This window comes from Nyctereutes procyonoides, unplaced genomic scaffold (genome assembly GCF_905146905.1).
Source record: "Nyctereutes procyonoides isolate TBG_1078 unplaced genomic scaffold, NYPRO_anot_genome, whole genome shotgun sequence".
NCBI classification, from domain to species: Eukaryota; Metazoa; Chordata; class Mammalia; order Carnivora; family Canidae; genus Nyctereutes; species Nyctereutes procyonoides.
Window position 1 is genome coordinate 10672041 of NW_026575160.1, and position 254901 is coordinate 10926941.

General features: G+C 40.2%; 3 protein-coding genes and 3 non-coding genes across 7 annotated transcripts; 4 read left to right on the forward strand and 2 right to left on the reverse strand.

Moving 5' to 3' along the window:
* Window positions 1-19361: 19361 nt before the first annotated feature.
* Window positions 19362-45588, forward strand: GPNMB (glycoprotein nmb). The gene is made up of 11 exons (XM_055314563.1): window positions 19362-19529; window positions 27823-27975; window positions 29009-29152; window positions 30422-30586; window positions 33035-33193; window positions 33510-33818; window positions 38531-38629; window positions 39290-39392; window positions 41194-41408; window positions 43952-44045; window positions 44490-45588. The coding sequence occupies exons 1-11, from the start codon at window positions 19460-19462 to the stop codon at window positions 44641-44643; spliced, it is 1665 nt and encodes a 554-aa protein (XP_055170538.1). The 5' UTR covers window positions 19362-19459; the 3' UTR covers window positions 44644-45588.
* A 12032-nt stretch (window positions 45589-57620) lies between these two features.
* Window positions 57621-67968, forward strand: MALSU1 (mitochondrial assembly of ribosomal large subunit 1). The gene is made up of 4 exons (XM_055314538.1): window positions 57621-57965; window positions 59486-59664; window positions 65947-66028; window positions 67420-67968. The coding sequence occupies exons 1-4, from the start codon at window positions 57641-57643 to the stop codon at window positions 67602-67604; spliced, it is 771 nt and encodes a 256-aa protein (XP_055170513.1). The 5' UTR covers window positions 57621-57640; the 3' UTR covers window positions 67605-67968.
* Window positions 67969-70214: 2246 nt separating this feature from the next.
* On the reverse strand, window positions 70215-217824 carry IGF2BP3 (insulin like growth factor 2 mRNA binding protein 3). 2 transcript variants are annotated; one of them, XM_055314536.1, is made up of 15 exons: window positions 217280-217824; window positions 215868-215928; window positions 166338-166386; window positions 112032-112083; window positions 111874-111937; window positions 101883-102164; window positions 97480-97614; window positions 96088-96210; window positions 93577-93712; window positions 91931-92056; window positions 77515-77631; window positions 74135-74209; window positions 71555-71686; window positions 70759-70872; window positions 70215-70540 (listed from the first exon to the last, which is right to left on the reverse strand). In XM_055314536.1, exons 1-15 carry the CDS (start codon window positions 217452-217454, stop codon window positions 70442-70444), a joined length of 1740 nt encoding a protein of 579 aa, XP_055170511.1. In that variant the 5' UTR covers window positions 217455-217824; the 3' UTR covers window positions 70215-70441. The 2 variants fall into 2 exon arrangements, with proteins under 2 accessions (XP_055170511.1, XP_055170512.1); XM_055314537.1 differs by lacking the exons at window positions 166338-166386; window positions 215868-215928; window positions 217280-217824 and adding an exon at window positions 117754-117802.
* LOC129502987 (U6 spliceosomal RNA) lies at window positions 72087-72190 on the reverse strand. Its single transcript, XR_008663081.1, has one exon. It is a non-coding gene; the product is annotated as a U6 spliceosomal RNA (small nuclear RNA).
* LOC129502995 (U6 spliceosomal RNA) lies at window positions 170299-170404 on the forward strand. The gene has a single exon (XR_008663088.1). It is a non-coding gene; the product is annotated as a U6 spliceosomal RNA (small nuclear RNA).
* Window positions 205383-205490, forward strand: LOC129502994 (U6 spliceosomal RNA). The gene has a single exon (XR_008663087.1). It is a non-coding gene; the product is annotated as a U6 spliceosomal RNA (small nuclear RNA).
* Window positions 217825-254901: the final 37077 nt, after the last annotated feature.

Consider the following 254901-nt stretch of genomic DNA (forward strand, 5'->3'; position numbering starts at 1 on the left):
GAGGGGCTCTTTGAAGCTTCCCCTAAAGTTAGAACAAAAAAAAAAAAATGCTTCAAATCTCTGTGGAAGCCCCATTTGCTTTCTAATCTCTCTGAGTCAAGATGGTAGAGGTGGTGGGGGAAAATTTCTCCTAAACTTCTCTGCCTCTACTCCTACCATAACAGTTCAAAAGAACTTGTAAAAGCCTTGAAATTTCCCATTGCTCTTCTTTTGTCATTGTCTAAGGGCTACTATGACCCAAGCCAAAGAAAGAGCCACTACCACGACCCTCCAACATCCATCCCCAAAGAGGTGACCTTACCCCCCAGACAAATACCTGACTTCTCAGCCATTGTCTTGGTCCCCTGGCTTGGTAGGGAATGGCCCTGCCTGCCCCACAATGCCTTTATCCTGCCAACCTACCACCTTGAAGCCATGAATCAGCACTTCTGGCTAAATGAATGCAGCATCTCTCAGAAGTATGTCATGTGTCCTTTCTGCTTCTGATGCCTGATTTTAAAAAAGATGGTCACTTCACAAACCTCTCTGGGCTAGCCTCAGTTTTGAAGTTTTAGTACCCAGCTCTCCCATTGACCAGGTCTCCAGTTAAGACCCAGTTACACTTCCCATCCTTGTTTTGTTGCTCACAAATAAACTTTCTCTTCCTTGACCTTGCAGAAAATTAATTTTTCCAACTATTTGCTAACCCTTAAAACAGAGGTCCTCTTTCACCTCCTTTCCCCCCAACCATGCCCAGCATGGAGTGAAAACAGCCCGAAAATAGTTTCCCTCCAACCTCTCCCTGATGAGATCCTCATCCTTTTCCCAGCATGCTCAGCTCCATGGGGGCTCCCAGAGGAAGCCCCAGACCACTGTAGAATACAGTCTTCCTGCTGGCCACATTTGCCGGTATTTTATAACAAAATGTTCTTTTACTGGTGCTTGGTAAACTGAATGAACAAGTGCTACTCATACAACATAGAACTTTTTATAACTGCCAGCATTGTTTCTAAAGGACCCTACAAATGCTGCTCTATTGGCATTAGTAAACATATATTTTTTTAAGATTTTATTTATTTATTCATGAGAGATAGAGAGAGAGAGAGAGGCAGAGACACAGGCAGAGGGAGAAGCAGGCTCCAAGCAGGGAGCCCAATGTGGGACTTGATCCCAGAACTCCAGAATCATGCCCTGAGTCAAGGACAGACGCTCAATCGCTGAGCCACCCAGGCATCCCTTTGTTTTATTTTTTTAAAGATTTTATTTATTTGTCAGAGAGAGAGAGCATAAACAGGGAGAGCAACAGAAGAGAGGGAGAAGCAGACTTCCCCTCAGCAGGGAGCCCCATGTGGGGCTCGATCCCAGGACCTTGGGATCATGACCTGAGCAGAAAGCAGGCACTTAACTAACTGAGTCAACCAGATGCTCCAATATATTTGTTTTAAAGACAGTTTTACCCAGAGAAGCCTTGAAACAGAAGCAAGAAAGGTGTACGAGTTATAGATCCTAACTTGTGATTATTTTGGTTCCTCAAAACCTGAATTTTTTCAAACTATAATAATGTGTGTATGTATGTATGGCACTTACAGCACAGGTTCTCTGCTCCTCCCAAATCCCACCATAGCCAACACTGTTCTGGGCAGCCATATGAAACCCCGAATCTAGTTTCTCTTTCAGTGTGTCCCAGGGTATGGTACACCTACCACTAGAAGTAATAAGAAGACTTTAGAAGGTTCATGAACATATTTGTTTTATTTCAGCAAGTTTTCAATATTTATTTTACAATAGATGACAGTACATTACTTTTCTAGAGATTGAAAAAAATAATTAGTATATCAGACTCCTATATTCAGAGTACTGTTGCCTAGGAGAGGATTAAAGTATGGATGTAGATTCAAAGATAAATATTAAATAAAAACCATAATAAAAAGTGCACAGATATGAGAAAAACCACAAAGGTAGTACAAGAATGGTGCTTTGTCAGAGTTCAATAATGTGAGCCTGACCCTTGTCCATACTTCTTCCAGTGATATTCTAAATAAGCTGCTATAGGCAAAGCAGGGTAGCCCAGGGGCTGGCTTTCTGTGCACCCCCCCCCCCTTTCATAGCTGGTGCCGTAAAGCAGAACCCACCTGCTGCACTAAATGTGCTGCATTTGTGGATCAGAGAGGGCTGTCAGGCACTTATCTGATTCTGTGGCCAGTGAATTGACTTGATTTGATTTATTTTTGAGAAAGAGGAAGAGGGTGGTAATGATCCTCTCCCCAGGAGCCCTGAACAGCTGACTCAGTGTCACGGGCTTGTTGGCCTGGCAGCCTTTCAATGCCAGGCTCAGGCCCTTGCAAAGCAAATCCCATGACTCCATAGGACTGCCTGGGTCACTGTTGTGCCAGAATGTTCTTGTGAATGATACTGCTTAGATGAGTAGGTCCTGAAAAATCTTTTTATCTTAAAGGAATTTTATGAGAAGAGGGCACTTGATCTTATAGGATTTGATTTATTGTAACACTTGTCATTTAATTTATTGAGTTATAACTTTTTTTCTAGAAAGGATATGAAACGACTTATAAAAATACATACAATAAGATAAAACTTCAACAGGTGAGGAAAATGGGCCCAAGGAAAGCAGGCAGTAAGGATAAAGTGGAGCCAAGAATGAGGACTGTCACCAAAATAATGTAGAGCAGTGGTAGCCAAGTTGGCTCAGCTTTCTCACAGCAAGACAACGAAGGGAACAATGATGTGTGTGGTCCATGGTGACCCTACCATTTTCTTCTAAAAATAGAACACAAACCACTGCTCAGGAGAAGGCTAACCATCCCATGTGCTGACACCAAAAAGAAGTTTCTGGTGTATGTGTGATGCGGTCAACAGGGTCCTCAATAATTTCTCTGGGATGCCCTATAGTGGCTTCACAGGACTGTTTTGTACAGCATGCTGAAGCAGAGGAGAGGGCCTCAGGCCAAAGCAAGTGTTGGTAATCGATGTTACAGGGAACCAAGACTATGCTCTGTGAGAACACATCTCAGGCGGGCTTTGGAGGGCTAGCGGGGTGGTCTGACTGTAACTCCAAAGCCATTATCTCTAAGCCAGCTCGGCAAACTCGTCAGTGTCAATGAGTTCAAGGAAGCCCTCTCTGACACAGCCTGCTATGTGCTCTAAGGCCCTGGCTGGAGGCAGGATCAGGACCAGCTATATAATCTGTGGGCCAAGTGCAAAGTGAAAACGCAAAACCCCTTGTTCAAAAATTAAGACTTTCAAGATGGCAACAGCAGAGCAATAAAGCAACCACAGGGCCCTTGTAGGGCTGGAGCCCTGTGGGACTGCTCAAGTCACACACCTATGAAGACAGCCCCGGGCACGATGAATATTCTCATGAAAAATGGGAGAAACTGACAAGAACACAATACAAGAGTTAACGTTTATAAAATGTTTAAAACAGTACCTATCACAAAATAAGCACTGTATACGTGTTTGCATTTTCTATACAATAATAATTGTTTTAACTAGTAATGTAACAAATGCAAATGTACAATATGCTGTATTTTATTCATTTTTGTTGTTGCTGTTCTCACTATTATTACTATTGTTATTTATGTATCTGAAGTTTAGCAAAAAGGACCAGGCTGGAGATCATTTGGAGACATCAGCATGCAGCAGGCCTTTAAAGCCATGGGAGTAGATGGGCTCACCTAAGGAGTGCACACAGGTAGAGGATTGGAGCACTGTGACAGCTACGGTGGGGTCCTGGACTCCAAGAAAAGATGGTGCACAGAGGAAGAAGGGGATCAGTTGCGTTTGATGATGCTGTTGGGTAAAATAAGATGAAAACTCAGAATGGACCATCGGATTTGACAACATGGAGGTCATGGTGACCTTGATAAGAACTGTTCCAACACATGGTGAGGTAAAAACCCTGATTGAAATGGTTTCAGAAGGGAATGAAAGGAAAGTGGTGGATGCTGTGAATACGGACATGCTTTCCAGGAGCTGTGCTACAAAGAGCAGCAGAGAACTGGAATAGCAGCTGGCCAGCAAGCCTGGAACCTCAGTCCTAGTACCACAAGGGACTGAGTTCTGCTAACGACCACACAAGCTTGGAAGAAGACCCTGGGGTCCAGAAAGGAATGCAGTCCAGCTGACACCTTAATCGAGGTCTGTGTGACCCAGAGCAAAGGGCTCAGGTAAGCTGCCCTTAGACTCCTGACCCATCAAAATTGGATGACGATGAGTTTGTCCTGTTTTAAGCCACTGGTCTGTGGCAATTTGTTACGCAACAACAGATAACTAATACAATGGACTCAGTATAAAACGATAGTAAGGAATTACTATAACTATTGCAATTGGGAATTACAAAAAACTGTTCTTTTTTTTTCTTTTAGTGATGCATATTGAGGTATTCAGGAATTGTCTGTGATCTGTTTTAAAATAATAATAAAGAGAGGCACCTGGGTGACTCAATTGGTTAAGTGTCCAACTCTTGATTTCGGCTCAGGTCATGATCTCAGGGTCCTGAGATGGAGCCCCACCTTAGGCTCCATGCTCAACAGGAAGTCTGCTTGAGGTGCTCTCTCTCTCTCTCTCTCCCTCCCCTGCTACTTGCACACTCTCTCTTTCTCTCCCAAATAAAAAAGTAAAATCTTTAAAAAATAATAGTGAAGAAATGAATAAATGAAAAATAGATGAAGAAAATAGGGCATAATCTTGTTGGCATAAGACCCAGGTGATGGATATACAGGGAATCATTGTGCTATTCTGTTTCTATGTGTTTCTGAAATTTTTCATAATAAAATATAAATATATGTGCATATAGATATGTGTGCTTAGAGAGGAAGAGTTCAGTCTTAAATCCTCTTTCCCTTCCTCTCCCCCTCCTCCTCCTCCTTCATATCGCTTCCTACTTGTCCCTTTAATTTGTCTCCCTTATGAGGGGGTCCCCCTTTGGCCTGCTGTCTTTCTGAAGGATGTATCTATTAAAGAACATTTTCATAATTCTCTCCTCTTAGAAGGTGGACCAAGCCTTTAAATTGCAGCCCTGTGTGTCACGGAGTCTAGTCTGGTGTGAGCTGACCCAGAGGGACAGGCACCTCCCTGCAGCAGGTCTGCTTGAGGCCCTGGGGCTGAAGTGTCCCGAAACAATGGCCCTCATTCGCAGCAGGGACGCCTTTCAGGAGGCTGGTGTGCTCTCCTGGTGCCAAGCCCAGCTGTCTTTTTCACCATTCTGAGCTCTCCTCCGCCACCTCGGCCGGGGCCTTCATTCTTTCTCAGAAACCCAATTCCTTCTGCAGAAGCCACGTGTTCCACTCGGGCCCCATCTGACAGCTGTGGCCCCTTGCCTGGCCCCACAGACGCTCACTGTTCCCTTTCATAGGCTCGGAGGTGTTCCTGCCAGAAAAGTCCACTTCCTTTACGCGTCTCTTTCTCATGGTGTCACTCTTTCTGGCCTTGAGTGTCATGCCAATTCCTTGCACACTTGATGAAAGGATTCAGGGGCAGAGAACTTGAATCAATGGGGCCTTTTTATTTTTGAACATCAGTAAACAGCACAAATCAGTTCAATGAGTTCAGACTCTCAATTATTTCCATGCTTGCTGCAGTCTCTACCCAGCATTAAATCTCACTGAAAATGCCTCTTGTTATCTCCAGCTAATGAAGAATGTCGCTCTTTTTTCTTGGTTTGAACACACTCCAAAGCATTGGCCTGAAAGATCAATTTAACGCTGGAGAGCCCTGAATACAAGAATCTTTAACTTTCCCTTGTATACAGCTCGCTGGCATTATTCTAATCGTTTTCTTTTCTCCTCATTTTATTCTGTTCACTGACAGTATTTTTATCTGTTTGGTTGTGTAAAATGCAATCATTTATTTTCAAGACTAATGAAGACATGCCAGGTCTTTTCCACAGACTACAAATGATACAATTCGAGATTAAAAGCTCCAGCTAACTTGTTAACTTGTCATATTTATAACTCCATCAAACTGGACTCCTCTCCCCATTGTCATTCTCAATATTCACACGATAGTATATATGTGGCACCAGTGAAGAACACAGCACTCTATATTTTTTACTTAAAATTAGTGGTATATTAATTTATTGAAAAATAAAACCATGGAGCAAGTCTTTTTGAAAAAAATTTAAAGCAGAAAAAATTGTGTATTGTCCATGTAATACTGAATGCCTCCATATTTTCAAGAAGTTAAGCCTTTTATAATTAAACCACTAATAGTATAAGTAATGCAGGTGATAGAGTGAAACCCTCAGCGCAGGGAGAGGATTCAGGGGCGGATTTTTTTTTTTTTTTTTTTTTATGATAGTCACAGAGAGAGAGAGAGAGGCAGAGACACAGGCAGAGGGAGAAGCAGGCTCCATGCACCGGGAGCCCGGTATGGGATTCGATCCCGGGTCTCCAGGATCGCGCCCTGGGCCAAAGGCAGGCGCCAAACCGCTGCGCCACCCAGGGATCCCCAGGGGCGGATTTTAGAACCAGACTGCAGAGGTTCAAATTCCAGTTCCAGTACTTACTAGCTGTGTGACTTTGGACACATTACTTCACCTCTCTGTGCCCTGGCCTTCTCTTCTGAAAAATCAGAACAATTAAAGTACCTACCCCGGGGATGCCTGGGTGGCTCAGTGGTTGACCGTCTTCCTTTAACACAGGGCGTGATCCAGTCCTGGGATCGAGTCCTGCATCTCCCTGCATGGAACCTGCTTCTCCCTCTGCCTGTGTCTCTGCTTCTCTCTCTCTGTGTGTGTCTCTCATGAATAAATAAATAAAATCTAATAATATGTACCTACGCCAGGAGCGCCTGGGTGGATGAGTTGGTTAAACCTCCAACTCTTGATATCAACTCAGGTCATGATCTCAGGGCATGAGATGGAGCCCTGCATCAGGCTCCACTCAGGAGGGAGTCGCTTGAGATGCCCCCTCTTTCTCTCTCCTTCTCTCCCTCCACCCTTCTCCCCTTCCCTCTTTAAAAAAAATTTAAAAAACAAAAAAACAAAAGCCTACCTCAGGCAGGTTGCTATGATGATGTAAAACAGATTACGGGTCTAGCATGTGAAAAGCAACCAGCATTGTCATTGCTGTCACTATCATCTTGGGTAAATGAATGTTCCCTCTCTCTGATCGGACTTCACTCCCCTGCCAGAGTGGCCCCTCCCGCAGCGCTGCCCCAGTCCTACCTCACACTCTTGCTTCCTAACACCTATCTGTGTCTCATGAAAACCTCTGGCGTTTTCATTCAAGTGGTCTGCTGCTCCCCCTAGGAGGAAGCTGCCTTGAGGTGGCATGGTAAACTAGCAAACTTCCACTGGAAGGCAGGCATGATCAGGAAATCCCAGGTCACAACATAAACTAGAGCTGGTTTTTCAAGATGGTCATTACTTTTTTTTTTTAAGACTTTTTTTTTTAGAAATTTGAGAGAGAGAAAGAGACAGAGAGAGAACAAGCAGGAGGGAGGGATAGAGGGAGAAGCAGGCTCCCCACTGAGCAGGGAGCCCAAGGTGGAGCTCAATCCCAGGACCCAGAGATCATGACCTGAGCTGAAGGCAGGACTTGACCAACTGAACCACCCAGGTGCCCCAAGATGCTGAGTACTTTTTAAAAATATATTGACCCATATAAAGAGAGTTAATTTTATTCCTCTGTTTGAGGTATATGGTTAATCTCTATATGTTCATTCCCTTGCTTGATTTATTTATGTCTTTTCTTACTTTCCTCACTACCATATCCACCCCCGCCGCCCCGACACACTGTTCTATGTTTAAAGTGACTCTCAGTTTCCCGATGTTTGGTAAAGGGGGTGTGCTGGTGAATGCACGTGTCCTTCGGTTACATAAGTGTTGCCTGTACCTTGTCCCTCTGGTCTTAAGATCCTATGAGGACTTCAAGGCTTCTCTTCTCTGTGCTGCTGGGTGCATATCCTGACATCTGACACCCCTCCACCCTGGGTGACAGACAGCCAGGTTGCCCCCAACCATCCTCCACAACAAATTGGGGTAAAAAGAAGATGATCTTGGGAAATCTTGCTATTACATAGATAAAAATAAAATGGAATCACCACCTAACACTGCATATAAGGTGAACTGGAGCTCGATTCAAGACCTAAATCCAAAAGCTGAAACAATGGGATTCATAAAAGAAAGTGTGGGTAGATATCTCAGTGGCCTGGGTTGGCAGGGAGGGAGAGCTGCTTCAGCCATACCTCAAAAACATAAAAGTCCTGGGGCACCTGGGTGGCTCAGCAGTTGAGTGTGTGGCTTTGGCTCAGGTCATGATCTCAGAGTCCTGGGATCGAGTCCTCCATAGTCCTGCTTCTCCCTCTACCTATGTCTCTGCCTCTCTCTCTGTCTCTCCTGAATTAAAAAAAAAACAAAAACAAAACGTAATAGTCCTTGAACATTTCTTCTGTTCACATTGGTTTCCAGTCCTCTCCTATCTCTTAGCCCTTCACAACTGCCCAGAGGTTTTCTTCTGCATAAGGAAAAAAGTAGAACAACACAACTTTAAAGCCTGTCGTTTCCCTACTTTCAGTTTTTCCTTCCTGTAAATCAAAAAGATTTCTTTCTTGTAGGTGCCGCTTTTGCGCAGCACAGGGGTCAGTAATCATGGCTAAATCCAGCCTGTCTTCTTGTTAAGTACAGAAAGGTTTTTACATCTTTACTTTTTATTTTTATTTATTTTTTTAAAGATTTATTTATTTATTTATGATAGACACAGAAAGAGAGAGAGAGAGGCAGAGACACAGGAGGAGGGAGAAGCAGGCTCCATGCCGGGAGCCCGACGTGGGACTCGATCCCAGGACTCCAGGATCGCACCCCGGGCCAAAGGCAGGCGCTAAACCGCTGAGCCACCCAGGGATCCCCAGGTTTTTACATCTTTAAATGGTTGAGGGAAAAAAGAATATTCTGTGACACTTGAACAAAATACAAATTTCAGTGTCTTTAAACAACGAACTTGACCTAGTATGCCCTCCACTTAATAGGAAAGGAAAATATTCCTTGAGGCTCCCCAGCAGCCCTCCTCTCATGGCTTGAGCCAGAAGTGGATCACATGCTGGACCAGAGGCCAGACTTCCTGGTCCTGGAGAACTAGCGATCCCCTCCCCCCCCTTCACCCCCCACTCCCGCCCCCGCAGAACTCAAACAGCATCAGGGAGCCAGGAATAGGAGAATGCCTTTAGGATAGGCAATAAATAGTGTCTACCCCCAGGCTAATGATGAGGTTGAGTTTTCACCTTAGAAAGGCAACCCAGAAATTTGAAGGATTTGTTGTGAGGAGAACCAAGCAGTAGCTTAATTCCAATCTTTCCTAAGACTATAACTCATTTTAAAAAGAGCGTAGCTTTCCCAAATAGTTTTAGATGGTTTTCAAACCATAGAAGCACCAGAATCAACTGAGTAGCTTTTACAAGCTCAAGGTGGCCTTATTTTTTTCTTTTCTTTCTTTTCTTGCTTTTTTTTTTTTTTTGAGATGTATTTATTTGAGAGACAGGGTGGGGAGGGGCAGAGGGAGAGGGAGAGAACCCCAAGCAGACTATGCGCTGTGCCCCTGACTGCACAAAGTTGGATCTCACAACCCTGCAATAGAACCTGAGCCAAAACCAAGAATCAGGGGCAGCCCGGTGGTACAGCAGTTTGGCGCCTGCCTTCAGCCCAGGGTGTGATCCTGGAGACCCGGGATCAAGTCCCACATCGGGCTCCCTGCATGGAACCTGCTTCTCCCTCTGCCTGTGACTCTGCCTCTCTCTCTCTGAATAATTTTTTTTTTAAATCTTAAAAAAAAAAAAAAAAAAAACAAGAGTCAGATGCCCAACTGACTGCACCATCCAGGAACCCCTCTGCCTGGCGTTTTCTAATAAAATGTAATGTTTCGCCTTCAGGACCCTTCTGCCGCTGCACCCTCGTGGGTTGAAAAGTGTCCCACAGACCCCCTTGTGCTCATATTCCCAATGACTGGCTCATCAGAATTACTGGAGTCATCTCTTGGTTAAACAGCAATCAAACAGAACCATAATGTGCAAATGTAAGTAATGACTTACAAGGAAAGTTCACTGCTGCATGTAGAAAAGAAAGACCTGAACGTGAACACACACAGGCGTGGAGGAGACAGGAGCGGGGCCCAGCCTGTGACCCAGGGCCTGGTGAGTCAGAGCCGTGGGCCGGCAAGCGTGCCACGACAGGTGGCTCCTTTGATTCTCCAGACTCCCGGGCCACACGTGCTGTTTATGCGCTTCTGCGCACTCCATTCAGCAGAAGTGCAAATGAGGGCACTGTCAAGGACTAACAGGGAAGGAAATACAACTTTTAGAGATAGAAATCATGAGATGCCGGGACGCCTGGGTGGCTCAGTGGTTGGGTGTCTGCCTTGGGCTCAGGACCTGATCCCGGGGTCCCTGATCGAGTCCCACATCAGGCTCCTGCATGGAGCCTGCTTCTCCTCCCTCTACCTATGTCTCTGCCTCTCTCTCTCTGTGCCTCTCATAAAATCTTTGAAAAAAAAAAAAAGAAAGAAATCCTGAGACGCCAACTCCATATAGAGAGAATTATGATACGGCGGGTTTTATATTTGGGAAACTTTTGGTTGCACTGCTTGCTCTGTATCACTGTTTCCCAAATCCTGTTCAGCCTGTGACTTCAGTGGGATCTGTCCCCACTCTCTCTCCCTGTCCTGCTCTGGCAGCCCCACCTGCCTTAGAGCCATAAGGCATAAATAAGTCAATCCACACAGTCCTCACAGAAACTAGGAGGAAATAGGGGTGTGATGAGACATTACAAACTCATACATGGCAAATAAAACACTTTGTTTCACAAAAGCAGCTGCCTTGACCAGCCCGGTGCATAGCCCTGACTTTGTAGATGGTTCCTAATGTCAGAAAGTAGTGAGGAGTTGCTCAAAAGAACAACAAGACATGTTTAATTTTTTTTTTAATTTTTTAATTTTTATTTATTTATGATAGTCACAGAGAGAGAGAGAGAGACAGAGAGAGAGAGAGAGAGGCAGAGACATAGGCAGAGGGAGAAGCAGGCTCCATGCACCAGGAGCCCGATGTGGGATTCGATCCCGGGTCTCCAGGATAGCGCCCTGGGCCAAAGGCAGGTGCTAAACCGCTGCGCCACCCAGGGATCCCCATGTTTAAATTTTTTAAACTGTAAAGCACTGGTGACTGCAAGGAAGCTGGTCTATCCAAACTTCTCCCAGAAATTCAAATTCAGCCGTGGAGGTCCTCTCTGCTTCAAACATTGCACTTTTCATGACCCATTATTATCAGCCCCCTCGACCTACATGCATGCACACACTCAAAATCGTAATCAAATTTGCATTCCGGAAAAAAAAAAGAATTTGCATTCCGTGGTGAATGCGTGAGAAGAAAGGGAGCCGGGAGAGCTGGCATTGGTTTCCAGGCTTACCCCTTCTCCCAGCTGGGATCCATGGATTCTGGGAGAAGCAAGGATGAGGCTGCGGTGGTGCTGGGCCTTAAATCTGACTCTGCTCAGAGGTCTCAGAAACACCATCCTGTTTTATTTTATACAGCTGGGCAGTCTGCACTGAGCCATGTTACTTTTGCATTTCCATATTTAGTTAGAGGTATTGAGCAAAAACCCTCTTTCATTTTAAGGATGAATGAATATATACCATTTAGCAACAAAGCTAAAAGAGTTTTACAATTCACACAATTAATAAAAGAAAGAGGGGCACCTAGGTGGCTCATTCAGTTAGGCATCTGACTCTTGATTTTGGTTCAGGTTATGATCTCAGGGTCCTGAGGTTAAGCCCCACATGAGGCTCTGTGCTAGGCATGGAGCCTGGCTAAGATTCTCTTTCCCTCTCCTTCTAGTCACCCCACTCACTACCTTGTGCTAAATGAATGAATGAATGGTGAGTAGATAGGTGAGGGTGTTATTGTCCAAACCCAATGAACTAAGAGAATGCTGAAGGTAAACAGGGTGAGCTGGGAAACTTCTGGAATGTAGCCTTTTAGAAAAACTGATCTGCTAAAACAAGGAAGAGACGGCTCTTGTGTATGTGAGCTATGTCCCCTTACATCTATATAAATATTTTCAGTGATGTCACATTCTAAACACGTTGGGCATTTCCTCATATATACTAAAATCAGAACAAGTGTGCTGCTTTTTATGCAAATGAAACTTTGTTTTATAAATTTCATGTAACAATTGGACTAGCCTCTCTCACTGACATAAGGCCTCCAAACCTCAACAATGTTCCAGAGCCTACCCCATGCCTTGCCCTGTGCTAAGAGATTGCATGTATTTCTGCTTAAATCATACTGGAAGATGACATGCACTGAAAAGGGAGTATGATTACTTAGGTGGTATTTTTGCTCAAAATGTACTACCTTAACCTAAGCATGAGGAAGCATCAGGCAACTCCAAAGTGAGGGGCACTCCATAAAAAATTGGCCAATAATCTTCACAAATATTAACGATGCGAAAGATAAAGTGGCCTGAGGGGATGTTCTAGTTTAAATGAGACTAAAGAGTGTGACAACTAAATACAAGGCAAGATCTTGGTTTGGATCCTGATTAGGGGATGGGGGAGGGGAATTGCTGTAAAGAATGTTATTGGAATAACAGGAAAGATTTGAAAATAAACTAGGCATTAGATGGTATATGTTAGATTTCCTGATTTTGATAATTGCACTGTACTTACTGTTAACAGATTGCCCTGTTTTTAGGAAATACCAACTGAAGAAAAGAAGGGTAAACGAGCTTAATGTCTACAATTTGTTTCATACAAAAAATACTACTAATAATAACAATTTCTTGCATAAATGTCTACACACAAGTATCTGTAAGCTTGCACACACATATGGCAAAATGTTGAAATTGGTAAATCTGGGTAAAGGGCATATGGGAGTTGTACTCTTCTTGTAACTCTTCAGTGTGTTTGCAATTATTTTGAAATGAAATTAAAATTACACTTCTGAAATCACTTGCCTTGAGAGATTCCCTTCTTGGCTAACACTGAAACATTACCTTGAGCAAGACACTGATTATTAAGTTGAGATGAACAAGTTTTACAACTAAGTTTTGCAAGATTTATTTCCACTTTGAAAAGAAGCTGGAGCCTGACAGTCGGGGTGTTGGGGGCAGGGAACAGTCATTAAATCAATTATGTGTACTGACAACTCAACCTCTCCTTTATCTCCTCTCCTGGGAAATCGGTCACAGAAAAAAATACCAGATGTGCATTAAAACATACTCCCTATTACACTCTCTTTCCATCAAAATCAGGCTGGACCCTCCCCATTGACTGCATGTCCCCCTCAAGGCTGGCAGACCGCAGCACCCCTCTGGCCTCTGATCCCTTCTGGGCCGTGGCCTCCACAACTTGCTCTGCCTGGAGCAGCACAAGCTCCAGGCCAAGCCTCACCCCCTAGAGAAGCTTCTCCGGTCCCTCTATGGCGCCGCTGTCCACTAGACCAGCCAGCGAGCACCTGCAAGGAGCTGGTCTATGGGACATGTGCTATAAGTAAACATTGGATTTCAAAGACTACAGGACAAAAAGAGTGTAAAAGATCTTGTTAATAATTTTATACATTGGTTACATGCTGAAATGATGTTTTAGATATATTGACTTAAACAGTGCACATAGTATTAGAGTAATTTCAACTGTTTTTCATTAATTTTTTTTTACTATGGCTACCAAGAAATTTTAAATTAACATTTGTGGCTCACATTATATTTGTATGGAACAGCGCTACCTGGATGGAACAGAATAGCCCCTTTTTTTTGTGCCCTTGCTCTATGCACCCTAACATGGTCCTCTTCTCAGCACCTGCATACATTTCCTTCCTGGGCTGTTGCCTCAGACAGGACTGCAAGCCCCAGAAAGCCACATTCCTTCTTCTTTTTATCCTCAGTTCCTAGCACCATTCCTGGTATACCTGGTATGAGGCCTCGAGGAACTAATCATTCACATTTTTTAAAGAATCATAATTTTTAAAAATCAAGGTGAAATTCACATAACATAATATCAACCATTTTAAAGTGAACAATTTAGAGGCAGTTAGTACATTCACAATGTTGGGGAACCACCACCGCTATCTGGTTCCCAACCATTTTCATCATGACAACATAAAGCCCGGTATCCACTGAGCAGTGACCCCCCCCCCCCATTCTCTCCTCCCTGCAGCCCCTGGCAGTCACCAACCTGCTCTCTTTCTCTGGATGTGCCTCTTCTGGACACTTCATACAATATGGGACCTTCTGTGTCCACTTTCTTTCACTTAGCAGAAGGGTTTCAAGGTGCGTCCATGCTGTAGCAGGCATCAGTACGCCATTCCATTTCAATATTCTCTCTTCTATTCATATTATTCCTTCCTACTTGGAATGTACCATCCGCATGCTCTGCTTATCCAGCTTCACTCAGCATTTAAGACTAAGCTCATACTTTCTCCATAAAGACTTCTCTACATCTCAGTCTTCTCTGAATTCCTTTAGCTCTATCTACACGACTTAGTTTAAATGCAACACGTCAGGGATATTTCAGATCGGTTCTAAAATAATCCAGCAGATATTTGATTCTAGCAGTTTGAATGAAACAAGCTTGGTCATATATTGATGATCACTGAAGCAAGTAATGGGTACATGGAGGTTGATTATGCCACTCTACTTTTGTGTATGTTTGGAAGTTTCTAGAATAAAAAGTTTCACACAGCGTCTCACACTATTACCTGTTCTAGGTTAATATCTTCTCAATGAGATCAGATGCTCCTTTGAGGTCACAGATTGTCATTCATGCCAATGAATGTGGAGAATGGCTACATAGAAAACTAGACCACTACCAGTGTTTGTTGAATTAAATTCTATCTGAAGTTTAAAATTTTCATTGAGAAGAAACTGAATTTAGGTATTCTTATATATAAAGAGCTGAGATGCTGTTCTAGCTTCAGTTTCCTGGCCTTTCTTCTACAGTTAAAACCCCTTTTGATTTCTGTTCTAGCTTCTTTCTTGGGCTTCCAATTGATCTCTAATGAATGAGCACAATGCACTTGTTCCAGTATTCTGAAATATTTCTAGGTAATCCCTAATCATAAAACTAGAAGCCACAGTCCATTCAGATTTCTATTTTGGTCCCTCCTTCCTTTCTTTTTCCATAGACCCATTCTGTTTTTCCCTTCTCTGTCCCAGTATTCTGTGGGCTCCAAAGGTAGAAAGGAAAGGAGCACACTTCTCTTTGCTTCTGCATTCACACAACAAACTTCCATGTCTCATGTTCCTGTCACACTAAAAATACAGAGAAACTAGGACTTCAACAGTGTGATAAGCATATGTTTCTATGCCTACTACTCTTTTGAATTTCAAATGTAGCCAGTAACTCCAGACAGAAGAAGAGTCATGTCACAAATTGTTTGCATGGGGCACCTGGGTGGCTCAGTCCAATTCTTGATTTTGGCTCAGATCATGATCTCAGGGTGGTGAGACTGAGCCCTGTGTCAGGCTCTATGCTGGGCGTGGAGCCTACTTGAGTTTCTCTCTCTTTCTCTCCCTCTGCCCCTCCAGAGCCCCCCTCTCTCTTTCCAAAAAGACAAAAAATGCAGCCAGCACTCAAGAAGAAAACCCCTTTGGCCAAATCTAGTGTCTGATTCCTTCAGGTAGAAAATCAGGCTAAAAATACAACAGCCATTGATGCTAGCTGATTTCAGAAGTGACCAGAAAAAGAATGCATTGACCTTGGTGATTCATTTTCTCTTTTTTCCCTGCAAGACCAGGAAAAATATTTTGGTGGATGAATAGTTTCAAAACTTAGTAAACCTGGAAACAAAGGAGTTTTTTTAATTACTTATTCATGTGGAGAGCACCCAGAGGGGAGAGACTAAAGTAGACACAAAACAGAAGTCTCTGAGTCACTTATTAATGCTTGAATCTGAAAACCATGACTCTGATTATAACATGTTATAAAGCCCACATTAGGACAAGGCAGTCACATGAGCTTTCTCTCTCTCTCTGAACTGATTCCTTTGTCTTTAGTTTATTCTTGCTTTTCTGCTCTGCCAAGTATCAAAGCCTTTGTTTCAACAAGTCTTGTAATCTTTGAGAGGTATTTCCCATGACTGCTCTCATCACAAACTCTTCTTCATAAACAGAATTTTTGTTAAGTCATCTTCTGTACTGTGATAAGCAGAATAATGGCCCTTAAAGATGTCTACATCCTCATCCCTGGAATTTGTGAATAGGCTATATGGCAAGGGGAAATTAAGATTGCAGGGGGAATTAAGGTTGCTAATCAACTGACTTTAAGACAAGGCAATTCATCTGGATCATCCAGGTGAGTTCATTGTAATCATAAGATTCCTTATAAGTGAGAGAGGAAGGAAGGAGAATCAGTGTCAGAATGATTCCATGGGAGAAAGAATGTACTGGCTGTTGGCTGGCTTTAAAGATGGAAGTGAGTTACAAACCAGGAAATACGGGGAGGCCTCTAGAAGCCAGAAAATGCAGGAAAAATGCAGATTCTTCACTACTGACACTTGTATTTGGGCCCAGTGAGAGGTATTTCAGAATTTTGACTTCTGGAAAATAGATTTATGTTGTTTCAAGCTTCCAAGTTCCTGCGATTTGTTATAGTAGCAATATAACCGTTGTTTATAAGAGTTGGAGAGAAAAGAAACTTCATTTTTATTATCTTGCTTAAAAACACCACTTTGAGCTGAGAAATTTCTAAAATTCAAAGTGTTAACTCCCTACTGCCTGCCACTGCCCACATCCCCCTTTGGGGGCTGCTATAATCATTACTCCCTAAAAGGGCTGCTTCTCAGGGTGAGACTGTGGCCACCACAAGGGCTGTCAGGAAACAGGACGTGTAGAGACAATTTAGCATATTCTCAAAAGTTGACTATTTTCTCAGCATTGTTTTTAAACAGAATAATCATGTTGATCATACCAAGTAATTGAGATGGCTCCCTTCATTCAATAAACTAAATTCACAGTATGATTTTCTTTTTTTTATTAAGATTTTAATTATTGATTCATGAGAGACAGAGAGAGAGAGAGAGAGAGAGAGAGAGAGAGGCAGAGACATACGCAGAGAAGCAGGCTCCCTGCAGGGAGCCCGATGTGGTTGGGACTTGATCCTGGACCCTGGGATTCCTCCTTGAGCCAAGGGTAGATGCTCAACCGCGGAGGCACCCAGGCATCCCTGATTTTATTTAAAACAAAACAAAACAAAAAACCTTGAGAAAATTTCATATCCAAAATAACCTTGTATCTGAATCCTACAAAGTAAACTACATGCTGTCAACAGATGATTATCAAGGTGCAGATTATCCATCCAATTTGTAAGGCTTTGGAATGAACAACTTCGATTTCTTCTTCACTTCCATCCAGCCCCCTCCCTTTTGCCTATTGTCTTAAGTCCTAGCCATCTGCCCTTGAAGGAGCAGAAAGAAGATATAAAAGAAAACTTGATCATACTGTGTCTCTCTCCCTTTCATTAAGATTTTGTTGCAGAAGAGTCTGACGCTTGCAGCTTACTTAGGGACAGAGGCAGCTAATGTAGCCAAATATAAAAGCTAGAATTGAGAGATGCCTTAGTGGCTCAGTTGGTTGGGCATCTGCCTTTGGCTAGGTCATGATCCTAGGGTTCTGGGATTGAGCCTTGAGTTGGGCTCCCTGCTCAGTGGAGAGTCTGCTTGTCCCTTTCCCTCTACCCCTTCCTCTCTCCCTCCCATGCTTATGCACATGTATGCTCTATTTCTCTTTCTCTCTCTCTCATAAATAAATAAAAAGCTGGAATTGGGACACCTGGGTGGCTCAGCAGTTAAGCGCCTGCCTTCAGCTCAGGGTTGATCCTTGGAGTCCTGGGGTTGAGTCCCACATCATGGAGCCTGCTTCTCTCTCTGCCTGTGTCTTTGCCTCTCTCTGTGTCTCTCATGAATAAATAAATAAAATATTTTTAAAATAAAGAAATAAAAAGCTAGAATTGTTAGCAACAAAGGGCAATAACATTCAAATATCAATAGAAAGTTTCCTCTAAACTGAAAAGCCTTTTTTTTTTTTGAAAAGCCTTTTTTATGATAAGTTATACATGTTGGTTATAAAAAGCAAACAGAACTACATAGATTATTCACATTACATAAATACTACCACTGTTCATTTATTCATCTGTATTTGAAAATAGTTTTGTTTCAGCCATGAATATGGTCCTTGTGTTGTTTTTTCTCTACATATGTGCTTCATGGTCTGTAAAAGGAGCTTTAAAGAGCTGCATGTGGCCTTAGGGTAGGGAGCTGGCTACACCTGGTTCGTGGACTTCAGTTTCTCAGACTGTTTTCCTATGCCTTGTTAACACAACCGAAACAAATTAATACCCCAAATTTTACCCTCACCCCAACTAGGACTTTTCAATGTACTGAAGATGGTCATGTGGATGTGACTTAGAGAAAGATCACATGTTGTCAAGTGTTCATGTTGCCACATTTTCTGCACATTCTATTACCAAACATGATTTGTTCCAGGCAAGCTTGTTTTTACATTTAATGCCTGCTTTCTGTAACATAAAATAAATATGCAGTATGTTTTATGCCATTGGCCTTGGGAGGTACAATGAGTACTTGGAGAGCAGCTACCAGAAATTCTGCAGGTTGTTCCAAAAGTTCTATGGATCTGTACAGATGTCCTAAATGGGCTTTTTAAAGTACATTTCTCAGCAACTGGAGGCCTGTGCAAGCATTTCAAGCACCTTCTGGCACAACGTAGGCTATTATCCTTATATGGAATCTCCAATTTTTTTTTAAAGCTTTTTATTTATTCATGAGAGACACAGAGCGAGTCAGAGAAATAGGCAGAGGGAGAAGCAGGCTTCTCCAATACAGAGAAGTCCAATACAGAACTTAATCCTGGGACTCCAGGATCACACCCTGACCCAAAGACAACCACTGAGCTCAACCGCTGAGCCACCCATGCATCCCTCCAATTTCAAGTGATTGGAGAGCTTACCTCCCCCAGCTGTGTCCCCTCCTGGGGGAAGGGAACCTACAAACATTTTAGCACTGGGAAGAGCTGGTCATTTGAATTATAGCAGAGGAAGCCCCACTATGATGTCATATCATGAGCCAGGTGAATGAATTTGTAAAGGAGCCCCAGCAAGTTGATAATCAATGAGGTTGGAGATTGAAATCTTGTTTGGTGAAGGATATTAAAATGGGGCCATAGGAAAGGAAGTCCCTTTAACCAGAAATGTGGAATCATAACATTGAAACGGTGCGCCTGTAAAAAGAGAAAAATAGATGCTAAGAGTGAGTCAGAAGCACATGAGTTGTAAGAGCTTGAACTCCAGAGACCAGATCAGGCAAGACTGCTTAATACCATCACATGATCTGCCCCGAGGCACCCCTGTATTTAATTAAAATAAGGAGTGGGGCACAGCAGAGGCCAGAGGAGCACTGTTGTTCTTAGTGGATGGAGCCAGAGGAGTTAAAATTAAGCCTTGATTGCCTGGGTCTGTGAGAATTCAGCATGGAATGTCTCTACTGTTTCCTGGGATGTCTGCTTCTGGCTGCGAGGTTGCCCCTGGATGTCGCCATAAGTGAGTAAAGGAGTTTCTCTTTTAACCCATTCTTTGTCCACTGAAGTGATGGGTTGTTTGAAGTATCCTTGTCTAAGCCAGAAACTTAACTTCATGAAGATCCTCAGGAAGCTTTCTTGCTCATTTCTTCTGGAAACTTTTGGGAATGCTGAAACTATAGCAAAATGCGCCCCCAACCCCTGCTCCATTCTTGGCTTCAGGCTCTGGGAAAGTAATAACCATGCAGCAGCCCCTCTCTTAGGGAGCTTTTTTTTCCCATTGCAATTGCTACTTTCTCTCCTGCCAGACATTGGAAGGGTGGAGATGTGAGGGGAACAGTCTCTGGCCTGAGAACAAAGCAAATGCCACCCACTAAGCTTCGTCTAGTTTCTATCCAGTAGTGGAGGGAGCTGGAGTGAAAGGGGGCCCGAAATCTAGAGATAAGTTCACTAAACATCCCGGCCCAGAAGCTGTTGCTGGTCCTGTTGAGACTTTCACAGACCTGCAGGAGCTTGCTGCCTCTTGAGTGAGGTTACTGAGAGAAGAGCCAAAGCCCAGGCTCTCTATTCTAGTCTCACGTTAAAGGCTGGGGACTTTCTAACAAGGCTGTTGCCCAGATCACTGAGAGCAGACTCTTCGGAGGTGGGGTTGGGGCCTCCTTTTTTAAAAAACTGCTCTTGCAGGACACTTGGGTAGCTTAGTAGGTTAAGTGTCTGACTCTTCATCTCAGCTCAGGTCTTGATCTCAGGGTCCTGAGTTCAAGCCTTACGATGAGCTCCACACTGGATGTGGAGCCTACTTAAATTAAAAAAAAAAAGAAGATGAAGAAAGGAAGAAAAAAAACCCTCTTGTGATTGGAATGCAAAGTAGGGTTTTGGCCCACTGCACTTTGTGGCCCGTTTGTCCTGTCCCGGGGATGGGTGGCAATGGTGGGGAAAAGAAGTAAATTATACATCACCCAGAAGGTCCATTCCACTTCATTCCAACAGAATAGGGACATTCACTGGATGAAAACTTCAGGGGTCTTGATTTTTGTCAGACAACTCCATGGTGCAGGGGTGGGACGATAGGTGTAGAGAAGGGGTCACCGTGTATAATCACTATACTGGCTGCTGTGCTTACATCTCTCAGGTAGTTCCCACACCACCTTTGTAGAGCACGTGGTCCTCTCCTCATTTAACAGGTGTGGAAATCAAGAGCCCAGGTGTTGCTTTTCACCTGCTGGGCCCACTTCTTCAAGAGCAGAATCTTGGATACATGATCTGCACTGCCTGTGCAAACCCTCTTTTCTCTCCTCTTCCTCCTTGTGGGAAGGAAAATTCCTTTAAATAGGTTTTGTCCTTGCAGGGGGCCATCCCAGCAGGAGTACTGGGTTGAGAAAGGAAGAAGGGGAACCACTGGTACCCCCAGAGAGCAGGTGAGTTTTCCCCAGACTGGAGAGGGCCAGGCAGGGGTGAGGCATGAGAGGGGAGTACGGGGGCTGCAAGGCCCCCAGGGTAAGGGCAAGGGTAAGGAGCAGAGTGGTCAGAGGCTGAGCCCTGAGCCTTGGACCATGCAGGTCCCTGGAGACCCCCGTCCTGCCATCTCCTGTGACTGGATGGGGGAAAAGCCACCACCTGCTTGATGAGGGAGCCCAGATGCAAGGATTTCAGCAGGGTGCTAGGCCTGGGACCTGGTGGCCTCAGAACAGTCCTGGGATGCTAGCACTGGGATGCTCATGTTTCCCAGATGGGGATTCCAGCCACAGACAACGCGAGTGACTTGCCCCAGGCTCCACGGCTATGAAGAAAAAGAAAGCGCAAGCCAACTACTGTCCTTCCTGCAGTTGGACAAACTTGGGTTCCCTGCTAGCTGTGGACCGGGCCACAAGTAACTTCACACCATTGAGCTTTCACTTCCTCATTTGCAGAACTGGGTGAAGGGGTTCTTGTGAGATCAGCAAACAAGATGGCTTGGGGTGGGAGTCCTACCGGGTAGCAATCGTCTCACCTCCAGGTAGCTCCCAGGACAGATTCCCCTGGAGTCTGCAGTCCTGGGAGCCGGAGGGACAGAGAAGTGACAGTCAGTGGGACCCTGTGCCTAATGCTAGCCTTCTTCCCACCCATACTAATTTGCTTTGCTCAGTGAAACAGATTAGCCTGAGGTTAAATGCTGGCTCTCAGTTTGAAAGGAGTCCCAACCTATTAGGCAAAAGGTAACGACGAAACCTAGCATTCCTGTCTTCACCTGCCCCAGACTAAATATTCTGTTGGGATCCCTGGGTGGCGCAGCGGTTTAGCGCCTGCCTTTGGCCCAGGGCGCGATCCTGGAGACCCGGGATCGAATCCCACGTTGGGCTCCCGGTGCATGGAGCCTGCTTCTCCCTCTGCCTGTGTCTCTGCCTCTCTCTCTCTCTCTCTGTGACTATCATAAATAAGTAAAAATTTAAAAAAAAATATTCTGTTCAGAAAAAATAAGGATGGGTAGAATTTACCATTTTTAAAAAATTTAAATTCAATTTGTCAACATATAACACCCAGTGCTCATCACATCATGTGCCCTCCTTAATGCCTGTCACCCCGTCACCCCATCCCACCACCCACCTCCTGCAACCCTTTGTTTCCTAGAGTTACCTACCATTTACATCCGCATGGATGGAACTGGAGGGTATCATGCTGAGTGAAATAGGTCAATCGGAGAAAGACAAGTATCACATGGTTCACTCATATGTGGAATATAAGAAATAGTGAAATGGACCATAAAGGAAGGGGGGAAGCAGAAACTGAGTGGGGAAAAATTAGAGAGGAAGACAAAGCCTAAGAGACTCCTAACTCTAGAATTTACCATTGCATCAAACACCAAGGGATTCCTTGCCACTTTCCAATCATAGGCCTGGTAAAAAGGAGGCAAGAGCAGGTGTTGACGAAGTAGTTAACAACCTGGCCACCACCTCTTTGCCGGTGGACAGAGCAGAGATTCTAGAGTGAAGAGAGAAAAGCTGCAGTGGTGCTGGGTGTGATTCCACTTTCCTTCACTTTCTACCTCCCCTCCCCTACACACCTTTTTTTTTTTTCTTTTAAACCCACTTTTCAGTGTGTTTTGTTCTTTTTTTTTTTTTAAGATTTTATTTATTCATGAGAGACACACAGAGAGAGGCAGAGACACAGGCAGAGGGAGAAGTAGGCTCCATGCAGGGAGCCCGATGTGGGACTCGATCCTGGGACTCTGGGCTCAGGCCCTGAGCCAAAGGCAAATGCTCAACTGCTAAGCCATGTAGGCATCCCTTGTTCTATTTTTTAACTCAACTTTTTGAGGTCATTATAGATTCACTTGCAGTTCTAAGAAATAATACAAAGCTTCTAAGAAATAGAAATCTGCAAAGAGATTCCTCTGGATACCTTATCCAGTTTCTCCCAATGGTAACATCTTGTAAAACTATTGCTCAGTATCACAGCCAGGATATTGACACTGGTACAGTCAAAATACCAAACAGTTCCATCACTACAAGGGTCCCTCATACCCTTTTGTAGTCAAACCAACTTCCCTTCTCCACCTCAACTCCTGCCCTGGCAACCAGTAATCCATTCTGCATTTTATTCTCGCTTTAAGATATTATGATAGAATCATTATAGTATGTAACTTAGGGGCATTGGCTTTTTTTTACTCAACATAAATTATTGAAGTTGTTGCATCTATCAATAGTTCTTTTTTATCACGAGGTAGCGTTCCACAGTATGGATATACCACAGTTTGTCTAAACATTCACCCATTGTAAGACAGCTGGATTGTTCCAGTTCACGCCACTATGAATAAAGTTGCTATGAATATTCACGTACAGGTTTTTTGGTGACCATATTTCCATTTCTTTTGGACAAATACCCAACAGTACAGTTTTTTGGTTGTGTGTTACTTACATATTTAGTTTTATAAGAAACTGCCAAACTATTTCTCAGAGTAGCTGTGCTATTTTACGTTTCCACCAGCAATGTATGAGTGATCCGTTGTCTTCACATTCTTGCCTACATTTGATGCATCACTATTTTTTTATTTAGCCATTCTGATAGGTGTAGAGTGATATCCCATTGTGGTTTTAATGTGCACTTCCCTACTGCCTAATGATACTAGACATCATTTCATGTGTCTCTTTGCCATTTGTATATCCTCTTCAGTGTAGTTTGTCCAGGTCTTTTGTCCATTTTCTAATTGGATTGTTTTTTAATGTTGAGTTTTGAAAAGTCTTTATATATTCTAGATAGCAGTCATTTACTGGCAAAGTGGTTTGCAAATATTCTCTCCCATTTTGTAATCTGCCTTTTCATCTTCACATGCTATTTCACAGAGCAAAAGTTTTTCATTTTAATGAGATCTAATTTATCATGTCTGCAGTGTCAAGTCAAAGAATTCTTGCCTAGCCTCAAGCCTGAAAATTTCTCCTATAATTTTACTTTCTCACAGCACCATTTTTTGAAAAGCTATCTTTTGAAACTCCACTGGGTTGTTTTTGTATCTCTGTCAAAAATCAGTAGGGCATATCGATGGGTCTGTTTCTACATTCTCTATTCTGTTCCATGGACCCATGTATCTATTCCTTGTCACTATTCAAGTTTGTATTTTTCCTTGATTTCTGACATTTAAAATCAGAGGAGAAACCTGTGTTTTGATTGGTTCTGGAAACACTGACTTTCTCTCAGGATCTGAGGAAGAGGAAGACTCTTTGGAACAGTGGGGGGAAAAATCAGTCCTGGAAATCAAAAGATGTGAATCTTCATTTCCACTCTATTAAAGGTGACCTGAGTGAATCCTGTCACCTCTCTCGGCTTAAATTTCCTCATCTCTAAAATGAAGTGATTTGAAATAATGTTAGTTCATTCCAGATTGAATATTTTACCACTCCATGACTTAACTTATAAACTTAAGTTATAAACTTATTGGAAAAAAATTTATTGATAAACTTACATTTATCGCCCTCACTTAGTTTTCCAAATAAAAACAATCTCCCGGAGTCATAAGACATTTTGTTTTTGTTTTATCTGGTTTTTGTCTGATTTGGAGGGCCAGAGAAGACATGGCCTGAGCTTTTCAGAGAAGACACAGCCTGCTTAGTAACAAAATCAAGACCAGAAACCAAGTTTTGTAACATTCACCCATTGTAGGACATCTGGATTGTTCAATATTCATTTCAGTATTCTTTTCCATTCTATCTGTCTCCCTTATAAGAAGGAAATAACAGGCTTTTCCCTCTTCCTAACGAAAAGGAGAAATAGAAGATAGAGGTTAGTAGCATCCATTCAAAATGGGTTCTCTGAGCACCTACTAAATACCACACCTGTGGAAGTCCTCTTCCAGTATTTGAGAAGACAATATTTCTGGCTTTATGGATCCAGATTACACAAGAGCATATGAATTGATGAGAGAACAGTTTATGATACTGTATGATTAGGGGATGGCTATGGGTTACAGACAATTGAGCTTTTCGCTATAACAGAATACTCAGAAAGGTTGAGCAAGACGCTTGTAATTTAACCAGTCCAGAGGCAGGCCAGACTAGAGCAAGAACTCGATAACACCAAGAACTTTTTTTTTTTTTTTTTGTCCTTCCTCTCTGACATCCTTGGTGTGTTGGCTTGCTTTTTTAGATTTGTGTCTTCATGGTTAAGTATGGCTGTCACAGTTCTGAGCATCACATCACTACATTACTATCTCCAAAATCAATTATGATGTGAACAAAAATGGAGTTTGTTCTTTTTAAATTTTTTTATGAGAGGAGGAAAACTTTTCCAGATGCCCTCAGAGGACTTCCTCTCAGTTTTGATGAGCCAGATTCTAATCCTTTGCTCCTGCCCATACTCTGAGGATAGCTAGGAAACTGAGTCTTTGGAATTTTGAACTGGTATAGTAGAAGCTCTGCAATAAGGGAAAGAAAAAAGTAGGGGTGCAGCCTGGAAATGGCTATTAGGTAGGCAGCCAACCAGTCTGCTGCAATCCTCAAAGGAGAGACCAAGTGACCATTGGAGTTGTTGGGCAAGGTAGAAAGACAACTTGAGATTATTATTTTTTTTTTAAAGATTTATTCATGAGAGACAGAAAGAGAGGCAGAGACATAGGCAGAGGGAGAAGCAGGCTCCATGCAGGGAGCCCGATGCAGGACTCGATCCCAGATCCCAGGATCACGCCCTGAGTTGAAGGCAGGCACTGAACCGCTGAGCCACCCAAACACTTGAGATTAAAAAGAATTTCAAAAGAACTAGAATTTTATAAACCCTGGAGCAAACCCACAAAACAAAAAGATAGAGCTGATGAGCCAGAAGTGGAGATAAAATGGATTCCAAAAAAAAAACCCCACAAAGTACAGGAAAAGAAGAAAAAGACATAAAGAACAGATGGGACAAATAGAAAAATAAGATGGTAGGCTTAAATCCCACAATATCAATAAATACATTAAAAGTAAATGACCCCATAAGAGACTCTTAATCATAATCATAGGAAACAAACCAAGGATCGCTGGAGGGGAGGTAAGTGGAGAGATAGGGTAACTGGGTGATGGGCATTAAGGAGGGCACATGATATAGTGACCATGATATATAATGAGTACTGGGTGTTATTTTTTTTTAAGATTTTATTTAATTATTCATGAGAATAAATAATTCACAGAGGGAGAAAGAGAGGCAGAGACACAGGCAGAGGGAGAAGCAGGGAGAAGCAGGCTCCATGCAGGAAGCTCGAAGTGGGACTGGATCCCAGGACTCCAGGACCACACCCTGGGCCGAAGGCGATGCTAAACCGCTGAGTCACTCAGGGATCCCAGCACTGGGTATTATATGAGACTGATGAATCACTGACCTCTACCTCTGAAACTAGTAATACAATATATGTTAATTAATTGAATTTAAATAAAATTTAAAAAATAAATGTAAGTTACCTAAATACTCCAAATGAAAGGTATGCTGTGTACCCGAAACCTATTTAAATATAAAAATATATTTCCATTAAAAGGATTGGGATCCCTGGGTGGCTCAGCGGTTTAGCGCCTGCCTGCAGCCCAGGGTGTGATCCTGGAGTCCCGGGATTGAGTCCCACGTCGGGCTCCCTGCATGGAGCCTGCTTTTCCCTCTGCCCATGTCTCTGCCTCCCTCTCCCTCTCCCTCTCCCTCTCCCTCTCCCTCTCCCTCTCCCTCTCCCTCTCCCTCTCCCTCTCCCTCTCCCTCTCCCTCTCCCTCTCCCTCTCCCTCTCCCTCTCCCTCTCCCTCTCCCTGTCTCTCATGAATAAATAAATAAAATTTTTAAAAAATAGGATGAAAAGAGATGTACTAATTAACCACTAAGCATTATTATCAAAGTATTCTTCAGAATAAGGAATATTAACAGAGATAAAGGTCAATTCCTAATGGTAAGAGGATTAATTTGTGAAGACTCAGCAATTCTAAACAGAGCTTCAATATACACGAACAAAAACTGACAGAACTGAAAGAAGAAATTGGCAAATTCATAATTATAATTGAAGATGCCAACATTCCTCTCTCAATAATTGAAGTAACAAATAGAAAATCAGGAAGGTGGAAGTCTCAAAACATTATCAACCAGCTCTTAATATAAATGATGTTAAAAAAAATTAAAACCTGTAGATTACACCGTACATAGGGAGCATTCACCAAGTCAAGCCATATACTGGGCCATAAAAAAGTTAGATTGTTTAACAGTGGGCTCTCTAGTACTGGTATGCGTCTCTCGAAACCCGGAGGCATTCCTGAGCCTGGCATTCTTTTAGCCAAGAGAACAGGTAAGAGGGGAAAAGATGCCAAACCTGATCTGAATATCAATGGCATCAGCGTTTTCCTAATGATAGCATATCAAGTCCAAATATTCAGAGATTATGTATTGAGAAAGCAAATAAAGGCTAAGAAATACCAACTTTTAAAATTTTTCCTTGACTCATTTATTTTAGGGAGAGAAAGCAAGCATGAGACGGGGGAAAGGAAAAGACAGTCTCAGGCAGATTCTGCAGAGTGCAGAGCACAACGTGGGGCTCGATCTCACAATCCTGAGATGAGGACCTGAGCCAAAACCAAGAGTCGGATGCTTAACTCCCTGTACCACCCCGGCACCCCACCCCCGCACCCTTGACTCATTTAAAGTACATAAAGAGGGTCTAAAGAGTTGGATTTAAGCTCTTTCCAGTAGACTTTAAAATAAAAACCTCTATTTGTTTGACATATTGGAAATATTAAGTATGACTTTCCAACCTTATGAAATGAGAAGTTGCTGTAAATATTGTTAGGTAAGTGGTAAATGAAGAACGGGGTAGACAAAATAATTTTTTTTTCAAATATTGATATAGAATTTCACGATGTGCTGAGCAATGAAAGAACTTCTGGTTATATGAGGGAGCACAACCATCTAACTGGTTGGTCTTCAGATGAAAATGACTGGAATGAAGAACTGTATCCAGTGTGGAAGAAGGGAGACTCAAGGTGGAAAAACTCTTGGAAAGGTAAATCAATTATTCGAGCCAAACAACTGTTATTTTCTATTTAATTTAGTTTCATGGTTGTAGAGTTGGAGATCCCCTGGCTTACGTTGCTTCTGTGAATGACAGTACTTTAGTTACCAAGTGGGAGGCACATGGATTGGGCAATCTTTTCTTATCTCAGTATTGTCACTAAGTCACATACACAAAGGTTTATTTAATCCCTTTAGAAATGGACAAGTTTGTAGTTCTTAGAAGATTTTAGAGAGCACACAGATTTTACCCTCAAACCTCTTTCCATCATGTGGGAATGGTCCTCTTCAGAAGATCTGAGATGCTAGAGCAGTTTTGACCATCTCAAAAGTGTGGTTTATCAGAAAGTGAGTATCTTTCCATTCAAATTAAAGAATGAGTCCTTGAGTCATTGATTTTGAGTCTAAACAAATACGGACCCTTAATACTTGTTTTCTCAATCCAATTGAGCACATTTTAAAAATTCTAAGTAAATGTCCTTTCTATGGTCAGAAAATTCTTTAATTGATCTGACTTTTTGTGTGTGTGCCTTCTAGAATGTTGTACTCTGAAAGCAAAAGTTAGGAAAATAATCCGGAAAATAATTTATTGTTAAGAGGCATAAGAATGGGAGGACACTTGACTGGCTCAGTTAGAGCAGGCAATTCTTGATATCCAGATCATGAGTTCAAGCCCCACACTGGGCATAGGGCTTACTTTAAAAAAAAAAAAAAAAAGGCATAGGGAAGCTCTGGTCCTTATTAGTGGATTTAACTCTACTTTGTTTATCTACCAGTGAAAGGAAAAAGATGCTTGATCATTAACTTGTACTTTTTTTTAAAGATTTTATTTATTTATTTATTCATGAGAGACACGGAGAGAGAGAGAGAGGCAGAGACACAGGCAGAGAGAGAAGCAGGCTCCATGCAGGGAGCCCGATTCAGGACTCCATCCTGGGTCTCTGGGATCAAGACCTGAGCCGAAGGCAGACACTCAATCGCTGAGCCACCCAGGTGTCCCTAAATTATACTTTTCTATGTGTTAGGAGGCCATGTGCGGGCGATTCTCACCAGTGATTCACCAGCTCTTGTGGGCTCAACGATCACATTTGTGGTAGACCTGGTATTTCCCAGATGCCAAAGGGAAGATGTCAGTGGCAACATAGTCTATGAGAAGAACTGCGGAAATGGTAAGGAATGTTATTCGTGGAACAGTCTAGTCCTCCTAACTACTGGAGCTCCATCTCATGAACCTGAAGGCTCTCAGGTAATTCCGTAAAGGCAAGGTGCTGTCATCCTATGTCGCCCCCGCCTCAAATTGGATGACAGGGAGATGTTGCTCTACCCAGTTCCTACATCAACATTAGCCAAATCCGCTTGAGCAAACTGGTGGCTTTCCACTTGGAACTTTCTTCAAGAGTTACATTGCCATGCTCAGCTTTTTCTTAGTATCTAGTTGATTAGCCAGAGAATACCTTGTTGATTCTCAGATTTTGGTTTGATTACTTGGAATTCTTTTGGCTACTCAAAGAATAGCCAATTTGACAGAAATCTGGTCAGATTAATTTCTATATACAGGTATCGTTTAAGCAAATGTGTGTGGCTAGTGCAAATGCAAAGATGTGTATGTTTTGGTTTTGCTTTGCTTTTAAAGTAGGTAAGCTCTGTACATGTTAAAGAGCACAAATGAACACAAATGCATCAAGAGAAATTATTTTGAGAACTGCACATTCTCAAAAACTCTGAGCTAATTACTGAGATTCTTCAATCAGTGACAAGACTGGTAGATGCACTTATGATGGGATTTTATTACTTAGAACTTCTGTTAAACTGTCGATGCATTCATTTCTTATTAATTTATCATCTTCCTACTAGGAAAACATTAGATTCTGTATAAAAAGGGTTTGATATTTTTAAAGTATTGTTTATTAGTAGTAGTAATTTTTCTTTTTTCTAAAAATGTTAATTCTTACGAATGTTTTAAATGACACTTTAGCCCTCTGAGCATTTTTATATGAAGAAGTCCCTGTGAACTTAGGAAAATTTTTATATAATATTTATCACCACATAAAGAACCACTGAGTTGATTGATACCAAATGACTCAGGTGAAAAAAAAACCTACAGATAGCAGTATCAATGTAAAAAGATTAAGTATCCCTCAGTTTGAATACAGTTGTGATGTGGAGATCCAATATTAAAAATAAATATATTGTGGTATCTCTCGGATGAATCTTTCTGAATAATTGCTTTATATGAAATTTTTACAGAAATATAACCTATAGGCAGAAAATGGACATGCCAAAAATATACACCACTGGATGAATTCTGAAAATTAAGGTTTTAGTTGTCCAACTATATTTATATTTATGAAAAATATAAAAAGATGTTTAATTCAATGATGAGCGTTGAACATTCTGAGCCCAGATGACAAGCCTGGGTTGTTTCTTTCTCTGTCTAGATACTGGTCCATCGCCTGACCTGTATGTTTACAATTGGACAGAGGAAGGCAGCTGGGGAAATGGTACCAACGAACACCATCATGATGTGTTCCCTGATGGAAAACCTTTCCCTCACCACCCTGGATGGAAGAGATGGAATTTTGTCTACGTCTTTCGCACACTTGGTTGGACTTTTTACAAAACTCCTTCAGCTTCTTCTTTACTTGCCCTTAAATTGTTAATTTTGTTCTCTTTTCTTATTCTATAATCAATAATGCTAACATCAAGAGTTTAACAACAGTTACTCAATTAACTTTCCTTACCTAGGGTACAGGGGAAGGAATGAAAAGAAAATCTTGTTGTAGCTTTGGCAAATCTTTAGGACACCAAAGAATTAAAAGAAGGTAAAAAATGGATTCAGTCTTTTTAAAAAGAAAACTTTTCAATTTCTTTCTGTCTAAAACAGTAATATGAGAAAATAGGAATAGTTTGGCACACAGATGGGCATTTAATTTTTTTCTTTAATTTTTTGTTGTCAAAAGATTTTTTAAGAAAGTTATATTCTTTGTAGGAAATTTAGAAAATGCAGAAAGTACCAATGAAAAATAAGTCACCCATAATTAACACCAGAGATTATCATTATTAACACGATGGATTTTTTTTTTTTCGCTAGTACTTCTGGGTTAATATTAGAGTGTATAGGGCAGCCCGGGTGGCTCAGCGGTTTGCACCGTCTTCAGCCCAGGGTGTGATCCTGGAGACCCGGGATCGAGTCCCACATCGGGCTCCCAGTGCATGGAGCCTGCTTCTCCCTCTGCCTGTGTCTCTGCCTCTCTCTCTCTGTGTGTGTGTGACTATCATAAATAAATTAAAAAAAAAAAAAGACTAACATTTAAAAAAAAACTTTAAAAAAAGATTAGAATGTATACACATTTTTGTTGAATATCATGAGCATTTGAGCATATCATTAAAATTCTTTATGTACATTATTTTAATGACTGTATAATATTCCACTGTGTAGCCATAACCTAATCTAATCACTATTCTTTGACAAAGCCTACCTTCTTTTTTTTTTTAAACCACAAATGGTCTCCACTTTTGTTTTATTATTGGTGAAATGATTATTTTTAGGAGGAGCAAGTTTAGGTTATAACTTACCAAAGATGCTAAGTTCTTAAAAATGTCACCAGGTGCCACCTGGCTATGAATGTGTGAAAATTGCTACTAAAATCATGCAGGCTCCAAACTTCTACATGTTTTTGTCTTTTTTTTATAAATCAGAGGAAGTTTCTCTGTTCCATTAACTCATTTATAAGTCAAAACAACATATTAACAATACACATCAGTTTAACAAAGCACAAAATACAGATCAGATATTATGACCATCTAGTTAAGTCGGGAGTGAAGGCTGACTTTGTTTCATTGCCTTTATGGCTCTGTCAGTCAACTCCCCAGATGCCATCATTTCTTTGAGCTGACCATTTGTATGGAGTCATGTATGCTCACCAACATTCCAGTCTCTCTTTGGCTCTTTTTAGTCAAGATGTCTATTAAAATCAGCTTTCAGCGCAGAAATTGCTGCTTTTCTAATTAGACTGTTTTGAATTTCCACATTCTGAAGTCTCAGAGTAAACAGATATTCTCCTTCAAGAAATAGTTGCTTCTGTGGTCCTCGATGCCAGCACTAACATTTTCCCCATGTGTCACTAGTCCCCTGACTAGTCCCCTGACTAGTGACACATCTTTCCCCTCCAACCTCCAACCGAACCACCTCTGCATCTCAAGGTAAAGGGGATTCCAAGTCACATATCCCTGAGAAGATTAATGTGTTTTTCTGATACCTTTGACCATTTAATAAACATGGTCTTTAAACATCCCCGCAAGCATTCGTCTTACCATCCCTGTCATTCCAATCACACATCTATGCGGGGCCCCTCAATAGGATTAGAAAAATCCTTGGGCCCTAAGAGAGAGGAATTACTTTCTCCATCTAGCCAGTGGTAGTCAGATTTAGGTTAGGGCTGGAGAAGGAGAAAGAGTGAGTCAAAAATGTCCTAGAAATGTCTTTATAGAACTACTGCATTACTTTTTACACCTACCATACCCTGCCCTTTTTTTTTTTGTATCACTCACTGTGTTTTTTTTTTTATATATTAGTAAATGGAGGATCCTAGTCCAAAAAAAAGAAAGAAATTGCTTAATTATATAGCTGAAATAGTAGTATTGTTACAACAATAAAGTACATCTTTGGATAGATTTTAACTCCTTTGGATACCTCACCATTACATTGCATGAGTTTTCTCTGAAACACATGTATTTCAAGTGCCTGACCTCTTATTTATAAACATTTTTTATTTGTAAACTAGGGACTAGCAGTATTATCCCACTAAACAGCTCTTTTCATTTTAACCAACTATATACAATTATATTTATGTAACTGTGGGTTTGTGTATAAGGTTTTACATCAAATGAGTACCATCTTCCTTTCTGAAGCAGCCAGGACCGCATCCCCATCCTGTTTTTCCTTTTCCAGAGCACTTTCTAAGCGGCAATCACTAGTCAAAAAGAAACAACAACTTCCTCTAATGATCACATAATGTGGCCAATAACTAAAAATTTCCATCCTCTCAAAGGTCAGTATTTGCAGAAATTAGGACGGGGTTCAGCAAGAGTTTCTGTAAACACAGCCAATGTGACACTTGGCCCTCATCTCATGGAAGTAATTGTTTACAGAAGACACCGACATGCATATGTCCCCATCGCAAAAGTGAAAGATGTGTACGTGGTAACAGGTGAGTGGTGTGAATTCTCAGGTAACTGATGGTGAGGCTGTTAGTTCTGGTGCTGTTAGTGGGTTAAGAAAGAGTCAGAACCAAGTGATCTGGGCTCAGTTACAATTCATATTCCCTAGCTTATATGTTTAATTATATGGTGCTCCATCTGTGTTTCCAGAATAACTTGGAAAAACACTAGAAAACTTACATAGGAGAAGGGAAAATGATGCTGAATTATCCCTCATTTTAATTTTTTTAACCTAAAAGCATTATTGAAGTCATCCACTTAAAAATCAAGCAATCACGTGTTCTTTTGGTTTTGTATATCTTTTAGATCACATTCCTGTATTTGTGACTATGTACCAGAAGAATGATCGGAATTTATCTGATGAAACCTTCCTCAGGGATCTCCCCATTATGTTCAACGTCCTGATTCACGACCCTAGTCACTTCCTCAATGAGTCAGCCATTTACTACAAGTGGAACTTCGGCGATAATACCGGTCTGTTTGTTTCCAACGCTCCAACTTTGAATCACACATATGTGCTCAATGGAACCTTCAGCCTTAACCTCACTGTGCAAGCTTCAGTGCCTGGACCTTGTCCTTCACCTTCACCCACACCTCCAAAACCCACTTCTTTATGTAAGTGCTTTCCAGGTGATCTTTGATGGAGGTTCCTTAACGGCTAAAAAAAAAAAAGTTCTAATATATGTTACATAATTAGATCCCTAGTGTAAAGGATTGTGAGAGAGATTGTAGTGATTCCATTCTATACCTGTTTTTATTTAGCTACTTTATCACCATTTTGAGCTGCTAGAATATGGCAGAAAGGAGTCTGTTTAAAGTTATTTTGCAAGTAGAATTTTGTGACTTAGGTGCAGTTCTTTGATCTTCCTCATTTGCATTGATCCTTGTTATGTGTACAGATGCTGTCCCTGTCTGGTCTGTCACATTTCTGTTTCTTTCTCATTTCTTCTAGCTATGAAAACACACCTTGGCCCCTTATAAACATTCAGGCCATCCCCACTTTCTTTCCCCCCCTCCCACATTTCTCCCCATCTCCATTCTCCTCCCTGCCCACATCTACCTTGTGTCCCATGAAAACACAACCAATTTGGAAAGCAATTTCCAAACGGCCCAAGAAAGAATGTACCTTGAGGGATCCCTGAGTGGCTCAGCGATTTGGCGCCTGCCTTTGGCCCGGGGCATGATCCTGGAGTCCCAGGATCGAGTCCCGCATCAGGCTCCCTGCGTGGAGCCTGCTTCTCCCTCTGCCTGTGTCTCTGCCTCTCTCTCTCTCTCTCTCTCTCTGTCTCTCTCTCTGTCTATCATAAATAAATAAAATCTTTAAAAAAAAGAAAAAAGAATGTACCTTGAGAGTATTTCTCAGCTTCAGACATTAAAATTGTTCTGGATATATAAGGAATAATGAATTAAATCCCACACTCTAACAGTATATGAAGCCATTCAAGAAGTTCTTAAGAGTCTACCTTGGAAAGTGTTAGATTCCCTCTAATGCCCTACTCTACCCCACTGCGCCATGAGTACATCTTAGCACTTCAGTGCAGAGGTGATGGTAACAGATACATTCTCCGCTGGTCACAAGAGGGTGCCATCACCAAGCCCAGAGGAAATACTCCATCGTGATGCCCAGACTTGTTGCAATTCTTGTTTACCAAAACCTGTTATAGGTAATAGTTATCATAGTATGTTATTAATAAAATTAGATCTCATCAAATAGGACATGTCTAAATCAAGACACCATAAATTATTGGTAATTTTGATTCATTCTTTTCCGAAATGTTTTAAATTACAAAATTAATGTATATTCCTAAATAAAAATTCAAATAGAGAAGTCTAGAATAAAAATGAAAGTCCCTATTCACATTCCCCTTGCAAGAGTTTAACCTTGTTAATAGTTGGAAGCTTTTCTTTCCATATCTTTTTCTATGCATTTACAAATATATTCTATAAATATACATAGCCATTTTGCTTTAATATTTAAGTACTTGAGCTCATGCTATATATATGGTTCTATGATTTGCTTTTCTTCACTTAACACATCAAGGACATCTTTCTCTTGTCAGTACATATAAATCTAACTCACTTTTTTCAGTGGCTCCATAGCATTTCATAGTATGTATAAATTTAGTAAGTAACTAATGTGGTATGTACAGATGTATAATTTAACCATTCTTTTTTTGATGGTTAGGTTATTCCTAATTCCAATTACAAATATAACTGCACCGAACAATTCTAATTGTGTAGCTTCATTCTGGTAGTTCTGTAAGAGAATTTTTTCTATAAGTATTGATGGTCTTCTTTAGATATAAGGAGACGAGGTGTAAAATTCAAAATAAATTGCAGATGTCTGTAATATCTAGAACTGTCTAGAAATTCCTAAGTCGGGTAAAGAGTTTAATGTTCATTTATTCTATCAGTAGCCTATTTTAAATTGCATTTTTATTAAGCTAGCTTATTTTTCTTAGAATGTATTTATATCATAGCATGTATAAAAACATTTTTTAAGTCAGTCAATGGGAGGTGGCTGGGTGGCTCAGCGGTTTAATGCCTGCCTTTGGCCCAGGGCATGATCCTGGAGTCCCAGGATTGAGTCCCACTTCAGGCTCCGGGCATGGAGCCTGCTTCTCTGCCTGTGTCTCTGCCCCTCCCCCTCTCTCTATGTCTATCATGAATAAGTAAATAAAATCTTAAAACGTCAGTGAAAGGTATTTCAATTTTATGATTAGATCATAAAATATTAGATAGTAACTTTATGAATTATGTTTTCTAGTGAAGGAAAGCTGCCTCACTTTATCTAAAAGTGTTGTTAGATTGACCATAATCAACCCCAGAATGCTTTATAGTAGCTGTGAGAGTTGAGGACAGGAGGGATGGGAATAAGTAATGGGACTGGAGGAGATGAAAGTCATTTGAACTCCTAAGTGGGAGTATTTTCAGCGATGTGGATCATATCAAAGGCATAGATTATAATTTGAATTAGGTTCTCTTTGTTTTTGCTAAGTGTCTTCATAAGAAAGCACAGCCACTAAATAGAAACCAAATGCAACCACATGGGTGAGACAGAACCAGGGGTGAAGAGATGACTCAGGAAACTGATTACATCATAGGGCAGACAGGTGTGCCTGAATTCACTTTCCTTAGCTAACAGTGAAAGTCTTAGCTTTCAGACTTTTGTGAGTAAAGTCTTAGCTTTCAGAGTAACTCTGCAGAGAACAACCTTTGTTAAGACTGAGGCTGATCAGTATAATTCACAGAGAGAGTTTATGCTAAAATACACATCATGACACCGTTCTCTGGGTAACAGGGACATAAACCATGAATGAAGTCTGAGGTTCACCTTCTTTCCCATCTGTCTTCCCAGGTGTTAGTTTTTCTTCCATTAGTCCTTTAATTGTACCTTCACTTAAGATACAGGGATTTGGACTTTATAGATACATCTACAAAACTCCATAATCATTTTTATAAGCATTCTTCTAAAGGTAAAATCCTTAACTTGTATCATTTGTTCATTTTTTAAAAGAAATTTTATTTTAAAAGATGCTAGGGTCATGATTCCATGTTCTAACTTGATGAATTCTCCCCATTAAGGAATCCAGTCATCTTTACTACCCAGCACAGAAAGTACCTATTAATGGCTCTAGAGCACATCAGGCCTCAGGATGGAATGAATGATTGTCCGATAATTTCCAAAGGACCACCCTGAAACTCCAGGGATATTTGAATCTCTAATGGCATCAGAACCTCTCTGGGCTTTACCCCAAGCACTATTTTCCAAAGAGTGTGATGCAGCACTTGTTTCTAGAGAAGCTCAGAGAATCACGCAGAGAAGGCCCTCCAAACAAAGAAGGGTCCTGGGCACATCCATCCCCCCACTAAAGACTCAGAGAAGCCCTGGAGAAATCTCCCAATTGGCTTCCCACCCACATGTCAGAGTCACGGCTCTTAATGAAGTTTCGATGTCCTTCCCCTAAACTGCATCCATTTTCATGCTTTTTGAAATTTTCAACATTGTATTTTCTTTCCAGTTTTTTTCTTTTATTAAAGAAACACCAGCACCTTAATTAGAGCTTTTACAATTGTAACTAATAATAGAATAATAATTATTTGCCCTAATCATATTCAACGAGTTATTTTCAAAAGTATCTGATATTCACTCCTTTCCTTCCCTGCACCTCAGCCCCTCAATAACTGCAAGACGTTTAGAATATAAGCTTTGGAGCCATGAGACACCCAAACAAAAGAACTGCCTTTTTCCATGTTGCTTCTTAATCTCTTATGCACCAATCTTCACATATGAAATTATGTATCTATGAATGTGATAGATTTCCGTTCAGCTATTAAGATATAGATATTCTGTCTTTGGACAAGGGAACTATTTATTAAGGATTTCCTATGTGGCAGGCATGAGAAGCAGGTTTTACAGATCTTATTTCATTTAAATTTCATAGTTCAACCTTAGTAGGGCAATTGGTATTAGTTATGTCTTACAGATGAGCAAATTGAGGCAAGGAGAGGTTAAATGATATACCTGTGGTCTCAAACAGCCAAAACCAAGAGACCTGGAATTTGAGGCTCAAATACTTGGCTCAAAAATTGAAATAGGATCTAATCTATCCTGGCCTGCTTGATTTCGTCATGATTGTAACACACATTTTAACAGGGCTTCTACCTTTCATTTGATTCCTCTGTTTAAGGAAGATACAGGATTGTGTTTACTTACATAATTTAACAATTATAATGCCTCCTAGCTCTCACATCTCTATGAATCAGAACATATTCAGATTTCTGCAGTAATTTTTTTTTAAGATTTTATTTATTTATTCATAAGAGACACAAAGACACAGAGACACAGGCAGAGGGAGAAGCAGGCTCCATTCAGGGAGCCTGATGCAGGACTCAGTCCCCAGACCCAGGGATCAGTACCTGAGCCAAAGGCAGACGCTCCACCATTGAGCCACCCAGGAGTCCCTGCAGTAATTTAATTGTATGGAGCTCTTGATGTTTTTCTTTTTTTTTTTTAAGATTTTATTTATTTATGAGAGACACAGGGAGAGAGAGAGAGGCAGAGACACAGGCAGAGGGAGAAGCAGGCTCCATTCAGGGAGCCTGACGTGGGACTCGATCCCAGGTCTCCAGGACCATGCCCTGGGCCAAAGGCAGCGCTAGACCACTGAGCCACCTGGGCTGCCCTCTTGATGTTTTTCTAAAGGGAAGGGGGATGATTAGATTTTTGGTTATCATGTATCTGTTTAGATTTGGGATTATTAGGCATTATGTGCATCTTTTACATTCTCAGCAACTAATCTAACATCTTGTTATTCCAACTCCAGCATCTGCTGGTGACAACCCCCTGGAGCTGAGGAAGACCTCTGGTATAACCTGCCTTATTAACAGATATGGCTACTTTAAAGCCACCATCACAATTGTAGGTAAGAGCAGCAGGGGAAAGGTGTTAGAATCTCCCTGGGGCCACCCTTTCACTCTATTGACTCTGGAGGGGCAGGGGCAGGGGCAGGGGCAACCACTCTGTTCAGGGTGATACCACATGGGTACAAGCTGATTCCACCAGTTTCTAGATTCCCACTGGCCCGCACCAGCCTTCCTTAGACTGGTAGAAATGAGCCCAATGTGAGGCCCACGTACTAAGGAGCCTGCCTGAAGCCTAGGTCCCCCACACTGTGCATTCCAGAACTCTGAAGGAAAGCAAGCAGCAAGTTCCTACAACCTTCACTTTCTTTCTCTAGCTGATTTCACAGAGTCATATTTCTTATGTGTAAGAAAGAGGATTGAACAGGGCTTCCACAGATGGCTCTGTATTATGGGCACTGCACATGGCACCCACAGAGAAGACAGGTAGGGGCCAAAGTCCAACCTGGGCACTCTGGTTCTGGAGATGGGAGCTAAATCCCCAGCTGTGCACCCTGGGGCTGAGAGAAGTCTGCAGAGGCCTGAGACCAAGGGCTGAGTCCTCCCATGGAGGAGCGGGAAGGCCATGTCTCTGTTTTGTGTGGCTTTCTGATTTATTAAGGAATGGTTTGGTTTAGTTTCTATTGTATTTTGATGTGTTTTCCTGTGGGTTGTTTTGTTAGAGGGAATTCTGGAGGTTAACATCATTCAGATGACAGATGTTCTGATGCCGGTGCCACAGCCTGACAACTCCCTGATGGATTTTGTTGTGACCTGCCAAGGGATGTGAGTACATGTCAGTCAGAGGAATGGGTTAAGGTCTGAGCAAAGGCCTTAACACCATCTCCCCCTTCGAAGTTGATTTAGATTCCTGGTTCATCAGTCAGCCACAACAAGGAAAGGCCCTGTGAGGTGCTCTGAAGTGCACACTTGTTTTGCTGGATTGAACAATGCTTATTACCTTTAAACTTCTGATGAGATTGAATAATAATTATTGATTGAACACTTACTATGTTCTTAACATTTTACATCTGTTCTCAATATTGAAACCTTACCCAATCCTGAGTCTTCTCATTTTAGAAATAGGTCCACTGAGGCATACGGTGATTCCAGAATTTGCCCCCATTGATGGCAGGTACCTGCAGAGCATGGTTCACAGGCTATGGTCTGGCTCAGAGCCTAACACTTAGGCTCCCTGAGGCCCCTCCAAGTGATGGGAAGCCAGTGTGGAACAGCCATGTCCTAGTATTAATTAATAGCCACGCCCAATAATCCTGTATCTCTAAACTTTACAAAGTTTTTTCTAATGTATTCTATAATTTTACTTCCTATGGTTTGAACTATATAATAGACTAAATATAAGTTAATTAACATATAAATACAACATTAACTAAAAAGGCTAAAGCATTCACAAATTTACAATTATAAATTAAGTAGTTAAAATGTGTATGTGTAAATGTATAAATTAATCAATAGAATGAGATGTTATAAAAATGTGGCCTTATTTGATTAAAAGGATAGCTATAGAAGCTTTCCAGCTGGGGATCCCTGGGTGGCTCAGCGGTTTAGCACCTGCCCTTGGCTCAGGGTATGATCCTGGAGTCCCGGGATCGAGTCCCACATTGGGCTTCCTGTGTGGAACCTGCCTCTCCCTCTGCCTCTCTCTCTCTCTGTCTCTCATGAATAAATAAATAAAATCTTAAAAAAAAAAAAAAGAGAGAATCTTTCCAGCTTGGGGAGAGGAGGACGATGATGACAGAAAATTGAGAAAAACCTGATGAAGGAATGAGGCCAGCTGATGAGAAAACGTGTCCTCCATGCCACCCACACCTCAGCAGAGCCAGCCTCAGAGTGTGGTCTCTCCATCCAGGAGGTCCACTAGAAAGTGAAACAGTAGTACTGCGTAGCCACATTGCCTCGTGGTTGTCACACCTCATTTATTTGAATCCCAGCACCACCCCTAACTGCTTGTGTGACCTCAAGGTCATCTCCCCTCCCCCAGCTGGTTTGTCACCTGCTACACTAAGCTAATCTTACTTTCCTCATCAGGTCATTGAGAGAGATAGACAAGACCATGTCACACATCTACAACTTCGTGTCTTGCATGTGGTAAATACTGCATAAGCAGCCACTGCTGCTGTCCCATCTGCAGGGACCCAGGGGGCCGGCTCTGGCATTTAATAGTATCTTTGCTGCACACCTAAGCCACCTGCACCTGCAGGTATTCTAGGGAGCCCAGGCATGGAGGAATGACTTGGGCTTTACACAGTTTCCTCCAGTCCCCTGCCTTGGAGGGGTCATAATTTCTTCCTTCCCAACTCCCAGGGCCATATCTTTCTAAGGAAACAGGGGAAACAGTAGCTCATACCCAGGTTTGTTTAAGAGTAAATTATATGTGACAATTTGATATCAAACAGTTTGATATTCTACATCATATGCAAGAATAAAAGAGTAAAGTGAAATTCAAGTTAATTCTAGTGGAATTCAAGTGGAATTTCTAGTCAATTTTATAGACAGATAATGATTATGATTGTCTCTTCGAAACTGATATTACATCTCCCTCCCTTGGTGCTACTTGTGCTCTCAGGATGCCAACAGAGGTCTGTACTGTGGTTTCTGACCCTACCTGCCAGATCACGTATGACACAGTCTGCGACCCTGTAGGTGAGGACATGGGTCATGAGTGCTTGCTGACCGTGAGAAGAGCCTTCAGTGGGTCTGGGACGTACTGTATGAACCTCACTCTGGGAGATAATACAAGTCTGGCCCTCACGAGCACCCTTGTCTCTATCCCTGAAAGAGGTAAGTTTTGTTTTACAGTTTAACAAAGGTTTCATATTGTAGGTACAGTTGTGTGTCCTATACTGAAGCCATTCAGGGTTCCCTATCAATGTCAACTTTATTTCAGTACAAAAATCACTGAACTAGCATTAATATGGATTTGAAAGCTGGCATTAAAGTCCAACAGCAAATCCTACTTAGGGAAGCGATGAGAGAGAGAGACCCAATGAAATAATGACCAAAGATAAGTCTTTTGATGAATAAAATCAGCTGTGATCATGGACCAGTAATAATGGGATATGATCACTGCATACTCGAAGAGATTTATATTTCAAGGGAAAAGTATAAAGCCTAACATCAAAAAACAACAATGTTCTCCAATTAAATTATAAAAATGGGGATACTGGTATCCTGTTGTCATTAGGATCCCCCTAGGCAAACAAATGAAGCCAAGAAGAGAAACGAGAAACCAGGTGGACTCCTGGCTCATTTCTAGCTTATCATGTATCCTCTTTTTTTCCTTCCCAAAGTCTACCAAGCATAACACTGAAACAGTAACCAACTTATCTAGTCCTCAGATGTTCACCAGCAAATCTACCCTTTGCCTCCCTAGTGCTTCGAGAGGTGAAATGCTAGCAAAGTGGATTAAAGAATTTCATTGAGAAATTTTCATTTGCTGGAATGAAAAAGAGATTAAATTTGTGCACACATTACAGCACTTATTTTGCTGCTTAATCTGAGTATTGTCAGGTATAGTCTAATAACTAACTCACAAAGAACTCCTTTGGATTTGGAGCCTATCACATAAGGTAAAATGTACTAAAACATAGATTTACTCATTAACTTTTAAAAGGCAGCTTTAACCTCTTGAAAGAAAAGCTTAAGTAACCATACATATAATTATTTGTATGAGGGCTTATAGTTGGTGAGATTGAAGGTACAGATTTTAAAACAAAACAAGGCTGTAAAGGTGCCCTGCTTCCTTTAGTGGGGCCTGCTCTGTGGCCCCCCATGGGAGGGATGGAGGGAGGGAGGAGGTGGGCCGGGGACCCTGGAACGGAGGGAGCTGAGCTCAGGGTTTCAGAGCTGTCACCTCCCGAAGTTGCTGTGGTTACTCATCTTGTGCTGGTGTGGGATGTTTTTAAGTCTTTTAGGGTCATAACCTATTCTACGAAGCTTCCTCAGTGCTGGCAAATCACTGCTCTCTTATCTAGATTAGATGTTCAGATATTTGCTTTCCTTTAATTCTTTTTGCAGTGAGTGATAACTTTAGATCATCTGAGCCATCTCAAAATCCAAATAAAGGAAGCTCAGAAAGAGAGCGTTTAATACAGGAAGAATTGTAACTTGATGGCTTGGGTTTCAAAGTCAGAATTTCAGAAATAGATCTTTGGTCAAAAGCAACCCATGAACTTTTAGCAGAAATGACTTTTACTCATTGATTCCATGAAGCACCTGTAATTCTTTCAACAAATATTCGTTGAGCATCTACTCCATGCCCAACAGAGCTCTAGGCATGAGAAACAGAGTTCTAGACAGCGTGGGGAGCAAGGTGAAGAAGGTCCCTGTTTTTATGAGTGGGAAGAGACAACAAATAAAATAACACTGTGGAGAAGGTAAAACCAGGTTGGAGCACAGAGTGTGATGAGCATGGGAGAGAGGGGAAGAGGTTGGCTCTCTAGATTGGGAGGCCAATGAAAGTCCTACCCAGCCTGCAGCATCTGCTTGTGAAGGTCCTCCTCTGAACTGAAGCCTGAATTTCAGGAACGAGCAGTTCATTTCAATCATTATAGACCACTGGTAGGGTTTGAGTTTTATTCTGTGCATAAGGGTAGTCACCAGCAGGTTAGAAGCATGACCTGATTGATGCTTTTAAGGATAATTCTGACTACCGAGTGAAGCAAGGATCATCGGAAGGTAGGAGTGGAAGCAGGTAGACAAGAGGTCCTCTCAGGGGAGAAGGCTAGTGGCTGAGACTGAAGTAGTAGCAGAGAGGATGGAGAAAAAACAGATAAACTCCAGTTACACTTGGGCAGCAGTGACGAAACTAGTTAATTTGCTGGTTTCCGGGAATACAGAGAAAACGTAATCCCTGCTTTGTGGTTCCCACAGAGCTGAACACTTAAAATGAGTCAGGGAAGGATATTCCCAGCAGAGGGCCTGGAGCTTTGAAAGAGCAGGGGAGAATAGGCAACTCCCAGGATTTTTAGTACAACTGAAAGACAGACAGTGGGAGATGAGGTCAGAGGGGTGGCCAAGAGGGTCATGGAGCCCTTCACCATGTGGGTGCTCCTGGGTCAGCTGATACCTGAGCAGGTGTCTCCAGGACATGACATGTCTCTTCTGTGCTCTTAACACAGTGTTCCGGACACGCTAACTCATTCTCTAAATGGAAGATAAGCTGACCCAAAGACTATGTATTATTTAATGGAAAAGATTACTGAAAACCCAGAGGGAGCCATATATCTTCTGATAGCTCCTTTCCTCATTTATTTAATTGCATTACAAGCAGCATGTCCCCTATGTGGAAGATGTCACTAATACTGTCTTGCTTCTGTCCTAAGACCCAGCTTCCCCTTCAAGAATGGCAAATGGTGTCCTGGTTGCCGTTGGTTGCTTAGCCATATTTGTCACTGTGATCACCCTTTGGGTATACAAGTAAGTTTCTGCTTTTAATACTTGAAATCACTATAGTATATTGTCAAAACTAAATTGCATATTTCTGCATAAATGGGCCATTTCCCCTTTTTGCTTGTAAACATTCTGCATAGGGGAGGAAAATCTTCATTGAATGATGAATACCAAACTAGACTATTAATTTTGCTGTGGTTTTCCTTTAATCCTAAAAATGCTGCCAGACATCAGTAACTTAACAAAATTGTGTCAGCTTAATGTTTAACACATAATCACACATTATAGTAGGCAGGCACACTTCTTGCATGAACAAGGGAAATTAACTATACTTTCATAAGACAGCAGTGTTTTAGAAGCTGTGGGTTGGATTAAATGGAATTAACCCTTTTACACTTGGCATGTAAAAGGTTGTAGAAAGTAACATATTCCAGTTGGAGATCTTTTTTTAATCTACCACATTGTTTTCAGAAAACACAAGGAATACAACCTGATAGAAAATAGTACTGGGATCGTGGTCAAAGGCAAAGGCCTGAATGTCTTCCTCAACCGTGCAAAGGCCATGTTCTACCCTGGAATCCAAGAAAAAGATCCACTGCTCAAGCACCAACCAGGAACTCCTTAAATCTTCAGCTTTATTTCTGACAACAGCTCACTCTTCAATGCCATTTGTGTGAGCTGTGCCAGAGTTGATGACTATCAATTTCTTTTCCTAAAGATTATTGTTAAAATATATATTGCGGCTTAGGGAGGTTCAAAGTTTTTTTTAATAGGCTAGATGACATTTTAGAGAAGTGGAAAGGAATTATGCTGTGCACAACCTCAGCCATTTTATAGAACTGATAAAACCAGTTAGCAGTGCTTTCTTTCATTGTGATTTATGTTTCATTTATGTCTTAGGTCATCAGTGGGATAGATACGCTATGTCCAAAGAGTAGGAGGAGAAGGTACTATTCACTAGAGTCTGGCTTAGGTTAACTGGAAGGAGAGGCTGGATACTTTCTAGCTTATCCGTGTAACCAAATGCATAAAACCAATATATTCCTGTCCTTAATATCATGTTCCAAGCTAACTGAATTCTACTTCAATGAACATGCATGAGATCCCAACAAAACAGCAACAGGCCAAACATTTAATGTGATGTGCATGGTTCCTACACTAAAAAATTTGTATATACTAACCTAATATATGGGTGTGAATATTTTCGTGACAACCTGCCCTGCCAAGATGTGTAAAGGAGTGGTATTCATTCATTTATTCCATGGACATTTCTCTAGTACTTTCTATGTATCAGGCATGTTGCTAGGTACATGGCCCTGTACTCAGGATGGTGACACTTTTGTGTATATATCTGAATTTCTGTACACTCTGGTGCAAGTATTTGAAATTATATATTATGATTTTCCAAAGAAGGAGGCCCCTGCTTTCCTAGTGGTTTCTCAACTTAAATGATATAGAGACTTGATCAGTAAGGATTTTACCTTCATTTGTAATTAAAGCTCTCTACCAGATGTCAGATAGGACATGCTTTTTTTCTCCTTCCTGAAAAATAAAGTATGAAAAGAGATAAGTTCTTGGAATTATAATTATTTTTCAATTTATTGTTTGCCTTTCTATTGCATTTATAGGTTTGGACACATAAAAGGTTGTTTAATGCTGTCCTATGGAGCACTGATCATTTCATTAGTATTTTATATCTTAAAGTATATATAGTATGTTAAATTTCAATAAATTTAATACATAAATGTATATTAATCAGATCAATCTAAAAAAAGACTTTCTGTGAGCAAGCATTCTGCACTCTCTGAACAGTCAGTGTCATATTAAAAATAAAGGCAAGAAGATAGATCTAGGTCACAGATTAGCAAACTTTTTCTGTAATGGGCTAGGGAGTAAATATTTTAGATTACATGGGCCATACAGTTTCTGTTGTAACTACTCACCTCTGCTAGTATAGCATGAAAGCAATCATATATGTAATGAAAGAGCATGCTGTGTTCCAGCGAAAGTATATTTACAAAGGCAGGTAGTAGGCCAGATTTGGCTCATGGGCCATAGTTTGTTGACTGAGGTTCTAAACTAAAAAAGACCAAAGAGACACAGCAATCAAAAGCAATTTAGGAATCTAGATTGCATATTAGCATTAAAAAAAACAGCTATGAAAGATATTCTTGTGACAACTGAGAGAAATTTGAATACACATTGGATACTAGATATGATGGAATTTAATAATTTTCTTAATTATTTTAATTATCCTTAATTTTCTTAAGGAGGAGTTAAGATTGTCTTACGCAGTTGGTGGACACCAACATTTAGTTTAGTTCTTCCATTTCATAGATGTCCTGGAGGCCAAAAAATAAGCTTTTTTTTTTTTTTTTCTGAAATCATCTCCAAAGAGTGCAAAATTTGCAGAACACAAATTGCTGTAGGTCAATGGTTCTCGACCACAGATTACTGTGCCCCTTGGGGGCATTGGCAATATTAGGAGAAATTCTCGATTGTCATAATTAGGGTGAGGATGCCGCTGGCATCTAATGGGTAGAGGCTAGGGATGTTGCTAAACATCCTATAATCTACAGAACGTCACCTCACAACAAAGCACCCCGTGTTTATCTGGTCCCAAATGTCAGAAACTCTGCTGTGGACTAAGTGAAGAGGTTCTGGAAATGAATGTAAAGATAGACAATATGGATCTGAATCGATAGACAATATGGATCTGAATCCTGGCCCACCATTTGAAGCTGAGTAGCCCTGGGCAAGTTTTTTGGCCTTTTTCACACCATAGTCTGTCTCTCTCTCTCTCTCTCTCTCTTTTATTTATTTATTTTTTTTTAAGATTTATTTATTTGAGACAGACAGAGAGGCAGAGACAGAGACACAGGCAGAGGGAGAAGCAGGCTCCATGCAGGGAGCCTGACGTTGGACTCGATCCCCGGACCCCAGGATCACGCCCTGGGCTGAAGGCAGCGCTAAACCGCTGAGCCATCCCGGCTGCCCTCTTCATCTGTAAAGTGGACATGCAATCCTTTCCTAGGTTACTTTGAAGAGCTGCTAGAAATCCACCTGGAAGACTGAATGGATGTGAAAGCACTTTATATATGCCATAGTGGTGGTGGTATATTCTCCCTGTAAGGCCCAAGGACATGAGGAGTGTGAGGAGGCTTTACCATTTTTATGATGATTTAGGAGTCCAGGACATTAGTTCCTAAAGCAGAAATGTAATATCAAGTTACAGCAGAATAACTTGTAGATTTGTTATTAGTCTGCGGGGACCCCACCTCCAGAGTTTCTAATCCGGTGTTCCAGGGTGGGGCCCCATAATCTGGATTTTTCACCAGTTCCCAGGTGATGTGGGACCTAATTTTGAGAAATACTGGCTTTGAGATCCGCTCTTCTCTTATCATATCAACAGGGGGTAGCAGAGAGCAGCAAAAATACGGTCGGTCACCTGAGAAGCCAGTGGCAATCCTCATCAAACCTCCCTCTAGTCTAATAAATGGCAGGAGAGAGGGCTGAAATCATGAATTATTTAGATTTATATTCTCCATGTGACCTTGGCAACAAGTCGTTTAACTTTTGCTGAATTGCTATCTGTAAAATGGGGAAAACAACCTGAAAGATAGTGGGATGACTTGATTAATGTTTGCTGAGAATTAGAACTCCCAACGAAAATTGAAATGCATAGGTAATAAATTATTCTGGGAATTTCTTATTGCTAGGACTTTTTATAAATGCCTGCACTTTGAGCACTTCCAACTCATTCATAAACATTGGTTGCCACCATTGAATTTCCAATTGTTCGAGTTTAGAGGGCAATACTTTCAATGCATTCATTACATCCTGAACTGATAATAACTCCAGACATAAGTGACAAGCTAAGAGCAGATGAGAAGACTGTCATCCGGAGGATGTAGAAGACCACCTTCTGATGGGGCTCTTGGCCAGGAGGAATTCTTCAAGGTTTTTTACACAGAAGCATCCCAAAGCTGCTGAAATACGTACCCTAAAAGTTCAGAGGTCAGTTCCCCGGAATCACTCTCTTTGCAAACTGATTTTGATCCTTCAGCCATCATTTACTGATATCCAGTATGTCCCAGGCTCTGGTCTGGAGGAGACACTGCTCTGAATAAGAGACAAGGAAAGGACTCTGCTGTCCTGGAGCTTGGGTTCCAGATGTTTACTGAAATGAGTCTAATCTGCAGAGGCTATTTCTCTGCTACTTATAGGTGAACTGCCATTCCTTTTTGAAATTCTGGAATAAAATTTGCTTTGGACAACTTCCATAGGCTTTTCAGAATTTGGGTGTCTTAATGGCATTTTAGAATTTTACCAATTTTAATTCTCTGTATAATTTCCCCACAGGTATCATCATGTCATCTCACTAACCAAAATTGTTAATTCGGTTGTCACTGTTATTTCCATTGTATAGGTTTTAATAATACAAATTAAATATGAGGGCTTGAGTTTGGTAAGTCCTTAATTTTAAGGTGTTTATTAGAATAAATTCCTTTGAGATTAAAAAAAAAGGCTTAACTGCTATTGAGAAGTGGCAGAAGGATTTTGTGGCTGTGAATCTAGTTTTAAGTTTTAGCTTTCAGGATTGCGGTGAGGTAGGTAGGTGGGACTTAAATGGAGACACCCTGAGCTTCAGCCTGGTATTGTCACTCTGCTTGCTACATGTCCTGAGGCCAGTGATTTTCTCTCTGCACCAAAACCATGTTGTCTATAAAAGAGAAGAGAGTGAAACGAAATTGGATGAACTTCAGTCTTTGAGGTTCTAATACTCTACTATGCAGAATGGGGATGATGACATCACCCAGTTTCCTTACGGCGGTGTCAGCAGGATTGCATTCTAAATCAGGATTGTATTCTTTTTTTTTTTTTTCAGGATTGTATTCTAAATCACTATGGTTTATGAGTCAAATCTGGCTCTCTGCCTGTTCTTCTGTGGCCCATAAGTGAAACTTGGTGTTTATATTTGTTATTGTTTGGGAAAGATCAAAAGAGAGTATTATTTTGTACCACATAAGAATTATATGCAGTTCACATTTCTGTGTCTATAAAGTTTTATTGAAACATAGCCACTTTCATTCACTTACAAACTGTCAGCAACTGCTTTTACATAAAAACAACAGAGCTAAGTAGCTGGGACAGAGATCTATGGTCTGCACAGTCTGAAATACTACTACTTGGTCCTTTACAGAACAAAAGTTTGCTGATCTTTGTGCTAAAGCATTGTTCAACTCCATGCTGAACTCAGCTGAAAAACAAGAATTCTTCAGAGAATGTCAATGACACGAAATGTAATTTTCTTAACTGAGGACTTTGAGCTTTTACCCTCAATTTCCTATCACATTATTCTGCAATGACAACAAATGCTGTATTATCAGCCATTCTAAGTGTATGTTGTCTATGCACCACTGTGGGGAAATGTCAAAAGCGATCTTTCTGGAAAAAAAGATCTAATAATCCTCTCAGGAGAAATTTCAAATAAAAGAATCACAACATAAAGAACCAAGTGATGAAGGATTTCATAAATACCCAAAAGCACCAACCACAAAGAAAAAGATTACTCTACTGGATAATGTTCCGATTTTAAAGTTCTGTATGAAAAAGACACCACAAACTTCTTATTTAAAAAACAACACAGAGTTCTCCTATACTGCTGGTCAAAGTGCAAGATGGAAAACAATTCAGCTGTCTGGAAAAACAGTTTGGCAGTTTTTAATGAAGTTAAATATACACATACCATATGACTTGGCCCTCGTACACCTAGGTATTTACCCAAGAGAAATTAAGACCATTCACACAACATGTACTGAAATGTTCATAATAATGTTATCTGCAACAGCCTAAACTTCCATCGACTGGTGAATAGATAAGCAAATGTGTTATGTCCATGCAATGAACACCCTGAGCCAAAGGCAGATGCTCAATCGCCAAGCCACCCAGGCATCCAGAACCACGAATGTTCTTAATGGCATCTAGAATGGTGAAACTTCTCCAGAAGGTTTTCCATTTGCTTTGCTCAGCTCCATCCAAGGAATCACTATCTATGACAGCTGTAGCGTTACAAAAAAAATTTTTTTCAATAGTAATAATTACTCCTTGATCCATAAGCTTAAAAATGGACATTGTGTTAGCAGGCACGAAAATAACATCAGCCTCATTGTACATCTCCATCAGAGCTCTTGGGTGACCAGGTGCATTGTCAATGAGCAGTAATATCTTGAAAGGAATCTTTTAATACAAAAATACTAATCCAAAGAGTACATACACCACAATGTTTATAGCAGCATTATCTACAATAGCCAGATTATGGAAATTGAAAATAGCCCAAGTGTCCATCGATTGATGAATTGATAAAGAAGATGTAGTATGTGTGTATATATATACATGTATAATGGAATGTTGCTCAGCCATAAAAAAGAATGAAATCTTGGCATTTGCAATGAAATGGATGGAGCTGAAGAGTATTATGCTAAGCAAAATAAGTCAGTCAAAGAAAGAAAATACTGTATGATTTCACTCATAGGTGGAATTTAAGAAACAAAATAAATAAGAGGGGGAGGGAAGCCAAGAAAAACCAAGAAACAGACTCTTAACTAGAGAACAAATTGATGGTTACCCAGGGGGAGGCGGGTGGGGGACTGGGGGAAATAGGTGATGGGGATTAAGGTGATGAGCACCCGGTGTTATATGGAAGTGTTGAATCACTATATTATACACCTGAAACTAATATAGCACTGTATGTTAACTGAAATTTCAATACAAACTTTTTTTAAAAAGGAATCTTTTGGGCAGCCTGGTGGCTCAGCGGTTTAGTACCGCCTTCAGCCCAGGGTGTGATCCTGGAGACCCGGGATCGAGTCTCACGTCAGGCTCCTTGTATGGAGCCTGCTTCTCCCTCTGCCTCTCTCTCTCAAAAAAAAAAAAGGAATTTTTTTTTCCTGAGCAGTTGGTCACAACAGTGGGCTTAAAATATTCAGTAAACCATGTTGTGAACAGTTGTGCTGTCAGCCAGGCTTTGTTGTTCCATTTATAGAGCACAGGCAGAGAGTAGATTGAACAAAATCCTGGGATTTTTGGAATGGTAATTGAGCATTGGCTTCAACTTAAAGTCCCTGCTGGGACACCCGGGTGGCTCAGCGGTTGAGCATCTGGCTTCAGCCCAGGGCGTGATCCCAGGGTCCTGGGATCGAGTCCCCCATCGGGCTCCCTGCATGGAGCCTGCTTCTCCTCCATCTGCCTCACTCTCTCATGAATGAATAAATAAAATCTTAAAAAAAAAAAAAAAGTCACCTGCTGCATTAGCCCCTAACCAGAGAGTCAGCCTATCCTTTGAGGCTTTGAAGCCGAGCACTGACTTCTCTCTGGCTATGAAAGTCCTGGGTGGCATGTTCTCCCAAGATAAGGCTGTTTCGTCTAGAATAAAGATCTATTGTTTAGGATGAGTTATCTGAGCTACATCTTCTGGAGAAGTTGCTGGAGCTTCCACATTAGTACTTGCTGCTCCACCTTGTGCTCTTATGTTATGGTGCTGGCCTCTTTCCTTCAACCTCATGAACCAACCTCTGCTAGCTTCAGACTTTTCTTCTGCAGCTTCCACACCTCTCTCTCGGCCTTCACAGAATTGAGGAGAGTTAGGACCTTGCCCTGGATTAGGTTGTGGCTGGTTTGATCTTCTATCTAGATGACTAAAACTTTCTCCATATCAGCAATAAGACTATGTTGCTTTCTTATCAGTCCTGTGTTTACAGGAATAGCACTTTTAATTTCTTCTAGGAACTTAGCCTTTGCATTCACAACTTAGCTAACTGGCACGAGAGATCTAGCTTTTGCCCTATCTTAGCTCTTGACCTGCCTTCCTCACTCAGCATGATCATTTCTAGCTTTTGATTTACAGCGAGAGATGGGCAACTCTTCCTTTCGTTCGAACACGTAGAGGACATTGTAGGGTTACTGATCGGCCTAATATCAATGTTGTTGTATCTCAGGGAATTGGGAGGCTGGAGGAGAGGGAGAGAGATGCGGGGATGGGGTGGGACATGACCAGTCAATGGAACGGTCAGAACACACCAACATTTATTAAGTTTGCCATCTTGTATGGATGCATTTTGTGGCCCCTAAAAACAGTACAATAGTAACATTGAATTACTGATTACAGATAATCATAACAAATATAATAAGGATGAAAAAGTCTGAAATATATTGAGAATACTGAAATGTGACACAGAGACACAAAGTGAGCAAATGCTATTGGGAAAATGGTGCTGATAGACTTGCTCACCTCAGGGTTGCCACACACCTTAAATTTGCAAAAAAAAAAAAAATGCAGTATCTGTGAAGTGCAGTAAAGGGAAACACAATAAAATGAGGTATGCCTTTATAATAAAACCATCAAATGCCATAAATGTTACTGGTCCCTAAAGTAACTGTGCCTTTGAGGTTATCACCTTGCTTCAGACAGCAGTTTCTTGCATCAGCAGCAAGAAATGGCCAAAAGAGCCTGGAGAAAATGTGGTGTCCCCAGCAGCCACTTATATGATGGCCAGACTTGGCCTCAGACCTCTCCCCAGGGAGCTAAGAAAGCCTCTCTGTATTTTAAGAAGCTTGAATGGAGCAGCCTGCAGGGCTCCTAATAGTTTTATATACAATATTTCTCAGAATTTCTATCCAGCGTGGATTTGTGAAGCCTCCAGGGAGATAGGAGAACGGATATGCCACAACTGTGGGCATGAATGTCTGCTGTCACTGGCTTTCCTTAGGGGTGTCCCCAAACTGTGCAATTGTAAAGATGTGATGTCGGGCTCAAACCTGGCCACTTGGCAAAGTGTCCCCTCACCTCCTCTGGGCACCTCCTGTGGTGGTGACTTGACTCCAGGCTGAAAACAACCAGAAGCAAGGACCTAATCAGGGGATACGAGCTGCTGCTGAGGAGGCAGTTGGTTCGCTCTGAACCAGGCCTCTGGAGTTCAGCCACCAGAGCTTACCCTCATTTGCGCGTCAGAATTTACTCATCTCATCATAATTTAGAAACAGAGGAAATTCATAAAACTGGGATTATAAAAAGGAAAAGCAAACAGAATCTTTACTGAATTGTCAATAGATCTGATCAGAAGAAATCAGAAGCCAGTCAGAAATCAGGTTTGAATCGGAAGAAAATAGCCCGCGGTATTGTTGGTGGAGAGGGAAGCTCTGATTTGCCTTTTAGGGCTTTTGGGTCAAGAGGGTCACAGAGCTTCTCAGTCAGGAGAAGGTGCGAGGAGCTGGAGTTCAATTACTCAGAGGGGTTGGGGGGTCTGGGGAGAGCCATGTCCTGTTAGTAGCATGGTTTCAGGTTCCATTAGCAGTCAGTCTACCAGTAGAACTACCACAGAGTCTACCAGCCGACTCAGTGACCTCGCTCCTTAGAAATAAAAAGTTGAGATAAATGTGGAGAGTTGTGTCTGAAACCCCTCTCTCTGAAGGGTACGGGGGGGGGGGGGAAGCTTATCAAAATTGCTCCTCAGTATGAAATGACCCATGTGTCTCTGATGCTTCAGGCAAGAGTGTGATGTTCCATTCTCATTGAAATAATTCCCAACAGCAGTTTCTCATAATCTATGATTTTAGAGACAAGAGCTGTCAGCATGGTGTCCTTAATTAACAAAAGTTTTTGGTTTTTTGTTTTGTTTTTCTTTTTTTACATATTTTCCTTCCTACAGGAGGTAAAGACTTAGGCGTGGGGGAGTGCTACCCATTAGTGGGGTTCGCAGAAAAACAAAATGCCCCCACTTGAGAACAGGGCCATCTGCTGTTAGGCATCTGATTTTGTTTTCAGTCCATTGTTGTTTTTAAAAGGCAGAATCAGGGGTGCCTGGGGCACCTGGGTGGCTCAGTCGGTTAAGCATCTGCCCTCAGGAGATCACGCAGGAAGAAGGGCTAAGATTAACACGACCTCTTACAAATCCCATTAAAGATAATCTAAGTATATTCCTATTTTAAAATTGTTTTGTTTTCTTGTTTGCAAACCTCCTAATCAGAAGAGGGGCAAATCCTTTTAAAGAGAAGAGGCTCAGTTGGTTAAGCGTCAGCCCTTCGGCTCAAGTCATGATCCTGGGGTTCTGGGATCCAGCCCCAAAGCAGGCTCCCTCTCCCTCTGCCCCTCCCTTTACTGGTGCTCTCCCACACATAAATAAATCTTTTTTAAAAAAGAGAGAAGAGGAGCAACAATGATTCGTTATATTATAAATGTAGTGGTAAGGCCCTATCTTCGCTCCAAGCTCTCTATGGAGCACAGGGTCTATGTTGCGTGCTTTCTCAGATGTCTTGTGCTGGTTTGTCTGGTAGGCTCTTCATGCCTTAAGTGCAGAGAATCCAACCTGAAGTGGGCATTGAGGACCACGATAAGATGAAGCCCCGCATATATGGCTTCAGGGCATTCCAGAGTACCACCAGCGGCCTCTCCCATGAAGGACCATCTGAGTAGGAGGGAGACACCTTAATGTTTAAGGCAGGTCTTATAGTGTGAGTCTGAGGTCTTCTTGTGAAAAGATGGAGGAAGGGCACTCTAAAAAATGGAATAGCATGTGCAACAGCATTGAAAGATTATGGTAATGCAGATGAAGCTAAAATAATTCTAGTAGCGTGGCAGCATGAAGGAAGAAAAAAGTAGAGATGGATTGGTAACAGAGCTGATGGGGCTCAGACTGAGGAAGTGGGAATGAAGACAAGAAATTGAATTAAAAAACCAAACAGGAGCATCTGGGTTGAGTGCCTACCTTTGCTTTGGATGGTGATCCTGGGGTCCTGGGATTGAGTCCCGCATCAGGCTCCCACAGAGAGCCTGCTTCTCCCTCTGCCTCTGTCTCTGCCCCGTCTCTCTGTGTCTCTAATGAATAAATTAAAACAAAATCTTTAAAAAATAAAAACCAAAAACAAACCTTTGGAGGTAGCATAAACAGGATTTGACAATGGATTAGTTATTACCAGGAGATCCTAGAGTGAATGTAACTTAGAGTTTAAAGTATTGGGGGAGGGGGGCGGTCGGGGAATGATCCATTACATGAGATGGCAAATACGGTTGGTAAATCAGATTTGGGGGATCCCTGGGTGGCGCAGCGGTTTGGCGCCTGCCTTTGGCCCAGGGCGCGATCCTGGAGACCCGGGATCGAATCCCACATCGGGCTCCTGGTGCATGGAGCCTGCTTCTCCCTCTGCCTGTGTCTCTGCGCCTCTCTCTCTCTCTCTCTGTGACTATCATAAATAAATAAAAATTAAAAAAAATAAATCAGATTTGGGACGTTCAGTAACATGGAACTGAAGGCAAACGCTAGGAGAAACACTATATCCAAGACTTTGTTCTGGGAAATGGAAGTGAAAGGGATGAAACCTAACTTTCATCTGTAGTACAGTATTCATCCTATTTTCAAAACTAACTTGAAGCAATTGTAAATTTTTGGGGTGGGTACACACAGGTACTTAGTTTCTGTAGTTGTAATTTCCTCAAAATTAGTGTTTGAAGTTTTTTTTCTGCAAAGGAAATTAAATAATGTATCAAGAATTTGGAGTACCTACTGTGTGCTAGGTACTGCTCCAGGCATTCGGGATGTTTGCCCCCTCCTACTGGCCTCTTGCTTTTAGAAATTACCAGGCCTGGATTTCAGAAATTGCTTCTAGTTTTGGCTTGGCCACAGGCAAGTCGCTTTTCCTCCCTGAGTCTTTTTCAAGCTACTGTAATCCTACAGTTTAATACTGTAACTGGACCTCAGCATTCCTTGTTCTCACAGAGGTGGGCCCCACCATGCAGGCTTAAACAACATCACTCAGTGAGTGTACACAAATGACTGATCTGCTAGGAACGTTTTCCAAATGGTCCTTTACACCTCTGCCTCCCACCCCACCGCAGCCCAGAATAATAGATTTTCTTCATGGGATTTCAGATTTGTAAGGGAATCTTGGTAACTGTTTTGGTAATAGGTAATGAGTATAAAATTTTATGTCCTTGGGATCCCTGGGTGGCGCAGCGGTTTGGCGCCTGCCTTTGGCCCAGGGCGCGATCCTGGAGACCCGGGATCGAATCCCACGTCGGGGTCCCGGTGCATGGAGCCTGCTTCTCCCTCTGCCTATGTCTCTGCCTCTCTCTCTCTTTGTGTGTGACTATCATAAATAAATAAAAATTTTTTAAAAAAATTTTATGTCCTGATTCCAGTTTAATTGTTGCAGGATTGTTAAGCTCCCTGGTCAAGAAAGAATTCTTGAGACATTTTAGGATGCAACTTATGAAGTTTATTTAAGTAGCATGGGAACAGAACTTGTGGACAGAAAGAGCTGCACTTCTGCTGTGTGAAGCTGTTCCTTATATGCTCAGTGCTCAAGGGGGAGGGAAGAGGGGATGAGCAGGGAGTATTAGATCATGTCTTCTTTGAACTTCTACTAATAAAACGACTTTCACAAGATTTCTTTGGTGGTTATCATTCAGATATTAACTATTGGTGAGAAGTACCAGCAATCATGAGACCCTTTGTGATTGTAGCAATCAGCATGTATTTGATCCTTATCAGAACTATGCAAGCTATAGGGCAACCTTCTGGGCCCAAGGTGAACATTTTTTTGCTTCTATCCCTCATCATAATCAACAGCAGCAACTTCTATACATTCAATACCAGCTGTTTTTCGGCTCTGTGGAGACAAGTTCAAAACAAAACAAAAATTTCTGCCTTCATGCAGTTTACATTCCAGTGGAGGGAGACAGATTAAAACAAAGAGAGATGCGCAGCTCAATGGTTTAGTGCCGCCTTCGGCCCGGGGCGGGATCCTGGAGTCGCAGGATCGAGCCCCACGTCGGGCTCCCTGCATGGAGCCTGCTTCTCCCTCTGCCTGTGTCTCTGCCTCTCTCTCTCTCTCTCTGTGTGTGTCTCTCATGAATAAATAAACAAATATTTTTAAAAAACATTTATTTATTCATGAATAAATAAAATCTTGTAAAAAAGACTTATTCATGAATAGTCAAATAAAATATCTAAAAAAGATTTTATTCATGAATAAATGTTTTTTAAAGATTTACAATATTTTAAATAGATTTTATTTATTCATGAATAAATACTGAATAAATACAATATTTTAAAAAGATTTAAAATATTTAAAATAAAATATTTTTTAAAAAGATTTAATTTATTCATGAATAAACAAAATCTTTTTTAAAGGAGATTTTATTTGTTTATTCATGACAGACAGAGAGAGAGAGAGAGAGAGAGAGAGAGAGAGAGAGAGAGAGGCAGAGACACAGGCAGAGGGAGAAGCAGGCTCCACACAGGGAGCCCGACGCGGGACTCGATCCGAGGTCTCCAGGATCACGCCCTGGGCCGAAGGCGGCGCTAAACCGCTGAGCCACCCGGGCTACCCAAAATAAGTAAAATCTTTAAAAAAAAAATTAAAAAAGAGAGAGGGGACAATGCAATGCATTGAATTAGGGCGTAGACGAGGCCAATACTAGCCCCCGGGCTCCTACAGAACCCAGTCCCGGATCCGCGCGGCCCGGTCACCGCCCGGCCCACAGGCCTCCAGACTCCGCCCACCGCCGCCCTGGCCCCGCCCACGCCCTTACGTCAACTCCCTAGGTCTCCGCGCAATGGCGGCCAATGGAAAGCCGGGGGACCTGCTCGGCCTCCGTTGAGTCCCGCCCGGTGAGCCGTCGCTCGGCGACCGCGATGGGCTGTGGGGGCTGCGTGGCGCGGCGGCTCGGCTCGCTGCTGCGGTGCGGGGCCCTGTCCCCGGGCGCGGGGCCGGCGGCGGGCTCGGGGCCCCGGCTTCGGCTGCTGGCCTTGGGGCGGCTTCCGGCGGCCCCGGCGCTCGGTCGGGCCTGCCTGGGCCTGGGCCGCGCGCGCTGCCTGCACGGCGGGCCGGGCCTGGAGGAGCGGGCGGAGGGCGCCGCGGGTCAGGGGCGCCCGGAGTCCGGCGCAGCAGGTACGGGCCTGGCGGCGGGCGGCGGGCGGCGGGCGGCGGGCGGCTGGCGGCGGCGGCCGCGGCGGGACCTCGGGGCAACCCGGAGCCGGGTCGCTGCCGAGGGGGCTCTGAGGCCCCCTGTTTGCGCCTTTCTCCTGAATTCCCAAAACCACAGCTCCAGAGCCGGAGGGGACCTCCAGGATGTTGGCGCCGACTTTGCGCGTAAGACAGGCCAAGGGATAGCGGACGTCGGCCAAACCCCGGGCGTGACTGGCCCCACCGGACCCTGGGCGCGCAGCCTCACGGTCCCCGGGGCCCCGAGGAGCGGGCTCCAGAGAATGTTAGTTGGGGCGGGAGGATTCTGGGGACGAGCTGGGGCCGGGGGCGAGCGGGGGCCGAGGAAGCGCCAGTGGGAGCTGGGGCCTGGTGAAGGTCCTCTCTCTGGTCATTCCCAGTCTTTAGAAATTTGAGAGGTTGCGAGCAGATCACGTCTGTGGAAGGTTGGGGTGTGAGAGGGAGAGGTCTTAGTGGACTTAGCCGCTGGGTTCTTGGGGATCCGCTTTAGAACCTCTGCCAGGTGAAGAACAGACTGTGCAGATCTCCACAGAAGAAGAAAGTTTTCACAGGTCACAGTTGCTACATAACCCGAGTGGTTTTACAAGAAAACGTTTCATCCAAAATGAAAATCGTATTAAGGGGCAGCCAGGGTGGCTCAGCGGTTTAGCACCGGCTTCAGCCCAGGGCGTGATCCTGGAGTCCTGGGATCGAGTCCCCTGTTGGGCTCCCTGCGTGGAGCCGGCTTCTGTCTCTGCCTCTCTCTCTCTCTCTCTGTGTGTCTCTTAAGAATAAGTAAATAAAATCTTAAAAAAAAAAAAAAAGAAAATCGTATTAAAGTTTCAGCTCTCATTGGTTGGCTTGGAGCCCACGCATTTATTCTGGGAGGCCTAATTTTCTTCGGCTGTCAAGTGAAGGTTGTGGACAAGATATTACCTAAGAACCTTTCCAGCTCACAACTGTAGTTCTGTGTATGTGTGAGGTGTGTTGCTCATTTCCTCAGGTATTCGCAAACAAAGTCGTTTGTTGTGGACGTATGGTCTTACTTGCATGTGGTAAATAGCAAAGGATGTATGGTGGCTGTGTGTGACCTAAAAGTTGAGCGATGCCACGTGAAACCCCTGCCCAGGTTTAGCTTCCCGGAGGCCTGGACCCTGCTGTCTTTCAACACTTTATTTTTTTTTTATTTTTAAAGATTTATTTATTTATGATAGACATAGAGAGAGAGAGAGAGGCAGAGACACAGGAGGAGGGAGAGGCAGGCTCCATGCCGGGAGCCCGATGCGGGACTCAATCCCGGGACTCCAGGATTGCGCCCTGGGCCAAAGGCAGGCGCCAAACCACTGAGCCACCCAGGGATCCCCTCTTTCAACACTTTAGATTAAACACCCTCAAGGAGGACAGTTTCATGGTTAGCTGCTGCATCTCGGTGCATGCAGCGTATTCTATGTGGCTACCTAACGCAAGTGAATCTTTGTGCGTTTCAGATCATCCTGGCCCCAAGTTTGACATCGATATGCTGGTTTCACTGCTGAGGCAAGAAAATGCAAGAGACATTTGTGTGATCAAGGTTCCTCCAGAATTGAAATATTCAGATTACTTTGTGATTGGTAGCGGAACTTCCACCAGACACTTGCATGCCATGGCCTACTACATTGTGAAAATGGTAGGACGCTTTCTTTTCTCTTTGGAATCATTAACGGAAGAGTGTAGGTGCATCATGTTGAGGAGCAACACTTAAAAAGTAAATCCATCATATGAGATGATGTAAGAAGCCCAAATTCTCAGTTTTTGCATGTTTTATGTTCGTTGATAGTGAAAGTTACAGGGACAGATGAGTCAGGATTTTTTTTTTTAATTTTATTTATTTATTGATGAGAGACACAGAGAGAGAGGCAGAGACACAGGCAGAGGGAGAAGCAGGCTCCATGCAGGGAGCCCAACATGGGACTCGATCCCGGGTCTCCAGGATCACACCCTGGGCTGAAGCCGGTGCTAAACTGCTGAGCCACCCGGGCTGCCCAAGTCAGGATATTTCTAATTCTTGTCTCTTGTGGTCATTAAATGAATGAATGAATAAAAAATAAAACTAAAAATACAAAAATAAATAATTTGAGGCAGGCTAGAAGACGGTATAACCCAGAGGAATTTCTAGAGCAACACTGTTTATTGTGGTAGCCACTAGCCCCATGTGACTAATTATAAATTAAAAATTCAGTTCTTGGGGATCCCTGGGTGGCGCAGCGGTTTGGCGCCTGCCTTTGGCCCAGGGCGCGATCCTGGAGACCCGGGATCGAAACCCACATCAGGCTCCCGGTACATGGAGCCTGCTTCTCCCTCTGCCTATGTCTCTGCCTCTCTCTCTCTCTCTCTCTCTCTCTCTCTCTGTGACTATCATAAATAAATAAAAAATTAAAGAAAAAAAAATTCAGTTCTTCAGTTGTACTAGCCATATTTCAGGTACTCAGTGGCCACATGTGGTTAATGGCTGCAGCACATAGTTGTACAGCACAACTAGAAAACGTTTCCATATTTGCAAGCAGTTCTGTCAAACCCTGTTGGCCTGTATTTAATTCAAATGTTTGAATGTGTCCAGTGTTTCCAGGCGCTGTGCTGGGTATTGGAAAGATGAAAAAGATCTAGTCCTCATCCTCTGAATTCACAGGTCTAGTTGAGGAAAGGGAAGGCAGTTCATTTTCTAATCAGCCTGAATAGGAATCAGAGTGAGGAATATACTTGGAGGCATTTTAACTGATTTTTTTTTTTTTTAATTTTTTATTTATTTATGATAGTCATACAGAGAGGGAGAGAGAGGCAGAGACACAGGCAGAGGGAGAAGCAGGCTCCATGCACCGGGAGCCCGACGTGGGATTCGATCCTGGGTCTCCAGGATCGCGCCCTGAGCCAAAGGCAGGCGCCAAACCGCTGCGCCACCCATGGATCCCATTTTAACTGATTTTGATAACACTCTGCAGGGGTGCATAACCTCTCTTAGCTTGTTGAAAATTGGTCATAGGAGGGACAGTTAAGACCAAAGGAAAATTAGGTTTCTATAGAGAAGGGTGGTAAGAATAAGAAGGGGACTGAAAACAGAACCTTGGTGCAAAATGGCAAAGCAAAGGAGGATTCCAAAAAAGGAATAGTTGGAGAGACACAAAGAAAACCAAGAGAGTGTAGAGAAGAGTTGTAAGGCAGGGCCCCAGGATCTTTGTTAGATGTTCTAGTGGGACAGAGTAAGATGAAGACTTAGAAATGATCATTGCACTTGGAGTTTTAAAGGGAATGAGAGGTTTTATATTTTAACCATTTTTTTAAAGTGTGCAGTTAAGTGGCATTAGTTACATTCACATCATTGTGCATTTGCCACCATCTATCTCCAAAACGTTTTTCATCTTGCAAAACTGAAACTCTGTACACATTAAACAGTAATTTTAACCCTGGCAACCACCATTCTGCTTTCTGTGTCCATGAATTCAACTATGAATTCCACTCATGTGAGTGTAATCATACCATATTTGTCCATTCATAACTGGCTTATTTCACTTAGCATAATGTTTTCAAGGTTCATCCATGTTGTTGTGGCTTGTGTCAGAATTTCATGTTTTTAAGGCTGTTTTATTGTGTGTATATATGACATTTTGTCTATTTGTCCATTGATTTTCATTTGGGTTGCTTCTTTTGGAGATTGTGAATATTGCTGCTATAAACATGAGTGTAGAAATGTCTGTTCACGTCCCTGCTTTTAATTTAAGGAGTGGAATTGCTGGATCATGGTAATTCCGCTTTTAAGTCTTTGAAGAACCACCCTACTCTTTTCCTTAGTGGCCACACCACTTTACATTACCACCAGGAGTTCACAAGGGTTCCAGTTTCTCTGTAGCTTTGCGAACACTTATTTTTTTTTTTTTTCTTAAATTCATGAGAGACAGAGAGAGAGGCAGAGACACAGGCAGAGACACAGGCAGACAGAGGCAGTGGGGCAGAGGGAGAAGCAGGCTCCTTGTGGAGCAGGGAGCCCAAGGCAGGGCTCCATCCCAGGACCCTGGGATCATGATCTAAGCCAAAGGCAGGTACGTAACCAATGAGCCACCCAGGAGACCCCCCACCCCCTTTTTTTTTAAGATTTTATTTATTCATGAGAGACACACAAAGGCAGAGACATAGGTAGAGGGAGAAGCAGGCTCCATGCCAGGAACCTGATGTGGGACTCAAGCCTGGGGCTCCGAGATCATGCCCTGAGCCACAGGCAAACACTCAACTGCTGAGCCTCCCCTCCCTTTTAAAAAATATTTTTATTTATTTGAGAGAGAGAGAGAGAGCATGCATGCATGCATGCATGCATGCAAACATGCATGGGTTGGGGGATAGGCGAAGGGACAGCATCTCGAGTAGACTGTGCTGAGCATGTAGCCCATCAAGGGGCTCAGTCTCATGACCCTGAGATCATGATCTGGGCTGAAACCAAGAGAGTTGGATGCTTAACCAGCTGAGAAACTCAGGTGCCCCGCTTGCTCACTGTTTTGATTACTATAGCTTTGTAGTTAGTTTTGAAATCAGTAAGTTGAGAGCTCCATCTGTGTTTTTCCATTTCAAGATTGTTTTTGGCTATTTGGGGTCCTTTTAGATTACATATAAATTTTAGGATGGAATTTTCTACTTCTGCAAAAAAAAAAGTCACTGGTATTTTGATAGGAATTGCTTTGAATCAATAGATGCCTTTGGGTGGGTAGTACTGGTATCTCAAGGCTATTAAGTTTTCTAGTCCATGAATACACAGTGCTATTTGTTGGTGTCTTTAATTTCTTTAGCAACATCTTGTAACTTTCAGTGTAAAGTCTTTTGTCTCCATGCTTAAGTTTATTGCTAAATATTTTATTCTTTTTGATTCCATTGTAAATGGAATTAATTTCCTCTTCAGGTTGTTGATTAGGTAGTATATAGAAACAAAGCTGATTTGGCATGTTAATTTTGTATTCTAGAACTTTGCTGAATTCATTTATTTTAAACGTTTTGTGGAATCTTTAGGGTTTTATACATGTAAGTCACGTTGTCTGTAAACTTTGATAATTTTATTTTTTCCTTTCCAATTTGGTTACCTTTTTTTTTTTTTTTTATGATAGTCACAGAGAGAGAGAGAGGGAGAGGCAGAGACACAGGCAGAGGGAGAAGCAGGCTCCATGCACTGGAAGCCCGATGTGGGATTCGATCCCGGGTCTCCAGGATCGCGCCCTGGGCCAAAGGCAGGAGCCAAACCACTGCGCCACCCAGGGATCCCCGGTTACCTTTTTTTTTTCCCCTCCCTTGCACTAACTTCTCTGGCTAGAACTTCCAGTACTGTATTGAAAGAAATGGCAAAAGTGGGCATTCATGTCTTGTTCCTGATCTCAGAGGAAAAATTTTGTCTTTCACTATTGAGTAGTAGGATAATAGCTGTGGGCTTTTCATGTATGACCTTTATTATCTTGAGGCAGTTTTTTATTCTTTGTTGAGTAAATTTTTTTAAAGATAGAGGCAGAGACACAGGCAGAGGGAGAAGCAGGCTCCATACAGGGAGCCCAATATGGGATTCGATCCCAGGACTCCAGGACCACACCCTGAGCCAAAGGCAGATGCTTAACCGCTGAGCCACCCAGACATCCCTATGTTAAGTATTTTTATCATGAAAGAGTGTTGAATTTTGTCAGATGCTTTTCTGCATAAATTTTTTTTATCCTGTGGCTTTTTTCATTTTGTTAATGTGGTTTATTGTATTGATTGATTTTCATGTGGAACAATCCTTACATTGCAGGAATAAACCCCACTCAGTCATGATGTATAATCCTTTTAATATGCTGTTGAATTGGGCTTGGTAGTAGTTTATTGAGGATTTTTGCATCGGTGTTCATCAAGGATATTGGTCTGTAGTCTGTCTTTCATTCATTCATTCTTTCTTTTTTTTGGTAGGGTCTTTGGCCTTGGTATCAGGGTAATGGTAGTTTCATAGGATGAGTTCCGAAATGTTCCCTCTTCGATTTTTTGGAAGAGTTTGAGAAGAATTTGTGTTAGCTTTTGTTTAAATGTTTGGTAGAATTCACCAGTAAAACCATCTGGTCAGGGCTTTTTTTTGCTGCAAGATTTTGTTCCTCTTGGTTTCGTCCTTTTAATTGAGGTATAGTGTTTGGAGTTCTTAATTACTCTTTCAGTCCCAATTTAATCTTGGTAAGTTGTGTGTTTGTAGGAATTTGTCCATTTTGTCTAAATTATCCAGTTTGCTGGTGCATAGTTAGTTGTTCATAGTACTCAATTCCTTTTTTAAGAAGTCGAGTTCCCTTGCTTGTTTTGGATTTTAGTTATTTGGGTTTTCTGTTTTTTCTTAGTCTTCCTAAAGCTTTGTCAATTTTATCTTTTCCAAGGCCCGAATCTTGGTTCCATGGATTTTTGTCAATTTTGGTTTCCTCTGATCATTGTTTCCTTCTTTCTACTAGCTTTCAGTTTAATTTCATAGTTCCTTAAGGTATAAATTTAGTTTGTTGATTTGGGAGCTTTCTTTTTTTCATGGAAGCATATATAGCTATAAATTTCCCTCTTAAGGGGTACCTGGGTGGATTGTCAGTTAAGCAACTGACTTTGGCTTGGGTCATGATTCAGGGTCCTGGAGTTGAACCCCGTATTGGGCTCCCTGCTTGGTGGGTAGCCTGCTTCTCCCTCTCCCTCTGGAGCTCCCCCTGCTTGTGCACTCATGCTGTCTCTGTCAAATGAGTAAATCTTTTAAAACAAAACAGAAATTAAAAAAAAATTTCCCTCCTAACAGTACTTTGACTACATCCCAGTAAGTTTTGGTATGTTGTATTTTAATCTCCTTTGTCTCAAGATATTTTCTAATCTTGTGAGATCTTCTTTGACTCATGGTTTGTTTGGCTTTTCTGGTTTTCCTTCTATTGATTTCTAGTTTCATTTCATTGTGATTAGAAAATATACTTTATATCGATCTTTTAAACTTTAGAGTTGTTCTGTAGCCTAACATATCTATCCTGGAGAATGTTACATGTGCACTTTAGAAAAATGTGTATTCTGCTGTTGGGTGGAATATTTTATTAATGTCTGTTAGTCTGTAGTATTGTTTAAGTCATCTATTTCTATATTAACCTTGCCTGCTTTTATCCATTATTGAAAATGGAGTATTAAGTCTTCCATATTATTATCATCAGTGTCTCCCTTCAGTTCTGTCAATGTTTGTTTCCATATGTTTAGGAGTTCTGATTTTTGGTGTTACATGTTTTTTTTTTTTTTTAATTTTTTATTTATTTATGACAGTCACACACAGAGAGGCAGAGACACAGGCAGAGGGAGAAGCAGGCTCCATGCACTGGGAGCCCGACGTGGGACTCAATCCCGGGTCTCCAGGATCGTGCCCTGGGCCAAAGGCAGGCGCTAAACTGCTGCGCCACCCAGTGGCGTTACATGTTTATAATTGTTATATCATCTGGGTTATTTGATCCTTTTATCATTGTATTGGTTTTCTTTTCTCATATTTTTTGATCTAAAGTCTATTTTGTCTGAACTAGTATATCTTTTGTTTTGGATCATTCATAAGACCTGTTGGGAATGAAGATATGGGATGATAAAATCCCATGACATGGTCATGAAGGTGGTTGATGTAGGTGAGGACCAGATATTGAGTGAGCTTGGCTTCTCTGCCTCAGAGACACTTTGGATATGAGTAGGATGGCCTTTCAAAAGGGTTTGGAGAGGATTCAGTAGGAATGTATAGGAGTAGGTAGGATTTAGGGGTGGGGGAAAAGTTGAGGAAACTAATTTATCATGGGGTATAGTTAAGAGGAATGAGTAGGCTAGTTCCCAAATTAAGATCAAGAAAGATATCTCCCCCCCCCACCCCCGCCCAGACTATCTCAGTGAGAACAGAGACTTCCTCATTCCCCGCCTTAATATATAACGTGGTGTTTTTCAGTACAAATATCTGAAAAGTAAAAGCGAGCCTCATGTTAAGATTGAAGGGAAAGACACTGATGATTGGCTCTGCATGGACTTCGGTAAGTTATTTTGACATATTTTACAGATAAATATTTGTTTTTCATGTAAATTTTTTGGTATTTGTTTACAGTAAATTTTAATTATAACCCAGGAGGTCTTATTCACCTGTGAAATCCTTACCTAATGTGGTATGTATAGAACAAGCCAGGCAGGTCAGAAAGATGGTGGAGAACAGGGTGGATAACATGGTAGAGATGAGAAGCATCCCTCAGTGGTGGTAGAAGGCTTGGGGTGCACATAAATCTGGCCTAGAATGACAGATGAGGTGAAGGTAAAGGGCATTACAGGTCCTGAGAAGGAAGAGTAGAGGAGTGGAATTTTGAAAAGACCTAACAAATTTGGGTATTAATATATACATAGTTTTACAGTATTTCCCCATAAGATACTTATTACAAAAAGAAAAACAGTAATTGTCAAGAACTATGACGGATCTGAGATTTTATCTGCTCATAACTAACAAGTTAACCACCCAGTTTCATGGGTATTGGTGAGAGATGAAAGGCTAGTCCTGGGTTAGAACAGTTTTATTACTGATTGCAGTAAGAGTAGCTGGCCAGCAGGAGTATTTTTGTTTTCCACCAGGTTCCCTGAGCTGTTTCTAAAGAGAAACACAGGGCCAGATGACATCTGCAGACAAAGTTCTAAGAGAGGGACCTTCATGAGATTAGGGTAGTACATCTTTTATATGCCGGAAGCAGACCCATGGTTACTGTGGTGGAGGACACTTTTTCTGCTAAGGCTCTATCTAAGCCAGGGTTTCTTCCCTTTGTCACTCAGTATTTTGGACCAGGTGATTTGGGTGGGAGGGGGGATATATATCCTGTGCATTGTAGGATGTTTAACAGTCTCCCTTCTCCTCTCTAGCCCCATTTGTGAAAATCAAAAATGTCCTGAGAACCAATGCTATAAGTAAACCTGTCCTTTGCTGTGAGGGGAGACAGCCTCTGAGACCATTCACTACATAATCATCCTTGAAAAGAAAAGATAGTCTAGAATCAAAAGGCAATCCATGCTTTGCTCATAGGATATGCAGAAATGTGAGACTCCTAAAAGAAAAAAAAGAAATGTGATACCCATGGAGAATTGTCTTTGACAAGTAATTTGGCAGAGCCTACTTTAGTCACTTGGATAGTTAACATCACCAGGAATGTTAAAGATTGCTATCATGTACTTCCTGTATGATGCACCGAGAAAAGCACAGCATCATTTCTATGGTATTGTTGTAGGAAAGATATCCATATTTTCCATTTCTAGTAAATTCTTGCATAATCCTAATCTGGGGTCCATACTTTAACAACCATTGTTCTATCGCAGAGGTTTATGAGAACACAAGAATAAAAGCTAATGAACTGTTTCTTCATTTTAACTCTTATCTGTCCTTGATTGATAGGCAGCATGGTGATTCATTTGATGCTTCCAGAAACCAGAGAAACCTATGAATTAGAGAAATTATGGACCCTACGTTCATATGATGACCAGTTAGCACAGATAGCACCCGAGACATTACCTGAAGACTTCATTCTTGGAATAGAAGAGGACACTTCTTCATCCCTGACTCCAGTGGGGTTCAAATGAGAATAAAATGATATGAACTACTTTAGTCATTACCCGATTTGGATTGAGTCACTTTTTAAAAATATAGCTCTGATTGAGCTATATCAATCACCTGATTGGTCAGGTTGTTGTCAAAACAAGCCTTATCTATTGGCACTTGGGCTAAATGAAATGTGGAAATTGTAGGTAAGTGAGCTCTCACAGCAAGAATCGGCACATTCAAACTGAAATTTTAATATATTGTTTTTATTCCTAAGATCCTAGCAGGATTCCCCAGAGTTAAACTGAGCAGAGCACAGGGGCCAGTGTTAATTTTGCCTAAGTGTAAATCTTATTCTGTAGAATGGGATAGCCTTAAAAAATAAATAAAAGACACCTACCACTCCATTGGTCTTATTCCTTAAAACCTACAGTTTTTACTTCAGAGGCACAGTATTAGCAAAATCCACAGTAAGTACTGTGGAATGGAGAAAATAATGAAAGCACCAGTATCTAGTGGTAAACTGAGACTGACGCAATATTACTAAAAATATTTTTTACAGTTTAAATTTGAACATTCACATTTGAAAAACCATAAATAAAACATACCATATACCAGGCTGCACCTAATGATGAAAAACTTTATTCTGCATCAAGGTATCTGGAAAAAGAAGCTGCATTTGGGGCACATTACAGATGTGGAATGATCCATGTGCGGTGAGTACAAAACTCAATTACAGAATTAGATACTCCATTACCATCGCTTAATTAAAAGTAAAACATGATTTGCCACACTAAAAGGCTAGAAGTGAAATATGACAGAATTTTAAACCAGCAAATATAAATGCAGCACCTATCTGTATGTGTGTACATACATATATATATATGTTCTATATATATATATATATATATATAAACAACAAAAAACATGAGAAAAATCAAACACTGAGGAAGAGCTCTGGCCTAATAAGCACATCTCACCTGAAATCCAACCAGAAAGCCAGTCTGATTTTATTTTTGCAATTCATTATATGAAAAAATTATGAATGCTAAATGAATTGTGTGACAAAGGGCACTTTTTGGCTAACACTACAAAATAAACTGGTTTTCTGAAAACATTTAGGAAAACATTTCAAGTCATTTTCAAAATGTCTAATTGATAACAGTTATCTTCAGAAAAACTTAGTCTGTAGAAATTCACCTTGAAATACAAAGGAGGCCATATTTTTTAAAGGGTTATTATATATGTATGCCCTTCAGATCAGCATAATGCGATGACTGATCATTAAATGAACAAAAGCAACACATAATTCTGAGAGCAGTGTGGCCTTGGAGACCACCCACACCCACATAATTGTACATACTGGGCTTTGCCATCAAGTTAAGGAATGGGCATATGAATTCAGTATTGTAGATCAAAGGTCAAATGTGTTATATCACAGTCATTCAAATTATATTCCAAAAATTGGTTCCTGGTATTCTCTACTTTTTGACTTATTTTCAAATAACTAGTTGCAGAGAATATAGAAATCCTGCTGTATTTTATATAATATTTTAGGTGGCCTTACAGTTTTCTTGATTTATCATTGTTTAAAAATCTTCAAAATAGCTTAGTGAGGCTCATGACAGTGCCTGGCACATGGAGATGTAGCCTTGATACTGCCTTTAAACACTGTCACACCGTCTAAGTACCCCCTTAGTCTTCACAAAGCAATTCTGTTGGGGTCCGCTCAAAGTGTAGACCAACTGGTCTGAAGTGTGTTGGCAAACTAAGCATCCCATTAAGACCAGCTGAAGCTTGCTTTTTACCAATCAGTTTAAAGTCCACAGGGGCTGCATCTATATCATCGATGCACTTTAGGTAGTGATAGTCTAAAGCACAAAGCATTTTTATGCATTTAATCACATAGCCAAACAAAAAAACTGAAGTCTCCCGAAGCCTTTTAAACTAGCCGTTCCAAAACCTCCTGCAACCACTTTGCTCTGTTAGTACCATCGAAAAGATTCCCTACCATAAACGAAAAATGAAATGGTATTGCTGCTCTCCAAATATAGGCACTGCTCCGTATCACTGAACATTTATTGGATTTTCCAACTAATGGTGTCAAAAGCCTCAAAAAACCTGAAATTAATTTTCCAGCTTTACGGTCACCAGCCAGAAGTAAAAATTTTCTGTTATTTTCCTGTCAGCTAATTAAGTTTTTTAAAAAACTGTTGGACTTTTATCTTTATAAAGTATATAAAATTTTCCAAAAAACAAAAAACAAAAAAAACAAAAACAGAAACAATTTTGCTTTCATTGCATTACTGAATACCTGAGGTAGTTGAGTAAAAATGCACATTTAATACCCCTGCCAACACCATTCAGCACTTCCCTTAGGTTATTCATGTTAGTGTTAGATAAAGATAAAACTGAGAACAGTTGTTCTATGCTAATAGCTTACCATTTAAGTTCTTGTAATCATTCTATTCTGATCCAATTTTAACAACTGGATTTGGGAGCAATCTATATTTTATGAATTTAGTGAATGCATCATTAAGCCAATTTCTGGCAATAGGGGGGTATATTTAGAAAAATTAGAATATTTGTTACACTGAGAATACAACAAAAGGGAAGTGCAGAGCTCCTCTCTTTCCCTCCCTCCCCCCACCTTATTTTTTTATTTTTTTAAAGCTGGGTGTCATACATTTCAGAGAGCATAAAGTATACATTCTCACAGAGACAGGAGTTCAAAAGTTGCCTGGTCCTCAGAAACAACTGGCTAGGTAAAAACTTGTGCATGTAATTCTGGATATTAGGGGTTCAGCGCCCATCTGTTGGTTAAGCAATCTGTCTTTGGTTTGGCGTCTGCCTCTGTGGTGGGCTGTTTCCTGAGCCTTTACTTCCGTCTTGACTGAGGTGGTCCACTTTGCAGAGCTTTCTGCTGTTGGTGCTGCTTTACCTGAGTCAAAATTTCCTGAATTTTTCTCTGGGCAACCTGCAAAAGGAGAGAGAAAAGATCTGAAATTTCTACCTAATCAAAAGAGACATACTAGTTTAGTTGCTAGTAGAGTTTGAAATTACCTGCTAAAAGGGATTAAGTGTGTTAAGCACCAACCAACCTTGAATATTTATTTGGGGTGGGGGCACGCCCCAGGAGAACTGCTCCCATGCATGAAAGAAGCAAAAGAGCTTATCACATTAGAGCCCACTTGCCTGGCAAGCATAGAAGTGACCAGTTATTTTCACAACCACTTGGTCATTCTCATCAGGTGTCTGGTCACGAGGGACAACTACTTCTGCACTTGACAAATTCTGGAGCTCATTCACCTGAAAAAGATAAATACAGATCATGTCAAATTGAGGTTTTAAAAAAATTACCATTTGCTGAACACTTAACTACGTGCCAAACACTAAACTGTGGCTTTTACAAATTTCATCTCATCCACCAATAATTCTATCAGGTTATCGGTATTGTGCCCATTGCAAGATGATTAAGACTTAACCAAAGAAATTGACCTGACCAGTTATACAGGTGAATGGCAGAACCAGGCTGCATCCCTGAAAGTCAGATCCCAAAGCGTGTGCTCTCAATTACTTCAAAATTGTAAACAGCTTTGAAAACAACTTAAAGTTACATGTGCTAAAGAGAACCTGGAAACCATTTACTTTTTTGTTACAGAGGTAGATTATAAAGGTAGATGAAATTTTTAAAAGTTTTCTTTTGATCAAATGTGCAAAAATAAAAAGCTGGATTTATGTCAACTGACAATGCTAAGTGCCCCTTATACACGAGCCAGTAGTCCTCTCCCACAAAGCGGTCAGAGAGGCGTTACTTTCACTAGGAGCTGACACCGACACTCAGGAAGAACGAAAGGCAGTCTTCTCCAAACCTGGGCCAAGGTGATCCTGCTTTTTATAAATTAGCCAAAATTCAGGGACTTGGAACTCCTAAGTACCTTTCAATGCTTTCCCTTTCATACCACTGCACAGGTTTTGCTGAAGTACTTGCCGTTTTGCCTCCTTTTCCAATAACTCTGCCAGCAGCAAAGGATGGCACTCTGATATGAGCTTCAAGTTTCACCTCTTCTTTAGGACTAACAAAGTTTTCTTCTTTAATTTTTCCATAAATTCTTCCCTGAGCCTAAAGATGAGAACATATCCTATCAGTGTCATTAACAAAGGGAAAAAAGGTCCATTAACTTCAAAGATGGCCAGAATATACTGGAATGGGGACACATCTGCATTTGATTGTTACAGATGGCATATGAGGCAAATTAGGTTCACAAGAACAAGCGGGCACCACAGAGGTGCTAACTAAATGACTGAAGAATATGGCTTGTTCTTTGAACAAAAAGAATTAAAGGTAATAATTAGCCACTCAAACTAAAAACAAATCATTTTTGTGGACAAATGATCATTTGCCCTCTGATCCGAAAAGGTAAAAACCTGTCATGCTTTCAGTAAGAAAGTAACTGTGTTTTTCTTGAATAGAAGAAATGGTGAAGAACTACAGAGCCAGCTGTGGTAGGCTCATAACTGCTGAAAGGATACTTTCTATGAATTTGGGTGTCCTCCTTGCACAGGGGCCATGCTAATCTTCTCTGTATCATTCCCATTTTAGTGTATGTGCTGCCAAAGCGAGCACTGAAAGGATACTTTCTATTTAAACACATTTCTTCATCTCAGCCAAATGGCCTCTACTATAAATTATAAGGCTACAAAATCAGGTTAACAAACACTTCTCATATTTATAGTCCTCACATCCCTATACCTACTGCATATAACTAGACATACCTAAGAAACTTCTATCATGTACTATTAATTTGCTTGCCTGTATACCAAAGGATAAACAAGTCAGAGTTGGTTTAATCTGACAAGCTACCAGGGCAAATCATAAAAACAGAAGTACCCAACACATTTTCAGTGGTGCAGAAATGAGAACTTCATTATAGGGGATTACAGAAAAACAAAATCCATCTTGGTACCCTATATTCCATTCATTCTCAAAGTCTCAGCCACAGATCTAGGCATCAACACAAAGGACAGAGAAAAAAAAAAAACAGGACAAAGATACACATCCCTCTTTCAAAACAAAAGCTCTCAAAATCAGAAAAATATGGGTTAGAAGATTTATCACCCCTTAGATCTCTAAAATAATTCACTTGTAATTATCAGTGACCACATAAATGATATTTAAGCATTATAGGTTTCCTTAAATATTCCATTTAAGATGACTAAGGGTATTGAAGGATACAGGGCAACAAACTGAATTTCCCAGCAAACAATTATAGGAATGACAAGTTGGTAGTTCTGTTTATTAAAAATGTAAGAGCTCAGCACCAAGAAGAAACATGCAATAATGGACGCCTATGTTTATCTTTTAAGATTTCAAACTGAAAGTGAATGATCCTGTAGGTTTGGGATAGGAAGCAGTTTGCAACACTTCCGAGTTAGGACTTCAGCTGCCTGGACCAGAAGGCTGGTGTGAAGGGCTAATTTCTTCTCCTGAGTTTGAGCCTAGCCAACTGCACCCACATCTCAAAGCACCTCCTTTTGTTTCCTATTCTTCCTGTAAATGAAAAAGTTTCGGATTTTTACTGAAAAATGTCCCACAGAAAAGAGAGATGTAAGAAAGCGATAGTTTAAAAGGGGGAAATTGGGGGAGAAGGAGGCATTGTTACTAGCCACATTTAGAGGTTTAAGGTTCAAGAGTTGTCCTGTTACACAGGGACCAGGTGTTAAGAATAAGACACTTGGGGATAGTGTTATTATTCTAATTCAATAGTTTTATAGCCACTTGTACTAAGTTTTAGGGAGAAATTCCATACCTGAAAGAGTGTGTTTGACAATTTGGCAGAATCTTAGTCCGATTCACCCTGAGTCTGCTGACCACCACCAGCTTATTTATATTGGGCCTCCTACGTGGGAAGCAATATTCTAAGCACTTTATGTATTCTTTATACCTAATAACCTTGTTTCAACCTCATGGGTTTTCAAATCCTCATTTTACAGCTGAGTAACTAGCCAGAGAAAAGTTAAGTAATTTGCCCAAAGTCACACAGCAGATAAATGATACAGCTGGCATTTGAACTGGCAGCCTGGATGCCCGGTCCCTGCTCTTTGTCGACTCTCAGTGTACAATGAGGGGCACTCCAGCTTGCAAAGGTCTCAAACCCCAAAATATAAGAACAATAGTTCACACCAAGACAAATGCCAGAAGAATTAAGGACAAGAGGGAATATTTGGGAACAAGTTTAACACAGCATAATAATCAGACAAGTTTGTAAATTTCAGTCTTAAAGGTCTCATCTTCACATAGTAACAAGGCACTGAACAAATTCTCCTTTGGGAGATAAGTAAACACAGCAACCATCACAAAACACTCAAAATTGAAACGAAGTCTGGTTTATTTTTAAAATATAACTTTGGGTATGTTTCTATGTTAGTCTTGTGAATTTCCATTGGGAGATTGTTTTTACAGGTTTTAGATATATTTAAGGGAGAAAGGTTTAGAGTTTCTGAAAAGAAGGCATTAACATTCTATGAATCCATTCATTTGTTACCTGTGCATGCACTCTAGAGCACATACCTTGAATTGAGCCTCTGGCGGCCCGGTGATAATCACCATCCTCACTTTAGCATCTGGTGCTTCAGCTGGAGCAATCTGTAAAAGACATATCAAGGGAGGATGCACTTGCAGGTGCCACTGATAAAAATGTTACACACACCAGCCTCACATTTATGCATGACTTACTAAAATGTATTAGAGAAGAGAAAGCCTTCTGGGAGAAAGCTACAGATTGGCAGTGATTAACACGGGTTCATTAGTTTTGGCTCCTGCCACGAACTGTGCACTCACACTGTGGCTGACCCAGATGTAAACATCCGCATGCCGTCTCAGCTTCTCCTCGCTAGGCTCTAAGAGGTGCTGCCTGGACTTTACGGTGGGAGAACAGAAGCTGAGTTACCTGGCCCATCCACGATCACAGCTAATCCAGCTGGAGGGAGACCCGAGTCTGTCTCCACTGCCCATGCTCTTTATCACCCCACCAGTAGTGCTCAAAGTGTGATCTCTGGCCCATCTGCATCAGAACCCCCAAGCTTTCTGTATGTGCAAGAAATTGCTATGTTCACAAATCTAAGACTATTGGAGTATGCTCATTAGAGTAACATTAGGAAATAAACATTAATTTAGCAGAAGAAAAGTTACTGGCTTTTCTATTTTTGCAGAATGCATGAAATCACACAAAAAGCTGGGGGAAATGTTGCAGACTGCTGAAGGGAAAGGAAACCATTCTTCCAGTCGTAAGATTTGGGGCCCCAGCTGGTATGAGTTGTTTAAAAAGGAAAAAAATTAACTAGACATATGCTGTGCAAGAAGCAAATTCTATTTACAAAATATATTACTATGTAAGAATGAGCAGAAAATATGATAAACACTATCCCAAATTCTGCCATTGAATATGATCACTGTCAGTTACCAATATGGTCTACTAGACCCCTTCCCACGTGTTTATAATCAAAGAATGTTTTCGTTTTTAATGGAGTCATCTTTTTCTCCCTCTGTCACCTAGAGCCATGCTAATACTATTCCTACTTTATGCTGGGCACGTGCTAATTCCGAGTCTAGAAGACAAGCAAATAATTACTTCCCTTTAGTCTAAGCTCTTAGAATTATTCACTGGAAACCCCTAGAACAAAGATACCATTCTTTATCTTTCTGACTAGACTTCTTTTGTCAATACTGGTGAGGGAGGGCTGAGGCTAAGGGCACTTATACACTGAGCTGAAGAGCATAAATTGCTATACCTCTGAAAAGCCTGAAAATACATGCCCTTTGATTCATCAAATCTACTTTTATACACTTACCTTAAAGAATAAGATTGTAGGTGACAATGTGGCTAAGAGAACTCTGTTCGTCACTGCATTGTTTGTGCAGGATAAGTTAGGAACAGTCTAAATGTCCAATAAGTGAACACAGATAATCAGCAATAACCAAATATATGCCTATTTAGTACATGAACTTTATGTCTATGTAAATTTAGCAAAAATGTTAAGAGTGGTGGTGTATCTTTCAGATTAGGCTGTTACATGCTTTCTTGGAAACAAACATTTTACTCTCATTATAAATCCTTCAAGAAGCCTGAAAAGGAGAGAACTGAATACTGAATACTTAGTTCTCGTTCATGAAAGTGCATTGCAGTTTTTCCAGAGCCAATCTACTAGGTTCTTTTTGCATGTGTTAAAGATTTAAGTCTTTGATCAGGAAACCAGCAGGATAGTAAAGCTAGTTCGCCCCTCAATCTTTTAACATCTCTTTTCCATTACCTGTTTGTCTTGGCTGCATTTCCTGTTCATGTATTTTGTTATCTTTTGCTACAATAGAGCATATAAGGACTAGTTCTGTGTTTTGTTTTTTTATTAACTGTTTAATTTACATACAGTAAAATTCATTCTTTTGGTAACAAATGCATAGGCAGGTAGTAACCACTACCACAGTCAACATAAAAATAGTTCATTACGCTCCACAATTCTTCCCTATCTCTCTTTGTATTCAAGCCTCTCCTTCTACCTCCAATTTCCAGCAACCACTGAATTTTTTCTCTATAGAGAAAAATTCCAGAGTTTTTCTACAAATGGATCATAGAGTAGCAGCCTCTTGGTCTGATTTCTTTCCCTTAGCATGTAACATGAGATTCAACCAATTTGTATCAATAGTTTGTTCTTAATATTTTCTGTTTAGATGGACCACAGTTTATCTGTTTGCCAGTTGCTGAATATGTGCTGCTTCCCATTTAGGGACAGCTGGAAATAAAGATGCTATAAACTTTTGAGTTCAACTTTTTTGTGTACTATATATTTTTTAAAGATTTTATGTACTTAGAGATTCATTTATTTGAGAGGGACAGAGGGAAGGGGAGAAGGAAAGCAGCAGATTCTTGGCTAAACACTGAGCCAGACACAGGGCTCAATCCAGGATCCTGAGATCATGACCTGAGCTGAAATCAAGAGTCAGAGGCTCACTGAGCCACCTAGGCACCCCAGTACTATTCTTTTAAAGAAAAATTTTATAAAACATTAACAACAAAAAAACCCACCCCAATAGACTGATGTTTTCCTGAAGAAAACTGCCATTGTATGGAGCCTTTATCAATTTGTGCATTTCTTAAAACCCAATGACCTATGTATGTTACTGTATTATTTCTCAGCATATCAAAATACAGAGTCTTCAGAGCACACAGTTATCTAGTTGATGTACCATTAGCTGTCCTCTGGTATTTGTTATTCCACTTTCCATAGTAATAGAATATTTCAATGAACATTTCCCTGTTACTCTTTCTGCTGTGTCTGGCCTCATGATCAGTTTTTTTTTTTCCCCATTAAATATTTTATTTATTTGTTCATGAAAGAGACACAGAGGCAAAGACACAGGCAGAGGGAGAAGCAGCCTCCCTGCAGGGAGCCTGATGTGGGACTCGATCCTGGAACTCCAGGATCACATCTTGAGCCCAAGGCAGACGAATGCTCAACTGACTGAGCCACCCAGGCGTTCCGTGATCAGTTTCTGAGCAATGAAATGGAAATAAAAATATCCTACGGCAGCTAATAAGAAACCTCTGTCAGAGAAATGTTCTCAGTGTCCTCCAACTGGCTGGCTCACAGACTTGTGAAAGCACAGAAGTGTCATTTGGGATCATGAGGGACCAAGGCCAGGCCTGGGGAGGATGAGCTGGAACAAACGTAAGTCCAGGGACTTGGTGGGGCAAACCCACCACACTGGCACCGGACTGCTTACCCCAACTACTTCTAAGAATTCAGCGTACTCTGTTGAGGCTGATGTTTGGGGTTTCCTGTGTGACCCCATACACACTGCCACATTCAATTCAAATTATGAAGTGGCAAAACAACTCCTGTTCCTGTAACTCACTGTCGTTAAAGCACCAAGAGCCACAGCTGACAGAACAGTACCTTAATAGAAGCTCCTGCAAAGCGAGAAAGCTGCTTGATGTGCTGCCCCTGCTTGCCGATAATGGCGCCAACAGACAGGGCTGGGATAAACAGATGAACGGTCTCGGTTTCTGATTGCTGTTGGAAAGACAGGACATATATGTGTATTTGGTACAAATCGGGCTATTATCATTGGCCTAGGGAGGGGGGCATTGTCATACAGTAGGAAGATTAGATCAACAAGAGTTTGTTGCTAAGAATTTACCTGAGGTTGAGAACATCTATTCATCCCAAAAGCATTTGAATTTAAAAGGTCACTTTTCTCTACACAGTTTTCTTCAACTTTAGGATGTCCCTGATTTACAGATTTAGAAGGTAAGTCAAAATCATACAGTTTTAGATCCTTGACAAGTGAAATTCTGGGCCACACATCAACAAACACGGCTGCATCCAAGGACACCGACTCTGCACCTTATCCATGTAGCTTTTACTTCGTAAACACATACCTGATGACCTCTTCTCAAAGGGAAGAACTCTTGAAGCTCGTTACTTACAACTGAATCATATAAAAACCTTACCACCACCATGCAGTACACAACCACACCCAAGCATAGGACAGGATTAGAAGAGAACTCTATCACTTTAGTAGTAAAAAATGCCCTAAGATTCTTTCCCCTACAATTCGTTAATCCTTCCATCTCTGCCCTCCTTTTGCCTCTTAACATGCAAATTGGAAAACACTTTGAAGGCTAACTCCTAAAAGATTTTTCAAAAATGGATTTTATCTGTGTACTTCACTTCTCAACTGCCCACTTGAAGCCAACTATGTCCTTCCTCAGCCATCTCCCTTCAAATGGTCATTCTTGTAAGGCTAATGGACACATACTCAAGAGAATACAGTGACTGTGTTCCAAAAAAAGGTAAAAAGGCTAATCCAAGATTCAGTGATGTTACTGGCGAGCTACAAGTTCTAAGCAGTACATGTTCATACACTAATACTTGATTACTTTTTTTTTAGAGTAGGCTCTATGCCTACTGAGGAACCCAAACTTAAAACCCTGAGGATCAAGACCTGAGCTGAAATCAAGAGTTGGACACTTAACCGACCGACCACCCAGGCATCCCAATACTTGCTTTTTTTTTTTTTTCAATACTTGCTTTCTAATAACATTAAGAAAAACATGCTTCCAAGAATAAGTCAATTCTAAGAAATTTATTCCAAGAAATGCTTTTTAAAATATTTTTTATTTCTAAAACTTTTTAAGAGCAATTTTAGGTTCACAGCAAAATTGAGAGGCAGGTACAGATTTCCCATATATGCCAAGAAATATTTTAGGATGAGCCACTAGATGAATACATTAAGTTAGATGAATAAATACACTAACTTATAATGCATTTGGGGTTTTTTTTTTTTTTAAGTACACCTAACAACTAAGATTTATAGAGATATTAAAAGATACATTGTAGGAAGAAATGTACACATTAACTTCTTGGTCAGAAACACTTCACAGAATTCTCTCAAGACTTCTTACATCCCTATTAGGTAAGATACTATAAATTCCATTTTCAAGTACTCAGGTTGGTCCCTCAAGTATTGTAATGTGTTTCACAAAGAGCCATGAAATAGTTTCAGTCTAATTTTTAATTTACCAAACTCTCCCTAAATTGTAAAATCTCGAACAATTGTGTCAACAGTTTTGCTTTCAAGTATCCCAGGAACTAGGAAAATCTTTAGAAATATCATTTTAAGCAGTTTCTAAAAATCTCAAATGAAACAGCAGCACTGGGCTCATTATTTATTTATTTTTATTTATTTATTTATTTTATTTTATTTTTAACAGGATGTGGAAACAAATTTTGTGGTACCTAGTGTTTGTCTACCAAATGACCACCCCTCTTTACACACAACACAAAAATTACCAGGGGCATATTAGCTCCATCTTCTTGCTGTTAAGCCCAGAGTGCAAGCAGAGAGCATGGAGTAGAGTAGTACTTGGTACCAAGGGGTCTACTGGAGAGATGCCAATCAACAGCAGAAACCCATGTCTGGATGAATCAGCCGTTCCACTTGTCCCTCAACATGCACTTACCAGGTGCTGTCCCACCACAGGACACAGTACTCACACTGTTTGGTAGGAATTTTTTTTAGTAGTCTTTATAGTGTCCTTCCTCTGAAGCAAAGATTTTTTTTAAAAACTAAATTAGTAAATAGAAACACACTGGAACTGACAAAAAGGCTGGCTCGTTTTTTGTTTTTTTTTAAAGATTTTATTTACTCATGAGAACACAGAGGCAGAGCCACAGGCAGAGGGAGAAGCAGGCTCCATGCAGGGAGCCCGACGTGGGACTCGATCCCGGGTCTCCAGGATCACACTCTGGGCTGAAGGCGGTGCTAAACCGCTGAGCCACCCGGGCTGCCCTGGGCTGGTTCTTTATAGGAGAACCTTTTGTCGCCTATGTACCAGCTAAGAAATTGAAATGAAAAATAGGGAACTATTAGATAATTTTTTTTAGATAAGATAAATAGATACAACATCTGTAAATCTGAAAATGTCAAAAACTTGTCTAGGAGTTATCAAAAATCAATCAGAAAAATTTACATTGACCCAAACTGTAACCTCTATAATCCGCTAATTACGTAAAGTAACAAGCCCATAGAAGTTGGATTCTTCGAGGCAAAATGCTTAAGAAGAATGACCAAATCTAGTGGAGAAGATGTGGAAAACTAGGTTAGGACGGGCAGACCCATTTCATGGGGCAGTGGGTGGGGGTCGTGGGAGATGGAGTTAATAAACCCAAAAAAATAAATGGGAACATGCTACAAATAACACGTTCTACTTTGGTTAAGGACACAGCTTGATCTCTCCCCAGCGTCACTCATGTGCCCTCCCCTCAGCCCATTAAACGGTACTCCTCCAGCTAGACTCACCATGCATGTGCATGTGTAATTACCAATTTTCAACTAATTCAGGTAATGCTGCAATCTAACCTTTGCACAAAAAATTACGCCCTTGTACAACACTTCTATTACATAAATTCTCAGAAGTAAAACTGCTTGAGCCAAAGATTCCAAACTTCAAAATTATCAAGTTATGCAAAAACTTCTGTCCACACAGAATGGTAGGATTCCAGTCAAGTTATTCCTGGAACACATGAGTGCTACTGTTGTGTTTAACATGATGGGAGATGGGTGAGAAGCATGCTGAGGTAAAAAATTCAGGTTTAAGAAGGTAACTATGGTCAGGGAGGAGGGGTACACAGGAGCCCTGTGTGGTGAGAATTTGTGAGTTTTTCTCTGTGAGGTACATCACCTCATCTACACCTGACAGCCCATACAACTAACAGAAACTAACAACATTTCCTTTTTAAAAACGAGAAAATTGAGCCAAAGAGATTAAGTGATTGGTCATATACTGACTAGTGTTGCAGCCAGCATTCAAACCTGGATTTCTCTACCTCTTAAGCCATGTTTATTTGAAAAGGAAAAGAAAAAAAAGGACATACCCTGCTTCCAACAGGTATGGATATGCTTTATGCTTTGTAATACACAGCTGCATAAGTGATTTTTTAAAAAAGATTTATTTATTCATGAGAGACATACAGAGAGAGGCAGAGACACAGGCAGAGAGAGAAGCGGGATCCTCGCAGGGAGCCCGATGTGGGACTTGAACTCAGGACCCCGGGATTGTGCCCTAGGCCAAAGGCAGCCGCTCAACCGCTGAGCCACCCAGGTGTCCCTGCATAAGTGATTATTTTTTTTTAATTTTTATTTATTTATGATAGTCACACACAGAGAGAGAGAGGCAGAGACATAGGCAGAGGGAGAAGCAGGCTCCATGCACCGGGAGCCCGACGTGGGATTCGATCCCGAGTCACCAGGATCACGCCCTGGGCCAAAGGCAGGTGCCAAACCGCTGCGCCACCCAGGGATCCCTGCATAAGTGATTCTTAAGAAAGACTGCCGGGGGCACCTGGGTGGCTCAGTCGGTTATATGGTTAGATGTCTGCCTTCAGCTTATGTTTTGATCTCAGGGTCTTGGGATAGAGCCCAATGTGGGGCTCTCTATGCTCAGCAGGGAGTCTGGTTGCTCCTCTCTCTCCACTTCACCCACCCCACCCTCCACTGGAGCTTGCACTCTTAAAAAAAAAAAAAAAAAAAAAACCCACTAGAACTCCCTGTTGAGGAGGTACTGCTTCCAGTGGTATCACTCCTATCTACCTTGGTATGACTTCCTGAGTCAAAAGAAATTTATTTTGTGTAGTTGGCAAAAGTGTAAGCCTTTGATCATCGATGTGCAAAAAATGGCATCAGAGACAGTACATTAAAAATTCTTTATTTTGGGGGCACCTGGGTGACTCAGTTGGTAGAGTGTCCAATTCAATCTCAGGTCTTGATCTCAGAGTTGTGAGTTCGAGTCCCATGCTGGGCCTAGAGGCTACTTTAAAAAAAAAAATCCTGATTTTGAAGAAAAGGGCTAACTAAAGGTTAAAAATGATGTAAAGGAAAGGCACAAAATAAGTAAGTCATGGAAATGTAATGTATAGCTTGATAACTATAGTTAATACTATACTGCATATCTGAAGGTTGCTAAAAGAGGTCTTAAAAATTTTTATCACAAAGAAAAAAAACCTATGGTAACAATGTTGATTTATTGTGGTGATCATTTTGCTATATATATATGTATCACATCATCATGTTGTACCCCTAAAACCAATGTTATGTGTCAACTATACCTCAAAAAAAACTTACAAAACCTATAAAAAATAGTTTAATTGAATCCCACACACCCCCAAAAAATGATGCTCCAACAGAACAAGGGTCCAAAATCAACAGGTTTGTCTCATCTGAACACACCTATTTTATTATGCCTATTTAAAGTACTGTATCACTTAGGAGTCTCAATGTTTGTTTCAATGTTTGTTTCCACTGTGAGAATAAAATAACCACCTCACAGAGAAGTTGTGAAGAAAAAAGGGATGCCTGGGTGGCTCAGCGGTTGAGCATCTGCCTTCAGCTCAGAGCTGATCCCAAGGTCCTGAGGCCAAGTCTTGTATCAGGTTCCCCACGGGGGGCCTGCTTCTCCCTCTGCCTCTCTCTGTGTCTTTCATGAATAAATAAATAAAAAATCTTTAAAAAGAAAAAAAATTCACCATTCCTTATCTTTGCCTGACAGTTACTTTGGTTTATCTCAAGGTGCTACTTTCAAGATCTGCACCAAAGTCTGGTTTCCCCCTTTTTTTCACTAATTTCTGTAACACTGCAACCAAATCTCTAAACATAAACCTCGTGCCCCTATACAAATACTTCTAAGATTTTATATAACAGAAATGCTAGATCAGAGTATTAACATTTCAAATTGACAGATATTCCTAAATTTTCATACAAATAAATTTATCTTATGGTCTACGGATATACTATAGAAAGGGGGAAATTTTAAAAAATTTTTAAAAGGGGGAAATCATTTTATATTGAACCATGCCTTTCACACTTATGAAAAAGAAAGCAACATAGGATTCGAGGCTCCATGTCAAGTTTTCTATACATGAAAATCATCTGAACTGTGCTCTCCTAAGTCTCATCCTTGATCTGTAACCCACATGTTCCCTCCTATTTCCTGTAAGAGTCAACCTCAAATTCAACTCCAGGAAATATTACTGATGAAAATCACTGAATGCTGTTTCTTCAGCACATGTATGAACAGCTGTAGTACTTTCCTTACAACGCGGTGTCCTTGGTGTTTCCCAGGATGTCGTAACACACCACAGGTCTTAATACAACTGTTGGCTACACGAAGCCTCCCTCATGTCTCTATAAGTGCTCTTAGAACAAATAACACCAGCAGAGGGTTTGGTTTGCCGTGCCAGTCAACTCTGGACTGAGGTGTGCGATAAGGGCCTGTCCTGCACAGCTTGGCCGAGTCTCTTCTGTTCCTATCACCAGTGAAGAACACCAAACGAGTAACATTAGTTGACGTACCGTGACTCACAGCCTGCCACCGTGCTCTGCCATGACCATGTTCCATCTATTCCAGGGGACACTTTAAGGTCTTTCTTTTTTAACAACTGAATTGATGCTAACATTGACCATAAATTGTTCTCAATGTTAATGTTAATCTATTTTGTCATTCTGGTCTGTGTGGTAAAACTGATAAATTAATTAATTAATTAATCTTCTGGATAATACACTTTTGTTTTTGGCCTGACAGTGATAAAGACCTTTTTAATGATCAGAATAAACCTAATGTGTAACTCGCCCAGATCTGTCCCATTGCATTTTGCCATGACTGTGTGATTATTTGTTTTCTGGGCCTTGTTCCAGAAAGGTTTTAGGCTGCTTAGAAAATACACATAATCTAGAAGTAAAACAAAGGAAGCAAAGAAATAAGAGCATAGGGAACGGAATATAAAAGATGAAGCCAGGAATGTTGTTCTTATATACATTTGGCTTTAAGCTTCCTAGCAGCTAATTTAAAAAAAGAAAATCAGCTGCATAATTGAGTGTGCCTGGAAGAGAAAAACTATCCATTTGCTTAGTAAAAAAAAAAAAAAAAAAACCAAAAAAACCACACACACTTCTCCCTGTCTTCGGAGGACCAATGTTAACAGGCATCATCCTTGGAACAAAAGCCAAGAAGCTTTGCAAGCACAGCGTGGGCATGTGTCTTAGCCTAGAAGATACTGAGACAACTCCGCCAGGAGAAAAGCTCAAACCTATTTTGTCACCTCAAAAGCTGAACAAAAGCAAAATAATCTTTCTGACACAGTGATGAAAGGCCATCAACACTTTTTTTTCATTGATTTTTAGGGGTAGGAATGGAATAAAAGTTAACACATCCACTATGAAGATTAAGAACAAATGTATAGGTTGTGTGAGGCTTTGGAAAAGGAGTGGTGGTCAGTAGAGAAGGGCCAAAGGACCAAATCTTAACAGAAAGAAGCTGTAAAAATATGAAAGGATCCGTTTACAGACAGAAAAATGTTCTCTGCTGGGATGAAAACAGGCACAATGGCCTACAAATATAAAAAGCAGTGTTAGAAAGAAGTGAACTAAACATACCAAGAGGTGGTGCTCCACACGGATGGGCAGGGATGTGTACTCCTGGCAACAGGGTCTTAAAATAAAAGTTAACTCATCAAATGTCGAGGCGTGACGAAGACATTTCTGACCACCCAATTCCCTCCACGCCAATTTCATATCCACTGAGCATGCACTTTTAAAGGAATTTTTCCTCTGGGAATATAAGGCACCTCACATAATTATCCTATTTGACTAATGGCTCTGTGGCACAAATTACTGTTGTATAGAGTTCTGCATACTATGCCATGCTTCCAGGATTTGTATATGCAGATAATTTTATTTTTACTTAACAAAACTAAGAAGCCAGAACAATGGGTTACGATCAAGCTTTAAAAAACTCGTCAGCATTACCCTTGTTACAATTCTTTGCATTTAAGCTAATGTTCACTGCATTACCCTTTACCTTTCTTCCTAAACCTTCAGAGGTGAAGGACAGTCACATGACCCAAGCTGCTTCCCAGTGGATTTCTGCCAGATGCCTATTGGCAAAACTTCCTTTGGACTTCTTGGCAGACTCTATGTTATAGCTTGAAATAACATAAGAACAAAGCTGCTCAACTGAAAGTTTGCATAAGTGGTGAAGTCTGCCAATGAGTAATTCCTAATCATCTATCATGAGGAGATACAAGAATGAGCAAACAGTAAGGTTAAGTGTATTTACTTTGTGGGGAACAGAATCTAAGACATCACAAAGGCACGGAGACTCGCCTGCCAGCCAACAAGACCAGCCTTCAGGAACCTGGAAGGATGCCAGTATTTCCCTTTGGTTTGTACAACAGATACTCCTGGGGGTTTTTGTTTTGTTTTGTTTGTTTTGTTTTAATGGATTTGGGTCTGTAACCGAAATTAGGTTTACTCAACTCCATGACCTCAACAGAGTATTTAAGTCTTAAAAAAAAAAAAAAAAAAAGGCACAAAAAGTTTCTCCCCATAGTTAAGTAACCAAGGCCTCCTAGAGGTAATAAGTGTATACAGTAAGTTATTTACTCAATTTTTTTTACTGACAAAAGAGCTGTACCTATAGTAAGAAATCCTAAAAAGTAAGGCTAAGAGAACTGATCTAAAAATCCCTTTCAACTCATAATTTTGTTTCTTAAAGAGCACCCTGAACTAGCTAAAACCTAAGAAGATGTTCACCTTTCTTGCCTCTTCGAGAAACAGAAAGTTAGCAATTTTAAGATCATGCTATTGTTCTGGAGACTTCTGGGAAGATTCCAAAGACACTATCACAATTACGAAGACAACAGCACTTGAGCTAACTTCTGCCAACCCAAACGCCAGGAAATAACATTCAGCTACGGATGCTCTTCTGTGCTATGCCAAGTTCAGCTCTTGCTTTGTTCAGGAGCTGCCAATTGCCTCTTCCCTACTGTTCAAGCATTTTTGAAAGGAGCATTTCTTGTCATTTCTAAACTCAAAGTTTGCCAATTAAGTACTGCATGAGCCAGCTGCTAGGCAGGAACTAGAGACTTTTTGTCTGTTGGAAGAACGAACTCTGGCTCTATTAGAAAAAAATCCACCTGGCAGGTTCCAGTTAGAATATATTGTGGGGGGCGAGGGTGGTGGTGGTGGTAAGCAAAGTTCTGGAATGGAACAGAAGAGATTTATCCAAAGTCAAGGTGCATCAATTCTCCTTTCATGTTACAAAGCAGCAGTGAGAAAACATGAGTAGAAAAATGAAACAACTCTAAAAGAAAGAGGAAACAATACATAAAGAGAGAGTCTTTGAAACATTGAGTCATCAAAACCTCCTTCTTACCAGGCAATATACACTGAAAGTAAAAGAGATCGACTACTAACCTACAGGCCATCAAGGATAAAGAGTCCATCTTAATAAGTAGCTGACTTCCCTGGGAGAGCTTCTAAGGACCAGCAAGCTTCAAACGGCAGCTGTAGAAGCCAGGCTGCTCCCGGACATCCTCACGTGCCAAGAGCAAATACCTGCCAACCTATACTCCTCTAACCCAGTTTTTACATGAATGTCATCACAGACCCTCACAGACCTACAATACTAGGTTCCTCAGAAAGAAGAAAGGTGAAGCCAAAGGGAATAAAAGGAATGTAAAAATAAATGGTAAGGGAAAAAAATAATAAAGCTTTGGTAAATTTAATTATTGCCTTTAAAAACAAGTTTGTTTGTTTCAAAAAGTCAGATCTACTAGGTATGCTTAATGGTATTAGTGATCTGAGTTTAGAAAAAGAACCAAGTCTAATAATATATACAGTAAAGGCAAAGCTATTCCAACTAAGTGCCCCACAAAGAAGTTATATACTAGAATAAAACTTGTTACAGAGTTGTTCCCTTAAAATAGTATATCAGGAAATTACCTCACAGCTATTTGGAAGTACAGTTCACTCTAACTGGTATCCAGAAACACAATACAATTCTCTGAAAATGATGTTTTCCCTTTGTTTTGATGTGAAAATAATCTATAGGAGTGGAATCTGAAAGATCGAATTTTCTCCTCCAGAATCAATTTAGATTACTCCAGTGTTTTGCATGGTTTTTGTTTTTGTTTTTGAGATAACTTAAAAGCTCACCTCCCCATTCCACCCCCAGCTCTGAGAGATTCCTTCTACAGGTAAATTTACTAAATCCAGTAGGGCATGTTTAGTCTTCTCTTCAGTTATAGACACTGTTTCCCAGCTTCTCTTGCAGGTAGATATAACTGATGTTATGTGCTGGCAAACATGACTAACCAGTAGAACTATAAAAAGCTACCGTCAGGCAGTGTCCTTATATGAAGCAGCTGCTGGGTCTTTATCCTTCATCCTTGCTGGCTGGAATCAGACTCAATAACTGGAGCTTGAGTAGTCACCCTGGTCTGGGAGACAGCATGATACCTAAACCACTAGGAGCACCTATCCTACATGATAAAGCATAACTACTACCAGCCTTGGACTGTCTACCCTTCATCTCTTCTGATGAAGGAAAACTCATTTAAACCAATTTTTCTTCCTGTAACACACACTCAAATCTAATCCTGATACACATAGTATGCCAAAATATATTTAGAGGCATGAAAAGAGACATATGGCACCATCCCACAGACGTGTTTAGCCTGGTACTTGCCTCTGGGTTGTAATAAAAGGTGATCCAGAGAAAAGGGGACGAGTTTTAGACCACATTTTTTTTAAGGGAGTGTGTGCAAGCAGGGCAGGGTTGGGGGGTAGTGGCCCAAGGGAGAGAGACAATCTTTTTTTTTTTTTTTAAAGATTTTATTTATTTATTCATAGAGACACAGCTAGAGAGAGAGAGAGAGGCAGAGACACAGGCAGAGGGAGAAGCAGGCACCATGCAGGGAGCCTGATGTGGGACTCAATCCCAGGATCACGCCCTGGGCTGCAGGCGGCGCTAAACCGCTGCACCACCGGGGCTGCCCGAGAGAGACAATCTTAAGCAGGGTCCATACCCAGCACAGAGACCCATGTGGGGCTTGATCTCATGCTACTGAGACAGTGATCTTTTTTTTTTTTTTTAAAGATTTTTATTTATTTATTTATTCATGAGAGACACAGAGAGAAAGAGAGGCAGAGACACACAGGCAGAGGGAGAAGCAGGCTCCATGCAGGAAGCCCGACATGGGACCCAATCCTGAGACTCCAGGATCATGCCCTGGGCCAAAGGCAGGCGCTAAACCCACTGAGCCACTCAGGGATCCCGAGACAATGATCTGAGCCAAAATCAAGAGTTGGATGCTTAATCAACTGAGCCACCAGGCACCCTGTGACCACATTTTAAAATAAAGCATCAAACAAGCTAGGAAGAGTAGCATACCCAAGTGGTATGTATTTATGCTTATCCCAAGTATTGTCTATGTGCATTAGCCTTGATATTTTTTTCTAACATTTAAGTCATCCTTCCATAGAATAGTAAATATTCTTTGCAGAACAGTAGTTTGACAATGAATGGGTAACAAACTCCTGATGACCTTTACAAAATCATGAATTTCTGAGCTTCCATCTGCTCCCACTGAGATTTTGATTTGTGTAAGTCCAAGGTGAGGCACAGGTTCTTAACCAGTTAAGAAACAGAGCAACTGTTGTTAACCTTGGCTATCGCCACACTGAAGTCAGTTGGAGAGGTTTCCAAAGCAGTGATACCCGAGTCTCACCTCCAACTCCTGCCCTGCGGGGGGACGGACTCTAACACAAAAGATCTAGGGTAATTCTAGTGTAAAGAACAAAAAACTTTTTCCCTTGTAAAGCAGAAAGTGGAGAAAGCTATTCTTTACAGAATATTGCCAATTAATAAATATAAAAGATGGTAGACATAAAAATAGTAATATGATGGGCAAATGTCAGCAATAGATATTAAACCCACTGGGGGAAAAGACTGTTGGGGAGCAAGATACTATTCTCAAAGTACAATTGATAATATCTTAATCATAGATGGGAAAGGTACCTTCACAATGCAGAAATCGGACAGACTGTATGATCAAACAACATGACCAAAAATGAAACACATGACATTATCTGCTTCCCAATGAGACACAGAGAAAGTATTCCTGCTCCCAAAAAAGGTACAACTCTAAGCCTAATCATGTAGAAGCAGTCAGTCAAATCCAAATTCGGTGACACCCTAACTGCTATCCTGGATTTTTCAATGCCATAAATAAACAAGGAGGGGTAGGGAGTAGGTGATACCACATGGGATGGACTCCTGCTAAAAATATAAAGGGGATTAGAGAGACATGACAACTAACTGCAATGCTTAATCCTTAACTGGCTGCTTTATTGAAAACACAGCTATACAGAACATTATTGGGGAAACTATGAAATTTAAATACAGACTGCGTATCAAATAATAGGATTGTGCCAAATGTCTTAAAAGTGAGATGATATCGTGGTTAACATCAAGGTGAATTCCTTTGGGAGAATAAGTTTAAAATAGCACAATTACCTTTAATTACAAAGTTTGTAAAAATATATACCAAATTTCCAAGACAGGAATACCTATGTATTTGTAAAAGGAAAGGCAATTGCAAGCACATATTTTTGAAATCCACAAAAGCAAAGGTTTTTTCCATTCTGAAGAAAAAGTTAAGATTATGGAAATAGTTCTCCTTTCCCTTTAAGTTTTCTCAATAATTCCTGACACATTCTTTGAGGTCTAAGACTAATATGCAGAGATAAAGTTAGTAGTTTATAGGAAAATAGAAAGAACACACTCATCTGCAGCAAACACATGCAATGTCAACATAATTTATCAACCATTCCAACTGCAGAGATGTTAGATTTGTCTTCTTTCTTAGCACTTACTGTTTTGAGTGGTACCTCCTGCACCAATTCAGAGAAATGTCCATGTGTGAAGTTGGGAATTCTATTATATACTGCCTAGCATACATATAGAATAAAATGTCCACTGGAATTCTGCAAAGAACTTGGATTGATAATATTGTCCACATTTTATCTCTTAATGAAGAGAATTTCCTTTTCCTGCCCGTGAAACCACCAGACCCTCAGGGGTTCTGAGCTCTTTCCTTCTTGCAGTGTTTCTACCTTTACTACAGCTTCTCCATTTTCTCCTGATCTCATTGGCTGCTTCTAATTACATCTAGCTGATTTAATTTTAAAATCTTGGGAAAAGCAAAGACCACCTCTTCCAGTGGCATCTTCCTTACATTTACTTTTGATTCGCTTTTATTAAAGCTCACGGACTCCCTTCTCCCATTCTTAAAACAAAATCTCTACTTGCTTAAAGTACTCAGACATTTAAAATCATAAAAGTCCTTTGGAAATAATGTTTTCAACATACTTTCACTTCTCTTAAAATAATCCTAGGGATACATGTGCCCTAAACTTAGTAATATGTCAAATGCATGTACTTCTAATAAAGAAACTAGCAGCCATATTAGAGGTTAAGGCCATATTCTCTCAAATTCCTATTTTAGGTTTACTTTTACCCTCCTCTGAAACTTTTCATATTATTGAATTCTGTAAAAACTAGAAATGTCTGACTCAAGAATCCTTAGAGATAATTCATCTAGTTCAGTTTCTTCATTAAGCAAGTAAGAAAACAAACCCAGAGGGAAGAGGAGAGTGACCTGGGGTGATACAAAGTGCTGGCAGAGCTAGGCTGGACCTGGGCTCTCATCCCAGGGATCCTTTCCTCAGCCCCTCTAAGCATCAAGGTATAAACATGTCAGCTACTTCACAGCACCTTTAGCTGTGTTGGAAAGCTTCAAATAATGCATGATGAATCTATTCACACTGATACACAGTTGAAATTTTGATGCCTATACACAGATTAATGGGCTTTGTTATATGGCTTCCAGGGCCAAACATGTTCAGAGTGGCAGGGGAAAATACAAATGTTGCCAACCATAAAGGCAGAAATACTGCAGGAGGAGGCCAAGGTTAAGGACAGGCCAAGGAAATTCTCCTTCATAAAAGGATAAAATATGAACAATCTCAGCAATCTGTGTTCTCTGTACAATTCCAGAAGCATTTTACTCTACATGTAGTCTGGGCAATGTTACAATGGAATGCCCAGCATATTCCAGATGGACAGTTTCCTAAATTGGTATAGAAGGTACTACTCAAAGCATATATTATAGAAGAGTCAAACAGGAAGCGGGAGATGTAAAAACAAACCCATGAAGGAAGATCCTAGAATTTTGCCAATTTTATTTCACCTGTTTACCTCCAGTTTTCTCTGATTATTAACAGAACTGTGAACTATTTTTTTTTTAAATTACTATGTAAAGTATCTGCCAGGCTGCAAGTATTTTTATACTATCACTGGTCTCCCATTTTTGACCTTAGGAAAAATGTTATTCTTAAAAAGCAAATATAAAAATAAGGTTCTTTCTTGACAGTCTACCTCTTTACAAAATGAATAAAAGCAGTTTAATTGTGCGTGTGCAGACACACGCACGCACACACAGACCTGTGAACAAAACCATCTTGAGGTCACTGTTTAAAAACACACTCAAAATGGAAAACACGTCTTTACTGACCTTTCAAAACAGTTAATTTCCAAGTGAAATTAAAGACGAAGGAAGCCTTTTAAAAGTCCTTTCCTTCAACTTTTGGAAATAACTTCTTTCCCCACCCCAGAGTCTCACATTTTTTTGATATTTAAAAACCAATGCTGACAACTCTATTACCCCCAAAGTTCAAAAGGATAATTCATATGTCCACTCTACAGAGGGGTAGGTAACAAGGTTCTACTGACAGGAACTGGTAAGCAGATGCTGGCTCTCAACTAAGAAATCGTGTGGGGACCAGGTTTTACATTAGAATATGTCCCAATTAGCATTTAACATTACACTGCTTGAGGGCAACAAAGTCTGACTGTGTCCCTCTGACTGCATCCCACTCAACCACACAGAAAGCCAAGGTTCATTATCTTACCTCAAACTGTGGGTAAGGAGGAGTCATAGCTGAAGGGGGCCCTGAGGTGGGAGGTGGCATCCCTGAAGTGGGTGGGAACAGACCCAAGGCATTCAGATTTAATCCAGGAATTAAATGTGCTTGAAGCTGCAATAGTAAAAAGGTCCCTCATTTTACAATTTAAAAAATCAAGTGTATTTATGTGACAATATTCAGATTGTGACCTCTTCTATAGTAAAGAAAAAAATCTTATGACTCAAATTTTAGAACAAAGCGGATGTTCCAAGTAATTACACCTGAGTATATATCCGTTTATATTTCTTGATATTTTAAAATCTGCGTGCTCACTTGCCCCCCTCCTTGATGCAAAGCTACACTAGCTTTCTCAAAGCAGGAAACACACCCTTCCTTTCCTTAATGATCAGCTCACACAGTGCTTAAACAAATATGTACTCTGTATGCTACGGTCACACAGTAAATACAGACTGAAAATCTTGCATTAGTTGAAGAAGTAAGCAAACAAGATTTGTGCATTGAAAAGCAAACCAGATATGTAGAACGAGCTATTAAGAGATCTTTACTCTTTGGATAGAATTTGGCGGCCGTTGAATCTAAAGGCCTGAAACAAAGTCAAGATCTTTGAAAATCAGGTCCCATCCCATGTAACTATGGCAACTAAAGCTATCTTTGGAGTAGATCCAGGAGCCAGAAAGGGGATTTTGTTTTAGTTGAATTTTATAGAGGTTGAGGAAGTGAGGTCTTGGAGATGACAGGGTTGAGATGTGAGCATACATGAGAATCTCTTTAAAAGGTGTATGGGGCTGGATGTACTTGCAGGGACTCTGAAACTTTGAATGAGCAGTGATGATGAGAAGGTAGGTCCAGAAGCCAATCACGTGGGCTAGAACAATCTGCTTTCTTCTAGGTTCTTCTCACAAAAGGTATTCTATTATGTCCATATTTCCCTTCTTTTAGGTGTAGGGCCCAAATGAGGAGTGTTTTTTTTTCCCCCATTTACTTGAAAATTCAAAATGGACTTTTGAAATATTATATTTTCTGTACCAGTCCGTCCATCAAGAAATGCCAGCCATTCACTTTAATTGCCTTCACTGTGCTAGATTGTCATTTTTAATTCTTTTGTCTCCAAAGTTTATGACTAACCAAGTTTTAAATTTGAATTCTTAACAGTTGCTTTTATATGCATAGTATCTATTATAATCTCAGTCGTATTGTAGGCACAGTAGCCCCATTTTACAGATGAGGAAACCCATGCTTGGAGACTAAATAAGTGGTCCAAGTGAATAGAACTGCAACTAGTAAGTGATTGAGCTGGGATTCAAACCCAGTTTACATACCCACTTCTTAAGCCCACATTCTTACTATACTAATCTTCAAGTTAATACAGGAAGATATCAACCTTTTTAGGTAGGTATTAGCCTTCAATAACAGATAAGGGAACTAAGGCTAAAAGGCTAATATGCTAAAATCACAGAGAGCCAAGCCCTCTTCCCAACTACCCTAGGGCACACTCACTATGGTGCTAAAATATCAACTCGAAACTCTATCTAATGCTGGCACCATTTAAAGACATCAATATTAATGCAACTGAAAACATCTTTTAACTGTTCATCAAAAAATAAAGGCATGTCTTCCATGTTAAAACTAACGTTCATAGAAGCAATATCATTTTCATAAGACTCCCTGATTTTCTTCATTATCTCTTCCTCAGCTTTGGCACATGTTTCAACGTTGCCTTTAACTGTAATGGTGCGCTCTGGATTATACAGCGTCAATTCCTGCAATCTGCAGAAAGAAAAAGAGGAGAAAGAAAAAAGAATGGAAATTATAGGAGGAAGACAGTTAATAACATTTCAGCCACATGGCAATTAAAACCCAAGTGTGGTGGCTGGCAATATGTAAAAGTGGGTGGCCAGACGTGATGAAAAATGAGTAAGCCTCAAAAGACATGAATCCAAGAACTGTAAAGCTGCAGAAGAAAATAGTCCCCCCAACCCTTCTCAATAAAAATTACTAGGTGTGCATAGTTGAATGAAGTTCATGTTTGGAATACAGTATACTTCTTGTATACGGTGTTACGGTGAACCTTTTTCACAATTTAACAGTGAAACATAACATGATTAGAGGGATGTACAGTTTTAGTGGAAACCAAGAACCAGACACACATAACCATTAATATAGATGCTCCTAGTCTGCACTGACCAATTCTAAACATAAGTGGCATTCTCGTGCAATTGCATTTTCTGGGTCACCAAGCAAGAAATGAGCATGGAAATATTCCCAAAAGGCAAACCAGAATTAATGTGTCCAAACTTACTTTTTGCCAATAATTTTAGAGTTTATATCAAAAAATAGAGAAAATAACATAAATCAATCCATCTTGACTAAATTAAAAAGTGATTCCTTGATGACGATTTAGACCTCTATAAAGTTAGAAGGCATTAGCAATATTCAGAAACTCCCTGCTTGATCTAGGTCCTACTGAAGCTTCAAAATCCACTCAGATGACATCTGAGGCTGCCTGAGCCTGAGCCAGTCAAAAACCTTGAGAGGAAGCAATGGGAGACTTAGCCATGGAAAACAAAACTAAATATGTAGATTGAAAGGACTCTGAAAATTGGTATCGCACTCCTTCATAATTGTAAAGTTAAAATTCTCATTTTTAATACTTAGCAGAATGTCTTAAGCTAAACATGAGCCAGATGAATGGGTTAATATCCTTTAACTTTTCTCTAATTTGTTAAAAAGGTAAATATCTACACAATGAAGATTATTTCGTAGCCTTAAAAAGTGTATTTTTCATCTCTGGTCTCAACCTACCTATCCCCTACTAAGCATTTTATAGGACAGGTTTTTTAAAATAGCTGTTTAGAATAGCTTTTAAGACTTTTTTTCTCTTAAAACCCTCCCCTTTCTGGGTGTAAAATTCAAGACAGGGTAGGATCATTTACTATATTTACCACGCTCTGAGTTTTTTTCTTTACAGCAAGCAGGACTTTCTGACTTCCTAACACTCCCTCTTCTTTGAAAACTCCTTGCTCCATAAACATGCTGCCTCTCTTTCCTTTCCATTCTTCCTGAGTTTATCAATCTCTTTTCACTCAGCTTTTTTGGGTACTCTCATGTCAACTAATAATAGTTACTCTCAAAAAGAGAAATTTTTCTCTATTTTTTTTTCTAAAGATTTTATTTATTCATGAGATATACAGAGAGAAAGAGAGACAGAGAGAGAGAGAGAGAGAGACAGAAAGAGGCAGAGACACAGGCAGAGGGAGAAGCAGGCTCCATGCAGGGAGCCTGATGTGGGACTCCATCCCGGGTCTCCAGGATCACACCCTGGGCTGCAGGCAGTGCTAAACTGCTGAGCCACCAGGGCTGTCCGTCTTTTTTTTTAAAGAGAAACTTTTCCATGTAATTTCAGAGCATTCAGGGACCCACGGTGTGGCAGCCAGCTTCCAAGATGACCAACTCTCCAGTAAGCATAAGACCCTCCCACGCTGAGCAGAGCTGACTTGTGTAAATTATATTAGAAAAATGATAGTGTGTGATTTCGGAGGCTGTGTTAAAAAGACACTGCCACTTCCTTCTTGTGCTTTCTCGGATAATCCACTCTGGGGGAAGACAACTATCAATTCTTAAAAACACCCAAGCAGCCCTGTTTGGAGGCCAATGTGCTAAGGCCTCACACCAACAGCCAGCACTGTTTTGTCAGCAACACCAAGAGGCCCCAAGCCAGAACCACCCAGTTAAGTTGCTCCTCAATTCCTGACCCATAGAAATTAGGAGAGCGATCCATGTTTACTATTGATTGTCTACAAGCTGTTAAATGTTGGGATAACTTGTTATATGACAATGGATAATAAACTAGGTTATATATTTAAACTTTGGGAGTATATATCTGAAAACCTCAGACCTCAGCTAAAAATATGAATGTAAAGTACTTAGTGCTTTCCGCCTCCTTAGTAGGAACAGATAATGCTTTCAATAGGAGTTAAATAGTAACAGTAGTTGATTAAGTTTGAGAGACAAAATTTAAGTATGATGGTATAGGCTAGCTCAAATACCTTTAAGATGGGAGAAGCTCTGCCTAATATATAACCTATAACTTAAAAACATTACTTCAAAATTTTCTAACTCAAAGAAAGCAAGGCAGCACTTACGGAGAAATTGTGATTTTAGTGTCAGTGTCTTGCTCAATTTTTTTAAGGTTTCTTCCTTCCTTACCAATAAGACGGCCTACAAAGTTGTTATGGGCTAATATCTTCAAGGGAATCTCTTCTGTGCTGTAAATAAAGAAAAAAGGTCATAAAATCAGGGTAAGTAAACCTTCTCCTAGGTAAAAAGACAATATCCATTCATTAAACATTTATTTCCTACCTACCATATAGAAAGCATAATGCTAGGTAGAGTTTAAAGTCTGCTGACCTACATTCTAGCATGCATGAATAGAAGGGGCAAAACAAACAAACACAAAAAAACACTAACAAGTATTTGAAGTCAATTTTTAAAACCATTTTCTTTTATGCATCTCTGGACTATCTTCCAAGGATTAGGATCATTAAGAAAACTTCTTACTCAAATCCGTATCCCTAAATCCCCAATACCAGAACACAATGTATAAATACAAAAACAGTGTGATTTTGCTATACACTTTAAAATGCACACCTAGAGATATATGCACAACCTATAGAAGGAAACACAAACTCAACAGTGATTACTCTTTAGAAGAGTGTAAGAGCTGGAAGGGGGGCTTTCACTTTTCATTGTGTACCTTTTTGATTTTCCAAGTGATGCCACCTATCACTGTTTTAAAATATCACTTGTATTATCTGGATGGTGAGCTTTTTAAAAATTTTTCTCTATTTTGAAAAAAATAACTATTATCTTAAAACACAGCAACATATATCACCATATAACTAGGATATATTTAATATGTGTTAAAGATCCCTACAAACTAAGTGCTGGTGATTAGGTCCCCAGACTAACTCCACTACCTTCTTCTGGGCTCCTCTTTTAGGGTAGCCCTGTGCTCTAAGCTCAAGTGGCATAGAACCCAAATTCAGCTCAAAGTTCCTGTGGAATAGGCATTTAGAGTTTCAACCTGGAACACCCAAATAAATCTCCAGTTTGCCTTAGCACAGGATTAGGGATTTCTCTACCTCTATACTCCCTGCTGCTACAAAGCAGGGCTGGGCAGATGACAAGAACAGAGCTCCAATAGGTTCAGAGTAAACAAGTCAGGATTTAAGGCACATTCTGGGTAAATCCCAAGGATACTTCCCGGTCCTGAGGTGGGCTTCTTATCCCCTAAAAGTGCCTTCTACAGCTAGACTTTCCCCATTCATACCAGTCACCTCATATCCAAACATGATTGAAAATGAAATACTTAAAAGACTTATGCTTTACAATCAAATCAATAGTGCCAACTACAGTAGCTCTTCAGGATAGCATTTCCCTGTGTTTGCTGTCAATTCTTAAGAACCGTGTCCTAGAATGCCAAAATAAAACAGCACAAACATCAACCTCTTCACAGGTTAATCCTCTTTACTCACAATTTTATATCTTGAGCTTCCTTATGCATAATCTCCAGAATAGACTTACAAGCCGCAGAGGTACCTTCAGGGGTAGAGAGTATAGTAATTGACTTCTCAGCAGCACCTGCATTCTCTTTACGATGGACATCAATTCTTATGGTCAGTGCAAGGAAAGAAGAAAAGGAGAGCCGTAAGCGTGTATTCACAATTAACAGAGTCTGTAAGTACCAACTTGAAATTCATAGAACTTCCGGGCAAAGAGTATGACTCACTTCCCTCCGGGGTATAAACTCTTGATAAGCTGTCAACTTTGATGCCTTAAAGACAAATCTGAATTCCAGGAATACTCCCCAACCCCCATTCACCTTTCCTCAAGTAGGCACATCTTTCCATTCTGCCAAACTGTATGTGCCTAATTTTCCATTTTGGTGTCAAAGAACTAACATCTCATGTCAGAGAGCCTTGATTCAGACAAAAGGCATTCTTCAGCTCTAAAGCAAACAGGAACTGGAAACACACACACCAACAGGGCCACCGCTGGAATCCCACAAACCAGGCTGAACTCATTATGCCACACAGAATATCCACTATCTATCATATGAGACTTCACTCATCTGTTCTCTCTTACAAGGCTCTTTCCACATTTTGCCTCCTTGAGAGAAGACAGTCCGCAAAAAAAGACAGATAGCAATGGAAGCCCAGGAGATGGCAATTCTACTTCAAAGAAAAACAAATTACTAATAAACACAAAATGATATTCGCTTCACTAGTAATTACATACGTGTCAATCGAAACAAGATGCCATTGTGTTCCAGACGTTCAAATAGTTTAGATAAAATTAAGTACTGCCAAGAGAATGGGTAAGTGGGTACACTCACATTTTGTTGGCATGATCTGTCAAAGCAAAAATGCTTATCTTTTGACCCAAGAATTCTACTTTTTATAGTATCTCCTATGGATGTAGTCCCATATGTGGGCCTAGAGTGGTATTCCTCACCCTCAGCATTTTTGACATTTTGGGGCACATTAATTCTTCATTGGGAGAGCTGTCCTGTGCACTGTAAGATGGTCAGCAGTATCCCTGGCCTCTACCCAATATATGCTAATAGCATTCCCCTCATTCGGTTATGACAACTAAAACTGTCTCCAGACATTACCAATTGTCTGCTAGGAGACAATTTCACCACTGGCTGAAAACCACCAGCCTAACAATGTTCACTGTAGCACTACTTATACAGAAAGAAAATTGGAATTCTCTTTAAAATGCCCATCAGGAAGAGACGGTTAAGTAATATGTCATATAGCAGTGTGAAAACATGTTGTAAAGTTACAGGTACCAAAATAGTAAGAAGTCCTTCATCTTATGTGAAAAGCCACACAATACATATTATGATAGGATTTCTTTTAAAGCTACACGTTAGTAGATACAAGGAACAAGTCCTATAAAGTTACATTCCAAACTTAACAATAGCTACCCCTAGGTCTAAGATAAAAGATAACCCTCCCCTGCTTTTAAAAAATTTGGGTGCCTGTATATTTTGAATTAAATACAAAATAAGTCTTCTGTTCTTTAAAAAGTACAAGAAAGAAAATCAACTATCTGAAAAAGTGTGTCTGGGGAAAATCAAGTATTTGCAAGTTCCTCTAGCCACTGGAACACAGAAAAGCTACAGAACTCTGGGCCATTGGGGATCCCTGGGTGGCCCAGCGGTTTAGCGCCTGCCTTTGGCCCAGGGCGCGATCCTGGAGACCCGGGATCGAATCCCACGTCAGGCTCCCAGTGCATGGAGCCTGCTTCTCCCTCTGCCTGTGTCTCTGCCTCTGCCTCTCTCTCTCTCTCTCTCTCTCTGGGTGACTATCATAAATTTAAAAAAAAAAAAAAAAAACTCTGGGCCATTAAGAATGACCATTTCAGGAGTGCCTGGATGGCTTAGTCAGTTCTGCATCTGCATCTGACTCCTGATTTCAGCTCAGGTCACAATCTCAGGGTGTTGAGATCAAACTCTGTATTTTGCTCCACACTCAGCAGGGGAGTTTGCTTGGGATTCTCTTTTACCCTCTCCCTCAGCCCCTCCCCGCCAAATAAATAAAAATAAAATATACTTGGTTTAAAAAAAAAAATGACCACTTCATCACACCAATAAAATCAATACATGGACTTCATGGTCTTAAATGTTTGAAAACTGAAGATTTATCTCAGAATTAAAATGTAGAACTAAAAATGAGGGCAATTAGTAGGTGGGAGATGGGTAAAATAAAAGGGATTATTAAGAGTACACTTATCATGGTAAGTACTGAGTATGCAGGCAATTGTTGAATCATTATATTGTATACCTGAAAATAATTTAACACTGTAAGGTAACTATACACTGAATTATACTTCAATTTAAAAATATCTCCAAACCCTTAGAAAAAAAGAAAAAGGTAATTTAAAAATGAAACAATAAGATCCACTTAGAAATAATTAAAAAGCACCTTAGGCAATAGTCCCAACCTCAGGAACCATCTTTCCAACCACTGTTTCAATCCTCCATCACTGTAAGTATTCCTTATCTTCTAGTAGGTAACATGTTAATCTCCCTCCTCCTGGTTTATTTCCACCCATTCTCCGTGTTAAGGGATTACAAAACTCTGATCCTCTGAGAGAAGGAATACTGCTTTACAGCTCAGAGTAGCCCTTTGAGACCATTCCAGAAACAGAGGATCTAATAATGACTAGTTTCAACAGCAAGAGTTAATTAAATCCACTGGCAGAACTCTGTAAATGAATCATCGGATATAACAAAAATTGCTTCCCTTCCCTCTCCATCCTCCATCTTCCTGCCTTAAATAAAACAAACAGTTCAATTTAAATCATAGAAGCCCTTTCCTCTGACAAGGAAATGAGTGGCTTTAAAAGGAAAACTCTAATCTGCCATGCGACAAGGAAGGGAAACCATTTAATAATTAGTTTCTGCAGGTAACAGTGGATCAAGAAAAGCAAGGGGCCCTTGAATTTTAATACTAAAACCAGGCAAATTTAAGATTAAAACTGATCTAAACTATGGTTCAACTGTCTCCCCCACTCCCTACATTCTGAAGCCAAAGACCACTGATTTATCACAAAGGTAATCAGTATTCAACATCTCCTGCTTCAAAGCAGAGGAAGGTAGGCGAAGGCAGGATCAGACATCGCTCTGCACAAAGAGCGGGCATGCAACACCACTAAGCACAGTTCATTTTGGTTCTGCATGAGAAATGAGTCAGCTAGTTCAACACAGGCATGGTGCCTACGATAAATATGGATATCCTCTTAAGCCTACTGGAACAAACATGCAAAAGCAAGATACAGCACCATAGCTGTACTTTCAGAAGAAGACTGCGTAATTCCTTGGACCACATAAGATGAAATCATTTTCCTTACTAAATTTAAAAAGCAAAATAAACTACTATCATCTCTGTAGCTGGCCGAAGGCCATTTCCATACCATTCTGTAGAGAGTGACACGGCCACTTCTCCCCAGTGCACTCACTCTTCTTGGGGAAACGTGGCAGTTGCTGTCCCAGATATGTGCCTAGTGTACTTTACAGAACTAAGGGTGAGCACAGTTCAGTGCTAAGCATCTTTGGGTCAAACTCTCCACACAGTCTAACAGGATGGTTAACAAAGCAAAATAACTAATATATAACTCACTGAAGCTTTTAAATTGATAACAGTATCTTAGATATATTTTAAGGGCATTAAACCTAATTTACACCCAGTCATTTCATTCATTTGACAAATATGAGAGCCTTCTACATGCCAGGCAATCTGCTTGGCACTGGGGCTACTGTCATAAATAAAAACAAGTAACTCCTGCTTTCTAGTCCTGCAAAGCTAGCTCCAATATTTAATGGAGAATTTTCTAATCCCTTAAAATTTGCATAGTAAAACTACTCAACAACGGCCTAAAGAAAAAGTCAATCTAACTACGTGGCTTAATCATGGGATAAATTTGGACCTGTGTTGAATGATTTTTTTTACTCAAGTAAAGCAAGAATGAAAGACCATCTCTGTACTGGACCCAGGAAATTACTCCCAACAACACTGAAGGTGGGTATCACTGGAGATTGGGGTGTGGATAGGGGAGCAGGAAAGAACCAAGAAGTGGCCCTTTTGTTCATCAGTGCCACCCCCATCACAAGTAGATTAGGGATCATTTGTTTTCCATTCATGTGTGCAAATTTGAAGTTCTCTTTGAGATTACGGTTTAGCCTGAGATTTATATAAAATGAACGCTAAGGTATCAAATCACAAGGTTTTTCCGGATTCCCAGGTAATGTGCAAGGAGGGATCATAGTCACACTCAGAAGGACACCATATACGTACCTGTACAACTTACTTTGTTATTAAGATTCAAAGAGGAAAACATTAATAGCCACTGCGGCCTCAGTGATACTCACTTAGACTGTGTCTGTTTGGTAATGTTCCGAATGGTGGCACCTTCTTTTCCTATAATGGCTCCAACAAACTGGGTGGGGACCAGTAGACGTAGAGGCAAGTCACATGGTTTCTGCTTGGAGACTGATCCTGGAGACCCTTGCCTCGATGAGCCCCTCTGCCCAAACCCACGGCGACCTCGGGGCTGCTGTGAGGGGTTCTGCTGAGCAGCCATTTCATCAGGGATGTAGGCCACTTTCAACGTGAAGCTCTCCAACTGGAATCCATTCAGTTTGTCTAATGCTCTGGAAGGTGACAAAGAGCAGAGTATGGGAAGAGAAATCCAGTTCTATAAACCTTTCGGCAAAGGAATACCCATCTCTTCCACTCACGATTACTAGCTATAAAACTTCTGAATAAAACCACTGAACAAGTAGCAAAACCGTAACACATGTAATCCAACACCTAACACCCACACCCACACCCATACACGGGGAAGAAAAGACCAAAAGATTCCAAAGAGAATATATTTACCACCTACCGATGAAAAGAAAAAAAGCTTAATCAAAAGCGTTTGACAAAATGTTACTACCCATGAGATTAATAACAGCTTATGAGTACTCAAACAGCAAGAGGAGTTGGCAGTCTTTGTCTTGTCTAGTTTTTCCTAATCAGAATGGAAAAGATAATACAAATATGTACCTCCCTCACTTCACCCTCCTAAAAAATACAAATATTAAAACATTTTTAAGATTATTTATTAGAAATACAGAGAGAGAGAGAGAGAGAGGGAGGGAGGGAGGGAGAGAGAGAGGGAGGGAGGGAGGGAGAAGCAGGCGCCATGCGGGGAGCCCGACATGGGACTCGATCCCGGGTCTCCAGGATCACACCCTGGGCTGAAGGCAGCGCTAAACCGCTAAGCCACTGGGGCTGCCCCAAATATTAAAACATTTTAAGAATTTAAGGCCAAATATCCCTAAACCACTCGGGAGATTCAAAGAAATTAATACTCAGGATAATGAGTCAATAAATTCTCAGCACCTATTATGAGCAAGGCCCCAAGAAAATAACAGTCCCTGGCCTTGTGGAGTTTATGATCTGATCTGGGGCAGAGAGGCAGAGGTGCTGGTGAACCAAAAAAAGCAAACGAAGCGATTTTCTATTTTATCTATCCATCCTTCCATGCATCCATTTACCCACCTATCTCTCTATATTTTGAGAGGAGCTCCACCTTTTTCTTCATTTTTAAACATTATGGAAAAGTACCCAATCTTTAGCATACATCTCAATAAATTTTCTTAAGCGAACATGCATATCCAGATCTAGGATATACCAATGCCCCAGAGGCCCACCAGGACCTCTATTCAGTAATGACCCTTCCCCTAGGCTTCTAACACCATAGATTTATTTTGCCTGTTTCAAAATTCTATATAAATAAGTATATATGAGTACACATTATGTATCATGCCTAGCATCTTTTACTTTTGTTTATAAGATTCATCTACATTGTGTTCTACTTTACTTATGCATTTTGTAAGTCGATAACTCAACAAAAGATTGATAGAGAGGATACATCCAAGATTTCAAAAGCATACAAACACTCCTAAAAATATACACTCCCCAGTACACAAGAGAATTAAAAACCAATAAAAGTCCCACATTTTTTTCCCTAGGGTTACACAAAGTCTTTGCTCAGATTCTGTTCTAATGGGCACTGAGTTCAGCCCAAGCAGGGATAGTTTAAAGAAAAGAAAAGAAAAGAAAGAAAAGAAAGAAAAGAAAAGAAAGAAAAGAAAAGAAAAGAAAAGAAAAGAAAAGAAAAGAAAAGAAAAGAAAAGAAAAAGAAAAGAAGAAAGAAAAGAAAAGAAAAGAAAAAGAAAAGAAAAGAAAAGAAAAAGAAAAGAAAAGAAAAGAAAAGAAAAGAAAAAGAAAAGAAAAGAAAAGAAAAAGAAAAGAAAAGAAAAGAAAAGAAAAGAAAAGAAAGAAAAGAAAGAAAGAAAGACATGATGTATTTCCTCCAAGTGGTCATTTGTGGTTCACGTACTGTTTTCCTAATTTGCAGGTTCAGTTTCTGGCTTGAATGCAAAGGGGGAAAAAAGAGGTAGGTCTAACACAACATAGAGCACCACAAGCACAGCACTGGAAGACAGGCCCAGGTAAGCAGACAGGGCGCCATGTTCTCAGGACCCCTAATTCTGCTCTTTTTACTGAATCTCCTGCTGCATCACTGTCCTACAGTGTGTAGAGCACAGGAATGCATCCCAATCAAACAAATATAAAAGTAATGAGAAATTTCTCTGTCCCCATCATTAACCCTCCAAGACCCTTCCCAGAATCATTAACTATAATAATGTCTGCAAATGAACCAGTACTTTCCATACATTTACACATGTATGTGTTCAGTACCCTCTTTAAAAGCATAATTGAACCTAATTTAACATTGTGTTAACCATACTCAAATAAATTTATTTATTTAATTAATTATTTATTTATTTCATACTCAAATTTAAAAGAAAGTTCTAAGAGGTACAAATTTTCAGTTATAAGGTAAATACTATGGATATAATGAACAACATAATAACAGTTAACTCTGCTGTTTGTGGTTTATTTGAAATTTAAGAGAGTAGGTTCTGAAAATTCTCATCAGGAGAAAAATTGTTTCTCCTTTTTGTATCTATGCGATGACAGATATTAATTGGTTTACCCTAGTAATCATGTCATCAAATATGTAAGTCAAGTCATGGTGTACACCTTAAACTTACACAGTACTTTGTCAATTCTGTCTCAATAAAACTGGTAAATAAGAAAAATTATAAATTATACCTACAAATACACACATACATACTTGAACACAAATACAGGAAAGAACAGTGTATGGCTTCTAAATTATCAATATTTTGATCTTTTTTTAATTAAAAATTGCTTTAAGATTCCTAAAAAAATAAAAGCATCATTGAGATCTTAATATTGTTTTGTGTCTTGCTTCCCCCGCCCCCTCCCCAATACAATATATCATGGGATATTTCTTGGTGATTTCTATATCCGAGGGCATTATTTCATAAGTTTCACAGGGTGATAGCAGCACACACAGCATAATTTCTTTTACCAATACTCTGATAACAGAACCCTAAATGAACATATTATTCCTTTCTTTCTCCCTCTCCTCTTTTTTAAGGAAAATGTGGATTAAGGGCCATAAAATATTTTGGTTATTTCTAACGAATGATAATAGCTGAGAAATTTTATTAACATTGATGAGGTATACTTCTAGAAAGCTGGAACTGCACAAGTTTCAATGAATTAGATATTCAAAGCAACTTTCAACTTTTTCAAAAGGCCATGGTGACACAGATCACTGAAGATTCTTTCAAAAGCGTAAGGAAAGGATAGCTGGGTGGCTCAGTCAGTTAAATATCCAACTCTTGATTTCGGCTCGGGTCATGAGTCTCACACATCCTGTGTTGGGCTCCGTGCTCAGTGGATAGTCTGCTTCTTTCCCTCTCTCTCCCCCTCCATCCCTCCCTCCCCCCTAACTCATGCACACATGTGCACACACTCTCTCAAATAAATCTTAAAAAAAAAAAAAACACTCACACACAAGGAAAGCTGAATGCAATAATGAAGGTATTAACTATATCTATGAGCATAAAGGCAATACAGTTTGCTTTAATACCCTTTCCCACTATACGACTGAGTATTGCCAGCTTCAGAAGAAACAAAGTAAAATTTGTTAGAAATAAGTCAGTAACGTTATAAAAAAAGAAAAGTAAAAACTTCTTTAGAGAGAGGATCATACAAAGACCTCCTTCTCCATGGGGATAAACAGAGATATACAAGTAAATCACCAGGCGCCTCTAAGTATTCTGTGGCTATCTAAATAAAATCACACATGTCCCCAAGAAGCCACTCTCTCAACTTAGCATAAACTCACTTCCAAACTTTGTTTTGCTTTAAAAAAAAAATTTTTTTTTTAAAGGGAAAAGAAAAGATTCTCTCATTCAGAAGGTTAGACAGCATGGTGCTCTGGTACCCAGTGCATAGCCTGGGCCCCAACCACGCCAAACAGACTGTTCCTGTCAGAGAGCATTCAGCATATATTCTGTGTATCCCACTAATTGCCAACTAAGAGTTCTGGACTCCTCAAACCACTTGGATATGGCTGTAAAAGTACAGGAGCAACCTAACTGCATGCAACAGCTTCCTCATGATTAAAGATTTTAAGTTTTTAAATTTTAGGTCAATTGCTTTTAGCCTTTTCATGCCCAAAGTTTAAAATTCAGCAAAGTCATCCAATGGTCTCCTGAGTTCATGAGGCCAACATTATAGTATTTTCACCAAACCTGCTGTATATGCAAGATGTATGATAAACAATTATCATAATTACTCAAAACACATGTGTTTCCGTTCAACAGAACTCAAGGATGTTTATCAAGCAAGCGCATCGCACAGGATCCTGTTTCCCATCATTACAAGACTCTGCTCTGATGCGATTTTAAGAGTTAATCAGAAGGTTTTAAGTAGTTTTGCTAGCTGGTAGCACTTAATTGTGTTGATAAAAGTTTATCAGAGTGGGTCACAGTGTAGAGCTGAAAGGGCCTTGGGATAGAGAATTAGTAGTTTAACTCAAGGATGAGAAAGAGGGAGATAAAGAAGAATTGAGCCCCAGAGAAGTTAAACTTAACCAAGAATAAATACAGTTCTGAGGAATAAAAAAAAGCAGGTGGACCATGGATCAGAATTCTAATCCAACTTGAACAGTAAGTACCCAAGTAACCTTGGAAAGATTGTTTTCTTGTCTGGCATTAGCCTCCTCCCTGACAAAACTAAAAAGTTAATGGTTCCTTTACATTTTAAAACTCCAGACCTCACTACTGTATACCACATAGTTCTGAACAAAATGAGGTTTAGCCATTATTGAAAAATCAAACCATTCTGTTTTCTCCTTGTAGCAAGAGGCTGAGACACACAAATTCAGTAATTAGTAAACATCTGGTAATAACACTGCAGGGATACAACGTAAAGCAATAATTATGGACAAAGCCCAAATATTTACCTACAAAGGAATTTATTACTAAACTGGTTCTAAGGAAAAAAAGAAATCTCCAACAACCTAGATGTTAAGTAGACAGCTGGATACAGAGACTGTGGTAGGGATAAAAATACTATACAGTGATTACAAACAGTATAAATACAGTTATTGGCAAGACAATCTGCAGAATCTACAAAATTATCTTTGTCACTTTGTAAGTTAGGACATGGGGCAATGTCTACTAAACTTGATGGCAAATTTCACAGTGTTATTTATCTCTGAATGGCAAAATGGCAAGAGATTATAGTGTCTTACTGCTTTATCAGTCATTCTTTTTCCACAATAAATCTTCTATTTACATAATTTTCAAAGTTTAAGGGTAAATTTCCTCCCCCTTAGCCATCAGCCACATTGTTTCAACTTCTCCAGATGGATGTAAAAGCATCTGCAATGCTAACTTCAAACTATAAATAGACTGTATTCCTATTCCCTAACAAAAACATCAGAAATAAGAACCCTAAAGAAAAGGAAGTAGAAGAACTAAATGCCTACAAATTCTGAAGGGTTATTTCTGTCACACATCACAAACCTTCCGGTGAGTAATGTCTTGTCCTTGACTGCATTATCTAGAAGTCCCCAGAGGACAGAGGAAACAGGGGATCCAGAGACCCAACCCTCTCTTGCTCTGAGACACAAGAAATACTAAAATACATACTTCTGTTTTTAATGATTTTCTTAAAGTTTTCATCATTGTTACCCACTTTATTACTTCCAACAAATTAGTAATTCAAGACTTGAGATTGCAACAAATACATGTATTTCATAGCAATGTATGTATTATTAACCTTTGATTTTTCTTAGCCAGAAGGTGGCAGGAATTTCCATGTTAAATTCTTAGAGACACAGCCTTACTGAAGAATCCTCTTAAAAGTGGCATTCATAGAGCATTGAATAACAAAGAGGCAGTCACACAGGTTTTTAAACTAGGACTCCAATTCCTGAGTATCGGTGGCTAGCCATTATCTGAAATGAAGTATACTATACATTTATAGGGTATTATCAACGGCAATAAAAAATGTTAGGAAAATGTATAATAGCTGCTAACTTTAGAGCTCTTACTAACCTTTTAGGTATCATATTATCATAAGTGTTTTGGAGGCATTATGTTAGTTTCTCCTAATGGTCTCATGAGCTAAGAACTGTAATTATTCCCATTTACAAGACAGAGGCAAACTAAGATTAACCCAGCCAGAGTCACAGTGAGAAAACTGGTGGTGCAGAGTCCACTCCTTGCAATAGGATTCTGGAGTATAGCTTCCACACTCTACTCACACCTACGCAAGCACCTCCCAGTTACATGTACTCTACAGTAACAAAGAAGCCAAATAAGATTATCAACTCAACTCTCATTACCTGAAGGTGTGAGCTTTGGATGGCTGCCAAGGAAAGAGTACGAAGAAATCACATCAGCCTAGTGTAGGCAGTAGATAGTCATATAAGAGCCCAGAGAACAGGGTTCAGTGGAGCAAGTCCTAGAGGGACCAACTCCAGCTCAAACCACTTCAAGCTGCTCTAGAAGCAACCTAGAATCAGAGGGTTGAATGGGAGGTCCTCTTTACTGGGTGCCTATATACCAAGCCATTTGATAAGACCATTTTCTCTTAAGTATGTGTATATATGCATGAATATATTTGGTTTTTTTGCCAACCATCATTTTGCAGTTCAGAAACCTGAACATCAGAGAAGTCAAGGTTACAGTCTGAGCAGTCTGACTCGAGTCCATGCTTTCTCCATCACATCCAATCCCTCTCAAATAAAATAAATTCTCACAGAACAAGAATGCACTTCACATTTTTTAAAAGTTAGTAGAGAACTTTAATGGACAATTTTCATAACACTTTCATAAAATTGTCTTTTTCCATTTTTAAAATCTAGTAACTTTCTCTGAATACACCATTATTTTCCAATTCTCTTTGATCTCAGGAATTCTTGAGAGGGAGAAACCCAATTGGCTTATAAGGAAATTCAACTTGGGCAAGAATTAAAATCAGGTGATCCTCCCTCCACTACATTCTTTCACCACAGAAAGGCACATCCTTGAGGACAGGGACCTTGCCTTTATTCACTGGCATCTTTTGGTTAAGTGCTGGTAATCAATAAATGTTAACTGACAAGGGGCACCTGGGTGGCTCAGTGGTTGAGCATCTGCCTTTGGCTCAGGGCATGATCTTGGAGTCCTGGGATCAAGTGCCACAGTGGGCTTCCTGCGAGGAGCCTGCTTCTCTGCCTATGTCTCTGCCTCTCTCTGTCTATCTCACATGAATGAATAAATAAAATCATAAATAAAATCATAAATTAAAAAAAATAAATACTGATTAACTATTAGAATAAGAGATAACTATTTCCCTTACTGAAATGCCCAATGCACTTGTTTACATTACCTAATTTATTAAATTACAAATTCCAAACAGTCTTTTTCCCTTTCTCCTTAGGATCAACAGGACCCTGCCAATTTCTAAAAACCACTACGAAGTACCTTTAGACCAAAATGTCTCTACGTTCGCATTACTGTCCTGTTAGGATTAATGTACACAGTAATTCTATCTTGACTAGCCAGTCTGTACTTCCTGTGCTTGTACTCTTCTTAACCAGTTGGATTATTTTTTTAAGAGGGAAAGGAGTGTTAAATGCCAGCCTGTCCCCACTTAAGTCCCTTCTATGTCTCTTCAGTGCTATGTAAGTTATGTCTCCTTATAACTAACTGTTAAATTAAGTATTTCCCCCTTTCCCTAGCCTCATGTAAGTTTTCAAATAGACACCCAAAACAGGCCTCTATCTTCGAATACCCTTGGGTTTAACATGTTATCTCTTATTTTCCATCTAAGAGATAACTAACTGACCACCAATTATTCATGACAGAGCTTTGTAAAGACTGAAATATAGAAGACAAAATGGAGCCCTCTGTGTTCTTACTGCCCTCACTTTGATGCCCCAAAACTTTCCTGTTTTCCCCTTACACAGTTGAAGAAAAAGTTGGGTTTTTTTTTTAAAGCCAGTTTTACAATTTATACCACAATTTCTATAATATCCAAACACCTCATATAAACCTAAATATTTTCAAATGAAAGGATACAGACAGGAAGGAAAAATAGTGTGCTTTTAAGTATATTCAAAGTCTCCGGATCCCTGCATGGCGCAGCGGTTTGGCGCCTGCCTTTGGCCCAGGGCGCGATCCTGGAGACCCGGGATCGAATCCCACATCGGGCTCCCGGTGCATGGAGCCTGCTTCTCCCTCTGCCTGTGTCTCTGCCTCTCTCTCTCTCTCTCTCTCTCTCTCTCTCTCTCTGTGACTATCATAAATAAAAAAAAAATTAAAAAAAAAACAACCTTCAAAGTCTCCTACTAACATTAAAAGTGAATCTCATGAAATCTCACTTGAGAAAAATGAAATTAACATATAATTAGTTATGACTTTTTACCCACTAAAATCAGCAAAGTCTAATGAAACCTCATGTTAAGGGTAACATCTTTATCCTATCTCCATGTTAGGGAGAATAAAGAGAAACAGACTCTCACAGTGCTAATGGGAACTTGAAGAATTTCAAGCTCTATGAAGGATAACTTGCCAGTATCCAACAACAAAAAAGAAAGTACATCCATCTAGACTTAGCAAATCTAATTCCAGGAATTTAACGAATAGCTATGTTTACAAACATGCAAAATGACATGCAAAAAGGGATTCACCACAGCATTTTTCATAACTGCTAGACCCTTAATATCCAATTTGGGACTAAGTCAGTCATTCTATATCCAAACAGTCAAATTATACGTAATTATAAGAAATATATTTACATGTATGAAACACTCAAATGTTAGGGGATCGTTCACACAAAGAGGAGGAAATATACACACATTGTCTTCTATGTAGTTATCTCCAAGGAAGGGAACAAAGTTGGGGACAATACTGAGAGGAAGGTTTGCACTGTATACATCTTTGTACCTTTAAAAATTTGTACATGTTACTAGTATTACCTATTTTAAAAGTAAGTTCCATTTGTGTTATGCAAATTTCCATCTCCTTCCCAGCCCTATCTTTCATCTCATAGTCAGTCCCCTCCTTGAGTAGGTACTGCCTTCAGTAACCTAGGTGTGTTCCCACCCTTGCAGGTGGTTTCATCTTTCCTCTGTAGGGCTCAGGGTCAGTCAGCATTGTCTTTCCTTTCACCTTTTACCCAGAGAGGACAGACAGTCTGTTCCTGCCCATACAGTATCTAGAGGTGGTTAAGACTCCCACAGTCTAGTGACACTCAGCATTTTGCTATAAGCACCTTGTGGGCCATTCCTACATGTCTGTGTTCCAAGTTGCTCTATCAAAGCAGTATTTGTGGCATCCTCATCTTGTCTAGTGCTCAGTGAGTTCATTATATCAGTCCCAAGCCTACAGAATTATCTTTTCCTAGGCAAGATTATTTGATCTATGAAGTTTTGCCTGTCAACTGCATCGGAATATGTTTTTCAAATCTCAAAGTAAATTACATTAATCCAATGTCTGCACACTCCTAAAGTATAATGGTAATCATTAGAAAAATCAGGGACCAAGACAACTTAGTATTCAACACTACTGTTAGTTCAACACTTGATCAACTTACCAGCTTTACATAAAATAACAATACTGTATGCATCATACCAATAAGGGGGGGGGAGTCTTTATGTAATTTGGCAAGGATACCCAGGCCCAGAGCTTTTTGCAAATAGGATGTTAATTCAGCTTCATACTGCATCACTCTATTATTGGCATTAAAGACATATTGAAAATGTAGTAAATCTTTACCAATGCTGATTCTTATTAGACATTCCAACTTAAAAAGAATGGCAGGGTCCAACTTTGCAAAATAAAACTTATTTCTGCTACCCAACAGCCCAAAATATAAGCACTATACTTAACCTAGTTATTATAGATAGATTAAAAGTTCCAAACTGCTTACTGTCTAGCTTGGTCCTTACTGGAATAGGTTACATTTACGACTGCAGTTTCCGAGTCAGTGTTCACTAGAGGAAGAGAAAAGTGAAGAGAAAAAAAAAGTTAGTTTTCTTTCTATTTCCTTCCTTTCACAAATTTGAAAGCAATTGAGAAGACATGTACCTTGCTCACAGCTTTCCACCACTCCATACTGGACTAGTAAACTATCCAGCACCTATCAGGAGGGGGAGAAAAAAATTACAGATTTTCAATTTCCCAAGTTATTCACAAGGGCAGAAATAGGTTTTAAAATCACAAAGTAATTGTGATGGAAACGAGCCAAAAAAATTAACTGGAGTTTTGAGACTACAAAAGCAAGGGAAGGGTACCATAAAGAGCACATAGTGGGCTTCTCTTTCCTGCCTATTCCCAGATCTCTGACTTTAAACTTACTTCCTATGGCTAACAAAGAAGTAGCTCAGCAAAGTATTCAAAGCCACAGCCGCCTGATTCCTGAAGCTGGAGGAGAAAACAGCACATATTTTTTCACACATATATCAACACATCATCATGAGATAAGGCCCAAGTCAACTTTTATCTCTAAGATGTTCCTTTTCAAAGAATTCCATTTTGCAGCTATTACGAACAAATCAGAACAGACTATTCTCAAGGCAGACTGGCAAAATAAATAAGAGAATTGATTTTCTACCCGGAGTCTTATGTTAAAGAGTAACCTAACTGACCTGAAATTAACGCTGTTAGAAAATGTGCAATTTGAAGCTGTTTCTACCTTCTTTCCAGCAGCTGCATTATTATTATTATACTGTGCATGTTGTTCTAAAGAGAAACTGTTAAAACAGTAACTAAGTTCTTTTATAGTATCAACTGCAAATGTACCTCTTATGGTCTCATCAGTATAAACCAAATTCAACTGTCCTTAGCCTCCAAGAACTGTAAAGTTTTTCTTTAAAAGTAAAACAAGTTTTTATCAACTTATAGCAAACCACTTACTCAACAATTTAGTTGCAAAATTAAAAGACAATTCCTTGAGAATGTTTTCTGGCCCCAAGAACACAGTAAACCATTAAGAAACACCAAATTTTTTTTTCTCTAATTCCTGACTAACCTTTAAGCAATTTCTTCTAAATAAACATTTATCCCATGTGGTTTCTTTCAGGCATTTATTTTCTTTACCGATTTAAGCTTGAAATTTATAGTAAGGTTTCTCTGAGAATGCGCTTTAAAATTTTCCCCTCATTTCAAATAAGGTTAATACCTATTTGTGGAATGGAATAGTTACCTATTTTTATACTGCAGTTTTGATATGGTAATGGGAGAGAAGGGGTGAAGGCAGTAGGAATAAATGCCAATTCAATATAAATAAACACAATTCTTAATTCTTCCTAAAAGCAAGTAGTTCAGTAATACATTAGTGTCCACACATGGCTTAGCTTATACTACCTTAATTTGTACTAAGACACACACATATACACATACATTTATATGTAAATATATAACATATACATATACACAGGCAAAAAATAAATGAGGCAATTTTTTAACTTAAAAAAATTAAGAAAATGTACATCAGAATTTCCACTGCATATACTGTACAAAGTTTAGTATTTTCAAAACAAAACTGCTTGGGGGCTGCCTAGCTGGTTCAGTTGGTAGAGCATGTGACTTTTTTTTTTTTTTAAGATTTTACTTTTATTTATTCATGACGTACAGAGAGAGAGAGAGAGACAGAGGCAGAGACACAGGTAGAAGGAGAAGCAGGCTCTATGTAGGGAGCCTGATGCAGGACCCATCCCGAGACCCCAGGATCACGCCCTGGACTGAAGGCGGCGCTAAACTGCTGAGCCACCTGAGCATGTGACTCGATTTCAGGGTTGTAAGTCTAGCCCCACATTGGTTGCAGAGTTTACTAAACAAACTCTGTCATTGTGTTATCGCTAATAATAAATGCTATTGGTCATCAACAATCCTGTGTGTAAAACCTCTAGTAATTAGAAACTACAATTCTATACACAAAAAAAGAGGAATTTCATTGTTTGTAAACTGTACTTACATAAACCTGATTCTAAAAACAAAACACTATAATCCTAAAAAAACAAAAACAAAACACCAGGTCCAGCAACAGTCTTGGTACTTAATTAAGAAACACCACCATAACCTAAAGGGTTTATCTAGATAGCAAAGATGAATTTCAACGGGTCTTTGATGTCTTAATTCAAAATTTTATGCAAAAATTTGGGGGCTAATTACAAATGAGAGTAAGGAAGGACTGTGTATAGCCCAATCACATTCCTAAATCCCAAAAGGGGTTTCCAACCCCCAAAATGAGTAACCAGCTTTTCCTCCAGTCTATTAGGCAGGCATTTGCCTCAATGTGCTATATCAAACAGGACTACCAAATTGTATCATGACAGTCCAACTCACTCAACTCTCAAAGAGTAAATACAACTTACCCTAGATAAGTTGACATTTTGATTTATCCTGCATTAACTAGGAAGACAAACATTCCTGATATCTGTCACTTAACCACCCACCCCCTAGGTTCTCAGGTCTTTTCAGGTGCTAGAACATCTTGTAGTTTCTACCTCTCCCATCTAGTTCAGCCACAAATGCTTTAAATTAAACAGTCTTGTTTGAAGATAAAAAGTAAAATAAAAACTTTCACTGCACATTTCCAATATTTCCACAAATCTCTTCAATTCTCAATCCTAGATGAATTTATTTTACTCAAGCCACAAAGGAAACATTTCTCTATGCGTCACTAAGTTTTAAATTCCAACCAGAGGGGAAAGAAGGCATCAAAGCAAATTAAAGCCTCAGAGGAAATGTCTTCGTAGAATGTCCCTTTTTTACACATTTAGGACTTAAAATCTCAAATATTCAGCCTTTAAAAAAAAATTTCACCCAAACGTAGAAACAGAATCTCATGATAAATGCAAAGATTATTGTTGTCCTTCATATAGCTATGGAGAATTAAGATCATTCATAATTGTGTAGGGTGGAAACAATCTAGGATAAGGAATGGATAGACAAATGTGGTACAGTCATACAACCGAGTATTATTTGGCCATAAAAACGAATGAACTAACATATGCTACCACAAGGATGAATGTTGAAAATGTTCTATTGAGTCAAAGACGCCAATCACCAACAAACAAATGAACACACACACATTAAGTGATTCCATTAGTAGGAAATGCCTAGAAAAGCGAAATCTATAAATACAAAGTAAATTAGTGGTTGCATAGGGCTGGTGAGTGGGACTGTAGAGGGTGGTGCCTGAAGAGGCTTCTTTTTGAGATGATAAAGCTCTAACGTTGGCTGTGGTGATGGTGCATACATCTGTTCTACTAAAAAACAATGAATCATACGCTGCAAATGAGTGAACTGTATCTCAATGAAGCTCCTAAGAGTAACTAAGATTAGTATTACTTGATAATGGCCTAGGGATTTTCTAGCCTTAAAGAGCTACTGAAATATAATGAACTGCACAAAATTTGTTCAGTTCTGCCATTATGTACGTTCTCCTGAGACCATCACCATAATCAAGGTAAGTTTCTTCATGCCCCTTGTCCATCTAATAGGCTGGTTTATTCATACACAGAACATCGAAATAAAGATAACTCAAAAACACTGTCCTCACACATGATCAGACTTCCTCTGCCACAGCAGCACCACCTCCCCCACCACCTCTGCCCCCGACAAAACTAGCTAAAGTTCAGCAGTTCCCCTATGGGTATTCATGGGTAATTCATGCTCTACAGATAAACCTTCTGCCAACTGTTTATTCTTTATACCCACTGCCCATGAGGTCCCATCACCTCTGAACTATCTGAACTGAGGGTCTGATTGACATCTTACCTCCACTCTACCACCCTGTCGCTATTCTGCTAGAAGTTACTACTCCTCAGTGGCTTCAAAATACCAATAGAAGTTGTCACAAGTTCAACATAGTGTAGGAGATCATCAATGATCTGGTACTGCCTACCTCTTCCATTCTCTTCAATATACTTCCCACACACCTAATGCTCCAGTCACCCCCTGAAGACTGGGTAAAGCACACTTGTTTCCATAGTACCTGAGCTCACCTAATCCTAGAAATGAAAGCATTGTCATTTTATAATCTCTTCACACTGATCTTTATTCTCCCTCTAGAGTAGTCATTATTAACCATAGTGATGTGATTGTCAGGTGTGTCAGAAATAATCCATTTCTAATGGTTACACTGGCTCCTATACTTAAGGTAACTTACATATATAATAATAGATTCCAAGTCTTCCTTATGTGCCTCATGTGTTTCAGATGATGATGAGACATTGCTGGATATCACAATCTTTCCCGCTACTCTTTTCTTAAAGTGCCTCTGGAAATGCCCCCAACCCACCTTTATGTCCCTCCACCACACAGAGCTCTACTAGCCTCTCTATAAGGAAAGAGACCACAGTCTTATTACCAGAGAACCATGTGCTCAGCTCAGTGAGGAACAACAAATACCAAAGAGTTAAAAAGAAGCCACAAGAGGGGGCGCCTGGGTGGCTCAGTCAGTTAGCATCTACTTTTGGCTGAGGTCGTGATCCCATGTTCCTGGGATCAAGTTCTGTGTTGGGTTCCCTGCTCAGCAGGAGCCTGCTTGTCCCTCTCACTCTGTACGTACACTTAATCTATCTCTCGCTCTCAAATAAGTAAAATCTAAGAGAGAGAGAGAGAGAGAGAGAGAAAGCCACAAAATACTTTTTGTCCTAAGAGCAAAGGAAACTGATTTCAGGTACCTTTATAAGTCCAAAGTGATATAAGCAGTTACTTATCATCAAATTCATATGAAAAAGATATAGAACCATAAAGTCACAGCATTATAAAACCAGTTAAATTAAAATTCAAGGTAGGATATTTAATGATCTCTTGCCCTAACACACATTTTACCAAAATACATACATGCACACACCCACACAATAATAAAGATTCCAAATACCAAAACCACACTCAGACTCTAGGGAGGGATTACCAGAAAGAAGTTACTTTTGAAAAAAAAGAAAAAAAAAGTTACTTTTGACTATTCCTCATTTTAAGAACAAGGAGAAAATCCTCCACAGAATCAACTTTGGAGCGCCAAGTATGCGGAGATAAAGGGAACTTCCTTCAAATACAGCTCAACACATTGTATAGAAATAGGAACCCACTTTTTGCTATTTATGAATAAAAATCATTCCAGCAATTTTATTCTTTTATATCATCTATGAAAAGACTAGCTATATTAATAAAGAACAACTCTATACTGCAGGCCCCAAAAAGCATTTATAATCAATACTAGCACAAAATTCAGATAGAAAAACATTTAAAGAAATATCCACCTTAATGAACATTTCCCTAAAATGTTACCACCATAATTACTTGAGTAACAATCAAACCATTTTCTCACAGAAGTCTGTTAAATAATTTCAATTTGATACGACCAAGATAAACAGACCAATTTGAAAACCCACAAGGCACATCATCTTTATCACTGCTGACACCCAGAAGGCATCTCAGTCTCCATCAACCCACATGAATGGTCCAGCATTAGAGGTGCATAGACCAAAACCTCACAACTTCCTAGCTACCCCTCAACTTCCACAAGTTAGATCCTCTAACATGTGGAAGAGAAAATAATATAGGATTTTATAAAATCACATGACCAGAGTGACTAAGAGAGAATAGTCCAAGTTACCATGCACATACACAGTCCCACACATCAGGCTCCCTCCATGGAGCCTGCTTCTCCCTCTGCCTTGTGTCTCCGCCTCTCTCTCTCTCTCTCTCTCTCTCTCTCTCTCATGAATAAATAAATAAATCTTTAAAAATAAATAAAAATAAAAAGCTTATCTTTAAAAAAAATAAAATTCATTTTCACCTGTTTTCTTTTTTTACTTAACATGGCTACCAGAAAATTCTTAATTGCATAAGTGGCCCACATATTCTTTCTACTAGGCCATGCTAACCTAGACTGATTTTTAAAAGCTGAGCTAATCAACTTACAACTTAAGATAAACTCTAAGAGCTTCCCTCTGTGTTTGGGAAAGGATCCAAAATCCCTAACAAGTGCCCTGAAGGCCCCGTGTGACCTGCTCATCATCTATTATTACCATGCTCTCCTCTCCAACTACGCTGGCCTTCTTTCAGTAATGAATTATGGGTACTTTCCAGTAGAAGCACCGTCTTAAATATTTTATCTATTTCAATTCACTTAATTCCACGCAATCCCATAAAGGAACATCCCATTTTATAGATGTGTAAATTATGGCATGGGGAAGGTTAAGCGTTTCAACTTGGATAGTTAAGTGATAGAGAAATGATTTAAAACCACAGCTGTCAGATTCCAGAGTCCATACTTTTAACCACTTGGTCAACTAAGCTGCCTCATTTTCCCACACAATTAAAATTAAATATAATGACACAGACTGAAGACAGTCAATCATTTCTTTGCAGGAAGATCAAAATCAGCCTTTAGTAGGTGAAGACCTTTAACATCTCCAAGGGTCAACAGGTTACCCTAGCCCTTGTCCCAAGCACTATATACTCTATTTCTATATATCTCAAACAGATGAAAGTATTAACTTGTTCTACATTTTACTAGCTGCAATATTTGTATAACACTCCAAATAATATAAAGTTAGGGTCCCCTTTACCTATTTCCAAACCAGTTACTTCCCCCAAACCCTCAAAGAAACCACTGTCAGTTTGATGGGTCTCTCCAAATGTTCTTAGAAGTATGTGTCCCATGAAAATGCTCAACATCATCAGTAATTAAGGAAATGTAAATGAAAGTCACACTGAGATTGCTTCATATCCTCTAAATGACTATAATTTTTTTCTTAAGGAAAATAATAGAGGTCTTAGCAAGGATGTGAAAAATCAGAATTCTCATATTGTGCTGGGAGAAATGAAAAATAGTGCATCCTCCATGGAAAACGATATGGCAGTTCCTCAAAAAAATTAAGAAGAGAATTACCACATGATCCAACAATTTCTTCTGGATATACACCCAGAAGAAGTGACAACAGGTACCCAAAGAGATATTTGTACAGCAGATATTCCTAACAGCATTATTCACCATTGCTGAAAGGATAATGTGGTATGTATATATACAAATGGAATCTTCATTATTCAGCCATAAGAAGGACTGAAGCACATTATAATGTGGATAAATCTTGGAAACATTACACTAAGTATAAAATAAGCCAGGCATAAAAAGTTACCTATTATACAACTCCATTTATCAGAATAGGTAAATCCAGAGAGACAGAAATCAGACTAGTGGTTGCAGGGGGCTGGAGGAGGAAGAAATGGAGTGACTGCTTACAGGTAGGGGTATTCTTTCTGGAGTGATGAAAATGTTCTGGAATTTGTAGTGATGGTTGTACAATCTTGTCAATATGCTGAAACCCAGTGAACCGCACACTTGAACAGGGTTACTTTCATAATTATGTCAATTTTAGTTCAAGTTTTTTGTAAAGTATGTGTAGATGTTTATATATTCACACATCCACCCACAGAAGAGGATTATTTTGTGGAGTTAATTTTCATAAAATTTATTGATTACTGTTCTAAACATCTTACATATACTTTCTCAATTACTCCTCACAACGTGACTACTTTCCCCATTTTGAAGATGAATAAACTGAGGCAGATTTTTGAGTACCTTAAAGTATAACATTACTTATCTTGCTTTTTTTCTCAATCTGTCATCTTGGTGGCCAATTTATGTTGGTAAGCACAAATTTAGCTTATTCTTTTTAACTGCCACATGGATTTCCACAGTACAGGCAATTAACCTTGTGTCTTTTCTTCAGCGTCCTCAATCACAGCATCCTCTAAACCTCAAACTAAGCTGTCTGTGGCCTATCCCAACATACCAGAGAGCCTGGAGAGCCCAGCAGAAGACTTAGAGAGAAGTGACTGCCTGGTCTTCCTTCCAGGCCTCAGCTCCCAGGTCCCCAACCAAACATGGGAAGACTAGGGAATCCTGGAAGTAAACATAAGTCTCAATAATTCACTTACTTACTCCTTTAGCAGAAAGGTAGGGATTATCACTCCAAACAGCTACAAATTACTAACGGAAAAGAGAGAGCAGTTCAAAAGCTTAATTACAATTCTAACATTATTACGGATGAAGGCACTAATTAAAAAGTGACTCATCTAAAGAGGTAAAAAATATCCAGGATTACAGTGGCCTCCAAAAGTGGTAGCAGACAATCCCAGATGCTGGCATTTTATCCATTACCCCTATTTGAAGTTTATTTTAAAAATGAAAAATAAAAACAGCTGAAACAGAAGGAAGAGGTTGGTTCCAAAATCAGTACTGATGAGAATATTTCCCTTAAGAATTAGTCCTTCAGATGTGGATTAGTTATTCTATCGGGCTCTATGAGACCTTTTAATAAAATACCTGGAAGTGATGAATGGATAAAAATACATGGTATAATCATACACTGGAAATAGTGTCTGGCCATAAAAAGGAATATGGATGCACCTTCAAAATTTATGTGAAAGAGGCCATATATCATATAATACCATTTATATGAAGTGTCCCGAACAGGCAAATTTATAGAGACGAAGCAGAACAGTGGTTGCTATGGGCTGGAAGAGCAGTGACTATTAGTGGCGATGGGGTTACTTTTGGGGATAATGAAACATGTTCAAATTACATAGAAAAAGAAAAAAAAAAATTACATAGAGGTGATGGTGAATTATATGCTTTAAAATATGAATTTTATGGTACACAAATTATAGCTCAGTTTTCTTAAAAAGCATGTTTAAGACATAACAGGATATAAACTTAAATAAACACAATCCACCATGTTGAAAAATGCCTATCATATCAGAGTGAACTATGAGCCATTTAACAATATTGTCATTGGGGAGGAAAAGACTTTTTTCCCTCTTTCCTTTTCTCTTTCCAAATTTTGTACAATGAACATGTAATTTTACAATCAAGAAAAAAAATGAAAGCATCAAACTGGATTATACTGGCCTTTAGATTGTTTTAAAAAAAAAAGGAATGCCAAGAAAATAGGGTTCTCCCCTTCTATTCTTAAGGTTCTCACTTGAGGAGTTCTAGAGAAACAAATGAACTAAGGGAAGAGCAAATGCATGAATTTTTTGGGCAGAGAAAAGAAAAGATGCTTACCACACCAACTCATTATAACTGAGCTATACCCTGCTAAGACACAGTGTTGGAAGAGACAAAAGAGAAGGGGAACAAAAGTCAAGTAGATTCCTTCTCTCCGCTGCTGTTTGTTTCCTATGACAGACATTGATTTCCTTAATTGCTTTGAACAGTGAAGTGACAATCACAATACTGCCAAGCTATTGATAAAAGGTGCCCATACATATGTTCTTGGAATTTCCTCATTCATTGGTCCAGTGGGGTGGTCTACAGGGCAAACCAGGATTTCTCCCACAACTACCCATTGTTCTCAATCACTGGTAGTATATGTTCAAGATCAAGGCCTAACTTGGAGCCCAGCCATGTATTTACTATAACTTAAAAACCACTCATTAACTCTTAAGTCCTGCTTTTGCTTCAAAATTCTATTGCACAAGCTTTCACCCACATCCTATCCCTCAGATTTTAACATAATCCTGCCATGTGCCATTCAGTTGTGTCTGTCTGCAGCTCAGGTCATGATCCTGGGGTCCCGGGATCGAGCCCTGCTTTGGGCTCTACTTCAGGGGGAAGTCTGCTTCTCCTTCTGTCTCCCCCCCCCACCCACTGTTGCTCTTGCACACTCAATCTCTCTCACATAAATAAATATAATCTTTAAAAATAATATTCTTATATTTTACAAACAAAAACCAAATAATTTTTAGCAGCTTTTCTGAAATTAAAAAAACTCAAGCAATGTATCTGTCAGAATTTCATTTATGACCAAAAGTTAAGCTAAACACAAACTCACTTATTTCACACGAGTGCATCATCTGCCACCCCAGTAATTATCCTCCCACCACTGTTTATATCATTGTTATGTTAAAATTGCTACAAGTCAAACAAATGGCTCATTAGTGACGCCTCAGACAAATATAAAAATCAAAATTCAGAAGCCCATAATAAACTCATTTTCTTCACGCAAAGCCATGTGTGGAAACACTAAGTACAGGATCATTGTGATCAACATGTCTTTAACACTAATTATTCACATACATACAATGAACGCTGATGGAGGTATAGGGTAAAATTTAGGGCAGGTAAGCAGACAGATTTACATGCTTACATGCAGGCTAACATGCAGATCTTATTTCTGGTAACTTATGTCAAGAATATATAAAGAACTCTTAGAACTCAATAATACAAAAGAACTCAATTTAAAAATGGGTAGAGAAAGGCACCTGCATGGTACGGTCAGTTAAGCATCCAACTCTTGGTTTTGGCGCAGGTCGTGATCTCAGGGTTGTGAGTTTGAGCCCCACATCAGCCTCCGTGCTCAGCGTGGAGTCGCCTTAAGTCCCTGTCTTCTCCTCCCTGAATCCCTCCCCTCTGTGTGCACACACTTGCACACGCTCTCTCTCTCTGTCTCTCTCTCAAATAAAAAAATCTTTAAAAAAAAGAAACTGGGTAGAGGGTGGTTGGGGGGGATGGGTGAAATAGGTGATGAGGATTAAGGAGTGTGCTTGTAATGAGCACTGGCTGATGAGGCATGCATGGAATTATGGAATCACTATATGTACACCTGAAACTAACATTACATTGTATGTTAACCAGAATACAAATTAAAAAATAAAAATGTGCAGAGAACCTGAATAGACTTTTCCTAAAGAAGATATGCAAATTACCAAAAGCACATGAAAGGATGCTTGGCATCATCATTAGTCATCGGGTAAATGCAAACCGAAACCACAACGATCTATTACTTTAAATCCCTAGGATGGCTATACTCACAAAGATAACTGAGAAAGGATGTGGAGAAACTAGAGCTCTTACATACTGCTGTTAGGAGTGTCAATTCTAGAGTGGTACAGCCCACTCTAGAAAACAGTGTGGCAGGTCCTTAAAACTGTGAGTAGTTTCTTTGCAACTCAACAACTATACTACTACAAATACTCCTAAGAGAAATGAAAACCTGTTCACACCATAAAACCATACAGGAATGTTCACAGCAGCATTATTCACAATACGCAAAAACAGTGGAAACAACCAACATGTCCTTCAACAGATGAACGGGAAACAAAAGGTGGTGTATCCACACAATGGACTATAATTTGACAACAGAAAGGAAAACATACTGATACATTCTACAACACAGAGATGCTTGAAAACATTTTGCTAAGTGAAAAAGGCTAGACACAAAGACTATAATGATTGTATTTTAAGGAAATGTCTGGAATAGACAAATCTGTATAGACAAAAAGATTAGCGGTTGTTTAAGGCTAAGGGGTAGGTGGGGGATAAGAGGAGGTAGCTAAAGGGTACACGATTTCTTTCTGATGTGATAAAAATATTCTAAAATTAACTGTGGTGACAGTTGCCAGATCTGTGAATATACTAAAAACCAATGACTTGTACATTTTAAACAGACCAATTGTAAGGTGTGTGATTATCTCAATGAAGTCACAACAAAAGGGGGGGCACTTTTTTTAAGAATGAGAAACTGGAAAACAATCTATATACCAACCAAAAAAAATTTGTATTTTCAAATTATACAGCCTTCAAAAAGAATGGCCATGAACAGCTCTCTACAACACACCTGGTATGTACTAAGTCCTGCAAAACAGCACACGTTATCATTCCATGTATGTCAATAACTACCCATGCATAGTGTGTATACAAAAAATAAAGAATGTTCAGAAAATTCTTCACTAAACCTCCTAGTCAGTAGTAATTTTCACTTTGACTTTCTGTTTGGCTTTTTATACAAGTGGCATGTATTTTGTTTACAAAAAGGAGAACTTTTTAGTTCATGTTGGTGTCATTTACATGCTAGCTAGCCTCTTTGCTTTCTTAATGCGAGTATACTGGCAAAAGAATTCAGAAGTCAACCTGAACGAGCTCCTACCAGCTAAAAATGAGACAAACTATCATCAGTAAAGCTAACAAAAATAAACTGAGACACAAATTAATATTATAAATTTAAGTATTTAAGTATTAAGTATATAAACTCAAATATTTAAAAGTATCCGTTACCGCTGGAGAACTGAGACTGGTAAATAGAATCAAACACTGCCTTTCTTGTAGGAATTAATCTCACAGTAACCACATAGTATCTCTGCAGAAGTTTCTCTTTATAAAAGTGTTTCAATAAATAAAAGAATAAAATTGAAAAATCACCCTTTTTGCCTTTCATAAAATAATGGATTTCTCAAAAACCATGGAAGCTAAATTACAAAAAGGAAACCAAATACGTGCTTCCTGACAGACGTCTGTACTACCACCTATGAATTATTCTTGCTTAAAGAGAAGGGAGGAGTATAGAAAATCTGCATACGGCCAAGCCTTTTGTGGTCTCCACCTTGGCAACACAGCAGAATCACTTGGAGAGCTTAAAATACTTAAGCCTGGGCCCTAACACTGGAGTTATAATTTAATTAGTCTGAAATATAGCCTGGACATTAAAATTTTTTCTGAAACTCCCCAGGTGGTTCTAACATGCAGCTACAGTGAAGATCCCTGCTCTAGGCTTAACCATCAATTCACAGGAATATAGAGGACTGAGAAACAAAGCTAAAAACTACAAAGGTAAAAATCAACTAATCTATTGTGACAGGGCAAAAACGATCCAGTTTCTTCAACATACAGCAAGGTAACAAAATGGCATAAGAATCAAAGATTAACGGGATCCCTGGGTGGCGCAGCGGTTTGGTGCCTACCTTTGGCCCAGGGCGCGATCCTGGAGACCCGGGATCGAATCCCACGTCAGGCTCCCGGTGCATGGAGCCTGCTTCTCCCTCTGCCTGTGTCTCTGCCTCTCTCTCTCTCTCTCTCTCTGTGACTATTATAAATAAATTTTAAAAAAAATTAAAGAATCGAAGATTAAGAGGCTTAAGAGTGGGGTGCCTGGCTGGCTCAGTCTATAGAAGCATGCGACTCAACCTTGGAATTGTGAGTCTGAGACCCATGTTGGGTGTAGAGATTACTTTAAAAATAAAAACAAGCTTTAAAAAAAAAAAGCTTAAGAGAAATCAACCAACTGCAAAGTATAGAACTTATTTGGATCTAAAGTTGGAGGGGTAGTGTATAGAGGAAATGAGATAGGCCATAAACTGATAATTGTTCAAGTTAAGTGATAAGGGTCATGGGGTGATTCATTATACTAGTCTCTGTATATTTATTGATGCTCAAAACTACCCATTTTAGAAAGCTTTAAATTTTTGAAACATTTGGGGCACCTGCATGGCTCAGAGGTTGAGCGTCTGACTTCGGCTCAGGTCATGATCCCCAGGGCCTTGGAATTGAGTCTCGCATTGGGCTCCTTGCAGGGAGCCTGCTTCTCCCTCTGCCTATGTCTCTGCTTCTGTGTGTCTCTCACGAGTAAATAAATAAAATCTTTTTTTAAAAAAATTTTGAAACTTTTTTTTGAAGTTAAAGACCTTTTTTTTTTTTAAAGATTTTATTTATTTATTCATGATAGACACACACAGAGAGAGGCAGATACACAGGCAGAGGGAGAAGCAGGCATCATACAAAGAGCCTGACATGGGACTCGATCCAGGGTCTCCAGGATCACACCCTGGGCTGCAGGCGGTGCTAAACCGCTGCGCCACCGGGGCTGCCCCTGAAGTTAAAGATCTAATATGACTGAAGAATAAGTCATAGTTCACACAAATCAGTAAGAAAATGAAAATTACCTCCAATATTCTTTAAAAGACACTTATAAGAAAATGAGAAACTTGCAAATGAGAAGACTGGAAGCAATTATTTGCAAAGCATGTATCTGATAAAAAGCTTGCATCTCAAGTCTCAAAACTCAGTAAGAAAATAAATTTTTAAATGTTCATTTAAGAGAGAGAGAGAATGTGTGCATGAATGTGGGGAGAGAGGCCAAAGGAAAGGGAGAGAATCTCAAGCAGGCTTCTTGATGGGTGCAGGGCCTGGCATGGTGCTCAAACCCATGACCCTGACGGGGATCAAGAGTCAGAAGCTCAACCGACTGAGCTATCCACATGCCCTAAATGTTCAAAAGACTTAAATAGAACACTACCAAAAAAAAATCTATGAACAGCAACTACATGAAAAAAATGTTCAACACTTTTAATAATTAGGGAAATGGAAGTTAAAACCACAAGGAGAGGGGTGGGTAGCTCAGTCAGTTAAGCGTCTGCCTTCAGGTCCTGTTTCTCCTTCTCCCTCTGCCCCTCCCCCATTGTGTGTGTGTGTGTGTGTGTGTGTGTGTGTGTGTGTGAGCTCTCTCTCTCAAGTAAATAAAATCTTAAAAAAAATTTTCTTAAGTAATAAAAAAATTTAGAGATCCACAATGAGATAACTCTTATTCTTTAGAATGGCTAAAATAAGGAGGGTGAAAATGTAGATAAATTGGAGCCCTTATTAGTAGCTAGTGGGAATGTTTAATGATGCAGTCACTTTGGAAAACAGTTTGGCAGTTCCTAAAAACATTAAACATAAGGTTACCATAGGTCCCTATCAAGGAAACGGACAGCATAGGCCCACACAAAAACTTGTATACAAATGTTCATAGCAGCATTATTCACAGTATTTGAAAAGTGGAAACCATCCAAAAGTCCATCAGCTGATGAACCAAGAAAATGTTAGAGCTACCCAATGGAATGTTATTTAACAATAAAAAAAGAATGAAGTATCAGTGTTATCTAGTTTGATATAATTACACAGAGATATATTTATAGATGTGTATATACACAGGTCAGTATGCATATATATTTATTTCCTTGCTATCAGCTCTCAGAACCCAGAAGCAATGACATCCCAGTGGCAATGGTCATAACTACTGCCCAGATCTTGGTTTCTAGTACCATTCTCCAATATAAAGAAGCACAGCTAGAGAGACAGCTGATTCTAGGACTAAAGCAAGAATACCCAAGGTGATTGTGGAACAACTTGTGCTGCCAGACAGTAAAAAAGTTCTCAAACAGAAACGCACACATACACTGTGGTTAGAGTACCACAGGGAGACAGCAACCAGGTGAAAGTTCCCAGCAGCAAAAGCTAAAACAGTATTAACACAATGAATTAATATTGGATTATAACCCAAGATATAAAATGACATATTTGAGTGAATAAATGAACGAGGGAGAATAAATGTTCATGTAGAAGAATTCCAAATCATTTTTATTAGATATTCTTGCCCTCAAGGAAGTAGAACCTAACTCCCCATTCCTTATGTGTGGACTATATACACAGTGACTTCTTTTCAATAAGTATGGTCTGGAAAGAGGATTGGGGAAGGAGGCAGGTAGAGGAGAAGCTTTACAGTGAAACAATCTAACATACACTATTTTATCCAGGTGATCAAGCTTAATATCAACAGTGCTAAGTCATGTTGATAGTATATACTCTTGATATGAAGTAATAGGAATGGCATTTTCCTCTGTGGCCTCCCCACCCAGAACCCATAAATCCAGTCTAATCATGAGAAAAGCTTCAGATAAACCCCTTGGAGACTTTTTGCAAAATACCCATCAATACTCCTCAAAACTGCCAAGGTCATCAAATATAAGGAAAGCCTAAATAAACTATCACAGCCAAGAGAACGCTGAGGAGGCATGACCACTAAATATAATGTTGGTATCCTGGATGGGATCCAGAAACAGATGAATAACATTAGGTAAAAACTAAGAAAACGTGAATGGAGTATGAACTTTAGTTTATTATAAACTAGGATCCAACAATGTTGGTTCATTAACTGTGACAAATATAACATACTAATGTAAGATGTTAGTAACGGGAGATTGGCTGTGGGGTATATGGGAACTTTCTGTACCACCTTTTTAATTTTTCTGTAACACTACCAACTATTCTAAAATTAAAAGTTTACTTAAAAAAAAAAATGAAGTGGGCACCTGGCTGGCTCTGTTGGGAGAGCATTCAACTCTTGATTTCAGGATCCTGAGTTTAAGCCTATGTTGGGTGTGGAGCCTACTCAAAAAAAAACAAAACAAAAAAGCAAAAAACCAAAAACAACAACGACAAAGCATCAATACATGTCACAACATGAACACTTAATTATAATAAGTGGAAGAAGCCAGTCACAAAAAGCTGCATATTGTATACCTCTGTGTATCTGAAATATCCAGAAAAGGCAAATCCAGAGACACAAAACAGAGTAGTGGTGGCCAGGGACTCGTGAGAGGTGTGAAAAGGAAGTAAGTCTTAAAGGGTACAGGGTTGATTTGGGGGTGATGAAAATGCCCTAAAATTATACAGTGATGTTCCACAACTCAATGAATATACTAAAAAGCTCTGACCTGTACACTTTAGGACTAAAATTCTCAAAACTTGCTGGTTGAGCATAAAATGGTAGGACTTTGGAAAATGGTTTGGTAGTTTCCAAACCTAATCTTTTTTTTTTTTTAAATGTTTTTTTTAATTTTTATTTATTTATGATAGTCACAGAGAGAGAGAGAGAGAGAGACACAGAGACATAGGCAGAGGGAGAAGCAGGCTCCATGCACCGGGAGCCCGATGTGGGATTCGATCCCGGGTCTCCAGGAACGCGCCCTGGGCCAAAGGCAGGTGCCAAACCGCTGCGCCACCGAGGGATCCCCCAAACCTAATCTTATGACCCAGTTATGCCACCCCTAGAATTCATATACCTAATCTTATGACCCAGTTATGCCACCCCTAGAATTCATCCAAGAGAAATACAAGTGTTGAGAGAAAAAAAACTTTTTTCCTCTATCAACTTAGGTTCCGTGATTGGGGAGCCTGTGAATTTAAAGAACAGGCAGATTAACAGGAAAAAATTTACAAAGTTTATTCATAGACCCATGTGGAAACACAAAAGAAATAGTTCTCTAACTAAAGATAGGGATCAGCATGCCTAACTAACTAGAGAATAAAAGGAGGATGAGAAAAAACTTCATAGTTCGAACCAGTGGGAGCAAGGTTTGTGATAATGTTCACTTATAAAGGAGAGAATTGTTGTCTCTGTCTTTTTTCAGGCCAGTAGGACTCTTCCAGAAAATAATTTATATCAATCTCCAGAAGTTTCTGCCCTCAGTCAGATAAGGGAAGCTTTCTTTAGGCTCTTTTCTAAATCTGTTGAATCTCAAATGTCTTCAGCTTAAAATAATCTTCATACCGACTCCCAAAGTCCAAGTGTGTCCCAAAAAATACACATCCATTCCGACACCTACACATAAATGCTCACAGCACATTTATAATGATCAAAATGTCCATCAACGGACAGATATAGTATAGCCACACAATGGAATCCTAACTTAGTTATAAAAAGGCCTGAGCTACTGATTCACACAGTATGGGTAGATCTCCAAGTAATTATGCTGACTCAAAAAGCCAGACCTAAAGTATACACAGGACTCTTATTAAAACTCTAGAAAATGCAAACTAATTTATAGTGACAGAAAGCAGAGCTGTAGGTCCTTGAGAGGAAGAATGGGAGGCACTACAACTGGGCATAAGGAAACTTTTAGGCAACAGTTAAGCTCATTTTTTTATTGTGATGATTGTTTCACAGGTACATACTTACATCAAAACTTAAATTGTGGGGATCCCTGAGTGGCTCAGTGGTTTAGTGCCTACCTTCGGCCCAGGATCAAGTCCCACATCGGGCTCCCTCCATGGAGCCTGCTTCTCCCTCTGCCTGTGTCTCTGCCTCTTTGTGTGTGTGTGTGTGTGTGTTTCTCTCATGAATAAATAAATAAAATCTTAAAAAAAAAAAACTTAAATTGTATGCTTTATGGGATGCGTGGGTGGGTCAGTGGGTTAAGTGTCTGCCTTTGGCTCAGGTCATGATCCCACAGTCCCAAGATTGAGCTCCCCAGTCTAGCTCCCTGCTCAGTGGGGAGTATTCTTCTCTCTTCCCCTCCTCCTGCTCTTTCTCTAATAAATAAATAAAATCTTTTAAAAAAAATTGTATGCTTTAAAAATGGGTGGTTCAGTGGTTGAGCATCTGCCTTTGGCTCAGGTGGTGATTCCAGGGTTCTGGGATTGAGTCCTACATCAGTCTCCCTGCAGGGACCCTGCTTCTCCCTCTGCCTATGTCTCTACCTCTCTCTGTCTCTCTCATGAATAAATAAAAAAAATAAAAATGTGTAACTTAGTTTATCATAAAATAAAGCTATTAAGAAAGAAAAGAGCTAATACAGGTTAAGTTGTTATAAATCAGTACGAAATGAGAATTACTACCAATGTTTGACACAAGAAAAGGTTCTAAGGTTTAAGAGGGGAAAAACAAATGCAGGAAATTACATGCAAGAGAATCAGTACTATTTCATAGAACTGTAGGTCCACGTAGGAGGAAAAAGAAATTAGATGATAAATCTTTATTTTCCACATTATACTGTTTACCTAGTAAGCGTGAAAAGTATTATCAGACATACACTGTTAAAGAGGCCAGAAACAGAACTTACAGCCAAAGACAAATGGTCAGTACGCACGCAGTGTTTTACTACTGGTCAAAGTCAGGTAAACATGTCAATTGAAATAATATTACCAATTTTTGCAGATAAAACTGGCTAAGACTAAGTATAAAGAAGTACAAAATTTATACAAAAGTCTTCTAACTGCAAACATCCTAAAAGTTCACATTCCAATATGCTAATTCAATTTATATATATATATATATATATACACACACACACACACACCTGCATAGAAATGAGGCTATACCAAGACTTTTTTTGCCATTTACTTTCTTTTATCCAATGAATCTATATTATTTAAAATGGGGAAGAAGGCGCATTTTAGGTCATTCCTTTAATCAGAGTTCTGAAAAAAAGCAGAAAGCAGTTCAAAACCAAAATACCAAATGAATAAGAGCTGACCTACCTATCCTTTGACCAACACATAAAGGATACAGATGAAGAAATTGAGTCAAAGGCAAGCAAAGAATATCACTAGATTTGAGTAAACCACTACACCTCTACCAGGTAGAGTTACTTGGAAGATCTGGGTAGCAGGCAACCCCCCTAGGACATCCCCATTCTTGCAAAGGAATGAAATCCCTCAAATGCTAGAACTAAATACTGAATGTGTAAGTACACCACCACCCTTATCTCCTTCCCTCCTTTTTCGTGGGCAATGTATACAGCAAACAGATGCCAAGACCATAATTATGCAGTACGCAAGACTCAGTTTTGGAAAGAAGACTAATCACCTTGGGTTTGTCTTTGCCTTTCTTTAATCTCATTTTTGTGGCTATTGAAACAGCTTCACCCACTCCGTAACACTCACTTTGTCAGGGGCTGCAAGGACAGCTATGATAGCTGTGACAGGCTTTTAAAGAGACTTAGACATTCTGACCAATTACTAGGAGCCCATGTTCTTCTGCAGAACTGAGCCCCAAACAAAACACAGAATTGAGAACGTGTTAACAATGACTAAGGAACTACAGATTACTTCCTTAGAATCAAGTATCAGGAGGGGCTCCTGGGTGGCTCAGCCAGTGGAACAGTTGTCCAACTCTTAACTTCAGCTCAGGTCATGATCTCAGGGTTGAGAGATCAAGCCCCTTATGATTCTCTCTCTTTGCTCCCCATCCTCCCATCCCTACCAAGAAGAATTAAGTATCATTAAACCAGGCAAAAAACCTGAGAAATGCTTCATCCAAATGATTTTACACACACACACACTGGGTAGAAATAAAATAACAAACACTATTAGTTGTCTGTAGACAAGCCCGATACATACTCTTGTTGAATAAACTGTAACATACAGAAGGAAGAATAAAACCAAGATGAGTAAGAACTTGCACAAGGTGAAGGAATATTACTGTTTCTATGTGGATTTTCATTAACCACTACTTCTAGCCCTTACTGGCAAATGCATTTAGTTCAAGAAACAAGTACATTCATTGCTAAGCATTTGAAAACAAAGCTAAAAATTGAACCCAGTAAATCTCATTAATGCCATTCCACAATACCATAGCATAAAATACAGTACCCTCAGAGGCACCTGGGTGGCTCAGTCAATTCAGCATCTCTGACTCTTGATTTCAGCTCTGGTCATGATGTGCAGGTCTTGGGATCAAGCCCTGTATCCCTGCGTCAGGCTCCTCCCTCAAGTAGGGAGTCTGCTTGGGATTCTCTCTCCCTCTTCCTGTCTCTGCTTCTGCTCCTGCCCCTTGCGCCCCCAGCCCCCCACACACACTCACTCTCTCAAATAAATAAAGCTTTTATTTTATTTTAAAGCTTTTATTTATTTATTCGAGAGAGAGAGAGAGAGAGGGGCAGAGACACAGGCAGAGGGAGAAGCAGGCTTCATGCCGGGAGCCCGACGTGGGACTTGATCCTAGGACTCCAGGATCGCGCCCTGGGCCAAAGGCAGGCGCCAAACTGCTGAGTCACCCAGGGATCCCCTAAATAAAGCTTTTAAAAAAAGAAAAAAGGGCATCTGTGTGGCTCAATGGTTGAGTGTATGCCTTTGGCTCAGATCATGATCCCGGGATCAAGTCCCACATCAGGATTCCTGCATGGAGCCTATTTTGTCTCTCTGCCTAGGTCTCTGCCTCTCTCTCTGTGACTCTCATGATAAAATAAAGATATTTTTAATTAATTAGTAAAGAAAAATATATAGTGCTCTCAGATTAAAACATACACTGATGCCATCTGCTACCCTAACCAGCTTAGCTAGCCTCACAAAAATACAAGGACAAGGTATTTGGGTTCAGAATTTATTTGAGGAGGGGATATACCAAAAAGAGATTGCTCTTCTCTACATTCAAAATTCCTGCTTGGTGGCAAATGGATGGCCAATACTGCCCACAGTATGGCAGATGTGGCCAAGAAAGCAGGACCAAGTAGTCCCTACTAACTCAGTGACCAGGTTAAAAAAAAAAAAATCACAAAGGTTGGCTAAGACTCACATGAGAAAAGGCAACACACTTTTAGCAAACTTTTAAGAGTCCCAGATTACACAAAGGCTCAGTTCAAGAAATAGCTAATTCAGTAAGTGGTGCTACCACAAATGGAAAACCATTTTGGAGGAAAAATCCAAAGACACTTAACTAGCTCACACTATATATACAGATTGACAAAATATACAACTATAAATGATGTTACCTCTGGATGATAGCATGACAGGTATTATTCGGTGGGGAGGGGTTCATTGTAGGAAAAAGAAATCAACATGTAAAAATTAAAACGTGTAGGGGCAACTGGGTCGCTCAGTGGCTGAGCGTCTGCCTTCGACTCAGGGCATGATCCTGGATCCCAGGTCCTAGGATCAAGCTCTACATCAGCCTCCCCACAGGGAGACTGCTTCTCCCTTTGCCTGTATCTCTGCCTCTCTCCCTGTGTCTCTCATGAATAAATAAAATCTTTAAAAAAAAATTAAAATGTATATACCTGTAACATTATGTGTCAATCATACTCATTTTTTCAAAAAGTAAAAATTACAATTAAAAATTTTTAAAAATTATAACTCCTTATAGTTTCTTCTTGTTTTAAGATGGCCAGTGGTCAATTTCTTAGGAGTTCATACTGAGGATAACTTGATACCTCAGTACCTTAGGACATTCAAGAGGTCTCATCACCTTGCTTAGAGTTAACCTACTTCAGCTTCCAGAATGAAGAACTTGCTATCATCCAATCTCAGCACGTCCTCTGCCCATGTGGTCTTCCAGAAGAGCCCTTCCCCTGCAGAAACTCTATGCCTATCACTTTACCACTAATCACTCTGACTCATTCTTCATGTTACCACCAAACAGCACAGTTAAGAAGGCTGACACCTGGGGATCCCTGGGTGGCGCAGCGGTTTGGCGCCTGCCTTTGGCCCAGGGCGCGATCCTGGAGACCCAGGATCGAATCCCACATCGGGCTCCCGGTGCATGGAGCCTGCTTCTCCCTCTGCCTATGTCTCTGCGCCTCTCTCTCTCTCTGTGACTATCATAAATAAATAAAAATTAAAAAAAAATTATTAAAAAAAAAAAAAAAAAAAAAAAGAAGGCTGACACCTCATTCTTAGGAGCCTCCACATATATATCTTTTAACAAGTAAATCAGTAATACTTTAATATTCTTAATGCCTAAAAGCCAGTTCAACTGTAATCAAAGTCTCATGTCCAGGGAATGTGAGCATGTAATCTCTCCACCACTGAACACATGCTAGAGGAATGGTCCTACACTGCAATAAGCACTACTCTCTCAGAGATTCAGAAACCACATCCCTTGGGAGGGAAACAAGCTGGGAGGGGTCAGAAATGTAGAACAGAGGAGGGACAGATGAATGATCTGGACAAGTACATATCAGATAAACAAATATTCCCTAAATGTGCTGTCTTCACACAGGAGAATCTGTACCTGTTACAAAGTAGCAGATATTATCAAGGGAGCAGACCTAAATAGAGACTTATATGAGTTAAAATGGATAGGTTTTTAAAATATCATTTACCCTAAGAGACAAATAATAATGTTCTTACATCCCAGCTGCACACAATTGGTTGTGATTATTTTGGAGCTTTGTATAAGAAGGATTCTAAGGCTTAATCTAAGCTCAGTGGAAAAAGAGTTTCTCTACTAGAGTCCCCCTGCTGGGCAAGGAAGGAGGAATGGCAACCTTGGATTTCCCACCACTGATCCTTGATAGGCCACAGGGTTACTTCAACTGGTACACAAATTCATACATGCTTTCATGAATTTTTGGTAAAATGACTAACAATGAATCTTACACATGTGTGCGTACCACAATTTTTTGGATGTATTTGATTTTAAGAACTATTTAGGCTTACTGAGAGTCTCATTTTCTAAAAGGAGGGAACGATCTATCTAGTCTACACACCAAGGTCTTTTAGGTACCAAAAAACCTGCATGACTATTAACTACTTTCCCAAAGAAGGAAGCAACTTAGAAAAGACAATCAACACAGGATTTTTTTTTTTTTTAATTTCTATGAGGAAAAATAAAGCCAGGGGAAATTCAGGTTTAAAAAAGTTAGTATGGGGGATCCCTGGGTGGCTTAGTGGTTTAGTGCCTGCCTTCAGCCCAGGGTGTGATCCTGGAGTCACAGGATCAAGTCCTGGATCGGGATCCCTGCATGGGGCCTGTTTCTCCCTCTGCCTGTGTCTCGCCTCTCTGTCTCTCATGAATAAATAAATAAAATCTTTAAAAAAATTTTTTTGTTTTATCAAAAAGTTAGTATGAAGTTAGTGGTAAAGTTAAAACTCTAGGGGATCCCTGGGTGACTCAGCGGCTTAGCGCCTGCCTTTGGCCCAGTGCGCGATCCTGGAGTCCTGCGATCGAGTCCCGCGTCGGGCTCCCGGCATGAAGCCTGCTTCTCCCTCCTCCTGTGTCTCTGCCTCCTCTCTCTCTCTCTCTCTCTCATAAATAAATAAATCTTAAAAAAAAAAAAGTTAAAACTCTCTACTGTAAGGTTGAGGTGATCCTTTAAACTCGTAAGAAACAACACACCAAGCTGAACCCAGTCAGCAGAAAATAAACTCTTGCAAGCAGAAAGGCTCTATCATGTACTACAAAGCTCCGTCTCTCCTAGCAGAGGGAAGCATATGAGCAAAGGTCCTCTTATTAAACAAACATTAATTTAACAGCAAGTCAGGGTGAATTTCCTAGCATACAGAAACAAAACTGTGTCTGATGAAATACTTGCCCATGTTTAGTTAAGCAAGGAACTAACATGATTAAGTCATATTTTTTATGGAAAAGAAATCAGGAAGATTATTTGAAATGAGAAGTACTTGTTCAGCTGGGCAACTTCAGGTCCTATTCAACAATACTGGAATACTAGAACTAAAGAGAACATGCTCAGAGTTGACGGGCATCAGATTTGCTGAGAAAGGAGAATGTGAAGGTAATGATGGGTGTAAACTCAGGAGGGCTTAGCATTAATCCATCCTAATGAGGCTGGCATCTGGGGGCACAGCCTGCTCAATAACAGCCATAAAGAGCATCACTCAATGATGTTTCTGAGTTCTTTGTGACTCATTTATTCAACACTAAGGCCTGAAGTTTTTCTTTAAAAGAGAAAAAGAGGGATCCCTGGGTGGCGCAGCGGTTTGGCGCCTGCCTTTGGCCCAGGGCACGATCCTGGAGACCCGGGATCGAATCCCACGTCGGGCTCCCGGTGCATGGAGCCTGCTTCTCCCTCTGCCTGTGTCTCTGCCTCTTTCTCTCTCTGTATGACTATCGTAAATAAAAAAAATAAAAATTAAAAAAAAATAAATAAAGAGAAAAAGAGGTTTCTCCCAAAACATGAAGTTAAATTTGAAGAAACACTATGAGAAGGTCTAACCAAAAACACCTGAACTACTTAAAACAAGTAACCAAAGATAAAATACCTGCAAAGAATCTCTCTAAAGCACAACCCACTAATGAAGAACCCAACATAGCTTTCTAACAAGATTTCAATTTATTCCCACAAAAAAAACCCCAAAAACAGACACATCCTTTAAAAAAAAAAAAAAAACTTCAGTGAACTGATCTGTACTTCAATTAAATTCACTGACCTGGGACAACACATTTTTCTTAATTTTTTTTTAATTTATTAAGTAATCTCTACACTCAACATGTGGCTTGAACTCATGACCCCGTGATCAAGAACCACACACTATAAGCCAGCCAGGCATCCCTACATTCTATTTTTTATGCCTACCTTCTCCACCCCTTCCCAAAATCCAGTGGGATTATTTTTAATCTGTTAAAGAGTTGGGGCACCTGAGTGGCTCAGTCAGCTAAGTGTCTGCATTCAGCTCAGGCCATGATCTTGGGGTCTTGGGATCGAGCCCCACGTAGGCTTCCTGTTCAGTGGGGAGTCTGCCTCTCCGCCACCACTGATGCGCTCTCTCAAATAAATAAATAAATAAATAAATAAATAAATAAATAAATAAATAAATAAATAAATAAAAATCTTTAAAAACAAAAACGCTATCATAGAGCTGAAAACATCTCCAACCAAGAGATGTTCACTGTGTGGATACAACCAGCTAGTCCACACCAGGGAATGTTCTGGGTCTTTGATAACAACTTGGGGGGTGGAAGGGGCACTATCTTCTGCCCCCAAAGTGTAAGGTCTAATAGGGGAATAAAAACAAATTAGAAGACAATTAAAATATGAAATGCTAAGTGGTACTATAGTGCTAAGTATGGGAGAAATAGAGGAGACACACCTAATAATGCAAAGTGGCAGAAAAATGTAATAAGGAAGGCTTTGTACAAGAAATGACATCTAAACCAATGGCTAATTAACATGAATTAAGAAAGAGAGGAGAGACTGGAAGAGAAAACATGTATGGCAAATGCTCTGAAACTAAGCACATGGTGGGGTTGAGGAAGCAAAGTCCTTCAGTATAGCAAGGCACAGAGAATAATAATTCCAACCGAAGGACAAATTTCTTGAAGAAGCGTATTTGTAATAAACTATGTGGTAAAGCACTTGTGTTATTTGCTGGTTCTCACAAGGATCCTCAAAGGACCATATTGCTAGTCCCCCTTGTCACAGGTGGTCAAGAGGCTCTGAACGGGTATCATCTTTGCTGCAAGTCTCAGGCTACAAGAACTTGCCTTCAAAGTTCCCAGTCTTTCTACTCCGTTTTTCTGGGGCTTGCTTGATATTCAGTTATAGAAACCCCATCACCTCACCTTAAACTCTATGACAACAGTTTCCCATATTTATATGGAGAGTAAGCAAGACATTAGAAAGATTTAGTAAAAATCAGAGCTAGGAAGAATCCATTTTTGTTTGTGTGGAACCCAGAGAAGCTGACTTCATACAATATAAAGCTGCTCTATGTAGCAGATCCAGCTCTCTCACAATAGTAGAGACTCAAACAGGTTCAGTGAGGGCTTATAAAAACAGGCAGGAGCAAGGAAGGGGAGGGGAGAAGCTCAGCAGCTCTGGGAAGGGAAATCAAAATGGCACTAGGCCCCGCAGAGCACCCTTTTGTCAACTGGCCAAGGAAAAATCTGAGATGGCACACACTTCATCACCTTGAACCCGATGTCAGGCTGAAGTCTTTTCTCTGGGGTCTCGAAAGGCACCAAGTTACTAACTGGCCTGATACACACATGTGCCTCCTTCATGTTATCTGATGGGAATGCCATACCCGCTACACAAAAGGACAAGCTGTGTTCTGAACAGAGATCCCTCTAGGTTGTGAAGAACTTAATCTTCACATGTTTCCTGTGATTAGAGTCCCCACTCTTGGGACTGCAGCACTACCATTTATTTGACATCTAAGTGCTGACCACACCAGGTCCTACCTACTGTGGCAATGTGAATAATGGTCCCAGATATGTCTACCTCTTAATCCCTGAAACCTGTGCATGTTATTTCATATGGCAAAAGAGACTTTGTAGACATCATTAAAAATTTGACATAGGGAGAATATCCAAGTGGGCCTGATGTAATCACAAGGTTCCTTATAAAAGGAGTACAAGAGGAGTCAAAGTCAAAGAGAAGGTCACAGGACAAAAGCAGCAGAGACTGGAGTGAAGCATTCTGAAGATGGAGGAAGAGGCCAAGGAAGGCCACAGGTGGCCTCTAGAAGCTGCAAAAGGCAAGGAGATACATTCTCCTCTGGAGTCTTCAGAAACAATCAAGCCCTGCCAACACCTTGACTTTAGCCCACTGAGAGGAATTTTAGACTCTTGGCTTCTAAAATTGTAAGAGAATAAATGTCTGTTATTTTAAGCCACCAAGTTTGTGGTAATTTATTACAGCAGCAATAGGAAACTAATACACCTATGTTTATGCGTAGCATGTCAAATTTTCTGTGTCAGTCACCCCTGAATTCCCTTAAAACAATCCAGAAAATAACAACAAAGTTAATGAATACAGATAAAACAAGAACAAAATATTGATAATCTTTAAACCTGGATACATAAGTGTTCATTATGCTATTTTCTCTAGGTGTATGTGTTTGAAAACTCCCCAAACACAGAATTTTTAGAAGTCATTTCTAAATTCCTAAGGAAGGTACCACATTTCTACAACTTCCCCCAAGATGTTGGGATGCTCTAGTAAATACTACAGACTGGGTGACTTAACAGAAATTTATTTTTCACAGTTTTAGAGGCTGGAAGTCCAAGATTAGGGTGCCAGCATGACTGGGTTCTTAGTGAGGACCCTGTTCCTGGTTTACAGACAGTCCCCTTCTTGCTCTGTCCTCACATGGCGGAGAGCAACTATGCCTGGTGTCTCTTCTTGTCAGGGCACTCATTGATGCCCTAATCATCTCCCAAAAGGCCTACCTCCAAATATCTTCATGCTGAGGATTAGAAATTCAACATGAATTCTGGGGAGACACAAACATTCAGTCCATAGCACCCACTAAGGCCAGATGAGCCAACAGTTTCTCCAACACTGAAATAAGATGTGATTTCTGTGGTTTAACACATGAGGTTACTAACTAGTGGTTAAGGGACATGTGACATAGAAAGTACACCTTTAAACATGCTCTCAGTATATTCAAGAGGCATACAGAAGCTGAGCAACTGAAGAAACGTCCTTATTTCCTGTGTCCTGTTTTTCTAGGATGGAGGATTACAGAATAAAACAATGTACAACAATTCTCCACCCAATATTTTTTTTTCTGATCACATATACATAAATCCATCCAAGATGAACACATTTCTAAAACAACTCAACTCTGTAAAAGTCAAAAAACATTAATAGTCTCTGCACTATATCTGAACAGGGTTTTGGCCCCAAAACCATAGCTGGCTTTGTCTTGCTCCTCCAGGGTACACATTTTGAGAGCAACAGGGCTTCTTCAAACAATACCACCACCTTTGTCACATAGCTATCACAACCGAAGGACCCACTCCAACAAGGTTGACCTAGCCTCACTAAGCAAAAGAAGGTAATAAAATCACATTCTTCAACCAAATTGCATTTGTTATATGCACCACCAAAATGCGCCAGCATTTCCATTTCACTTAAGAAGAACTTCAAAAGCCACCTTGGGACTCTGTGCCTAGATCCATCCCATAAATACTTACACAAACATGCCAAAGCCAACCCTATGCATCACAGAAAGGACAGCATGTGAACAAAGTCAGCTGGAAGAGGGTAGGTATTCAAAATGCTAACAAAACTCAGATTTTTTAAGCCATATTTGAAAGAAAGGTCCCTATGATAGATAGATCATTGTTCCGCTGTTCCAGAGGAACCCAAAAGGTTAACAAAGCTGGTCACGGAGAAGACTGAGTCACTTTGGCAATACTAGCTCATCTCTCTAGCAGCGCTCACCTTTCTCTCCTCAGGAGAAGCAGGTGCAGGCCCCAGCTGAGGGGTTCCGCCATCAGCATCACCGACATGAACTGCTGAAGCACTTTATGATCCAGGACCCTTCCTGACTGGTTATATGAATTATCTTCAATCACTATGACACTCACAGTATGAACAAACAGAGCAGGAAGTCCTCTGAAATTAAGGTTAAAAAAGTCACTGCTTCCCTCTGGGTTTGCATGGAGAAAACAAAATGGATTTTCAGTATATAAAGCTAAAGTGAAATAAAAAACCTGTTAAACTACACTGCAAATTTGTATCTTGGAATAAAAAAGAAGTATCCCTGGTAGTGAAGGCAGTTAAACTCATTTCCAACATTTCACACTACAATAATTTAGTAAAAAGTAGTATTTATGGGGACACCTGGGTGGCTCAGGTTGTGATCTCATGGGTAGTGGGAATCTAGCCCCAAGTCCGGCTCCATGCTCAGTGGGAAGTCTGCTTGAAGGATTCTCTCCCTCTGCCCCTCCCTCCACTCATATTCATGCACTCTCTCTCTGAAATAAATAAACTTTCATTCATTCTTTTAAAAAGTAACATTTATGGACAACAAAAGAGGTGCTGGGAATAAAGCATTTGGCTAGGGAGAATAAAACCAAACTCTTCCAAAAGGAAGAATTTTTCTGGAGAGACAGAGAAGAAAATGAAGAGACCACACAGTGACAAGGTAAGTTCAGAAATGAAGATAAAGCATTTAAAAATTTTTATAGATTGCCAGACTGCTGAATCTAATAATAAAATATCAGAGCTTGTCTTTTGGATGGACTTTAAAATTTCATTTCTCCAGTAATTGTTGTACTTTACAAAGTCAGTGATGGATTGGAAATTAAAAAAAAAACAAAGAACAAAAACAGTCCTTCCACAGCTGTGGAAGCAGTGCTCTACAACAGTAATTCTCACTGGAGAAAACTTCACTGCCTAAAGAGTGGTTTTAGAAATCATGAGGGAGAGTGGCTCCACAGACACCTGAATGTCAGAGACCAGATACGTCATTCTGATGTGTGCAGGGCAATCTCATACAATAAAGAGCTACCCCGTGTCCTGCTCCTTGACATTCACATATGCAAAAAAAACGATTTATCTGAGCCTATAACCTACCAAAGTATTTATTGCTCAGTTTTAATGTATGTTCTATTTTCCAAACTGCAACCACCATGTAAATCAAGATGCACTTGTATTTTGGTCTGCTTATCACCACTATAGAAAATCACTTAGCTAAGAGCAACACGACTCTGAGTTGCCCATATGTCCCACCTGTATGTTAGTGTCCATATTACAAGCACCTGTTTACTTCATTATGCCTTAAACTCCAGTCATGCCCAAGTATTTATGCACTGAAATATTATTTTGTATAAACTATTTCCCTTTTATTTCTCTTTTCTGGCATTCATTACCGAAACTTTATACTGACTTTTAGACTATATATATGAACGGGTTCTATCTTCTATGAATTTCATTTCAGGATTGTAACTAGAACACTAGAAGTATTTGTTACAAAGGGGGTATAGTTCTGAGGGTTGAAAATGCAACAAGTCTATTCAAATATTTAAGTGCTCGGGATGCCTGCCTCAGCGGTTGAGCATCTGCCTTTGGCTCAGGGTGTGATCCTGGGGGGTCCTGGGATTGAGTCCCACTTCAGGCTCCCTGCATGGAGCTTACTTGTCCCTCTGCCTGTGTCTCTGTGTCTCTCATGAATAAATAAAAAATCTTTAAAAAATATTTAAGTGCTCATTACTAGTCAAACATCGGAAGAAATTATAGTTTATCTAAATAAAAACATACTGGGCAGCCCCGGTAGCTCAGTGGTTTAGCACTGCCTTGGGCCTAGGGTGTGATCCTGGAGACCCGGGATCGGGTCCTGCGTCGGGCTCCCTGCATGGAGCCTGCCTCTCCCTCTGCCTATGTCTCTGCCTGTGTGTGTGTGTCTCTCATGAATAAATAAATAAAATCTTTAAAAATAAAATAAAAAAAAGATTCTTTCTAAAAAAAAATTAAATAAAAAAAAATAAAAACATACTAATGAAGTTGGTGTTCAAAGTCCTAAGGAGACTTGCAAGGGATATTAAAGGACACCCTTATGTTTACATAGGAGATTACAGAACTACATCGTTTATATAAAGCACTGGCTAAGAAAGATGGCTTTCCAGTCCAACTGCCTGGTTTGAATTCCATTCAGCCAAACTTAGTTCAAGACCTTGTCAAGTTTCTCCATTTCTCATTCCATCTAAAATGACTAGCATACTGCCCTGGCCATTATCTGGGCTCTCTACATGAATGCTAAATTGACCTTAAACTTAGTGGTAAAGAAAGAGGGAGGGGCCCTGGGTGGCTCAGTCAGTTAAGTGTCTGCCTTTGGCTCAGGTAACGATCCTGAAGTCCCAGGATTGAGTCCTGCATCAGGCTCTCGACTCAGTGGGGAATCTGCTTCTTCCTCTGACCCTTGCTTCTCTCGTGCTTTCTTTCTTTCATTCACTCTCTCTCTCAAGTAAATAAAATCTTAAAAAGAAAAAGAGTGATAGCTAGGAATGTGATAGCAAGTGTAAAAACAAAGGAGGTGGCGGCAGCGGCAGCACCTGAGTGGCTCAGTAGGTTGAGTGAGCAACTCTTGATTTTGTCTCAGGTCATGATCTCAGGGTTGTGGGATCAAGCCCTGCGTCAGGCTCCATGTTCAATGGGGAGTCTGCTTGAGATTCTCTCCCTCTCCCTTTGCCCCTCTTCCAAATAAATCCTTTAAAAAGAATAAGAAAAAGAAGTCTGAAATAGCAATTCATCACCATCAATCCAACTAATTAAAATTTTATTCTTTTTTATAGATACTTGTATAGAGAGGACAGTTATAAAACAATATCAGAGTGAGAAAGAACCTACCAAAGTAAACACAGAGATCTATATTTGGCTTATGATTATGTTCCAGAAATCACCACATTCTCAGCTCAACCAGGGCTTACTAAACACCACCTTCTGTTCACCAGATAAGAACCAATACCTGAGGAATCCTGAAAAGAAGCCATTGCATATATACTAACCATCCATGAAAGACCACAGAATATTAGTCTTTCTCATCCCCACATGGGTAGAAATTCTAAATATGATTGTGTTTTGGTTACAACAAAGTAGGGCATTTAGTCAAGCCAAAACATGGAGGAGGGAAATACCCTGAGTACTGAAGCAACCTTGCCTTTCTGGGTGCTGATGCTAAACTTAGAATCAGGATTAAGAGTGCCCTGCCATTCCCAATTGGTTTACTGTTATAAACCCCTGCCTGGGCCCCTCTCCCCCGCCTTCATGTTAACTATCAATGTTTTGTTCATTCACATCAGAGGTAGGAAGCAACAGGAAAAGAACAAGGGAAGGTTTTTACGCACTTAATTTTGAAATGGTATCTTTTAGCATTACACACGCATCTCTAGTATCAGATTGTATGGACAGTTTAAATACGTTTCTTTTTTTAAATGATAGCTAAGGTTTTGCTCAGTTTTAATTCAATTCAATCAAGGGCTACCCTGGTCCTAAGTATATCAGTAGTTATTCTACTTTTAAGAAATAAGTAAATTGAGCACCAATAAAAATTAATTTATTAAAAAAAAAAAGAAATAAGTGATTCAGGACACCTGGGTGGCTTAGCAGCTGAGTGTCTACCTTCAGCTCAGGGTATGATCTCGGGGTCCAGGATCAAGTCCCGCATCAGGCTCCCTGCATGGAGCCTGCTTCTCCCTCTGCTTCTGTCTCTGCCCCTCTCTCTGTGTCTCTCATGAATAAATAAAATCTTAAAAAAAAAAAAAAAGAAATAAGTGATTCAACTCACCACTTTTAGAACTCAAAAGGAAAAAAAACACTATATTCAAAGGAATGATTTAAACCTTAGTGGATCCATGGGGCGACTGGGGGTCTCAGTCGGTTCAGCATCTGCCTTTGGCTCAGGTCATGATCCCAGGGTCCTGGGATGGAGCCCCATGTAGGGATACCAGCTCAGTGGGGAGTTGGCCTCTCCTTTTGACCATCCACCCTACTCGTGATCTTGCTCTCTCTCTCACACTTGCTCTCAAATAAATAAAATCTTTAGAAATAATTTTAAAATAACAAAATAAACTTCAGTAGATCCAGGTAAAATTGAATGGGTATATTCTACTCTGTTTCTCTCATGAAATGCAGTGCTAAAAGCTGGACAGAATTTTAAGAAGTAACTATCTGAAGACTGAAAAGTAAATGACAGCAGATGGATAAGACAATGTGAAGCAACACTGTACCCGAGGTGATTTATCACTCTTCCTTTTTCCCTCGGCTATGCTGCAGCCTGGACTCAGGACAGTTCAAAACTTGGACACTGTTTTTGAATGCAAAGACAGAACTCTAAGAGAAATCCTGTAGCTCTAGCTGGAGGAACAGCAAGTCAGTAACCAGAAGCCTGGAAGGAAGGAGCTACAGTTCCAAAGGGATGGGTTGAATCCCACTGCTTTTTCCTTCTGTCTTCCTGCCATGAAGCCCCAGACATGGTTACAACAAGTGCAAAACTAAGGTCCTAGCTTTTCTGGCTAAAGAACTGTAAAAAGAAGTCCTAAGAAATAAGAAAGTACTAATCAGATCATGGAAAGGGAGGAGCTCAGAAAAGCAAATGCATGAAGTTGTTTAGGAACTCCTGGATTTAATCTCAACATATGCATGTTTGGATCTTGGATCTGAGCCTGAACAGATTTTTAGAGCTGAGACCCAGGAAAGATCACCACGTGGGTCCCAAACTAGCCACTACTGGCTACTGCACACATGAGACTGATCCAAAAGAGGACTTCAAAGATTTCAAAAATAGAAATGAAACTGGAACCATAATCCACAGAAGGCTATTTGCAACTTTCAGCCTGAAGGCAACTGGGTCAACTGCATCCTAAAATTAAATTATTAACATTCTCCATAGGATCTAAACAAAACTCAGTAAATACTGTATTCAAGATGTCTAAGATACAACTCAAAACTACTCAGCATATAAAGCAGAAAAATCTCAATTCACATGGGAAAGGGCAATGAAATGTAAATGCCAAAAATCCCACAGAGGTTGAAATTATCTGATTTTAGGGGCATGTGGGTGGCTCAGTTGGTTAAGTGTCTGCCTTCAAATCCAGTCATAACCCCAGAGTCCTAGGATCAAGCCCCATGTTGGGTTACCTGTTCAGCAGGGAGTCTGTTCTGCTTCTCTGTCTCTCTCCCTCTGCCCCTATTTTCCTCTCCCTCTGTCAAATAAATAAAATCTTAAAAAAAAAATTATCTGAATTTAAAGAAACTATCATAGCAGCACCTGGGTGGCTCAGTCAGCTATGTGTCTGCCTTTGGCTCAGTTCATGATCCCAGGGTCCTGGGATCAAAACCCACATCAGGCTCCCTGCTCAGCGGGGAGTTTGCTTCTTCCTCTGTCCCTCTCTCTGCTCATGCTCTCTCAAATAAATTTTTTAAAAAATTTTATGATTAAAAATATTATAAAAATGTTCCACAAACTGTGAGCACTCTTGAAAAGGAAAGATAGAAAATGTCCAAAAGGAGAGCCTGGTAGCTCAGTCAGTTAAGTATCTGCCATTGACTCAGGTCATTATCTCAGAGTCCTGGGATCCAGCCCCGCATCAGGCTCCTTGCTCAGCATGGAACCTGCTTCTCCCTCTCCCTTTGCAGCTTTCCCTGCTTATGCTTCCCTCCCTCCCTCTCTTTTTATAGAAATAAAATCTTCAAAAAAGAAAAAAAAAGAAAAGAAAAGAAAGAAAAGAAAAGAAAATGTCCAAAAATATGGAAATCCAAATAAAAATTTAGAACCTAAATACAATAACCAAAATAAACTCATTGAACGGATTCAACAGACATGTAGAAACAGAAAATTGTCACTGCTCATGAAGACAAATGAATAGAAATTAGTCAGTCTGAACAAATGAGAGATAAAAGCTTCAACACAATGAACAGAGGCCCGGAGACCTGTGGGAAAATACCAGAAGGCCTCACTTTCAAATTATTGGTATCCCAGAAAGACTCAGAGAGAAAAGTATTTGCTGAAAATATATTTGAATAAATGATGGCTGAAGATTTTCCAAATTTGGCAAAGATATAAACCTACAGATCTGAAAAGTTCAGTGAGCCCCTGTGAGCCAATGGAAAATATATATATTGGTCTCTGCCCTCCATTCCCTTCCCGGTACAGAGCCCTAAAACCCTTGTCATTTCCTAAAAAATAAGAATACTAGGAGTTCTTGTTTTAGTACTTTGTCTTTGACACCATCGTTCACACAAGGCTCCAAAAACCCTTGTAAATTTCTAAGTGATTAGAGTATGTTTTGTTCTACTGAGGCAACTCTGGGTGAGCTCCTGGATGGGAGCTGGTCATCTCAGCAGACCACGCTAAGAAGCTTAGAATTGTTAACCCCATTCCCATCCCCCAGAGAAAGCAGAAAAGTTAAAAATGGGGTTAATAATTGGCCATACCTACATGAGGAAGCCTCTATAAAATCCCAAGTTTTGGGGGGATTCAGAGATCTTCCAAATGGGTAAATACGTCCATGTTAAAGAAGGTGATACGCTTCAAATCCATGAGGCCAGAAGTTCCTGCACTTGGGATGCTCCCAGACCTCACCCTATGCATTCCTTCATCTGGCTGTTCATCTGTAACCTTTACCATATTCTTTAATAAACTAGCAAACACTTCAGTGCTTCTTTCTCTGAGTTCTGTGAGTTGCTCTGGCAAACTAATTGAACCCAAAGAGAGAGTCTTTGGAACCTCCTACCTATAGCCAGTTGGTCAGAAACACAGGTGATGGGGTGCCTGAGTGGCTCGCTCAGTTAAGTATCCGACTCTTGATTTCAGCTCAGGTCATGATGTTAGGATCATGGGATCAAGTCGTGTCAGGCTCCACACTCAGCAGGGAGTCTACTTGAGATTCTCTCTCCTTCTGCCCCCCGCCCCAATAATAAACCTTCGGGAAAAAAAAAAAAAGCAGCAGCACAGGTGATAACCTGGGCTTTCAAATGCTATCTGATGTGATGGGGTCAGGAGAGCGAGCAGTTTTGTGGGACCAGGCTCTTAACCTGTGGAATCTGATACTACCTCCAGGTAGATAATGTTAGAACTGAGTTAAAATTGTAGGACACCCAGCTGTGTCACAGAGAATTGCTTGCTGTAGGGATGATCCTCTACATATTTGGTAATGAGAAGTGTCAGAAGTGAGGTCTTCTATGTAATAAAGTAAACGTACAAAAAAAAAAAATACACAGTAGGGAAGAATTGGGTTTTTCACTACACAGGGAGAAAACTGGATTGTTTTCCTTCCACAATCCCAAACAGTATGAACCCAAAGAAATTTATCTCCAGACACATTATAAACTAAATGTTTAAAATGAATGACAATGAAAAAATCTTGAAAGCACCCAGAGTAAAATAACACATTACTTATAGGGTAGTGGTTCTCAGCTGGGGATTATGTTGTCCCCAAGGGAGTATTTGACAATATCTGTTGACATTTTTTTAGATCTTTCAGTTTTTTTTTTTTTTAAATTTTATTTATTGGAGGGAGAGAGAGAGGGAGAGAGAGAGACTGAGCGCTTGAACAGGGGGGAGGAGCAGAGGAAGAAGCAGACTCCCCACTGATCAGGGAGCCTGATGTGGGTTTCAATTCCAAAACCCTGGGATCATGACCTGAGCTGAAGACAGATGCTTAACCAACTAAGTCACCCAGGCAACCCTTTAAATTTTTATTTAAATTCCAGTTAGTTAACATACAGTGTAATATTATTTTCAGGTGTATAATATAGTTTTTCAGCACTTTCATACAACACCCATGCTCATCACAACAAATACATTCCTTAATCCCCATCACCTATTCAATCCTCTGATATTTTTGATGATCACAACGTAGAAAGGCAGGGGAGCTGCTGGCATCTAATAGAGAGAAACTGAGGATGCTACTAATGAGCCTACAAAACCTGTATGAAATTCAATAAAACCGTAATGTTACAGGTAGCCTCTAAAGAATACAATAAGAGGGCAGCCCAGGTGGCTCAGTGGTTTAGCGCCACCTGCAGCCAAGGGTGTGATCCTGGAGACCCTGGATCAAGTCTCACGTTAGGCTCTCTGCATGGTGCCTTACTTCTCCCTCTGCCTGTGTCTCTGCCTCTCTCTCTCTCTATCTCTATGAATAAATAAATAAAATATTTTTTAAAAAAAAGAACAAATAAGATATATCAAACAGTGCTTGAAAGAAAGCTGGGGTGGTATTTAATCTCGAAGTAGACTTCAGAGCAAATAAAGTTACCAGGGATAAAGAGCATCACATCACAATAAAAGGGTCAATTCACTTTGAAGACATAGCAAACGTAAAAACCTAACGACAGAGCTTCAATATATGTGAATCAAAAGGTGACAGAACATAAGAAAAACAGAGAAATCCATGATTATGCTAAGAGATTTCAATACTCCACTTTTAGGAATGGATGGAATTGGGATCCCTGGGTAGCTCAGCGGTTTGGCACCTGCCTTTGGCCCAGGGCGGGATCCTGAGTCCCGGGTTCAAGTCCCGAGTCTGGCTCCTGGAATGGAACCTGCTTCTCCCTCCTCCTGTGTCTCTGCCTCTCTATGTCTATCATAAATAAATAAATCCTAAAAAAAATTTTTTTAAAAGGAATGGATGGAATAAAGACACCGAAAATAACTAAGTATACAAAACAGATTAGCATCAACCAACGAACTATTTGACATTTACAGAACTTCCTACCCAACAATATGAAATACTCACCAAGGCAGACTATATTTGCCCTAAAACACAGACATAAAACAAAAATGAACATGTTTTAAGTACAAACATACATGTTTACTAGCCATAATGGAATTAAACTAAAAGTCCATAACAAAAAGATAACAGGTAAATCTCCAATCATTTGTAAATTTTAACTACATACCACAAAAAAAATAGCAAAAGCAACAACAAAAACCACAAGTCAAAGAGGAAGTCTCAAGGAAAATTAGAAAATATTTTGAACTAAAGAAAAAATATTAACTTTTATGGGATTAAGATTTATGGGATTCAGTGTATATAGGGAAGTTCACAGCATCACATGCTTGTATTAGAAAAGGAGAAAGTGGAGGCTTGGATGGCTCAGTCAGTTAAGTGTCCAACTCTTGATTTCAACTCAGGTCATGATCTCAGGATCTCAAGTCTTGCATCTGGCTCTCCACTCAGCAGAGCATCTGCTTGAGATTCTCTCTGTCCTCCTCCCTTGGCCCCTCCCCGTGTACTCACTCTAAAATAAATCTTAAGAAACAAAATAAAAAAGAAAAGCAGAAAGGTCTCAGATTAATAATCCACAACTTCCACCTTTCAAAAACTAGAAAAGGAAGCACAAAAACCCAGAACAAGCAGAATTTTAAAAATAATGAAGAGTAAAAAAAAAAAAATAAAAAAATAAAAAATAAAAAAAATAAAAATAATGAAGAGTAAAAATAAAATTGAAAACAATCAATTAAACCAAATGCTGGTTCTTTAAGGGAAAGGTAACAAAAAGGATAAACCTCTGGCAAGGCTAACAGGATAATAAAACAAAATTATCAATACCAAGAATAAAAGGAGAGAGAGCACTATAGACCCTGCAGACATTTAAAAGGTAACAAGGCAGGGACATCTGGGTGGCTCTGTCTGTTGGGTGTCTGACTCTTGGTTTCCACTCAAGTCATGGTCTCAGGGTTGTGGGATCAAGCCTCCAGCCAGGCTCCAAGCACAGAGTCTACCTAGGTTTCTCTGCCTCTCCTTCTGCCTCTGCCCCTCCCACTCATCACCCCTTACCTCCATCCCTTGCTCACACCCCCTGCTCTCTCTCAAATAAATAAATAAATCTTTAAAAGATAACAAGGAATACTACAAAACTTTATGCCTCTCTATGCAACACCTTGGATGAAATAAATTAATGCTTCAGAAACTATAAATCACCAACACTACCCAAGATGAAATACAGAAGTCCTACAAACTATTTTAAAAATGGAATTTGGGGGATGCCTGGGTGGCTCAGGAGTTGAGTGTCTGCCTTTGGCTCAGGGCATAATCCTGGAGTCCCAGGATCCAGTCCCACATAGGGCTCCCTGCATGGAGCTTGATTCTCCCTCTGCCTAGGTCTCTGCCTGTGTGTATGAGTGTGTGTGTGTGTGTGTGTGTGTGTGTGTCATGAATAAATAATTTAAAAAAGGGGGGGGATGCCTGGGTGGGTCAGCAGTTGAGAGTCTGCCTTTGGCTTCGGGCATAATACCGGGGGATCTGGGATTGAGTCCCACGTCAGGCTCCCTGCGTGGAGCCTGCCTCTCCTTCTGCCTGTGTCTGCCCCCCCACCCTGTCTCTCATGAATAAATAAATCTTTAAAAAAAATAAAAAATGGAATTTGAGGGGCACCTGAGTGGCTCAGTCTGCTAAGCATCTGCCTTTGGCTCAAGTCATGATCCCAGGATGGAGCCCCATGTAGGGCTCCCAGCTCAGTGAAGAGTCTGTTTCTCCCTCTCCCTCCCATTCTCCCTGGTTTATATGCTCTAATAAATCTTAAAAAAATAAAAAGTAAAAAAAAATGGAATTTGAGCCTTAAAAAAAGAAAGGAAAAAACTTTCTGAAAAGTCAGAAGTATTTAGAGAAATAATGCCAACTCAGCACAATCTTTTGAAGAAAACATAAGCACTGTTAAAACACTTCTCAACACATTTTTGGATCTGTATTATCCCAGACACAAAACCAAAGACAATACAAACACACAAAACCAGACCAATACCCCTCATGAACAGAGACACAATAAATCGTCAAAAAATGTTAGCAAATTGAATCAAGCTAATATTAAAATAAATTGCCACAAAGTGTTTATAGTATCAATGCAAAATTGGTTCAATATTTAAAAATCCGTGGAATCCATAAGAACAGCCTTAAAAAACCATATAATCTTATCTATTTATACAGAAAAGCATTTGACACAATCCAACATTCATTTATTATGAAGATTGTCAACAAATTAGGAATAGGGGCAACAGGGTGGCTCAGGGGTTGAGTGTCTGCCTTTGGCTCAGGGCATGATCCTGTGGTCCTAGGACTGAGTTCCACATAGGGCTGCCCACAGGGAGCCTGCCTCTCCCCCTGCCTATGTCTCTGCCTCTCTCTCTCTCTCTCTCTGATGAATAAATAAAATCTTTTTTTAAAGAATTAGGAATAGGGATCCCTGGGTGGCGCAGTGGTTTGGCGCCTGCCTTTGGCCCAGGGTGCGATCCTGGAGACCCGGGATCGAGTCCCACGTCAGGCTCCCGGTGCATGGAGCCTGCTTCTCCCTCTGCCTGTGTCTCTGCCTCTCTCTCTCTGTCTCTGTGACTATCATAAATAAAAAAAAAAAATTAAAAAAAAAATAAAGAATTAGGAATAGAGAAAACATCCTTGGGGCACCTGGATAGGTCATTTGGAAGAACATGCAACTTGTGACCTCAGGGTCACGAACTCAAGCCCCATGTTGTGTGTAGAGATTACATACATACGTACGTACACACATACTTTGAAGGAAAAAAAAAAGAAGAAAACATCTTCAACCTGATACAGACCATCTACAAAACATCTGCAGCTAACATTTAACTTAATGGTAAAAAACTATTTTCTCCCAAAAAGCGAGAAAAAAAAGCAAAAGATGCCTACTTTCATTGAACATCCTAGGCAAAGTAACTGGCATGAAAAGGAAATAAATAAAAGGCATAAAGATTGGAAAAGCAGTGTAAACATACATTTTGCAATGACATGACTGTTTAAGTAGAAAATCCCAAGCAACTGATCTCCAGAGTTTTTTCATCTTGCAAAACTGAAACTCTACCCATTAAACAACTCCCAATTTTCCCCTTCAATTACCCCTGGTAGCCACCTTTCTTTCTGTTTCTGTGACTTTGACTATGTTAGATACATGAGTGGAACCATACAGTATTTATCTTTTTTGTGACTGGCTTACTTAGCATGCCCTTCAGGGTTCATCCAGGTTGTAGAATGTGTCAGAATTTCCTTTTGAAGTCAGAGAAAGACAAATACCATATGATTTCACTCATATGTGAAATTTAAGAAACAAAACAAAACAGGATGAACATAGGGGAAAGGAAAGAAAAATTGCACAACAATGTAAGTATACTTAACCCTACTGAACTATATACTTAAAAATGGTCAATATAAAATTTTTTGTGTATATTACAATTAAAATTAAAAACCATTTACAACAGTACAACCTCCCCACCAAATTTAAATATGTAAGACTCTCACAAAACACACAGGACTTATTTGCTCCCAGCAGGATTTTTGTGTAGATATACAGATGTCCTTGTTCTAAAATATGTATGTAGGGGCGCTTGGGTGGCTCAGTCAGTTAAGCAACTGACTCATGGTTTGGGCTCCAGTTGTGATCTCTGGATCCTGAAATCAAGCCCTGCATTGGTCTCCATCATCCATGCAGAGTCTGCTTGCCCCTCACAGCCTCTGCTACTCCTCCTGTGCAGACTTTCTCGCTCTTGCACTCAAATAAATAAATTTAAAAAATCTAAATTAAAAGAATAAAAATAAATAAAACACATATGTAAAGGCAAAGTAGCATAGTCACAACAATTTTGAAAAAATAAAAATAAAGTTAAAGCAGTAACACTACCCAATTTTAATACTTACTAATATAAAGCCACAGTAGCCATGAACACATAATATTAGCAAAGGGATAGACATATAAATGAATGGAACAAAATATGATCCAGAAATAGACCCATACAAATATGGCCAATTTGTGACAAACATGAAAAGACAATTCAATGGAGAAAGAAGAGTCTTTTCAACACCTCATGTTGGACCAATTGACAACTAATACACAAAAGAAGTACTAAGCCTCAGGGAGCCTGGGTAGCTCAGTGGGTTAAGCCTCTGCTCAGGGCATGTTCTGAGTCCTGGGATGTAGCCCCACGTGGGGCTCCCTGCTCAGTGGGGAATCTGCTTTCCCTCTGCCTCTGCTTGTGCATGCACGCTCTCAAATAAAAAAAAAAACTAAAGTTAAAAAAAAATAACCTCATATATTATTAAAAAGTTATATTATATATTATAACCTCATACATTATAACCTAAGCCTTATATATTATAACAAAGTTAACTCAAAAATGCATCATAGATGTAAACGTAAAACTTAAGACTGAAAATTTACCGCAGAAGAAAACCTTCAAAACCTAGATTTGGGCCAAGAGTTTTTAGAAAAGATATCAAAAGTACTATCCATAAAAGGGGAATGGTGATATCAGTAAATCTGACTTAATTAAAATGTTTAACTTTTGTTGATTAAACAATCACGAGAGAATGGAAAGACAATTACTAGGAGAAAATATCTGCACATCACATACTTGACTAAGGATTTGTATCCATAATATATGAAGAGCTCTGAAAACTCAATGGTAAGAAAACCCAATTAAATAGCACAAGACTAACCAGACACTTCAAAGAGAATGTGCAGAAGGTAATTAGGTACACAAAAAGACGATCAACATCATTACCCAACAGAGAAACGTAAATAAAGCCCAAATGAGATACCACTACACATACAGTAGAGTAGCTAAAATAAAAAATATTGATAATACCAAATGCTGGTGACAATGGTGACCAATTGGATCACTCATAAATTACTGGTGGGAAAGCAAAAATGGCACAAACACTTTTGGAGTTTGTCACTTTCTTATAAACATATTTATCATATGACACATAAATCGCTAGTTGTGGCAATCCCTGGGTGGCTCAGCGGTTTGGTACCTGCCTTTAGCCCAGGACGTGATCCTGGGAGACCCGGGATCGAGTGCCACATCAGGCTCCCTGCATGGAGCTTGCTTCTCCCTCTGCCTGTGTCTCTGCCTCTCTCTCTCTCTCTCTCTCTCTCTTTCTGTTTCATGAACAAATAAATAAAATAAAATAAAATAAAATAAAATAAAATAAAATAATACAGCTTCCTACTATTATAAATCAACCAATCAATCAGTTGTTAGGGGTAAGTGAGGGGAACAGGACTACACAAGAGTATCATTAGAGTGTCTTTCTGGCATGACATAATGATACTATAACCTGACTGCAAATGCATCACACAAATATATACATGTCAAAATTCAAAGAACCATAATGCCAGAAAAAGGTCGGTTTTAGTGTACATTAATTTCAAACAAATTTAGTCCTGTATTATTAACAAGTGAGCTGGCAGGATGATGTCAAGAACAAGACAGAATTATCAAAAAAGCCAGTGAGACTAACCTCTTCTTCCACCTCCTACACCCTGCCTTTGTCAAATGCTCTCCTGCTTGAGTCTTAAAAGATTTCCTTTTCTAGGAAGAAAGTTTATCTGAATGACATGCCACCTTCAATGGATTTCAATACTCATTTATTTGAAGGATGTTAAGAGTGATTTTTTTTGTCTAATAATTTATTTGTACCCAACAGAATATACTTTAAGTTTTCCTGATCACCAATCTTTATCAATTTTCTTTTTCAAAATTAGGTCTATTTCCCTCCTTTGTCTTCTCAGACTCAGTAACTTATCCATATTTTGGTTCCCTACCAAATGAGGGGCACTTGGCTGGCTCAGTCAGTAGAGCAACTCTTTATCACAAGATCATGAGTTCAAGCTCTATGTTGGGCATGGAGCCTACTTAAAAAAAAAAAAGTCCCATATTCCCATATTCATCCCTAAAATACACTCAATCTGAGCTTCTAGACAAAGTATTTAAGTTAAATGACCTCTTTTTTTCAAATCACACTACCTAGTAATCTACTTGGTTTATGAATGCTTCCTTTCACATTACCTGAATGCCCTTCTCGAATAAAGTATATGGTTATAATTAGACTTACTAGTCTACCATTCATCTTTCAAAAAGTTTTGTGTCAAGTGATGCCAGGCACTGAAAATACAACAGTCTCCTGCAGCATAATAAGAAATATGTATTTGGTCTTTGTCCCTGGTTCCAGACACAGAGCTCCCAAAACCCTTCAAGTTTCCTGAATGCTAAGGGTGATAGGAATGTCTTTTGTTCTGAAGAGACAACTCTTGGTGGGCTCCTTGATAGCTTCAGGATGGGGGCTGGTCACCACAGAGACCAAGGCATGATTAAAGGTTTAGAACTTACAGCCCCACCCCCCAAACTCTGGGAAGAGGAGAAGCACTGGAGATCGAATTAATCACCAGGAAAAAAAAAAAAGAATTAATCACCAGGGCCAGTGATTCAATCAATTGTGCCTATGTAATGAAGCCTTCATAAAACCCCAAAAAGAATGAGTTCGGAGAGCTTCTGGATTGGTGAACACATGGAGATGTAGAGAGAATGGTGTAGCTGGAGAGGGCATGGAAACTCTGCAACCCTTTCCCCTTACCTTGCCCTGTGCATTTCTTCTACTTAGCTGTTCCTGAGCTGTATCTTTTATAATAAATTGGTAATAGTAAAGTGCTTTCTTAAGTTCCGTGAGCCATTCCAGTGAATTATCGGCTGGAGAAGGGAGGGGAGGTATAGGCCACTGTGGGACTCTCCAAATTTATACACACCCAGGCATAAGTATGAGTAGCCTGAGCATCCCACTGCACATGGCATCTGAGGTCTGAACAGTCTTATGAGATGGAGTCCTTAATTGGACCCTGATACTAAATCCAAAGTCAGTGTCAGAACTGAATTGAGTTGTACGACATTTTGTTGGTGTTGAAAAGTTGGGAGAGGGCAGCCCGGGTGGCTCAGCAGTTTAGCGTCGCCTTCAACTCAGGGTGTGATCCTGGAGACCCAGGATCAGGTCCCACATCGACTCCCTGCATGGAGCCTGCTTCTCCCTCTGCCTGTGTCTCTGCCTCTCTCTGTGTGTGTCTCTCATGAATAAATAAATAAAATTAAAAAAAAAAAAGAAAAAGTTGGGAGAATGATACTGGAAGAGACACCATGCAGTTGGTGTAAGAAATGTTCTAAGTAATAATGACACAGATCCCCTCTCTCAATGTTCTTAATCAAGGCAACAAACCTCTTACCTCACACTTAAGAGTACCATCTGGCACCGAAAACAATGGTGTTTTGAGAGCTTCTGAGAGTTTAGAACATAAAGATCCATCAATCCCATGCAAAAAAAAAAAAAAAAGATTAGTTTTTAAATAGGCTTTGTAAAAGTTACTTTGCTTATTTGATGGTTTGATCATAAAGTTTTAAAGCCTACCTAACTATTGCTGCATTTCCCACCCCAAGTAGTTAACTTCTTTTCCTCTCAGTCTTTATTTATAGGATCCCGCTTATTCCTAATCACCTATCTGAACTGTGAAGCAACTGGAATCCTCTAGAAAAAGTTCTGCCTGAAACACAAATGAAAGAGATTTATTTACTAATTATTTCTTCTTGGATCTGCCAAGGACTGCAAGTGAATAATACTGAAACCAAAGACTCTCTTCATGACCTTCCTGTTTACCACCATGAACGATCTGTTTGTGGTTGTTGGTAGTTTAATATAACTTGAACAGAAAAGACCAATTGTTTTCATCTGAAGAGTTACAAGACTCATTTGCAGATGATGAAACTGAAAGAGCAATTTCACAACTTGGCACTAACACAGAATCCTAAAATTAGTACTCAGGCACTTCTAAAGATAGTTTTAAAGCTTGAGAACACAAAGCAGGAGCCCTCACGATCAGCCCACAGAAGGTGGTTGTGCCTACATTCTGTTTTCTCCCTTTACACAAGGTAAGATGCTTACAACAGCTGACATATGACTGAAGCTTCTACAGGGTGGTAGCCAAAGGTATAGGAAAACACACCAAAGGAAGCATAGAGTGGGGGAGATTCAGGGGGGAGAGACAGCACAAGTGTCCTGTGGCCAAAAAGCAAACAGGAGAGAGAATCAAGGGTGACCTCAAGGCCGAGTCCACCTGACCTAAGCATTATTAAAATTCTGTGGGAAAGCAATCATTTGAGAGAGAAAGAAACTGTTTTGGACACTGTAAATTCAAAGAATATTCCAGGCAACGTTTGTTTCTAAGAAGCAAAAAATAGGCAGCAACAAGTGGAATTTCTAAGAGAAAAACCAAAAGAGTAAATAACAGAGAAATGTTCACATTTAGGAATGGAAAAGCATATGTCAGGCCAGGGCACAGAAGAGTGGCCGTAACTAAAATCTTTAGGGAGAGGAACTGAGGACATAAATGTAGCAAACAAAATGAACCAAGAAAAGAAAAGCCAATGGAATTGGTCCCAAGAGGGGCATGATCATTCTGTGATCTCTCAACCCCATTTCCCAAGGAACCAAGCTCCTGAAAGAAAGGGCTGATTCCAGTCCTTGGAGTAGAAAACATACAAGATGAACCTGGGACTTCTGGAACCCCAAAATCTCAACTGCTGAGACAGCATCAAAAGGACACTGGCACGGTCTTGAAGTTTTCACAAGTCTCTCAGGATTAGAATAATTTGATTATTAATATGAATGATTCTAATAATTTTGAAACCCAAATATGTTTAAATCCATGACTTCTAATTACACAAATAAAAACTCATTGGTAAAAACAAGACCCTCAGTGGTCATCCTTGTAGGATGCCAAGGTACCCATATTTATAAGTAGAAAATGAAAGATTAAGCACTTTTCCTGTCTCTCTTACGTAGATTTTACCTCAGGGTGATCAAATAACTTATAAGAACAAGTTTACAAATGCATTCCAATTAATAAATGAAGAAATTGTAGAATTAAAATATTACCATCCTATGACCACACAATTACAAACCTGCAATGATCAATGGCACGTCACATCATAGAGATAGACATTATGTACCTAATGGAAGAATGCATAACCACTTATTATTTTGTTTTGTCTAAGCAAACAAAACACTGGACTTACATCTAATCCAAGTCCAGAGGGTCACAGGAACATGTTAGGGGATCACAGATGGATGTAGTTCAGCAAAATAAAAAAGCTGCACATTCTACAGAACAAACCAACTTCAATAAATACACGGCACCAAAAAAAAAAGGGCTGGGGGTTAAAAAGGGTTAAATGTCTTAAAAAAGATCTTGCTTAGTTCCTAATTTTAACAAAACCTTTTATACATTGAGGTAATCAAGGAAATATAAATGATTAGAGTTACTATAAATTTACTACGTGAATTTTTTTTAAGTAGGCTCCACATCCAGGATGGTGCCCAATGCAGGACTTGAACTCATGATCCTGAAGTAAAGACCTAAGCTGAGATCAAGAGTCGGACACTTAACCAACTAAGCCACCCAGTGGTGAATTTTTAAGAGACTGTTATGGGTTGAAATAGGAATCCTCAAAATTCATATGATGAAGTCTTAACTCCCAGTACCTCGGATTATAACCACATTTGGAGATCAGGTCTTTACAGAGATCAAGTTAAAATGAAGTCATTAAGGGGCACCTAGATGCCTCAGTCAGTAGAGTGTTTAGAGTGTGTGACTTTTGATCTCAGGGTCCTGAGTTCAAACCCCACACTGGGTATACAGCTTACTCAAAAAAAAAAAAAAAAAAAAAAGGGAGGGGGTCATTAGGGTGGATCCTAATAAGACTGAACTAGTATCCTTATAAAAAGAAGAAATTTGGACACAGACATACACACAGCAAGAACAGCGCATTAAGAATGGCATTTCATTGCCACAAGCCAGGAAACTATCAGAAAAGTCTTTTCTTAAAAAAAAAAAAAAAAAGTCTTGAACAGATGCTTCCCTCACAGCCCTCAGAAGAATACAAATGCATTAATAACTTGTTAGCAGACTTCTAGCCTCCAGAACTATGAGATTTAAAAGTATGTTGTTTAAGCCACTCTGAGGTATTTTGTTACAGCAGCCCTAACAAACGAATACAGAGACAGTATCTTTTAGAGATACACATATTGCAGGTATTTACTAAAATAAAATGACAGGATGTCTAGGATTCAAAATAATCTGGAAAAAGGTAAGAGAGTAGATCTATAAACAAAACAAGATTGGCTCTCACCATATATTAATAATGGTTGAAACTGGGTATCATTATATTAGCCTATTTTTATGTTATTTTTTGTAATAAAAGGTTTAAATAAAGAGCCTGAAGAACTTTGAGATAACCATCTCAGAAAAACTACAGAAGCACAGGACATAGGTCCAGGCATCATGGTGCAAGGACACTGGAGTTAGTAGCTTGGGACCAGAAATACTTGCCTCATATACCATTCCTATGCAGGTAATAGGGTAACTCTGATATTCATTCCCCAGTACGTCTTCCAACAAATCATTTCTAATGACGCCAAATTGACTCATCCCAGAGCAATGATGCATAAAGATCAACACTGTCCACAGTACTCTACAAGGAAGGGTTTACCAAAACTTACCCAAATAATCTGTTCAACCTCATTCATCACTCATAATCATGTATTTCTTCCAGATCTGTGGAGAATCCTTTTTCTGTTGGATTCTCTGTCAAACTTTCAGGGGCATGTTGAAAGTAATTAAATGATGATAATTATAAGAAAGAGAAACTTACCTTTTGGGGAAGGTTTTCTATTTGAGTAACCTAATAAGAACAGAAACTCTACCACTTTCCAGTTGTGTGACCCTGGGCAAGTTACTTCACCTCTCTGTACCTCAGTTGCCTCATCTGTTAAGTGGGGACATGGGACTGTTGTTAAGATAAAACGGGTTAATTCAGCACCTAACACATAAGTCACTGTCAGCTATTTATGGGCCAGTGCTCAGAATAAGGCCATGGTAAAGAAAGATCACCTATTTATATCAATGGTCTTCTCAATTTGCCTGTTACAGTCCTTCAGATTATCTGGCAGAGAACACCTAGCTCTAACCACTGTTCACACTAAAATTCACTGATATCATTGTGATTTTCAAAGAGTCCCACAAACCCTTCCAGGGGCCAAAGAGGGAACCTGCAGACAAGGTCCTAGGCTAGCTTTGAACAGCCCTACATTTATATTCATACACTAGGCTCCTGCCATACCATGTCCTTTGAAAAGTCAGAAAATCACCTACCAAGAACACTGTTTATCTGCTACAACTTTATTTACAACTGTACGATATCTACTGTAAAAGCCAACCTTTAAATGGGTTATTTGAAATATTCAACATCAATGCCTCCTGTGACTTCTCATTCAGTTCATGGTTCACGTCAACCCCACGGTGCCTAGAGATGTCTTTTTCTGTTTGATTGAGTACCTCATATCGTTAGCTTTTCGCTGTCAATTATACTCAAATGGTCTGGTCTCAACCAATTTCTGTTCATCATTAATTCACGTATTCACCATGGGCCAAACAGCATCTGACCAGAGCACTGAAGAGTAATCAGCACTTGGACAGATGAAGACAAGTGCCACTGAACACATCCACCAGGGACTTCACCTAACTGACTCCATGGCCCTGGCCTAAATCTCTTTACTAGGAAGTCATCCAACCTCCCCCCAACTCTCCAAGGCAGTCTTCTAATTCTCAGCACCTATCATCCAAGACTAGGAGAGCTCTCCTTCACCTACTTTGATAAGTACGCTACAGTTTCATTCTGCCCCTCCCAGACTAAATAACATGGCATCACTACTTTCGTGCTTAGCTCATTTCTTTCTAAATAAAGACTCCTTTGGTTTCCCTTCTGCCAGAATCTAGTATAATAATATTGCTATTTCTACTTACTAGTAGTACAGCCTATAATCCAATCCTTCTTATTATATTCAAAGTCCATATGGAAAGAAAGTAACAGACATGAGGTTACCAACTTTATGAGACTAATATTAATGAAATTTTTGACCTCGGGCAGCCCGGGTGGCTCAGTGGTTTAGCGCTGCCTTCAGCCCAGGGCGTGATCCTGGAGTCCCAGGATCTAGTCCCACATCGGGCTCCCTGCATGGAGCCTATTGCTCCCTCTGCCTGTGTCTCTGCCTCTCTCTCTCTCTCTGTCTCTCATGAATAAATAAATAAAATCTTTAAAAAAAAAAAAAAGATATTTTTGACCTCTACAATTTGCCTCCATTAAGCATTCTTCTAAGTGCAATTTGGATAATTTCCCCACTGTAAGTACTTACTTCATCTCACAAAATACCCATTTTCTGAGGCTTCTACCTTATTTATTACAGGTTTTTCATTGTGGTCTGAAATGGGGGCATCTCAAAAGCTTTAGCCCTTCTATCAGACAGTGGACATAACTAACACAAATGTAATTTATAGAGAAGTTCTGTTACCACCCCCTACTATGTCTTACCATTAACAACACTCCCCAGCACCAAACTACAAAGGAATAAATTTCTTTTAATCATGAAGGAAGCCAAGAAAATTCTAACATTCCCTATACCCTACAAGTCAACTTTCTTCAAGCAGACTACTAGGAGCTAGGTTCAAAACAAATTAGCCAAACACTAAATACAGCGTTCTGTTAAGGCAGCACTACGGTCCCACAAAAGAAGAGCCTCCTAAGATTTCCTACAAGATATACCTCCAAAAATTGCTTCAAGTACATTTGGAAGCACCTAAAGACCTTTAAAAGAAATCATTAAGGAGCAGCTGAGTCCGAATCTTGGTTTTGGCTCAGGCTGTGATCTCATGGGGCATGAGACTGAGCCACAGGTCAGGCTCCAAGCTCAGTGGGGAGTCCACTTGAAGAGTCTTGCCCTCTGCCCTTCCCCTAACTTGCCTGCTTGTGTGCATGAGCACATGTGCACTCTCTCTCACTCTCTCTGTAAAATGGATAAATCTTTAAAAGAAAAAAAAATCATTACAGCAACTCTGCTCTGAGAAGAAAACCAAGCAGTACTTTATGTTGTACTTTATAACTTAGAGCTTTTTTTCATTTTTAGTACACTAGTGACTCACTTTCCATGTCAAGAACCAGAAACCAACTTCAATTTGTCAGAAGGCTGGATGCAAATGCAGAATGCTTTAGTTATAAAAAAACTCCCTGGGGCTCCTAGGTAGCTCAGTAGGTTGAGTGTCTGCCTTCAGCTCAAGTCGTGGTCCAGGCATTCTGGGATCAGGCCCTATGTCAGGCTCCCTGCTTAACGAGGAGTCTACTTCTCCCTCTGCCCCTCTCCCCTGCTCATGCTTGCTCTCTCTCGCTAAGTAAATAAATAAACTCTTGGGGTGGGGGGGAGAAAGAAACTTCCTTTACCCTCCTACATTTAGCCCATAATACAGCTTCTGCTTCCTCTACTCAATCACACCAGACTACACACATGGCAAAAACAGATCTTAACACTGTGTTAATCTCTCCAGAGTTTCTTCCCAAGAGACTTGTTTTCCCAGCTCAGTTAAGTCCAAGAAAAACTGTATACCCAATCCTTGAGGTAAAGCCAATATACATTCTGGATTTTCTACCAAGACTGTGATATTAAAGTATGCAATCCTCTTATTAAATATTTGTCAGACCGCATATTCAGATCTTTGTCTTATAAAACATAGTGGCAGGGCACCATAGAAGCATTAATTTCTTCTATTCTCCTTCTACATTCCACATACTGAGAGGAAAACAAAATTACCTAATTCCCTAGCAGCAGGTCCTTCAAAAAGTTGGTTTCCTCATATTTTTATCTGCCAAAAACAAACACTTAAGTAGTGAAACAGGTGGCCATTCCAGTGTCCCTAAGTGCATTATCATTGTCCAAAACTACACGGCTAGAAACCATTTAACCCCTGCTTGGCACATCCAGCATACATGACATACCACAGAGAGAACCTGAAAGGAATCCCCTTCTGATCATTCTGTATATGGCAATATAAAGAAAACATAAACAATACATGAATACAAATATAAAACAAAAAATATCATAGTGGAATGAAGTAACTAACAATCCAGCTACAGATCCGATAATTTGCCAAAGAGCATCACATCCAGTGTTCCTGCCATGGTCCCAGGTCACCTCTCCAGCGGCCTCACAGAAAATGGCTCACAAAAGTATTGGCAGAACAGGGGAGGAATTCTCACTTCTGGGTTAGAACTCTGAAGGGATACCTGGGTGGCTCAGTCGGTTAAGCATCTGCCTTAGACTCAGGTCATGATCAAAAAAACCTGAGTGAATACTAAGCTCTAGGTTCTAGATCTACCTTTCAACTTTTTAATGCTGAGTCTAGGACTCTGCACTCTCTATTACTCTTTTTGCCCACAATTCCATTAGTTTCAGAGACTGGAAGGCAGGAATGAGGAGACAGGACAGGCTATTTCCCTGTTCCCTATCAGCTGTTCCAATCAGCAGTATGTTTCAGTCTCTAGCTGTGCCACAGGCACTCCTAGAACCAGCCTCATCACCTTCCTTATCCCTCACATCCCAAGCACCAGCCACAACCCTTAGAGTCTCAACGACTCAGGGCTCTCCCTTCAAGCGTCAAAGAGCTCATCATCTCAACCTCTTCACTGGACTCCAGTGTGGCAGCTATTCTCTGCAGTCACCACCTCTGGATTCCCTTTCTGCCCTTTCAGTACTCCAACATCTATGTAATCTTTTACACTCAACTTCCCCTGGTGAAATACCTGACTTTTCTGGACTCTAGGTTGGATCTGACGGAGACAAGTACCAGAACTTAAGGTTGCCAAGAGGAGGTGAATTTGTGGTTCATGTCCTAGCTAAAAGGTAGTGTGTGCTTCTATGTACCAAGCACTGTTTAAGGGCTTTAGCATACATCATCCTATTAATGTTCACAGCAACCCAGTGGGATGGCTGTGATCATCATCACCATGTTAGAAATGGAGAAAATGAGGCTCAGAAAAAAAAAAAAAAAATTTTTTTCCAGAAAAATTTTAAAGCCTGCTCAGAGATCACACAACTAGAAAGTAGTAGAGCTGGCATACAATGCCAAGTCTGACCCCAAAAGCCACCTACAAAAAAAAAACTCAGGCTTTTCTAGATACTTCATGCTGCTTCAAAGGACTATTTACATGACTCACAAATAACTTACTGTAGGATATACTTGCTTGTTATCCTTTTAAGTCTTATTCCATAACAGTTCTTTTCCCTTAAAAGGCCATTTTTTGACTCTTACAACAGTTTCATTTGCCCTGTGGGATGTCTCATATTTTGGACTCAACTAGCTGTTTCTTCACAGCATCACTTCAAGTTGTGCCTCTATCCTTTATATATTTTTGGTGATTCAAAATTAGACAAATTGAATCCAGTCAAATCTCTTTTAGATAAGAATATTTCACCCGTGTTTCTGTTTATTTCCTCACAGCATCAAATAAGGAGGTACAAATGTTTCCATTCCATTGTCAGTAAATCTAAGACTAATGAGTGGAGTCAAAGTTTAACCCCTCCATTATAAAGGCAATCTGGACCTTTAAATCCAAAATTATCACTGTCTATAAGGCTTTGGCACAAGACAGCCAGCATACTCAGTGTGTACAAATAAAACATTATACATAATGACTCATCTCAAAAAGGAAGTGACAGATGGTGTTCATTCAAGTCTTCATGTAAAGGAAATATCCCAATAGCTCATTTTACTCCTGATAAGCCCTCAGTAATTTTTTAATCAGTATTTCAAATATTTTTTTAAAATTAAGGTCAAAGGTCAAGAGTTCCAAAGTCTAGCTCCAAGCATCTTACAATTAAGTATTTCTTGCTTAATTCTTTCAATCTTGTGTGCCCATATTTGCCCATTTGAAAATAGAGATAATGTCTCCAACTTCACTATACATGAAAGGATTAAGGGGAGGGTAAAATGAAATATAAAAGTTAAGAAAAAGCTGGAGATGGCAAATAAATATTATCATAAATTAAATTTTATCCAGAATGAAAAAGAGTAACAGTGAACTAAAAACTTGAGAAGCCACCAAAAATACAATAAAGTAAATGCTTCAGAAGCCAAAGCAATCTGAATTTGAAGAGATACTATGAATGAATTAAAAGAGAACTGCCACTGTAGCTGATATGCTAGCACTCCTATAATTCACTTAAAATCTTAAAATTGGCTCCTATAATTTGACTATTTCGCTGAAAGCCACATTATACTAGATTTAGTTCTCAAATAGAAAATCATGTTTAACATGGCCCATGTTAAAATAGGGGGACTGACCAATCAATCAATAAAATAGAGGAATCAAATCAGTAACCATAATTACCACAACACTTGATTTAGGTGCCCATCCTCCAAGCTACTGAATCTCCTAAACGAGTGTTAATCTAAAACAGGAAAATGCATTAGGTTTAATCTTAAAAGCCACTGTTTCCACCTACAAAAATATACTTTTTATACATTATATAACTTGGAAAATATTTAGCATATATCAAAGAAACAACTCCTCCAGCAAAGATTAAACTTAGTAATATTGTTCTGAAAATAAACACTCTATAGAATATTACAAACATAAATGATTTATTATCAACTGGGACCTTGGGAGAATCACACCTTGGACCAACCTGCCTTTATGAACCAACAAAGAAACCTTTCAACCATACTTTGCATTTTGGTGAAGGTTTTGGGTTTAATGTCTGACTCATCAAACGTCATTTCAGAAGACTAATGTGAAACACACCAAACTAGTACTCCTGATTTTTACATTAAAAATACATAAAAGCTAAGCAGTTTTTCTCTGTATCACCTCTCCAAGGTAGGTTTTCAGAATTTTTAGGTTCCATCATTAGGAAGAATTGACATTTAAAAAAAAAAAAATCTCTTCGATTACCGGTGTCTCAAAATCTCACCGTGACATCGTTATTATGCTTTGGAATTTATTGGCAACGACTATTCAATTGTGCTAAGTAGTTTGTTTATACACAGTTACTACAGTGCCACCATCCGAGCAAAAGAAAGCAGAGTTAACATTTTAAAATACAGCTTAAGTACTAAGTATGGGTCTTTAAAAAATGTGCCAAGGAGGAACTTCATATTTAAATGTAACCGGTGAATTCATGAGGAAGATCTCAAACAAGATTCTGTTAGGATGAGACTGAATGAGGGAAATTACTCAGTTAAAGGATATCAAAGAGCAGATTTTTAAGAGATACTATGCCCCTGCAAAGAAAAGCCCACAGCAAGACAGACACTGGACAGGAATTTTGTGTTCTAGCACAGCCCAGAGTGGAGGGAAGGAGAAAAACGCTTGAAAAAATTAACAAAAGTAAGTTTAGATACAGAGATCTTAACTTTAAATATAGAAATTCTTACCTCCCACTGTAAGTGAGGCGGGATATTCCGTATCTGAAGTTTCCGGATCCTGCAGAAGAATTAAAATGTTTTATAAAAGAAAAAAAATATATCAAACCAAAAGACATGAAATCGTCAACATGAATGCTTTGAAGTTACTTAACCTATTTTTATTAACTACAAGCCAATGTATAATAAGAAAATGCAGCCCAAAAAAGAAAAAGGAGACCACATTGATCACAGGACCATTTTAAGACCATTTGGAGATCCAGCATCATTGGATGATAATAGCTTATTTTAAAGCCAATAAAATTATAATTTTTTTCTTTTGTTTTTTGTTTTGTTTTGTTTTTCTTAAAGATTTTTAAAGTAGGGATGCCCAGGTGGCTCAGTGGTTGAGCATCTGCCTTTGGCTTATCCTCGGGGGCATCCTAGGATCAAGTCCCACATCGGGTTCCCCACAGAGAGCCTGCTTCTCTCTCTGCCTCTCTCTCTGTCTCCCACAAACAAATAAGTAAAATCCTTAAAAAACAAAAAAGATTTTAAAAGTAATCTTTACACCCAATATGAGACTCAAACTTACAACGCAATATCAAGAGTTAGATGCTCTACCACTGAGCCAGCCAAGACTCCCTAAATTTGGCTTTTAAAAATTATAATATTTGAGAAACATTTTGTATGGTGACTATATACTAAATTCAAACCCTCAAGCCTTAAATTAAGCATACACAGACACAAACAAAGCCAAACTACAGATGTTCTTAATTTGAGATCGTAGTCAAAGGGTCCACAGATAGATTCAAGGAACCTAGATGGGGAGGGATAAAAATCCTATTTATTTTCACTATCCCCTAATTGAAATTTAGTACCTCCTTTAATTGTGAATGTTGGCATTAAGCCACAGTAGAATCACACTTATAATTTTGACATTAATATACATTAGACAAAAAATATATATATACACATTAGACATTCATATCATATTAACTTGATGCAGATTTTTACAATCTACACCCATTGCTGTTAAATTTAGATGTGCTGCCAGAACTTATTATGTTAAGAAGTATATACTCACTATGAGTTTTAATATTTTGCTAACTGTATTTCAAAATAATTGATTTCCTTTATAATCCTATGTATTTTATGTTATGCACTGAAAAACATTCTAAGAGGTCCTTAAGTTTCAGGCTACCAAGGGACTCTATGGTCCAGATATCATTAAAAATCCCTGACTGACCTTACTAACACTGTATATAAACTAATTTAAATTAAAATAAAAACTTAAAAAATAAAGTTTGAATTTTCTAACGCGAGTTATAGAAAAAATCCTCAAAAGTATGATAGGTAAGATTTCTGCTTTCATTAAGTGTATGGAATTTTTGTTAGGCCTAAAACCTTTCCAATTAAATAATTCTGGCTGGCATTTGGAAATGTGCATCCTCTCTTTACTGATCAAAAATGCTGTCAATTTGTCTCTTTACCTGCTCAACCTTGCTGTTAAAGTTATTTAGCATTCTTTGTATTCACGTGTTATATATACAAAACACTTCATTACTTTGATATTTTATTGACACCTGATAAATTGTAAATGTCTCAGCATCTTATGTATGCATCTTTGTGTCATACATTAAATTCTTTGGTATTAGATCTATGTGTATAAATTGTTTGGATATTGCCTAACTCACTGATGTGTAATTATAAACCACTCTGATTCATTAAGCTTTCATATCTCAATACCCTCAAAAAAAATCCCAACCTTAGTTCAAATGCATACACACGCACACACAGAGGCTACAAAGTAACAATTACATACAATATTTAATGTATCTATCTACTTTTCTTCTACCCCTTCTTCAACACTATCAGAGGGAGAAAGGGAGCTAAAGACATTAATTATGTGAAATTGTAATACAGGTGCCACACACAAAATCACCCCCTTAGAAGGGAAAGGAATTTATAGTTCGCGCCTTTTGGTATAAGTCTGAGTGATGGAGGTAGTTTTGTAGATGTGGTCACTGAGCTTGAGATTCTACGCGTAGTGTTAGAGAAGAATGATAGTATTAGTAACTGGGCTTAGCATATCAAGTGAAATAATTAAATTGCTTAACTTCTAAAATTAGAAGTTTCCCTTTCCTGGTCAAATAATCCAAGTATTTTGAAGTACCACAGCAAAACACAACTTAAACCACATGCATAACCTAGTCCTTTGTCTCTTGTATTCCCCTGAATACATGAGAACAAATAAATGCTAGATACTGCCTATCCTTCAGGGAACTATAAAGAACATGTAGATTAACTAAACTCAGTACATCCTGTTTGTAATCACAAACTTGAGGAGGAAGGAAAAAAGCAGCTTTGCATTATTTTTATGGGACAGTAAAACAAAGCACAATCATCAGGGAAATACACCCAAGAGATGGTAAGAATGTCAATTTAAGGGGAAAAAAAATTCAACCACCACCTCAGCCTCAGAATTTACACATGAGATTTGTTTGAGTGAGATTTGTTTGAGATTTGTCTCTAAGTCTGAGATTTGTTTGAAAATAACTTATGTTCTAACCATTGTTAAAGCTGCAGGACACATTAAAATAAAAAGCAAAAATACAGTATTAAGATTTTTATTTATTTATTCATGAGAGACAGAGAGAGAGAGGGAGGCAGAGACATAGGCAGAGAGAAAAGCAGGCTCCATGCAGGGAAGCCGATGTGGGACTTGATCCCAGGACTCCAGGATCACAACCTGAGTCAACGGCAGACGCTCAACCGAGCCACCCAGGCATCCCTGTATTTTTGCTTTAGGATAAACTATATTTCCCATAAAAACCTTTATAAATATACTCTACTGGGGCATCTGGGTGGCTCAGTTAGGCATCAGACTCTTGATCTCAGCGTCTCCGGGTCATGAGTTTGGGTCCCACAATAAGCGCCACGCCCAAATTGAAAACATGTGTGTGTGTGTGTGTGTGTATGTGTGTGCATGTACACACATATATATATACACACAATCTGCTAGGACGTCTAATACGCAGATTACACAAGTACTATATATTGCTTCAGCTAACAGAAAAGTTACTCAATATTGTGTAATATTTACCCTCAGTAACCAAGGAAATAAGATTTACTACACACATGCAAGTACTATGGGTTTTTTTTTTAAGATTTGAGAGAGAGCAGAGCAGAGGCAGGAAAGGGTGTAGAGCAAAGGGAGAGGGAGAAGCAGGTTCCCTGCTGAGCAGGGTGCCCACCATGGGGCTCAATCCCAGGACCCTGGGATCATGACCTCAGCCGAAGGCAGAGACTTAACTGACAGAGCCACTCAGTTGCCCCTGAAAGTACTAAGTTTTATTCAAGCACCTATCAGTAAGAATTAGCAGAGCAGTGTTAAGAAACTAAATATTCATTCCCACTGGACTTTTTTCCTAGGTATATACATTATCAAAACTGTTCCCCAGAAGTATATATATAAGTGTGTATACAGAGTTTAGGTCAACTGGCAGATGTTTATTCTTATTGCAAAAATAAATACCATTTCACAGGGTTCCCAAGAAATTCTTTAAATAGAACACCATTTTTTGTACATTAGAAGTAATCTATTAGCCATATTTTGCCAACACAAATAATTATTCCCCTTAAATGGCTGTCCAATTTCCATCATCTGATTCTCTCAAGTTTCATTTTAGACAAACATCAAGATGATTTTCATATAGTTAGTGTTTTCACATCTAGAGTTGCTCTTTCCCATTTACCGGTAACATAGCTCATTAACCTCTGCAGTTTCTCCCGTGCCCCTAACCCCATGCTCCTCTCTTAACAGTATAAGAGCCAAAAGGCTCAACATTAAAAGAGACCAAGCAAAGGCATGAATTCTAACCATCTAGCACATAAACACAAACTTCTCACCTGGGAAGTACTTGAGAACAATTCATCCCACTCTGCTGTACTTATGGAGTTGGCTATGCACAATTAAAACACTATTACCTGTGTGCTCCCTTCAGCAGCACATATACTAGAATTAAAGTGATACAGGGATTAGCATGGCTCCAGGGCAAGGATGACACACACAAATTTGTGAGGTGTTCCCTATTTTTTTTTTAAGTATTTATTTGAAACAGAGAAGCACGCTCATGCAAGTGGAAGGAGGGGCAGAGGGGGAGAAAAAAAGAATCTCTAGCAGACTCCCTCCTGAGTGCAGAGTCCAATGTGCGGCTCAACCCCACCACCCAGAGATCACGACCTGAGCTGAAATCAAGAGTTGGATGCTCAGGAGCACCTGGGTGGCTTAGCTGGTTAAGCGTCTACTTTCGGCTCAGGTCATGATCCCAGAATCCTGGGATCCAGCCCCACATCAGGCTCCCTGCTCAGCAGGAGCCTCTTCTTCCTCTTTCTTTACCCCTCTGCTGCTCCCTCTGCTTATACTGTCAAATAAATAAATAAATAAATAAATAAATAAATAAATAAATAAATAAATAAATAAATAAATAAATAAAATCTTTAAAAAAGAAAAAAAAAGGAGTTAAATGCTCAATCAACTGAAGGCACTCTGCATTCCAGATTTATTTTTAAAGATTTTATTTATTCATTTCATTTATTTATTCATGAGAGAAACACAGAGAGGCAGAGACACAGGCAGAGGGAAAAGCAGGCTCCCTCTGGGGAGCCTGATGTGGGACTCAATCCCAGGACCCCAGGGAGGCAGGTGCTCAACTGCTGAGCCACCCAGGAGCCCCTGCATTCCATATATTTTATAGAAAAATTTACTGTATACAAATTTTGCGAGTTTTTTTTTTTTTGCGAGTTATTTTTTTGCTCAGTATTATGTTTTTAGATTTTTCCCTACATACAAGTAAATCCAGGGGTGCCTGGCTGGCTCAGGTGGCAGCGAGTGACTCTTGATCTCAAGGTCATGAGTTTGAGCCCCACATTGTGTCTAGAGATTACTTTAAACAAATAAAACAAGTTTAAATTCTATTTAAAAAATAATACAAGTAAATCAAGTTCATTTTTATTTAAAAAAAGAAAAAAGGATTATCACCTGCTTTACAGGATCTTCAATCTCAGCTTTTAAAATTAGGTTCTATTTATGTTTAATTCTAAATTGTTAAGAGTCAAGAAAATAGATATGGATATGTTTCTACCATATGATTACCTAATCACTCAAGTTCAGTTTAACCAGCTGCAAAGTGTGTTGGTGTCCTACCTCCTCCTGAAGCACACCTAAGTCATAGGATATACATGCCTTAGAATAGCAACTAATTAATTGGGCCATCTCATTCTCTGTTGTGTTCAGAACGTGGAACAGTGCTTAGCACTTGAGAAGCATTCAAATGATAGTTAAATTAAAATTTATCATCTAAAAAATAAAAAAATAAAATAAAATTTGTTATCTATTCCTGGGGAAGAAAAACACAAGATCTAAACTATCAGAAACTACAAATATTCCCAAAAAATTTTTTTAAAGATTTTATTTATTCATTCATGAGAGAGAGGGAGAGGCAGAAACACAGGCAGAGGGAGAAGCAGGCTCCCATGCAGGGAGCCCGACATGGGACTCGATCCCGGGTCTCCAGGATCATGCCCTGAGCCGAAGGCGGCGCTAAACTGCTAAGCCACCAGGGCTGCCCATCCCAAAGATTCCCTTACAGTTCACAGGAAAAGTGAGAACCACCACTACATTTAAGGATGACAAAAACCAGAAAAATAATGATTTAATTAATTCATTACATTAAAAAAAAAACTTCAACATAGTTTAATCATAAAGAATTTAAAAGTTTCCCTCCACAAGGAAAAATGGTGTAAAGTTTACTAAGTATTTAGGGTAATAGACAAAAATCTTCAAAAATGCTTATTGTGCTTGAAATATTAGTTATAATGAGACTTCAATACAATTTGCTAGAAGCAAGTTTAATTATGGAATAAAGATGCAATAGAAACTCATGTAGGGGGCAGCCCCGGTGGCAGAGCGGTTTAGCGCCGCCTGCAACCCAGGGCATGATCCTGGAGACCCTGGATCGAGTCCCGCGTCGGGCTCTCTGCAATAGTGCCTGCTTCTCCCTCTGCCTGTCTCTCTCTCTCTCTCTCTCTGCGTCTCTACGAATAAATAAAATCTAAAAAAAAAAAAAAAGAAAGAAGGAAACTCATGTAGACTCCAAAGGTTATCTTTAAGATCTTTAGTAATCCCTGGAACGAATTTCAACTTTTTTTTTTAAGATTGTATTTATTTATTCATGAGAGACACAGAGACATAGGCAGAGGGAGAAGCAGGCTCCATGCAGGGAGCCTGATGTGGGACTTGATCCCAGGATTCCAGGATCACGCCCTGGGCCAAAGGCAGACACTCAACTGCTGAGCCACCCAGGTGTCCCAAATTTCAACTAATTTTATTCAAATTGACACCAAACTAAAAAAATCAACTTCCATATGCCCATACCAGGTTCAATTATTAAGTATGATCACCTTACCTTGTTTATCTATACTCACACCAGTACCAAGAAGTTCCACTTACATGGCTTGTCATGCTCAAGTACATTAGTAAACAGCTTTATTTTTTTTTTATTTTTTTTATTTATTTATGATAGTCACAGAGGGAGAGAGAGAGAGGCAGAGACACAGGCAGAGGGAGAAGCAGGCTCCATGTACCGGGAGCCCGACGTGGGATTTGATCCCGGGTCTCCAGGATCACGCCCTGGGCCAAAGGCAGGCGCCAAACCACTGCGCCACCCAGGGATCCCCAGTAAACAGCTTTAAAAGGACTTTTGCTTATGGGGCACCTGGATGGCTCAGTCAGTTGGGTAACTAACTTTTTATTTCAGCTCAGGACATCATCTCATGGTCCTGGGATGAAGCCTCATATTGGGCTCAAGCCTGCCATTGAGCCTGCTTAAGATTCCCTCCCTCTCCCCCTCCTCCACCCCCCCCCACCACCACCCTGAGTGCTCTCTCTCAAAACAGAAACAGAAACTAAAAAAACATTGTGGGCACCTTGGTGGCTCAGTGGTTGAATGTCTGCCTTTGGCTCATGCTATGATCCTAGGGTGCTGGGATCGAGTCCTGCATTGGGCTTCCTGTGGGAAGCCTGCTACTCCCTCTACCTATGACTCTGCCTTCTCTGTAGCATGAATAAATGAATAAAATCTTAAAAAAATAATAAACCATCACTGCTCCTCAAAGTGATTTACAGAAATTCCTTGGTATCAGATATCCACTCTATTTCCAATTACTTAATATATTCATACAGTTTGTTTATTCCTATCATGATCCTGAGGAGGAGCACCTAGCTGGCTCAGTCCCTAGAGCATGTTACTTGTGATCCTGAGTCTGTGAGTTCAAGCCCTACACTGGGCACAGAGCCTAAATTTAAAAAAAAAAAAAAAATGCACATGTGTGGAGTTATCTCTTAGATCTACATTCTTTTTGCCATTTATTTGTGGATAGGTCACAAGCCCTGCATGATAACTCATTCTGGATTTTATCCATTGTATCCCTTTTGTGTCATTTTCAGTAAATTGTTTACTATGTTGAATTTGATATGCTAGGTCTTTTATGCTTTATAAAAAATATTACACATCTATGACTCTACCTGCCCAAATAATCAGAACAAGACAATTGAAGCTACCACTCCAAATGCCTGCCTCCTAGAATGTACTCATCACTCCAAATTTGTCACTTATACCTTTTATTTATGACTATTCATATCTCTTTTAAAATCGATTTTAGGGGCAGCTGGGTGGCTCAGTGGCTGAACATCTGCCTTCGGCTCTGGTCATGATCCTGGGGTCTTGGGATCAAGTCCTGTATCAGGCTCTCTGCTCAGCAAGGAGCCTGCTTCTCCCTCTGCCTATATCTCTGCCTCTCTTCGTGTGTTTCATGACGGAATAAAATCTTTTTTAAAAATGGATTTTAAGTAGGCAAAATACTATAATCAGTCCTTAAAAATGAAGAAAAACTTCATATTAAATACCTAGTCACAGTTCTTCTTCAATCAAAAAAAAAATTCCGTTTGTTCAATCAGTATCTCAAAAGAGCCATATATTGCATTTGGTTGATTAGGATTCGAGTCCCACAATCCACAATGTTTCCCACTGTTTCTTTCCTTGCAGCTTATGGGGGGAGAGGGACTGCAAACCTGTCATTTGTCCTATAATTTCTCATTGACTGGATTTTGCTAATTACAGCCCCCATGATGGTGCTTAATATTCTCCTCTGTCCCCTCTGTAATTAGATCTGAAGTTTCAATTTGCTTTTTGTTGTTGCCACTTGTTTGGGGAGAGACAATAATGTACTACAAGAAGTGTCTTGTACTGGGGTGCCTGACTGGCTCAGTCAGAGGAGCATTCAACTCTTGAACTCGGGGTCCTGAGTTCAAATCCTACATTGGGTATAAAGAATAAATAAATGAAACTTTAAAAAAAAGAAAGAAAAACATAAAAGAAAAGAAAGTGTCTTGTACTTCCACAAGGAGATGTGTATCTCTAGCTATCTTCCCATGATGCCACAAACACCGATGATCACTGCCTGAATTCATTATTTTATTCAAGATTGAAAGTAGTTTTATCATTTTAACATGGCTTCTGTATCTTTTTAATTTAGCTTGAGTTCTTTCATTAAGAACAACTTTCCCGGGGCACTTGGGTGGCTCAGTCAGCTAAGCATCTATGATCCCAGGGTCCTGGGATATAGCTCTGCTCTGCAGGGGGCCTGCTTCTCCCTCTGCTTGCTGCTCCCCCATTCTGTCAAATAAATAAATAAAAGCTTTATTTAAAAAAAAAAAAAAAGGAACAACTTTCCCTTGCCAAATATCTGGATAGATTCAGTAAATACAGTGAAGTGTGAAGCTCAGTAAATACAGTGAAGACGAATAAAGGATTCTTTCCCTCTGTAGATGGTTTTGTGCTCCTTATTACAACCCCTCTTTCACCTCTGATGGCATCCACAGCTGTGAGGTTGGCCCTGCCTCCTTCCATCACTAAGCACACACCTTAGGCATCTGTTTTACCTCAGGGCTTTCTCCAAAGCCTCAGAAGAGTATTAGGAGCCTGCAACCAAAGCAGACACGAAACCCTCAAGACAGTTTACAAGGGAAGAGAACTAGCCAGGAGATAAATGCCCATGTTCAGCTGGGAGGCATTCTGTACCTTTCTCTAAGGTCCATTTTCCTTATATCAATCTCCGTAAAGTACCTTTCACATTGTCTTTTCCTAATTCCCCATTCCCCACTCTTGCTTCCTAAAATCATATCCAAAATAAATTAGCTTCATACAAATCCTCATCTCCGTCTCTTCTTTCAGGAGTTCAAAGATATTGTTATTTCAAACTTCCCAGAATAATGAGTTGGTGCTCTGGCACCATCCAAAGATAACCAAATGATTATTTCTTTTCAGTATCATCATAAATTCAGAGTCATGGGTATTTGGGGTGTATCAATCCATTGCATTAATCCCTTCTGATGCTCAAATCGCCCCATCTTTGGCCAATCAGTGGAAGCATCTTCATACTGACTTCTCCATCTTGTAACATGACTCCAATAATTTATGAGAGCTCCTTTGCTTTCTGTTTTGACATGATAATCCAGGTTCAACTGGTACACTTCCTAACCCCCTCTACAATCAGCTTTTTCTACATAAAGTGCTAGTCCCTTTTAGTCCAAAATAACATACTAAGACACATTCTAGTCACAATAGAGTGCTCATTATTATTAGGATGGTCATTGCTCCTAAGCCACAGTTGGAAAATAGACACCTTATCTGAAAGAGAAATAAACTGTGTCTTCATGCAGATTATCCAATTCAAACTTTAGATTACTAGGTGTTGCCAAGTGTCTTTCACCTTAGGTTCTTTTCTTCACTATAAAGTTTGAAAGCAGATAAGAATATAAACAAGAAAACACTGTTACTGATGGAATGCTTACATCCCCTCACCTCCCAAAATTCCTAGGTTGCCGCCCTAACCTCCAATGTGATGGATGGCATTAGGAAGTGGGGCCTTTGGAAAAAGCACTCAGGCTTAGATGAGGTCATGAGGATGGAGCCCCCATAAAATTACTAGCTTTTTTATAAAAAAAATTTTTTTTAAGTAATCTCTATACTGAACGTGGGGTTCAAACTCACAACCTGAAGATCAAGAGTTGCATGCTCTTCTTCTTCTAAGCCAGCTGAGGGCCCTGGGATCACTATCTTTGAAGAGAAGAGAGACCAGTGCTGATGAGAGGCCATGTGAGCCAGAGCAAGATGGTGTCTTTCCACAGGTCAGGAAGACAGGGCTCTTACCAAGAACCAAAAGAATCTGACCGCACTGACTGCATCTTTATCTTCGACTTCCCAGCCTCAAAACTATGATAAATAAATGTCTATTGTTTAAGCCCCCTTGTCTGTGGTATTTTGCCATAGCAGCCACACTGCCTAGGACCGTGTCTATTACCTCCTTCATCCTTCACAGTCAGCATTTTATCAATTAGGAAACAAAACTCGGGCACCTGGATAGCTCAGTTGGTTAAGCAGTGCCTCTGGCTTGGGTCATGATCCTGGGGGTCCTGGAATCAAGCCCTGCATCCAGCTTCCCTGAGCAGGGGAGCCTGCTTCTTCTTCTTCCTCTGCCCCTCCCCCTGTGTATGTGCTCTCTCACTCTCAAAAAAAAAAACAAAAAAACAAAAAAAACGTTAAGTTTGACCCGTCCAAATATACACTGCTCGTGTATAGCAGCATTAGTATCTATCTCTGGGAATTCCAGCTCCAGAGTCTACCCTCTTAACTACACTATATTCAATCTCTGATTTCACTTAAAATACAACCAACAACATAACCACATCAAATGACTTCACAAAGATTACAGGCTGTAATTTTTATTACACCCTAAAGGTCAAGTATAGGTTAATCCTGTGCAAAAATTTTCACTTTACCCCCACAGCTTTAAACCATACGATGGGGATCCCTGGGTGGCGCAGCGGTTTAGCGCCTGCCTTTGACCCGGGGCGTGATCCTGGAGACCCGGGATCGAATCCCACGTCGGGCTCCCGGTGCATGGAGCCTGCTTCTCCCTCTGCCTATGTCTCTGCCTCCCCCCCCCCTATCATAAATAAATAAAAAATTTAAAAAAATAAAAATAAAAAAAATAAACCATACGATGATTATTTACATGTCACGACTCAATATTGACATTAAATGGACACGGCTACATATTAATACCAATAAAGGAAGGCAAAGATGCTGAAAACTTGGCTAACTCAATTGCCTCAAGATCAGGACAACTGCATACACAGGCATCCAGGTACTTCTGAAAAGCCAGACATTTCACAATCAAGTCCTAATACAAGAAACAAAAATATATTAGACTTGCAACTTTCTGTCCTAACTACCTACAGGTCCTGAATGTACATTTGTACATTTTCTTCATCTTATTTCTCCCAAAAGGCTTTGACCCCCTTCTTTCTACCAACACTTACACAAATCAAGGAAATCCCTGATTTCCCACGTCGTAAAGAGACTGAGGCTCTAACAATCTAACAAGGCTAACACCAGCAGAAGGCAGGAAAAGAAAACCAAATCTAACTTGTAACAAGGTTTCTCTCTGCCTTATTTTCTTATGCAAAGAAGTGGGACACATGATCCACATATGAACCAGTCATTTTCAAATAAAAAGCCAAGCCTGTGGACTTACAGCAGTATAGTGTGGCCTCTTTGATCCGCCACTTGGAGGCACTCTGTACCAGCTGTAGAGTTTCATTCCAGCTGCGCCAACCAATTCAGTCCATATCCAAAAAGGAATGTGTTCAACATGACCAAATTCAATATTGCTAATTAACCTGTATTAATAATAGTATTCAATATTTTATATATAGCCTTTCTGATTTTATACAGTTAAGAACTATGTTTTTCTTTTAAGAAGTGTGTTTTTTTTTTTTTTTAAGATTTTATTTATTTAACATGAGGGACACACACAAAGAGAGAGACAGAGACACAGGCAGAGGAGAAGCAGGCTCCATGCAGGGAGCCTGATGTGGGACTCGATCCCTGGTCTCCAGGATCATGCGCTGGGCTGAAGGCAGCACTAAACCGCCGAGCCACTCGGGGCTGCCTAAGAAGTAGCTCTTAAAAGGTCCACCTCAATTTTTACAAAGTTTAATACACACTGCTGGTGAAAAGTAGCAACTGGAATAACCTTGCCTCATCACTGACTTGATAGTCTCTCACATCAAAGCCTCTAACTCAAGGATTTTCTCTATGTTATTTCCTCATAAAGCTGTAGTATGCTCACAGATCTAATTCAGGGACGCCTGGTTGGCTCAGCAGTTGAGCCTCTGCCTTCAGCTCAGGCCGTGATTCCGGGATCAGGATCGAGTGCCCCCCCCCCCTCTCTCATAAATAAATAAAGGGCACAAACTGATCCTTGATTTTTTTTTTAAGATTTTATTTATTTATTCACAAAAGACACAGAGAGGCAGAAATAAAGGCAGAGGGAGACACAGGCTCCATGCAGAGAGCCCAACGCGGGACTCAATCCCAGGACTCCAGGATCACGCCCTGAGCTGAAGGCAGGCACCAAACCGCTGAGCCACCAGGGATTCCCTGATCCTTGATTTCTGAATAAGATTTTTGTAGTCTTTATACTGATCTGAAAGTGAGCCTTTAAACAAAAAAGTCACCACCAATATTTCAGCCAACCACAGAAACACACGCAGTTGAACATTAGGTAGTTACTATTTAAATAAAAAGCTCGCTGCCTGAATAACTCAAAAGTACATTAATACAATATAGCAAATTACACTTATCTTCCTTGAAAATTAGGGTGATCACCAGGGAATACTCAGATACAAAACCTCTAATATGTCTGAGTCACACAGAAAATTAATCATGCCCCCCCCAAAGAAAGCAAATTACTCATTCCCATATTTTTCCAGTTAAATTAATTTTATAAATACCAATACATTTTTTCCAGCAAGCCTCATTTTAAAAAGTGATTTTAAAAGCTGTCTGTACTTAAACAACTCTATCCAATGGAATAGCCACGATCCGCATGAGGCTTGAAATGTGGCTAGTCCTGTCTCAACTGATTTCTTCTGTGAGTATAAAGTTTAACAGATTTTGAAGGCTTAGTACAAAAAATATATATAAAATTTCTCTGGGATCCCTGGGTGGCGCAGCGGTTTGGCGCCTGCCTTTGGCCCAGGGCACGATCCTGGAGACCCGGGATCGAGTCCCACGTCGGGCTCCCGGTGCATGGAGCCTGCTTCTCCCTCTGCCTGTGTCTCTGCCTCTCTCTCTCCTCTCTGTGTATTCTCATGAATAAATAAATAAAATCTTTAAAAAAAAATAAAAAAATAAAAAAAATAAATAAATAAAATTTCTCAAAGGGGAGCACCTAGGTGGCTCTGTTATTTAAGTGTCCAACTCGATTTTGACTCAGGTCATGATTCTGAGGTTGTGGGATCAAGCCGTGTGTCAACTGTGCTCCAAGCAGGGGTGGGGGTGAGGGTGCCTGCTTGTTGCTCTCCCTCTGCTCCTACCCCTGCTCATGCTTGATCTCGTTCTCTTAAATAAATAAAATCTTAAAAACATTTCTCAACAATTTTTAATATATTTAAAAAAATTTTTTTTAATTTATTCATAGAGACACAGAGAGAGAGAGGGGGGGGCAGAGGAACAGGCAGAGGGAGAAGCAGGCTCCATGCAGGGAGCCCTATGTGGGACTTGATCCAGGGTCCTCAGGATCACACCCCAGGCTGCAGGCGGCGCTAAACCGCTGCGCCACCAGGGCTGCCCAACAATTTTTAACATTAATCACATGTTAAAACATTTTAGATATATTGAATTGTATAAAATACTAGTATTAGTTTTATCTATTTTTACTTCTTATTGTAGCTACTTGAAATGTTAAAATTGCATATATATACAGTTCACATCTTCCAGTTGGACAGAGCTCTTTAAAATCTGGTATACTTGACACTCAAATGCAAAACTAATTCATCAGATTTTGCCAATGGAATTTCAGGATCAAGAAACCAAGTTTCATAGGGAGTACTTATTTCTCACTTAAAATTCACCATCACTAGGTGAACTGTAATTGCACCTCCAAGAAGAGGTGTTTTGGGGTGCCTAGGTGGCTCAAGCCAGTTAAGCATCTACCTTCAACCTGGGTTATGATCCCAGAGTCCTGGGATCAAGCCCGGAAACAGGCTCCCTGCTTCACCCTCTCCCTCTGCTGTTCCCTCTGCTTGTGCTCTGTCAAATAAAATCTTAAAAAAAAAAAAAAGAAAAAAAGAGGTGTTTTAAAATGACTTTTTTTTTTTTTAAATAAACTCTACCCTCAACGTGAGACTCAAATTCAAGACCTTAGATTAAGAGTCGCATGCTCCACTGAGCCAAGGTGACTCAACTTTTCAAAGTGCTGTATTTTAGGTGAGGGAAAACTGCTACATTTTTAATATAAGGGTATTTCTATATTAATGTTTTTTTTTTCATTAATGCTTTTTATTTTATGTTACTGCTAATTGGATGTGGTCCTTATCTAAAGCAAATCCTAAATCCTTGGATTTTGGTTTTTGTTGTTTTTAAGAGGAAAGGTTGATGTTTATCATTATTAAGTTCTATGACCTACTCATGAACTGTAGAAACTACAATTATCACACTGAGAGTCTGAAGAAAGAGTGTAGATGCCTTGTTTCTACAAGGAGTTATACAACCAATCCACATGGTTTATACTTCCAATTTCAATGTTTTGTATAATCAAGCAAGTTAAATAAGCAAACAACTGTTAATTGCTCACAAGACAATCAGTATGAAAATTCTCAGTTTCATGTAAGTCAAGAACTCTTGGGTGCCTGAAAGGCTCAGCTGATAAAGCATCTAACTCTCAATTTCAGCTCAGGTCATGATGGGTCATGTGATTGAACCCTGTGTCAGGTTCCACGCTCAGCCAGGAGTCTGCTTCTCTTCCTTTGCCTTCCCCCCTGCTTGCATGCTCTCACTGTCAAATAAATTTATAAAAATAATAAAGTCTTTAAGAATTCTTATGTAGCAAGAAAACAAAGAAGGTAGATAAGCTTGATCCAAACATCTTGGTCTGACATACCTTGTAGCTAGGTAATCCAACTCTTGCTTTTCTCCCAAAATATAAGCATATACCACTTTGCAGATAATCCTTCTTCCAGCAAGGTGCATAAATAATTAATATAAATGCAATGCTACCTTACCATGCTGAAAGCAGCCCACTTTTTCCTGCTTAATAAGCTACTTTACTTTCTGGTGAGGTAAAAAACAAAACCAGGTATGTTTACACTACTTAAGGAAGAAGAGGTTGAAGAATCTATGTTTCACTTCAATGCAACATGCTCCTCACCTATATACTTGAACTCCTATGAAAAAACTACTTGAATCTGTTATTCCCTTAAACAAATACAATTTGGCCAACACATTAAAACATTCTCATATCTTGCTTATGACACGTTTGCCAATTAAAAACAATAATAAAGCATACCTAAATATGATCCATTCTCTAGACCTATAGTAAAAGAACACCACATCAGCACAATCCAGACCCTGGGAAACTCTCCAGGACAAATACTAAGTTTTCTAACAAGCATTTAAAAAAAAAAAAAAAAAAAGAGGAACCTAGACATTAAAAAGAAAGAAAAAGAAAGGGGTGCTGGGTGGCACAGTCAGTTAAGCACCTGACTTCAGCTCAGATCATCATCTCAGGATCCTGGGACCAAGCCCCACATGAGGCTCCCTGGTCAGCAGTCTGCTTCTCCCTCTCTTGGCTCATGCTGTCTCTCTCAAATAAATAAATATTTTTTTAATTTTTTTATTTTATATATATATATATTTTTATGATAGTCAGAGAGAGAGAGAGAGAGAGAGAGAGGAGGGAGGCAGAGACACAGGCAGAGGGAGAAGCAGGCTCCAGGCTCCATGCACCGGGAGCCCGATGTGGGATTCGATCCCGGGTCTCCAGGATCGCGCCCTGGGCCAAAGGCAGGCGCCAAACCGCTGCCCCACCCAGGGATCCCTAAATAAATATTTTTAAAAATAATAAAGCACTAAGGCATATCAACCAATCATAAATGTTTGAAACTTGCACAAATCCTAATTCGAATAACCTGTTAAAAAAAAAAAAGACAACCAGGAAAAATTGGACTATTTGTTATCAATGAATTAGTGACATTTTTTAAAGTTATAACTAGCTAATCTTTTTTTAAGTCCTTGTCTTTTAGAGAAGCAATCTAAAGAAATTGGAATATATCTGCTATCTTGAATTTGCTTCAGAAGTAATTAGGGGAGATATGGCATTGGGGCATAGATACCCAACCAGGTTGGTTACCAGCTGGTGATTCTTGAAGCTAGGTGATGGCTAAGAAGGATTTATTACATTACTGTCTCAACTGTAGTACTTTTGAAATTTCCACATTTTTTTCTGCTTTCTGGTATCTATAAGTCACCATCTTCACAAATGATAAATTCCAACAAAATCAAACCCTGGGCTTTTTAGTACTTGTAAAATGAGAAAAGAAGTTTTAGAACAAAAAATGGGTTTATATAAGTATCTGACAATGAAGAAGCATACGTACTTTTCATTCACATAACCTTCAACCACAATTAGCATTTTCCAAACTGCAGAAACACTAAAAGATTCAAGGACTGCTTCAAAAAAACAATCTTCTCTTGTGTAGGGTGGATAGTACAAGATTCTTTTTGCTGTAATAATTACAATGTAACTTCAAATATAGAATATTCACAAAAACCAATCTTATAACTATATTAATGAAATCATCTATACCATTCACTTAAGAAGAATTCTTTGTTACACCATCCAACAATTCTACACAACCTGTATTTATGGCAATTCTGATACAAACAGAAGATGCTGCAGATGAAAAGTTGCATTTTCTACTGCTAGCAAGACTAACGTCAGCAACACCCAGAAAGATTAATCATTTCCAGATTATTTCTGCCACAATTACAATTTAAGAATCAGTTTTAAATTTCAATGATATCGAGAATGAAAATAACAGGTACCATTTATTCAGTGACTTCTAAAGGGTAAAAGATCACGCCACACACTTAAAATACATTTTCATTGTGTTTTCACACCAACAACCAAGCTAACTAGGCATTAATATTCCTCTTTATAGATTAAGGAAACAGGCTCAAGAGATTCTGCTAACCAAGGTCAGAAACAGGTAAATGAAAAGCCAAATTCAAACTTTTAACTCCAATTTCCATACCATTTCTACCTTAATTTTAGGTGTCTACTATTTGACTTTTTTAAAGAATAAAATCATTTACATAGATCTTCAAGAAAACTGTCCAATATAATCATATCAATCTCAATCTCCTGGAGAAATACTAGAAATAATCTAGTTCATATCCACATTTCATAGAGAATGACCAAGGAGATCACATCAAACCAGAATAGATAATTTCAAAGTAACCAAAACATCCAGCTTCACCCAGCAGCTAATATGAGACATGAATTAGATAAGTAACTCTACTGACAATAAAATATCCAATGCATATGATATTTCAGCAAGTTCCCTTTTACTGGGAAGTCCGTTCAAGGGCCAGATATGCTTAGATGTAACTGTTATTTGATAAAAACTTAAAAGCATTAGGCATTAGTCTTTTAATTTAAAAATTTCAAGGGGGCAGCCCGGGTGGCTCAGCAGTTTAGCGCTGCCTTCGGCCCGGGGCATGATCCTGGAGGCCTGGGATGGAGTCCCACGTTGGACTCCCCCTGCATGGAGCCTGCTTCTTCCTCTGCCTGTGTCTCTGCCTCTGTGTGTGTGTGTGTGTGTGTGTGTCTCATGAATAAATAAAATCTTTTTAAAAAATTAAAAATAAATAAAAATAAAAAGCTTTATAATAGGGGCACTGGTGGGCTCAGTTGACAGACCATGTGACTCTTGATCTCCAGATTGTGAGTTCAAGCCCCACACTGGGTGTAGAGATTACTCAAATAAAACTTTAAAAAAAAAAAAAAGCTTTATGATAATCTAGTTGCATTTTTTCTTTTGAAGTTTAGTAACTATATTGCCATTTCCAAATTATAGCCTTACTTCCAATTATATTCTGGGGGGGGGGGGGAAGATGACAAATTTCCAGGAGCAGTAATAGTAAAATCTAAAGAAACTTAAAAAGCCTCAAGCTGGGCATAAAAATGGCGCAGCGGTTTAGCGCCTGCCTTTGGCCCAGGGCGCGATCCTGGAGACCTGGGATCGAATCCCACGTCGGGCTCCCGGTGCATGGAGCCTGCTTCTCCCTCTGCCTGTGTCTCTGCCTCTCTCTCTCTCTGTGTGACTATCATAAAAAAATAAAAATAAAATAAAATAATTACTTAAAATAATAACAACTTTAAAAATAATAATCAGTGTGATTATACCCAAAACCACACTACCTAAGACTCACATCTCCAAACCCACGAAGGGCAGTCTCTCAAAGGAAGAAACTCTTGGTCTTCTTTACCATGTTATTGTAATTGGCCAAAAAGTTTAGCATAAGCCGAAAAGGAAACAGAGCACCAAGTAGCAAAGGCATACAAGTACATAAGGCTCTCACCTTTGCACAGTACATACCCGCAAGTGTACCCATAGCACATCTATCTGCCCTCAGGCTTTTTCTGTAATACAAACACCAAGAATTTAAAATGGCCCTTTCCATCTCAACTGGCCAGCCCTTTCCTATAAACACTCTAATCCTTTTGAAAGCTTTACTATTAGAAAAACTATCACAAACTAAATCTGTCGTTAACAATCTGTACAGGGAATTAAAATTTTAGTGGGCTGGGCTTTAGACTTTAACACCTTGTAAAAATGTTGAAATAAAAGCTTATGCATTTTCAAAACACTTAAGAACGTGTTAAGTGGCAGAGCACTTTAATTAATTACCTGAAGACTGACTTGTAGAAACAAACGCAGGACAGACCATCCACCAGGGGGCAGCACACAAACATACCTCTAACCACCACCCATTTGTCTACTTAGCAAGTCATTTTAATTTTTACCGTCTTCAAAAGAGCTGGGAAAGGACCTAGGTCAAAGTTTTAACTTTTTCCTAAGAGGTCTACATGCACTTATATTTAACATACTATACTGATGATTAAAACCATAACACATTTTAAATTTAAGACTATAATGTCATTTACAAATATTTGGCATTCTAATTCCTTTCCCTAGAGTTATCTGTTGGGACAAGTCTTTAAATAATTATTTACCGCTATGTTTAGAACTTTAGGGGCGCCTGGTGGCTCTGTGGTTGAGCGCCTGCCTTTGGCTCAGGTCGTGATCCCTGGGTTCTGGGATCAAGTCCAACATCAGGCTCCTCGCAGGGAGCCTGCTTCTCCCTCTGCCTATGTCTCTGCCTCTGTGTGTCCCTCATGAATAAAAAAAGTTAAAAAAAAAAAAAGAACAACTTTAATTATTTAGGGACATGGAAAGGCTTTAAATATAAAAAGTAGGTAACTAAAAAGCTATTACAATTCTCTCTTCACTCTGATACAAACAGAAAAAGAAACAGGAAAAATGCTGTATGTGCTGTATGTGGTTTATCTCTTGAAGAGCCTATAAATTCAGTCATGACAGTTAGGAGACCAAACAAATAGCCTCAAAACAACCAAATAACTAAATCTGATTTACTTTTAACACACACATCTTAAAATTCTGTAAACATGGGGCATGTAGGTGGCTCAGTTGTTTAAGTGTCTGCTGTTGGCAGATCACAGGGTCCTGCTCAGCGGGGAGCCTCCCAATTCCAGCTCCCTGTTTGTGCTCTGTCAAATAAATAAAATCTAAAAAAAAAAAAAAAAAAAAAAAAAATTTGTAGACAGAAAAGATTTCCAGAATCTTAACAGCTCCCACCTCCTCCAGAAACTGCAAATTACCAGTCTGAAAGATTAAGTCTGGCTATGGCATTTATAGTTACTGCCTACTATGACAATGGCTAAAAACACCTTAATTCACGTTTCATAGAAATTTGTTTTAACTGAATAAAATTATCATAAAATGTTAATTTTTCTCCTTCAAAAGAGAAAATAATGCCTTTCTGTTTCCCTACCACCTGGACACATGGGTTATCACTGGCAGGATTCAATAGGCAAACTGAAAGAAAATCCAGCTGCAAATAAGCCAAGAGGTCAAACTGCAAATACCAATAGCCTTAAAGCAATCTCTTGAAACAGACTTATTATCATTTGGCTATGGATTCACATCATCTTGGGAATTTTAAAGTTTTCTTTAAATAATGAAGAACTGTATTTTCAAAAATTTTAATTCAGCATTTTTGTTTGCTTCATTATTGAAATAACAAAAATTAACACAAACTAAAACTGTGCTGAGACCAGTCCCCAGATTTCAAGTTAGAATGTTTCAAATTTAATCAAGAAGTTTCAGTATTGAAGTGCCTGGCTGGCTTAGTTAAAAGAGCATGTAACTCTCAGTCTCGAGATTCCAAATTTGAACTCCATTTGGGTGTAGAGATTACTTAAGAATAAAATCTTAAAAAAAAAATAAATTTAAGCATTTGTTTCAGGTATTTTGAGGTTATTAAAATATCCAGTTAGCTCACTGACAAAGTTAGAGTTTAGGATAGCAGTATTTAAATGTAATTAAAAATTACAATAAAACTAGTTCCCAGAATTTTATGATTGACCAAGCCATTAGAAAGCATTTTAGTGAAATTTTTAACATTTTTAAATTAATTGCATTAGAAATTTTTTTTAATTTTTTAAAAGATTTATTTATTATTTTTAGAGAGGGGGGAGGAGCAAAACAGAGAGGGAGAGAAAGAATCCCAAGTAGACTCCTCACTGAGTGCAGAGCATGACACAGGGGTAAATCCCTCAACCCTGAGATCATAAGCTGAAATCAAGAGCCAGATGCCTGACTGAGCCACCCAGGTGCCTCTAAAGACGATTTTTTAAATTGAATCTCTGCCCCCAGTGTGGGGCTCCAACTCACAATACCCAGATCAAGAGTTGCACACTCTAATACTCACCGACCCAGCCAGGTGCCTGCACTATTACAAAATTTAGAACTTCCCCTGAAAAAGTTAAACCTTCACACTGATGCACAAATCTAACATGACCAAAACACAAATGTCAGATCTACATATTTAGACAGTATAAACAGTATAATTTTTAAAATAAACTTGTTTAAATTGAAGACACATAACTAGATACATTACATACTACCAAATTACTAGCTATAATTTCATATTTAATAATTATGTAGTTTATATAGGAGCTATTAGTTTAAACAAGTCTATAAATTTAGAATCAGCCAGACTGATGTACAACTAAATGTTTTAAATTTCTACCTAGACCTAAAACACACTATTTCATTTGTTAAAAATTCATTAATGTAGTAATGCAATGAGCACCTGATGTTATATAAAACTGAAATCTATATAAATCACTGAACTCTACCTCTGAAACTAAGAATACATTACATGTTAATTACTTGAATTTAAATGAAAAAAAAAAGTGTCTCCTATTAAAAAAATTCACTAATGTAAATTTCACTCAAAATCAGTGTTAACAGGGGATCCCTGGGTGGCTCAGCAGTTTAGCACCTGCCTTCACAGCACAGGGCATGATCTTGGTTGGAGTCCTGAGATCAAGTCCCACATCGGGCTTCCTGTAAGGAGTCGGCTTCTCCCTCTGCCTATGTCTCTGCCTTTCTCTGTGTCTCATAAATAAAGTAATTAAAAATCTTTAAAAATAAAAAATAAAAAATAAATCACTGTCTGTTAACAGCTTAAAAGCTAAAAACAGGAGCACTTAACTGGTTCAGTCGGCGGAGTGTTGACTCTTATCTCAGGGCTGTGAGTTCAAGCCCCATGTTGGGTATAGAGATCACTTAAAATCTTAAAAAATAATAAAAAATAAGAAGAACTAATCTCCTTTAAAATCTTACACTTTTTCAAGTTTACAAATCAAATTTCAGTCTTTTCCAGAATGTTTTAATAAGATTTTTCTGCAAAAATTCTAATTTTAAAAATAAAACAGCAGGTTGGAAACCCAAAAAAGCAGTATAAGAACATCGTTTAGAAAAAATAAAAAACATTAAAATTAAAAATAAAATATTTTAAATCCTTTCAGAGGTGCTGGGGTGGGTCAGTTGGTTAGCCTCCAACTCTTGATTTTGGCTCAGGTCATGATCTCAGGGTGGTGAGATCCAGCCCTGCACCAGGCTCAAGTGCTGGCCCCAGAGCCTACCTGGGATTCTTCCTCTCCCTCTGCTCACCCCCTCTATTTTTTAAAGATTTTATTTATTTGACAAAGAGAGAGCACAAGCAGGGGGAGTGGCAGAGAGAGGGAGAAGCAGGCTCCCTGCCAAGGAAGGAGCATGATGCAGGGCTCGATCCCAGGACCCTGGGATAATGACCTGAGTCCAAGGTAGATACTTCACAAACTGAGCCACCCAGGCACAACATTATTTTTTAAAAATTTCACCAGGGGCTTCTGGGTGGCTCAGTCAGTTGGGCACCCAACTCATGATCTGAGCTCAGGTCTTGATCTCAGGAGTCATGAGTTCAAGCCCTGTGTTGGGCTCCATGCTGGGCAAGGAGGCTACTTAATTTTTAAAAATTTAAAAAAAAAGTTTTTAAAGAAGTTGAGAGGCATCTAGCTAGCTCTGTCAGTAGAGCATCCATCTATCCATCTCTTGATCTCAGGGTTGTGAGTTTAAGCCCCACACTGGGTACAGAGATTTGCTTAAAAATAAACTCTTAGGGACACCTGGGTGGCTCAGAGGTTAGGCATCCACCTTTGGCTCAGGGTGTGATCCCAGGGTCTGGGATTGAGTCCCACACTGGGCTTCCTGCAAGGAGTCTCCTTCTCCCCCTGCCTATATCTCTGCCTCTCTCTCTGTGTCTCATGAATAAATAAATAAAATCTTTAAAAATAAAATAAAAAAATAAAATCTTAAAAACAAAGAAGCTGGGGAAAAAAAATAACAGGTAAGAATTAAATTTAGAGGGACGCCTGGGTGGCTCAGTGGTTGAGTGTCCGCCTTCGGCTCAGGGTGTAATCCTGGAATCCCGGGATCAAGTCCCACATCCCGCTCCTGGCACAGAGCCTGCTTCTCCCTCGGCCAATGTCTCTGCCTCTCTCTCACGCGCATGCTCTCTCTCATGAATAAATAAATAAATAAAATCTTTTTTTTTTTTAATTTTTTAATTTATTTTTTATTTATTTATGATAGTCACAGAGAGAGAGAGAGAGAGAGAGAGGCAGAGACATAGGCAGAGGGAGAAGCAGGCTCCATGCACCGGGAGCCCGACGTGGGATTCGATCCCGGGTCTCCAGGATCGCGCCCTGGGCCAAAGGCCTGCGCCAAATCGCTGCGCCACCCAGGGATCCCAATAAATAAAATCTTAAAAGAAAAAATTAAATTTAGAGCATTAACTAGTTCCAGTTAATGTAATGTGCTATATACATGCCCTTTAAAAGAACTGCTCTGAAATTTTCATAGGTTTGGGGATTTTGTTCTTTTTATTTTGGGTTAATATTGCACAACACATTTCTTCTTTCCATAATTGATGATGGGAATAAACCACCTGCTGGAATTTTCAGAAAATTAGAATAATCTGTAACAAGTACTAATAATGAAATGTAACACTGTTAATATCCTACTAATAACAAGACATAAGCTTTAATGATTATCAGCCCAAATACAGGAAAACATACTTTACTTCTCAATCAAGGCTCCACTATTTCGGAGGCACCTGGCTGGCTCAGTCCATAAATCATGTGACTCTTGGATCTCAGGGTTGTGAGTTCAAGCCCCACATTGGACACAGAGTTTACTTAAAGACTTCATTATTTTTAATAGTACTGAACAGGGCAGCCCCGGTGGCGCAGCGGTTTGGCGCCGCCTGCAGCCTGGGGTGTGATCCTGGAGACTCGGGATCGAGTCCCACATCGGGCTCCCTGAGTGGAGCCTGCTTCTCCCTGTCTGTGTCTCTGCCCCTCTCTCTCTGTTTATGAATAAAAAAAATAAAAATCTTTTAAAAAAAATAATAATAGTACTGAACATACTTTATTACCCCAATTTTCCCCCCTCCCAACTTCCAAGCATTTTTTTTAAGATTTTATTTATTTGAAAGAGCACAAGAAGGATAACATGAGCAGAGAGAGGGGCAGGAGAGAAGCAGTCTCCCACTGAGCAGGGAGTCTGAGAGGGGCCTCAATCCCCAGGCCTGAGATCATGACCTGAGCCAGGGCAGATGTTCCACCAACTGAACCACCCAGATGCCCCCCAACGCACTCTTAAAACTGCCCCCCCCCCTTTTTAAGATTTTATTTGAGAGAGAGATCGCACAAGCAGAAGGCAAAGGGAGAAGCAGACTCCTTGCTGAGCAGAGAGCCTGATGCGGGCTTGATCCCTGGACCCTAAGACCATGACCCAAGTCAAAGGTAGCCACCTAACCAAATGAGCCACCCAGGTGCCCCAAGGTTTTTATTGTGTGTGTGTGTTTTTTTTATGGTTTTTGAAATTTCTTTTTAAAAGATATGTATTATTTATTTATTTGACAGAAAGAGAGCAAAAACAAGGAGAGCGAGTGGGAGAGGGAGAAGGCGGCTCTGCATTGAGCAATAAGCCTGATGCAGGGCTTGATCCCAGGACCCTGGAATCATGACCTGAGCCGAAAGCAGATGCCTAACTGACCGAGACACTCAGATGCTCCTAAAAATTTTTAATTTCTATACCCAACTAGAGGCTCAAACTCACAACCCTGAGATCAAGAGTCACATGTTCTACCAACTGAGCCAGTCAAGCATCCCTTAAATCTTCCAACCTTTTTAATTACCATAGAAAAAACAAGTTTTGCCCCATTCTTGTGGGTGTTCTGTATATAGTATATTATCTCAAAATAATAGTTTATTTTTTTTTAATTTACTTATGATAGTCACAGAGAGAGAGAGAAAGAGAGAGGCAGAGACACAGGCAGAGGGAGAAGCAGGCTCCATGCACCGGGAGCCCGATGTGGGATTCGATCCCGGGTCTCCAGGATTGCGCCCCGGGCCAAAGACAGGCGCCAAACCGCTGCGCCACCCAGGGATCCCTCAAAATAATAGTTTAAGATTACATTTGAATGGGGATCCTTGGGTGACTCAGAGGTTTAGTGCCTGTCTTTGGCCCAGGGAGTGACTGAGTCCAGCATCGGGCTCCCTGTATGGAGCCTGCTTCTCCCTCTGCCTGTGTCTCTGTCTCTCTCTGTATGTCTCTCATGAATAAATAAATTAAAAATCTTAAAAAAAAAAATTACATTTGAGGGGCACCTGGCTGGCTCAGTCGATGGAACACGTGACTCATTTTCAGGGTTGTGAGTTCAAGCCCCACACTGAGTGTAGAGATTACTTAAAAATAAAATCTTTTTAAAAAATTTATTTGAGAGAGAGCACTCGCACATGAACAGGAGGGGCAATGGAAGAGGAAGAGAGAATCTGAAGCATATCAGTGCTCAGCATGGAGCCTGATGTGGGGCTCGATCTCATGACCCTGAGATCACAATCTGAGATGAAACCAAAAGTTTGATGCTTATCCGACTCAAAAATGAAATCTTTAAAAAAAAAAAGTTACTTTGACTTGGTTCAATGTGTATACTACTCACAAGAGACATCGGATTAAACACTGAAAAAAATGTATTGACAATGCTCTACCAATTTCACACTATTGAGTTAGTGCATCAAAATGCAACAGCCTGGGAAAAATGCAAGATCAGTAGCTAAAGTTAAGTAAGGCAGTATGTAAAAAAATAACCTACATTTGAATAAAGTTTTTATAAGTGTGTATATTAACTATTGTCTATTATACACATTTTCAGGTGCAGGACACAGTATCTGAACTTAGACTTAATGTGTCCTCTACATGAAGAATGACCTGATTTTCACTAGTTATAAGACATCTCCAGAAGAGAATCAAAGATATTAATTAGATTTATTACATTTAAGCAGTTTTCAAATTAAGTACAAAGCTGCTCATCTAAAATGAAACACTAGCATGTAGGAGATCCCTGGGTGGCTCAGTGGTTTGGCACCTGCCTTCGGCCCAGGGCATGATCCTGGAGTCCCAGGATCAAGTCCCACGTCGGGCTCCCAGTATGGAGCCTGCTTCTCCCTCTGCCTGTGTCTCTGCCTCTCTCTCTCTATGTCTATCATAAATAAATAAGATCTCTTTAAAAAAAAAAAAAAACTTTAAAAAAATATTAAAAAAAAAAGAAACACTAGCTTGCAAGACTTCATCGAGTACTTCGGACATCAGATTATCATAATCATTTTTCCATCTGTGCTGAATCATGCCTTTAGCATACCACCACCATGCTAATACCTCTTACCTTAAAAACCCTCACTTCAACAGAGCAACAAATTAATAGTTAACATGCTATAATCTGTGAAATAAGAATGAGTTCATATTACTATAAACAAACGAAATGAAGAAGTGAAAACTTTTTTTTAATACTTTATTTTAGAGATGGTAGGTGGGGGGCAGAGACAGAGGGACGAGCAAACTGTTCTGAGCATAGAGTCTGAAATGGGGCTCAATCCCAGGACCATGAGATCATCACCTGAGGCAAAATCAAGAGTTGGAAACTTGACTGAATGAGCCCCCCAGGCACCCTGATGAAAATTCTTCTTTACAGTAAAATTCCAACTAAAAAATGCAGGAAAAATAACAAAATAAGAGTGTTATTCTATGGCAGCCACTACAGTAATAATGATTTCAGGTAAGAATCATCAATGAATACTAAAACTAGTGATAGTACGGGAGAAACAGAATCTTTATGTGGTCTTAAAACATCCCCCAACAAGATTCTTAATACAAGGAGAAAATAGCAATTTTACACTGTGGTGTGGAATGAGATCCACCACAAGACAGAGATAGACCTCAACGTGACAGGCCACGGCTACCCTGACCCCAACTACCTGCAGAATGTGCTGGCCGAGCTGGCTGCCCAGGGAGTGACTGAGGACTGCCTGGGGCAGCCGTGACTCCCCAGCCTGGCCAGCCCCCACCCCCCCTACCATGCCTGCCTCTGGCAGCCAGCCACCCTCTACCCACGCCGCCGGCTGGGCTGCCCCTGGGATTGGTGGGCAGGAAGGTGCCTTTCCTCAGAGGCTGCGGTGTGTGTTGGGGGCCTGCCTTCTGCTGCCTCCTCCCCTCCAGGCCTGGATGTGTGTGGGAGTTGGGCAAGCCTGGGGAGTTGTACTCGTGGGGACTTAAGATGCAGCTACCTCAGTGTGTGGGGCCCTGCCCTGGGCAGGCGGCTTTGGGTTCATAGTGCCGGGGGCCCGGTATGGGGTGAGGCCAGACTGCCCCATCGTGGCCTGGGCAGGCGTGGGTTCCAGGTCAGCTTCTCATACCTCAGACATTCTATTTGCATTAAATGCCGTATAGCCAAAAAAAAAAAAAAAAAATTTACATTTATACTAGAGAATACTGGCAGATACAACTTTAACCAGTTGGTCTACGTTAAGGTATCTCCCTATCTCGTACTTCCTGATGTGGTGCACTAAGTACATCATCACTTTTATGGTAACTCACCAAAAACACATAACCCAATTCTAACGATGGGGAGACATCAGATCAACCAATGCTGAGGGGCATTCTACAAAATAACTAGCTTATGCTCCTCAAAAATATGAAAGTCCAAGGAAAAACAAAAGACATAGAAGACAGGAAAGACAAAAGGCTAAGAAATTGTTCCAGACTAAAACAAACCAAAGAGGGCAGCCAGGTGGCTCAGCGGTTTAGCGCCACCTTCAGCCTAGGGTGTGATCCTGTAGACCCGGGATCGAGTCCCACGTCTAGCTCCTTGCATGGAGCCTGCTTCTCCCTCTGCCTCTCTTTCTACCTGTGTCTTTCATGAATGAAATAAATAAATAATCTTAAAAATAATAAAAAATAAAAATAAAAAATAAAAAACCAAAGAGAGGCAGGCCCCTTGGGTGGCTTGGTCTGTTAAGTGTCTGCCTGGGACTTAGGTCATGATCCCAGGGTCCTGGGATGGAGCCCCACATTAGGCTCTCTGCTCAGCAAGGAACCTGCTTCTCCCTCTGCCACTCCCCCTGCTCATGCTTGTGCTGTCAAATAAATAAAAGAAAGAAAAGGAAAAAGGAAAGAAGAAAGGAAAGTTAAAAGGAAAGGTCACAACTAAATGCAGTATATAATCTTAGATTTAATCCAGGATCAGGAAAAAAAAAAGACGTTAGTGGAACAACAGGCAAATCTAAACATCTGTAGATTAAATAGTAGTGTATCAATGTTATCCTTTTTATTTTAGTGATTTTACAATGGCCATGCAATAGAATGTTCTTGTTTTTAGAAAACACATACTAAAGTATTTAGAGGTGAATGGCAATAGTTCTGCAACTTGCTCTCAGATTTTCCAAAAAAAAATTTAAGTAGTCGAAACATTGGACAACTAGATAGAGGGTGTATGGATAATATGTGTTGTTTTTGCAACTTTCCTGTAAAGTGAGGTACAAAGCTTTTAAAGCCCTCCCTTTAGTCCCCAAACCCTCCAACTACCATCGGCACTTCTCTGACGTCTTTACGACCATCTCCTTGAAAGCCTATCCATGAACTTGATCTCTACCTCTTCTCCATCTATTCATTCACAAATCCACACCATTCCGGGTTTCAGTCTTATGGCTCCATCAAAACTCCACCCAACAAGACACCAGGCTCCATCAAAACTCCACCCAACAAGACACCAATGATGATAATGTTGCCAACTCCATTCTCATCCTATTCTACACAGTAGCTGATGACCCCACCTACTTTAAACATTGTCATCAAGTATCTGATCTCCAGATATTTTTCCAAGATTCTCCTCATACCTCATGGGCCTGTCCTTGGGTTCCATCACTTGTTCCCCCTCCTTCACTTACTATCCATTCACTGTCCTATTTCCACATGTCTAATTTAAAGTATCTCAAACTCAACCTGGCCAAAGGTTGAACTGTCTCCCCTATCCCCCATCACATTGCTCCCACAATCTTGCTTATCACAATTAGTGCAAACTTTATTTTCCCAGTTGCTTCAGCTATATAAACTGTCAATGTATCTTCAGCTCCTTCATTACTCCCTACACCCAGTCCCTCCACCTCTGCTTGAAATAGAAGATTCTAACCATTCATCACTACTACCACACCTCAATAGCTCTGGTCCCAATATCATCATCTCTGACCTGTACAATTATAATCTCCTAACTAGTCTCTCTGATCCCATCCCACCCACCATGGTCTATTCTGAGAGAGTTCCTTTTCAAAGATAAATTTCATCCCAACTGTCCCTTCTAAAAATCCTTTCAGGGATCCCTGGGTGGCGCAGCGGTTTAGCGCCTGCCTTTGGCCCAGGGCGTGATCCTGGAGACCTGGGATCAAATCCCACGTCGGGCTCCCGGTGCATAGAGCCTGCTTCTCTCTCTCTCTCTCTCTCTCTCTCTCTCTCTCTCTCTCTGTGTGTGTGTGTGTGTGTGTGTGACTGTCATAAATAAGTTTAAAAAAAAATAAAAATAAAAAAATAAAAATCCCTTGGTGGCTCAGTGGTTTAGCACCTGCCTTTGGCCCAGGGCATGTCCTGAAGTCCCAGGATCGAGTCCTACATCGGGCTTCTGCATGGAGCCTGCTTCTCCCTCTACCTGTGTCTCTCATGAATTAATAAATAAAATCTTAAAAATAATAAATAATAAATAAAAATGCTTCCGGGGCACCTGTGTGGCTCAGCCGGTTGAGTGTCTGTTTTTTTTTGTTTGTTTTGTTTTTGTTTTTTTGAGTGTCTGACTCTTGATTTCAGTTCAGGTTGATCTCAGGGTTGAGTCTCCCATCGGGCTCCATGCTCAGAACAGAGTCAGCTTGTCCCTCTCCCTCTATTCCTCCGTGGCTCATGCGCGCACATGCACATGCTCACTCATGTGCACGCTCTCTCAAATAAATAAAATCTTTAAAATAAAAATAATAACCCATCCATAGCTTCCTCTCATTCCATTTCTATCTACCAACATGCATGCTCATCTCCTATGGCTTTCCTCCTGCTCTAATCCAGTCATGATGGCCTCCTTATTGACTAGAAAGCAGTGAACATGCATGGACTTTGGTTGTCTCCTCTGCTTTGGTCACTCTTCCCCACTTGGAACCTACCTCCCTGCTCATCTCACTTCCTTACCTCCTGCAAGCCTCTGAGCATGCAGGACCATATCGGTGAGGATTTCCTTTATCATTCGATATGAAAAAATCAAAACCAACCCTTGCCAGTTGTCTCATTCTTCCTTACCCTATTTTTCTCTGTAGCTTTTAACATGCCTCACATATTTTGTCCGTATCTCCTCTCTAAATCTGTGCTGTCCAACAGAAATAACACAAGCTACAAATGCAAGCCACATCTAAATTTTCCTGTAGCCACATTCAACTAAAAAGAAACAGGTGAAATTAACATAAAAATATCCATGAGAGGGATCCCTGTGTGGTGCAACGGTTTAGCGCCTGCCTTTGACCCAGGGCGCGATCCTGGAGACCCGGGATCGAATCCCACGTCGGGCTCCCGGTGCATGGAGCCTGCTTCTCCCTCTGCCTATGTCTCTGCCTCTCTCTGTGTGTGACTATCATAAATAAATAAAAGAAAATTAAAAAAAAAATATCCATGAGATATTTTATATTCTCTTTTTCAACAAAGTCTTCAAAATCTAGTGTGTATTTAACATGTACACAACAACTGAATTTGGACTAGCCACGTTTCAATTGCTTAGAGAGCCACTGCAGCCAGTGCCTGTTCTAAGTGACAAGTGTCACCATACACCCTATGCTTCAAGATTAAGTTCAGGGCAGCCCAGGTGGCTCAGCGGTTTAGCGCCACTTTCAGCCGAAGGCATGATCCTGGAGATCCGGGATCGAGTCCCACGTCAGGCTCCCTGCATGGAGCTCGCTTCTCCCTCTGTCTGTGTCACTGCCTCGCTTTCTCTCTGTGCCTCTCATGAATAAGAGGATAAAATCTTAAAAAAAAAAAAAAAAAAGACTAAGTTCATATCTTCAATTCTTTCTCCTGGGGCACCTGGTTGGCTCAGTTGGTTAATCAACTGCCTTTGGCTCAGGTAATGATCTTAGTGTCCTGAGATTAAGCCCCACGTTGGGCTCCCTGCTTAGTGAAGAGCTTGCTTCTCCCTCTCCCTCTGCAACTCCCCGACTGCTCGCTCTGTCAAAATCTTAAAAAATAAAAATCTCTCTCCCAAGAACCTAAAGCACTCCCCACTAGTAAGTATTCCAAAATTTGTTAAATCAGTCATTTAAAAACTGCTAAGATCAGGGGTGCTTGGGTGGCTCATTCAGTTAAGTGTCAGACTCCTAATTTTCAGCTTAAGTCATGACCTATGTCATGGACTGTGGGTGGAGCACCACTACTGCCCCAGCTCAGCAGGAGTCTGCCTGAGATTCTCTCTCCCTCTGCCCCTCCTCCAACTCACGTGCATGCATAAACACAGACAGGCTCTCTCCCTCTCAAAATAAATCTTAAAAAAAAAAAAATTAAAAAAATAAAATAAAAACTGCTAAGATCCAAGATCAGCAAAACAGAACCATTTGCAAAAAAGATAACATAATGGCAAGCTACCAAGCTTTCTCAAACCAGAGAAAATATACAGAAAGGAAAGACTTGGTGAAATAACATGAAAGGTCATTCATATTATAATTATTAAAGGAAAAAAAATTGTCTAAGACAAGAAAAGTACCTCTCCTGTGATAGGAACAAAAGTAGTTATTTTCTAAATTTAACCAACAGTTACTGAGGGCAAGGAAAGCAGGCTGAAATAGGTCAGAGGCAGGACTCTTCACTTGGTCGTCATTACAAATACAATGAATCACCACAAGCTTCCAGCCTCAAAACACCTGAACTGTCAGAACAAACTAAGTTAATGCCCAGATATTTTGATTAGATTTCAACGTCCTAGGAATAACAAATGGTACTGAAGACTTCATTTCCTGAAGCAAGACCTATAGCCAGCAACACTTGGGGTTGTTTTGGTTTAAGGAACTTAAAAAGCCACTGTTGTGTCCCTAAATGTCCAAACTCACTTCATTTCACTAATGTGCATTTGTTTTAAGTGCTCCCTAACTATTCTATTTTGTCCTTCATACACCTAGATTTTTCCTTTGTGCTTACTTTCTTTTGTTGTTTTGTTTTTTCTGCTTCCCACACCTGTTTTTCACAAACCGACTTCTGTAAAACTCCCTATTGAGGCTAACATGCCACAAAGTTGCAGAAAATCCTCCCTTGTTCTTGCCATCTGTTGTGTTATGATGTAAATACATATTCACAGGAGAACCGAATCCAAATAATTTCAAATAATTTCAAATATCATTTCAAGAGCAGCAATTCTCAACATATAAGTATGTGGACTCCTGGGGGTGGGGGGTGTCTCTGAGGCACTATCAAGAGGGCAAAACTATTTTTATAATACAAAGTTGTTATTTGCCTTTTTTACTGTGTTGACATTTGCACTGAAGCAAACAGGGCAAAAACAGCAGTGGGTAAACTGCTGGCACCTTAGCACGACTCAAAGCAGTGGCACAAAACTATAGCAGTCACTGCATTCTTCACAGGCGCTCACAGTAAAATACAATCCAAGTTTCATTTTTAAATGTTCTTGATGAAGCAGTAAAAACTCTTAATTTTCTTAAATAACTCTTGGGTACATGTCTGGTCAATAACTATGTGAAGAAAAAGCCAGTATGCATAAAGTACTTCTGCTATCTATTATGGCTTTTCCTGGAAAAAAGCACTGTGCAGTTGTCTGAGTTGCAAGACTGAATCAGCCACTTTTTTCACAGAGCACCATTTTTACTTGAAAGAGCTATAGGCAAACTATGTTTACTTAAGCTTGAGTATCTGGCGGACATTTTCTCAAAAGAGAATAAAGTCAGCCAGTCACTTCAAGAAAAAAAACTAATGGTATTTCATTACCAATGACTAAATTTGAGCTTGAAAGTATAAAAAAAAAAAATCAAACTTCTGGCAAACCATGAGCTTTGAGTTTCCCAATACTTAAGGATAAAGGAGGCATTCAAAGTGCAAGAGAGACAAATGGATTTTAACCTAACAGTATAAAATTCTCTGATATGATTTCACACTGATATATCCCATGTTTCAACTAGCCTTTAAAAAACTACCACTTGTTGAGTTTTGATGTAGGAACAAAGAATATCCACAATCATCTAAAAAGATGATTAAAATATCCCTTTCGGAGATCCCTGGGTGGCTCAGCAGTTTATTGGCCCAGGGCGTGATCCTGGAGTCCTAGGATCGAGTCCCACGTCTGGCTCCCTGCATGGAGCCTGCTTCTCCTTCTGCCTGTGTCTCTGCCTCTCTCTCTCTGTGTTTCTCATGAATAAATAAATAAAATCTTTTTTAAAAAATAAAAAATATCCCTTTCCTTTTCTAACTATACATCTGTGTGAGACTGGATTTTCTTTATATACTTCAATCAAAATACATCACAACATGTTGCATGAAGTAGTTCTGAGTATCAAGCTATTAAGCCAAACACTAAAGAAATTTGCACAAACTGTAAAACAATTCCATTTTTCTAATTTTTATTTTGGTTTCACAAGTTTTTGGTTTTTTTGTTTTTTGTTTTTTTTTAGATAAAACCCTTATGTTTACTAATACGTAGTGGCATTTATTACAGTTTTTCATTTAAAATAATAATCTTAGGACACCTGGGTGGCTCAGTGGTTTAGCACCGCCTTCAGCCCAGGGCCTGATCCTGGTGTCCTGGGATCGAGTCCCACATCGGGCTTCCTGCACAGAGCCTGTTTCTCCCTCGGCCTGTGTCTCTGCCTCTCTCTCTCTCTCTCTCCCCCTCTCATGAATAAATAAAATCTTTAAAATAAAATAATCTTAAACATTATTAACTGCTAATGCAGTATAGATCAAAAAGTAAAAAACAGACAAAAGCTCTTTGGGGTCCTAAGTTATTAAGTGTCAAAGGGTCAAAACCAAAAACATGAAAACCATTTGAGTAGGGTATTCATGAACCTCTCCTCTCCCTGATTTACTAATCTTTTATAGAGATGACCACTCTTCATGGTGGGCAACCTTCCATACACCAATATATACATATGAAAGGTTTCTTTTTCCAAATACTTGTATTTTAAAAGCTATCCCATTACTGACTTTTCAATTTGTTCTTCCCATGTCATCTCATATAAACCTTTATCATTCTAACTACTAATAAATGTACTATAGTATAGTTTGTTTGAACATGGTACATTTTCTTTGGAACTTCCCATTAAACAATACCACAGAATTGGAGTACCTGGCTAGCTTAGTGGGTGGAGCAGGTGACTCGATCTTGGGACCATAAGTGCAAGCCCCATGTTGGGTGTAAAGCTTACTTAAAAAAAAGGGGGGGGGTGTCCCTGGATGGCTCAACGGTTTAGTGCCTGCCTTTGGCCCAGGGCGTGATCCTGGAGTCCCGGGATCCAGTCCCGTGTCGGGCTCCCGGCATGGAGCCTGCTTCTCCCTCTGCCTGTGTCTCTGCCTCTCTCTCGCTCTCTGTGTCTATCATGAATAAATAAATAAATAAATCTTTAAAAAAGAAAATACTGAAAAAATTTTAAAAGTGTCTTTTTGGCAGCTCTTTTTAATAGAACACTACACATAAAATAGCTAGCTTGAAAAAAGATATTAAATATGCCTAAAATTTGGAAAATTGTTCAACATTAACCCCAAGTGATTTTTTTAAGATTTAGGGGAAGAAAAAAAAGCTTTAGGGGGGACATGCCTGGGTGATTCAGTGATTAAGTGTCTGCCTTTGGGTCAGGGCACGGTCCTGGGATCCTGGATCGAGTCCTACATGGGCTTCCCCGCTCAGCAAGACACCTGCTCCTCCCTCTCCATTCCCCCTGCTTGGGCTCTCTAACACTCTGTCAAATAAATGATTTTTGTTTTTTTATGATAGTCACAGAGAGAGAGAGAGAGAGAGAGGCAGAGACACAGGCAGAGACACAGGCAGAGACACAGGCAGAGACACAGGCAGAGGACACAGGCAGAGACACAGGCAGAGACAGAGACAGAGGGAGAGGGAGAGGGAGAGGGAGAGGGAGAGGGAGAGGGAGAGGGAGAGGGAGAGGGAGAGGGAGAGGGAGAGGGAGAGGGAGAGGGAGAGGGAGAGGGAGAGGGAGAGGGAGAGGGAGAGGGAGAGGGAGAGGGAGAGGGAGAGGGAGAGGGAGAAGCAGGCTCCACGCACCGGGAGCCCGACGTGGGATTCAATCCCAGGTCTCCAGGATCGCGCCCTGGGCCAAAGGCAGCCGCTAAACCGCTGCACCACCCAGGGATCCCTGATTTTTTTTTTTTAAAGATTTCATTTACTTTTTTTAGAGAAAGAGCAAGCACAAGCGAGAGCACATGAGCAGGGGGAGGGGCAGAGAGAGAGAGGGAGAAGCATGCTCCCCACTAAGCAGGGAGCCCAATGTAGGGCTCCATCCCAGGTTCCTGAGGTCAAGACCTGAGCTGAAAGCAGACATTTAACCGACTGAGCCACCCAGGCGCTCCCGCCAAGTGATGTTTTTAAAGAAAAAGATAGGAAAGAACAGAAGGGGTTCTAGGGTGTCTTCCTCCTTTTGAGAAATCTACCTTCTAAAGCCCAGAAATGTTTAACTGTTAAATGTTCCAAATTATAGGCTAGAGATTTATTCATTTATTTATGAATAAACAAATCTTTAATAAATAAGATAATATGGGGATCCCTGGGTGGCGCAGCGGTTTGGCGCCTGCCTTTGGCCCAGGGCGCGATCCTGGAGACCCGGGATCGAATCCCACATCGGGCTCCCTGCATGGAGCCTGCTTCTCCCTCTGCCTGTGTCTCTGCCTCTCTCTCTCTCTGTGACTATCATAAATAAATAAATAAATAAATAAATAAATAATATAAATAAATAAATAAATAAATAAAATATGTAATGAGTGATATAATCAAACCTAAATGTTTATCTGCATATAGTATGGACTCCTTCTCAAAACATCTTTTTATCAAGACCTGTCTGGTGTTTTGGAGATTTTTTACAATATTGTTGATGAAAAATATGCTTATGGATTGCAGAAAACCATGAGAACCGGTTTTTTTCCATGATACTTGTTTCAGGGGTATTTACATTTACATTACATTTTTTAAGTTTTCTTTTTTTCTTTTAACATTTCATTTATTCATAAGAGACAGAGAGAGAGAGAGAGAGAAGCAGAGACACAGGCAGAGGGAGAAGCAGGCTCCCTGTGGGGACCCCAATGTGGGACTTGATCCCAGGATCACCACCTGAGCCAAAGGCAGACACTCAACTACTGAGTCACCCAAGTGCCCCTCTTTTTCTTTCTTTCTTTCTTTCTTTCTTTCTTTCTTTCTTTCTTTCTTTCTTTCTTTTTTTTTTTTTTTTAAGATTTTATTTGACAGAGAGAGAGCACAGCAGGGGGAATGGCAGGAGTGGGAGAAATGGGCTCCCTGCTGAGCACGGAGCCTCATTTGGGCTGGATCCCAGGACCCTGAGAGCATGACCTGAGCTGAAGGCAGATGCTTAACCTGAGCTTCCCAGGCACCCCTACATTTTAAGTTCCAACAGAGATCACCAAATGACATACCAAGAAGTCTTTGCCAATTTACTCTCTAGCTATATGAGCGCCCATTCCTCTACACCCCTGCCAACACCAAAAGTGAACACTCTTCTTCATTTTCCCCAACCTGATAGGCAAAAATTGCCATTACAATTGTCATTTCCCCCATTACTACTATGATTAAGTATCTTTTCCTAAGTACACTGGCTTTTCAGATATTTCCTTCTGAACTCCCACTTCTGTGCATTCCACTTTTATTTTTTGTATATTTTTGTAGTATGTTGTCTTCCTCTTGGAAATTAATAGCATTTATCTCCTAATCTTTTTAATGGTATCTCAAGACAATTTTGCAACTAGATACATTTTAGAGATCCTAAAACCTACACATCCAGACACAAAGTACAAAGTCTTATTCACAACACACTCATCTTCTACAAAGAAAGGTGAAAACTATGTGCACGAGATGCAAACCATGGGATTATCCAGGAATAATTTATTTTCAATTACCACATGTAAATATACCAGCTTATTAGTATAAGACAATACCATTTAGGTGTCATACAGAATCCTTTAAGAACATCATTCAATTCCCAACAACCTAGTGCAGTAACTTTTATTGTCTCTATTTATTGATAAACTAAGAGGCTCGGAGAGTTTAATCAGTGTGCTGAGGATCACAACCGAGGTCCAGGTGATTTCAAGCAAGAGGTCACTGGCCCTCCCCACTGTTGTGCTTTACTGCCACCCCTAATTTTGCTCAGCTAATCCTATGTGCACACCAAAGTGTCCCATTTTTCTCCAATGGTTCATTATATCATTTGAAATGCCTTAATAAAAATCACATAGCACCAAGTGTTTTAATCATCACTACTGAGGACTGTCTTATTCTGTTACCTTTTTTAGGTCGTGTATAACAACACAGGCTCAGTCTTACCACAGGATTCCTCATCACATCACAATCTACCCTAAGTAGCCTGTCAAAGGTTATCCTAAGAACAGCTCTAAATGCCATGGAGTTTACTGGGGCACAGCCGTTCTCACAAAGTACTTCAAAGGTAAAAGCATTTCAAGATGACGACTTGTGACCAGAATCTAAAATTAATGTAGGCATTAAGTCTTGCATGATGATCCCAAATAACCATCTGCTGAATGGTATTAACTAACTGAGCTCTGATCGTTAAACACATCAAGAATCAAATAGTCACTCCTCAAGCACACAGGCTGCTCTCACCACCCCCTCTAGGCTCAGCCTCAACCACCATCCAGCCTCACACTTGAGCCTCTCTAATCCCAAACAGCTTGTAGTTCCCCCACACACACTGGGATATTTCACACTTACATGCCTTGGCTCCTGCTGTCCCTCCTGCCTTTTCCATCCCCACTGCACAAAGCCTCCATCTACTGTCACATCCCTCTCTGAACCTATGCCTGGCTGGCTGTACCAATACCCACCTAAGCCTAATGCCCCCCCAACCCTGTGTTTCTGGGGCATACCATACATACCCCATGACATATTTACACCTTCTCTTTACCTGCAGAGATATTATCCACCCTCTGGATCAATGCCCAGTGAGGCACTGCTGGTGTTCAAGATAAAAATATCACCCAGGCATTGAAAGAGAACAAAGTGAAAGTCAGTATACTCCGTGTACTTTTTATTTGGGACAAATACCTTATTCTTCTTTGTAGCCTCTGAAACCTAGCATTAAGCTGTCCTAGAGGGGATGCCTGGGTGGCTCAGCGGTCGAGCACATCTGCCTTTAGCTCAGGGTGTGATCCCTGGAGTCCTGGGATCGAGTCCCGCATCGGACTCCCTGCATGGAGCCTGCTTCTCCTCCCTCTTCTATGTCTCTGCCTCTGTGTGTCTCTCGTGAATAAATAAATAAAATCTTCAAAAAAAAATTTTTTTTACATACAAGAGGCAGAAATGAATAAGGACCTAGGTTTGTCAGAGTTAGCACAACATCCATGATATAAAGAATAAGGCTATTCCTGGATTTATACAGTCCTCCATGCTTGAAAATATAGGGTCTTTTTTATTTTTTATTTATTTATTTGAGAGAGAGGGAGAGTGAGAGAGAAAGAGCACAAGAGTACTGGGAGAGAGAAGTAGACTCCCCGCTGAGCAGGAGCCCCACTCAGTGCTCAATCCCAGGACCCTGGATCATGATCTAAGCCAAAGGTCACTTAACCAAATGAGTACCCAGGCGCCCTGAAAATAGTTTTTTGGGTTTGTTTTTTTTTTTTTTTTTAAGATTTTATTCATTTGGCAGAATGAGAGTGAGCACAAACAGGGGGAGCAGCAGGCAGAGGGAGAGGGAGAAGCAAGCTCCCCATTGAGGAGGGAGCCCCACACAGAGCTCAATCCCATGAACCCGGGATCATGACCTGAGCGGAAGGCAGATGCTTAAGCCACCCAGGTGCCCCCTGAAAATAGTTTTTAACCAAACTGTCTCACTGCATACTTCATTGAAAACTGCTCTCTTGTGCTCACTTTAGCAACACACACACTAAAATTGGAACAATACAGAGAAGATCAGCATGGCCCCTGCACAAAGATATGAGAATTTGTAAAAGAGTTCCAAAAAAAAAAAAAAAAGACGAAGAAGAAAACTGCTCTCTTGGTTGTCTTATGACTAACCACGTCAATATAAGTTAAGTGCTTTTGGCAGAGCACTTTCAAATTTAAATGTGCATGTCTTCTGACATAGCAATTCCCAATCTAAGAATTACCTTATAAAAATATCCAACCAAGAGTCTTATGACATAAAGGATACACTCAACAGACTATTATGAAAAGTTAAACTGCTGCACATCTATGTTGAGCAATATGGTGAGTTTAAAAAGAACCTACACTGAAGATTCTTCAGGATACATCATTTAATAAAAGCACAAATTATAAACAATTTGATTAAACTAAAAAAAAAGTTTATTGATACATTCATAGAAGAATTTCTGGAAAATAATATACCAAATCACCAGCTATAAGACCTGGGCTGAAAAGCAAGTCTTTTCACATTGTATATCATGTGTTTTGAATTAATTTGAATGCACACACAGATAAAAATTCAAGTTTACTTAAGATTTATATACTCTACTATATCTAGGTTATACAGTATTTTTTAAAAGGTATTATATGCTCAATTAAAATAAAAAAAACACACCACCCACAGACTTCTACTTACATGAGTCCACATCCAAAACCAGAAAAAAAGTTTTCTGTATTTCTGTTATCACCAAATAACCTACATCCAGCCTTTGTACAAATCTCGAGAGGAAAAATACAATAGCTGCCACTGAAGTTACTACCAAATAATACTATATTGATGCTTTACATATGTTGTCCCCAGAATCCTATCAGGCATTATTTACCATTCTAATCTGCCCAGATCTCAATTTCCTTGTCCTTAATCAACATCATTCATTTAGAAAATAAAGTTGGGATTAAACACAGATCTCAGACCTCATATCCTACATTCTTCTGGCAATACCCTTCAGTTCAACAAGGGCCCTTGGCATAAGCATCAGAGCTCCTAATCAAAAGGTTCCAGCACAATTTCTCCTACTTATTCTCTCCCTATCCTTAACAGTATTTCAAGTTTAAAAGATTTCCTTCTGCAAGTCAGGACCCTACTAAACTTGGTTAGGAGCTGGGACAACCAAGCACCATGGACTCCACTCGGGACACTTCTACCTTTTTTGCAATCTAAAACATAGCCTATGAGTCACAATCACATGCCTGAGATAAAGTCATGGCATCTACTTCCTCGTGCCCTCTGTTCTACTCTCATACCTCCTTAGGCCTCCCTCCAACTTCTCTGCAATTCATTTATATTTAAGATGAAGCTGCTAAAAAAAATACCTTAAAGGAAGAAGCAGTTCCTCTTTCCATCTTAAAACAGGATGACCAGATATTTTTATTTGATAGTAAGCCCCAGATTCCAGACTACCTGTGCTCATCTTTTTCCTACAGGAAGACAATAAATCAACCTTCAAAGAAGCCAAACCAGATTACTTTTTTCTTCAGAGAAAGCAAGAAACAGGACATCTCTGCTCCAACTTGCCGCTGCAAACATGATCAGGCTGCTGTGTAAGCTACTTTCAGGATTTGACATCTTAAGTGAGAGGAATGAAGGCAGGGCAGAGTCAAAGCACAGGGAAAATGGGTTCCACTAATTACCTGCAGTGTCTTGAGCAAGTTACTTTTCTCAGGCCTTTATGGAGAATTTTTTGGTAAAATACCACTAATACATATACATATATGTGTGTGTGTGTGTGTGTGTGTGTGTGTATACACACATATGAGAAAACCAATAAAAATGAATTATATATATATAGATTCATAATATATATATGACTTTATCTCATTTTTATTGGTTTTCCTTTCTTAAAATAGCAGATATTTAATGCATTCTGAAAGTAGTACTTGAGGGGCAGCCCAGTTGGCTCAGCAGTTTAGTGCCGCCTTCAGCCCAGGGCATGATCCTGGAGACCCGGGATCAAGTCCCACGTCAGGCTCCCTGCATGGAGCCTGCTTCTGTCTCTGCCTCTCTCTCTGCCTGTGTCTCTGTCTCTCTCTCTCTCTCTCTCCCTGTGTCTCATTAATAAATAAATAAAATCTTAAAAAAATGAAAGTAGTACTTGATTAATCAAAGGACTTGCTCTCTCTCTCTCTCTCTTTAATAAATAAAATCTTAAAAAAAAAAAAAAAATGGGCAGCCCTGGTGGCTTAGCAGTTTAGTGCTGCCTTCATCCCAGGGCATGTTCCTGGAGACCTGGGATCGAGCCCCACATCAGGCTCCCTGCATGGAGCCTGCTTCTATCTCTGCCTGTGTCTCTGCCTCTCTCTCTCTCTCTCTCTTTCTCTCTCTCTCTCTCTCTCTCTCTGTGTGTCTCTCATGAATAAATAAAATCTTAAAAAAAAAAAGCAGTACTTGATTAATCAAAGGACTTGCGCGCGCTCTGTCTTTAATAAATAAAATCTTAAAAAAAAAAAAAATTTAAAAAAAGGGGGCAGCCCTGGTGGCTTAGTGGTTTAGTGCTCCTTTGGCCCAGGACATGATCCTGGAGACCCGGGATGGAGTCCCACATCAGGCTCCCAGCATGGAGCCTGCTTCTCCCTCTTCCCCGCCCCTCCCCCCTCTGTCTTTAATAAGTAAATAAAATCTTTAAAAATAATAATAATAAAAGGACTTGCATAAACCAAGTCTTAAAGACAGTTACTCAGATTCAGTCATCTGTATCAAATCAACTGATCTAACACACCACCTAGTTTTGGTGACAACTGAGGCCAAAACCAGGATTCATAATATAAGGAGAAAGCTGCTTTATCAAGGACCAAATTTTTAAATATGCAAAAATGAGGGAATTTAGGGTACTTACAAAAGGTTTCTTGTATTTCTTATAGCTAAATTTTTATGAAAAAAAAAAAAGGAAGGAATGTTTTACTTATTTCAACATTCTAAAATAACAAAGTGATTAAAGTATTTTAAACTTAGCCTATGATATCCATAAATGTTTTGGCCAATAGTTTCAACCTTGCTCATCAAATTGTCTTTTTTAAGTTTTTAATTCCAGTTAGTTAACATACCCAAATTAAGTCTTGAGATAACCACAGAGAAGCACCGACTTGGTCTACACTGCCTTGGAACCTACGACAGCTTCAAAGGATTTTCCAAATGTTTATTAATAAAAAGTAGAATAAGTTATCTAAAAAGTGAGCTCAGTCACCAGAAGTGTTGAAACAAATGCCAGAGAGTAGGTCAACTGAAACAAACAAATCTTGTCCACTGGCAAGAGAATCAACTAAACTTAGGACTCTTCCATCTCTAGCAAGTTATAAATAGAACATGCTCAGACATATTTCTGGAAAGTAAAAAAATTAAGATACTAATAAATGAATTCTGAAAGAAAGGCTTGTATCACAGGTTGCTCTAAAATTCATAAATCACTCTCCATCTACCTACTGCCAAACCAGAGGCTATAACTTACCACCACCCCCACTCACATTCATCCATCTAAATCACAAACTGTCAGTGGTATTCCATACAGTTGATAACACCTTCCTCACCCACGGGCTTTTTTTATGTATCTCCCAGAAATACTTCACTCTGCTTGCTTTCCTCTACGTAACTGGCCTCCCTTACTCTCCTTTACTCAGTCTCTTGGTAACCTTATCTGATTCCATGATTTTAAATATCCCAACCTAGTGACATTCCAATTCTCACCTCACCAACTCCTACCCTCCAGGTTGATATATCCAACTATGTACTTGACTTCACTTAATTTCTAATAAGCGTTAGAGACATAATACACCAAAAGTGAAGCTCTTGATTTCTACCCAAGAATTTGTTCCTTCCCCAACACTCTTCATTTTTGGTAAATGGCACCACCCTCCATTCCACTTAGTTTTTCTGACCAAAAAAAAAAAAAAATCTTGCCATGCTTTACTCTTCTCATAACTCTAATCCATCAACAAATCCTCTTAGTCCTTTCTTAGAAATATACAGACACTGACCACTATTTATCACTTCCAAAGCTAGTATCATGTCTCACCACAATATTACAATGGGAACTGGCTCCCCATTTCTAGTGCTTAATGTAATTTTTAGACATTTTAGGTTCCAATCACTTTGAAGCCACAACTCCTCCCCTCCTCCTTCCATTTATAAGACAATCTGCAAAAATCGTCACCATTAATTTCTTCCTCTCTGTACATGCATGCCACTCTACCATCAAGAGATGGAGGCTCTTTCCATTTCCTACTTGAATCTGTGCTGGCCTTGTGACTTGCCTCAATTGACAGTATATGATAGGATAATGTGCCAATTCTGGGCCTAGCCTTTAAGAGGTCAAGCAGCTTCGATTTACTCTTACTTAGTAGCCAAGGGCTACTACCAAGCCCTGAGATACCATGTGGAGAAAAGTCACATGGACCAGCATGAAGAGGCCAGACACCAAGAGCCTTCTTGGACCTTTTAGACCAGCTCAGTAAATGACCCAGAATGACAGACACCATGTGGAACGGAATCAATCATCAAGCAGATCCACAAAATCATGAGGGAAAATTAGTTATTTTGAGGCACTAAGTTTTGGGGTAGTTTGTTATGAAGCAAGAGATAACTGAAACACCATGATAGCAATGGAATCAACTTCTAAACAACTAAGTGATAAGGGCAGCTATTCTAGACACTTAGTCCTCTCTGACGTTATAGCTCCACTTGGGGCACCTGGTTGGCTCAGCTAGTAGAGCATACAACTCTTGATTTGAGGGTTTTGAGTTTGAGCCCCACAGTGGGATTAAAAATAAAATCTAAAACAAAACACCGACACACACCTTATAGTTCCACTAGATTCCTCAAAGAACACATCTATAATAATTTCAAACTACTTCCTAATCAAGTTAAATGGTCTCAGGATAATTGTCTAAAATGCATAATTTATGTACTATGTGTTCCCCTTCAGGGCAACAAAATTCACATACTATATTAATATTTATAATTGTGTTTATTTACCAATACTTGTCAAACAGCAATTTCAGACCATGATAAATTACACTCTCAGTTTTAATAGAGCACAAAAACTGTATCTGCCACCAGCTTTCAAGTAAAACCCTGGAAGACCAAGCCAGTTTTTTAAACATCAGATTTATGGGGAAAGAGTTCCTAACTAAAAAACGCCAATTCCATCCCTTGGTCACTGCTACCACACTGCCACCTCCTGTCTTATTACTCTAGAAGCTTGAATCAGACATAGGCAACAGTCAATAAAGGAAAGTTGGCTAAGAATAGCACAGCCTTTCTCCATCCTCTCAGAACCAACCAACTACCAAAGTTGGTGGATAAATAAATCCTAACAAAAAATGGGTAAATCATACAATTCAAAAATTAGTTACTGCTAGGAAAGTTATCTGAACACTGCTAAAGACAATTACAATGGAGCTGCTTGAAATGTATAGTTTTTATGCTCAACAGCTTCACTTTAATAGAAAATCCAAGACCTTTAACAACACATTAACTGCAGTGGTATGGCTCATAAAAGGATTTCAAAGTATAACAAAGATCACTTCCCTCTTACTGACTGCCCAAAAGAGGTACATGTGTAAAAGCAATTGAGCTATCATACTACAGAAATTACAAATTGTGTACAGGGAAAACCCTACATTTCCCTAATCCCAAAAGGTATTTTTAAGCCTCAGCTGGTAACTCATTTCGAGCAGAATGGCAAAACTCAGAACAAAATATGCCCCCTGTTAGTTTATTATAGTGGCATTTGGCATGAACAGAGAATGTAAGTGATCACACAAATCAAAAGGAAAGCCAGAAACGGAAGCCAAGATTCTCAGTTCCCACTGGCTCCAGGCACATGTCATGTTTCCATAATGTCTTCCGTGTTACTGTGGACAGTCCCACAGAAGCTACGTATCAACATTCATTTATCCATATAGTGTTTAATTCTAATAATGCCAAAGTAAGAAATCTTTTACTCTTTCTCAAGCTGTACTGAGAAAACAACATGAAACCAAGAAAAATCTTTTTGGCTACAATCACTTAAGCAGTTATGCATTACTGACCTTAAACTGAGCACTCCAAAGACACTGCTTATGATTCTTTACCAGCCATGAAAGTTTCCTAACATTCAGAACCTCAAGTCTCTGTGTGAGAAATCTAATTCATAAGATTCACCTGTACCAAACTGATAAGCAAGGAGCAGCATAGCTATTCATGCCTATGTTTAAAGGCTCAGCATTAGGGCAACCCAGGTGGCTCAGTGGTTTAGTGCCGCCTTCAGCCCAGGGCATGATCCTGGAGACCCGGGATCGAGTCCCACATCAGGCTCCCTGCATGGAGCCTACTTCATGTCTCTGCCTCTCTCTCTCTGTCTCTCACGAATAAATAAAATAAAGATTCAGCATTAGAGATGCCCGGGTGGCTCAGCAGTTGAACATCTGCCTTCGGCTCAGTGCATGATATTAGAGTCTCAGGATCGAGTCCCGCATCAGGCTCCATGTGGGGAGCCTGTTTTTCCCTCTCTCATAAATAAATAAATCTTTTTAAAAAAATAAATAAATAGGGAATGCCTGGGTGGCTCAGCAGTTGAGCATCTGCCTTTGGCTCAAGGCGTGATCCAGGGGTCCAGGGATCGAGTCCCATATCAGGCTCCCTCTAAGGGAGCCTGCTTCTCCCTCTGCCTATGTCTCTGCCTCTTTCTATGTGTCTCTCATAAATAAATAAAATCCTAAATAAATAAAGGTTCAGCATTAAAAACAGCTTTTATTGGCCTGAGACAACAGGATCATATGCCCTAATGGACACATTGCTGGTTGTGGCACCATCCTATTCTATACATGACTGTTAGCTGTTAAAATATAGCACTTTTAAATAGCCATTTAAGTAAGATACATTTAAAACCCCAGTAACTTTTATATATGCTATTCTTTCCAATTCACACGTTAAATACAAGATTCTAATATAGAAATAAGTTGTTCACTTAATTTTCTTTTTTTAAGGAAACAAAAAAAGCATGTGAACTGAGACATCAATCTGTTTTAATGGATCCTTCCTGGAAAAATGTTAACTATAATATCCTATTTTGTTTATCCCTTATCAAAATATATTTTGGCTTCATATAATTTTAATCAATGCTGACAGCTAAAGCATGAGCAAGTTTAATCCATAAAAAAACCAAAAATGTGAAAAATTTTCATAACTTAAAAAAGCCATGGAAAACAGGGCAGCCCCAGTGGCTCAGCGGTTTAGCGCAGCCTTCGGCCTAGGGCATGATCCTGGAGACCTGGGATGGAGTCCCATGTTGGGCTCCCTGGCATGGGGCCTGCTTTCTCCCTCTGCCTGTGTCTCTGCCTCTCTGTGTCTCTCATGAATGAATAAATAAAATCTTAAAAAACAAAAAAAAGGTCATGGAAAACAAACAAAAACCACCATCCTGTGAGTTCCCCAGTGTCAGCGACTTTCCCATTCCCTCTCCCATGCCCAACAGCCCACAACATAACAAAAAAGGAAATCAGTGCTATTTACATAATCACAGGGGCACATATGCGGTCCCACAAGGTATCAAGAGCTCTTCCAATCAAACCAAGCCACAGTCTTCAAAAGTCACAACAATTTTCACACCTACCCTTACCTCCTAGGCAGGGTGGAAAGTGGGGTTGAGTGTTTAAGCTTATCCTTCAGAGTGAGGCCAGGTAGTCAATGTACTTCATCTTTTACAATATGTATAGAAAGTGCAACATAGATATTCAAGGCAATCTTCTCTTCATTCAAGACACAGGGGATCTCAAGCTCTGTAAAATAGTGCTATCATCTTCCCCAACTGAGGGGTATCTGAATGCAGAAAAGCAACATTCCTTCCACATTCCCTTGAGACTTCAGTAATCAGGAGCTAAGCATGGTCAGAACCAAACTCAACAACACCCCTTCCTGAAAGGTTCTGTGCCCAGCTCAGCTCCTAGTTACTGTTGGGCCAGCATGCCAAGCGTCAAATCGCCTCCTGGGCCTACTCCCCTGTTTAGTTGCTACAAGCCCATTCATCCATCTCAGAGTGCTGCCATAAGCATTCTTCAGCACTGGGCTCCCAACATGCCTTGCACAGCAGGTATAAAGGTCACTGCTGCACATGTGGGTGTGCCTGCCTCAGATGCCCACATGATGATGGGATGGAATGCAATGACTGCTAAGCACAAAAGAACTCCACCCAGAAGTCCAGCAGGCTCACTTGGCAAGGATTGGTCTGCAGCATTCAACTCACTGTCAACCAGTACCACTTCTTGACCTTCCCATAGGAGCTAGGTATGGATCACCAACGTGTCTTCTCAGCCCTCTCCCAAAGCCTATTCAGACAATGGAACGGTCCAGATAAGGGAAACTTCATCATCGTACCTCCAAGGTTCAATTAAAACAAAACTATAGATTTCCAACAAATTTTCCTGCTTAGAGAAAGACACCTCTACTTTTCTTTTCTGGCATTTGGTACTAGAAAAGGACTTACTTGATTGTTCTCCCTATTAGTAAAAAGTTGTCTGCAATGTCCTCATTCCTATTTGCTAGTAACATATTATTTAAAATCCTGAGCATTTTAATGTAAGCGAAATCAGCCTGAAATTTTAATCTACATTGTTAAAATGAAAAAGCTTTCATTGATAAATACTTGCTGCCACTGGTGGCATTTTACCTTATATACTTCCTAAAATTCCTGTTCGATATAAAGTAACAAGTATGTTTTTCGGTTGGGCAAAAGCCTTTAAGAATAAAACAGGCTGTTACCAGATGTTTTTAATCTAATTCCCTACACATGGGGAGAAAGTCACACCAGGCTGGAAAAGAAAATCAGGAGAGCAAAGCAAAATAATCTACATTTACATGCAGGTCCATAAATTGTATCTGAAAAATGCCAGACATTTAATGTTTAAATTTAGAAACTCTCAAATATTAAAATGCCAGTCCTTCCACACAACCATTTGCCTCTTTTTTACTCAACATTTGAAGAAAATTAGGACACACAGGCTAAACATGAAACCAATTAGAATTTGCAGAATGTACTTACATCCCCCCCATACAATTCAGTCTATGCCTTTAAATTTTTAAAGAAATGTGACTTTTCCCTCAATTTTTCAATTCCTATTAAACAGAGATCAGTTTAGATACTTTTCAGTAGGTGCTTTGTTATTTTAGAAGCCTTTCACAAAGAATTCCCTTCTACTACGTGAAATAACTTGACCTCACCAAAATTCCCAACTAGAACTAAATCTCATCACACAAATACCTTTTCAATTATTCTAATAAAAATTAAGTCCATGAACAAGAGAAGTCCACAAAAATCCAGATCTCTAACAAAAACAAGGTTTGTGAAAAAACGCTTTACCTGGAAGAGAGCTCAATACAGAAATAGGCACATGATGACATTTTGTGCAGCCACCCCTCTCTGCAGAGCACAAGAGAAGTGCATAGCAAAGCCCTCCTGCCCTCTAGCACACACACTGACCAATACCTAACCAAACACACCCAGCCCTAGTTTAGATTAACTTTCAGCTTACTGCTTAGCCCAGGTTCGGAGTGGGGGGGAAGGGAGGAGAGAAAGGCAGAAACCCTAATCCCACCTTGCAAAACCCAGAAAAGCACAAGCTAAACCTAGCACTACAGTCAGGGAGTAGCGCCTTCCCAGTTAGTTACAGAGCGGGGATCTGGCCTGTTCTGGAGGAAGGAGCCATTTCTTCAAATCACTCCACAGAGGTTAAAACAGTCTGCAAATCTTCCGTAAAGTGACACACTACACATGCCCTCCAAAAAGTGCAACTCCCTTGCTTAAGTAGTACAAATCTTTAGTCTTCGCAATCTCTTGGTGGTTATTTGCACGCAAAAGTGTTGGCCGGGGGAGGGGGAACAGGACGAGGGTACAGGGAAGACAAAGGCTGGTTTGCAGCAACCTGTGTAACTCGAGGGTGTCTGAAGGCTTCTGGGCCGGAGAAGCCCAGGCGTTCACTCACGTGTTCCAATCAGCGAATTCCTCCCTTCTCAGATACACAGCCGGCCTCCCAGGCCTCTCAGACTCATTGCCGCCAACTCGGGACAGAAAGGGAAAGACACTCCGCACCCACGCGTGTCTGCAGCTGCTTTCCTCTATCTTATACGGTGGGGAGTGCGGCAGGGTCACTCACTGCTTCCTAATTCCTACAGATTCCCAAAAGGGCCCTTCAAGAGTTTGATTTCCTCCTGAGAGCTTCCGTGAGACTCCCCTGCCATTAATCCCGTGGCAGGAGCCACAGGGGAGACCCCGATGCCTTACCAGCACGCGCACACACACCTGCCATAAACTTTAAGGCTAGGAATAAAAGACGGAAAAGCCAAGCCACACAGTAATCCAAAAAGCGTTAAGAGGACCAAGAGTTGTTTTCAGCTGTGTAGAGTCTTTCCGACCAATAAGGGAGAACAGAATCAATGAAAATGGGATAAACCTACCTTTGTCTTTTTGGGACAGAGTGCTCAACTTCCATAAATTTCCCGTGCAGTTCCACTTTACCTGCGGACACACAAGAGGCGGAAGACAGTTGGCCAGGTTTAGGGGCTCTTTCCGCACGAAGGACCCTCACAGCCTAAGCGGTGACACAGGTGACCTCCCGTGACACCCCCGCGCGCACGCACACACACACACACACACACACACAAACACCCGGCTGCGTGTCAAGGCCGGGAGGGAAGCCGGGGCAGCCGCGGGTGGAAGGCCGCCCGCCCCGGGCTGGGGAGGGGGGTCGAGCGGCGGGCGCCCCGCTGGGGTGGCAGCCGACCTCCCGCACCCCCGGCCTCCTCCGTCCACTCAGGGGTCGCCCAACTCCGCGACAGCCGCAGGACGGACGCGGCCCCTCCGCCCACCCACCTCCCCGGGGCCTCCCCTAAGACGCACTCTGAGGAGGGGGCCACGCTGGATTTTTTTCGGGGGGCGCAGGGGCCCCCCGCGCTTCTCCCGGCTTCAAGCCCCGGCCCTCCAGGAGCGGGGGGCGGCAGGAGAGGCTCGAGGACCGAGCGCACCGCACGGAACCAACCAGGCGCGAAGGACGGCGCGGGCTCCCGAGGGGACTCGAGCTCGCCCCGTGCACCACGCGTGGTCCCCCGCCCCCCCGCCCCGCCCCGCGCGCCGGCGACCCCCGGCCGCCCCCGCCCACCTGCCCCTCGGGCTCGCCCGGCGCGGGGGCCGCGGAGCGTGGAGCCCAGGTCGCGCTGGGCTGCGCCCCGCAGGATGCCGAGAGAGCACCGGGCCGCCCGTGCGAGGCACCAGCGCGCGGCCTCACCCCGCACTAGGGTCGGGGCCACTTTGCATTCTCCCACGCCCGGGGTCCGGGGCGAGCGGGGGGGGGGGGCAGCGAAGCCAACACCATAAATGCCGAGCAGAGAGAGAGAGGAAGGAAGGAAGCAAGGAGGGAGGGAGGGACGGACGGAGGAAAAGAGAAGCGGGCGAACGCGCTCGGCCCCCAAGGCCCGGCGTGCCGGGGACTGGAGCCCGCGCCTGGGCCCGGGCGGGGCGGGCGCTGACGGGCGGGCGCTCGCGCTCGCGCCTCCCGCAGACCCGCAGCCCCGCAGCCCTCGGAGCCCGCGCCCGAGCGCTCGGACAGCGCGTCCGCGTCCCCCCGCAGAGCCCCCGCGGGAGGGGGGCGCCGGGTGCAAGCCCCAGCCGAGGAGGGCTCCCCGGACCTCGCCCCGCCGCCCCGCCCGGGCCTGGGGCCCTGGTGGACGCCCCGGCCGCGGCCGCGGGCCTGGCTCCGGGCCCCCGGGCCCCCGGGCCCCCGCCCCCGGCAGGCCCCGGGCGGGCGGCGCAGGGCCGGGGCGGGCGGCGCAGGGCCGGGGCGGGCGCGCCGGCGGGGCCGAGCCGGGCCCACCTGAAAGCGCCTCGATGGCCTTGAGGGCCCAGCTCTCGTCCGGACAGTCCACGAACGCGTAGCCGGTCTTCACCAGGAAGGGTCCCGACACCGGGATCTTGGCGTCCTTGAAGATACTTTCCAGGTCCGAAGGGACGGCATTCTCGCTGAGGTTTCCGATATACAGTTTGTTCATTGTCAAGAGTGGTTGTTTATTTAAAAAGAAAAAAACACACACAGAGGAAAAACGAAAAATTAAAAACCACCCACAGTGATGGAGGGCTCCGGCGGGTTTTGTTCCCCCTCGTCTTCTCGCCGTGAAGCCACCACACAAACACAGTAAGAACCAGAGGCTAGAACGAGGAGCGGAAAAAAGAAGGAAAAAGGAAAAAAAAAATCAGATCCGAAGGTTCTTGTTTTGCCTTGTCTGGCTGGGTATTAAAAAAGGAAAAAAGGAAAAAAGCCTTGCTGCAACCCAAACGTATCCACGAGTCTTCCTAACTCCGAGGAGGAGGCGGGATTAGCGAGAAAAAGGAGAGGAGGAGGGGGGAGAACTACTTTTTGTCTCTTCCTTCCCAACCCCTTTGGCATCGGCCAGCGGACTGTGAAAATATCACACTACGTGAGGGCAGGCGCCGCCTCCCCGTAAAAAAAAAAAAAAAAAAAAAAAAAAACCCAGAAGGGTGACTGGCAGGAGGGAGGGGGGAAGGGGGAAGGGGTGGAGGGAGGAGGGCGCGGGAGGAGGAAAAATCCGCTCCGAGTGTCCGGCTTTTTGAATGAGCCACGTGTTCAAACTACAAATCAACGTCTCACGTGAGGAATCCCAGCGCCTCAATTAGAGTGGGTTTCGGGGGAAAAGAAAAAAGAGCGAGCGAGCGAGCGAGCGCGGAGGAAGAGGGGGAGGGGAAACGAGCTCGAGCGAGGGACCCTGAGAGGGGGAGGAGGAGGAAGGGGAGAAGGGCTAAAGGAGCCTCAGCCGGGGCGCGGAGGGGAGCGCGGCTGGCGGCGCTGATTGTCACGGCGGAGTTTAGAAAGGGTTATCGGGTCGGGCGGGTCCCGGGGGGAGGGGAGGGGAGGGGAGGGGAGGGAAACGGGGAGGGGAGGGGGGTTTGTGTGTGTGTGTGTGTTTTAAATGAGATACGGGTGGAGGTGCCAACTAGGCGATACCTCCGCTCTAGTTACCGGAGTTTTAAACATTCGATTTTTTTTTTTTTTTTTTGGAATAGGTAATTAACAACAGCGAGGAGTCCCCAGTTCGAACTCGCCGTGTGGCTTTGATGACATTGGGAGTGTAACCCCGGCGAAGCCGCAAGCACGTTTCCAGGGCCGCCGGGGGCGGAAAGGCGGCGCGGAGGGGGGGCGGGAGGGGGCGGGAGAGGCGGGCAGACGCGCCCCACCCCAGGCACCCTCCGCGGGCCCTGGCACCGGGCGAGCGGGGCGGCCGCGAGCCAGGGCGGTGGGGGATGGGCGCCCGCCGCGTCCTGGGCGGGTGTCTGGGCGACACCTCCTCCGCCTGCGCTCGCGTTGGCTCTCGGCTCCGCGTCTGCGATTGGTTGCGCGGTTCAGAAAAGGCTCGGAGATAAATGAGGCCGGGGGGCGGGCTCGGCCACCGGTGGGGGAGGGGAGCGCAGGGGCGGAGGTATTTGGCTTGGGGATGGGGGCGTCCGGGGCCTCGGAGGCCGGAGCCGAGAAGTCAGTGGGAAAAGTCCGTATCTAAACGGAAACCATTTCTTCCTGTAGTTTCCAGAGGAGGAGGAGTGGGGTAGGCTGGTACTTTTATTTAAAGAATTTTAGTTGGAGAACTTGGGGCTCTTAAAACAGGAAGACCGCTCTGCGTGACCCCGAGGTGATATTCGCGCTTGAAACATTGTTCGAGTCCCTTTCTGCCTCTGTTCTGCCCGCAGTGGGCCAGGAGAACCGTTCAGGATTTACCCTGTAGGGAACGAGTACAATGGTGGGTGTGTGGGGGAGGGTCTGGGCCCGGTGAAGCCTTTACTGGGCCAACCAGATGTAGACTGGAGAAGAGGAATACGGAAATGAACGTGGTGCTGGGGTTCTTGTGCAAATCTGCAAGTGTCGCTTAATGATTGTGTGCTCCACTCGAAAGCTTCATTTGCACCGGTTACTTGTGGCCGATTTTTAACAAGTAATCCATGGAAAAGATGAAATTTTATATATGCTTATTTTTAAACTGAACGAAATTCTGTGTAGCATGGAAATAGGAACGGGAATGTTTAGTGACCTGGTACTGGTAGTAGTAGAAAAGGTATTGTATGATAGACAAAATATTATGATTTAACATTGAAACATTTTCAGTAATTAAAATTGATAGGCTTCGTTTCTCTTTGTCGAATCCGTTTATGGCACCTAAAAATGCATATTTTTCAATTAAATTAATAACAGGTTATTTTTTTCTACATCTAGGAATTATTGCATGATATAGAGTATTTACATTTTTTCCTTTAAAAGGAACTTCTTTGGGACGCCTGGGTGGCTCCTCGGTTGAACGCCTGCCTTTGGCCCCGGGAGGAATCCTGGAGTCACAGGATCGAGTCCCATAACAGGCTTTCTGCTTGGAGCCTGCTTCTCCTTCTGCCTATGTCTCTCCCTCTCTCTGTGTGTCTCTCATGAATGAATAAATCTTTAAAAAAAAAAAAAAAAAGGAACTTATTTTATGATTTTGTGTTAAGGAACCGGAAGGTGTCAGATCATCCATTTTAAATGCAACTGTTCTTTCTAATAGGTTTTCCTTTTTCTGCCAAGCAAATCCAACTTTTTAAATGTAAACTCACTTTCACAATATTTTCATTGACATTTAACTTAGTGAAATGTTTTTACTTTATGAGATCGAGGAGACAACTGTGCTCTTGTGTAGTAATGTTCAGAACTATATTATGAGCTCTATCTTCAAAGAACATTTGGATGGTGAGATTTTAAGTTTATGGTTAGGTTGAACTTTTTAAGAGTTTACTTATTTTTCCTTTTCATGTTTTTAAAAAGAAAATCTTGGTTCTAAAAAAGAAAAATACGCATTCTTCCTTTAACTTCTGTGATATTCAAAATGTAAATAACAAAAATTATGAATTATTTTTCATGTACCTGTTGCATGTGATCAAAAGCTACTTGGAGAAATGTTTTTCATTCATTTAATAGTATTTGCTTCTCTAAGTAGGTCTTTAAATTGTATGAACTAGCCTTTTGATCAAGTAACTTTTAGTAATTTTTGATTAAGGACAAATTTTATATATTCAGCTTGCTTCCAAAGTCGCTTGAACCGTGCCTTCTGGATTGTTCGCTGTATTGGCTCTTATTAAACCTGAGACCTAAAGAAGTATCTACTTCTGAAGCATGGGATAGTTTATTTTCCATAAATACTGGATCATGCTTGTCTGTCCCTATCAAAGACACATAACAGCTGGAATTTAAGACAAGTGTGTGCTGTTTTGATGAAATATGTTCCTGGGACTCGTGAACTTAATCTGTGTATTATTTTAACAAACTGGATACTCCATCTAGGACCTTCAAAACATACAGGAGTTACATAAGCCCAGACATCAAAGAGTGATGGATACAGTCCACTCCACTTCCAATCTTCCAGCCATTTGAGGAATAAGTATATATACTCACTAGCTGAGTAAAAAGAAAAGAGCATGGGTAATTGTCTTTTAACTGGCATTTCAAGAGCAAAAAATCTTTGGTTGATTTTCAAAAATGAATAAAAGGTCAGTCTAAGTTCCAGTGTTCCAATAAATCTCACACACAGGAAATTAACCGTGCCTATGGGCTACTTCCGAGTTCTTCCCGAAGCAGTTAGGGCGCCTCATTGATGTTAACGCCACGAGAGAATCCCACCCATTGTGTGTTCTGGGATGCGGCTGTGTGTCCCCAACTGCAGCCTGTTGACTCTCTGGACAGCTGCACCTACTCCTTAACTCCTGGGGGTACTAACAATGTTTCTTATGGGTCTGTGATATTAAAGAAGAAAAACTATGTTTAGAAGGTCGGTTACCGTTGCTGTATCCACAGGTTAGGAGCGAAGGCTGAGCAGGGGGGAGGCGAAGGAAAGGGCATTGTCGCCACCTCCCCTACCGCGCGGCCACTTCTCGGAGCACCCGACAGCCCAAGTCCTTACCGCGGGTGGGCGCGCGATGCCTGCCGCGTCGCCTGGGCCCCATAGGAGGGATTGTTAACATACTCTCGCTCCTTCCAACAGCTCTCCTGGGCTCCTGGGTTTAAACCAGATGCATGATAAGTGGGAACTTGGCTCTGCCCTCTCCGGAATCTGCCTTCAGTAATTTTTGTTTAAAATAAAAAAATCGTGCCCAGGAGATGAGAGGATTGGAGGGGGGGGGGGCGAGTTTTCCTTTTTCTCCTTCTGCCCGGAAAAAGAGGGCGGGATCCTTGCAGCTCCCACTGGGGAAGATCCCTCGGCGCTCGCCTCGGAGGCTCTCGGCTTCTGGACCCCCCGGCCCTGCCGCGCGGGACAGGGGGCTCGGTCCCTCCCCGCGGAGCTGCGGCCGAGGCACGGCGCGGGGGGCAGCGGGGGGCCCTCCACGGTTCCCCTCGCCGCCCGGCACCACCTGAGGTTCTCCTGCTCCGGCGCGCCCCGGCCCGCGAGCCGCGGGGACCGAGCAGGCAGCGTGTGTCTGCAGAGCCTCCCGCGCTCCAGGCCTATTCGGACTGCGCGAGGGGGCTGCACGGCGCCGGGGGCCGCCTGGTACCCACGGGAGAAGACGGCGAGGAGCCCGGGCTGCAGCCTGCGCCTCTGCCCGGGGCGGGGCGGGGCGGCGGGACGGGCGCACGCGGCGCGCAAACGCGGCCCGGGGCGGGGTTTCGCGCTCCGCGGGGCCGCCTCGCCGAGCCCAAGTTGAGCAACCGGCGTGCAGGGAGACACCGCCCCTGGCTGGGGAGGGGGCGGGGGCGGGGGCGGGGGCGGGGGGCTCCCTCTGTCTCCCGATTGGCGGACGGAGGGAGCCTATCACCGTCGGCCGCCGCCGCCGGAGCCGTTTGCTGGTTTCCATTCATTGGACCCGGAGCCGCCCCTGGATTTCCATCTTTTGTGGCGCGAAAATAACCCTTTGCTCCCTCTCATTGGTTTTGTTGTTGAGGGGTGGGATGGAGTTCTGCTCTTGCGGGGCTCGTTTTTTTTTTTTCTTTTCCTGCCCTTTAACTGCGAGCCCCCAGCCCCAGCCCCCAAGGAGGAAAGAGGGAGGGACCTAAGGAAGAGCAGAAAATAGCTGGGGTGCGCGTGGAGCCCGCCCCTCGGGCTGACCGCGTGGGGCCCGCACAGCGCCCTCCCTTCCCCCAGCGCCCCGCGCCCGCAGGTCCTCGGTCTGCGCCTCGCCCAGCCGCTCGGGTCCCATCGCCGCCCTCCCGGTGCCCAACATCCCAGACTCTACACCTCTTTTTTAGTTAAAACAACAAGATAGGTTTTCAGATGCCTGGATCGCCCTGGGCTTCTAGAGGAACCGACTCATTCTGCTCCCCCCCCCTCCCTTTCTAACCCCCTTTTGTGGTCCACAGGGTTGTTTTAAGCAAAACCAAACAACCCCTCCAAAAAAAAAAAAAAAAAAAAAAAAAAGCAAACGAAAAATTCCGGGTAAAAGCAACTATGCCGAGACCACGTTTTCGTTGAAGCTGCCCTAAGACCAAAGAAGCCGAGACCGACCTTGAAGAATCCTTAGCGATTTCTGTAACTGAAATGTTCTAATTTTACTGACGTTTGGTGGAGACGGTGAGAAAGAATACATGAGAGTTTGGCTTGGAAAAGGACAAAACAAACGAATAATCATATTTAACTTGGTTAACTGAAAAAGCTGACAGCTGTAGTCCTGTCTTCTAGGTAGTGGTGTTTGGGGTGCGTTTGTATTTATATACGTAAATTGCTATTGTTCTTCTCAAAAATAAAGGTCAGAACTCTGGCCGTGACAGAAAAGAGGGAAGTGTAAATGTGTTTGGTATATCTAACTTCACAACAGACTCAAATTCTTTCATTATCTGAAGAAAGTGAAATGTACCAGTTAGAAGTCTAACTTAAATTGTTCACAGATAGTTTGTTCATTTTTTAAGTCTTGACAAAATAATTTGGTTAAAAACCAGTAAAGCAATAATTGCCTAGTGAATATTAAAAACCTTGAGAGAATCGGCTTAAATCTGTGAGTTCAAAATTTTTTCTGTATTGTTCACTCTTAGCTAGTAATGATGTTACATCATCCTCCTAAGTTCTTTTGGAAAAACTATTTAGTTTTTTCGTTTTAGTCTCTGAAAGCCAACTAATTGAACTAACATAAATTGCCACCTACCATAAGACTAAAAGCTATCAGAACAGCTCTTTAAAACAAATTTAAAAAACTGACTGAATTAGTAAGGAAGACTTTTAAAATACAGACATACTTTGTTTACATTTTGTATGTGTATTTCAATTATATTTTACTATTATGGTTAATAGATATCTATTTTTTAAGTTTTCCTGTAAAATTATTTCTCAGAAACATCAGAGTAACTTACAAATGGTTTGTTTTGAGTTAGAACAAATTACACCTTAGAAACTAAATGTATAGTGTAATGCTGAAGATTATATAGTCAATAATTTAGATAACTAAACACCTAAAAAAATTTTAAATGTGAAGATGATTATTTGCAAAGTGATTCTAGGTTGGGACTTGCATGATCTGTAATTTTCACATTTTGAAAATGATATAGTAGAAAAAATAAAGAATTTTTAGAGTAAATTTCAATTGAAAAAAAAGTTCCAGAATTAATCTGGACAAGGCAAAACTCTAAAATCTGAAGTATTTTCAAACGTTTTCTCAAAGTCAAAGATTTGTATAACCAATACTTTTCCTTAAAAAAATTGGGAGAAACTGATTCATTAAATTTTCAACTAAGTCAGGAATAAGAATTTTAATCTATCTGGTAAACTTTACACATGATTGTTAAAGTAGTAGACAAACATGATTCTTTTTATTGCAGTTGTATCCTTTATTTCACTGCCTCACTCGAGTGGAACTTAAAATATTCATTTATTATTACTATTCTGGGGAGAGGGAGAAATGAGACATTTAGTGGAAAGAGTCTTTGGTAATTGGTGTGTGTACATAACTATTTGCTGACGGGCCACAGAAAACAAAGAAGATAGGCATTTGTCTGTGGGGGGAGGGGTGTGGAAAGGCTGAGAAGAGTTGGGCATTTAAACTTGTTTCTTGGTTGTAACTCATTTATCCTGCAGGTTTCCTTGCTAAAGGTGGAGGGAAGGTGGTAGAGAGAATGTATTAACTAATGGAATAAAATGGGACAGTAATACAGGCATGAAATCCCACTGGAAAGAGCAATAAGAACCTATTCTCTTCGCTCAAATAATCGGAAAGCAAAGCACATGCTGAGGTCATAGCTAGTTTTTCAGCATTTTCTAACACGTGCATTTAAAAGACACATCTTAAGTTACTATTTTCTTTTTAGGAACCTTTGCTTTCCTGACCATTTCTTTTCCACAATCCCATTCCCAAAAAACTCAGGAACTAAAGTTCCCTTCATGAAACAGCAGATTTTGTGACGTGTATATTACAAATCAGCTCTTAGATGATTTTAGAGATAAACTTAGGAATTCCACATGCTGTCTATAAATAGAAAGTCAATTTTTAGATTTTAATAAGGCAGAGTATATTTGTAAATTCCTTACTTGTAGGAATAATGGTAGACCATTACCATTTCCACTTTGGCTCATTAAAATTCATCCCTTCTTGAGTACAGTGCACATTTTGGTCCTGAGCTTCTCAGTATGATGATCCCAGTTTTAAAGATGGAAGCAGCAGACTAGGTGAAGATTTATTATTTCAAAACATCTCAGCTGAAGTTCATAAGAATCTGAGAACATAAGACATAGCAGAAAAAAAAAGCAAAACTAATCTGAAATCTTTATCAAAATTGACACTCTAATGATCTGTCCTAAAATGTGTGCCTAACACTTCTTTTGAGACATTTACCTCTTTTTTTTTTTTTTTTGTGGTAGATTGCTTAAAAACCTAAGAGTTGGTGATATTTTTTGTTGCTTTTCTCAAGTGACAAATTTACTGATTATGTTTAAAATAACAGTGCCAGTGCCTTCTCTAAGGCAAAATTGTATTTGAACTGAGGTTTAATATCAATAATTAAACCTGTTTTATAGTTTCCTCTTATTTAATTTTTTTTTTGGGGGGGGGTTCCTGTGCCAGTCATTGAAGTAATTTTTCTATATTTAGGTTATTTTTCTTTGTAAACTATTCATATCTTATTTGTAATCTAAAAGTGTTTTTCCTAGCACTTTCTAAGACTTAGAGAAGAATTTAAAAGTAACTAATCTTACCCCTCAAAATATTAAAGACTTTTAAAAATGTGTACAATTTGATACAAACAAGTAGGAAACATGTTGAGTATTTTCCATTAAGCTAACATAACTATATGGTCCTTTCTAATTCTAATGCATCCTAATTCTAATCCAGCTATTAAAAATCTAATTCATAATAGGACACTACAAAGGTCATAAAAACCAAGAAAAAAATACCAATTCTCTTACTTCAGAAATACATATGGTCTCTGTTATGGTGATAACATTTTGTTCTGGGACAATTAAATACAGAATGATGTCACCATGTTTTGTTTTCGTTTGTTGAAAATTGCTTGGGATTTTGCTCCTTAACTCTATTACTATATCTCTTACGGTAATTTCTTTCCCCTTGTATTTCTTTACTACCAAGAATAACGTTTTTGGTTTTGATTTAAGTGAATAGCCACCTATAAAAAGCCAAATAGAAAAACTAAAAAATCTAAAATTTTGGTGTAATGCATTATCCGTACTTCCCCCTGGCAACGATAGTTATATTCAAATTTTATTTTAATTTGGAAGCAATATAGTGAACTTCTTAAAAACAGATTAAATTGAATTTTGTTGTAAATATTAATGAACAAGAAATTGAGTAAATGTTTTCATCTAGTGAAATAGATAATAGAGTTACAGGAAACATTATTCTTTTGCCTCAACAGCAACAAATCCAGTTTGAGGGCAGTTTTGTTGGGTATGGAATGCAGTCAGTGTGTACAATTGGACATGAAAATATATACACATATTGCTGCAGGGAAGCCTTTTGTGGAGATTTGTAAAGGAATAAAGCAAGATAGAACTTGTGTTCAAATTCTGAGGTTGCAGGTTAAAACAGGCAAAGTAAGCATAATTAAGTTTTTTTCTTCATCAGAATTCTTCAATACGATGTTTTTAGAGCTGGGAAGAAAAGAGTAACAATACAGATTGAACTGGAATTAGGATGCTATTAGTACATCAACAGTAGAATTTAATTCAAAATGTCTTAATTTTTCTCTTTCTGTGCTTTGTTTTTGATTTTTAAAAGACTATTTTATTATACCCATAAAATATCCAAAACATTATTAAAACATACATGTGATCAATTTTAAAAGTTACAGAATAACATGATCACCTATTTTGAAAATGGTGTTGAATTTATTTACAAAATATGAAATTATCACAAATCCTTTCTGCTGGATTGTTCTACTACTATTTGTGTAAATGATCCATATGTTGCTAATTTGTTTTAATCCAAGTAAGTAGCATTGTTTGAGAAAATGCCTACCAAAAAAAAAAAAAAAGTCAAAGATATGGTGTTGCTATTTTGAAATGTGGAGAGGAAACTCAGATTTTAAGTGAAAGCTGGGTCCCATTATTTACTGCCTTTTGGATATTTGTTGAGGGATAGGGAAATGGGTTAAACTGTAATGTTGCTTCAGGGCTGACCACCAATAAAGTTTTTAGTGGCTGTAAATGAAGAATGTTTTTTCAACCAATGATAGCCCTTTCCTATTACTATTTGTGTAAAATATTCTCTTTCCTTGATTATTAAATATCTCTAAATTATTTCATTACCAAGGAGGTGGGGTGGGGTCATGTTATGTTAGGATAGCCACATGTTGAGCTTCTAAACAGATGAAGAATGACCACTGCTTTTTAAATAAAAGTTTGTTATCATTTACTTTACAATAAGCATTGGATTTATTTTCTTATCTATACTAGTGCCTTGCTAATATAGTAATAAACTGAATTAGTCTCAGATGTGACAGCTAATGGAAAAATATATTACAGCCAACCGGAGAGGAGTTGTATGAGCAAGAGAAAAGATTACAATATCTTTGCCGAACTTTTTTGGTTTTGTTTTTGTTTTTTATGGAATACTTGATTAAGCCAAAAATGAAAGTATATTCCTACAACCAAATCTAATGATCAGGTTTCTAGTTTCTATTGTTAATAGTTAAAACTTGGGTGTATGGTTAGTTCGCAGATATTACTAAGTAACTTGGGAGGAATCTCTTTAATAGTTTGTAGTTTCATGTATAATGTAACTTTATATGTGATATAAAAACAATTACTTTATTTTTTAAAGGCTTTTCTCGTGTTTTCTTGCAGAAAATTACAATATACAAAAGTTAAGCCACAGATTATTAATTTCCTTGTTAAAATCTAATATCTATGGGTTAAAATATTGTTCTTTTCCTTCTAATTTTCCCATGAAAGTTTGAAATACAACCTATTAAAAGCCAACACTTAATGGCATTTACAAGTACGTAAAACAGGTTTTGCTGATTTTTTTTTAAATAATCTTACAGATAAATTAAGGATATCAGAGAGTTTGATTTTATGTATATATAACTGATTAGAGGTGGAATATTCAAACAAATTCATTTTGAAAACAATACAATTCAAGTAACTTGCCACAGAGTGGCCTTATCAGAGTGACTGCAATGTAATATGAAGTTGCAAGCTCTGGATTTTGAATTGAGCCATGGATATACAAATATAAATATGCAAAAAAATGCAAAAAACAAATATAAATATGCAAATAAATTACTGTTTTCAAAAATCAAACTAGGGTGGATATAAAGTTAAGAAAGTAGAGTCTGTGGTGTAAAGGGAAGTCAAAGTATTTAAAGCACTTGTAACAGGAAAAGCCTGTATGAACCAGAAGATATCTAGATTCACTATAGTAAATAGTTAACATTTCTCTAAAAATATGACTTCAGTAGTTAATATTTTGTCTTTGGAGGCATATACTGTTACCACTCTTTATAAAATGGAAAGACAAAGAGATTTAGGCAAAGTATACTGAGTCTAGCACTAGAAGACTCAATGTGGAAAATATCTCCCCCTTTTTATATATATTCCAAATTCTTGGATCCCTTGTATAAATAAGTTTGGATTTTTATTGTATATTTAATTAGGGAATTGTACAGAGTATCTTCTCTTTCATATGACTTTCAGTAGAACCTATTTCATAATAAGACAATTCTATAATTTGAAGGCTGGAAGAACTATTTAGGATCTATTAGTTTCCCATTTTATAGTTGAGGAAATTGAGGTCAGGGAAGGTCCAATGGAGGTTCAGTGGCAGGGCTGTGGTGTGGCTATCTTTGAATGAAACCATGTACCAAGTCCTGAGGGGGAGATAGAGCAAATACTTTTTTTTTTTCCTTATTTTTGGTGATAAGAAAACAGACCCAAGGTGAGGTTTGCCCAGACCCAATACCATTACTGTTTTTTGTTTTAAAGAACACCTACAGGGACGCCTGGGTGGCTCAGCGGTTGAGCATCTATCTGCTCCCCGCCTCGGGTGTGATCCCGGAGTTCGGGGATCGAGTCCTACATCAGGCTCCCTCCGGAGCCTGCTTCTCCCCTTCTCCCCTGCCTATGTCTCTGCCTCTCTTTGTGTGACTCTCAGGAATGAATAGGTAAAATCTTTAAAACAAAACAAAACTAACAACAACAACAACAACAACAAAAAACACGTATAATTATCCTCATGAATGGTTCTGCAAATCATTGAAAGCTAAAGGCAAAAGCCTTGAGAGAAGAGACTTTGTTGGGCAAAGTGATGGTTCATTTCAGGAACTCTGCTCAGAATCTCAAACTATCCTAAACTGATAAAATCAGTTCAATGTGAAAGGCTGGTATGGAACAAGATCCCATGATTTCTTTCACCCGGGATTTCTTGTGTATTCTCAAACACTTGATTCAGGGCCCAGCTACATCAGAACCCCTAGGGGCCAAGGAGGCTGCATTAACAACCACCTGACACACTCTTAGCAGTAAGCTAAGAAATTCTTCCTCATATCAAACTCCAAAAATGGGATTTCAAATTTACTCTGTATAACAACAGTTTAACAGTGGGCTTGGATTTTCGTTTCTTTTTAGTTTAGTGACATTTCAGGGGTGGGAAGAGCTGTGTATTACTACATACACACTCACAGGCACACACACACACACACACACACACACACACACACACACACACATCTCCCCTTGGAGTAATTCAAACTCTTCTATCTATTGAATTGTTGAAGAGCAGTTGGCTAAGGCTCACCTGCCACCAGGTCTTGTTTGCTCACACCAGTACAGAGTGGTGGTCACTGACCGACCATAAATCCTTCTGGCTTCCCACCCCTAACTAGATACATGAACCTAAGAGCTCAAAGTCCTTGGCTGTGCCTTTAAATTAAAAGCTGCCCTTACATCACTTTGTTTACCTGTAGATCTGTTGGTCTTCATAAACTGTGGATGCCACAATGGCACCTGTTTTCTCTGCATGTAGCTGACCCTTCTGTGACCCTGGGTCAGTTGTTTTGTTTCGTTTTGTTTTAACCTTCTCGGCCTTTGTTTCCACAGCTGTAAAGAGAGTTTAAACTATTTACACCATCCTTTACCTTTTTCACAACAGCAGAGCACTGAGGAGACTACAAGTATTTGTGGAATTTAGTTTCAGAAAAAGGAATAAGACTAGGAATATCAATGAAATTATTGGATCACTTCAGAAAGTTCTATAAAATGCAAGAGGGGAAAGAGATTACTGCTTGACACTAGAAAATAATGCAGGGAAAGATATTTTGTGTCCATATATCCCAGGCGCCCCAAGAAAGCTTATTTAAATACCACAGATCTGTAACAGTTGGTGGGAAAAGAATAAAAACACAAATCTCCCCTGTAAAGGAATCCCTTATTGATGCCAACAACTAACACAAGCCAATGTCCTGACCAAGAGTTATAAGAATTAAAAAAAAAAAAAAAAAAAAAACCAAAGCTTGTAAGAAATTTCTCTCCACTTTCCAAGTAAAATGATTTTTTTTAAGATTTTATTTTTGGGGTACCCAGCTGTCTCAGTCAGTGGAGCCTGTGACTCTTGATCTCAGGGGTGTGAGTTCAAGCCCTACGTTGGATGACTGAGCTAGCCAGGTGCCCACAATTTATTTTTATCAAAGATTTCCTTCTGGGAGCTCCTGAGTGGTTCAATTGCTTAAGCATCTGCCTTTGGTTCAGGTCATGATCTCGGGGTCCTGGAATCGAACCCCACATTGGGCTCCCTGCTCAGCAGAGTCTGCTTCTCCCTCTGGCTGCTACTGTTCCTGCTTGTGCTCTCTCTCACTTTCAAATAAATAAAGTCTTTTTAAAAAAAAAAAAATTCTGTTAGAATCAAATCCTCATGCTTCATATGAACTTAGGATAAGAAATTATTATGATTATACAGAATTTATGGACCAAAGAAAATAAAAAAGGAAAACAAAATGTCAAGAATTTAAAAACTGATAAGTCAAATGTCAAATTAGTAGATGATCAATCACTGTGAACGTTTATTAATAATTAACAGTTGGTCTTTAGTTTTCTAATGGCTTCCATTAGATTTCTGAAGAATATATCAATTTAGATATTTTAGTTTTATAGAAGTAAATTATAGATAATTAGAACAAAAACTGGAGCCTCTTCATGTGACTCTTGATCTCAGGGCTATGAGTTTAAGTTCCACACTGTGTATAGAGATTACTTAAAAAATTAAAACTTTTTTAAAAATTACTATTTTTTAAATATTAAAACTTAAAAAAAAAAAAAAACAACTGGAGCCTCTTGAGACCAATTGGAAGATATTCTAGATCAAACTATAAGGAAAAAAATATCATTAGATTTAAATTATATATACTAATTTAAAGAATTTAAAGTGCTCAATTCATTTATGTTAACTTCTATTCTTGATGGTTGCTTGAAAAATTCTATAAGAATTACTTTGAAAAAGACAGGCATAATATTCTCATTTGTGCTGCAGTGACTATCTCTGGCTTGGGGTTTTCCCATCTAGAGTTGAAACATTCATTTGAGCAACATTCAAAAGGAACTTTTCCATAGAATTAAAGAACTTCAGCATAGTTGCTCCTTGCAAAATAGCTTTAGCAGTGGCACACTTGAAAAACTAGCAAAAATAATGGGAATAGCAGGGCTCTAAGAAAAAAAAATCCTGCCAACGAAACTTTATTTTAAATATTTAAAATAAGCACAGTTATAGGACTCAGACTTTAATACTCTGTGATATGAGTATCCCTGTGCATTTTATCTGTTTAATTCATTCTTGTAAAATGAAGGAAAGAGAAGCTTGATGAAGCAAACTGATTCAGAAGACATTTCTTATTTCTCACTTACTTAAAATAATAAAATTTAATGCCAAAAAAAGGGCAGTTCATTGGAATTTATTGAAAGAGATTTGGGTGGTGCTTTCACCTATGATATTTCAAATTTTTGCAGAGACTAAAATTTTCAGAGTTTAGGCAGATTGAAAGGATATTTCGTTAACACAAATTTTATAATACAAAAGTACATGAAGACTTTCAATGGTAACTTAGCAGAAAAGATTATTTAGTTTATAACCACCAATGCTTATAAAAATAAAAGCCTTTAAAAAATAAATAAATAAAAGCCTTTTAATCTGGTTCTGCTACTTTGGAATTATTAATAATGCAATATGAGATAGAGATTTTTATTTGATAAAACTGCTATTCCACTGCAAAAGTTTAAATATATTTTTAATATATTTAAAGAAATATTTTAAATATATTTTTAATATATTTAAAGAAAAATCATTATGGTATAAAATCAGAACTAATAATTCTTTGAAAACAAGGAAGGCAATCAAATTTAGGTTTATTTTTTCTTTAATTCCTAAACTGTTATTTTTTCAGTTTGAAAATGTTTCATGTCCATGATACATTCAAAGGTAGACACATTGTACACTTTATATTTTAAACTTACCTTGTTTTCCTTTGTTCTTTTTATTTTGTAATATAATGAACTTAAAATAATTATGTTTCAGTTATTTACAGTTTAGACACTTGTAGGTTGGTCTCAACTGAAACTATTTTCCGTGAAGACAGTCCCTGATCCTGGAAACTAGAAACAATCTCTCTCCTCTGGTATCTGAATTTTAAAGTATGAATTTGGAGATGGCTGGCTCAGTTGGTGGAGTAAGTAACTCTTTGGTTTTGGGGTCATGAGATGGAGCCCCACATTGAGTGTAAAAATGAATAAACAAAAATAAAAATAAAAATGAAATGTGAATTTGACATAGTACTTTTATATATTGCAAGGTATTTATCATTTAAACAAAAATTTTAGGGGTGCCTGGCTGGTCAGTGGAACATAAAACTCTTGATCTTGGAGTTGAAGTTCGAGCCCCATGTTGGATGAAGAGATTACTTTTTATTTATTTATTTTTATTTTTATTTATTTATTTATTTTTGAGATTACTTTTTAAAAAGGGAAAGGAGGCACCTGGGTGACTCAGTTGGTAGAGTGGCCAACTCTTGGTTTCAGCTCAGGTCATGAGCTCAGGGTCCTGGGCTGGAGCCCCTGCATCAGGCTCTGCCCTCAGTGAGGAATCTGCTTGAAGGTTCTCCCTCTTCCTCTCCTCTGCCCTTACCCTACTCACACTGTTTCTCTAAAATAAATAAATAAATCTTTAAAATAAATTAAGAAATAAAAATCTTCGAAAAAAGTGAAAATTTAAAAAAATTTACACTTCTGTATTAGAGTGTCAACTGATTGATGAGGTCTGATTTATCTTTGTATGTAAGTAAATTCCATGAGGGCTGGGGTTTTTGTTTTTGTTGTTTTTAGGTCTTGGTTGCTTACTTTTAATTTCCCAGTACTTAAAATTGTGTTTGGCATATAATATATACTCAATAAATATTTGTTGAATGAATGCATGATACTATTTAACATTTAGTTTTCTATGAAGCAAGTCCTCAGTTAAAGTTGTTGGACATACAAATGCTAGGATGTTTGTGCAAATACATGTTCCACCTCACTCTCAAAAAGGCACCTAGAGAGGCTCCTGGCTGGCCCAGTTGGTGGAACATGCAAGTCTTCATCTCAGGGTTTTGAGTTTGAGCCCCACATTAGGTGTACAGATTACTTAAAAATAAAAAAATCTTAAGGGCACCAGGGTGGTGCAAGTATGTGTCTGACTCTTAATTTTGGCTCAGGTCACAATCTCAGGGTGGTGGGATCAAATCTTGTGAGTCCGGCTCCGTGCTCAGTGGGGAGTCTACCTGAGAGTCTTCCCTCTCCTTCTAACCCTCCCCTCTCTTGCGTGCACTCTCTCTATATAAAATAAAACAAATCTTTAAAAAGATTTTAATTAAAAATCTTTAAAATAATAAAATAAGTAGTGACCTAGTTTCAAAGAATAACTACCTTATGATTGAGACTATAAATGTGAACCAAAATATATTGGAGCTCTATAGTTTTCAGTTTTTAAAACTTTCTTTTAAATATTTTATTTATTCATGAGAGACACAAAGAAAGAGGCAGAGACATAGGCAGAGGGAGAAGCAGGTTCCCTGCGGGGAGCCTGATGCAGCACTTGATCCCAGGACCCCAGGATCATACCCGGATCCCAAGGAAGACACTCAACCACTGAGCCACCCAGGTGTCCCAGTTTTCAGTTTTATAAGGGTAATGAAAAAATCTCTGCTCATAATTCATTATCAGTATAGTCATGTCAGATAGGGTATCATGAACTTCTTTCATATATAAACTTCTAAAAAATAAGAATGGAGAGAAATGAATTCAAAGGAAACTTTTTATAGGCTTACTATAAGAAATTTTTGTCACATTTGGCAACATTTATTGAGTAAACAATATTTTATGATGTAGTCCTATGAAATAGTCGTATTTGAAAAGAAAAAATGGCAAAATGTCCAGAAAAAGAGCCTCTGATCTAAACTCCTTAAACAATAATTCTTGGGTTAAAAAAGTAAAGCTGGGGGCGCCTGGGTGGCTCAGTTGGTTAAGCATCTGCCTTGGGCTCAGGTTGTGGTCTCAGGGTCCTGGGATGGAGCCCCACATCCGGCTCCTTGCTCAACAGTGAGCCTGCTTCTCCCTCTCCCTCTGCCTGCCACTCCCCCTGCTTGTGCTTTCTCTCTCTAGAGCTCTCTGTCAAATAAATAAAATCTTAAAAAAAAAAAGTAAAGGCTGAGAACTTCATATAAATTATCAAATGGGGTTCTAAGAAGTTACAGTAAACTCATTTTACCTTCCACTTTTAAATAGCTGTAATTTCCAAACAGTGAAATATATGCTCCGAATTTAATGGAATCCTTAATTTTTACATTTATTTTTTTTAAAGGTTTTATTTTTTTGTTGGAGAGAGAAAGTGAGAAAGAGAGAAAGAGCAGGCGGAGGGACAGAAGCAGGCTCCCCACTAAGCAGGGAGCCTGACCTGGGGCTCAATCCCAGGACCCTGGGATCATGACCTGAGTCAAAGGCAGATGCTTAACTGACAGAGCCACCCAGGTGCCCCTCTTTTTTTTTTTTTTTTTTAAGTTATCTCTACACTGAATATGTGGCCTGAATTCATGACTCCAAGATCAAGAGTTGCATGCTCTACAGACTGAGCCAGGAGCCCCGATTTTACATTTTGTATTTTATGATGGGCAATATTTTATTTTTTTTAAAGATTTTATTTATTCATGAGAGACAGAGAGAGAGAAAGAGAGAGAGAGAGAGGCAGAGACACAGGCAGAGGGAGAAGCAGACTTCATGCAGGGAGCCCAATGTGGGACTCGATCCAGGGACTTCAGGATCACACCTGAGACTGAAGGCAGCGCTAAACTGCTGAGCCACCCGGGCTGCCCTATGTTATTTCTTATTTATGATGGGCCATCATCCAAAATGTAATAGTATAATGTCAGAAGGTCTCAAGGTTTGGTTAGCTAAAAAATAACGTACATATGTAATCACTAGATCCTGAAAATGATGTAGAGAGCTGATACATTTTTCTGTAAAGACTTTTATGTCCTGAGGATACTTAGAACTGGATTTGTTCACCTGCAATTCTCTGTTTAATAAGTGTCATCAAAAAACATTTGGTGAAGTAATGTTTACTTATTTTCTGAACAAATATTTGGGTCCCAAAAGGTGTAGGGCACTGCAGAGGGTAGAGCTTGATGTATACACGTGGTCCTTGCCCACCACCCGGTAAGATGCAGCATATAAATACCATTCATGTAATCCTTAAAAATATCGGTGATGTACCCAAAATGTTCTCCTTACTGATCCATTTTAAAGCTTTTAAGAATTTGTATAAACCCTTCTTGAACATATCTAGATGATATGAAAATATCATTAAAAATAAAAGTGCCTTCACAAAACAACTTCTTTTTCTTTTCTTTTCTTTTTTAAGATTTTATTTATTTATTCATGAGAGACATAGAGAGAGAGGCAGAGACACAGGCAGAGGCAGAAGCAGGCTCCATGCAGGGAGTCCGATGTGGGACTTGATCCTGGGTCTCCAGGGTCACACCCTGGACCAAGGCGGGCAAAACCGCTGAGCCACCCATGGATCCCCTCTTTTTTTTTTTTTTTTAAGTAAGCTCTACACCCAATGTGATCCTTGAACTCATGACTCCAGGATCAAGACTTGCATGCTCTATAGACTGAGCCAGCCAGGAACCCCATAAAACAATCTATCACATAAAATATATTTTGTTGTCACCTAGAGGTTTCTTGTTTTTTTCCTAACAGAAATTGGCAGCAAGGGGCCGTAAGAAGTTCACTACTCTCTAAAGAACCACCTCCCCAAAACATCTCTCAAAATGGAAAGCATGCTTTCTCACTCTGAAGACCAGGATTTGATTAACAAGTTCACAGTCCTCCCACCAGTTCCTCTCATCAAAATTTTTTTAAGTTTTATTTAAGTAAACTCTACATCCAGTGTGAGGCTCAAACTTACCATCCCGAGATTAAGAGTCACATGCTTTTCCGATTGAACCAGCCAGCCACCCATTTCAGCAATTTATTTTTAACGTATTTATTCATGAGAGACACAGAGAGAGGCAGACACAGGCAGAGGGAGCAGCAGGGTCCACGCAGGGAGCCCGATGCGGGACTCGATCCCGGGACTCCAGGATCACGCACGCCCTGAGCCGAAGGCAGGTGCCAAAGCGCTGAACCACCCAGGGATCCTCTTAGCAATTTTTTTGAAACTCAGTCATAATCCTCTTATTTTAACTTCCTAGATTACATTATCCTGGTTCGCCCAGTCTTGTGTCCTAAGATATTCATTGCTAGGTGCCTTTGATCATTTATTGCCTTCTTCCAGACTCCTGTCTCCCTTCATTGTTTTTGGAGCAATATTCAACATCCAGGCATAGATTTACTATAATTTTGTGAAAGTACAAGTTCTCTTCTCTAAAGCCTTCCAGTAATTTGTGGACATCACCCAGGGTGGGTAAATTTCAGGCTTCTTGAAGCTGAATTTCAGGTTGCTGTTTAAATGCAACTATACATGGTAACTCCTCAATGTCTTTCCAGGGTGGTGGTTATTGGCTCAGAGCAGAGTTCTTCATTTTTTCCTCTTCACTCTTACCTAGGTTGAAGCTTATTTTGCACTCTTCATGTTCTTTTGCAAATGGATGGAGAAAAAAAAAAAGATAATTGTTGACCAGTGTATTAAAGCAGTAAGCAGAAAGTATCATATTAGCCCACTGTCACATTCCCAGATGTAGGATACTTTTACCTACTAATGATAAAACAAATTAGACTCACCTAAATGATGTCACACACAAGTTTAGCCTTATACATTTTATCTGGCTGTCCCCTAATTTGAAAATGAGTGGGCTGGACTAAGTGATTTTTTTGAAAAAAGATTTTATTTATTTATTTGAGAGAGAGAGAGAGAGAACATGAGCAGGGGGAGGGGCAGAAGGAGAAGAAGGCTCCCTGCCGAGCAAGGAGCCAAACGTGGGGCTCTGGGTCTCCACGACGTGGGCCTCAATCCCAGGACCCCGACATCATGACCTGATCTGAAGGCAGACGCTTAACCAACTGAGCTGCCCAGACCCCCTGGCCCAGGTGATCTTGAAAGTCCTTTCCAGTTGTAATAGTTTACTGTTTCTCCTGAAATAGGAAACAGCTACCTAAGGATGACTCTCTTTATGGCTTAGTTTTTGCCATTTACTATTTAAATATTGTTTGGAGAAACATATGTCAGAGCTACATTGGAGACGTAGATCATAATTAGGTTATTCTGCTAGGAAGAAATGCAGAATATGGTAAAGGATAATGCATTTCCATTTAGAGTTATAATTGTGGCAGAATTTTTTTTTCATTTTTATTTATTTATTTATTTTTTTAAATAATAAATTTATTTTTTATTGGTTTTCAATTTGCCAACATACTGAATAACACCCAGTGCTCATCCCGTCAAGTGCCCCCCTCAGTGCCCGTCACCTCTCATTTTTAAATTAAGCTCCATATAAATGGCTTATATGTATATATGTATACACACACACATAAATGCACTCTCATGGATACATATGTGTGTCTGAAAGTAGATGGCAGAATTTTTTTTAAACTTCATTTATAAATTAAGGTGAGAAGAGGGGTGAGTGGGTTTTTGTCCCCAAGCACCAGTCTTTAGAATTTCTTCTAGAAGCATCACTTCGCAAAAATTCACCATTTGGGAGGCGACTGGGTGGTTGAGCGTCTGCCTTCAGCTCAGACGGTGATCCTAGGACCCTGGGATCGAGCCCCGTGTCATCTGGCTCCCTGCTAGCGAAGAGGGTGCTTCTTCCTCTCCCTCTGTCTCTCCCCTCTGCTCATGCTGTCTCTCAAATAAATTAGAAAATCTTTTAAGGGTGTCTGGGTGGCTCAGTCAGTAGAGCATGCAACTCTTGATCTCAGGGCTATAAATTTGAGCCCCATGCTGGGTGTAGAGATTATTTAAAAATAAAATCTTTAAAAAGAAATAAAATGTACAATTTTAAAAAAATATTTTACTTATTCATGAGAGACAGAGAGAGAGAGAGAGAGAGAGAGAGAGAGTCAGAGACTCAGGCAGATGGAGAAGCAGGCTTTCTGCAGGAGCCGGATGTGGAACTAGATCTGGGACCCCAGAATTACCCCCTGAGTCAAAGGCAGATGCTCAACTGCTGAGCCACCCAGGTGTCCCAAAAGTATTTTTTTAATCAATTAATTTATTTATTTATTCATGAGAGACAGAGAAAATGTACAAATTAAAATGTACAACTCAGTAGCATTTAGTCCATCCACTATGTTATGTGACCATCACCCTATCTAGCTCCAGAATATTTTTATCACCCCAAGAAGAAACCTTATCTAAGCATCACTTTTAAGGAGAGAGAGAGGAAACATATGGACCCTTCGACATCATTTATTCTTTTGATTTTATTAGCTGTAGAATGAAACAAGAATTCTAGTCAAAGATTCAACAAAACGAAATTAATGAAACTAGTACCTTGAGAATACAGGGTATTAAATAATGATACACACTGCTACATAAGGTCATTGTATGTATGTAGTAAGGTCATTGTCTAGTATGTTATGGTTTTATCTTATGGGTGATCTTTCAAAATCTTTTTTTAATTAATTTTTTAAGGTTTTATTTATTTATTCATGAGAGACACTCACACACACACAGAGGCAGAGACACAGGCAGAGGGAGAAGCAGGCTCCATGCGGGGAGTCTGATGCGGGACTCGATTCCAGGACTCCAGGATTATGCCCTGGACTGAAGGCGGTGCTAAAGCACTGAGCCACCCAGGGATCCCTAAAATTTATTTATTTTAAAGAGAGAGAGAGAGAGAGAGACAGCACAAGTGTGAGGAGAGAGAATCTCAAGCAGACTCCAGGCTGAGCATACAGCCCAACACATGGCTCAATCTCACAACCCTGAGATCATGACCTGAGTTGAAACCAAGAATTGGAGGCTTAACCAATTGCACCACCCAGGCACCCCTCAAACTCTTTTTAACTTTTCTATTTATGTACTACACAATATTCAACTAGTTGCATTTTTCTCACAATATGAGGCCAGGATTTGTTTTCCAAAGGATTAATCTGCAGAAAAATATTCTAAACCTACTGGCACTGTAGTTAGCAAAGTGAAATTACAGCGCCTACAAGCCCAGGAGTAGTAGTTCATGCCATATACATTGTAGACATGTTTTTTGTTTGTTAGTTTTTATTTTATTTACTTATTCATGAGAGACACAGAGAGAGAGAGGCAGAGACACAGGCAAAAGGAGAAGCAGGCTCCATACAGGGAGCAGGATGTGGGACTTGATCCTAGGTCTCCAGGACCACACCCTGAACTGAAGGTGGTGCTAAACCGCTAAGCCACTGGGGCTGCCTTGTTTGTTAGTTTTGAACAGGTTCCATGCCCAACATAGGGCTTGAATTCACAACCCCAGGATCAAGAGTCACATGCTCTACTGACTGAGCCAGCCAGCTGCCTCATTTAAGAATTGTTTCTGGGGAGCATCTGGGTGGCTCAGTTGGATAAGTGTCCAAGTCTTGATCTCAGCCCAGGGCTTGATCTCAGGGTAGTGAGTTCAAGACAGCCACTGGTCTGCACGCCCAGTTTAAAAAAAAAAAAAAAAGAGGGGACGCCTGGGTGGCTCAGCAGTTGAACACCTGCCCAGGGTGTGATCTTAGAGTCCAAGGATCGAGTCCCACATCGGGCTCCCTGCATGGCGCCTGCTCCTCTCTCTACTTATGTCTCTGCCTCTCTCTGTGTCTCTCACGAATAAATAAAATCTTTAAAAAATGGGATCCCTGGGTGGCGCAGCGGTTTGGCGCCTGCCTTTGGCCCAGGGCGCGATCCTGGAGACCCGGGATCGAGTCCCGCGTCGGGCTCCCGGTGCATGGAGCCTGCTTCTCCCTCTGCCTGTGTCTCTGCCTCTCTCTCTCTGTGTGTGACTATCATAAATAAATAAAAAAATAAATAAATAAAATCTTAAAAAAGAAAAAAAAGAAAAAAATATTTTTGGAAATTGGGCCATTCATTCCTTTCTTTAAAGGAAAACAGAAATTTTCTTTTACGATGGAAAGGTCTAGCAGTTACCACTTTGACAAAGTAATCAAATCTAGCGCCACCAATAGTGGAACAACACGTGTACATCCATGAGCTTTTGGGGCCAAAACCCAGGAGCATTCTTATCTTAAAGTAAGATTTTTTTTCCAGTTTTTTTGTTTATTTTAATTGAATATGCTTTAATCACAGTGGTCTCCTCTTTCAAATGATAGGTTTGAAACATTTTAGCTTGTTTCTTTTTTCTTTCTTTCTTTCTTTTTTTGTAAACTCTATCTCCAGCATGGGGCTCAAACTCATGACCTCAAGATCAAGAGTCACGTGCTCTGCCAGACACGTGCCCCCATTTATTGTTAAAATAAATTTATTTACAGAAGATTTGAAAGAATATAAAAAGGAATAAATGTGTTTTTTTTCCCTGAGTTAGTTCTTTAGTAAATTTATCTATTTCTTTTAGAAATTTATGGCTTTAAGCTTTCTGTCTCTATGGAGGGAGGGTAATACTGATGAAAGGGGAAACATTTAATATGAGCAAGCACATGCTAATACCCCCAATTGAAATCCAACACAATAGAGATTTTCATCACGTTCTCTTATTCCATCTTTTTTTTCTCACAATGAAAAATACGGGTTTCCAATATCCATATTTCCATTCATAATTTTCAACCCAAAATATAGCTTTAATTCTGTTAAACTAAAAGATCATGGTTTTTTATTTGGGGAGTGTTTGAAACACTTTTTAGAATCTGATAGCAGAAAATTAACAAGACAGGAAACAACAAATGTTGGAGAGGATGTGGAGAAAGGGGAACCCTCTTGCACTGTTGGTGGGAATGTGAACTGGTGCAGCCACTCTGGAAAACAGTATGAAAGGTCCTCAAGAAGTTAAAAATTTTAAAAAAATTAAATTAAAAAAAAAAAGCTAAAAATAGAGCTACCCTATGACCTAACAATTGCCTAACTACCAGGTATTTACCCTAAAGATACTGATGTAGTGAAACATTGGGACACCTATACCCCAACATTCATAGCAGCAATGTCCACAATAGCCAAACTGTGGAAGGGGCCAAGATGTCCTTCAACAGATGAATGGATAAAGAAGATGTGGTTTATGTATACAATGGAATATTACTCAGCCATCAGAAAGGACAAATACCCACCATTTGCTTCAACGTGGATGGAACTGGAGGGTATCATGCTGAGTGAAGTAAGTCAGTCGGAGAAGGAAAATCATCATATAGTTTCACTTATACGTGGAATATAAGAAATAGTGAAAGGGACTGTAAGGGAAAGGAGGGAAACTGAGTGGGGAAAAATTAGAGAGGAAGACAAACCATGAGAGACTCCTAACTCGGGGAAACAAACAAAGGGTTGTAGAAGGGGAGGTTGGGGGGGATGGGGTAATTGGGTGATGGACACTAAGGAGGGCATTTGATGAGATGAGCACTGGATGTTATACTATATGTTGGCAAATTGAATTTAAATTAAAAAATCTTTTTAAAAGAATCTGATAGCAGTATTAAGCTATTTATTTATTTACTTATTTTATTTGTTCATTCATGAGAGACACAGAAGAGAGAGAGAGAGGGAGAGGGAGAGGCAGAGACACAGGCAGAGGTAGAAGCAGGCTCCACGCAGGGAGCCCGATGTGGGTCTTGATCCCTGGTCTCCAGGATCACACCCTGGGCTGAAGGCAGCACTAAACTGCTGAGCAACTCGGGCTGCCCAGTATTAAGCTATTTAGAGAAAATATACACAAATACAAACACCTCTCGTTCTGAATATATATTCAGAGGTTCATGGTTTCTCTAAAGTTCATCCATTACTCCTAGCCATGGACTCTAGGTTAAGACTCATTTCCTTAAACTACCTAATCTAAGGAGTATCTTCTTTTAGAGGGGATTTCATCTTCAGAGATTTCGATTTGATCATTTTAAGACTTCACTTAATCCTGAGATTTCAATCTAGAAAGTTCAGCTAAGTGGTTAAATAACAGAAGAAGAAGGAGTGCCTGGGTGACTCAGTTGGTTAAGGGTCCAAACTCTTGGTTTTGGCTCAGGTCATGATCTCAGAGTCCTGGGATCAATCCCGAGTCAGTCTCCACACTCAGCATGGAGTCTGCTTGTCCCTCTCCCTCTGCTCCTCCCCTTACTCTCACTCTGTCTCTCTCTCTCTCAAATAAATAAATAAAATCTTAAAAAGAAGAAGAGGAAGAAATGAGCATAAAAGATTGACCAAGCATTGATGGCCTACTTATCCAAGTAGTCCATTTTAAAAGGGCTATATGGGGATCCCTGGGTGGCACAGCGGTTTGGCGCCCGCCTTTGGCCCAGGGCGCGATCTTGGAGACCTGGGATCGAATCCCACATCGGGCTCCCGGTGCAGGGAGCCTGCTTCTTCCTCTGCCTGTGTCTCTGCCCCCTTCTCTCTCTCTGTGACTATCATAAATAAATAAATTAAAAAAAATAAAAGGGCTATATGAATTTAAGAATGGTAACAAAAAAAAAAAAAAAAGAATGGTAACTAAGAGGTTCTTCCAGGTAAGAGATGATTCTTTTCCTCCTCCTCCTCCTCCTTCTTCTTCTGCTTCTTCTTCTTCTTCTTCTTCTGCTTCTGCTTCTGCTTCTTCTTTTTTCTTCAAAATCATTCTTTCAAAATAATAATAGTAATAATAATAATTCTTTCCAAGAAGTTCAGTGTGGTTTTTTTTTTATGATAGTCACACAGAATGAGAGAGAGAGAGAGGCAGAGACACAGGCAGAGGGAGAAGCAGGCTCCATGCACCGGGAGCCTGACGTGGAATTCGATCCTGGGTCTCCAGGATCGCGCCCTGGGCCAAAGGCGGGCGCCAAACCGCTGCGCCACCCAGGGATCCCAAATTTCAGTGTTTTATTTCATATTTCATACATTGAGAATCATTTTCCAGTAAATCAGGTGGTGAATATCACTCCATATTTTAAAATTATACATTTTATCTTTGGAAATAAAAAAATACAATTTGTTTAAATTCTTTTATTTTATCTTTTTTAAAAAAAGATTTATTTGAGAGAGGGAGATAGAGAAAGAGAGAAAGAAGTAGGGGAGGGGCAGATGGAGAATCTGAAGCAGACTCCACGCATAGTGTAGAGCCAGAAACAGGGCTCAGTCCCATGACCCTGAGGTCATGACCTGAGCTGAAACCAAGAGCCAGGTACTCAACCAACTGTGCCACCAGGTGCCCCTAAATTATTTTAAATAGACAATAAACCCTTTTGATTTTTTAAAAAATTCAAAAAGTGCCAAAGGATGGACTGTGAAAATTAAGTCTCCCTTTAATACACAACCTGCAGTAAACTAATTTCCCTCCCCAGAGGAAACTACCATGTCCTTTTCACATGTATTTCTTTTCTTTTTTATGATTTATTTATTTTTAGAGAAAGAGAGAGAGCACAAGTTGGGGGAAGAGCAGAGGGAGAGGGAGAGAATCTTGAGCAGACTCCCAGAGTGGGTAGTCCTACAAGGGCTTGATCCTAACCCTGAGATCATGACCTGAGCCAAAATCAAGAGTGGGTCACTCCACTGACCGAGCCACCCAGGCAGCCCTGACTTGTGTTTCTGAAGTATTTACAGCGATATGTACATATCCCCATTTCATACAAGTATATGTATACACCACACACAAATAAATGGCAGCATAGAATGCATATTACTATATACCTTGATCTTTTTCAATTTATCAATATATCTTGGGAGATGATTTTATTAATACATATAGATTATATCATTTTGGTTTTTTAAAACTAGATTCAACACCCAATATGGGGCTTGAACTCATAATCCTGAGATCAAGAGTCACATGCTCTACTGACTGAGCCAGCCAGGTGCTCTAGATTGTTTAATTTTTTGTGTTTTCCTTTTGCAAATTTTAATACCTAAATAGTATTTCATTGAATGGATTGCCATTATATAATTTAACTAGTCTCCTGTTGATGGACTTCTAAGTTTCATCAATAAGGAATTTTATACATGAATATTTGTGCCCATGTTCACATATACCTAAGGTATATTCTTACAAGTGTTTATTTAAATTTAAGACCACCTTTTTCATACTAGTTTGGCAATTATTAAGTAAAAGAAATGTATGTTTGGGCATATTCTAAGATAGAAAAATAATTTAGACTGTCAATTACTTTTTTTTTTTAAGATTTTATTTATTTATTCATGAGAGACACACAGAGAAAGGCAGAGACACAGGCAGAGGGAGAAGCAGGCTCCATGCAGGGAGCCCAATGCAGGACTCTATCCCGGGTCTCCAGGATCACGTCCTGGGCTGAAGGCAGGAGCTAAATCACTGAGCCACCCAGGTGTCCCAGCTTCCAACTCTTAATCCAATAAAAAATTTTTAACAGCCTTCACATATCTTAAAGTCTAATTATAATTTACTGTGGAAGTTGAAGGACCTTTATAAATCTCCACAGACTAAAAGGCCATGGAATAAAAATTATTTCACTAAATAAGATTTTGGTTATCACTTTGTTGTTTTTTCTTATATCACTTTGTTTTGACACATCTCTGTTACCAAAAGTAGAGTAAGCCTTAGTTTACCGAGGATTTATATATATATATATATATATATATATTAGATTTTGTTTATTTATTCATGAAAGACACAGAGAGAGAAAGGCAGAGACATAGGCAGAAGGAGAAGCAGGTTCCATGCAGGAAGCCCAACATGGGATTTGATCCCGGGTCTCCAGGATCAAGCCCTGGGCCAAAGGCAGGTGCCAAACTGCTGAGCCACCCAGGGATCCCCTATTATTATTTTTAAAATATTTTATTTTATTTTTAAAAGATTTTATTTATTTATTTATTCATGGGAAACAGAGAGGCAGAGCCTGATGCAGGACTTGATCCCAGGACCCATACTCAACTACTGAGCCACCCAGGGGTCCCTTTATTATTATTTTTAAAAGATTTTATTTATTTATTCGTGAGAGACATACAGAGAGAGGCAGAGACATAGGCAGAGGGAGAAGCAGGCTCCCTATAGGGAGCTAGTGTGGGACTCGATCCCAGGACCCCAGGATTATAACCTGAGCCAAAGGCAAATAAATGCTCAACCACTGAACCACCCAGGCATCCCCCAAGGATTTAATTTACTTAACTTTTACTTAAAATCAAATTTAACATTCTTTTTACACCAATTCAGTGTGTCTGGAAAGTCAATTAACAGAATTAATAGGATAAGTACTAAGGAAGTACTAAGGATAATCAATGATATGAAAAAAAGATTCTGTACAGCTTTCCTTTTACAAAGATTTTATTAATTCATTAGAGAGAGGGAGCATGAGCAGGAAGAGGAGTGGGGAGCCTGCTGCAGGGCTGGATGCTAGGACCCTGGGATCATGACTTGAGCCAAAGGCAGACACTTGTCTGACTGAGCCACTCAGGTGGCCCGGGTACAGCTTTCTGTAACTGTTGAAGTAGATTGAAATTAATGTAAACCCCCAACTGCATACATTCCAAAAACCAAAATCATATTGTACACTTAAAATGGTTAATTTTATGTAAACTATACCTCACTAAAGCTGATTTTAAAAAGGGCTAGAAGGATTAATAGTATGAATCCCTATAAATGAAACTGTTTAAAATTTTTTTGTTGTTGTTGTTTAAAAATATTTTTAAGAGGGATCCCTGGGTGGCGCAGCGGTTTGGCGCCTGCCTTTGGCCCAGGGCGCGATCCCGGAGACCCGGGATCAAATCCCACGTCAGGCTCCCGGTGCATGGAGACTGCTTCTCCCTCTGCCTGTGTCTCTGCCTCTCTCTCTCTCTCTGTGACTATCATAAATAAATAAAAAAAAATTTAAAAAAAATATTTTTAAGGGGCACTTGGGTGGCTCAATCAATTAAGCATCTGCCTTCGGCTCAGGTCATAATCCCGGGGTCCTGGGATGGAGCCCAGGTCAGGTTCCCAGCTCAGCATGGAGTCTGCTTGTCTTTCTCCCTCCCTCTCAGGCTCTCCCCTCGATCTTTCTCTAAAAATGAATAAATAAAATCTTTAAAAAACAAAAACAGTATTTTATTTATTTATTTTAATAAGTAAGTTGTGGATTTACTTTTTTTGTTGTTGTAGGTTTTATTTATTTATTCATGAGAGACACATAGAGGGAGGCAGAGACACAGGCAGAGGGAGAAGCAGACTCCATGCACCGGGAGCCCGACATGGGACTCGATCCAGGTCTCCAGGATCACGCCCTGGGCTGCAGGCGACGCTAAACCGCTGAGCCACCCGGGTTCCCCCTAAAACGATATTTTAAAAACAAATAAGGGCAGCCTCGGTGGCGCAGCGGTTTGGCGCCGCCTGCAGCCCAGGGCGTGATCCTGGAGACCTGGATCGAGTCCCATGTCGGGCTCCCGGTGCATGGAGTCTGCTTCTCCCTCTGCCTGTGTCTCTGCCTCTCATTCTCTCTGTCTCTATAAATAAAATATTAAAAAAAAAAAAAACAGCAAGCAACCTCAGATCATGGCTTGCATTCATGTCTTTTCAGTCTCCTTAAATCTGGAATATCCCTCTTTCTTCTTTCATGACATTGGAATTTTTGAAGCACTCAGATCAGTTTCTTTCTTATTTTCAGACCAGTTACTTTATAGAATGTCTCTTGACTGGGGGTTAGCTGGTTTTCCTTATGATACGGTCTCTATATCTATATCTATATATATATTTTTTAATTTTTATTTATTTATGATAGTCACACACAGAGAGAGAGAGAGAGAGAGAGAGGCAGAGACATAGGCAGAGGGAGAAGCAGGCTCCATGCACCGGGAGCCCGACGTGGGATTCGATCCCGGGTCTCCAGGATCGCGCCCTGGGCCAAAGGCAGGTGCTAAACCGCTGCACCACCCAGGGATCCCCTATATCTATATATTTTTAAGATTTTTATTTATTCATGAGAGAGAGAGAGAGAGAGAGAGAGAGAGAGACAGAGACAGAGAGAAGCAGGCTCTGTGCAGGGAGTCCGATGCAGGGCTCGATCCCGGGACGCCGGGATCCCCAGTCATTATATATTTTTATGCAATTGAAGAAAAATCAAGTGATATTGCCCTTAGTGCATCCTATCAGGAAGCATATAATGCCCATTAATCCCACTACTGGTGATGCTAATTTTGAACAGTTAGGTAAGGGGTGTGTTCCACATTTCCCTGGTGTAAAACCACACTTTTTCCCTTTGTAATTAGCAAGCTGCTTGCAGGGATTTTCAGACTGTTTCTCCTCATTCCTTGAAACTTACCTGTCTACTAGTTTTAGCAACCATTGAAGAGTCTTGCTTGTTACTTATTGATATCATGCTTGTCAAATGGTGGAAGTATAGCTTTATTTTTACATTTACATATTTAAGCCACTTATAATTTATATTAATGTAGTATGAGGCAAAGGTGTGAATTTATTTCCTTCCAAAGAGGCAATTGTACTATCTTTTGTCCTTTCCCAACCAAAATGAAATGTCACATTTATCATATAAATTCTCACAGGTACTTCCATCTATTCTGGACTCTATTCCTTTAACAGAACCCTGCCCCCTTCTGCATTAGAATTTGACCTTTTCTTACACTTGTTGCTCTGGCACCCCGATAATTATGTCAACTCTGTTACATTTGCTTATGGTAAAAATGACCTGATTGGTAAAATGCATCTGGACCAGAAGAAACTGTAGCTGATGGGGACACCATACTTGGAAGCTTCCAAGTGCAGTAACAAAACTAGGCAGGTCTTCCAGGAACTTTGGGAGCTGTACTACAATGTCCTTACATGAGATACTGGGTGCTGAAGCATAAAACTTTCAAAGTCAGGAGAGTCTTGCACTTGCACAATGTGGATTTCATCATCTTGCACCAAGTAGTACTGCTTTGAGGACTACTACATGAACTTGTGGAATGGCTGACCCTGCCCCACTGCATGCTGTTTCCCACCCAATAGTTTCCTAAGTGAATATGATGCCAAATGTGGATCAATATAATTTTCTACGTCTGAATCTTTGCTAAAATTTTTTAAAGATTTGAGAGAGAGAGCGAGCATGAGCAGGAGCGCCAGGAGGAGGAAAATCTCAAGCCAAGTCTAGTGGAGTGCAGAGCCTGATGTGGGACTTGATCTCATCACCCATGAGATCACGATCTGAGCTTAACTGAATGCACCACCCAGGCACCCCTGAATGTTTGCTGTAATTTTTAAAAAAATATTTTATTTATTTGAGAGAGAGAGAGAGAGAGCATGAGCCGCGGGCAGGGCAGAGGGAAAGAGAGAAGCAAACTCCCGTTGAGCACAGAGCCTGATTCGGGGCTCAATCCCAGGACACTGAGATCACTTCCCTGAGCCCAAATCAAGTCTGTCGCTTAACCAACCAAGCCACCCAGGCACTTATTTTTTGGAATTTAAGAGGACACCTTGATGGATGTAGCAGAGCATTCAGAAACTCCACTGATTATTTATTTATTTATTTATTTATTTATTTATTTATTTATTTATTTATTTATTTATTTATAAAGATTTTATTTACTTATTCATGTGAAACCCGGGGGGGGGGTGGGCAGAGACACAGGCAGAGGGAGAAGCAGGCTCCATGCAGGGAGCCCAATGCAGAAATCGATCCTGGGACTCCAGGATCATGCTCTGAGCCCAAGGGAGACACTCAACCACTGAGCCACACAGGGATCCCTGTTTTTTTAATTTTAAATATTTTATTTATTTATCCATGAGAGACACAGAGAGAGGCAGAGACACAGACAGAGGGAGAAGCAGGTTCCATGCAGGGAACCCAATGCAGGATTCGACTCTAGGATCACGCCCTAAGCTTAAGGCAGATGCTCAACTGCTGAGCCACCCAGGCATCCCAACTCCATTGAAATTTATAAACAAGTTTGAGGTAAGGATTGGAATGTTTATATTAGGCTTCCCATTCAGTAGTGTACAAATAGATTCAGGATCCATGCATACAAAACAACAAATACTGTTTTGAGTCTTGTACTTAAAGTCATGGTATTAATGGGGTGCCTGGCTGGCTCAGATGGGATTCAACTCTTGATAGGGTCATGAGTTCAAGCCCCACATTGTAGAGATTACTTAAAAATTAAATAAACTTAACAAAAAAATAAGTGTAGGGTGCTTAGATGGCTCAGTCAGTTAAGTGTCTGCCTTCAGCTCAGGTCATGATCCCAGGGTCCTGGAATTAAGCCCTCATCCAGCTCCCTGCTTAGTGGGGAACCTGCTTCTCCCACTCCTGCTCCCCCTGCTTGTGCTGTCAAATAAGTAAAATCTTAAAAAAAAAAAAAAAGCAAACAGCTCTAAATAATCTTGAGGAACCAGAGCATATAAACAATAATTTAATTTTTTTAAATCTTTTTTAATTTTTATTTTTTATTTATGACAGTCAGAGGAGAGAGAGAGAGGGGCAGAGACACAGGCAGAGGGAGAAGCAGGCTCCATGCACCGGCAGCCCGATGTGGGATTCGATCCCGGGTCTCCAGGATCACGCCCTGGGCCAAAGGCAGGTGCTAAACCACTGCACTACCCAGGGATCCCATAATTTAATTTTTTAAAAAGGTATTTATTTGACAGAGAGCACACAAGCAGGAGGGGCAGCAGGCAGAGGGAGAGGGAGAAGCAGACTCCCCATCGAGGAGGGAAGCCCGATTCAGGGCCTGATCCCAGGATTCTGGGATCATGACTCAAGCTGAAGGCAGACACTTAATCAACTGAGCTACCCAGGCACCCAAAAAAATTTTAAATTGTATTAAAAGTTTAATTACATTTGTACCTTTACAAAGAGATTAGTGAAAATAACTTCTAAAAGATTTTTATTTTTTCAAGTAATCTCTACACCCAATATGGATCTTGAACTTACAACCTTGCAATCAAGAATCCTATGCTTTACTGGGGCACCTGGGTGGCTCAGTCAGTTAAGTATCCAACTCTTGATTTCAACTTAGGTCATGATCTCAGGGTCCTGGGATCGAACCCGTTATCAGGCTCCCTGCTCAGTGGGGAGTCTTCTTTCCTCTCCCAGTCCTGCTCCCCCACTGCTTTGTGCTGTGAAATAAAATCTTAAAAAAAAAAAAAAAAAAAAGAACCCCAGGCTCCACTGACAGCCAGCCAGGCCCCCTGAAAATAACTCAAAGATTAAGTAATCCCTACATTCACTGTGGGGTTCATACTCATGAACTGGAGATCAAGAGTCACATGCTCTACCAACTGAGCCAGCCAGGTGTCCCCACAAAAATAACTTTTTTTTAATGTGCAGTACCCAGAAAACAAAATTCATGCCTTTCAAAACAAGAATATTTTCCACTGTGACTTCTCTGCACTTGATTTTGTAAGTATCAGAATACTTCACTTATCTGACATCAGGGATCTCAGTGTTCCATATAAATGAACTTTCAAGGTGACTTAAGCACCAATCCTTTTATATTTTCACTTCTCTTCATTAGATGGACTTCTAAGTAATTCTCAACCCTTTTATAGGGTCATAATGATTGAATATACTTTCAGCCTAGATCCCTTCTGTATACTTCCTTGAGGAGTATACTTTAGCTCTTTAGTTTAACTTGTTGGAAATTTCTGATTGGGAATTTAGTTTATGGACCTTACCAATCTTTTTCCTGTTACTATCCTCATTCATTCATTTTCATTCATTCATTTATACAAACATTCATTGGGCATTTACTCCATGCCAGATACTGTTTTTAGGCACCCACCACATAGCAGATCATGAAGCAAGTTACCTCACTGATTACCTAATCAATTGGCAACTATCAAATGACAGGATACACCGGGAAGAAATAATACCAAATTAGATATGTGAGGATCTTTTTTATGTATTTATTTTTAAAGATTTTATTTATTTATTCATGACAGACTCAGAGAGAGAGAGAGAGAGAGAGAGAGAGAGAGAGAGAGAGAGAGAGAGAGGCAGAGACACAGGCAGAGGGAGAAGCAGGCTCCATGCAGGGAGCCCGACGTGGGACTCCATCCTGGGTGTCCAGGATCACACCGCAGACCAAAGGTGGCGCTAAACCGCTGGGTCACCAGCGGGGCTGCCCGAGGATCTTTATATTAGGAAGTTTTGATTTTTTACTATGTCTTTGTGTGTGGTAAACATACATTTACCATTTGTAACAGTGCAAAGATGTATGGTATTAAGTACATTGGCATTGTGCAAACTTCACTACCATCCATCTCCAACACACAAACACCCCATTCTCCCCTCTATCTGTACTTTGAATTTTCTCAAATTAAGTGATCAGAGGGGCACCTGGGTAGCTCAGTCAGTTAAGCATCTGCCTTAGGCTCAGATCATGATCTCAGGTCCTGGGATAGAGCCCAGAGGCCAGCTCCTGGCTCAGGGGGGAATCTGTTTCTCCCTTTCCCTCTGCCCCTACCCCTGTTCCTGCTTTCTCAAAATCTTTTAATAAAGTGATCAGAGACCCATTGTGTTACAAAACTGTGGCACCTATACCCATAAATATATACTCATGCTCACCTCTGAGAGGAGAGGAGGATAGTCTACTTAGGCCTCTTTATACATTTTTTTTTAAAGATTTTATTTATTCCTGAGAGACACAGAGAGAGAGGCGGAGACACAGAGGGAGAAGCAGGCTCCATGCAGGGAAGCTTGATGTGGGACTCCATCCCCGGACTCCAGGATCACACCCTGGGCTGAATAAAGGCAGGCACTAAACTGAGCCACCCAGGGATCCACCTCTTTATGCATTTATTTAAAGTAGGCTCTATGCCCAACATGGAGCTTGAACTCACAATCCTGAAATCAAGCGCTGCATATTCCACCAACAGAGCCAGCCAGGTGCTTAGGCCCTCTTTTTGATTGTCTCATTTTCCTCAAGTTTGTCAATTTTATTCCCAACTCATTAAAATTATCATGCCAATTATGCTTCTTGCATCAAGGGAGTTATCTTCTCAGATTTACACACAAAGAAATATTTGTAGAAATCTGAAAATGACACCATGAAAATCTATCCCTGGATTAAATTAGATTGCACTGCACAGTATACCACGGGGACTCATGACTGGTTTGTGTTAAGCAACGGCTTTCTTTTTACGAACACCACTTGTGGGTTTCTCAAGTGGAGATAGGCTTTTGGGGACCAATTACAAGTATACAGAAGAATTAGAGAATCATTTCAAGTATACAGGATCCCATAGTATCCATCTTTGTATTAACATCACGTAGTCTTAGTTCCATTTTTTTTTTTTTTAAAGTAAACTCTACACCCAACATTGGGTTTGAAATCACAGCCCTGAGATCTAATCACATATTCTAACAGCTGAGCCAGCCGAGAGTCCCTCCGGTAGTTATGTTGCCATGTTGTTTTTGTAAAGTGGTACTTTAATTTCATTGTGAAATAATTTTGTGCCGTAAACAATTCAGAATATAGCTTTTTTTCCTTTAGTAAAATCTCAATACTTTTTGTTTCAAGACCTCCCTCCCATATACTGTTGGTAGGAGGTTGAATTGGCAAGTTTGTTATTCCACTTGTGCATGTTAGCTTTCTTGGAAGTTTTTGTTTTCTATATTCATGACTCCTATCAGTGGTATTACCTTTCTTTTTTTTTTGAAAGACTTTGAGATAGTGAGAGGACGAGTGGGTAACAGAGTGAGATAGAAGCAGGTTCCTCACTGAGCAGAAAGCCCAAGGCAGGCTCAAACCCAGGACCCCTGGACCATGGCCTGAGTTGAAGGCAGATGCCTAACCCAGGCACCTCTCATCTTACCTTTCAATGTATACTTTGTAATAGAAAAATGCACTTAGGGATCTCTGGGTGGCTCAGTGGTTTAGTGCCTGCCTTCATGCCCAGGATGTGATCCTGGAGTCCTGGGATTGAGTCCTACATTGGGCTCCCTGCATGGAGCCTGCTTCTCCCTCTGCCTGTGTCTCTCTGCCTCTCTCGGTTTCTCATGAATAAATAAATAAATAAATAAAATCTTTAAAAAAAAAGAAAAAGAAAAATGTACTGATTTTGACCAATCTCCTTAAATTATCGTGGGAAAAAGAAAATTCATACACTGATAGACAACTATTTTTAAGTAGGCTCCACAACTAGTGTGGACATTCACAACAAATTTAACACATCAAAATTTTAAAATTTACTTTTTAAAATATTTTATTTATTCATGAGAGAAGAGAGGCAAAGACCTAGGCAGAGGGAGAAGCAGGCTCCCTGCAAAGAACTGGATGCAGGTACTCGATCCCAGAACCCGAGGGATCAAGACCTGAGCCTAAGGCAGACACTCAACTATTGAGAACCACTCAGGCGTCCCAACACATCTAATTTTTAAAGTCCTTAAGCTTAGTATCTATTCTAATATCTAATATGTAACATTACACCTATGTACTACTTCTGATAGCAGTTCTTTTAATAAAGAATTTGCCTCTTGACTATTGAAGCCACACCTTCCAACCTCCTCCTCTCCCCAGCAACATCCTTTGTTGTTATAATCTTTGTCCTCTCAGGCCTTTCTTGTCCAATTTCAGATATGCTGAAATTGGACAAGAAATGCCTTAAGGCCATTATTTTTGGTTCCCTGTACTTAACATGTTCTTCCTCCAGGTATCTACAAGGCTCTCTTTTTAAAATTTATTTTTAAAGATCTTATTCAGGAGAGACACACAGAGAGGCAGACAGAAGCAGGCTTTGTGGGGAGCCCAAAGTGGGACCTGAGCCAAAGGCAGATGCTCAACCACTGAGCCACTCAAGTGTCCCCCTCCCTTTTTTAAAAAAAACAGAATGATTCAATTATCTTAATTTGCTCCATATATATATTTTTTTAATATTTTACTTATTTATTCATGAGAGACACACAGAGAGAGAGAGAGAGTGAGAGAGAGAGGCAGAGACACAGGCAGAGGGAGAAGCAGGCTCCATGCAGGGAGCCTGATGTGGGACTGGATCCTGAGTCTCCAGGATCACGCCCTGGGCTGAAGGCAGCACGCTAAACTGCTGAGCCACCTGGGCTGCCCTGTTCCATATAGTTCTATTTATTGACGTATCATTAAGGTTTTTAAAGCTTTTAGAGTACAAGTATATGTGTGTGTGTGTGTGGGGGGGGGGTCATGAGTGAGAGGAGCATAGGGAGAGGAAAAGAATCTCAAGCAGAGTCCTGGTTGAGTGGGAAACCCTGGGGCTCAATCTCAAAACCCTGAGCCAAAACTTGAGTTGGTGGCTCAACCAACTGAAACCACCCAGGTGCCCCAAGGATCCCTCCTTTATCACCTTTAGATTTTACTCAAATCTCACCTTCTCAGGGAAGCCTTCAAAGACTACCCTATTTAAATTCTATTTCCCTTATTCCCCTATTCTCCTTTCCATTAGCATATATATATATATAACATACGTATTATTGGTCTTTAATTATGTGTACTACCTCTTCATATAACTATTCTCTAATAGATAATGACAAATGTTTTTTT

Bases quoted from the DNA above. Each gene is read 5' to 3' on its own strand.
- GPNMB (XM_055314563.1), top strand. From the start codon at position 19,460: ATGGAATGTCTCTACTGTTTCCTGGGATGTCTGCTTCTGGCTGCGAGG. The intron at 27,976-29,008 runs GTAAATCAATTA...TCTATGTGTTAG, and splicing joins GTGGAAAAACTCTTGGAAAG to GAGGCCATGTGCGGGCGATT. The intron at 30,587-33,034 runs GTTGGACTTTTT...ATCCTCTCAAAG, and splicing joins CTACGTCTTTCGCACACTTG to GTCAGTATTTGCAGAAATTA.
- MALSU1 (XM_055314538.1), top strand. From the start codon at position 57,641: ATGGAAAGCCGGGGGACCTGCTCGGCCTCCGTTGAGTCCCGCCCGGTG. The intron at 57,966-59,485 runs GTACGGGCCTGG...TGTGCGTTTCAG, and splicing joins CCCGGAGTCCGGCGCAGCAG to ATCATCCTGGCCCCAAGTTT. The intron at 66,029-67,419 runs GTAAGTTATTTT...CTTGATTGATAG, and splicing joins TTGGCTCTGCATGGACTTCG to GCAGCATGGTGATTCATTTG.
- IGF2BP3 (XM_055314536.1), bottom strand. From the start codon at position 217,454: ATGAACAAACTGTATATCGGAAACCTCAGCGAGAATGCCGTCCCTTCG. The intron at 102,165-111,873 runs GTAAGCAGTTTG...GTCACCTTCCAG, and splicing joins AGTAAGGACCAAGCTAGACA to AGCATTAGACAAACTGAATG. The intron at 70,541-70,758 runs GCAAGTGGGCTC...CTCCTTTTGCAG, and splicing joins GTCACTTCTATGCTTGCCAG to GTTGCCCAGAGAAAAATTCA.